Source organism: Pristiophorus japonicus, chromosome 5 (genome assembly GCF_044704955.1).
Source record: "Pristiophorus japonicus isolate sPriJap1 chromosome 5, sPriJap1.hap1, whole genome shotgun sequence".
In the NCBI taxonomy this organism is placed as follows: domain Eukaryota; kingdom Metazoa; phylum Chordata; class Chondrichthyes; family Pristiophoridae; genus Pristiophorus; species Pristiophorus japonicus.
Window position 1 is genome coordinate 71937371 of NC_091981.1, and position 288358 is coordinate 72225728.

General features: G+C 47.8%; 1 protein-coding gene across 1 annotated transcript; it reads right to left on the reverse strand.

Annotated features, from left to right (window-relative positions):
• Positions 1 to 3685: 3685 nt before the first annotated feature.
• Positions 3686 to 189508, reverse strand: elovl2 (ELOVL fatty acid elongase 2). Its single transcript, XM_070880178.1, has 7 exons — positions 189424 to 189508; positions 182125 to 182312; positions 90825 to 90902; positions 68094 to 68265; positions 37387 to 37511; positions 5716 to 5850; positions 3686 to 3811 (listed from the first exon to the last, which is right to left on the reverse strand). Exons 1-7 carry the CDS (start codon positions 189506 to 189508, stop codon positions 3686 to 3688), a joined length of 909 nt encoding a protein of 302 aa, XP_070736279.1.
• Between the last annotated feature and the right edge of the window lie 98850 nt (positions 189509 to 288358).

The following is a 288358-nucleotide window of genomic DNA, read 5'->3' on the forward strand; positions in this document are numbered from 1 at the left end:
TGCCTATCAATTCATAATCCGCGCTTGATTCCTGGCCATCTGCAGACTCTTCATCGACACAGTGAGTCATATTTCTCTTACACATTCGCTGGAGGTGGCCCTTTGTGCTGCATCCTTTGCATACATAGTCTTTAAAGTGGCACTGGTGAGCCCTGTGATTCCCTCTGCAATGCCAGCAAGGTGCTACTCGACTAGCCCCCCCGGCGGACTCTGAGTTAAGGGACTCGTGGGCCTGTTCTCTCTTTCCTGAGAGGGTTCACGCTCTACAGTTCAAGTACAGCCTCTAAACGGCGCCACTCTGTGCACAGACCTGCCGGGTTTGAGTCCTGACAATGAGTCATCTGACGAGAGCCGCAGGTCGAGGTCATGAATGACTGGCTCACAGAGATGGCCTTCTGCAGTGTGACTGTATCCGCCGACAGTAGCTTATGAAGAAGGCCCTCATGGTCAATTCCAATGACAAAAATGTCCCGCAGTGCTTCGGTGAGGTGGTTGCCGAACTCGCACAGTGCCGCCAGCCTCCTGAGGTCTGCGGCGTATTTCGCAATTTCCTGGCCTTCGGGATGTCGGTGGGTATAGAACCAATGTCTGGCTGGAGGATGCTCTCCTTGGGCTTGAGTTGCTCATGGATCAGGGTTACAAGCTCCTTGTATGTCTTGGTCGTTGTCTTTGCTGGTGCCAGCAAGTCCCTGACGAGGCCATAGACAGTGGGCCTACAACTGGTTGGCATGATAGCTCTGCGCTTATCAGCCAGTGTGGCCGAGTCATCTCCTGCAAGGTCATTTGCTGTGAAGAAATATTTGAGCCTTTCCACAAAGGTGTCCCAATCATCACCATCGGCAAACTGCTGCAACCTACCAAGGGTAGCCATTTTTGCGTGAAAGTTCGTAATCTCATCGCCAATTGTTGTGTCCTTAGATGCTCTAGTAATGACGAGGCAATGTGTTGTACTTGAACTGTAATGACCTTAGTCCTTTATTTGTTAACTCCAAATTGAGGATCACACCTGGTGGCCTGCCTTTTATACTAGGCCAGGCACACCTGTACAGGTAACCTACAAGTCTCCCACTGCTGTGCCCTCTGGTGGCACACCTTATGATAGTACCAACAGTAGCCATGTAGGATACATGACAAAAAATACAGAAGCAAAAGCTTTTGTGTATTATATAATTGGTTGATTGAAGGTTTCCAGTTGATGTAAAACTGTTAATTATGTACAAGATGTATTTTATGGTCATTTGATTATCAATTGTTGACTATTTACCCTTTTCAAAGTAGAATATTAATTTTGGGGTATTTCACTCTTCCACCATTTCTTGATATCTGGTAATTTGCACTGCCATTTTGGGAAGCTTTATTATGTTGTTGATATTCAGAGTTTAACAATCTTCTTGAAGTTCTTCTTTTGATCTCTGGTAGTCCCTCCATTGGTATCTATGGTGAAGACCTGAAGAGAGGAACTGAAATATATTTTTGTTAATAGACATACATACTTTCCTCATCTCAGTTTTATTTGAGATGCACAATTTTAAGGTTTTTTTCCTTCAAAAACAGACGGAAAGGTCAGAAAAGAATTGCCCATCTATTAGATGTTGCAACCATATGCCTGATTCTAACCATTAGAAATGTTAAGTCCTTGTGCAGGCAAAATAACCTATGGCCAATTTCAGGAGAAAATGTTAAGTTCCTCCTTGATTCCTGAAGGTGATCATGCAAGTTCCAGGAGACCATGGTTTCCCATAACACCTCACTAGACATATTCCATGTGCATCAATTTCCTCAGGACTTTGCAGGATCAGAGATTATCGTCTTCATTGAGCTAATCTGAAGGTCCGCTACTTTACCTCTGATATATAGAAATATAGAAAATAGGTGCAGGAGTAGGCCATTCAGCCCTTCAAGCCTGCACCACCATTCAATAAGATCATGGCTGATCATTCACCTCAGTACCCCTTTTCTGCTTTCTCTCCAATCCCCTTGATCCCTTTAGCCGTAAGGGCCATATTTAACTCCCTCTTGAATATATCCAATGAAGTGGCATCAACAACTCTCTGCGGTAGGGAATTCCACAGGTTAACAACTCTCTGAGTGAAGAAGTTTTTCCTCATCTCAGTCCTAAATGGCTTAACCCTTATCCTTAGACTATGTTAGACTATGTCCCTTGGTTCTGGACTTCCCCAACATCAGGAACATTCTTCCTGCATCTAACCTGTTCAGTCCCGTCAGAATTTTATACGTTTCTATGAGATCCCCTCTCATCCTTCTAAACTCCAGTGAATACAGGCCCAGTCGATCCAGTATCTCCTCATATGTCAGTCTGGTGAACCTTCACTGCACTCCCTCAATAGCAAGATCGTCCTTCCTCAGATTAGGAGACCAAAACTGAATACAATATTCCAGGTGAGGCCTCACTAAGGCCCTGTACACCTGCAGTAAGACCTCCCTGCTCCTATACTCAAATCCCCTAGCTATGAAGGCCAACATACCATTTGCCTTCTTCACCGCCTGCTGTACCTGCATGCCGACTTTCAATGACTGATGTACCATGACACCCAGGTCTCGTTGCACCTCCCCTTTTCCTAATCTGCCGCCATTCAGATAATATTCTGCCTTTGTGTTTTTGCCACCAAAGTGGATAACCTCACATTTATCCACATTATACTGCATCTGCCACTCATTTGCCCACTCACCTAACCTGTCCAAGTCACCCTGTAGCCTTTTAGCATCCTCCTCACAGCTCACACTGCCACCCAGCTTAGTGTTGTTGTGTATCTGTAAAGCATGCACTACCATGTTCTGCCATCAGGGAGTGCATCCCCTGAAGCCCCAATAGGTCTATCTGTCAAAATATTGCCATCATAAAATGTATAACCTTCATATTCATTGCATCCCTTGGTCATCTATTCCACATGCATACCATCCTCTCTATGAAGAAGTTATATTTGACTCTTTATTCACATTTTGTATGCAAAGAATAGCTTACTTTTGTAGCAGTGCAGTCCCCAATGTCAGTGAATCAAGGGCTAAATTACAGATGTGTTGAAAGGTTTTATTAGACTTTTTTAAAAGGTTTATACAAACAGCTCAATCAGCCAGTAGAGTACAAAGTCTACATTTATCTTACAACAATTATCATACAAATAAAATGCAAATACATTTTAACTAGCAATTAGAAAGGTGGATCTTAAGACACGTGGAACAAAACTTAAAATTGGAAGAAGTTTAAATAAAATCTCAAATTTGAGTTATGGTGGAGCTCTACACTCTAGAAGTAAGGCAGTTTTGTAAACAAGTTTTACCTGTGAAAATGATCAAGCACATTTACTGAAATTTGGGTGAAATATAAGGCAATTATATTTGTTTGAAATTCTGTTCCAGGATAAGCTAAATTCCTCTAAGAATGTGGACTTCTAATCTAATGCAGAGTCCAGAAATTAAACAGTCATTAAAATTTGTAGGTCATATCTGATTAGTACAACATAACTTTTATTTCTATACTGATGTTTAAACATTAATTGAACTAACTATTAAGTATAAATTATGTTTTTAAAAACTCTTAGAATATACTATTAATCGGTCTTTGAAACTGAACTACAGACCTGAAAATTAGTGAAATCGTAATCTTTAAATCACAGATATAAATATAGTTTGCTAGTCGTACTTGGATGCTATGCTTGTGCTAAAGTTATTCATCTTTCTTCTTGGATACGCTGCCATTCATGGCCTTTGCATAGCCATTGTAATAACCATTATTTATCTCTTTCAGATTAGCAGTGGCCATGTCATCCCCTTGTGTTGTTTTTCTGTATGCCTGTAGACAAAGGAGGAGGGAAAGAAATGTAATTAAATTAGTTACTATATTTGATTTGTGCATGTTAAGTTTATCAATGACAAAATGCATTGACGAAACAGCTTTTAAAAATATATCTTAATTGTGACATTGAACTTTATGCTCTAAAATGATTGAAAACCACTTCTGAGTGATCAGCAAATAGGTTGTCTAGCACTTTTAGATTGTTTTACAGGATTGAATCCCTTGGTTCGTGTGACAACACTTATTCCATCCAACTGAAAGGTTTCCGCTCCTTTTGCTTTGTACGATCGTACCTTTTGTCATTTAATTACTCCTACCTTCCATCTAATCAGAGACCTTCTCTTGTCTTCTTTCCTCCCCTTCCATCCCCCTGCACATGCTTAAAACTTGTCACAGTTCTAACTTTTTCCAGTTCTGACAAAGAGTCATTGACCTGAAACGTTAACTCTGTTTCTCTCTCCACAGATACTGCCTGATCCGCTGAGTATTTCCAGCATTTTCTGGTTTTATTTCTGATTTCCAGTATCCGCAGTTATTTTGCTTTTGTTCCCAGAGTCATGGTGGTTTTAATTGAAGAGGGGTCCAATGGTGTAAAACATGAGTAAATCAATGCATCACAGTAATGAGCTGTAGGTTGCAGATTTTTTTCTTGCATGTTTGCTGAGGTACCATGCAAAGTTAGGGCATCCCCCAAACGAGGGTGGTGGTGGTGGCGGGGGCAGGGTGAAGAACAAATAATCTTTTTTGTGCAATATGTAGTAACTCAATATACTATTGTCAGAGACCTAGGACCAAGTATACATATATAATATGTTATATTCAAATCCCACTCCAGGTCTTGCGGAGATAATCTAGGCTGATACTTCAGTGCAATACTGGAAAAGCACTACATTATTTCAGATGGCATCTGTGGATGAGACATTACACAAAAGCACTGTCTGCCTGTTCCAGTGATGAGTTCTCCTGGTGTCCTAGCCAACATTTCTCCCTCATCCGACACCATCAAAAACAGATTAGCTGACCATATATCTCATTTCCTGTTTGTGGGACTTTGCTGTGGGAAATGAACTGCACATTTGCCTACATAACATCAGTGACTGCAATTCAAAAATAATTAATTGGCTGTGAAACATTTTGGGATGTCTTGAGTAGGTGAAGATGCTATATGTAATTTAAGGTTCATGTGGTTCCATGGAATAGTTTTGAATCATGACGCTGATAGCATCACGACGATATAGGGTCGGCTCAAAGGACAAGCTGGTCTTTTTCTGCCTGTGATTTTTGAATATTTGTTTGTATATCAATGCAAGTTCATTCTTCCTTTTGTTAGGTGTATCTATTTATATTTTATTTACTTGTATCTAGCAGTCCTTCGTATACATAGGATTGCACAACATAGATCTATATAATAGAAATGTGACTCTTTGCTGGACTAAACACTGCAATATTTTTGTTCCCCTTCTTCTCCTGAAGGTGTTGGATACAATTTCACATGTGCTGGGTGCCCTCTAGTAACTTCTCCATTCTTCATGTGGGCAACTAGCCAGTGCAGCTGAGGTTATTCAACTCAAACACCAATCCCTGGAAAGCAACTGTGAGTGGTTGATTTTCCCCACCGTCTACAAACATGGAGGCCTGGGGCCAATAGTAAGGCTTCCTTCCCATTGTAGTTGAGATCAGTTAATTCAGCACAGAATAGGATCAAAGCTGAGATATGCTAGTTTGTGTGGCTCCTTTAGATATTACACTTACGAGCTGAATCGGTGGGGAGTGTGGGAGTTATATTTTTCATAATAGAAATAAATGCTGAAATTTATATTTACCCTTCCACAGGCAACAACAGACATTCTTTTGGCAACAAAACTCTACCCAATGTTTGTGTGGGAGGCATTTTCTCTTACCTTCATATAAAAGTTTATAAACAGGATGACCAGTGTGGCCATGTAGGCTGACTGGAACATCAAGCAGCCGAGTGGGAATCCACATGGTTTTATGGCTGCACTGAGTGTGTGGATAATTGTGAGCACAAACTGTATCTGGAAGAAGAAGAAGCCAAATGACATTATGTAAATAAAGAAAAATAGAACATTGACATGGTGCTCACCGCGGACCTCAAAGAAAGCATCGGTTTAACCTCTCCTGACATTAATTTAGTGCTGACGTCAAGTCTAGAGGATCTCCAGTGTCCTTGAACAGTGATGTCATCAAGCTGGCTAAGCAGCCAATCACACTGAAGAATTCTCAGACAACAAACCAGGAAGTTAAAGCAACTGAATTTCCTTCACTTTTTAATCATTTTAGGGAGTGAACTAAAGATTGGGTCATACACATGGGGTTAAGGTAGAAGCTAAAGTGCCATAAACAAACTTAAAAAAAAATTATGATATTAAAAACCATGTAATTTAAAAAATGACATTCCACAAATATAAAATGAGTTTTTCAGCAAAGGAATGGATGTTCAGCAGTAATTATGAATCAGTACGCCATTAAAAGCTCATTTACACCACATTTAACAAGGTTTAAATTTTTCGGGGGCTTTCAAGAGAGATATTACAGGGTAAAAGCTTAAGTTCTCGTCAGTTCGGTGATTTCTGAAAGATCGCCTGCTGTTCAACAGCAGAGAAGTGTAGAATCACTGACAGCAATTTCTGGATTTCCGTGTTTATCTGTGCAGGCGTCAGCTCCAGAAGTTGCTGTCAGTTTCAGAGAATTCATGATGATGAACGCTGACAGTTTTGCCATCATTACCACCGCAAAATCTGGGCCATTGTGAACATAAACAGGACCTTTATCTGTCTTTTTTCAATACAGAACTATGTAAAGACTTTATAAAATTCACTGGCATGTAGGGGGTGGTGTGGTGGTCAGGTTCACCTCTGACCTTCTGAGAGGTTTGAATTGCTTCCACTTCTTGGGTTCTAGACTCTGGATTTATTTGGGGGATGTGATAAAGTGTAAGAGACAACTGGTTTGGTGCAAAAGGACATTGGTTTTTATTAAAGACAAGAAAATTACAATATCAAACATATAATTACTTCAATAAAGAACAGTACATCACACATTCAAAGGGGTTGCAGTGAATAATACATCTCCCAATACCTAACACTGACTAGATTAGACTCCAGAGCAAACAGGGACTATGCTTACAAATCCTTTGTGGTCAGTTAGCGGCAGTTCACGATTTCGGGGTTCGTTAGATTCTGTAGGTTCTGCTTGCCGTACCCCGAATGTTGGAGAAGACTTCTTACTGTGCAATCTTCAGTTGGGTGGTGTCCGCTGATGTGGTCGGGCGCGTTTTGGACTTATGGGGTAAGTACATGTTTTCTTTCATTAGAAATAGGTTTCAAAGTCTTTTTGGATAATGTTTTCACCTGTTGGTAGTCAGGCCTAGGTTGTAGAGTGGAAACTTTCGATTCTTCGGTTTCTTCCTTGTTGAGTTTTGTTTCGAAGTTGGTCGATCGCGATGCTTTTGGTGTTACCACGTTGGCTGTGGTCGGTTGCTGCCGCGATGGTGATGCTCTTCCTTCCTTTTCGATAGCAGGACATTGAGGCTGGTGAAGCTAGTTAAAGAAACAAACTGCTGCGGTGGTCTCTCTCCCTTCTTGATGCTCTATGATGCTAGGCTGCTGTGTGCATACCTTCTGCTAAGCAAGCATGTCTTTTGTTAAAGCAGAGACCAGTTACACCTTTGGAGCTGTTCTAATCTTTGCGCCAAATCAGCCCGATTCTTTGTTTAATTTTGGCGGGCTTGATATTTCTTCGTCATATTTTGGCGGGCTGATTAAATGTTAACCTGTCTCGGATGTGTCGATCTTTTAAATCTGTTTCTTGATGGAAATATTAGCTTTGATATTTGCAGTGTCTGTCTGTGCTTGGGGCTTTCATGCAGGCTGGATGTGCCATTGTTATTATGTATATGCTGGATTGGTTTCTTGCTCAGGGTGATGGCTGGCTATCTCTGGATTAATTGTTGCTATGTTAATGTCTCCTGGAGAGAAGGGTTATCGAGTATACACAATTCTGCCGGACAATTTGTTTTAGCTTCAATACCCAGACAGTTTCAATACTCAAAAATGGTTTCTTTGAAGGATAGTTATCCTTTAGTTCTTTAGCCCTGCCCACACAAACTCAATCTGCTTTGTAAAATCACAAATTCGATTAAAGTTCGTAGTTTCTTCCATGTGCATTTTAGGATCTCATACTTTCTGGTAGAGAGTTCCAAATTAAATTTCCTTTCCAATTAGTCCAAAAACTGGGGGGGGGGGGTTCCCACAAATTTTGCAACCCTTCAGTCCCCCCTGTGACAATCTACACACTTGAGTGTCATGCTAGGTGAGCAAAATTCCTGATCTCCCAAGAGTCAATCTTTCCCGAGAGGCAAATACAGTCATTACAATTCTGTTACAGCATAGAGGGGAGCCCGACACTCTTCCATTACTCTGTCTTTACAGGGAAAATAAAGGTACATAGCCAAATACATTTTTAAGTAACATTCTTACAATACTCGATCTCTGTATTTGTACAGCAGGTAAAAATTAAAACAAATTAAAAATGGTAGTCTGGTGTTATCCCTCCCTGCGTGATTCCCAAGTTCGGCCAAGGGGCGTACAGCACCCTTTGGTGCCTGACCTGACGGCCTCTGCGTTTCACTCGGCAAGTGAGACACCGTAAGTAAAGAATAATCGCGAGTTGACAGACAACCAAAACGTGGGAAGCTATTCTGATCCCGGCTGGAACTTCTATATTTCTGAAAATGTCCCAGCAAGGCTCTCTAGAATCTTTCTCCCTATCTCGATTGTTTTCTGTTCTAGAGTATAGAAGTGTTTTTGTGAGATTACCACAGCTTCTAGTAGAGCGATAAGATGTTCAGGTAGAGGGGAAATTTCATAGCCAAAATGTACAACATAATCCTGCAGGTTTGTGATGTTTTCTCTCACAGTGAGGTGAACAGTGGAGGGTTCAGGGATGGGGACAATCCGTTCCTGGGCCACTTGAACTGATGCCTCAGGTTTAAAGCAAAAACTGCTGTCACTCACCAGACACCAGAAGTGTCCATGCTGGTAGTGGGGCGCACTGGTGGTGACACAATATGTCCCACCCCCTGTGTATGCTACCTGTGGAGGGACGTGGTCTTGTGCCATTACCTCCATGGTGCAGTTAATGGGCTGTGCTCCAGCAGCTTTAAACCCACACTGTGACTTAGAATGGGCACTCAAGTACTGGGGACACAGTATTACGTGTGCACCCGGGCTCCGGCACCCGGAGAGGACAGTACCCATTACAGCGTGCTCCCACTTTATGACATAGGGTGGGACCGCTGTGAAACGAATATGTGCACCTCCCTGAATTACTCCAATGTTTTCCAACCTGTATGCCGGTGCGGGTCGGGCTGTCCCACCCATGACCAGCATCCTTCGTACTATCCCCATAATGGTGTGGTTAGATCTCCCACAATCTACTAGGACAGGGTAGGCTTCAAAAGCTAGGCCGAGCTGGCACGGGCTTAGTGAATTACTGTACGGGTGGAGGGCTGCGAGGTGCTTGTTACTGATCCAGGAGGGGACTAAACCTTGTTTTAAATCTTCCAGGTTGTTGCGGCCCTCACCCAACAACCATGCCCCATACAACACGCACACCTCGTTCTGTGCAGCCTGGTCAGAAGCATTTCTATCCTCCCATATGAGGAGTGCATTCAATGTCTGTGCATGTTTTTCCAGCTCAGCCACAATCTCCTTTAAATGGACCGTCATAGCCTGGTCCTTGTGTAGCTCTGAGCCCACTACTGTGTTTTCCTCTTTCAGGATCTTTCTCAGTTGGTTCTTTCGATATTTATCTGTGTTTGCAGTTCTATATCGTCCAGGCTATTTATCACAGAGGACCCTGTATTATATGCAGTAAAAATGCCGTTCAAGTTCCCCTTCTAGGTCTCCCCGTGCCCTTGATGTCCCTAGCATATAGGGTGTATAAATCTGCTTTGTCTACATTCCCAAAGTCTAACTCGTAAAATTTCTTGAACATTTCTCTGAGTAGGGCCTGGTATAGCAGCTCTGTTTCCTTCGGGCACCATGCAGGTAAGTGTACCTCGGTAAGGTTTAAAATAACTGAAGCTACTGCATAGTGTACCCCTGGTATAACACTTTTTCGGTCGGTACCAATACTAATCCATTCCCTAGTCCCTTGGTGGTGGTAGGACACCTTTCTATTATTGTTTGTATTGGTGGGGTTGTGGACAGGGTTTTCTTAATGTGTGCTCTAATTTCGGTGGCGTTAATTGGGAGAGGGGAGTGTGGGACCGCACACCCGTGTAGGCTGGAATCCCACCCCATCCCTTCCCCCTCATCTTGCTATTGCCTGGCGAAGGCGATCGATATGCCTGTGGGACAGATCTCCTCTGACCCCCACATGCAAATGTAAATTCCCTGTCCCACCACTTGTTCCAACACACTTTCACCCCTCCCCGTGTCCCCGTGATGGTACGGTACGTGTCATTACCGAGTCTTTCCAGTCAGATTCTTGGTCCCCCGAGTCTTGCTCAGCTTCCTGAGCCACCACCATCTACCCAGGGGAATCTGTCCTCTCCAAGTCAAACAGACACATTTTCGCGCAGCAATGACCCATATCCTGGGGCATGGAACGGATGCCTCCCCATAGGTAAACCCTTCCTGGCTGGAGTAGTGAGTGGAATTAGACCTCAGCCACCCTGGCCACCTCCCTTCGTGGGCATAAACGGTGAGCTCTTTCACGCCCGCTGTGCCACCCCCGGCGTTTACGATCGGTGCTCTCTCTTCTGAGCACCCATAAATGAAGGATTCTTCCATGTCTCCTCGGCCGCCATTGCTCATCCTTATCAGGGCGAGCAGGAACAGGACCCTTCTCATGTTGTTCTCCTTCCTGTCGGGGCACATAAAACAGATTGTCCAGCCCTGAGAAAACTCTCTGGCTTGACAAAAGGTGATCGAGTTCCAATTTGGGCTCATTTCTTCTCAGACACATATAAGTCTTTAATCGACTGATTGTCTTATCCAGTTCCCGTGGGAACTGATATCTGTTTTTAACTTTAATCATTGCCATTTTACTCTCAACGTTCTTGCAGTGCTTCTTTTACTGCCTACAAGGTGAGGTCTTTTCCTTTCCCCAATAATTAGTGCATATATCACTATCATTACACTACGCTAGATCCTTACTAAACACACTTTAACTCATATCGTGCTATTTCAGTGCATCTGCCACCCGTCTCCAGGTGGCCAGGTTAATTCCCATCCTTCTCCTTTCTTCTCTGGCCTCTGGATTTCCAGTGGGGCCGGTAGTGTGTCGGCCTGTACCGCAGGACACGGAGTGTCCTGACTGGAGGTGGATCTGAGTCCCACACTATTGGGGGAACGTCCTCTCCAGTGCTGCAGCACACCGCTCCTTTGAGGGTGGTTGCCCGGTTAATTTCATCACCTGGCGGTTCTGCCTGGTCGAAGGCTGTGGGCTGGGGACTCCCAATTGGTGGCTGGTCCACCACTGCCTCTTCCGGGGATCCCCCGTCGCCCGAGGCTACCGGCTGGGGGGTCCCTGCTTGCAGGCTGGTCCCTGATCTTAGGTACCCCTTTGCGGCTGGTCCCTCTCCGTGGGCTGAATCACTTAAATTGGGGCGCTGGTGACCATCGAGCCTTAGGCCGTGGTGTGCGGAGAGTCCTTCTCAAGGCTCTGGCTACTGGGCGTGCGTCCGAGTCCCAAATGATTGGGGGGATAGCCCCTCCAGTAACACAATCCACTGCCCCTCTAGGTGCAGTCTGTGGATCTACCACGTCCCCTGTGGGATTTCCACAGTCGGGGGCTATTGGCTGAGGATCCCTGTCTTTAGCACGGTTCCCTGTTTCTGGCTATCCTTTACGCTTAGCTGCTATCCTGGGGTTGAAAAGTTTGCACTGGTTTATGTGGAACCACTTTGTATGGTGGGGCATTTTCACAGCACAGATCATGGAGCTTGCCTTGTCGACAATGTGGTACAGTCCCATGTACAGTGCCTCAAAAACTCCTACTCGAGCGTAGTTCCTTACCATGACCTGGTCCCCTACCTCTCTTTTGTGGTGTTTGTGGGGCTCTAGCAGCATTCGGATGCTCCGATGCTGTTTTCCCATGTTGTTAGCAGCCTGCTAGTGAATCTGTTTAAGGTGTTCAAACAGGTTCCTGACAAAGCTGTCCTGGCTCACTTCCCTAAGCTGACCTTCTGTGAGTACCAGAGCTATTACATGGGTGGGGGTTCGCATGGCTCTGCCGGTCATGAGCTCGTACGGGGAGTACCCGTGCTATTTGACTGGCTGGCCCGGATCCCCATGAGGACCAGTGTAGGACCTCTACCCACCTTTTGGGTGAGTCCCCTGTCTCTTTATGCAACCTTTCCTTTACAGTGTGGTTTAAACGTTCCACAGGCCCGGATGACTGTGGGTTGTGGGCGACATGCCATTTCCCTTTGATGCCGAGCACCTTAAGGGTCTCCTGCATCACCTGCCCGGTGAAGTGACTCCCTTGGTCGGACTCCACGTATTATGGTAGTCCCCATCGGGAGGACACCTCCCTGACCAGGATCCTAGCTGTTCCTAAAGCGGCAGCTGTTCGGCATGGGAAGGCTTCCAACCATTTGGTGAACACGTCCACCAATACTAGGCAGTACTTGTAGCCTCCCTGGGCAGTGGGGGTAGGGGCTCGATGTAGTCGATCAGGATCGACTGCCAGGGTCCCTCTACCCTCCTGATATGTCCCATAGACAGCTTTCTTTTCTGGGGGGTCAGGATTGTTGGCAGCACACACCAGACAGCTGGCGCAGAACTTGCGGAAATCTTCCGAGTCCCGGCCACCACCCTGCCTGTTCCACCTGTTGCCAGGTGGTCTCAAGTCCGGGGAGTCCTACTCCTGGACCCTCGTGGGCCAGCTGGAGGAATTCTCTCCGGTGCTGTTGTGGTATTACCTATTGCTCCCCCCTGAACAGCATGCCTTCTTTAATGGCAATTAATACGGTGCCGTACGGGCCGTCTACCCTTTCCCCTTTAGCTAGCATGTTCAGGACAGTTTTGAGGACAAGGTCTTGGGTCTGAACCATTTTCAGGTCCGGGGGTAATGTTACCCCTGCCCTTCCTGTCGTCTCAATCCTGCCCCTGACTGCTGCGATGGGGCCTGGGTTGTACAGATCCCAGAGCTTGCCCATGCGTGGACCCTGCTTGGCCAACATGTCAGCCTGCTGGTTTCTCTCGCTACGAGGTTCAGTTGTGGAATGTGCCTTCATTTTATGTATATAGACCTTTCCTTCCTCCCCTACGGCTGTCATGATCTTTTCGAGTAAAGGCTTAATTGCCAGGGGTCTCCCGTCTGCAGATGTGTATCCACGACGGGACCAGATAGTCAGGTACTCCATACACGAATTGCATGTGAACATACTGTCCGAGCAAATCGTGTATGGGGTAGGGAATTCTTCGAGGTGTGTGACCACGTACACCACCGCTGACAGTTCAACATGCTGGGCACTCATAGTACTGGGGAGTTTAATCGCCAGGGCAATGCCTGGCTCGGGGTCATAAACTCCACAGCCTGTGAGTCGTTTGCCTGCAGATACTGTGCTTGAGCTGTCCAATAGATCTCTCGGCCTGTGGGGTGTAACCCCTACCGAAAGCCTATGTTAATTTTCCACTTCTACGGAACATCGGTGGACTATCCCTGGATAGATCATGTTGGCTGCGAGCCTTGGCTCGCAGAGACCCTTTACCCTGAGAGAGAATTAGAGTCCTGGCATTGCTCACAGTCCCGTCCTTAATTCTCCCGTCCAGGAGCATTTGGGTGGGCGTATGGTGGGTAAGGAGTGTGATAGGGGACCCCCCTGTGAAGATCAGTGATCTTTTCACAGCCCAGTGAGTGGCTAGGAGGTGCCGCTCACAGTTGGACTATCCCTTCTCCACGTCCGTGAGTATCCTGGAGGAGTAGACCACTGGACTCATCCGGCCATACCGCTCTTGTAGCAGTACTGCGCTCAGGCTGTCCCCACTGGCTGCTAACTCCAGGAAGAACTCTTTACCCCCATCAATAGCCCCTAGGGCTGGTGCAGTCTGCAGGTCTTTCTTGAGTTGGATAAATGCTGCCTCGCAACCTTCGTCTCAATCCCACTCCACTCCCTTGTGTAGGAGTCGGAGCAGAGGGGCTGCTGTGGCTGCATAATCCTCAATGAAATCTCTGCAGTACCTGGTTAGCCCTAGAAAAGATCTTATTCCAGTTACTGTGTTGGGGGCTGGTAACTTCTGTACTGCTTCCCTTTTAGCTTTGTCAATGGCTCTTTTCCCAGTCCCAGGAATTTTATTTCCTTCTGGCCGATCTGTGCCTTCCTGGGGTTTACTTTAAACCCTTCTTCTTTCAGCAGCTCCAGCAGTTCAGCCAGCAGTGGGCCATGCTCCTCCCCCTCATTGGTGAACAGGAGCAGATCATCCACATACTGTACCAGCTGCTGGGGTCTGCTAAAGCTCTTTAAACAGTTGCCCATACACTGATGGAAAATACTGGGGCTGTTGTGGAAGCCCTGAGGGAGGCAGTTCCAAGTGTATTGCTGTCCTTTAAAGGTAAAAGCAAACTTGTACTGATCTTCCCTTCTTAAAAGTATGGACCAGAACCCGTTGGAAATATCCAGCACCGTGAAGGTGGTCGCGGAGGCTGGGATACTTCCAATGAGGTCGGCGACAGCAGCAACCGTGGGTGCAAAGGTGGGGATATTGCGGTTGAGTACTCGATAGTCCACTGTGGCTCTCCGGGAGTTGTCCGGTTTCTTAACTGGCCACAATGGAGAGTTCCCAGGGGTAGCTATTGGTCTCAATACCCCCTGTTTAACCAAAGAACCAAAGGCTGATTCCATGTCTGCCTCCGCCTTCCTGGGGAAGTTATACTGTTTCTGTGGTCGGGTCATGGGGTCCCCATCTACGCTAACCTCGACCCCGTTTATTCTCCCACAGCCGTGTTTGTGAGTGGCAAAAGCTGCAAGGTTTACCCTCACATACTCTTGGTACTCCATCGGAGTGTTAATGGCCAGTGATTCAGTAACCCTCCTTTGGCTTCATGGTGCACACCGTCCCTTTTCCCAGTTTTTCTGGGATAAATACCACCTCACTCTCCTGTCCCGTACATACTGGCCCCCAAAGACAGTGGTTTCTTAAATCCACTAGGATCCTGTGGCCTAGAATCAAGTCAGCCCCCAGGATCCCTCTCCCTTCCTGTTCCCACTTCACCAGGACACAAGTCCACTTGGTGTGGAGTGTTCCTAAATGAATAGAGAGCGGAACGGAGAATGAGCCAACCTGCTCAGCGCCTGTGAAACCCACCAAGCTGCAGGGGACCCCACTAGACAGAGGTGAGGCGGCGGGGTTAGCTGCATAGACGAGGGTGCTTGATGCAGCGGTATCTCGCAGATAAGTCCCTTTCACCTTTTCCACTTCCATCTGAACGGCCGGTCTCCCCCACGCAGTGTACTCGAGGGAACACAGGTGAACAGGCTGAGCCTGTCCTAGTCACTGTTTTGGATGGGATGGGGCAGATGGGATTTCGGTACCGGTGGCGGCGGTTACCCTCCCAGGGCCATCCAGCATTGCTCGGAGCGCAGTCATGAATGTGTCAAACGTGTGGAGAGGGACTGGCTTCTCGGTCTCAGTCGTTCGGGCAAGGGTTGGAGAATTATTCCCTGCGCTACTCTTCCATGGGTTTCTACAATCCTTTCTCCAGTGCCCACTCTTTCCGCACCCAAAACAGGTACGTTTTGTATCGGAGGGGTTGCCCCCCTTGTAATGCCATTCCCTCTTATCCTGACTAGGTCTAATTTCGTGGACCCTTCCCTTGGGTGGGTGCTCTTCCATCCCCCTGCCATTCTGGTAGGCTAGGGTCAGTTGCCTGACCACTCCCTGCTCGGTGGCCTGGGGATCTCTTGGGTCAAACCAAGCCTTAGCCTTTGTTCAAACTGTTTACCACCAGGCTACGGAGCCAGTGGGTTCTCTCATCCCAGTTTAGGTGATTCCGGTTGAGGTCCCCTCTACAGGCTCTCTGGTACACAGGCCACAGTCTATCTACGAAAGCCTGTGGGGATTCCCCTGTGTGCTGCACTGTTTTCTCTATTCTGGAGTAGGCCCATGGCTTCTAGAATGTCTTCCTGGACGGCGACACATGTCCTCTGCCCCCTTTTGCTCTCAGCAGAGAGGGACTGGTACAGCTTGCCGTCCAGTGAGAGGAGGAGCATCTTTGCTATCTCGGCATCATCACACCCGTTAAAATCCCCTGCCTGTTCCACTTCCATAAAGTGAACCGAGGGGTCTCTCTTTGGAGTGAGCTTTCCCAGGTGACTTATCATAGTCCTAAGCTGTTGGGTAGTGTGGGGAACCACAAATTGACTTTCCAGGGGCCCCTGACCTCCAGCACCAGTGGGCGGGCCGAACTTCTGCTGCCGGACTGGGCACATCGGCCCCGGCTCTGGTTCTTCCTGCTCTGGCTCGTGCACACCTCCCTGCTGCCAAACTGAGCTGAACCTCGGCACCACAGGTGGTGGTTCATTATCCCTGTCTGCCCCGCAACTCGTTCGCCCCTCCTGCTGCCGAACTGGTGTAGTCACCGGTGCCACAGGTGGTGGTTGAACAGTTTCCTCCTTCTCTTCCAGGTTTACCTGGGCCGTACCCGGGTTTATTAGGCATACCATGCCTTTTTTCTTGGACAGAGCAAGGGTTAAACTCTTGAGTTGTTGCTGGCAGGGACCGTGGTCTCCTGACTCAAACCCATTAGTGCTAGCTACTTTATAAGCTGCCTGTACGTCTCTTAACTTCTCGTCCAGCTCTTTTACTTGAAGGGTGAGGTGAGTGTTTTCCTCCCGCAGTATCTTTTCATTAAGCCTAACCTCGGTAACCTGATACTGAAAATAATCCTGACTGTTCCTAAACCTTTCCATTAGCTGTGCCTTTCCATGTTTTAGCTGCGGAGTTCTCCCCATAACCTTTCTCCTGCCATAGCCCTTCCATGTGATGTCTCTGCACATTCCCATAGTTCTGCCTGGAGTGACTCAATGATTTTGTCTAGGAGTTGGACCTGTCGCTGGAGACAGACCAAACAAATTGCCTTTTCTACTGTCCACTGGGCTGCAGCATCTCCTGGACGCTCAGCACACAATAGACCAAGCACCCATTCCTTAGTGACATTCACTTTCTTATACACATAGGGAGAAATCCTCCCTCCCATTTTGGTTCTTTCTTCCAAAACAGCACTCTCTGCATCACATCCCTTATACCAGAGTGCTGCCGTGGTCGCCATTTCTGTAGGGGGTGGTTTGGGGGTCAGGTTCACCTCTGACCTTCTGAGAGGTTCGAATCTCTCCCACTCCCTGGGATCGAGACTCTGGATTTATTTGGGGGATGTGATAAAGTGCAAGAGACAACTGGTTTGGTGCAAAAGAACTTTGGTTTTTATTAAAGACATGAAAATTACAATGTCAAACTTATAATTACTCCAATAAAGTAATACATCACACATTCAAAAGGGTTTCAGTGAATAATACACCTCCCACCTCCCAATACCTAACACTGACTAGATTAGACTCTACTGCAAACAGGGACTATGCTTATAAATCCTTTATGGTCAGTTAGCGGTAGTTCACAATTTCGGGGTTCATTGGATTCTGTAGTTTCTGCTTGCCGTACCCCGAACGTCTGAGAAGACTTCTTACTGCGCAATCTTCAGTTGGGTGGTGCCTGCTGATGCGGTAGGGCACGGTTTGGACTTATGGGGTAAGTACCCGCTTTCTTTCGTTAGAATAGGTTTCAAAGTCTTCTTAAACAATGTTTTCACCTGTTGGTAGTCAGGCCTAGGTTGTAGAGTGGAAACTTTCGATTCTTCGGTTTCTTCCTTGTCGAGTTTTGTTTCGAAGCTGGTCAATCGCGTTGCTTTTGGTGGTACCACATTGGCTGTGGTCGGTTGCTGCCACGATGGTGATGCTCTTCCTTCCTTTTCGATAGCAGGACGTCGAGGTTGGAGAAGCTAGTTAAAGAAACAAACTGCTGCGGTGGTCTCTCTACCTTCTTGATGCTCTATGATGCTGTGATGCTGTGTGCATACCTTCTGCTAAGCGTCCCTAGCAGTGTCTTCTGAGGCAGTAGCATAAGCAAGCATTGCATAAGCATGTCCTTTGTTAAATCAGGGCCCAGTTAAACCTTTGGAGCTGTTCTAATCTTTGCGCCAAACCAGCCCGATTCTTTGTTTAATTTTGGCGGGCTTGATATTTCTTTGTCATATTTTAGCGGGATCATTAAACTTTAATCTGTCTCGGATGGGTCAATCTTCTAAATCTGTTTCTTGATGGAAATAATAGGTTTGGTATCTGCAGTGTCTGTCTGTGCTTGGGGTTTTCATGCAGGCTGCATGTGCCATTGTTATTATGCATATGCTGGATTGGATTCTTTCTCAGGGTGATGGGTGGCTATCTCTGGATTAATTGTTGCTATCTTAATGTCTCCTGGAGAGAAGGGTTTTCGAGTATCCACAATTCTCCAGACAATTTGCTTTAGTTTCAATACCCAGACAGTTTCAATACTCAAACTGGCTTCTTTGAAGGATAGTTCCTTTAGTTCTTTAGCCCTGCCCACACAAACTCAATCTGCTTTGTAAAATCCCTATTTCGATTAAAGTTCGTAGTTTCTTCCATGTGCACTTTAGGACCTCAAACCTTCTGGTAGATAGTTTCAAATTAAATTTCCTTTCCAATGAGTCCAAACACTGCCGAGGGGGGCGGGGGGCGGGGGGGTGGGGGATTACCCATGAATTTTGCAACCTTTCAGGCATGAAGCAATTTAATCCAAGAATATTATTTTCATTTACATGTGTGTGTTGCTGGTTACACTGTGTAAACAAATTAAATGTGATATGAGGATTCCAGATTCTCAATGCTTTGATGCTTGAATGACATGGTGTTTCAATAAACCAAATTATCTAATCAGTTTGGACTTATTAATCTAGTTAACCATAAGTGGCACAAAAGTAAATACAATGTTTAGATTTATGTCAGTGCTTCATTATTAAATTCAGGACAGTTACCCCAATGTAGCGTTGCTGGTTAAAGAGGAAATTAACGCAATAGTAAGGAAGGACATTAGCTTGGATGATGTGGAATCTGTATGGGTGGAGCTGCAGAATACCAAAGGGCAGAAAATGCTAGTGGGAGTTGTGTACAGACCACCAAACAGTAGTAGTGAGGTTGGGGACAGCATCAAACAAGAAATTAGGTATGCGTGCAATAAAGGTACAGCAGTTATCATTGGCGACTTTAATCTACATGTAGATTGGGCTAAACAAACTGGTAGCAATATGGTGGAGGAGGATTTCTTGGAGTGTATTAGGAATGGTTTTCTAGACCAATAAGTCGAGGAACCAAATAGAGGGCTGGTGATGTGCAATGGGAAAGGACTAATTAGCAATCTTGTTGTGCGAGGCCCCTTGGGTAAGAGTGACCATAATATGGTAGAATTCTTTATTAAGATGGAGAGTGACACAGTTAATTCAGAGACAAGGGTCCTAAACTTAAGGAAAGGTAACTTCGATGGTATGAGACGTGAATTGGCTAGAATAGACTGGCGAATGATACTTAAAGGGTTGACGGTGGTTAGGCAAAGGCAAACATTTAAAGATCACATGGATGAATTTGAACAATTGTACATCCCTGACTGGAGTAAAAATAAAACGGGGAAGGTGACTCAACCGTGGCTAACAAGAGAAATTAAGGATAGTGTTAAATCCAAGGAAGAGGCATATAAATTGGCCAGAAAAAGCAGCAAACCTGAGGACTGGGAGAAATTTAGAATTCAGCAGAAGAGGTTTAATTAGGAGGGGAAAAATAGAGTATGAGAGGAAGCTTGCTGGGAACATAAAAACCGACGGCAAAAGCTTCTATAGATATGTGAAGAGAAAAAGATTAGAGAAGCCAAACATAGGTCCCTTGCAGTCAGATTCAGGTGATTTTAAAATGGGGAACAAAGAAATGGCAGACCAGTTGAACAAACACTTTGGTTCTGTCTTCACGAAGGAAGACACAAATAACCTTCCAGAAATGCTAGGGGACCGAGGGTCTAGTGAGAAGGACGAACTGAAGGAAATCCTTATTAGGTGGGAAATGTGTTAGGGAAATTGATGGGATTGAAGGCCGATAAATCCACAGGGCCTGATAGTTTGCATCCCAGAGTAATTAAGGAAGTGGCCCTAGAAATAGTGGATGCATTGGTGATCATTTTCCAACATTCTACGACTCTGGATCAGTTCCTATGGACTCGAGGGTAGCTAATGTAGTAGGGAGAGAAAACGGTTAATTATAGATCAGTTAGCCTGACATTAGTAGTGGGGAAAATGTTGGAATCAATTACTAAAGCTGAAATAGCAGCGCGTTTGGAAAGCAGTGACAGGATCGGTCCAAGTCAGCATGGATTTATGAAAGGAAAATCATGCTCGACAAATCTTCTAGAATTTTTTGAGGATGTAACTAGTCAAGTGGACTCGGGAGAACCAGTGGATGTGGTGTATTTGGACTTTCAAAAGGCTTTTGACAAGGTCCCACACAAGAGATTGGTGTGCAAAATTAAAGCACATGGTATTGGGGTAATGTACTGACGTGGATAGAGAACTGGTTGGCAGACAGGAAGCAGAGAGTCGGGATAAACGGGTCCTTTTCAGAATGGCAGGCAGTGACTAGTGGGGTGCCACAGGGCTCAGTGCTGGGACCCCAGCTATTTACAATATACATTAATGATTTAGATGAAGGAATTGAGTGTAATATCTCCAAGTTTGCAGATGACACTAAGCTGGGTGGTGGTGTGAGCTGTGAGGAGGATGCTAAGTGACTGCTGGGTGACTTGCACAGGGTAGGTGAGTGGGCAAATGCATGGCAAATGTGGTATAACATAGATAAATGTGAGGTTATCCATTTTGGGGGCAAAAACAGGAAGGCAGAATATTATCTGAGTGGTGACAGATTAGTAAAAGGGGAGGTGCAACGAGGCCTGGGTGTCATAGTACATCAGTCATTGAAAGTTGGCATGCAGGTACAGCAGGCGGTGAAGAAGGCAAATAGTATGTTGGCCTTCATAGCTAGGGGATTTGAGTACAGGAGCAGGGAGGTCTTACTGCAGTTGTACAGGACCATGGTGAGGCCTCACCTGGAATATTGTGTTCAGTTTTGGTCTCCTAATCTGAGGAAAGATGTTCTTGCTATTGAGGGAGTGCAGTGATGGTGCACCAGACTGATTCCCGGGATGGCAGGACTGACATAGAAACATAGAAACATAGAAAATAGGTGCAGGAGCAGGCCATTCAGCCCTTCTAGCCTGCACCGCCATTCAACGAGTTCATGGCTGAACATGAAACTTCAGTACCCACTTCCTGCTTTCACGCCATACCCCTTGATCCCCCGAGTAGTAAGGACTTCATCTAACTCCCTTTTGAATATATTTAGTGAATTGGCCTCAACTACTTCCTGTGGTAGAGAATTCCACAGGTTCACCACTCTCTGGGTGAAGAAGTTTCTCCTTATCTCGGTCCTAAATGGCTTACCCCTTATCCTTAGACTGTGACCCCTGGTTCTGGACTTCCCCAACATTGGGAACATTCTTCCTGCATCCAACCTGTCCAAACCCGTCAGAATTTTAAACGTTTCTATGAGGTCCCCTCTCACTCTTCTGAACTCCAGTGAATACAAGCCCAGTTGATTCAGTCTTTCTTGATAGGTCAGTCCCACCATCCCGGGAATCAGTCTGGTGAATCTTCGCTGCACTCCCTCAACAGCAAGTATGTCCTTCCTCAAGTTAGGAGACCAAAACTGTACACAATACTCCAGGTGTGGCCTCACCAAGGCCCTGTACAACTGTAGCAACACCTCCCTGCCCCTGTACTCAAATCCCCTCGCTATGAAGGCCAACATGCCATTTGCTTTCTTAACCGCCTGCTGTACCTGCATGCCAACCTTCAATGACTGATGTACCATGACACCCAGGTCTCGTTGCACCTTCCCTTTTCCTAATCTGTCACCATTCAGATAATAGTCTGTCTCTCTGTTTTTACCACCAAAGTGGATAACCTCACATTTATCCACATTATACTTCATCTGCCACGCATTTGCCCACTCACCTAACCTATCCAAGTCACTCTGTAGCCTCATAGCATCCTCCTCGCAGCTCACACTGCCACCCAACTTAGTGTCATCCGCAAATTTGGAGATACTACATTTAATCCCTTCGTCTAAATCATTAATGTATAATGTAAACAGCTGGGGCCCCAGCACAGAACCCTGCGGTACCCCACTAGTCACTGCCTGCCATTCCGAAAAGTACCCATTTACTCCTACTCTTTGCTTCCTGTCTGACAACCAGTTCTCAATCCACGTCAGCACACTACCCCCAATCCCATGTGCTTTAACTTTGCACATTAATCTCCTGTGTGGGACCTTGTCGAAAGCCTTCTGAAAGTCCAAATATACCACATCAACTGGTACTCCTTTGTCCACTTTATTGGAAACATCCTCAAAAAATTCCAGAAGATTTGTCAAGCATGATCTCCCTTTTACAAATCCATGCTGACTTGGACCTATCATGTCACCATTTTCCAAATGCGCTGCTATGACATCCTTAATAATTGATTCCATCATTTTACCCACTACTGAGGTCAGGCTGACCGGTCTATAATTCCCTGCTTTCTCTCTCCCTCCTTTTTTAAAAAGTGGGGTTACATTGGCTACCCTCCACTCGATAGGAACTGATCCAGAGTCAATGGAATGTTGGAAAATGACTGTCAATGCATCCGCTATTTCCAAGGCCACCTCCTTAAGTACTCTGGGATGCAGTCCATCAGGCCCTGGGGATTTATCGGCCTTCAATCCCATCAATTTCCCCAACACAATTTCCCGACTAATAAAGATTTCCCTCAGTTCCTCCTCCTTAATAGACCCTCTGACCACTTTTATATCCGGAAGGTTGTTTGTGTCCTCCTTAGTGAATACTGAACCAAAGTACTTGTTCAATTGGTCTGCCATTTCTTTGTTCCCCGTTATGACTTCCCCTGATTCTGACTGCAGGGGACCTACGTTTGTCTTTACTAACCTCTTTCTCTTTACATACCTATAGAAACTTTTGCAATCCGCCTTAATGTTCCCTGCAAGCTTCTTCTCGTACTCCATTTTCCCAACCCTAATCAAACCCTTTGTCCTCCTCTGCTGAGTTCTAAATTTCTCCCAGTCCCCAGGTTCGCTGCTATTTCTGGCCAATTTGTATGCCACTTCCTTGGCTTTAATACTATCCCTGATTTCCCTAGATAGCCACGGTTGAGCCACCTTCCCTTTTTTATTTTTACGCCAGACAGGAATGTACAATTGTTGTAATTCATCCATGCGTTCTCTAAATGTCTGCCATTGCCCATCCACAGTCAACCCCTTAAGTATCATTAGCCAATCTATCTTAGCCAATTCATGCCTCATACCTTCAAAGTTACCCTTCTTTAAGTTCTGGACCATGGTCTCTGAATTAACTGTTTCATTCTCCATCCTAATGCAGAATTCCACCATATTATGGTCACTCTTCCCCAAGAGGCCTCGCACAATGAGATTGCTAATTAATCCTCTCTCATTACACAACACCCAGTCTAAGATGGCCTCCCCCCTAGTTGGTTCCTCGACATATTGGTCTAGAAAACCATCCCTTATGCATTCCAGGAAATCCTCCTCCACCATATTGCTTCCAGTTTGGCTAGCCCAATCTATGTGCATATTAAAGTCACCCATTATAACTGCTGCACCTTTATTGCATGCACTCCTAATTTCCTGTTTGATGCCCTCCCCAACATCACTACTACTGTTTGGAGGTCTGTACACAACTCCCACTAACGATTTTTGCCCTTTAGTGTTCTGCAGCTCTACCCATATAGATTCCACATCATCCAAGCTAATGTCTTTCCTAACTATTGCATTAATCTCCTCTTTAACCAGCAATGCTACCCCACCTCCTTTTCCTTTTATTCTATCCTTCCTGAATGTTGAATACCCCTGGATGTTGAGTTCCCAGCCCTGATCATCCTGGAGCCACGTCTCCATAATCCCAATCACATCATATTTGTTAACATCTATTTGCACAATTAATTCATCCACCTTATTGCGGATACTCCTTGCATTAAGACACAAAGCCTTCAGGCTTGTTTTTTTAACACCCTTTGTCCTTTTAGAATTTTGCTGTACAGTGGCCCTTTTTGTTCTTTGCCTTGGGTTTCTCTGCCCTCCACTTTTCCTCATCTCCTTTCTGTCTTTTGCTTTTGCCTCCTTTTTGTCTCCCTCTGTCTCCCTGTATAGGTTCCCATCCCCCTGCAATATTAGTTTAACTCCTCCCCAACAGCACTAGCAAACACTCCCCCTAGGACATTGGTTCCGGACCTGCCCAGGTGCAGACCGTCCGGTTTGTACTGGTCCCACCTCCCCCAGAACCGGTTCCAATGCCCCAAGAATTTGAATCCCTCCCTGCTGCACCACTGCTCAAGCCATGTATTCATCTGCGCTATCCTGCGATTCCTACTCTGACTAGCACGTGGCACTGGTAGCAATCCCGAGATTACTACTTTTGAGGTCCTACTTTTTAATTTAGCTCCTAGCTCCTTAAATTCTTTTCGTAGGACCTCATCCCTTTTTTTACCTATGTCGTTGGTACCAATGTGCACCACGACAACTGGCTGTTCTCCCTCCCATTTCAGAATGTCCTGCACCCGCTCCGAGACATCCTTGACCCTTGCACCAGGGAGGCAACATACCATCCTGGAGTCTCGGTTGCGTCCGCAGAAACGCCTATCTATTCCCCTCACCATATGAGGAGAGACTGGATCGACTGGGCCTGTATTCACTGAAGCCTTCTGCACTGAGGCTGGAGCTTGAGGTGCTGATCAGAAGGCTTCAGAAGACTGCAATCGGGGTGGGGTGGGGCGGGGCGGATGTGGGGGATGGATGAGAGGAGGAGAGAAGTCACAAAACAGCAATTAGTTAAGGGGGATGGGGAGAGAGAAGTCACAAGACCTTGGGTGTGGTCCATCCATACAGACCTTGGGCAGAGAGAGAACTGCGAACCTGTCCTGCCTGCTTTCCTGCCGTTTTGAGCTTCTATCAGTGGTTAAATTTAAGTATGGGGCAATACTGACAATGCCATTCCTTGTGCGAGCCTTCTGCATCATGGTGCCATGTAGGATGATTTGACGTCATCGCATCAGGAACATCAGAGCCCGTAAGGTGCTGGGCAGGAGGCCTTACCCACCTCGGGTATATTGAGACAGGCATTTGTACCTCCACCTGAGTGATGCAGACTGTGTTTGAAGGCTGCGTTTCTGCAAAGAAGTTGTAACTGAGATCTGTGAGTTGGTCAAAGCAGACCTGCAACCTAGAAGCATCAGGAGGACTGCTTTGTCAGTTGAATTAACGGTTACAGCTGCACTTTCATTCTATGCCTCCAGCTCGTTTCAAGCTACAACTGGGATGTGTGCGCCATCTCTCAAAATGCAACACATGTCTGCATTCGCCAGGTGAAGGCTGCACTGTATGCGCGGAGGAATGATTTCATAAAGTTCCCCATGACCGCCTAAGCAATCCATGACAGGGCTGTGGGCTTCTCCAGGATTGCTGGTTTCCCAAAGGTACAGGGCTGCATTGATTGTACCCACACCGTCTTGTGAGCACCTTTGGAGGATTCCGAGATGTACTGGAACAGAAAAGGCTTCCACTTCATTAATGTGCAGCTTGTGTGTGACGACATGCACCACGATTGAATTTCAAATTCAGATGGAGGGTGAGAAAGTTGGATCTCTAACCAGCATACTAAGCTTAAATAAAGGAGACTATGAAGGTATGAGGGCAGAGTTGGCTAAAGCGGACTGGGAAAATAGATTAAAGTGTAGGGCGGTTGATGAACAGTGGTGTACATTTAAGGAGATATTTCACAACTCCCAAGAAAAATATATTTAAGTGAGGAGGAAAGGGGGTAAGAGAAAAGATAGCCATCCGTGGCTAACTAAAGAAATAAAGGACGGTATCCAATTAAAAACAAGGGCATACAAAGTGGCCAACACTAGTGGGAGGACAGAAGACTGGGAAGCTTTTAAAAGCCAGCAAAGAATGACTAAAATATGATTAAAAAAGGGAAGATAGACTATAAAATATAAAAACAGATAGCAAGAGTTTCTATAGAAATATAAAAAAAGAGTGGCTAAAGTAAATGTTGGTCCCTTAGAGGACGAGACCGGGGAACATGGAGATGGCCGAAACTCTGAACAAATATTTTGTATCAGTCTTTACGGTAAAGGACACTAACAACATTCCAACAGTGGATAGTCAAGGGCCTATGGGGGGGGGAGGAACTTAACACAATCACAATCATTAAGGAGGTGATATTCAGTAAGATAATGGGACTAAAGGCAGATAAATCCCCTGGACCGAGGGCTTGCATCCCAGCATCTTAAGAGAAGTAATTGTGGATTGTGGATGCATTGGTTGTAATTTACCAAAATTCCCTGGATTCTGGGGAGGTCCCAGCAGATTGGAAAACTGCAAATGTAACTCCCCTATTTAAAAAAGGAAGCAGACAAAAAGCAGAAAACTATAGACCAGTTAGCCTAACATCTGTTGTTGGGAAAATGTTGGAGTCCATTATTAAAGAAGCAGTAGCAGGACATTTGGAAAAGCAAAATTCGGTCAGGCAGAGTCAGCATGGATTTATGAAGGGGAAGTCATGTTTGACAAATTGGCTGGAATTCTTTGAGGATGTAACGAACAGGATGGATAAAGAGGAACCAGTGGATGTGGTGTATTTGGACTTCCAGAAGGCATTTGACAAGGTGCCACATAAAAGGTTACTGCACAAGATAAAGGTTCACAGGGTTGGGGGTAATGTATATTGGCTAACTAACAGAAAACAGAGAGTTGGGATAAATGGTTCATTCTCTGGTTGGCAACCAGTAACTAGTGGGGTGCCGCAGGAATCAGTGCTGGGACTACAACTATTTACAATCTATATTAAGGACTTGGAAGAAGGGACTAGGTGTAACGTAGCCAAGTTTGCTGACGATACAAAGATGGGAGGAAAAGCAATGTGTGAGGAGTACACAAAAAATCTGCAAAAGGACATGGACAGGCTAAGTGAGTGGGCAAAAATTTGGCCGATGGAGTATAATGTTGGGAAGTGTGAGGTCATGCACTTTGGCAGAAAAAATATCAAACAGAAAATTAGTATTTGAATGGAGAAAGATTGCAAAGTGCTGCAGTACAGTGGGATCTGGGGGTACTTGTGCATGAAACACAAAAGGATAGTATGCAGGTACATCAAATGATCAGGAAGGCCAATGGAATCTTGGCCTTTATTGCAAAAGGGATGGAGTATAAAAGCAGGGAAGTCTTGCTACAGCTATACAAGGTATTGGTGATACAATGCTGTCACGAAGGATGAACGCATCATGGGTGCTCCTAGGGTATCTTGCATCGACTGACATGATGTAAGAACATAAGAAATAGGAACAGGAGTAGGCCATACGGCCCCTCGAGCCTGCTCCACTATTCATTAAGATTATGGCTGATCTGATCATGAACTCAGCTCCACTTCCCTCCCCAATCCCATAACCCCTTATCGTTTAAGAAACTGTCTATTTCTGTCTTAAATTTATTCAATATCCCAGCTTCCATAGCTCTCTGAGGCAGCAAATTCCACAGATTTACAATCCTCTGAGAGAAGAAATTTCTCCTCATCTGTTTTAAATGGGCGGCCCCTTATTCTCAGATCATGCCCTCTAGTTCTAGTCTCCCCCATCAGTAGAAACATCCTCTCTGCATCCACCTTGTCAAGTCCCCTCATAATCTTATAGTTTTGATAGTATCATAGAAACATAGAAAATAGATGCAGGAGTAGGCCATTCGGCCCTTCTAGCCTGCACCGCCATTCAATGAGTTCGTGGCTGAACATGCAACTTCAGTACCCCATTCCTGCTTTCTCACCATACCCCTTGATTCCCCTAGTAGTAAGGACTTCATCTAACTCCTTTTTGAATATATTTAGTGAATTGGCCTCAACAACTTTCTGTGGTAGAGAATTCCACAGGTTCACCACTCTCTGGGTGAAGAAATTCCTCCTCATCTCTGTCCTAAATGGCTTACCCCTTATCCTTAGACTGTGTCCCCTGGTTCTGGACTTCCCCAACATTGGGAACATTCTTCCTGCATCTAACCTGTCTAACCCCGTCAGAATTTTAAACGTTTCTATGAGGTCCCCTCTCATTCTTCTGAACTCCAGTGAATACAAGCCCAGTTGATCCAGTCTTTCTTGATAGGTCAGTCCCGCCATCCCGGGAATCAGTCTGGTGAACCTTCGCTGCACTCCCTCAATAGCAAGAATGTCCTTCCTCAGGTTAGGAGACCAAAACTGTACACAATACTCCAGGTGTGGCCTCACTTCTCATTCTTCTGAATTCCAATGAGTAGAGGTCCAAGCTACTCAACCTGTTGAAACAGCCAAAAGGGCAGAGCTGGCTACTACTGGGAGACAAAGGGTACGGCCTCGCCACCTGGCTCATGATGCCCTTATGCATGACCCGGATGGAAGCTGACTGTCAATACAACATGTCGCACAATGCGACGTGCAGCATCATAGAGAGGACCGTTGGCACCTTGAATCAGCGTTTCCGATGCCTGGACCATTCCGGAGGCTACTTGCCGTACTCCCCTGAGATTGTCGGTGAGTTCACTGTTGTGTGCTGCATAACTTAGCCATCATGAGGCAGCAGCACCTGGTAGTGGAAGACCCACCTGTGGTGAGAGTGGCTGATGATAATGATGTGGAAGATGCAGATGACGAGCAGGAGGAGGACGACGAGGATGAGGAAGCCATGCAAATACCTGAGGTCAGAGCACGACGGCGGGCCATCGTGCCCCTTTAACGATTGCTCGAGCCTTGCGGCAGCAGCTCATCCATGAATGCTTTACTGATGGCTGAGGGCTCAGTGACAACTATTCCACATGGACCATGTTTACTGCTTGGAGCTGTTCCGTAATGTTGTGTTGTGTCAATGGAACATGATTCAGTTTTAATGTAAAATATATTTTATTCAAAAGTTGAACAGTCCTTTTGTAGTTAACTTAAATAAAATTATTCTTGCATCAAAATTTACTTTAAGATCACTCTTTAAGATCACTTAAATACTTTAAGATCACTTACAAACTTTTAAACTTGTAAATTTACATAACTTACAAAAAACTTTAAATTTGATTACAGTTACAAGAGTAACAACAATAATAATAACAACAACAGCAGCAGCAAAGAAAGGATGCACCCACACATCTCTCCTCCACCTTATTCTAACACCGCCCGCTCCGCTTGGTCTTGGACTCCACCACCCCTGCCCGCAGGCGGTGACGCAGTGTTTCTGGGCTTGGTACCAAGCTTATTCTTTCTAAGATCTCGGGTACTGCGTGGAGGGGGGGGGTGGGTGGCAGGGCGAGGAGCCGCCAGCGTCAGGCAGCAAGTTGGAGGGCCCAGGCGGCAAGTTGGAGGGCCTGGATTTGGGCTCTTCAGAGGCTGGTGCGGGGATTGGAGTGGGAGTAACAGTTGATTCTGTCAATGGGCTCGGGGTCTGGGTGTGTTCCCTTTTTGCAGCAGCTAACTCCAACATATCGTCCCTCATGCTCCCTGACAGTGTCTCAATGACCTGCAACATTCCCTCCCTCATGGTCAGTGACAGTGTTTGCACTATCTCGGACTTTCCCTTCCTGATAGTCACTGACAGCGCATCAGTTACCTCTGACATTCCCATCTCATGTCACTATTCCCTCACTGATGGTCCCAGACATTGTTCTCATTTCTTGTGTCATTGCTGTTACTTCTCTCGACTGTTCCGCTACCTCATCATTCACCCCACTGATGGCGTCCAGGAGTGAGCGGGTAAGGTCAAAGCTCTCCACACTCAATAACATCATCTGAACCACATCTGTTAGATCCTGCACCTCAGGAGAGCGCGCTGAGCTCTCTTTCCCCTCCTCCCCACGGGTGTGCCTCACTGCATCCCACCACTGAGACCCGCAAGCTCGGAAGGTGGGCCCCTGGGTGCGCCTTGCAGCACCACACCACTGGGACCCACAACCTTGGAAGGTGGAAAACCATGGAATGTCCCACCAGCACTCAAACCACTAGTCACGGAAACATAGAAACATAGAAAAAAGGTGCAGGAGTAGGCCATTTGGCCCTTTGAGCCTGCACCACCATTCAAAAGATCATGGCTGATCATGCAACTTCAGTACCCCATTCCTGCTTTCTCTCCATACCCCTTGATCCCTTTAGTTGTAAGGGTCATATCTAACTCCCTTTTGAATATAGCTAATGAACTGGCCTCAACAACTTTCTGTGGTAGAGAATTCCACAGGTTCACAATTCTCTGAGTGAAGAAGTTTCTCCTCATCTTGGTCCTAAATGGCTTACCCCTTATCCTTAGACTGTGACCCCTGGTTCTGGACTTCCCCAACATCGAGAACATTCTTCCTGCATCTAACCTGTCCAATCCCGTCAGAATTTTATATGTTTCTATGAGATCCCCTCTCATTCTTCGAAATTCCAGTGAATATAAGCCTAGTCGATCAGTCTTTCTTCATATGTCAGTCCTGCCATCCCGGGAATCAGTCTGGTGAATCTTCGCTGCACTCCCTCAATAGCAAGAATGTCCTTCCTCAGATTAGGAGACCAAAACTGTACACAATATTCCAGGTGAGGCCTCACCAAGGCCCTGTACAACTGCAGCAAGACCTCCCTGCTCCTATACTCAAATCCTCTCACTATGAAGGCCATTTGCCTTTTTCACCGCCTGCTGTACTTTCAATGACTGATGAACCATGACACCCAGGTCTCGTTGCACCTCCCCTTTTCCTAATCTGTCACCATTCAGATAATATTCTGTCTTCCTGTTTTTGCCACCAAAGTGGATAACCTCACATTTATCTACATTATACTGCATCTGCCATGCATTTGCCCACTCATCTAACCTGTCCAAGTCACAGCAGCCTCTTAGCATCCTCCTCACAGCTCACACTGCCACTCAGTTTAGTGTCATCTGCAAACCTGGAGATATTACATTCAATTCCTTCATCTAAATCATTAATGTATATTGTAAATAGCTGGGGCTGTCACCGCAATGAGCGGCACCTCGTCCAAAGTCAGTAAAACAGTGGGAGCTTCATCCACTTCCCCTCCCCCTCCCCCTCGCCCCCATGCTCTTGGTCTGGAGGGTTGAATTGGAAGATGTTCTCCTCTTCAGGCTCATCCGTGTCTGAATCTTCTTCTGCATCGGCAGGGTTGGCGTCAAATTCTGCAAAATATAACAGAACAGTTAAATGGTTAGCAGCAGAGAAGGGGGCAAGGTGGGTGGCATGAATAGGCTCACACATCGCAGGCTAGGCAGCAGGCTGATTTGAAGGACCACAATGAATTTGCAGGACTTACCCTCTCCCTCGATTGTGTGCCCAGCTTGTGCAGTACTGATTGCTTTTTTCCAGGCAGGACCCATCAAAGTAGCGACTCTCTCTTCCAAGGTTGTCAGTGGCTGCAGAATTGTCAGGTCTCCTCCTGTTCGAGTTCTTTCTCTTTTATTCTGTGCCACCTTCCTCTACAAAGATGAAAACCTAACTTTAAAGAGGGTGTCTTTCTGCTGGGTGGGACATACAGATGGTCACATTTAACAATTGCAATTCAATTGAATAAATGAAAAGATTACTTCTTCCTGAAGGTCCTTGCACCGCGTTGCATCTTGTACTACTGCAGCTGCAATTTTTCCAATGCAATCAACACAGCACTCCTTCTCACACACACAACTGGCTCTTTAAAAATGGTTGGTTGCCAACTCGAAGCTGTACAGTGCATGCGCATCCATTGCAACAACTTCAGAAACATAACTTTTTTTTCCCGCACATGCGCAGAAGGTGGGGTATCGTTTTTCGGCGCAGACTGTAGGCTCCACACCCCAAGGCGACTGGACACGCTGCGTGGTGCCAAATTTGAATTATACATCAGGGAAACTTTGGCAAATTATTACCGGTGAATTTCTGGCCTAGAAAAATCGGCATAACTCTGGCAATATGCCAGAAAATGGGCTTGGGGAAAATTGAGCCCTAAGATAGGTGAACAGCTTGGTTAAAGAGATAGGTTTTAAGGAGCATCTTAAAGAAGAGGTGGAAAGGTTTATTAGGGCTTACATGGCTGAATGGTAGGACAAAATAAGTGGGGGGTGCACGAGTCCACAGTTAGAGGAATGCAGAGTTCTCGGAGTGGCAAGGCCATGGAAGTATTTGAACAGGAGGATGATGACTTTAAAATTGAGATATTGGTGAACAAGTTAGGATACAGGCAGCAAAGTTTTAGATGAGCTTAAGTTTATGGAGGATGGAAGATGGGATGCTAGCCAGAAGAGCATTAGAATAGTCAAGTGTGAAGGTAGCAAAAGCTTGGATGAGGGTTTAAGCAGCAGATGGCCTGAATAGGGCTGGACTCAGACGATATTACGCAAGAGGAAATAGGTGGTCTTGGTGATGGAGAGGATATGAGGCCGTAAGCAAAGCTCAGGGTCAAATGGGACGCCGAGGTAGCGAACAGTCTGGTTCAGCCTGGGACTGTGGCCTGGGAGGGAAATAGAATCGGGAGCTAGGGAACCGAATTTGTGCCAGGATCTTAGACTAGGGGGTTTAATTGGATAACTCCCAAAACCGGTGCAGGAATCTCGATGTGTGCTTCAACTGCGTCTGTTGATTAAAATGCAGGCAAGACGCCAATTTCATTGTGCTCGTGTATTATCATGAGTTCTGTGTGCAGCCAGCGCTCCGGCACATTAGCAGAGGGCCCAATATCGTGACTGCCGAGCACTACTAAAAGCCAGCCTGCACTACTTAAAGCAAGTTGCGCCTCTGAAAGTGGAGGTGCATTGTGGCTGCTGGATGTGCTGAGATCATTGGGAATAGTGTGTTGTGCAGGAATCAACAATGGCTGAACATGGGAGAGAGCAGGCATGAAGATTTCTGGATGCTGCTTTGGAGGTCTTGGTTGAAGAGGTAGAAAGAAGTAGACATGTCCTGTGCCCTCAAGGGGCCCAGAGGCAACCCAGACACATGCTCAGAAAGCAGTGGCAAGAGATAGCGGAGGAGGTCAATGCCAGGAATATAGCTCAAAGATGGATGCAGTGCAGGAAGAAGTTTACTGATATCATGAATGCATCTTAAATGTCATATCCCACAAACTGCAACACTAGCCTCAGCCACTGCTCAACTCACCACACCCCCATCAATCACCTACCAACAATCTCTATCAATCAGGATTCATACCTAAAAATCATATACGGCACCTGACTTTCACACACTTAGCACTATTGCAAGCTTCACACCTCACAGCTTGCAAACACTGGCAGCTATTCATCATGATAGCCATAGCAACCAAACAGATTGCACAACACTCACTGATACACTTCCCTCTCTCTTGCAGGAGAAGGTGGCAGACAAGAAGAGGCAGCAGGAAGTAGCCAGAGGTTGAAAGGTGCATCTGCATGTCTAACCCCCATGGAGGAGGTTACGGGAAGAGCAATTGCAGATGCCGTGGATGAGGGTATCTGCATACCTAATCCTCCTCCTCTCATCCCCACTTCTCCCTAATCCCACCACCTTTTCTGACTGAGAAGTTACTGATGGTGTAAGCGTGCACTTCTTACTTTCTCCTCTCCTCTCACCATAACCGAACCGTTGTTCCTTTATCCTTTCAGATACCAAAGAAATGCAGCCTGCCCAGGCAATGGAGGAAGAGCAAGAAGTGAAGATAAAGACACACTCTCTCGATTTCACAGTCGTAGCCAGCAGCTTTGATGCTAACATTGCACATAATTTAGAGAATAGCATAGGGGCGGGAACTGCATGTGGTAAGGCACTGGGCACAAGTGTGCTGCAGCCAGAGCAGGGAGAAAGGGTAGTGCAGGTGCCAGCTCGCTGGAGGGTGAGGCCACACACTAGTTCTGCTGCAGAGGACTCAGATGATGACTTTGTTGGGCCAGGCCACAGAAGAAGGCTGCTGGGTGGATACAGCAAAGGCTCTGGGCCCCGACAACACCCCAGCTGTCATGCTAAAAACATGCCCCAGAACTTGCTGCGCCACTAGCCAAGCTATTCCAGTACAGCTACAACTCTGGCATCCACCTGAAAATGAGGAAAAATGCCCAGGTATGTCATCCATAAAAAACAGGACAAATCCAATCCGGCCAATTACTGCCCCATCAGTCTACTCTCAATCATCAGCAAAGAGATGGAAGGTATCGTCGACAATGCTATCAGGTGGCACTTACTCACCAATAACCTGCTCACCGATGCTCAGTTTGAGTTCCGCCATGACCACTTGGCTCCAGACCCTTAGTGCAAACATGGACAAAGGAGCTGAATTCCAGAGGTGAGATGAGAGTGACTGCCCTTGACATCAAGTCAGCATTTGACTGAGTGTGACATCAAGGAGCCCTAGTGAAATTGAAGTCAATGGGAATCAGGGAGAAAACTCTCCACTGGCTGGAGTCATACCTAGCACAAAGGAAGATGGTTGTGGTTGTTGGAGGTCAATCATCCGAGCCCCAGGACATCACTGCAGGAGTTCCTCAGGGCAGTGTCCTGCGCCTAACCATCTTCAGCTGCTTCATCAATGACCTTCCTTCCATCGTAAGATCAGAAAAGGGGATGTTCACTGATGATTGCACAGTGTTCAGTGCCATTTGCAGCAACTCAGATAATGAAGCAGTCCACGCCTGCATGCAGCAAGACCTGGACCACACTCTGGCTAGGGCTGATAAGTGGCAAGTAACATTTGCTCCACACACGTGCCAGGCAATGACTATCTCCAACAAGAGAAAGTCTAACCATCTCCCCTTGACATTCAATGGGAGTACCATCACCAAATCCCCCACCACCAATATTCTGGGGGTCACCATTGACCAGAAACTTAACTGTACCAGCCACATAATTACTCTGGCAATAAGAGCAGATCAGGGGCTGGGTGTTCTGCAGCGAGTGACTCACCTCTTGACTCAACAAAGCCTTTCCACCATCTACAAGGCACAAGTCAGGAGTGTGATGGAATACTCTCCACTTGCCTGGATGAGTGCAGCCCCAACAACACTCAAGAAGCTCAACACCATTCAGGACAAAGCAGCTCATTTGATTGGCACCCCATCCACCATCTTAAAGATTTGGTGCCTCCACCACCACTGCTACAGTGTGTACCATCTACAAGATGCACTACAGCAACTCACCAAGGCTTCTTCGACAGAACACTCCAAACCCGCGACCTCTACCATTTAGAAGAACAAGGGCAGCAGGCACATGGGAACACCATCACCTCAAAGTCACAAACCATCTTGACTTGGAAATAGATTGCCATTCCTTCATCGTCGCTGGGTCAATATCCTGGAACTCCCTCCCTGTGGGAATACTTTCACCACACAGACTGCAGTGGTTTAAGAAGGTAGCTGACCACCATCATTTCAAGGGCAATTAGAGGCGGACAATAAATGCTGGCCTTGTCAGCGACGCCCACATCCCAGGAATACATTTTTTTAAAATCCATATACTTGGTTCACTGCCAGAAAGCCTGGGTTCAGTACCAAGGTGAACACCAGCACCAACTTGGCACACGGCTTTGCGCAGTGCTTGGAGTCCATCCTTTCCAACATGGAACAGGTGGCTACCTCCAGCAGAACATCTGTGGAACCAACCATGATGCAGCGTCTGATGATTTTGAATTGCTTCCGAAATACCCTCTGCAGATGTGCCCTTCTCCCCCTTCCTCATTTAGCAGTTTGTCCTGTTCTGCATGTCCTCTGCTCATTCTACCAATCATGCTCAATGCCAAGAGGCAGGCCTACTCGTCCACCCATGTCTGGAACTGTCTGTCCAGAAACCTTTAAGACAGCAAAAAATACTTCAGCACTTGCCACACCACTCCCTGTAAAATATTGAAACTTTAACCAACTATAGAAAGCACCCAAAATACAGAGTTGCAGCAACAGCCAGAAGAAATAAACCAGCAACTAATGTAAGTAGTTTATGATCCCTATAAATAGTGCTCGTAGGGGCAGGTAATGTGTATTTCTAATTCCATCTAATTATAATATTTAATTCACAAATTCTACCCCACAGGACACTAAATCATTTTCAGAATAAACACACATTGAATCGTGTCTTTTTGTATTTATATACCTGATTATATCACTTGGCAACCAATAGGAAAGTATCAAATGTCAAGATTTATTGTGCCAGTGCAAAGTAAACTGCTGTGTATCAGCACGCTCAAAAAGATGAAAGGCCTCTAAGCAAGTTTTAGAATGTACAGATTAACACAGAATTATGGGAATTACATTAAAGTACAAAAATTTAATGTTTGAAGCATGCAGATCTCACTCTTCAAGCTTAGGTGCCTGCAAAATGCATATAGCTTTCAAAATTCTGAGAAAATGTATCAATTAGTTTGTGCATGTTGGCTCTTCTGTTTTGTCAGTACTAAAACCAACCCCAAGTTGATATACAACTTAGTGATGGTTATAACTACAGCTGTGCTGGTCACAGTGTTTTGAGGACGATTTTCAATACTCTGGTGCTAGTGCCAGTCTAAAATGTCTTAATAATATCCCGAGAGTGAGTAAAATGATGAGTTACCTTGGCATTTCATTCTCTATTTACTTTAATAGAATACCTTAGTGCCTTATTGCTTTGTGTAGTTTACAGTCTTGAAGCATTAGGTGTGCTAGTTCAATGAAAAACAATATTCCCAAATAATTGTTAGTGACAAATTGTTCAAAAGTACAAAAACTCTGGTTGTGCCAACTTTTGAACACTTGACCTTTCCAATAATGTAAAAATAAAGTGCATTTCTGCCATCATTTGTATGAGTATCTGGCTACATAATCTTGAATCAGCATTAATGACTGAGCAGATGTGAGCGATGATTACTACAGTGTGGTAGTCATGGGAAAGAGAATGCCTCTGTTCTGCTAAAGTTTATATCAATGCGTGGTAATTTCCTTCATAACAGAAATACATGAATAATAGGCTATCTTAGCCTCTGAGTCAGTGGGTCCTGAGTTCAAAACCTCACTCCAGAGACGAGCACATAATCTCGGTTGACACTCCAGTGCAGTACAGAGGGAGTGCTGGACTGTCGCAGGTCATGTCTTTTGGATGAGACGTTAAACTGAGGTCCTGTCTTCCCTCTCAGGTGGGCACAAATGATCCCAAGGCACTTTTCGAAGAGCAGGGGAGTTTTCCAGGTATCCAGGTCAACATTTACCACTCAACCAACACCATTAAAATAGTTTAATTGGTCATTTATCTCAATGCTGTTTGTAGGACCTTGCTGTGTGCAAAGTGCCTGCAGTGTATCCTTACATTACAACAGAGACCACACTTCAAAAGTAATTTGTTAACTACGAAGTGCTTTGGGACATCCTCAGCTGTGAAAGGTGCTTTATAAATACAAGTTCTTTCTTACCAGCTGTGCCTGAGTAAGGTATTTCTTCCACCAAAGATAAGGTTGCATGGATGGAATAGTGGATAGGCCATAATATGAGTACATTAATACATGGATAAAACTGTTCAATGTTGGACCGAAGAAACCTGCAATGAAACAAAGTGAGAGGTAAAACAACTATCTCCAAATACACTTACGCTATTTCAACAGCTTAAGCACAATGTCAACTTTATGGGCCCAAGTTTCCACACGATAAAAAACGGACGCCCCTCTGAGCTGGGCACCCGTTTTTCGCGCCTAAAACGGTGCCTAAAAAAAACCTCGCGATTCTGGAGCCCTGCAGCTCCTTGTCTACCTGGCGCGGCGCCCAGGGGGGCGGAGCCTACACTCGCGCCGATTTTGTAAGTGGGAGGGGACGGGTACTATTTAAATTAGTTTTTTTTCCTGCCGGCAACGCTGCGCGTGCGCGTTGGAGCGTTCGCGCATGCTCAGTGTGAAAAAAACATTGGCATTCGGCCATTTTTGTAGTTCTTTGTAGCTGTTTAATTTTTGAACATTTTTTTAATAAAAGCACATTGCCATCAGCACGTCAGCACTTGCAGCCTTCTCACTGTCTCCTCCCCCCCCCCAGCGGGAAGAACGGGCGCCTCCTCCTCTCCCCCCCGCGGGAAAGAACGGGCGCCTCCTCCCCCCTCCCCCCCCGTGGGAAAGAACGGGCGCCTCCTCCTCTCCCCCCCGCGGGAAAGAACGGGCGCCTCCTCCTCTCCCCCCCGCGGGAAAGAACGGGCGCCTCCCCCCCCCCCCAGCGGGAAAGAACGGGCGCCTCCCCCCCGTGGGAAAGAACGGGCACCTCCTCTCTCCCCCCCGTGGGAAAGAACGGGCACCTCCCCCCCGTGGGAAAGAACGGGCACCTCCCCCCCGTGGGAAAGAACGGGCACCTCCTCTCTCCCCCCCGTGGGAAAGAACGGGCACCTCCTCTCTCCCCCCCGTGGGAAAGAACGGGCACCTCCCCCCCGTGGGAAAGAACGGGCACCTCCCCCCCGTGGGAAAGAACGGGCACCTCCCCCCCGTGGGAAAGAACGGGCACCTCCCCCCCGTGGGAAAGAACGGGCACCTCCTCTCTCCCCCCCCAGCGGGAAAGAACGGGCACCTCCCCCCCGTGGGAAAGAACGGGCACCTCCCCCCCGTGGGAAAGAACGGGCACCTCCTCTCCCCCCCCCGTGGGAAAGAACGGGCACCTCCCCCCCGTGGGAAAGAACGGGCACCTCCTCTCTCCCCCCCCAGCGGGAAACAACGGGCACCTCCCCCCCGTGGGAAAGAACGGGCACCTCCCCCCCCGTGGGAAAGAACGGGCACCTCCCCCCCCGTGGGAAAGAACGGGCGCCTCCTCTCCCCCCCCCGTGGGAAAGAACGGGCACCTCCCCCCCGTGGGAAAGAACGGGCACCTCCCCCCCCGTGGGAAAGAACGGGCACCTCCTCCCCCCCCCGTGGGAAAGAACGGGCGCCTCCCCCCCCCGCGGGAAGAACGGGCGCCTCCCCCCCCCCCGCGGGAAGAACGGGCGCCTCCCCCCCCCCCGCGGGAAGAACGGGCACCTCCTCTCTCCCCCCCGCGGGAAGAACGGGCGCCTCCCCCCCCGTGGGAAAGAACGGGCGCCTCCCCCCCCGTGGGAAAGAACGGGCACCTCCCCCCCCGTGGGAAAGAACGGGCACCTCCTCTCTCCCCCCCGCGGGAAGAACGGGCGCCTCCCCCCCCGTGGGAAAGAACGGGCGCCTCCCCCCCCGTGGGAAAGAACGGGCACCTCCCCCCCCGTGGGAAAGAACGGGCACCTCCCCCCCGTGGGAAAGAACGGGCACCTCCTCTCTCCCCCCCGCGGGAAGAACGGGCGCCTCCCCCCCCCCGTGGGAAAGAACGGGCACCTCCTCTCCCCCCCCCGTGGGAAAGAACGGGCACCTCCTCTCCCCCCCCCGTGGAAAGAACGGGCACCTCCTCTCCCCCCCCCGTGGGAAAGAACGGGCACCTCCTCTCCCCCCCCCGTGGGAAAGAACGGGCACCTCCTCTCCCCCCCCCGTGGGAAAGAACGGGCGCATCCTCCCCCCCCCGTGGGAAAGAACGGGCACCTCCTCTCCCCCCCCCGTGGGAAAGAACGGGCACCTCCTCTCCCCCCCCCGTGGGAAGAACGGGCGCATCCTCCCCCCCGCGGGAAGAACGGGCGCCTCAGGCTGACTGCAGCATTCTCCGTGCCTTCACACAGGTAGGAAGATGGTTTATTTAATCTTTTCTTTGCTTATAAATGTTTATTCAGGTTGGATTTATTTGTATAATATTTGTAGAAGTATAAATAAGGATTTATTGTAGAATTTAATGACTTCCCTTCCCCCCCCCTCCCCCCCCACCACGTTCTGGACGCCTAATTTGTAACCTGCGCCTGATTTTTTAATGTGTAGAACAGGTTTTTTCAGTTCTACAAAAATCTTCACTTGCTCCATTTTAACTTAGTTTGGAGTACGTTTTCACTGTGGAAACTTTCAAATCAGGCGTCAGTGGCCGGACACGTCCCCTTTTGAAGAAAAAATTCTGTTCCAAAGTAGAACTGTTCTACCTGACGAGAACTGCAGAAAAAAAAATGTGGAGAATTGCGATTTCTAAGATAGTCCGTTCTCCACCAGTTGCTCCTAAAAATCAGGCGCAAATCATGTGGAAACTTGGGCCCTATAACTTAACAACTTGCGTTACATAGTGCTGTTCACAAAAAAAATGACCCAAGTGCTTCACAGGAAAAACTGGATATCAAGCCAAAGGATGAGCTATTAGGAGAGTAACCAAAAGATCGTTCAAAGAGATGGGTTTTAAGGAGGTCCTTAAAGCAGAAAGACTTGCATTTATATAGCGCCTTTCACAACCACGGAACGTCTCAAAGTCCTTTATAGCCAATGAAGTACTTTTTGAAATACAGTCACTGTTGTAATGTGGGAAATGTGGCAGACAATTTGCACACAGCAAGCTCCCACAAACAGCAATGTGATAATGACCAGATAATCTGTTTTTGTTATGCTGATTGTGGGATAAATATTGGCCAGGGCACTGTGGAGAACTTCCCTGCTCTTCTTCGAAATAATGCCATGGGATCTTTTACATCCACCTGAGAGAGCAGACATCTCTCAGTTTAACATCTCATCCAAAAGTCAGCACCTCCAACAGTGCAGCATTCCTTCAGCACTGCACTGGAGTTTCAGCCTATGTGCTCAACTACCTGCAACTTCTGACTCAGAGGCGAGTGTGCTACCAACTGAGCCACAGCTGACACAGTGGAGGGAGATGGAGAGACAGGGGTATTTATGGAGAGAACTCGAGTGTAGAGGCTTCTCAGTTGAAGGCACAACCGCTGATGGTGGGATAGAATCATACAGCACAAAGAGCCCATTCAGCCTGTGCCAGCTTTTTGCAAAAGCTATACAATTAGTCGCACTCCTCTGCTATTTCACCATAGCCCTGCAAATGCTTCCTTTTAAGTATATATCCAAGTGCCTTCTGAAATTGCTACTAAATTTGCCTCCACCACCCTTTCAGGCAGTGCATTCCACATTACAACAACAACAAAAATTCTCATCTCCATTCTGGTTCTTTTACCAATCTGTATCCTCTGGTTAGTGGAAACAATTTGTCCTTATTTCATCATCATAGGCAGTCTCTCAAAATCGAGGAAGACTTGCTTCCACTCTAAAAGTGAGTTCTCAGGTGACTGAACAGTCCAATACAGGGACTACAGCCTCTGTCACTGGTGGGACAGACAGTCGTTGGAGGAAAGGGTGGGTGGGGAGTCTGGTTTGCCGCAAGCTCCTTCCGCTGCCTGCGCTTGATTTCTGCATCCTCTTGGCGACGAGACTCGAGGTGCACAGCACCCTCCCGGATGCTCTTCCTCCACTTCGGGTGGTCTTTGGCCAGGAACTCCCAGGTGTCGGTGGGGATGCTGCACTTAATCAAGGAGGCTTTGAGGGTGTCCTTGAAACATTTCCTCTGCCTACCTGGGTCTCACCTGCCGTGTAGGAGTTCCGAGTAGAGCGCTTGCTTTGGGAGTCTTGTGTCGGGCAAGTGAACAATATGGCCCGCCCAATGGAGCTGGTTGAGTGTGGTCAGTGCTTCGATGCTGGGGATGTTGGCCTGATCGAGAACACTGACGTTGGTGTGTCTATGTTCTCAGGGGATTTGCAGGATCTTGCGGAGACATCGTTGGTGGTATTACTCCAGCGATTTGAGATGTCTACTCTATATGGTCCACGTCTCTGAGCCATACAGGAGGGTAAGTCCTTATTTACTCATCAAAACCCCTCATAATTTTGAACACTGCTAGTATATCTCTCCTTAACCTTCTTTGCTTTAAGGAGAACAACACCAACTACTTAATCTCTCCACATAACTGAAGTCTTTGATCCCTGGTATCTTTCTGATAAATCTCCTCTGCATCCTCTCCTTTCCTAAAGTGTGGTTCCCAGAACTGGACACAATAACCAGTGAGTTATAAAGGCCAAGAATAACTTCCATGATTTTGTACTCTATGGGGCCGAAGTTCCCCCTTTTTATAGCCCTGTTTTGTGGCCCGGCCGAAACCCTCCCTGGTGGCCCAGTGGGCACCAGGAAAGCGGCTGCAGAGTTTGCAATGGCCCTTCATCTCCGTGGAGGCGGATCATGCCTCCAATACCACCCCGCGCATTTTTTTCAGACAAAGACCCCAATTAGCGACATTTAACGGCCCATCTCATCGGGTGCTAAATATTCATTTAATTCAAATTGTGTGCCCCAAACAGAGTGCGGGGCAATTTCGTCCCTTATGTCTCTATTTATAAAATCAAGGATCCCGTATGTTTTACAACAGTCTTTCAAACTTATCCTGCTATCTTCAAAAATTGATGTATGTGAATCTCTATGGCTTCAATTTTGCAAACAAGTCTATTATGTGGCACTTTATCAAATGCCTTTTGAAAATCTATAAACACATCAATTGCACTACCTTCATTAACCCTCTCTGTTATTTCGTCGAACAACTCAATCAAGTTTGTCAGACACAATTTGCCTTTAATAAATCCATGTTGGCTGTCATTTATTAACCCATGGTTTTTCTATTAATGTTGTCCCGGATTATGGTCTCTAGAAGTTTCCCCACAACCGACATTAGGTTGACTGACCTGTAGTTTATCACTCTCCCCTTTTGTTGAACATTGATGTAACATTTGTAACCTTCCATTCCTCGTACCACTCCCATATCCAAGGAGGATTGAAAGATTGTGGCCAGAGCCTCCATTATTTTCACCCTTACTTCCCTCAGCAACCCAGAGATACGGTGCTTTTGAAAGAAGGTGGCAGTACCTGAAGTGAGAAAACCTTCTGGACTACGATAGGGAGAAAACTGGTAGAATGTTTGTCTTGGTCGGAAAGAGGAAGGGAGAAGCAGCAGAGGCAGCAGAATACATAAGAACATAAGAAATAGGAGCTGGAGTAGGCCGTTTAGCCACTCGAGCCTGTTCAGTCATTCAACAAGATCATATCTCAACTCCACCTTCTCACACTATCCTCATATTCCTTATGTCCTTTAGTTCCCAAAAATTTACTGACCTCTGTCTTGAATATACTCAATGACTGAGCATCCACAGCTCTCTGGGGTAGAGAATTCCAAAGATTCACAACCCTTTGAGTGAAGAAATTTCTCCTCATCTCAATCCTAAATGCCACCGCCAGCAAAGTACAGAGAACAGGGGCCATTAGAGGGAGCAGCATGCGGCAGCATACCACTGCAGGGAGCTGCGCGTGCTGTTGCAGGAGGGCAACGGCTGACTGCAGTGCGGGTAGGTACAGCAGGAGCGGCGAGGTTGGGACGAAGGAGCGGCAAGATTTTGTAGAGGGTTGTAATCGGGGCCCAGGAGAGGCAAGAGTTTGAGGACCAGAAGAGGCAAGGGCACAGGGGCAGCACGGGCCAGCCCACACTGCGATATGTGTGTGCACTAGGTCCGTGCAGCAGAGCTGGTCTCCAGTCATCTTGGTTAATCCTTGCCACTGGACTAAGACCTAGCTCTGTCAAGCCCGTGTGGTGGCTGGGGTGCAACGGCCACCACACGTTAAAAAAATCCATGCACAGACATCTTCCACCCTTCAGGATGTAGTTCGGGATGCAGAATATCACTGAAACACCTGTGAACTCATCCACTTTCGGTGTGGAAGCAAGTCATCCTTGTTTCCAGGGACTGCCTACGATGATGAAATGGCCGACCCCTTATTCTGAGACTATGGGCCCAAATTTGGCCAGTACAGATTTCTGGCGCACTCACCAGAGATGTGCTGCTTTTCTGGAACAAAAAGGGCGTCAAAAATCTTCAGGCCGAGTTTGGCCACTCCCCAACCTCTCCGCGATGGTGGCACAGCGTGGCAACTGGATTTGGGGGCGGAGCCAGGTCCCAGCGCTGAAAACAGTGCTGGGAACTCTGCACATGTGCGCTAGAGTGTGTGCGCATGTGCAGGAGCTCCTCGCAGCCCGAATCTCTGCGACGCTCTGCAGGCTGTGTGGGAGGGGCCTGACGCACACCACCCCTATCCCAGGCTGAGTGGTCTGCAACACAGGTCGGCCGCTGCCTTCCCGCGCTCACTTAGACCTGCCCGGGGGAACAGGAGCAGGAGTTGGAGGAGCCCCACGGAGCAGGAGCTGGAGCTGGAGGAGCCCGGGGGAGCACGAGCAGGAGCTGGAGGAGCCTGGGGGAGCAGGAGCAGGAGCTGCAGGAGCCCAGGGGAGCAGGAGCAAACCTCTCGTCCCTAGCCCTGGCAGAAGGGCTTGCCAGTGCGCTGCAGTCGGCGAGGTAGAACTTTTTATTTTTTAGTAATTGATATATTCTTCATTTATTATTGATGATGTTGTGAAGATGTTGTGATGAAGATGTGATGTTGTGATGATGTTGTGAAGGTGATTCGTGCATTTCAGAATCCTCTCACTTCCCTCCCCGCCCTATCTCTGGCTACCTACGCTGATTTCTTATTTCACCGCAAGGTTTTTCAGAACGGACACAAGTAGCCTCATACGTGGCCTTAGCTAGTTTGGAGTAACTTTTAGCTGGCTAAACTTGCTTAAATGGCCAAAACAAGCTCCCTTTTGGAAAAAAAAATGAAACTAAAAAAAAAACCTAACTAACTAACTTACACTGGATCAGATTAAATGGGGAGAATTTTTAAGTTACTCCAAAAAAATCTAGTTGCTCCAAAAAAAACCGGGGCAACTCCTGGGGAAATTTGTCCCATAGACTCTCGTTCTAGATTTCCCAGCCAGGGGGAAAATGTTCTCAGCATTAACCCTGTTAAGCCCCTTAAGAATTTTACATGTTTCAATTAGATCATCTCTCATTCTTCTATTGAGTCTACTCAATCTCTCTAAGGCAAGTATGTATTTCCTTCGGTAAGGAAACCAGAACTGTACACAGTACTCCAGGTGTGGCCTCACCAATGCCCTGTATAATTGTAGTAAGACTTCTTTACTCTTATACTTTAATCCCTTTGTAACAAAAGCTAACATACCATTTGCTTTCTTAATTGCTTGTTGTACCTGCACGATAATGTTCTGTGGTTCATGACACCCAGGTCCCACTGAATGCAAACATTTCCTAGTCTCTCACCCATTCAAAAAATATTCTCCTTTTTTGTTTTTCCTACCAAAGTGGATAATTTCACACTTCCCCACTTTGTATTCCGTTTGCCATGTTCTTGCCCACTCAGTCAACCTGTCTATATCTCTCTGCAGCCTCTTTGCATCCTCCTCATAGCTTACTTCCCCACTTAACTTTGTATCATCAGCAAACCTGGATACGTTACACTCAGTCCCTTTATCTAAGTCATTAATATAGATTGTAAATAGCTGAGGCCCAAGCACTGAACCTTGCAGTACCTCTCTAGTTTATTCCTGCTCTATTTCCTGTCCGTTAACCAATCCCATGAGTCCTAATTTTGTGTAATAACCTCTTGTATGGCACCTTATCAAATGCTTTTTGAAAATCCAAATACACTACATCCAATGGTTCCCCCTTATCTATCCTACTAGTTACATATTCAAAAAACTCTAACAGATTTGGTAAATACAATTTCCCTTTCATAAAACTATGCTGACTCTGCCTCATCATATTACGATTTTTTAATGCCCTATTACCACATCCCTAATTGAAGCAGGAATTAAAGAGTTAAACACGTTTTAGATTAGGAAGGCAAAAACACAATTTGCTGATGTGGTGAAATTAGCAGGTGCAACTGTAGGACAATGGTGCAATTCCTGTTGTTATTCAGAACTAAGAAATATATTCCTGTTAGTGGCAGGAGGCAGGATACAGGATACATATGTTCCTACCCAAGGAGGATGTGAAACATGAAGAAAAGGTGAAATTGAACAATCTGTAACAAAGCAAAAAAAATTGTCAAGTGGTAGAAAGACTGACCAATGATAATGTAAATGATGACTTTTCAAAGAATTCTGTATAAAAGAAGCAGCTCCTGAAGTGTTAGATGAGAATGGTTGGGAAGGCATCCAGTTAAGGAACTGGTGTAGACCGTGATTCCCTTGATCAAGAAATTAAACAATTCTTTTCTCCACAACAGGCCTGTGTTGAGTAGCTTTGTCATACTCCACATCAAATGGCATAGTCTGGCAGGACACACCCGGGCAAAAGACAGACGGACATTTGCAGATCATCACGAGTGAGTATATATTTTAAATACCACTCATAAATCCGATGTAATCTGCCACAAAACGTGTCGGTCGCATGGGGTGTCCGAACTTGTGAGAAAGGTCTGTAATGGTGTAAAAGACTTGAGGGTAATTAAGAGGTCACAATAGTAATTATCAAAGTAGGATCGGCTTCATAGCTTTGTAATTGCAGACCCTAGGTTCGAGGAAACCAGGTTAAAGGGGACAACGAACCGATAGAGGGGTAGACGTACCAAAAATACATGGCGTGAAAAGATATGCTAGATTAGGGGCTGAGAGGTTCGCTGAGTAGTATTTTGCTGATGACCATAGAAAATTGATAGTTACTATGTTAAGTGACGGATGGGGTCCCAAAGAAGACCCCGCAAAACATAAATTATGGTGGAAGAAAGGCAAATAAACAGACGGCTAAAACAGGTTTGATGGTGGTCAGTCAATGTTTGCAATATAAGGCCATGGCCAGGTCTCAATTAGAGGAATTACACAAATTAAGAATAGGAGATAGAGTGGGTAGATCTAAGAAGAATATAACACCAACACAGAAGCTTCAGCTTTTGTGCCGAGGAAGAGAAAGATAAGCTGTGTTGAATGAAAGTGGTTGTGTGGAAGTCTTCTTGACTGTAGAATATTTGAGGTGGGAGTTAATGAATTTTTCAATTGTCTGATAGCCGGTCTTTTAAAAGAGAAATGGTGTATTTGTATGTTTGTTTTAGCTCCACCCACATTTTTCAGCCAGAGAGCTGAAAGTTTTTAACCTTTGTAGTGTTGTCCTAGATGTGGGAAGTTTAAGAAAATGTGAAGAAGTTGAATTGTGTACCTAGAACTGAATGACACTTTAAGTTAGAAACACAGATGTGGATTTATTTTGATGATAAGTTATGGAGCTAGGAAATGCACAAAGGATGGGTTTGTTTAACAAAAGATAAAACTTCAATTAAAAATGTCGGCTCATTTAAAATTAATTAGAGTCGTAAACAAAGTGTTGTCTTTTCAATTTGGCTATTGCAGGCCAAGATACCCAATTACTTGTGTAAAAAAAAACATGTAATCATTGATTACATTGGGTTGAAAGATAATAAATTTAGTCTATGAGTGAGATAAAGAAAGGAGAAGGGAAGAGTGTAAAGTCTTTTTTTAAAAAGCCTGCGTGGGTTTTTTGAGGCTACAGGTTGGGGAAGCTCCATCCTCGTTTCCTTTGTGTAGAAAGCTTCAATTTAGTAAAAGAAATTTAAATAAAAAGATTTGCAGTACAGTATTTGAATTGGGATTTTGAGATATTCTTCTTGATAAACATTTTGGTTGTATTGGAAAATATTGGGTTTGGAAACCTTTGTAAAATAAATAATACTAAACAGTTTAAAAAAAAATACTAAAAGTTTGGAAACAATCTAAAAATGATGAGAGACAGAAATGCACGGGGACAGAATGAGACCCATAGCTTACTATTCAACCCAACAATCACCAGTAACCGCGGGTTTGTCCAGATGCGAGGCTGCACTAGACTGTGCCACATGGGCAGTCAAGGTCAGCGAACCTGTCGTGATGACAGGCGAAATTGTCCTACACACCAAACACACTCTGGTAAAAATGGTAAATACTGGAAAGCTCCAGGCCATCTCCAATGTCCGCCGAGCAAAGTGGGAAGCCGTTTTACTGCCCCATGATGAATCAGTAAAGATAGTCAGCAACACCAGGGAAAACCCGGCAGAAGGAATCTTCACTAGGGAGGAGCCTCACGAGTGTAACGCATTAGAATGGGACGATTCCCCAGGGAATGTAAGTGAGGGAGCTCTCGAAAACCCAGACCCCACATTGTATGTGGACAGATCCCGACGGTACGTCGACGGCCACCCACGTACGCGGGCGGTATTAAACCAGCACCTTGAGGTAGTGATGCAGGGAGCACTGGACGGAGGCCTTTCGGCCCAAGTAGCAGAATTAACCGCACTGACGGAAGTCTTATTACTGGCAGAGGGAAAGACAGTGAATATATATACAGATAGCAGGTATGCCTTTGGGGTTGTACATGACTACATGGTAGCATGGGGAAGGAGAGGGTTTGTTACCTCTGGCAGCGAGGCCATCAAACAGGATGAAAGTATAGAATTACTATTAGAAGCAGCCAGCAAACCAGCTAAAGCAGCAGTGATAAAGGTAAAGGCCCATCAACGAGTAGTGGATGAAATACAGCGTGGAACTGAGGCTGCGAACAATGCTGTCCGAGAAGCGGCCACATCCACACACATAAAGATGGAGTCAGCCTATAGCATTACCACAGAGGAGGACATAAACATAGTTAAATTGCACGCAGATACAAACAAAGAAGAAAGAGCAGAATGGGAGAGGAGGGGAGGATCACCTGGTATAGACTCCGTGTGGAGAAAGGACGGAAAGATGTTGGTCCCTCCTGCATTCGGCAAATGATCATGGAGTTACACCACGGCATTAACCATGCCGGCCATAACGCCATGGTATCCAATATCTCATGGGATCGGTGGTGGCCGGGAATTAGCCACAACGTTGCTAAATATTGTCAGCACTGTGTTACGTGCGCCCAACATAATCCGGGAAAAACGATAAAAATAAGGATGGCACAACAACCCCGCCCATGGGGACCATGAGAAAACATACAGATTGATTTTACTGGGCCCCTAATAAAGTCCAGGGGAAGGAAGTACTGCTTGGTGATTATTGACCAGTTTACAAGGTGGGTGGAAGCATTCGCCACCCGCAATTGCACCGCAACCACGGTAGCCCGTATACTAGCGGAACAGGTAATTCCTAGATGGGGGATTCCCATTCAGATAGATTCGGACCAAGGGACTCATTTCACAGGAAAGGTAATGAAGGAAACATGTAAAATACTGAACATTAAGCCGAAATTCCACATCCCCTCCCATCCCCAGAATTCGGGAATGGTAGAAAGAATGAATAGAACCCTTAAAACCTCCCTGAGTAAAGCAATCCAGGGAACCGGACAGGCATGGCCGGAACTCCTGCCCACCATATTGATGAGACTGCTTGCTACACCCCTTACAAACTAATGACTGGACGAGCAATGAAACTCCCTGAGGGAATAGTTACAGGACGAGTAAAGTTAGGACCTTAACGCGATAGAATTAGGAACTATGTGATGGAACTGAGTAGGCAGTTGAAAGGTATGCGACAGGAAGTGCGAGATAAGCAGGAAGAGGAAGACAAGGATAAAGGAACAAAACCCCCGGCAGTAGTACCCCAGGTGGGGGCAAGGGTAATGGTTAGGGTATTACCAGAAAAATCTGGATTCACCCCTCGACACAATGGACCCTATGAGGTACGGATTATCAGAGACACGTGTGCATTCATAAATATGAAAGGTGGGGCTGATGGAAACATTGGTTCCAGCTGAAAGAATAAGGAGTGGAGGGATGCGTTGATAGATGGACTTTGCGGGGGACTAGGATTAATATTTGCAATACTAGGGATACTTGCCATAATAAAATGGACCTGGGAAAGGTCACATGCCCAGAGAAACGGTGCAAACAATCCAGTGGAAGTAGAAATGGTAAGAATCTAACTAAAAGCCTGGAATATCCAGGATGTGTTTTATGAACAGAATGCATATAAACGAGATCTCCATCGCCCTTACAATTCTACAAGGACAAGGAAGAAACTATTAGCCCATCATCTGCCCCAGAGGGAAGTACAAGTTGTGACAATCAGACAGGAGGGGGAATGATGTTCCTGTGTAAGAGGAGACCTCCAAGGTGCCCTCACATAACAAAGGGGGCCAAAGGGGGGTTAGTAATGAAATACACGAAGGAAAAAATACACTTTGGAATACGCCAGAAGATAATCACGATATTTCTAAATCTGATACTGTGGGCCTTAGATGGGCCCGAGTCTAAGACCCTGAGGTTTATCACATTAAAAGGGAAGGTTAGACGAAAAAGGGGGATATTACTAACGATGGGTGCAGGATATGCGGCGGGTGTAGCCACAGTATAAATCTCCTGATGGTAGAAGAGGTTGACACACTCACCCACCCTAAGAGGGTTGCTGGAAAGATGAAATGATAATGAGAAAATGCAGGCCCAACTGGAGATGGGGCCGAACGAGAATTGTTACATGGCCCACACACTAAGGGATGATGCCAAGACAATTAACTTAATAAATGCGAACCAAAAATACAATAGCGAAAGCGGACGAAACGCCACGGTATGTGCCGGGTATGGAGCATGGGTGATAAGTGCAGTAGAACATAACTTAGAACAGCTACAAAATGGGGAGGTCCCAGATTGGATAACCAATGATGTATTCAGGGAATGGACCTTGAGAAAAAGGGAAAGAGACGCCTGTGAAATCAGGCAAAACAGCCATGCATGGGTTCCTAAAACTAAATGTGTAACTGGTCATCAGAATATAATTGGATTTGTACTGTCAATACCACAATATGATGTGACCACGGGAAACCTCCTGTATAAAGTTGACAATATAGGAGAAATAAGAAACCAAACACGGGTCAGATAACACAAACTGCACAAATACGTTATCAAGAAGGGAGATAATACCAAGGGTGTGTGCATTAAAGATTGTTATAAGAATAACCAGGTTGTTTTGTGCCAAGAACATCCCAAATTTTATCAAGATGACTGTGGATACAGCCACAAAGAAGGATGTATCCTGAGCATAACCTCGCTGATGCTGGATTTCGAGACAACAGCAGCACCACAAAGTAACGGGAAATGGTGTGTCAGCATTATTGCGTTCCTAACACAGATGAGGCTGCACACAGGGAGGTTAAAGTAACAGTGACCTCAGTCTTTATTAAGACACTCCAGAGGAACAGGCCTTAGGGGCTGGCTTATACACAGTGCTCCCAAGGGATGCTGGGATCCCTTGGAACTTCAGGGGATGCGCTCACTGGTGGCGGAGCATGGGAGTGTATGCTTTACAGATACACACCATCACTTCCCCCCCAAAGTCAAAGTGAAAACTATTTACAAGGTGAGGCGGTCGGAAGCCTTTCTTTCCCTGGTGGACCGCCTCGGTACAAATATCTGTTCTGGTGTGTTGGCTGTGCTCTCGCTGGGCTGGCATGTTGTTGGCCCTGCAGGGCTGCTGGGTGGGCCTGGTCTTGCTGGGCTGTTGTGCGTGATGGGTTCGATTTCCTGGTCCAGTGTGGTGTCTTTGATCCTTTGGGTGTGTGTTGTGGGCTCGAAAAAGGTGGTGTCTGCTGTGGGTGGTTCAGGGCAGTCTGTGAACCGCAGCCTCGTTTGGTCCAGGTGTTTTCTGCAAATTTGTTCATTGTCTAATTTGACTCCAAACACCCTACTCCCTTCTTTAGCTATCACCGTGCCCGCGATCCACTTGTGACCATGTCCATAGTTTAGCACATACACAGGGTCATTCAGATCAATTTCCCATGACACATGGCGTGACCATCGTTTACAATTTGTTGCTGCCGCCTGCTCTCTACCTGATCATGCAGGTTGGGGTGAACCAGCGAAAGTCTGGTTTTAAGTGTCCTTTTCATGAGTAGCTCAGCTGGGGGCACCTCTGTGAGTGAGTGGGGTCTCGTGCGGTAGCTGAGCAGTTCTCGGGACAGGCGGGTTTGGAGTGAGCCTTCTGTGACTCGTTTAAGGCTCTGTTTGATTGTTTGTACTGCCCGCTCTGCCTGCCTATTGGAGGCTGGTTTAAACGGGGCCGAGGTGACATGTTTGATCTCATTGCGTCATGAATTCTTTAAATTCGGCACTGGTGAAACATGGCCCGTTGTCACTGACCAGTATGTCAGGCAGGCCGTGGGTGGCAAACATGGCCCTCAGGCTTTCAATGGTGGTGGTGGCGGTGCTTCCCGACATTATTTCACATTCAATCCATTTTGAAAAAGCATCCACTGCCACCAGGAACATTTTACCGAGAAACGGGCCTGCATAGTCGACATGGATCTCGACCATGGTCTGGGGAGCCAGGACCACAAACTTAGTGGTGCCTCTCTGGGTGCGTTGCTCAACTGAGCACACGCTGCATTGCCGTACACAGGACTCTAAGTCAGAGTCGATACCGGGCCACCACACGTGGAATCTGGCTATCGCTTTCATCATTACTATACCCAGGTGTGTGCTGTGGAGATCTGAGATGAATGTCTCCCTGCCCTTTTTGGGTAGCACTACGCAGTTACCCCAGTTGCCTGAATGGACAGCTCATCCTTTTGCCGCTGGACTGGCTTGATTAGCTTTTGCATTTCAATGGGGATGCTGGCCCAGCTCCCATGTAGTACACATTTTTTACTAGGGACAGCAGAGGATCTTGGCTGGTCCAAGTTCTAATCTGGCGGGCGGTGACAGGTGATTTATCATTTTCAAACGATTCCGTGACTATCAACAAGTCTGCGGGCTGCACCACCATCAACAAGTTTGCAGGCTGAGCCATTTCCACCCCCGTGGTGGGCAAGAGCATCCGCACAGTTCTCAGTGCCTGGCCTGTGGCGGATGGTATAGTTATATGCTGATAGCGCGAGTGCCCACCTTTGTATGCGGGCTGAGGCATTAGTATTTACCCCCTTGTTTTCAGCGAACAGGGATATAAGGGGCTTGTGATCGGTTTCCAGCTCAAATTTGAGGCCAAACAGGTACTGATGCATTTTCTTTACCCCGAATACATACGCTAATGCCTCTTTCTCAATCATGCTGTAGGCCCTCTTGGCCTTAGACAAGTTCCTGGAGGCATATGCGACAACTTGCAACTTCCCCGCAGCGCTAGCTTGTTGTAATACACACCCGACTCCATACGACGACGCATCACATGCTAACACAAGTCTTTTACACGGGTTATACAATACAAGCAGCTTGTTGGAGCATTAAATGTTTCTGGCTTTCTCAAAAGCAATTACTTGTTTTTTTTCCTCATACCCAGTTCTCACCTTTACGCAATAACACATGTTGGGGCTCTAAAAGGGTGCTTAACCCCGGTAGGAAGTTAGCAAAATAGTTGAGGAGTCCCGGGAACGACCGCAGCTCCGTGACGTTCTGTGGCCTGGACACGTTCCTGATAGCCTCTGTCTTGGCGTCTGTGGGCTGAATGCCGTCCGCCGCAATCTTTATCCCCAAAAACTCCACTTCTTTTGCCATGAAGAAGCATTTCGACCTCTTCAGCCGCAGCCCTATGCGATCCAGTCACTGGAGGACCTCCTCCAGGTTTTGTAGGTGCTCGACGGTGTCCCGATCCATGACTAATATGTCGCCCTGAAAAACCATCATGCGTGGTACCTACTTGAGTAGGCTCTCCATGTTTTTCTGGAAGATCGCTGCAGCCGACCGAATTCCAAACAGGCATCTGTTGTAGATGAACAGTCCCTTGTGCGTGTTGATGCAGGTGAGGCCCTTCGAAGACTCCTCCAGCTCCTGCGTCATGTAGGCTGAAGTCAGTTCGAGCTTGGTGAACGTCTTGCCTCCTGCCAGTGTCGCAGATAGGTTCGTCTGCCTTAGGTAGCGGGTATTGGTCCTGTAGCGAGAAATGATTAATAGTTACTTTATAATCACTGCATATCCTGACCGTGCCATCGCTTTTGAGCACTGGAACAATCGGGCTGGCCCACTTGCTGAATTCCACTGGGGAGATGATGCCCTCGCGTTGCAGCCTGTCCAGCTCGATTTCCACTCTCTCCCTCATCATGTGAGGTACCGCTCGCGCCTTGTGGTGAATGGGTCGTGCCTCTGGGACCAAGTGGATCTGCACCTTCGCCCTGGAAAAGTTTCCAATGCCTGGCTCAAAAAGGGAAGGAAATTTGTTAAGAACCTGGGTACATGAGGCCTCGTCGACGCTCGGATGTCATCTCAGTTCCAGCGGATTTTTGCCCAGCCAGCTCCTTCCAAGCAGTGTGGGGCCATCGCCCGGGACAATCCAAGTGGCAGTTCGTGCACCGTGCCCTCGTAGGTGACCTTGACCATGGCGCTGCCTAGGACAGTGATGAGCTCTTTGATGTACGTTCTCAGTTTCATGTGGATGGGGCTCAGGGCTGGTCTAAGTGCCTTGTTGCACCACAGTCTCTCAAACATCTAGCGCCAGTGTCCAGTTCCATGGCTACGGGTAAGCCATTCAATTTTACATTTAGCATTATAGGCGGACATTTCGTCAAAATGTGTGCACCCCGTGTACTTCAGCATCTGTCTCATCTCTCTGAGGCTCGAATTTGCTTTGATCCACCATGGACCGATCTTCCTCTGCCACGTGCTGATTAGCAGGTTTTGCAGAGCTTGCAGCTCGTCTGGAGGTGCCCCATTGTTCGACAGCTCTTGCAAACATACCCTTTGAAGCAGCATGAATAGGCTGAATGGAAGCCTCCACAATGCCAACAAGGTGTGAATTGCTTTGCATTCATCCTTTGTTGCGGACTCAGTCATCTGGGTCACCTGAGGCTGCTGGCATTTGCAGACTTGTGGTTTCTGCCCTGCACATTTCTGCTCGCAAACACAGTTCCAGTTAATTTATGAACATTGCTAGCAATTGTGTGCTGAGAGATTTGTTTGGGGTTATCACTGGTGGACATAAACGCCTGTGCTATCGCAATGGCCTTACTGAGGGTCGGTGTCTCCACAGTCAAAAGTTTTCGTACGATGGTCTCGTGGCCAATGCCCAGTACAAAAAAGTCTCTGAGCATCTGCTCCAGGTAGCAATCAAACTCACATTGTCCTGCAAGTCGCCTTAGCTCGGCGACGTAGCTCGCCACTTCCTGACCTTCAGATCGCTGGCATGTGGCGAACCGATACCTCGCCATCAGCACGCTCTTCCTCGGGTTAAGATGCTCCAGAACCAGCTCCTCATATGACTTATCTGTGGGTTTCACCGGAGCCAGAAGATTCTTCATGAGGCTGTAGGTCGGTGCCCCGCAGACCGTGAGGAGGACCGCTCTCCTTTTCACAGCGCTTCCTTCTCCGTCCAGCTCGTTGGCTACAAAGTACTGGTCTAACCGTTCGACATAGGCTTCCCAGTCCTCACCCTCCGAGAACTTCTCCAGGATGCTCACAGTTTGCTGCATCTTTGCGTTGGACTCGTATATTCGTCGCCAGTTATTGTGTTCCTAACACAGATGAGACTGCACACAGGGAGGTTAAAGTAACAGTGACCTCAGTCTTTATTAAGACACTCCAGAGTGAGGAACAGGCCTTAGGGGCCGGCTTATATACAGTGCTCCCAAGGGATGCTGGGATCCCTTGGGACTTCAGGGGATGCGCTCCCTGGTGGTGGAACATGGGAGTGCATGCTTTACAGATACACAACAAGCACCACAGCCAATAACATGACTGTGGGAGGAGTAACGCACTGCCCCATCACTACCACCGACTTTTTCTTCACGACCCGAGAAGAGATTAATATTCAGGGACATATTACATACCCAGAATTAAAAGAAGAAACTGTCAGTGGAACGGTAGTAGACACTGTAAAGCCAGGGTACAAGGGCTTCAAAGAGTCTCAGTGAAAACCCATTCCCAAACTAAGTGAGGAACAAACAGTGTTGGAGAAGAGTGTCTGTGAGCAACGATAAAATACATCATCCTGATGAAAAAGATTGTTAAGCTGCAAAAGACACAAAGAAAGTGTTGGCCAATGGAATTTTGGACTTAATGTTCATGTACATCCTTGGATAAGAATTATGTCACATGTATTAGTGATATTGCAGATGTTGGTTATACTTATGTTACTGTTTGAATGGTGCTTTAGATGTAGGAGGAGAAGGATGAAAGAACTGGTAAAAGCCGTTCAGAAATATGAAACAAAGCCTTTGCTGAAAGTAAGTAACAGGGGAGACAAACCAAACCAACACGAATACCTGATATGAGTCGTGAGTGTCCCAATCCTATCACCTGATCAATGAAATCGGGACGGGAGACACACAAGTCGAGTAAGGTAAAAGAATTGGTCATGGTGGACTAATAGATTAATCATATGACCAAAGTAGGGATTGAAGCGGGAATTAAAGAGTTAAACACGTTTTAGATTAGGAAGGCAAAAACACAATTTGCTGATGTGGTGAAATTAGCAGGCGCAACTGTAGACAATGGTGCAATTTCGGTTGTTATTCAGAACTAAGAAATAGATTCCTGTTAGTGGCAGGAGGCAGGATACAGGATACATATGTTCATACCCAAGGAGGATGTGAAACAATTAACAAAGCTGAAATTGAACAATCTGTAACAAAGCGAAAAAAAATTGTCATGTGGAAGAAAGACTGACCAATGATGATGTAAATGATGACTTTTCAAAGAATTCTGTATAAAAGAAGCAGCTCCTGAAGTTTTAGATGAGAATGGTTGGGAAGGCATCCAGTTAAGGAACTGGTGTAGACTGTGTCTCCCTTGATCAAGCAATTAAACAATTCTTTTCTCCACAACAGCCTGTGTTGAGTGTCTTTGTCATACTCCACATCACTAATAATAGATTCTAACATTTTATGTACTACTGATGTTAGGCTAACTGGCCTATAGATCCCTATTTTTTCTCTTCCTTCTTTCTTAAATAGCAGGGTTATGTTTGCTACCTTCCAACCTTTGGGGACTGTACTAGAATCTAGGGAGTTCTGGAAGATTAATACCAAGGCAGAATGAATGGTCTCAACCTTAGTTCAACGATGTCTATGATCTGCTGCACTTGTAGTTGGAGGAGAGGATGGAAGGGGCAAGGGTGAAGGTTTTAAGCAGACAATTAGTAGTGACGCAAAGAAGACAGTGGTTTCTGGAGCATTCAGTGTTTTTGGCAGAGGAGGTTGAGGCCCGATAGTTTTGATATGGTCCAGCAAGATCTGTGTACCAGGTTTGCTCAAGTCTGCAGCTTTTGGACTTCAGGCATTCAGTCGGTGAAGATTCAGTAAGGGACAAGGTGGCTCCATCTGTCATCCAAGTATGTCAAAGCTACAATGTCAATACAGTCATCCACAATAAGGTTATGAATAGCAAGGGCATTGTTCATGAGTGAATGAACATTTTAGAGGGAAATTCAGAGAGTGACAGTGATTGATCACTGGCAGAGATGAAGGGCACAGTGGTTGGTAGAATGAGCAGAACAGGAAGGAGATTTGCTCCAGCGGGTGTGCTGGTTGGAAGGTTGGCAAGAGAGGAAGATGGGATAGTTGGGAGTGCTGGTCATAAGGAGGTTATCCCAATGGAGCCTTCAGACAATTCTAAGAGAGCCACAGAGTGTGGCTGTGGGCTTATTCAGACATTTGTGCCTGAAATGGTGGGAAAAAAATGAAAGGTGACATTCTTTTGTGACAGGAAGGATAGAAGACAGAACAGAAAGGCTTGAGAGGGGTCAAAAGAAAACAAGAAAGAAATAATAGGCTGTCAAAATGTGCATGTGAATGAACAGAGTTGACACAGAATGAACATTTTAAATATGTATGTACCAACATTCCCTCCAAGCTGTCTGTCCATGCAGTTTTTCCAATGTTAAATGTCGCGCATCCGCGAAACTGTGAATGGGTCACGCAAACCCTTAAAGGGGCCGCACACCCAAAATAAAATTAGGTGGAACATTGGTATGTACCTAATATCTGTGAATTAGCCACTCATTAAAAATACACAAATGCAATAATTTTACAGTCGTGCACTTCTTTGATTTTGATGAATTCTGATGCTGACAATCCAAGTTTCTGTGTGAACTTATGCATTTGTCCATAGATATTGATCACTAAGTTTTGCTATTGGGAAACTCAATCACCAGACCTGCAACCTCCTATTAATGGATAAACTGTACAAAAACAACTCAGCACTAATATTGATTTGCTTACTTCCTCCTTCACAATGTCTCCCTCCTCCATCCCTGCCTTACTCTTAATGTTTTCATCAGTTCCAGATTTGGGGACTGAATTTGCCCCATGCTGGGAATGTAGCACATAATTCGAATCCGCTGAAAGTTTTGTGCCGGGGCTACAACTGCATTCGCCTCTTTAAAGAAAAAAAATGTTGAGGGCAGTAACCGGGCATTCTTGTGGCGCTCGCACATTCAGCACTGCGCCGCGCGACGTTCAGTGCTGTGCTCCGTACATCAGCGCGGCGCTGATGATGTCAGCACATCGCTGATTTGTCGCATCATGCCGTCGCATCGCAACTTCCGTCCCTTTCTCTTAAAGGGGAGAGCAACTGCGATCTTAGCAGCAATTTCAGTGCTGCCCACTGGGCCATCAGGGTGGGTGTTTCCCGGGCCAGTGGCCCGGCACCCAAGAGGGGTGCTGGGTTGCATGTTGGTGACCAGGCCACATTAGCGGCCGCCATTGTCGGGCCGATTAAAAAGTCGGCTGACATAAAAAAGATGGCGACTGCCACGCTACCACCTCCCCTTCAAGGAAAGCCGGGGCGCCACAGCCAGCACAGCTTCTTGCATGGAGAAGCTGTCATTGGCATCGCCCCACGCTGAAGGGCACAAAGGGTCGGCGCGGGATGATAAGGGGTCAGCGCACACGGCAATGACATCATTGCCATGCGTGTGCTGCAGCGCAAACCACATTTCACCAGCGGAGTCCTGGGGGCGTATCCGCTCGGCGCAATGTGTCTGCCGCACCCGCGTGCCAACTCATTAGCGCACCGTTATTGCTGGCCGGCGGCGCAGACTAGCACTGCACAAAGGGGCAAATTCATCCCCTTGATTTCTCTAATGTCCTCCCTGCTGTCCTGCTGACGTCCGCTCTCCATAAACTAGAACTCATCCATAACTCTGCATCCAGCACCTTGGTCCTACTTGCCCAATACCTTGTTCATAGAATCATAGAAATTTACAGCACGGAAAGGGCCATTTTGGCCCATTGTGTCCGCGCCGGCCGACCAAGAGGTATCCAGCCTAATCCCACTTTCCACATCTTGGTCCGTAGCCCCTTCGGCCACGGCAACTCAAGTGCATGTCCAAGTATCTTTTAAATGTGGTGAGGGTTTCTGCCTCTACCACCCTTTCAGGCAGTGAATTCTAGACCCCCACCATCCTCTGGGTAAAGAAACTTCCCCTCATATCTCCTCTAAACCTCCCGCCAATTACTTTAAATCTATGCCCCCTGGTTGTTGATCCCTTTGCCACTCTATCCACTCTATCCAGGCCCCTCATAACTTTTTTGAACTACAATAGCCCCTCATCCACCAACCCCAGCCCACCCCTTTCCCTCAGCACTGAATTTGTTCTCACCTATAAGTCCTTTCACATCCTTGCCAATCATGCATCAGTATCTCATCCATGACCACTCCAGTCCTCTGATTCTGCCTTTCTGAGCATTCCTCTATCCCTCTCCTTCATGAGCAGTAGAGCCTTCAGTCATCTTGGCTCTATTCTGTGGAACTTTCTTCCTAAATCATCCATCTCTTTATATCTTTTTGTCCACCTTCCCAAAACATATTTATTCAACCAAGATCTTGGTCACCAGTGTTACTCCGCTCTATAATCAGTATCATCAGTAAACAGCCATTCACACAGTTTTCTCTCCCTAGTTTCGCTGATCTTCTGTCAAAGTTACAGACAAAGAGCAGGAGAACCTCATGGAAATTCTTCTGCATAACGATTTAAATCAAATAATGTCTTCAAAAATACATTAAAATCTGTGTGTAGATTTTTTTCCCTCTTATTAATTGCCGATGTGAGGCTTCTACAATGCTTAATTACACCAAAACCTCAATACTTGCTGCTTGCTTTTATTTAAGTTGAATTATTTACCTGTAGTACAACAGATTGCCACTCTGATTCTGTGCAACTTCATGGTAAACTGTAAACTTGAATCAACAGTTCCAACTCTTAGGCCGCGATTTCGCCTAACTCAGTGGGTCCGTCGCGGGCGATGTCGGTGGTGGGTCCCAACCCGCAGTGTAAAATGATTTCCCCCTGATTGGGCGTGTTTGCTGGCCAATTGAAGGAAGCGGGTCTGATGACGTAATTTGATGACGCATCATCAGACGGTTTCCTTAAAGGGACCATGCGCAAATTAATTTTTATAGTTGTGCTGACAGTGTTCCACAGCATTGAGGTGCCGCAAACACTGACATGTACTGCACAGAGGTGCACAGCTGCACCCAGTTCTCCCATGACTCCCTCTATATGCTTATATAGGTAGTCGCAGCATGCAGGGAGGGTCTCTTCCCTTTCAATGGGCGGAAGTGACCTCCCCAGGAGACCAACACAGCCTGGTTGTACATTGCACAGGAGGGCACAAGCAGGGATGCCATCAGGAGGACCAGGCTGCAGTGATCTTAGTAGACCACGAAACGTTACTACAAAGCCACACTCAACCTCATCCTGCTGTGCCACTCATCACATCCCCATCACTCTGCCCTCCCTACACTATGCCTGCCCATCCTTACACCAACTCATCACATCCCCATCGCTCTGCCTTCCCTACACTATGCCTGCACATCCTTACACCAACTCATCACATCCCCATCGCTCTGCCTTCCCTACACTATGCCTGCCCATCCTTACACCAACTCATCACATCCCCATCACTCTGCCTTCCCTACACTATGCCTGCCCATCCTTACACCAACTCATCACATCCCCATCACTCTGCCTTCCCTACACTATGCCTGCCCATCCTTACACCAACTCATCACATCCCCATCACTCTGCCTTCCCTACACTATGCCTGCCCATCCTTACACCAACTCATCACATCCCCATCGCTCTGCCTTCCCTACACTATGCCTGCCCATCCTTACACCAACTCATCACATCCCCATCGCTCTGCCTTCCCTACACTATGCCTGCCCATCCTTACACCAACTCATCACATCCCCATCACTCTGCCTTCCCTACACTATGCCTGCCCATCCTTACACCAACTCATCACATCCCCATCACTTTGCCTTCCCTACACTATGCCTGCCCATCCTTACACCAACTCATCACATCCCCATCACTCTGCCTTCCCTACACTATGCCTGCCCATCCTTACACCAACTCATCACATCCCCATCGCTCTGCCTTCCCTACACTATGCCTGCCCATCCTTACACCAACTCATCACATCCCCATCGCTCTGCCTTCCCTACACTATGCCTGCCCATCCTTACACCAACTCATCGCATCCCCATCGCTCTGCCTTCCCTACACTATGCCTGCACATCCTTACTCACACCAACTTACCTTGCATTTCCATCCAGCTCTCTCTATCTATATTATCACTTCGCCATCTCACTAGCCACCCCCAACTAACCATACACAAGGGTAGGCGATTGAGTGTTTTATGCAATGTTCATCTAAAGTTTCTGTTAATGTGTTGTCAAACATTGAAATCTTTATTTTGAACACTTTGCGTTCTTGGGCAGATTTGTGTGCACCTTTGGAAGTGGCTTAGTGAGTTGCAGTGAATTGTGAGACATAACAGTACCCTCTGTAATGGTGATAGAAACATAGAAACATAGAAAGTAGGCGCAGGAGTAGGCCATTTGGCCCTTCAAGCCTGCACCACCATTCAATATGATCATGGCAGATCATTTTTGCAAATTTAGTACCCCATTCCTGCTTTCTCTCCATACCCCTTGATTCCTTTAGCCGTAAGGGCCACATCGAACTCCCTTTTAAATATATCTAACAAAATGGCCTCAACAACTTTCTGTGGTAGAGAATTCTCTGCGTGAAGAAATTTCTCCTCATCTCGGTCCTAAATGGCTGACCCCTTATCCTTAGGCTGAGTTCTGGACTTCCCCAACATCGGGAACATTCTTCCTGCATCTAACCTGTCCAATCCCGTCAGAATTTTATATGTTTTGAAAGATCCGCTCTCATTCTTCTAAATTCCAGTGAATATAAGCCTAGTCGATTCAGTCTTTCTTCATATGTCAGTCCTGCCATCCTGGAAATCAGTCTGGTGAACATTCGCTGCTTTCCCTCAATAGCAAGAATGTCCTTCCTCAGATTAGGAGACCAAAACTGTACACAATATTCAAGGCTCTGTACAAATGTAGTAAGACCTCCCTGCTCCTATACTCAAATCCTCTCGCTATGAAGGCCAACATGCCATTTGCCTTCTTCACTGCCTGCTGTACCTGAATGCCAACCTTCAATGACTGATGTACCATGACATCCAGGTCTTGTTGCACCTCCCCTTTTCCTAATCTGTCACCATTCAGATAATAATCTGCCTTCCTGTTTTTGCCACCAAAGTGGATAACCTCACATTTATCTACATTATACTGCATCTGCCATGCATTTGCCCACTCACCTAACCTGTCCAAGTCACTCTGCAGCCTCTTAGCATCCTCCTCACAGCTCACACTACCATCCAACTTAGTGTCATCTGCAAACTTGGAGATATTACATTCAATTCCTTCGTCTAAATCATTAATGTATATTGTAAATAACTGGGGTCCCAGCACTGAACCTTGCGGTACCCCATTAGTCAATGCCTGCCATTCTAAAAATGACCCGTTTATTCCTATTCTTTGCTTCCTGTCTGCCAACCAGTTCTCTATCCACATCAATACATTACCCCCATACCATGTGCTTTAATTTTGCACACTAATCTCTTGTGTGGGACCTTGTCAAAAGTCTTTTGAATGTTCAAATACACCACATCCACTGGTTCTCCCTTGTCCACTCTACTAGTTACATTCTCAAAAAATTCTGGAAGATTTGTCAAACATGATTTCCCTTTCATAAGTCCATGCTGACTTGGACCGATCCTGTCAATGCTTTCCAAATGCACTGCTATTACATCTTTAATAATTGATTCCAACATTTTCCCCACTACTGATGTCAGGCTAACCGGTCTATAATTCCCTGTTTTCTCTCTCCTTCCTCTTTTAAAAAGTGGGGTTACATTAGCTACCCTCCAATCCATAGGAACTGATCCAGAGTCTATAGACTTTTGGAAAAGGACCACCAATGCATCCACTATTTCTAGGGCCACTTCCTTAAGTACCCTGGGATGCAGACTATCAGGCCCTGTGGATTTATCGGCGTTCAGTCCCATCAACTTTCCTAACACAATTTCCTGACTTATAAGGATTTCCTTCAGTTCTTCCTTCTCACTAGACCCTCAGTTCCCTATTATTTCCGGAAGGTTATTTGTGTCTTACTTAGTGAAGACAGAACCAAAGTATTTGTTCAATTGGTCTGCCATTTCTTTGTTCCCCATTATAAATTCACCTGATTCTGACTGCAAGGGACCTACATTTGTCTTTACTAATATTTTTCTCTTCACATATTTATAGAAGCTTTTGCAGTCTGTTTTTATGTTCCCTGCAAGCTTACTCTCATACTCTATTTTCCTCCTGCTAATTAAACCTTTTGTCCTCCTCTGCTGAATTCTAAATTTCTCCCAGATCCCAGGTTCGCTGCTTTCAGTGCTGGGCTGCTGGGCCGCAGGATTCAATGCTGGGAGCCCAGCTATTTACAATATACATCAATGATTTAGATTAAGGAATTGAATGTAATATCTCCAAGTTTGCAGATGACACTAAGCTGGGTGGCAGTGTGAGCTGTGAGGAGGATGCTAAGAGGCTGCAGGGTGACTTGGACAGGTTAGGTGAGTTCGCAAATGCATGACAGATGCAGTATAATGTGGATAAATGTGAGGTTATCCACTTTGGTGGCAAAAACAGGAAGACAGAATATTATCTGAATGGTGACAGATTAAGAAAAGGGGAGGTGCAACAAGACCTGGGTATCATGGTACATCAGTCATTGAAAGTTGGAATGCAGGTACAGCAGGCGGCGAAGAAGGCAAGTGGCATGTTGGCCTTCGTAGCAAGGGGATTTGAGTATAGGAGCAGAAAGGTCTTACTGCAGTTGTACAGAGCCTTGGTGAGGCCACACCGGAAATATTGTGTTCAGTTTTGGTCTCCTAAGCTGAGGAAGGACATTCTTGCTATTGAGGGAGTACAGCGAAGGTTCACCAGAATGATTCCCGGGATGGTAGGACTGACATATGAGGAGAGGCTGGATCAACTGGGCTTGTATCCAGTGGAGTTTAGAAGAATGAGAGAGGATCTCATAGACACATATAAAATTCTGACAGGTTTGGACAGGTTAGAGGCAGGAAGAATGTTCCCGTTGCTGGGGAGTTCCAGAACCAGGGGTCACAGTCTAAGAATAAGGGGTAAGCCATTTAGGACTGAGATGAGGAGAAACTTCTTTACTCAGAGAGTGATTAACCTGTGGAATTCTCTACCACAGAAAGTTGTTGAGGCCAGTTCGTTAAATATATTCAAAAGGAATTAGATATGGCCCTTACGGCCAAAGGCATTAAGGAGTATGGAGAGAAAGCATGAAAGGGGTACTGAGGTTGAATGACCAGCCATGATCTTATTGAAAGGTGGTGCAGGCTCGAAAGGCCGAATGGCCTGCTCCTGCACCTAATTTCTATGTTTCTATGTTTTTTCTGGCCAATTTATATGCCTCTTCCTTGGATTTAACACTATCCCGAATTTCTCTTGTTAGCCACGGTTGAGCCACCTTTCCCGTTTTATTTTTACGCCAGACAGGGACATACAATTGTTGAAGTTCATCCATGTGATCTTTAAATATCTGCCATTGCTTATCCACCATCAACCTTTTAAGTATCATTCGCCAGTCTATCCTAGCCAATTCACGTCTCATACCATCGAAGTTTCCTTTCCCTAAGTTCAGGATCCTAGTATCTGAATTAACTGTGTCACTCTCCATCTTAATGAAGAATTCTACCATATTATGGTCACTCTTCCCCCAAGGGATTTCGCACAACAAGATTGCTAATTAATCGTCTCTCTTTACACAACACCCAGTCTAGAATGGCCAGCTCTCTAGTTTGTTCCTTGACGTATTGGTCTGGAAAACCATCCCTAAAACACTCCAGAAAATCCTCCTCCACCGTATTGCTACCAGTTTGGTTAGCCCAATATAAATGCAGATTAAAGTCACCCATGATAACTGGTGTACCTTTATAGCACGCATCACTAATTTCCTGTTTGATGCCATCCCCAACCTCACTACTACTGTTTGCTGGTCTGTACACAACTCCCAGTAGCATTTTCTGCCCTTTGATGTTCCGCAGCTCTACCCATACAGATTCCACATCATCCAAGCTAATGTCCTTCCTTACTATTGTGTTAATCTCCTCTTTAACCAGCAATGCTACCCCACCTCCTTTTCCTTTCTATCTATCCTTCCTGAATATTGAATACCCCTGGATGTTGAGTTCCCAGCCTTGGTCAACCTGAGCCATGTCTCTGTAATCCCTATTACATCATATCCGTTAACAGCTATCTGCGCAGTTAATTCATCCACCTTATTAAGAATGCTCCTCGCATTGAGACACAGAGCCTTCAGGCTTGTTTTTTTAACACTCTTTGTCCTTTTAGAATTATGATGAAATGTGGCCCTTTTTGATTTTTGCCTTTGATTTCTCTGTCCTCCACTTTTCCTTATCTCCTTTCTATCTTTTGTTTCTGCTCCCATTTTACTTCCCTCTGTTTCCCTGCATAGATTCTCATCTTAGTTTAAACCCTCCCCAACAGCACTAGCAAACACTCACCCTCGGACATTGGTTCCGGTCCTGCCCAGGTGCAGACCGTCTGGTTTGTACTGGTCCCACCTCCCCTAGAACCGGTTCCAATGTCCCAGAAATATGAATCCTTCCCTCTTGCACTGCTCCTCAAGCCATGTATTCATCTTAACTATCCTGCTATTTCTACTCTGACGAGCATGTGGCACTGGTAGCAATCCTGAGATTACTACCTTTGAAGTCCTACATTTTAATTTAACTCCTAGCTCCCTAAATTCAGCTTCGGGCCTCATCCCATTTTTAATCTATATCTTTGATACCTATATGCACCACGACAACTGGCTTTTTGCCCTCCCCCTCCAGAATGCCCTGCAGCTGCTCCAAGACATCCTTGACCCTTGCACCAGGGAGGCAGCATACCATCCTGGAGTCTCGATTGCAGCCTCAGAAGCACCTATCTATTTCCCTTACAATAGAATTCTCTACCACTATAGCTCTCCCATACTTTTTCCTGCCCTCCTATGCAGCAGAGGCATCCATGATGCCATGAACTTGGCTGCTGCTGCTGTCACCTCCCCCAACAGTCCCAAAACGGTATTATCTATTTTGGAGGGAGATGACCGCAGAGAGCCCTGCACTACCTTCCTTCCACTGCTCTGCCTGATGGTCACCCATTCCCTATCTGGCTGTGTAACCTTTACCTGCGGTGTGACCAACTCACTAAATGTGCTATTCACGACATCCTCAGCATTGCGGATGCTCCAGAGTGAGTCCATGCGCAGCTCCAGTACTGCAATTCGGTCTGTCACGAGCTGCAGCTGGACACACTTCCTGCATACATAGTTGTAAGGACACTGGAAGCGTCCCTGACTTCCCACATGGCACAGGAGGGCATGACACGGGTCTGGGCTCTCCTGCCATGATTTAACTCTTAAATTAACTTAATTTGGCAACAATGCCAAAGGTTACCTACTGATAAGAAAATAAAAAGATGAGTGTGAAAGGAATGGCTTGGGCATTGTAGGGATGCTTTATGCTATTGGTGTGGGGTGGTGCCAACCTAACGCATTATATGGCAGCCAAAGGGGTGTACAGCATCAAGTGAAGTAAATTTGGCTATGGTGAGGCCTGGTCTCCCGGGCAGCTATGTGGTCGGGTGCTGATGCCCTGTATCCTGTGCAGCATCAGTTGATTGCGGAGATGGTTGGTGTTGTTGTTGGTGCATCTAGTACGCCTGCAGCTGCTGGTGTTGGGGATGATCGTGGTGGGATTCTGAGGACCAAGTTGAGATAGTTACAAGGTCTCCGATGTTGATATAATAGATGGCAGGTGAACTTGAGGTGACAGTAGCAATCTGTCAATGGTGAGAGAGGTTGTTCCAATGAGGTGACGCTGGATACCGAGTTTGCTCCAAACACTTGCAAGTCTAAAGCTCGATCTGTGTTCCAAATGCAGTAAACAAATCTTCTGCGCTTGGAAAATGAACAGCCATGAGATGGGAGCTTTTATAGCACATTTGCAGCTGTCAAGTAATAAGATGATTCCATAGTGGTTTATGCTGGGTATCATTCTTGTGTCCCACCTCTGAGTCTTTGCCAAAGCCTTTATATTACTCATGATGTGAGGGGACCAGAACCAAGCACAATGTGGCTGGAATCATGGAGAGTATCTGCTTAATTATGGTGCAAGAGGCAATTCGCGTTTAATTGATTTACGCCGAAATATCGCAGCATGCAAATTTGTGGCACTTCAGACTTATTTCTGACAAACCCCCCACTTTGCTCATTAACATAGCTCTACCCTCCATGCAAATTATTAGTTTGAACCAAGGTGTCATATTTGACCCTGAAATGAGCTTCCGGCCACATATCCGCGGCATAACTAAAACCGCCTATTTCCACCTCTGTAACTTTGCCCATCTCTGCCCCTGTCTCAGCTCATCTGCTGCTGAAACCCTCATCTACGCCTTTGTTACCTCGAGACTTGACTACACCAACGCACTCCAGGTTGGCCTGTCACATTCTACCCTACGTAAACTTGAGGTCATCCAAAACTCAGCAGCTCGTCTCCTAACTCGCAACAAGTCCCTTTCACCCATCACTTTTGTGCTTGCTTACCTACATTGGCTCCCAGTTAAGCAACACCTTGATTTCAAAATTCTCATCCTTGTTTACAAATCCCTCTATGGTTTCGCTCCTCCCTACCTCTGTAATCTCCTTCAGCCTCACAACTCCCTGAGATATCTGTGCTCCTCAAATTCTGCCCTCGAGCATCCCTGATTATCAACCATCAGTGGCCATGCCTTCAGCTGCCTGGGCCCTAAGCTCTGGAACTCCGTTCCTAAACCTCACCGCCTCTCTACCTCTCTTTCCTCCTTTCAGACGCTCCTTAAAATCTACCTGTTCGATTAAGCTTTTTGTCATCTGCTGTCATTTCTTCTAATGTGGCTCGGTGTCAAATTTATCTTTTTTATCTTGTAGCACTCATGTGAAGCGCCTTGGGATGTTTTACTACGTTAAAGGCTCTATATAAATACAAGTTGTTGTTCTTGTACCAGTAATACAACTTACTTTGACCACAAGGTATCCAGTTAAGAACGCACCACCAGATGTTGAACATTGTTGCATGGTGATATACATGAAGAAATGTAACTTGACTGTTCTTCTTCCGTAAGACAAAAAATATTGTGTCCATAAATTCAATTGCTTTAGAAAAGTAGTACCACCACAGCACCTTAGCCACCTGTAAAATGAATATGAACATACTTAGGCCCCGCTGTGCCAAGATACACACATCAATAATTATCTGAACAAACTGTTAATTTACTGAAGTTTGATATGGTCAATTTTTTCACATGCTACTGCCAGCTTGTTAACCATTGCGATAATTAAACATCAGTGAAAAGAGTCAGCTCAAATTATAATCATAGGGAAACCAAAGACCATAAAATCATAGTGCTATAAATTCATTATAGCCAAATAATGGGCAGAGTTTAGACTAATAATGGTTAAGTAGCACCAGTTTAAAGTCGTCTAGACTGCACGCAAAATTTGTCCTCACTCCTCATTAAAATTATTGCAGTCATGATTCTAGTCTAAAAACTCAAACTCATTGGTGTTACACTGATAAGATGGACCAATATCAGATGTAGTCTAAATGCAAGTAATGATTGCCATAGGCTTTTTCACTACTTAAAGGGGAGGTTCATTGATACTGCAGCACCTCATTCTCAGCATTGTTGGGTGTACAGTTGCCTCAACAACCAGAAGAAGGACAAAGAGAAAGAGCACTTATTTACAAATCCTGATAGCAGATCACCGCCCAAGGCAGAGAGCCTGGAGGTGTTCCGCTGAAGCTTTGGAGACACTGTTTTTTTGTGGTGGACAGAAGGCGGGCCTGTACCCATCAACTGGCAGGAGATCCTCACCAAAACTGCCGGACTATGTGGAGGGAGGTGGCCCAACAAGCCCCACTGTGATCCCCAGGACCCACACACAGTGTAGGAAGTAGTTTAACAAGCTCACATGGGTGGGCTGGGTGAATGAAGGCTTCAACAAATGCTACAGACTGCCATCCATACCACAAGCTTCACATACTGCTCAATGCGCCACACCCCAGCACTCACCCACCAACAATCTCTACCTCGCAACACTCACACCCACGCAATGCCTTGTACACAACAGCGATTCAACTATGGCATGCGCAAGGGTCATTAGTTATTAGAATTAATGTGATATGTGTGATATGTTTATACATTAATGGAGTTTGCACTATTTTGTGGTCTCTCTCATTTCACCTTTGTGCCCAGGAGGACGCTGTGATACGGCATGATACAGGGATGGTATGATGGGCAAGTGGTGAGCAAAAGGTATCTGGGGTTAAGTCAACCTGGTGTGAGGCTGGAGGTCTGTTTGGAAGAGGCGGCAGAGTTTTGTGACCACCACCTTGGTGATGTGGAGCCATCTAATACACTGCTCGTCATTTAATTGAAGGTAGGAGAGGTCTTGTTGGAATACCCTCGGAGGGTAAGGCCTCCTAGCAAGAGCACTGATGTCCCTCCTCATCCCTCTGCGCACATGTTTCCATATTTCTGTCTGCCTATACTCCCTCTGTCATAGATCCTGGAGGGTGAGGTGGCGTGTCAGTACAGCCCCTATTAATGTTGCCAAGTGTAGCAGTTTGAATCAATGAACAATAAATGTAACCACTTTGCACTTGCCAGCTGATATGAAAGCTTGACATTACTCATACAAACTGATCCACTGGCTGAAATTGTCAAGAAGCCACTGAAACTAACTTGCCCTGACAACTATGAGTCATTAATGCAGATGCCTTTAAATAATATCGCTGGAGCCGGCTTCCTACAGCTGTGTGCCTGCTCTCCCTGTTGCTGTCTGGTCAAGGCGCAAAGGTAAGTGACGACAATGAATTATTCAGATCGGGCACCCAGTGAGCATTGCACACTCACTGAGGTCACAATCTGCGTGGTGTTGAAGTCCCTGGCAGTACCTTGCACCGGTGGCCCAATGCTGTGCGGTGCTGGATTCACCTCGCCCCGGCGCTGCTACATCAGCACTCCGTTACCGTTCTCTGCAGGTGCTAATGGGTGGTGCTAATCTACCAAATTTTACCCCCTATGCCTTTATTTATAAAATCAAGGATCCCATATGCTTTTTTAACAACTTTAGCAATTTGTCCTGGCACCTTCAAAGATTTCTCAAAAGCCCGAGGAGGAATCAATCCTGAACGTCACTGTTTACATGAAGATACACAGGTAGTTACTACTGCCGAATAGTTAGAGGAGCAGTCAGTTCTGCTGTCAATCAGCTTGTGAAGAACACCTGATATCAAAAAATGAATAAAACTCCCAGAGCTAAAGAGAAGATTTCACTAACAGAATACTTTTAAAGATCAATCATTTACAAACATAAATCAGCTCTACTACAACTTGTTTGTGTATTTCAGTCTACTTTTGCTGCTTTTTAAAATGTTTTTGTACAAAGAGTGAGTGCTGTTGATATCGAGAGACCTGACTGGGTGGAGTCTCTGGCACCAACAATGTGAGGCAACTGGATTAGCATCAATGGACATGTTTACTAGAGCAAGTCACTTCAGCAATGATGCCATTTTAACCATCACTGAAGTTTGTGGATCACTGACCACATCTACTGTTAATTCAGTTTGTTAGACTCAGGCACTCTGAAAAGTTAACTTCACTCAAGGAAGTGAACACTCTTTATTCTTTAAAATTCCAGAGAACTGGATTGGAAAAGAGGATATTGGTTAACCGAGTTTCTGAATTGACATTTTCTAAAGAGAGTACACTGTGGTGGAGTGCAGCCTTCCAGACAACAATCATGAGGCAGACGGAAATCAAAACAAGTGATAGTGAGGAACTGTCTGGTATTAGGAAGCACCAGGTAGACTAGCAACACTTCCTGGAGGTTTACTCGGAACAAGCCCACTCCTACCAATGTGAGAGTAGAATTACGTTGCCAAGAGTGGTCTGCCAGCAATCCCAACCTACAATACTAGTTAACAGAAGTCTCCCACAATATAGTTAATATAATCGATCTCCTGTGGTGCATGCAAGAAGCTGAGACCAAATGTAGTCTTCTGAGGAAGCTGGTTTAGAGAGCAGAGGATAATTGGACTAGAGCACACAATCCCATTTTAAAGTCATACATTGAGACTTTATTTTTATATACATTACAAATTCCCATTTTCACATCTATAATAGAAACAGTCAACGTAAACTGGTCACACTGTTATTACATGCTTCCATCAGTGCAGCACCTGCAATGGCAGGCAAATGTAATTACAGAATGATAGATTTACACAGGTAATGTCCATTGTCAATTAGGACATAGGAATTTCGAATGGAAACGTTGATAGGAAGTATATGCAGATATAAGATTTGTAAGATGTTTGTATGTATTTGAAAAAAGAGGGCCCTCTCTCCTAAGGAATTTATACTTAGAACTTCCTGTCACTTTATACGTGTCTTTTAGAGTGGTGATAAATTATGGAGAAAGCAGTTTTGGGAACTTAAGAAAAGGACCAAAAGATCAAAATGCAACAGGGAAAAAGAAAATCGTGAGTGAAAATGCTGTGTATTATCTGTATTACATACAAATATGTAAAAAGGTGAGAAAAGACTATGCTGCCCATTTATTGATGCAACATCATGCATCACCCTCCACAACTGTAATGCTAGTTAGTAATGCTAACTGCTGGGGAGGCAAAACAGAGATAAACCTTGGGAATTGAAACTCTGGAATATTCTTCCTGCACTCGTTAGGCAATTACGCAAACTCCTGGGAGACCATGGTTATCCAAGATACATCACTAGGCAGAGTTAAATTAACTTCCACCCAGATCTACATTGGGAACATAAGGCTATCTTCTAGTACCAGAAGTGACCATCTTCATCCATTGAATGATACTAAAGATCATCAATTTCAAACCACTCCTACCTCTGACATCCCTGACTATCAAAAATGTATACATCACCATCTTAACATTTATAACCTTCTTCACTTCCACTGCCTGTAAAATTAATTGATAATTACAAATAGTCTTTAAACTCCATAGGGGAGGAGGAACTTAACACAATTACAATCATTAACTAGGTGGTACAAGGTAAGATAATGGGCCTAAAGGCAGATAAATCCCCTGGACCTGATGGCGTGCATCCAAGGGTCTTAAGAGAAGTAACGGCAAGGATTGTGGATGCATTGGTTGTAATTTACCAAAATTTCCTGGATTCTGGGGCGGTCCCAGCAGATTGGAAAACTGCAAATGTAATGCCCCTATTTAAAAAAGGAGGCAGACAAAAAGCAGGAAACTGTAGACCAGTTAGCCTAACATCTGTGATTGGGAAAATGTTGGAATCCATTATTAAACTAGCAGTAGCAAGACGTTTGGAAAAGCAAAATTCGGTCAGGCAGAGTCAGCATGGATTTATGAAGGGGAAGTCATGCTTGACAAATTTGCTGGAATTCTTTGAGGATGTAACGGACAGGGTGGATGAAGGGGAGCCCCAGTGGATGTGGTGTATTTGACTTCCAGAAGGCATTTGACAAGATGCCACATAAAAGGTTACTGCACAAGATAAAAGTTCACGGGGTTGGGGGCTATATATTAGCATGGATAGAGGATTGGCTAACAAACAGAAAACAGAGAGTCGGGATAAATGGTTCATTCTCGGGTTGGCAATCAGTAACTAGTGGTGTGCCGTAGGGATCAGTGCTGGGACCCCAACTATTTACAATCTATATTAACGACTTGGAAGAAGGGACCGAGCTTAACATAGCCAAGTTTGCTGACGATACAAAGATGGGAGGTAAAGCAATGTGTGAGGACACAAAAAATCTGCAAAAGGACATAGACTCAGTGAGTGGGCAATAATTTGGCGGATGGCGTATAATGTTGGAAAATGTGAGGTCATGCACTTTGGCAGAAAAAAATGAAAGAGCAAGTTATTATTTAAATGGAGAGAGATTGCAAAGTGCTGTAGTACAGCAGGACCTGGGGGTACTTGTGCAAGTAACACAAAAGGTTAGTATGCAGGTACAGCAAGTGATCATGAAGGCCAATGGAATCTTGGCCATTATCGCAAAGGGGATGGAGTATAAAAGTAGGGAAGTCTTGCTCCAGTTGTACAGGGTATTGGTGAAGCCACACCTGGAATACTGCGTGCAGTTTTGGTTTCCATATTTACGAAAGGATATACTGGCTTTGGAGGCAGTTCAGAAAAGGTTCACAAGGTTGATTCCGGAAATGAGGAGGTTGTCTTATGAGGAAAGGTTGAGTAGGTTGGACCTCTACTCATTGGAATTCAGAAGAATGAGAGGTGACCTTACCGAAACGTATAAGATTATGAGGGGGCTTGACAAGGTGAATGCAGAGAGGACATTTCCACTGATAGGGTAGACTAGAACTAGAGGGCAAAATCTTAGAATAGGGGGACCGCCCATTTAAAACTGAGATGAGGGGAAATTTCTTCTCTCAGAGGATTGTGGATTTGTGGAACTCACTGCCTCAGAGAGCTGTGGAAGCTGGGACATTGAATAAATTTAAGACAGAAATAGACAGTTTCTTAAACGATAAGGGAATAAGGGGTTATGGGGAGCGGGCAGGGAGGTGGACCTGAGTCCATGATCAAATCAGCCATGTTCGTATTGAATGGCGGAGCAGGCTCGAGGGGCCGTATGGCCTACTCCTGCTCCTATTTCTTATAATCTTATATTCCATGGTGGTAGTGTTCTAACATGTAGTGACTTGGACTGGTGGAGCACAGTGCCATCTTAAGAGGTGTTTCTGATCTCATTTGCTTGAGTCACAGAGGAGGAAAAATCAGATAAGGAATGTCACCTGACCTAAACTCACACACCTCCTCTTTACATGGAAACCTCCGGCTGATTACCACCTACCACCCTCCCTTAGCTAATGAATCAGTAATCCTCCATGTAGAACACCACTTGGAAGAAGCACTGAGGATCGCAAGGGCACAGAATGTACTCTGGATGGAGGACTACAATGTCCATCATCAAGAGTGGCTCGGTAGCACCAATACTGACAGAGCTGGCCGAGTCCTGAAAGACATAGCTGTCAGACTGGGCCTGCGGCAGGTGGTAAGAGAACCAAAATGAGAAAAAACCCTTCTTGACTTCATCCTCACCAATTTACCTGTTGCAGTTGCATCTTTCCATGACAGTATTGGTAGGAGTGATCACCACACAATCCTTATGGAGATGAAGTCCCATCTTCACAGTGAAGACACCCTCCATCGTGTTGTGTGGCACTACCATCGTGCTACGTGGGATAGATTCAGAACAGATCTACCAGCTCAAAACTGGGCATCCATGAGGTGCTGTGGGCGATCAGTAGCAGCAGAATTGAATTGCATCACAATCTGTAACCTCATGGCCCACCATGGGCCCAAGTTTCGGCCTCAGTTGCTCCTGATTTTTTGGAGCAACTGGTGTAGAACGGAGTAACTTAGAAATTCAAATTCTCGGCATTTAGTTTGCTCCAGTTCTAGTCAGTTAGAACAGTTTCACTTTGGAACAGAATTTTTTTTCAAAAGGGGGCGTGTCCGGCCACTTACGCCTGTTTTCAAAGTTTCGGCAGTGAAAACTTACTCCAAACTAACTTAGAATGGAGTAAGTGAAGATTTTTGTATGCTCGAAAAAACCTTGTCTACACTTTAGAAAATCAGGCGTAGGGAATAGGGGGGGCGGGGGGGGGGGGGGTTTAAAGGGAAGTTTACAAACGTTAAATACTTCAGTTTTACAAATAAAGAGCCATCATCAATAATAAATGATAAAAACATCAATAAATCAACCAATAAATCAATCAAAAAAAATTAATAAGAAATATATATTTTTTAAATCAATAAATAAAACATTTTCTACTTACTGACTGCAGCAGCGGGAGCTCTCCAACAGCGTGCTGGGATGCCCCGCTCCACCAGTGTGTCTATGTCAGTGTCTCTATCTCTCTGTCTGTCTGTCTGTGTGTGTGTATCACTCTCTGTCTGTCAGTGCCTGTGTTTCTGACAGCGAGGGGAGGGGGTTGGAGAGGGGTAGAGGGAGAGGGGGGGGCAGGGGGAGGGGAGGGGGAGGGATGGGGGAGAAGGGGGAGGGGGAGAGGAGAGGCGGAGAGAAGAGGGGGAGAGAATGGGGGGGAGGAGAAGGGGAAGGGGGAGGGGGAGGGGAAGGGGAGGAAGGGGAGGAGAAAGGGAAGGGAGGAGGAGAAGAGGGGAAGGGGGGGAGAAAAGGAGAAGTGGGGGGGGAGGCTGAACGGGCCGGGCCCAGCCGGGCCCAGGACTTCGGGCAAGGCCCGTCCCCCGCACCAGATTTACAGGTAGGTGGCATTGGGTCGGGTCGGGTCCGGGGTCCGGGGTCGGGAGCACGGGTTGGGTCGGGGGGAGCACGGGTCGGGGTCGGGAGCGCGGGTCAGGTCGGGGGGGCGGAGGGAGGTCGGTTCGGTTCGTGTCGGGGGCGGGCGGAGAGAGGTCAGGTTGGTTCGGGTCCGGTCCGGAGTGGGGGGGGGGTCGGGAGTGCGGGTCGGGTCTCGGGGGGGGTGGTGGGAGGTCGGTCGGTTCGGTTCGGGTCGGGGGAGGGGAAGTGCGGGTCGGGTCCAGTCCGGAGGGTCGGGTCCGATTGGGTCTGGGGGCCGGTGGCGGTGGGGGGGGGAAGCGGGAGTCGGGTCGGTGTCGTCGGGGTCGGGTCCGGTCCGGGGGCGGGGGGGGAAGCGGGAGTTGAGTCGGCCGGGAGGAAGCAGGAGCTGGGCGTGGGAGGCAGCCTTATGCACGCAGCCCCAGTGAGGCCATTCGGCTAGGGCTAGGTGCTGTGTGCTTCGGGCCCCTCCCACACAGTTTCGGGCGCCTGGAGCTACTGCACATGCGCGCCCACTGTAGTGCGCATGTGCAGAGGTCCTGGCACTGTTTTCAGCGCAGGGACCTGGCTCCGCCACCTACAGCTTGTGCTGTACCGCGCCCAACTCAAGAGGACCAGCAGGGAGCCGGAGAATCTGTAAGTTTTTTTTAGGTGCACTTTGTGGCATTAAAAACGGGCGTCCAGGTCAGGGCTGCGCCGTTCTAGGTGCGGCCCGAAACTTGGGCCCCATATTCCTCACTTTACCATTACCATCAAGTCAGGCGACCAACCCAGGTTCAATGAGGAGTGTAGAAGAGCATGCCAGGAGCAGCATCAGCCGTATCCAAAAATGAGGTTCCAACCTGCAGAAGCTGCAACACAGGACTACATATATGCTAAACAGCAGAAACAGCATGCTATAGGCAGAGCTAAGCGATCCCACAATCAACAGATCCGATCAAAGCTCTGCAGTCCTGGCACATCCAGTCGTAAATGGTGGTGGATAATTAAACAACTAACGGGTGGAGGAAGCTCCATGAATTTCCCCATCCTCAACGATGGCGGAGTCCAGCATGTGAGTGCAAAAGACAAGGCTGAAGTGTTTGCAACCATCTTCAGCCAGAACTGCCGAGTGGATGATCCATCTCGGTCTCTTCCAAAATCACAGACACCAATCTTCAGCCAATTTGATTCATTCCAGGTGATATCAAGAAACGGCTGAGCGCACAGGATACAACAAAGGCTATGGGCCCCGACTACTTCCCGGCTGTAGTGCTGAAGATTTGTGTTGGTATCTACCTGAAAAAAGTGGAAAATTTCCCAGGTATGTCCACAAAAAGCTGGAAAAATTCAATCTAGCCAATTATCAGCCCATCAGCATACTCTCAATTTTCAGCAAAGTGATGGAAGGTATCATCGACCGTGCTATCAAGTGGCACTTACTTAACAATAACCTGCTCATAAATGCTCAGTTTAGGTTCCATCAGGACCATTTGGCTCCAGACCTCATTACAGCCTTGGTCTAAACGTGGCCAAAAGAGTTGAATTCCAGAGGTGAGGTGAGAGTCACTGCCCTTGATATCAAGGCAGCATTGACCAAGTGTGGCATCAAGGATTCCCAGTAAAATGGAAGTCAATGGGAATCGGGGTAAACTCTGGTTAGAATTATACTTCGTACAAAGGAAGATGTTTATGGTTTCTAGAGGCCAATCATCTTATCACCAGGATATCGCTGCAGAAGTTCCTCAGGGCAGTGTCTTCGACCCAACTATTGTCAGCTGCTTCATTTATGATCTTCCCTCCACCATAGGGTCAGAAGTGGGGATGTTCACTGATGACTGGACAGTGTCCAGTTCTATTCGTAACTGCTCAGATAATGAAGAAGTCTGTGCCTGCATGCAGCAAGACCTCAACCACATTCAGGCTTGGGCTGATAAGTGGCAGCTAACATCTGTGACACATAAATAGCAGATAATGACTATCTCCAACAGGAGAACGTTTAATCACATCATCTTGACATTCAATGGAAATGCCATTGTCTAATTCCCCACCAGTATCTACTTAACTGGACCAGTCACATCAATACTGTGACTACACGAGCAGTTCAGAAGCTGAGTATTCTGTGGCGAGTGACTCACCTTCTGACTCCTCAAAATCTTTCCACCATTAACAAGGCACAAGTCAGGATTGTGATGGAATCCTCTCCACTTGCCTGGATGAATTCAAACTCCAACAACTCTCAAGAAGCTCAACACCATCCAGGACAAAGCAGCCCACTTGATTGTCCACCACCTTAAACATTCACTCCCTCCCCCACTGGCACATAGTGACTGCAGTGTGTACCATCTACAAAATGCACTGTAGCAACTCACCAGGGCTTCTTTGGAACATCTCTTAACCCTCTGACCTCTACCATATAGAAGGACAAGGCACATGGGAACACCACCACCTGCAAGTTCCCCTCCAAGTCACACACTATACTGACAAGGAAATATATCGTAATTTCTTCATTGTTGCTGGGTCAAAATCCTGGAATTCCCTCCCTGACAGCACTGTGGGAGTACCTTCACCACACAGACTGCAAGGGCAATTATGGATGGGCAATAAATGTTGGCATTGCCAGCGACGCCCCATCCCATGAATAATTTTTTTTTAAAAGCAGCACTGGCATTGGCCTGGGAGAGAGCATTCGCCCGAGGAAAAAAGGGTCAACTTCCTCATCGGAAGGCATGGCTATCTCTGTGGTGGGGCAGTAGCCTTCCATAATTAATTTAATGTTAATCATTATTACCATAAGAACATATGAACATAAGAAATAGGAGCAGGAGTAGGCCATTTCACCACTCAAGCCTGCTCCACCATTTAATAAGATCTTGGCTGATCTGATCATGGACTCAACTCCACTTCCCTGCCCGAACCCTTATCGCTCAGAAATCTGTCTATGTCTGCCTTAAATATATTCAATGACCCAGCCTCTACAGGTCTCTGGGGCAGAGAATTCCACAGATTTACAGCCCTCTGAGAGAAGAAATTCCTCCTCATCTCATTTTAAAATGGGCGGCCACTTATTCTAAGACTGTGTCCCCTAGTTTTAGTTTCCCCAATGTGGAAATATCCTCTCTGCATCCACCTTGTCGAGCCCCCTCATTATCTTATGCATCCCTTGGGAGCATGGTATATAAGCAGGCCACCCACGAGGTGCCTGTATTCTGGAGTCTTATTAAAGGAACTAAGGTCTCACTTGCTCATCGTACACAGTACTCAGTTTCAATCCTTTATTATGAACATATCCATTGGCGACGAGGTAACGAACAAACACTCAAAAATGCAAAGAACAGTTGGTATCCTGTAGAAGTTCTCAGAAAGGCTTGATTGGGAGGCCTTTGTGGAGAGACTCGACCAAAACTTTGTGGCCAACGAGCTGGAAGGGGACGAGAACGCTGCCAAACGAAGTGCGATCCTCCTTATTGTCTGTGGGTCAACAACCTATGGCCTCATGAAGAATCTCCTAGCTCCGGCAAAAGCAACAGCTAAATCCTATGAATGCTGGTCCGGGTACACCTATATCCTAAAGAAAGCGTTTTGATGGTGAGATATCGGTTCTACACGTGTCAACGATCAGAGGGCCAGGAAGTGGCGAGCTATGTCGCCGAACTAAGGTGCCTCGCAGGACATTGCGAATTTGAGGGATTCCTAGAACAAATGCTCAGAGACCTTTTTGTACTGGGCATTGGCCATGAGGTAATCCTTCGCAAACTGTTGACTGTTGAAACTCTGAATCTAAGTAAAGCCAAAACGATAGGCCAGGCATTTATGTCCACCAGCGACAACACCAAACAGATTTCGCAGAGTAAAGAAGTTTCAGCCAGTACTGTGCACAAAGTAACGTAGTTTTCAAGCAGGAATATACATGGCAGAACGTAGACGCCGGCTGCTGCTGCCCGACTTCAGATGACCCAGAGTCCGCCATCAATCGTTAATGCGAGGCAGTTAACACATTGTTGGCGCTGTGGAGGTGATCATCGGCCCCATCAATGTCACTTCAAGCACTATGCAACGGTTGTAGAACAATGGGACACCTCCACTGAATGTGCAGGCGAACTGCAAACCCTGCAAACCACCATGTTGCAGAGTGTGTTATATTCATAGAGCACAGCACACACAGCTTCCTACATGGCAGGCAGCTCTCTTGGAAGCTTCCGGAATCTGCCTGGTTCTGTTTAATTATTAACTCTGCAGTGCCGTACACAATACGTCCACATCCACAGTGTGGAGCTACAAACATTACAAGCTTACAGACATTACACTTCTCCATCCTTAATGAAGAAGTTATTATAACAAACATCATACATAACTTTCATGTTTATACATAACACAGGAAATAAACTTATTTTTTTCCATATTTACAAATTTAACTTTACCACTTGTTTTCTGTTTCGAAGAGGATACCTTTGCTCTCAAACAGAACCTTCCAAACATGGTGGCGATTTCACACTCATTTGAGGCTCATCCTGAGGAATGATTTCCTCCACGGAATTTCCTTGATTTTCATTTGAACTCACTCTAACTTCAGGCTCTTTGTTTTCCTGACTCGGACTCAGACCTTCATTCTGATTCTCTCCTGGATTTGTTTCCAGATTTAGGATTTGCTACTGGTGTATCAAAACTATCTGATGAGTCAGAAATAATTGAATCATTCCCACCTTCAACTCCTTCCATGTCTGTAGGTAAAATATGATCAATATGACCAAACCTAACCTCTCCATTATCAAACATCTTTACCAAATATGTGCGAGGACCAGATATCTTCACCACTCTTTCTGGTAACCACTTTAACTATTTATGGTGATGGTTCTTCACTCTCACCTTCTGGTTTAATTTCACACTTCTCTCTTTTACTCTACCTCTATCATGATTCTCTTTTTGTCTTAATTGTGTCTCTTCTACGGACTGTGCCAAATTTGGTTTTAACAACGAGAATCTGGTTCGTAGCTGTCGTTTGAGAAATAACTCTGCTGGAGTTCTACCAGTAGTTGTATGAGGAGTATTTCGATATGTAATCAAAAAATTAGCCAATTTGTGATCCAATGACAACTGTCGTTTCCTTAGATTTGAATCTAACATTTGTTTTAAGAGGGCACATTTTACAATTTGTACAGTGCGCTCTGCTGCACCATTCGAAGCAGGTGGAACCTTGGTATGTTTCACACCATTTTTGCTCGTGAATTGTGCAAATTCATCTGAACTAAATTGTGGTCGATTATTCGAAACAATCTCTTCAGGGAGGCCAAATGAAGAAAATCATTTTCGTAAAATGTCCAATGTTTTACTTGTTGTTATTTTCCACATTGGAAATACCTCAACCCACTTCGAATGGCTATCAATCACAATGAATAATTGTTGTCCTTCTAACTCAGAAAAATCAATATGTAGCCTTTGCCACATCCCGGGAGGCCATTTCCATGGCTGTAATGGTACTGGTGGTGGTTGCTTGCTTACCGATTGACATGTCGTACACTGACTCACGATGTACTCCATGGGCCCAAGTTTCCACATGATTTGCGCCTGATTTTTAGGAGCAACTGGTGGAGAATGGACTATCTTAGAAATCACAATTCTCCACATTTTTTTTTTCTGCAGTTCTAGTCAGTTAGAACAGATTCACTTTGGAGCAGAATTTTTTCTTCAAAAGGGGGCGTGTCCGGCCACTGACGCCTGATTTGAAAGTTTCCACAGTGAAAACGTACTCCAAACTAACTTAGAATGGAGCAAGTGAAGATTTTTGTAGAACTGAAAAAACCTGTTCTACACATTAAAAAATCAGGCGCAGGTTACAAATTAGGCGTCCAGAACAAGGTGGGGGGGGGGGGGGGGAAGGGAAGTCATTAAATTCTACAATAAATCCTTATTTATACTTATACAAATATTATGCAAATAAATCCAACCTGAATAAACATTTATAAGCCAAGAAAAGATTAAATAAACCATCTTCCTACCTGTGTGAAAGTGCTTCAGGCAGGGAGAATGCTGCAGCCGTTCGTTCCCGCGGGGGGGGGGGGAAGGAGGCAGCCATTCGTTCCCGCGGGGGGGGGGGGGGAAGGAGGCAGCCATTCGTTCCCGCGGGGGGGGGGGGGGAAGGAGGCAGCCATTCGTTCCCGCGGGGGGGGGGGGGAAGGAGGCAGCCATTCGTTCCCGCGGGGGGGGGGGAAGGAGGCAGCTGTTTGTTCCCGGGGGGGGGGGGGGGAAGGAGGCAGCTGTTTGTTCCCGGGGGGGGGGGGGAAGGAGACAGTGAGAAGGCTGCAGGAAGCCTCACAAGTTCAGCAGCCATTTCCCGACGGTAGGGGGGGGAGGCTTCCTGCACCTTCTCACTGCTGCAAGAAGCCTCAGTGCTGATGTGCTGATGGCAATGTGCTTTGATTAAAAAATGTTCAAAAATTTAACAGCTACAAAGAACTACAAAAATGGCCGAGTGCCAATGTTTCCTTCACACTGCGCGTGCGCGAACGCTCCAACGCGCACACGCAGGGTTGCCGGCAGGAAAAAAACTAATTTAAATGGTACCCGCCCCCTCCCACTTACAAAATCGGTGCGAGTGGTAGGCTCCGCCCCCCTGGGCGCCGCGCCAGGCAGACATGGAGCTGCAGGGAGCTCCAGAATCGCACCCGGAGGGGCGCCCGTTTTTTATCGTGTGGAAACTTGGGGCCTCTATCTTTATCAAGACTTGGCCACCATAAATAACTGCATGCAAAACTCTTGGTCAAGCACATTCCCAGGTGATGGTCATGGAGGTCTCCTAATAATTTGGATCTGAATTTATTTGGTATAACCACTCTTGCACCCCACATGATACAATCTTTATCGACTGATAATTCATTCCTAAGAATGAAGAATGGATGTGTATTTTTGTCTGTTACCCGGTTTAGCCATCCATTTGCAATATACTCATACATCTTTGACATCACTGGGTCATGTTTGGTTGTTCTACCAATCTCTTCAGCTGTGACTGGCAGTTCATCAATGTATGAAAAATAAAACACTTCTTCCCTATCTGGTGTAACTTGTGATGGGGAAGGCAATCTAGACATTGCATCAGCATTACTGTGATCAGCTGATTGCCTGTATTCAATATCATATGTATATGCTGACAAAATCAAAGCCCATCTCTGCATTCGGGCTGCAGCTAATGTTGGAACTGGGGACTTTGGATGGAGGATTGGTGTTAGGGCCTTATAGTCCGTAACGATAATAAACTTACGACCATACATGTATTTGTGAAACTTCTTGACCCCAAAAATTAATGCCAAAGCTTCCCTTTCAATTTGCGCATAATTACTCTCACTGACACTGAGAGTGCGTGAAGCAAAAGCAATTTGTCTCTCCTCCCCACTACTTGATACATGAGAGATTACTGCCCCAACTCCATATGGAGAGGCATCACATGCTAGCTTAATCTCCTTAGATATGTCATAGTGAACTAATATGGTGCTCTCTACCAATTTGCTTTTACACTCCTTGAATGCTGTATCGCATTCTTTTGACCACTTCCAATGGACCTGTTTTTTCAAAAGTTCATTCAGTGGATGTAATACTGTAGCCAAATTTGGTAGGAACTTCCCATAATAGTTCAAAAGACCCAAGAATGAATGAAATTCAGTGACATTCCTGGGAGTGGGTGCATTTCTAATTGCATCCAATTTTTCCATGGTTGGATGTAAACCATCTTTGTCTACTCTGTACCCTAAGTACTCCACTGAGTTTTGAAATAACTTGCACTTACGAGCAGACACTCGTACTCTGTGCTTCTCTAGCCATTTGAGGACTTCATTCAAAATGTTATTATGAATTTGCCTATTTGGTGCTGAAATTAGTATGTCATCCAAATAACATACTACCCCTTCAATACCTTGCAAAATCTGGTTCATCACCCCTTGGAATATGGCAGAGGCGGAAGACACTCCAAATGGTAGCCTATTAAATTGGTATAGGCCTAGATGATTATTTATAGTCAAACATGACTTGGACTCCTCATCTAGTTCAAGCTTAAGTAGGCATTTGGAAGATCCAGTTTTGAGAAGATCTGACCACCTGTCAGTGTTGTGAACAAATCTTCTATATTCGGCTATGTATTGGGGATATTACCCTCTAGAGCCTGGTTTACAGTTACTTTATAATCACCACACAATCTTACCTTACCATCCGACTTAGGTAGAACAACAATGGGTGTAGCCCAATTACATCGATCTATCTTATAAATAATGTTCTCAGTCTCTAGTCTTTTGAGTTCTTGCTCAGCTTTCTCCTTGAGTGCATATGGTATGGAACATGGCTTGTAGTAAATCGATCTAGCATCCTTCTGTACCCTGACAGACGCCTTGAAGTCTTGGATCAGACTGCCCTTTTCGCAGATCACCTTAGGATACTTCTTGATAACCTCATCCGTTGATGAAAATCTCGCTTCCAAATCTTACTCCAATCCAGCTTCAGTGAGCTCAACTAATTTCTTCCTAGTAAGGCAGACTTGTCTCCTTTCACTACTATTAGAGGCAAGTTCTGAAATTGATCTTTATATTTCACCGGTACGGTGATACGACCTACCACAGGAATTTTCTCTCCCGAGTAGCCCCACAGCTCTATCTTGGATTTCTCCAGTTGAAAATCATGTAATTTGTCGAGGTACAGCGACTCTGGTACTACACTCACGGATGCACCCGTGTCAATTTCCATTGGTATCTTGAATCCCGCAACATCTACATGGATTTTGATGCTTTCCGAATCGCTGTCCGTTAACCTCGTGCTCCTGATGACGAGTAACTCTAACATCTCCTCATCTTGTTGTTGTTCTTCCATGCTATATAGTCTCTTGGGATTTCTACTCATAGCTTTGAACGCTGGACTCATAGCTTTAAAAGCTGGTTTACCCTTCAGTCGGCATGCCTTCACAAGATGCTCAGTCTTTCTGCAGAAGAAACACTCTGCCTTCACGTATGGACAACTTTGAGCAATGTGTTGGCCCAGGCACCTATAGCTCTGTTAGAATTTCCAGTTTCTGAGACTTTGGACCCCCACCATCTTTTACCTTGAAGCTGCAGCTGATTTACCTCGGTTGACTGACGACCGTAATTATTAATTCATTCACGGGAATATTGTTGGGCCATGCCCATCGGCCTCGCTGTCTGACAAGCAATCTCAAAAGTCAAGTCATCCATCGTCAATAACTTCCTTCTGATTGCATAATTTTTCACCCCACAAACAAAACAATCCCATAATGCTCGGTTTTGAAAGTTTCCAAAATTACAATGCATCGAGAGCTTTTTTAATGCTATGATGTAATCACTGATACTTACATCAGTCTTTTGATTCCGAATCCCAAAACGATAGCTTTCAGCAATTTCTAACGGTTTGGGGTTATAGTGCTGCTCCAGCTTCATTAAAATCTCTTTAAGCGTTGTGTCCTTTGGCTCATCAGGCATAAGCAGATTTACAAGGGTTTCGTACATTGCTGGTCCCGCCTCCGATAAGAAGATCGCTTTCTTACGTTCTAACACAGCCCAGTTCTGGACTGCATTGTCTGGAACTTCGATTATGTTACTTGCAGTGAAATACATTTCTAGCCGATCCACATACGCTTTAAAACGTTCCTGGTCGTGTCTATATTCCCCCAAATGTCCGATTACACCTGCCATTTTAATCTCTAGCTGTTCACACCATGTGCTGTATTTTACCTCGGATTTTGTAGCTTTTTTCCAAAAACAGAAACTTCCAAAGTCTCTCTGTCGGCTGGCTGAATTCTTCAGCAACAAAATTTAAGCTTTAAATCATCAAAAAAATCCCATCCTCATCACCAAATGTGATATATTCATAGCGCACAGCACACACAGCTTCCTACATGGCAGGCAGCTCTCTCGGAAGCCTCCGGAATCTGCCTGGTTCTGTTTAATTATTAATTCTGCAATGCAGTACACAATACATCCACATCCACAGTGTGGAGCTATAAATATTACAAGCTTACAGACATTACACAGAGGAAGATCGATCCACCATGGCTCAGGCTGAATTGGAGACTCGCACCGAGGAGGCAGAAGTGTACGGGGTACATACATTCACCACGAAATGTCCACCAATAATGTTGAAAGTTGAACTGAACGGAATTCCAATATTTATGGAACTGGACACAGATGCGAGTCAGTCCATAATGAGTAAAACGGCCTTCGACAGGTTGTGGGGCAAAAAGGCACACAGGCCCAAGCTCAGCCCCATTCACACCAAACTAAGGACTTACACCAAGGAACTAATCCCTGTAATTGCAGTGCAGAAGTCAATATCTCCTATGATGGAGCAGTACACAAACTCCCGCTGTGGATTGTGCCAGGGGATGGCCCCACGTTGTTTGGTAGAAGCTGGCTGGGAAAAGTCCGCTGGAAATGGGACGACATCTGAGCGCTTTCATCCGTCGACAATGCCTCATGTGCCCAGGTTCTGAGCAGGTTTCCATCGTTGTTCGAGCCACGCATTGGAAGCTTCTTGGGAGTGTAAGTGCAGATCCATTTGGTTCCCGGTACGCGACCCATCCACCATAAGGCATATGATGCGTGAATAAGTGGAAATTTCGCTGGACAGGCTGCAGCGAGAAGGCATCATTACGTGGTGGAATTCAACAAGTGGTCTAGTCTGATTGTCCCAGTGCTCAAAGAGGACGGCACGGTCAGAATTTGTGGGGACTATAAAGTAATGATTAACCGTTTTTCGCTACAGGACCAGTACCCGCTACCCAAAGCTGGACCTGACCTCTTTGCAACCCTGGCTGGAGGGAAGACGTTCCCCAAGCTGGACCTGACCTCGGCCTACCTGACGCAAGAGCTGGAGGAGTCTTCGAAAGGCCTCACCTGCATAAACACGCACAAAGGTCTGTTCATCTATAACAGATGCCCATTCGGGATTCGGTCGGCCGTGGCAATCTTCCAGCAGAACAAGGAGAGCCTGCTAAAGTTGGTTTCTCGCACCGTGGTTTTCCAAGACAACATACTGGTTACAGGTCGGGACACTGTTGAGCACTTGAAGAATCTGGGAGAGGTTCTTAGTCAGTTGGATCACGTGGGGCTCAGGTTGAAACGCTCGAAATGTGTTTTCCTGGTGCCAGGAGGTCGAGTTCTTGGGAAGAAGAATCGCAGCAGACAGCATCAGACCCACGAATGCCAAGACGAAGGCCATCAAGAATGCACTGAGACCACAGAACATGATGGAGCTGCGGTCGTTCCTGGAACTGCTTAACTATTTCAGTAATTTCCTACCTGGGTTAAGCACCCTGCTCGAACCCCTATATGTGCTACTGCGCAAGGGAGATGACTGGGTATAGGAGAATTCACAAGAGGCTGCCTTTCAGAAAGCCAGAAATCTGTTGTGTTCAAACAAACTGCGTGTCCTGTATGAGTCTTGTAAAAGATTAGTGCTAGCTTGCGATGTGTCGTCATACGGGGTCGGGTGTGTGTTACAACAGGCTAACAAATCGGAGATTTTGCAACCGGTCGCTTATGCATCCAGGAGTTTGTCCAAGGCCGAAAGGGCCTACAGCATGATTGAAAAAGAGGATCTGGCGTGCGTTTACGGGGTAAAAAAAATGCACCAGTACTTATTTGGCCTCAAGTTTGAGCTTGAAACTGACCATAAGCCGCTCATATCGCTGTTCTCTGAGAGCAAAGGGATTAACACCAATGCCTCTGCCCGCATCCAAAGATGGGCGCTCATGCTGTCGGCATACAACTATGTAATCCGCCACAAACCGGGCACAGAGAACTGCGCAGATGCTCTCAGTTGGCTGCCATTGCCCACCACCGGGGTGGAAATGGCACAGCCAGCGGACTTGCTCATGGTATGGATGCATTCGAAAATGAAAATTCCTGCATTATGGCCCACCAGATCAGGACCTCGACCAGCCAGGATCCTTTACTGTCCTTGGTAAAAAAGCTGTGTCCTTCATGGGAGCTGGTCCAGTGTCCCAGCAGAGATGCAGGAGGCAATTAAGCCATTCCACAGGCGCAAAGACGAAATGTCCATGCAGGCGGACTGTCTGTTGTGGGGTAATCGCGTGGTCTTGCCCAAGAAAGGCAGAGATACGTTTTTTTGTGAACTCCACAACAGTCACCCAGGCATTGTAATGATGAAAGCCATAACCAGATCCCATGTGTAGTGGCCCGGCATCGACTCAGATTTAGAGTCATGCGTGCGCCAATGCAACACTTGCTCTCAGCTGAGCAATGCACCCAGAGAGGCACCACTAAGTTTGTGGTCGTGGCCCTCCAAACCGTGGTCGAGGATCCACGTGGACCATGCAGGCCCATTTCTAGGCAAAATATTTTTGGTTTTCGTGGATGCTTACTCAAAATGGATTGAATGTGCAATAATGTCTGTGAGCACATCCACGGCCACTATTAAAAGCCTACGAACCATGTTTGCCACACAGGGGCTGCCTGATGTCCTAGTAAGCTACAATGGGCCGTATTTCACCAGTGCTGAATTCAAGGAATTCATGACCCGCAATGGGATCAAGCACATCACATCTGCCCCGTTCAAGCCCGCATCCAACGGCCAGGCAGATCGGGCAAAGCCTGAAACGCGTGTCGGAAGGCTTCCTGCCGATCCGACTATCCTGTGTGCTGCTCAGCTACCTCACCAGACCCCACTCACTCAGCGAAGTTCCCCCAGCCGAGCTGCTCATGAAAAGGGCACTCTAAAACAAGGCTCTCTCTTGTCCACCCTGATCTCCATGATCACGTCGAGGGCAGGCGGCATCAATAAAGTGTGTACCATGACCGTGCAAATTTGTCATGTGATATTGAGGTTAATGATCCTGTATTTGTAGTCAATTATGGACATGGTCCTAAATGGCTCGCTGACACGGTCATAGCCAAAGAGGGGAATAGGGTGTTTCAGGTCAAATTGGCCAATGGCCTAACGATCAGAAAACATTTGGAGCAAATCAAATTGCGGTTCACCAACAGCTACGAACAACCTGAAGAAGACACCACCAACTTTGTCCCTCCAACACACACACAAGTGGCAACTGACATCATGGTTGACCACGAAGCCGAACTCACCAACCCCAGCAACCCAGCAAGGCCGGCTGCCCAGCAGCCCAGTGAAGAACTAACCAACTCACCTACATCTGCATTTGTACCAAGACGATCGACAAGGGAGCGAAAAGCCCCAGATCGTCTCACCTTGTAAATAAGTGTACTATTGACATCACGGGGGAGTGATGTTATGTAACCCCTTGTAACCTGTATTATACTACCACCAGAGGGCCTACCTGTTGGAGTCCCAAGAGATCCCAGCATCCCTTGGGAGCACAGTATATAGGCAGGCCACCCATGAGGTACCTGCACTCTGGAGTCTTATTAAAGCAGCTAAGGTCATAATTGCTCATTGTACACAGTACTCAGTTTCATCCTTTATTATGAACATATCAATAGGCACAACCTACTCAACCTATCTTCATAAGTCCACCCCCTCATCTCCGGAATCACTCTAGTGAACCTTCTCTGAACAGCCTCCGTGCAAGTATATCCTTCCTTAAAATAAGGAGACCAAAACTGCATGCAGTACTCGAGGTGTGGCCTCACCAATAACCTGTACAGTTGTACCAGGACTTCCCTGCTTTTATACTCCATCCCCCTTGCCTTCCTGATTACTTGATGTGCCTGCATACTAACTTTTTGTGTTTCATGCACAAGGATCTCCATTTAAATTTTAATTTGCTTTTCTATTTTTTCTGCCAAAGTTTCCTCACATTTTCCCACATTATACTCAATCTGCCAAATTTTTGCTTACTCACTTAGCCTGTCTATGTCCCTTTGAAGATTTTTTGTGTCCTCCTCATAATTTATTTTCCCACCCATCTTTGTATCATCAGCAAACTTAGCTACATTACACTCGGTCCCTTCATCCAAGTCATTAATATAAATTGTAAATAGTTGAGGCCCCAGCACCGATCCCTGCAGCACCCCACTAATTACTATTTGCCAACCAGCAAATTACCCTTTTATCCCGATTCTCTGTTTTCTGTTAGTTAGCCAATCCTCTATCCATGCTAATATATTACCCCCAACCCTGTAAACTTTTATCTTGTGCAGTAACCTTTCATGTGGCACCTTATCGAATGCCTTCTGGAAATCCAAATACACCACATCCACTGGTTCCCCCTTATCCACCCTACTTGTTAGATCCTGAAAGAACTCCTACTAAATTTGTCAAACATGATTTCCCTTTCATAAAACCATGCTGACTCTGCTTGATTGAATTATGCTTTTCCAAATGTCCTGCTACTGCTTCCTTAATAATGGACTCCAGCATTTTCCCAACGACAGATGTTAGGCTAACTGGTCTAGTTTCCTGCTTTCTGTCTGCCTTCCTTTTTAAATAGGGGTGTTACATTTGTTCAGGGACTCTGCCATTTCCTGTTCTCCATTATTAATTCCCCAGTCTCATCCTCTAAGGGACCAACATTTACTTTAGCCACTCTTTTCCTTTTTATGTACCTGTAGAAACTCTTATTATCTGTTTTTATATTTCATGCTAGTTTACTTTCATAATCTACCTTCCCTCTCTATTATTTTTTTAGTCATTCTTTGCTGGCTTTTAAAAGTTTCCCAATCCTCTGGCCTCCGACTACTCTTGGCCACACTATATGCCCTTGTTTTCAATTTGATACCATCCCTTATTTCCTTAGTTAGTCACGGATGGTTATCCCTTCTCTTAAAGTCTTTCCTTCTCTTTTTAATATATTTTTGTTGAGAGTTATTAAATATCTCCTTAAATGTCTGCCACTGCTCAACAACCGTCTAACACTTCAATCTATTTTCCCAGTCCACTTTAGCCAACTCTACCTTCATATCTTTGTAGTCTCCTTTATTTAAGCTTAAAAACACTGGTTTAAGATACAACTTTCTCACCCTCCAACTGAATTTGAAATTCAACCATGCTATGGTCACTCATTCCTAGAGCATTCTTTACGAGGAGATCACTTATTAATCCTGTCTCATTACACAGTACTAGATCTAAGATAGTCTGCTCCCTGGTTGGTTCTGCAATGTACTGTTCAAGGAAACTATCCTGGATACACTCTGTGAACTCCTCCTCAAGGCTACCCTGGCCAATTTGCTTTGTCCAATCAATATGAAGGTGAAAATCCCCCATGATTATTGCTGTTTTCTTTTTACAATCCTCCATTATTTCTTGATTTATACTCCATCCAATAATGTAGCTATTGATAGGGGGCCTATAGACTACACCCACCAGTGACTTTTTTCCCTAATTATTCCCTATCTCCACCCAAACTGATTCAACATCTTGGTCTTCTGAGCCAATATAATTTCTCACTAACACACTGCCATGTTGGCATTGCATTCATTTTTTTTGTCTCACCCTGATGTCTGCTTCACCGGCATTGTGAAGGTCCTGACACTGCAAGTTGTATCCGCCTTCCCAGCTTGCCAGGATCAACTATGAAGAACAGAAATGTCATTAGAAAATGTTTTGAAGATTGTTGATCCAGAACACAGAATTTTATTTAAAATTAATAGCAATGAGTTCAGATGGAAAAAAGCACAATTTTCACAGATTACCATCTTTTTGAAATGGTAATAATTAACAAAAATAGAATTAATTGCGGATTATTTTCTTTGAAACATTTACATTTTAGGATTATGGAGTAAACTTAACAAATTAGTCCTGTAGACTTGTGGTACCTACATGTTAACTTTCTGTATTTCATGTACAAGGACATCCAAATCCATCTGACATAATCATTTAATAGTTTCTCACCATTTAAAAAATATTGGGCTAAAATTGCGTTTTGGACCAGTCTGAGGCACCAACATCGCTTGGTCGGTAAGTTTAGTACCTGGCGATAATCAGCGCCGGTGACCGCGAACTTCAGTATTAGTGCCCCAAGAGGGAGGTGGAGCACTAAATCAAACAGTGCACACTTCTCTCAGGGCGATACAGTCGTCAAGCGGGGCACTAACGTCTGAGCACTAATTAAGTTGCAGTGCTCTAATTTTGAGAGTTATCAGACATACTGACGCCATCTGGTTCTTAAAGGGGAGGTTCAATGATGCTGCACAGCCTCAATCTCATCATTGCAGCCTGTGCACGGGGCCTTGAAGGAGCATCATGGCAGCATAGAGGCCACGCCAGAGAGCTCTCTGCTTTAGTGATGATGCCCTGAAGGATCTGCTGGTGGCGGTGGGGAGGCAAAGGGCATCCATGTTTCCGGTCACTGGCAGGAGGCTAGTGCCAAATGTTTTCCAAACATTTTGGAGGGAAGTGGTGCAGTATTTCTCCACTAGAGGCATAGTGGATAGAAGTGCCATCCAATGTAGGAAGAAGTTCAATGACCTCAATCGGGTGGTCAGGACGAGTACGTTCTTCAAAAACCTCTACATGCCACAATGTGAATCTCACTATTTGCATACACTGTATAAACCACCACATCCCAGCATTCACTCACCAATTGTGCCCACCGAATGAAAGTGACATCCACATCTCTCGCCTTGCATATATTAATAGCTATTCAACTGTGGTAGGCACATCTGACAAACACACAGCTGCACACTCACTTACACACTTTCTTTTTTCTTGCAGGCCAAGCTTTCTCATAACAGGCAGGAGCAGCTACGCACGAAGGAGGTCGTGCAGACCTCAGGCCCCTTACTGACCTGGAGGAGCGAGTGCATCGAATAATTAGGCCACAACTCATGGGCACTGCAGCATGCAGAGAGGCCGACCCCCTTGGGGAGAATAATGGTATTTTCATCATCTCTCCCTCTTCTCTCATTCCACTTCCCCTTCATACCACAAGCCTTTCCCACTTTCCATCTACTGTCTCCATTCCTTGCTCCCTTCCTGCCCTCTTCTCTGAATTTGTGCCTTTATGCCTTCAGATAATCAGCCACCACTACAGTAGCTTGTCCCTCAGCCTCCCAGTGGTAGCGACGTGGGAGAGGAGGAGGAAGGAGACGACACAGCATCACTGCCTGTGTCTACAGAGCAAGCTGGCTTGGACAGTGGGCCGACGATGTCGCTGGAGGAGGCCATGTTCGAGGGCTATAATGTGGGTGAATCTCCGGGACCCAGCGGCAAGGGAAGCCCGGGATCTATCTCCCCGGAGGGTGAGTTCGCAAGTGAGTTCTGCTCAACGGGACTCAGATGAGGACCTTGATGTGGAGGCTTTGGCCAGACGGTCAGTGGGCATGCACAACGGGCTTCTGGGTGCAATGGCAAGGGTGCTCAAGGGCATGGCTGCACTTGCTATGAGCTTGGTGGAGTTCACCTCAAGCATTGCACTTGTCTCACAGCACACCTTCGAGACCATCCTTGGCAGTTTGCAAAGGATGGTGGACTTGCTGAGGGACTGTGGGAACTCAGACCTCATGCTGCATGTCATGGGTGAGGTGGCAGCAGCTATTGCAGCACAGGCCGAAGCAACGCAATGGCTTAGTGCTGTAATGGAGTCAGTGCTTGGTGGCATCCAAACTCAGTCTGCTCTCATGCAGACTCATATTGATGCCACACAAGCGCTGACTGCTGCCATCGTCTCTAGGTTCCCACCAGTCCAACGAGGATCTCACGGTGCAGAAGCAGGCCAGCAATTTGTGCTCCAGCAGATTGCTCCGGATGCTGAGGCTCTGCCCCAGGGGAGTGGCAATGTGTCAGTGGAAATGGAAGGTGCTGTCCTCTCTCAGGATGACAGCATTCCGGCTCCCACCATGGCCAGTTCTCCATTGCACCTGCCGCTGTCTGCACCACAGCCATTTGAGGCTGCTGTCGCCTATGCTGAGGTGGTGTAGTCTGCAGCTGGGCCTTCCAGGCCCAGAGCTAGTCGAGGGCATCCTGCCAGGCCATCTGCAGTCTCTGTGTCACAGAGTGAGCAGCCTTCATCCGGCCTTGCTACAGGCACTGGGTCCACATTAAGAGGAGCAGTAGGGTTGGGAGGGGAGAGAAGGGGAGGGAAAGCAGTAAAAATGGGCCAATAAGGCATAGTTTGTTTGTAAATGGTTTTTTCTTACATCATTACTTTCAGTATTTGTAAGTATATTGTTGCTGTTGTTTTTTGGGTTGGTATGATTCAAAGGAGAGGTTTGTTTGTAAATATATTGTTGCTGTGGGTTGTGAGTGCATATGGTTGACAGGAGAGAGTTGTGGGTGATATTAAATTGTTCATTTGACATTTCAATTTTTATGCTGTTTCTCATTTGACCCTTGCAGGGGCTGTGATCTGCACATAGCGATGAGTTTGTGCTGTGCAATCGCCATGTGATTTCTGCTTCATTGGAAACACTGTATCATCATCATTGTTATGTATGTAAACATTGTAAGTGTGTAAGACTTGCCACCAGAGGGCGCAACTGTTGGAGGCCCAAGGGTCACCTGCACACCTCGTGCAAGGGAGTATAAAAGGTTGTCTGCCATGCTGCTGAGGCACTCTGGATTAAAAAGACTAAGGTCACATCAGTTTTAGCTCACAATACTCAGTCTTGTGGAATTCTTCCATACTTAACAATTGGCAACGTGTAACAGATTACGAACTTTCATGCGATCATGGCTGCCGTTGGTATTTCAGAGAGATTTGTAGAGGGTGATGATTGGGAAGCCTTCGTTGAGCGTCTCGACCTGTACTTCGTGGCCAACGAGCTGGATGGACACGATGCAGCGATCAAGCGTGGGGCGATCCTCCTCACCGTGTGTGGGTCTCGTGTCAGGTATGCGGACAATGTGGCCCGTCCAGCGGAGCTGATTGAGTGTGGTCAGTGCTTCGATGCTGGGGATATTGGCCTGAGTGAGGACACTGATGGTGGTGCACCTATCCTGTCAATGGATTTGCAAGATCTTGTGCACGTAGCGTTGGTGGTACTTCTCCAGTGTTTTGAGGTGCCTGCTGTACATAGTGCATGTTTCTGAGCCATGGGAACAGCAAGAGGATTGGAGCAGGAGCAGGAGCATAAAGAGAGGAGAACTCCAGGTCCCAGCGTGGTGTCGGCACACCCGACCTGGGTGGGGACAGCAAGAGGAGCGGAGCAGGAGCAGGAGCCAGTCACCGTAGGGAGAAGCGTGAGCCAGCTCGAGAGTGCAATGAAAGTAAGGTGGGTGACAAACCGGATATCACAGCATCCCAGATAGTAGATTGGTTGGAGACTCTTGGTGTGAGGTGGAGCCCAGCAGCGGGGTTGGGGCCCAGAAGAGATTGGAGGACAGTGGGATGTTGAAGGACAGCGGGAGATCGGAAGCATTGTATAATGAGATGCTCAGGCACGGCCCTTGCAGAAGCTGCATTGAAAGGGTCCCTCCTCCATTGCTGCTGCTCTTCCTCCTCCTCTTCATCCTGCTCCTCCTCTTCAAGCTCCTACTCCATTCCCTCTTCCTCCTCCTGAGGTGGACCTGCAAGCCCAGGTGGCAAAGGCTGGGCCCTCAGGCTGGCCAGGTTGTGCAGCATGCAGTACAGAATGATGAAAAGGGACACTCGATCAGGGGAGTACTGCAGGGCTCCTCAAGAGCAGTCAAGGCAGCGGAACCATTGTCTGAGCACCCCGATAGTCTGCTCGATCACATTCCTGGTAGCGGCATGGCTCTTATTATATGCGTGCTGAGCAGGAGTGTTGAGGTTGCGGAGGGGTGTCATCAGCCAGGTGGCGAGTAGATAACCCTTGTCGCCGGGCAGCCAGCTATGTGATGGCTGGAACAGTCCTGGGACACTGGTCTGTCGCAGGATGAATGAATCGTGGCTGCTGCCAGGATAGTGGGCAATGACGGCGAGGATGAGCTGCCTGTGGTCGCATACCAACTAAACGTCCAGAGAGTGGTCGCCTTTGCGGTTACGGAACACCTTTGCATTGTGATGAGATGCCTTCAATGCTACATGAATGCAGTCAAAAACACCCTGAATCATGGGGGAAGCCCGTTATCCTTGCAAAGCCACATGAGCATTCATCCTGTTTTTCCCTGGTCATGATAAATGAGATGTGCTCCCTTCTTCTACTGCAGAGAGCATCTGTCAACTCCCGAATGCAGCAATGGATGGTGAACTGCAAAATGTTGACAATATCCCCTGCTGTAGCCTGGAGCCACTAGAATAGAAATTAAGAGCCACTGTGACCTTGACTGCCACTGAGAGCGAAGTCCTGGTCCTGACCTGAGGCTGTAGGTCTGGCTGCAGCAGGTGGCAGAGCTCTATGACCACCTCCTTGCTGAAGTGAAGCCTTCTAACATACTGCTCCTCTGAGAGATGAATGTAAGATAAGTGCTCCCGGAAAACCCTGGGAGGTTAAGGCCTCCTGTTGTGAGGTCCGCGGGCCCTCCTCCTGCCTCTGGCCACATTTGACATGCGCTGTCTCTGGAGCCACTGCCTCTAAAGTAGTTGCCAGATGGCAAGGTGCACTGGCAGCACAGCCCCTACAAATGAGAGAAAAGAGCTGGTGTAAATGTTCAGTAAAGAAACTGTAAGAGCAGCAACAAACAAGGATGTAGAAAATATGAAAGCAGTCAAAAGACAATCTGACAAGCTAGCAAGGAATCTGACCTCCCAATGATCCAGTTGCTGATCCCTTTAAATAGTGCACCGCGAGCGGCAATTCCAGGTATGAATGCCTGCTTTTTCTGGCGTTATCAGCGCCAGGTGGTAAGTCAGAGGAACCGACTGAATTTCATGCACATTCATTGACTTCTTGGACTCAGTGGCGCTCCAAGGCCAGGTGCTAAAAGCCTACTGAATTTCACGGGACGGCGTTCAATTTTCTGCACCTGGGCGATAAGCAATTCGCGCCCCATTAGCACCCCGTCTGTGCGCTAACAGGCAGCGCTAAGGTAATGAATATCTAGCCCTGTCTGTTTTACTATTCTTCCTAACAAAGTGAATAACCTCACATTTCCCACATTATAGTCTATCGACCAACTTTTAGCTCACTCACTTAACCTGTCTATGGGCTAGAACCTCCACTTTTGTGCATATCACCCAAAAATGGGCATTATTTCCGGCGTGCGTGTGAAAAAAGGGTTTTCAGATCGCCGGCTTCTCACCCATTCGCAAAGCACCTAGTCTCCATTTTTGAAAATGGGTGTTACAGCGAGTGATATGAAATGGGTGGTAGCGTTACATTTTTTTGACCTTCTGCCCCATCCTTAGCAACGGCATGGCAACGCTCGATTCCCACGATTCAGGAGGTCAAGGGTCATCAAGACATTTGCAGAAGAGAGAGGGAGCTCAGTGGGACTGAAGGCGTGTCTGGGTGTGGTGTGGCTGCTTTGGGAGGAAGGAGACTTTAGAGCTTCACAGCAAGTCGGCAAACAAACATTAGCTGTTACCAGCCACATATTTGCCTGAGTTTGGCCTATAATGGAGAGAGAGGAGGAAGTATCACAGCACGCTGTGGAGACTGAAGCTGGAGAGAACAGTGAGGTTGGAGAGGAGCACATTGGAGGGCGCAAAAAAAGTCAGGAGGTTCTTGGACGAGGCAAATGCCTTCCTCCTGCAGGAGGTTGACTTGCACTGGGGTGATTTGACGCAGGGATGGCGTGGGAAGCCCACCCCAAAGGCATACCAGAGGGTATGGACTAAGATAGCAGAGGTGGTCTCGTCGGCGACCAACGAGGTTCGTAAGGGCAACCAATGCCACAAACGATGGAACACCCTTGTGGGATCCGCAAGAGTATTACATTGATTTACATGTACTTATGTATTTATATAATTTGATTTGTAACAATTCATGAGTGACTATCATCAGATGTGAGGTCTTTCACTTTTACCAGGAATGTTTTACTCAAAGCCTGCAGTCACAGTGTACATCTTTAGGTAAAATGATAATTTTCATAATAATCATGATTACATCTGTCGGTTATGTGTTGTATCAGTCTCTGTGACAGTACTTAACAATGACATCATGCAATGATCTCATGCCATGTTGTCCTGTCATCTTTTACAGAAGAAGCTATTGACGATGAGGTCCGTGCAGAGGTGAACGGGTGGGGGGCCACCAGTCCCCTGCGACATCACTGAGATGGAGGAGCGTGTGCTCACACTCGTGGGGAAGCACCTCCCGGACAGTCACGGACGCATCTGCAGACCCTGAAGTGATGCCACATGAGTAAAGCTTACACCATTGCGTGATGTAAAGTCAATAGATGCCACACCCACTCATATCTGAACAATCATATATGATAGCTGATTTATCAAATTGTCATCGAAATAATGATGGCCTAATGAAAATCACTGGAATGCAAATGTGCTGATGGTCATGAAATGTGATGTCTGCGATGATTTTGAGAGTGGTGGTGCTTTTGACGTGCATATGCTGTGTGTAGCGCTGGACTCACCTTGTGACCCTAGCACCCCGTTCTCCTCTAATAACCTCATTTGTGTTTTGCAGCTCAGCCAGCAGCGCGTCCCAAGACAAGACCACAGAGGCCAGAAGGTGGGGGCATGGGGCCCGACTCTCCAGACGATCCAACATCTGGTTCTGAGGAGCTCCGATTGTCGCCCACTGGCTCTCATCCACTGGGTCTGTTCTCCATGGATGAAAGCGCGGACTTCGAGGAAACTGCATCGCCACGCTCCAGAAGCCATTCCACCCCAAGGCCATCTAGTGGTCCTCCGATCATTCCCGCCTCCACTTTGGAGGTACCGGCCCCAAGCACCTCACCACCATTTGGCCTGGGGACGGCGCCGACGCTGCGGAGGTCTTGTCAACATGGCAGGTCTGTTCCACAAGCGCTACATAACAGTGGAGAGATGGTACAGTTGTCCAGGAGGACTGTAGACATTAGTGACCAGCTCATCGAAGCATTGGGGGGGCATATCCCGACAGCTGGTCACCATGACTGAGTACATTCCGCGGATGGCAGAGGCCCTGGAGCCAGGAACACTGCTGCCACAGGCCTCCCATTGGTCCCCGAGCGCGGCACTCCATCCGTAGGTTCCGCACCACCACTGCGAACAGTAGATGAGGGAAAAGACCGAGATCCTGCTTCTGGATCAGAGAATGTTCCCCCCTCAGCAGCCCCTGCTCCCGTACTCGTGCAATGACCGCATCTGCCTTCATCCCCCCCAATGAGGCACTGCCTGAGGAGCTCCTCGGCCAGACGCCATAGAGCGAGGAGGGGAAGGGGTAAAGATGGGGAGAAGAAGTGGAGGGGGGAAGGAAAGTGAGGTGCATGTCCGCAGGTGATGGCTGTATTATATCTCCATCTGGATGTATGCAATTTGTTGGAATGTATGGGGGCTGGGATCACCCTCCTGCTTTGCCTTTGTATTCTGTGTTGCTGGACATGTTGAACATTTGATTGATGTCAATGGTGGAAAAAGTGGGATGTGGGTGGGGGTTGGGTGTTATTGCCTGTGATACCTATGATTTCAGACCACTGTTGGTATAAACATTTTGTTATTGAACATAACTTTGTTGCGTGTTGTCTCAGATAGCTGCACCGTTACACACTGGTGATTCCTTAACATGAAAGGGTTAAATACAACTTATAAATCAACATAAACTTTAACTGGCACCAAGGTTACCATTGATGTCTGAGCTGCACACACACAGCAGTGTGTCAACGTTGTCACTCACATCAAGCTCTTTTCAGGCAAATCGTTCAGATATCAGCTCCTCAGGTAAGAGTCTCACAACTATGTAGCCACCACGGGCCCTTACCTGTGTTCTCGAGGGGGTCGTGGGCATGGTTGCATGGCCAGCCTGATTGTCTGGCCCTAGGTCAGTGTCCAGCCACTCATCGTCCTCCTCCTCTCTCTCATGAGGTGGAGCATCAGTGCATTCTAGCAATTCTTGGCCCCTCCTAATAGCTAGGTTGTGCAGCATTGAGCACACGACCACGAATTTAGCTACTTGCTCAGGGCCGTATTGTAGCTCCCCTCCTGAGTGGTCAAGACATCTGAAGTGCTGCTTAAGCACAGTTATTGTTTGGTGGCCCCATTGCATTGAAAGTCTAATAGCGATTGATCAGAAACAATGACTTTCTCACTAAAGTACACCTGGAGTAAAGCCCCAATGGTCCAGAGTCTGAAAATATGTCTGTTGAGATGTTCACTTCACCTGAGAAGAACTCCAGAGTCAATGCAAACTCCCCCAAAGTTGAGGCAGCCTTTTGAATGAAGCGACCTGTGATTTTAAAAATGCCAGCCACACCACTGGCGTTCGTTCAGAATAGTTCTACTTTTTCTGGGTGTTTTTTTGGGTGGGCGATATTATGGGTGATATGTGTGCGAGGTGGTGAAAGTGACAGCGGGCGATCTCCAGGGCGTTAGTTTAGCCAAATGTGCTCTTTACGACAAAAAGAAGTGGGCGGGCAGTATTATTGAATCTCGCCGTTAATTCCATGCGAACGATATTCTGGGCGTTGATTTCGCCCATTCTGATGATTCCGCCCAAAAAAAGTGGGCAGCCGGTAATATTTTTTCCCGGCGTTAAGCACATGGGGAAAGTAATGCTCGCCGATGTTTCCTAAAAATGCCCATCAGTTTCCATTTTGTGCTAAAATGGGCGTTATACATCATTTCAGCGGTAAAGTGGGCGTTAAGCATGCAAAAAAAGTGGAGGTTCTAGCTCTATATCTCTTTGCAAACTGTTTAGCTGCAAAATTGGGACCTTTAGTGTCAGTCGTTAAGGCCAGTTTTGTTGAAAAAATGGCAGCTGCGTTGCTTCCGGCGTGAAACGCAGTGGCCGCCATTTTGGGCATGTTGGCAGCACTGATATTGCCTGCGCCCGCTGTCCATGTTTAAATGATCGAGATTGTGATGACATAAGAATTAGGAACAGGAGTAGGCCATCTAGCCCCTCAAGCCTGCTCCACCATTCAAAAAGATCATGACTGATCTGGTAGTGGACTCAGCTCCACTTACCCACCCGCTCCCCATAACCCTTAATTTACTTATTGTTTAAAAATCTATCGATCTGTGATTTGAATACATTCAATGAGCTAGCCTCAACTGCTTCCTTGGGCAGAGAATCCCACAGATTCACAACCCTATGGGAGAAGAAATTCCTTCTCAACTCGGTTTTAAATTGGCTCCCCCGTATTTTGAGGCTGTGCCCCCTAGTTCTAGTCTCCCCGACCAGTGGAAACAACCTCTCTGCCTCTATCTTGTCTATCCCTTTCATTATTTTAAATGTTTCTATAAGATCACCCCTCATCCTTCTGAACTCCAACGAGTAAAGACCCAGTCTACTCAATCTATCATCATAAGGTAACCCCCTCATCTCCGGAATCAGCCTAGTGAATCGTCTCTGTACCCAGTCCAAGGCTAGTATATCCTTCGTTAAGTAAGGTGACCAAAACTGCACGCAGTACTCCAGGTGCAGCCTCACCAATACCCTGAACAGTTGCAGAAGGACCTCCCTGCTTTTGTACTCTATCCCTCTCGCAATGAAGGCCAACATTCCATTCGCCTTCCTGATTACCTGCTGCACCTGCAAACTATCCTTCTGTCATTCATGCACAAGGACCAATTGGGGAGCTGTGGAGGCGTGTCCTGCTCAGTAGGAGCTGTGAGCAGTGAGTGGAGCTGCTAGCAACTTGAGCTCCTGCCTGGGGAGCCCTGAGACCAGCCCAGGAACAGAAGGAAGGAAGGGGTTTCACCTTCAACTTCTATCCAGAGGGAGAGGAGGAGAACAGAAAACATTTAAACATCTTTACCATTCTGCAAGGAGTTGGAGAGAGGGGGAAAAACCACAACAACCAACCAGTGTGGAAGGAGGGAGACTCTACATTCTACAGGTGGGTGTGGGTGCATTTCCCCAAACAGACTTTGTTGTATCGGTGGGGGGAGGAAAGAAGACCACTGAGGGCCGGAACATCGCGGGGGGTGTGTGTGTGTGTGGTAGTGTGTGTGGGGGCCTTGCTTACAACTAGGCCCCCCCCACAATTGGAACCCCCCCCACCCCCCACATTTGCCTAGCCTGGGATAGCTGGAGCTACCAGGCTGAAGATTCTTTAAATCACCCTATTGAAGATCGTTTGGGATTGTGTGCCTGGTGGCTCTAGCTACCCCAGGTGAAGACGTCTTCTCCCCCCACCTGAAGACCAACCCAAAGACTGTGTTTTTTGTGTGTTTTGCCATCTGGGGAGTGCACCCACCCACAGCTGCGAGGGGAGACCTGCCCTCGCAGCCCCCCCCCCCTTCCCACCCCTTCCCACCCCCCTCTCTCTTTCTCCGTTACTCTCTGTTTCTCCCCTCTCTCTCTGAGAGCCCTTTTCTTCCGAATTTAAAAAAAAAAAAACCAATTAAGACAACTGAGCAGAGGGAGCAAGGCCTCTCCCCAATTGTCAACGAGGGGAGAGGTGCCTCGTTAAGGGCTCCTCTGCTCAGTTAACATACGAGGCCATTAAAGACCATTAAGGCCTGTGACTTTGGGGTGGGTGTAGCCCTTAAAGGGACCCCGTGATGGCGACCCCATCCACGCCGGTGGCAGGGCCAGCAAGGACGTATGCGCAGGCGGTGTCCACATCCACGGCACCTCCTGCGCCACCCGCTGCCCTGCCACCGTTCAGACTTATAACCAGGAAACACGGGGTCAAGAGCTACACTCACCCCACAATGAGCATTGAGGAGTGCGTGCGGGCGATGGCTGGGGTAGTCGGCCCCTCGGCCATTGTCGCAGCCTCCAAGATGTCTGGGAAGGCCGTGTTCTTCCTGGGGTCGGAGCGGGCGGTGTCCCTGGCCCTTGAAAAGGGGCTCACGGTGGGCGGGACGTTCCTGCCGGTGGACCCTCTCGAGGCCACCGCGCAGAGGGTCATCATTTCAAACGTCCCGCCCTTTGTTTCCGCTGAGCTCCTCCTCCCTCACCTACAACAACTGGGGGAGGTAAGGTCAGGGATCAACCCCATACCGCTCGGCCTCAGGGAGAACAGCCTGCGCCACGTGTTCTCCTTCCGCCGCCAGCTCTTTGTCCGGCTGGCGCGGGAGGAGACGACGGAGGGATCTTTTAATGTGGTGCACGAGGGGACTGCCTACCGCGTCTTCTGGACGTCGGACGGCGTGCGGTGCCATGCCTGCAGGGAGGTGGGGCACGTTCGCAAGAACTGCCCCGCCTCCAAGGCCGCCAAACCACCGAAGGCGGCCAAGGCTGGCGCCGCCGCCACCCCTCCCCCTAGTTGCGTCCGCGTGCCGGGAGCCATGGGTGCGCGGGCATCGTCGGAGGCCTTTGTTTTCAGGGCCTCCGGCGGGGGGGAGGGAGAGCGTCCGACCGGAAAGAAGGCGCGGAAGAAGACAAAACATCAAGAGGCGGGTCCCCTCAGTGCGCCGGATAATTTGACCACCGCGCTCAGCCCAACCCCGTCACCGGCGAGCGCGGGGTGCCCCGAGCCCGTGCCCGAGCCCTTGAACAACACCACAGAGGGGCCCGGGCGCGGGCAAGAAAAGGAAAAGGGGGGGGCGGAGCGGGAGGCCTCGGCAGACATGGAGGTCTCCCTGACTCCGCGCGCCCCCAGGAACAAAAAGAGGCACCGCCCCAATGACGCGGAGGGGGAACAACATCCCTCCGCGGAGGAGTCGGTGCCCGCCGCGTGTCCCGCGTCCCCCACCAGCGCCCCCAAATTGCGCTGCAGGCGCGAGGAGTCTTTCCCCGGGGAGGGTGAGACAGTTGAGGCTGCCCAGCCTCTGCCTCCCGGGGATGGAGTGGAAGATCTGCCTGTCGTGGGGGGCGTGGGGACCGCGGAGGAATGCGTAGCCGCCGGGCCGGGCGTCCCGGGGACTGAGGCGGGCGAGGCCGAAAAGGCCGAACCTGAGCCCGCCCAGCTATTACCCAACTTCCCCCGGGAGTTGCTCGACCCGGCAGAAACACAATATATTGATTTTAATGAAACTGTAGATGCTGGGCCGGGGGGTGGCAGCGGGGAGGGGGAGGAACACCCACCCTCGCCCCTTACTTTGGAGCTGGTGCATTTGGAGGGCCTGGGGATCTCCTATGGCCGGGTCTCTCCTTGTTCTCCGGTTCCTGGGGCGGAGGGGGAACCCCTTCCGCTGTCATTTCCCGACCCAGCACCATTTTTAAAAGAGCCCAGTGGGGACTCCTCTGCCGACGATCCTGGGGGTGGGATCGGGGCAGTGCCAGGGCCGGTTGGAGCGGCCGGTTCATTTGCCGTACCTTGTGCGGTCGATGGGCCGGCTGCTGGCGGCCACCTCCCGGAGGAGGACGGGGACTCGGTGGGGGACGCGGGTGAAGACCTAGAGACCACCGCCAGTGAGGCGGTGGATCTGCTCGCGGCCGCCGCTGAGGCCCTCCTCATTCCTGCAAAGGAACTCCGGGACTTTTTGGCCCAGAGCCGGGGTCGCCGCGACCAAGCCCGACTGGCCCTGGAAAAATGGTCCGAGCCGGAGCTGATCAAGGGGTCCGTCCGCGCCGCCGTTAAAACCTTGGCCGCGGGCGGGCCCTTGACAAAGGAGCAGCACCTTGAGCTGCGCGAGCTCGAGGGACTCCTCGCTGGGCTGCGGAGGGAGCGGAGTTCAACAAAAGACTCCGCTCCCTCCCCCACAATAGGTTAAGGTAGAGGTTGCACTATGCTTTTGCCATGAAGATAACCATAGCCAGCCTCAACATCAACGGCGGCAGAGGGGCACGCCGTAGATTTGACAATTTTTCGCTCCTGCGGGAGGGGAAATATGCGGTGTGCTTCCTGCAAGAAACCCACACCGTTCCGGGAGACGAAGCCACGTGGCTCCTGGAATGGCAAGGAGAGGTCCGCATGAGCCACCTCACCGCCATTTCTAGTGGGGTGGCCATCTTGCTGGGCCCGCATTTTCAGCCGGAGATCTTGGGGGTCGAGGAGCCCGTGCCAGGCCGCTTGCTGCACGTAACGGTTCGCCTGGGGGACGTGCCGCTCCATCTCGTGAACGTGTACGCCCCTCATCCCGGCCCGCAGCAGACGCGCTTCTTTGAAGAGGTGTCCGCTCTTCTTGGCTCCGTCGACGTCGGCGACTGCATTGTCCTCGGGGGGGATTTTAACTGCACCCTCGAGGCGAGGGACCGCTCCGGTGCCCTGCAGTGCATGACGGCGATGGAGAAGTTGAGGGACCTGGTCGGGTCCTTCGACTTGGTGGACGTCTGGCGAAATCTCCACCCCGACTCCAGCGCCTTTACTTGGGTGAGGCCTGGAGTTGGATGGTCTAGAGTCGACCGCCTTTACGTGTCTCGGGCGTACGTTTCCTGCGTCCCGGCGGCCTCCATGCGGCCGGTGCCGTGTTCGGACCACCACCTGGTGTGGGCGGAGCTCGCTTCGCTCCGCGCGAGGACGGGGTCCGCGTACTGGCACTTTAACAACCGGCTGCTGGAGGACGTGCGTTTCCAGGACTCGTTCCGTCGATTCTGGTCCGACTGGAGAAGGAAGCAGGGGGGCTTCCCCTCCTTGAGGCTATGGTGGGACGTGGGCAAGGCTCACGTCCGCGTCTTCTGTCAAGAGTACGCGAGGGGGTCGACCAAGAGGCGGGCGGCCAGAGTCGGGCGCCTAGAAAAAGAGGTGCTCGACCTGGAAGCCCGTCTCGGTCAAGTCGTCCAGGACCCGGCCCTGCGGACGGTGTACGAAGCGAAGAAGGCCGCGCTGAAGGACCTGCAGCTCGTCGGGTCCCGAGGCGCGTTCGTGAGGTCGCGGATCCGGTTCCTGCGGGATCTGGACCGCGGCTCCCCCTTCTTCTACTCGCTGGAAAAAAGGCAGAGTGTCCGTAAGCAGCTCTTGACGCTGCTGGCCGACGACGGCTCTCTCGTCTCGGATCCGGAGGGCGTCAACAACAGGGTCCGTGAATATTACGGGGCTCTGTTCTCTCCGGATCCGTCCAGCGAGGAAGCGCGTAGAGTTTTGTGGGAGGACCTGCCGAAGGTCAGCCCGGAGGGCGCCGAAAATCTGGAAGCTCCGCTAAGCCTGGCGGAGCTGACCGGTGCCCTCGCCCGGCTCTCGAGGGGAAAATCCCCGGGGCTGGACGGGCTGACCGTGGAGTTCCACAGGGCGTTCTGGGACGTCCTGGGGAGCGACTACGCGCGGGTCCTGGGGGAAAGTCTGGCGACCGGGGAGATGCCCCTCTCTTGGCGCAGGGCAGTCATCGTCCTGCTGCCTAAGAAGGGCGATCTCCGCCTCCTTAAGAACTGGCGCCCGGTCTCCCTCCTCAGCACGGACTACAAAATCTTCGCCAGGGCGATGTCTGCTCGCCTTGGTGCCGTGCTGGACCACATGATCCACCCCGACCAGTCATACACGGTCCCGGGCCGGACGATCCACGACAACATCCATCTGGTCCGGGACCTCATCCATTGCTCCCAGGAGGCTGGTCTGTCGGTCGCCTTCCTATCCCTCGACCAAGAGAAGGCGTTCGACAGGGTGGATCACGACTATCTGCTCGGAACTCTGCGCGCTTTCGGGTTCGGGACGCATTTCGTCGCCCGGATCCGACTTTTGTACGCCGCCGCGGAGTGTCTGATTAAGGTTAACGGGTCCTTGACGGCGCCCCTTCGCTTTAGGAGAGGGGTGCGCCAGGGATGCCCCATGTCCGGCCAGTTATACGCCGTTTGCGTGGAGCCTTTCCTGCGCCTCTTGCGGACGAGGTTGACGGGACTGGCTCTGCAAGGGCCGGGCGTGGAGGTCGTCCTCTCGGCTTACGCCGATGACGTGCTCCTCGCGATAGAGGATCCCGCTGACCTGCGGAGGATGCGTGAGTGCCAGGAGATTTACTCGGCCGCGTCCTCCGCCAGGATCAACTGGGAGAAATGTTCCGGACTCCTGGTGGGTCAGTGGCGGGTGGACTCCCTGCCGGAGGAGCTCAGGCCTTTTGCCTGGAGCATGACCCATCTCCTCTATCTGGGAGTCTACCTTAGCCCCGACGAGGGAGCCTGGCCGGCGAACTGGCAGGAGCTGGAGGCCAAGGTCGCCGCTCGCCTAGGGCGCTGGACAGGACTGCTCCGAGTGTTGTCCTACAGGGGTCGAGCGCTAGTCATAAACCAGCTGGTGGCCGCAATGCTGTGGTACCGGCTGGTCACTTTGACCCCTCCCCCTGCGTTTGTCGCCAAGATACAGAAGAAGCTGGTGGACTTCTTCTGGAACAACAGGAAGCACTGGGTCTCTGCCGCGGTCTTGAGTCTCCCGCTTGAGGAGGGCGGTCAGTCGTTGGTGTGCGTCAGCGCCCAGCTCGCGACTTTCCGTCTTCAGACCCTGCAGAGATACCTTTACGTCGAGCCCCCTCCTAGGTGGTGTGCTCTGGCGAGGTATTTCTTCCGCCAGCAGCTCGACCTCAATTATGACACGCAGCTCCTGTTTGTGAACTTGGGGGGTGCCAGGACCGCCCTCCGGGAGCTGCCTGTCTTTTACAGGGAACTCATCAGGGTCTGGAACAAAGTCTCCACCAAGCGCAGCTCTCCGCCGGCTGGAGTGGCGGCCGTCCTGCAGGAGCCGCTGCTCGGGAATCCGTACCTCCACGGCCGAGGCTTTATGTGGCGGTCGGAAGAGAGGGCTGTGGCTGGTGAGGTGACCAGGGTCAGGGACCTGCTCGATGGCGGAGGAGCGGGCTGGATGGCGCCAGTCACGCTGGCGCGGCGCCTAAATTCTGCCAACGTCCGCCACGCGGCCGATGCCATCGAGTCGCTAAAAACAGCTCTGGGCCCTGACTCCGTTAGGTGTATCGAGGAGGCTCAAGCACGTGGGGAGATCCCGTCCGAACTGACCCCCGTCCGGACGGAATTCCTCATCGGCGCCAAACCCCGGAACCTCCCTCGGGGGCCGGCGCCTCACAACTTGAGCCGCCTCGGGGAAATCCCCTCCGTGCCTTTCAGTTCCGCGCGGAGGGGTTTCCTGTATGGGCTGCTCCTGCACACCCTCAACTTTGCCATCCTCGCCGGCCGTCCGGACACGCCATGGCGTACCATCTTGCCGTCCGGAGGAGGCGGGGGTCCCCGATGGAGGGCACTCTACGCAGGGGTCCTCCCACTATTCATCGGGGACTTGGCCTGGAGGGTGGTGCACGGAGCAGTGCCGTGCAACAAATTTTTAAGCCGGTTCACGGACTCCCAGGCCGCCTGCAATTTCTGCGGTCTGGAGGAGTCCGTGTTCCATGTTTTTATGGAGTGCACAAGGTTGCAGCCCCTGTTCCACTATTTGAAGGGGCTGCTCCTGAAATTCTGGCTGCACTTCAGTCCCACTCTCCTGATCTTTGGGCACCCTGTGCGGAGGGGAGCGGGTAGGTCCGAAGGCCTCCTCGTAGGACTGCTCCTGGGCACGGCCAAGGGTGCCATCAGCCGGTCCAGGCAGCGGGCGGTCGAGGGGGTCGTTCAACCTGACTGCCTGCCTCTCTTCCGCTCTTACATCCGGTCCAGGGTGTCCTTGGAGATGGAGCACGCGGTGTCCACCGGTACGCTCGCGGCCTTCCGCGAGAGGTGGGCACCGGAGGGACTGGAGTGCATCATCACGCCCGGCAACCAAATTTTAATTTGATTTTACGTTTTAAAGTTTAATTTGTTTTAATTGCCGGTGCTTTTAGTGGCCCCCTTCCCTTTTATAGGGGGCACTGGGGAAAATTGTGATTTTAGTGCCCAAAAAAAAACCAAAAAAAAAAGAAAAACACAAAAAAAAAAAAAAAAAGGGGGGAAAAAAAGGGCCTTGAAAATGTCTGGAGTGTCACCCAGGTCGGGTGGCACCGTTTATTGTTTTTTATGTTTTCACAGGTGAACTCAAAAGAGTTTCATGCACAAGGACCAATTGGGGAGCTGTGGAGGCGTGTCCTGCTCAGTAGGAGCTGTGAGCAGTGAGTGGAGCTGCTAGCAACTTGAGCTCCTGCCTGGGGAGCCCTGAGACCAGCCCAGGAACAGAAGGAAGGAAGGGGTTTCACCACCACTTTTACCCAGAGGGAGAGGAGGAGAACAGAAAACTTTGCAACAACTTTACCATTTCTGCAAGGAGTTGGAGAGAGGGGGAAAAGACAACAACATCCAGTGTGGAAGGAGGGAGACTCTACTATCTCTACAGGTGGGTGTGGGTGCATTTCCCCAAACAGACTTTGTTGTATCGGTGGGGGGAGGAAAGAAGACCACTGAGGGCCGGAACATCGCGGGGGGTGTGTGTGTGTGTGGTAGTGTGCGTGGGGGCCGTGCTTACAACTAGGCCCCCCCCCAGAATTGGAACCCCCCCCACCCCCCCCACATTTGCCTAGCCTGGGATAGCTGGAGCTACCAGGCTGAAGAGTCATTAATCACCCTATTGAGGATCGTTAGGAGTGCCTGGTGGCTCCAGCTACCCCAGGTGAAGACATCTTCTCCCCCCACCTGAAGACCACCCCAAAGACTTTTGTGTTTTGCCATCTGGGGAGTGCACCCACCCACAGCTGCGAGGGGAGACCTGCCCTCGCAGCCCCCCCCCCTTCCCACCCCCCTCTCTCTTTCTCCGTTACCCTCTGTTTCTCCCCTCTCTCTCTGAGAACCCTTTCCTTCCAAATTTTAAAAAAAAACCAATTAAGACAACTGAGCAGAGGGAGCAAGGCCTCTCCCCAATTGTCAACGAGGGGAGAGGTGCCTCGTTAAGGGCTCCTCTGCTCAGTGAACATAAGAGGCCATTAAAGACCATTAAGGCCTGTGACTTTGGGGTGGGTGTAGCCCTTAAAGGGACCCCGTGATGGCGACCCCATCCACGCCGGTGGCAGGGCCAGCAAGGACGTATGCGCAGGTGGCAACCGCTTCCACAGCACCTCCTGCGCCACCCGCTGCCCTGCCACCATTTAGATTAATTACTAGAAAACACGGGGTCAAGAGCTACACTCACCCCACAATGAGCATTGAGGAGTGCGTGCGGGCGATGGCTGGGGTAGTCGGCCCCTCGGCCATTGTCGCAGCCTCCAAGATGTCTGGGAAGGCTGTTTTCTTCCTGGGGTCGGAGCGGGCGGTGTCCCTGGCCCTCGAAAAGGGGCTCACGGTGGGCGGGACGTTCCTGCCGGTGGATCCTCTCGAGGCCACCGCGCAGAGGGTCATCGTGTCGAACGTCCCGCCCTTTGTTCCCGCTGAGCTCCTCCTCCCTCACCTACAACAACTGGGGGAGGTAAGGTCAGGGATCAACCCCATACCGCTCGGCCTCAGGGAGAACAGCCTGCGCCACGTGTTCTCCTTCCGCCGCCAGCTCTTTGTCCGGCTGGCGCGGGAGGACGTGACAGAAGGGCACTTTAATGTGGTGCACGAGGGGACTGCCTACCGCGTCTTCTGGACGTCGGACGGCGTGCGGTGCCATGCCTGCAGGGAGGTGGGGCATGTTCGTAAGAACTGCCCCGCCTCCAAGGCCGCCAAACCACCGAAGGCGGCCAAGGCTGGCGCTGCCGCCACCCCTCCCCCTAGTTGCGTCCGCGTGCCGGGAGCCATGGGTGCGCGGGCATCGTCGGAGGCCTTTGTTTTCAGGGCCTCCGGCGGGGGGGAGGGAGAGCGTCCGAGCGGAAAGAAGGCGCGGAAGAAGGAGAAACATCTAGAGGCGGGTCCCCTCGGTGCGCCGGAAAGTCTGACCACCGCGCTCAGCCCAACCCAGTCACCGGCGAGCGCGGGGTGCCCCGAGCCCGTGCCCGGGCCCTTGAATACCACCACAGAGGGGCCCAGGCGCGGGCAAGAAAAGGAAAAGGGGGGGGCGGAGCGGGAGGCCTCGGCAGACATGGAGGTCTCCCTGACTCCGCGCGCCCCCAGGAACAAAAAGAGGCACCGCCCCAATGAGGCGGAGGGGGAACAACATCCCTCCGCGGAGGAGTCGGTGCCCGCCGCGTGTCCCGCGTCCCCCACCAGCGCCCCCAAATTGCGCTGCAGGCGCAAGGAGTCTTTCCCCGGGGAGGGTGAGGCAGTCGAGGCTGCCCAGCCTCTGCCTCCCGGGGATGGAGTGGAAGATCTGCCTGTCGTGGGGGGCGTGGGGACCGCGGAGGAATGCGTAGCCGCCGGGCCGGGCGTCCCGGGGACTGAGGCGGGCGAGGCCGAAAAGGCCGAACCTGAGCCCGCCCAGCTATTACCCAACTTCCCCCGGGATTTGCTCGACCCGGCAGAGAATGAAACAATTGATTTTAATGATACTGTAGATGCTGGGCCGGGGGGTGGCAGCGGGGAGGGGGAGGAACACCCACCCTCGCCCCTTACTTTGGAGCTGGAGCACTTGGAGGGCCTGGGGATTTCCTATGGCCGGGTCTCTCCTTGTTCTCCGGTTCCTGGGGCGGAGGGGGAACCCCTTCCGCTGTCATTTCCCGACCCAGCACCATTTTTAAAAGAGCCCAGTGGGGACTCCTCTGCCGACGATCCTGGGGGTGGGATCGGGGCAGTGCCAGGGCCGGTTGGAGCGGCCGGTTCATTTGCCGTACCTTGTGCGGTCGATGGGCCGGCTGCTGGCGGCCACCTCCCGGAGGAGGACGGGGACTCGGTGGGGGACGCGGGTGAAGACCTAGAGACCACCGCCAGGGAGGCGGTGGATCTGCTCGCGGCCGCCGCTGAGGCCCTCCTCGTTCCTGCAAAGGAACTCCGGGACTTTTTGGCCCAGAGCCGGGGTCGCCGCGACCAAGCCCGACTGGCCCTGGAAAAATGGTCCGAGCCGGAGCTGATCAAGGGGTCCGTCCGCGCCGCCGTTAAAACCTTGGCCGCGGGCGGGCCCTTGACAAAGGAGCAGCACCTTGAGCTGCGCGAGCTCGAGGGACTCCTCGCTGGGCTGCGGAGGGAGCGGAGTTCAACAAAAGACTCCGCTCCCTCCCCCACAATAGGTTAAGGTAGAGGTTGCACTATGCTTTTGTCATGAAGATAACCATAGCCAGCCTCAACATCAACGGCGGCAGAGGGGCACGCCGTAGATTTGACAATTTTTCGCTCCTGCGGGAGGGGAAATATGCGGTGTGCTTCCTGCAAGAAACCCACACCGTTCCGGGAGACGAAGCCACGTGGCTCCTGGAATGGCAAGGAGAGGTCCGCATGAGCCACCTCACCGCCATTTCTAGTGGGGTGGCCATCTTGCTGGGCCCGCATTTTCAGCCGGAGATCTTGGGGGTCGAGGAGCCCGTGCCAGGCCGCTTGCTGCACGTAACGGTTCGCCTGGGGGACGTGCCGCTCCATCTCGTGAGCGTGTACGCCCCTCATCCCGGCCCGCAGCAAACGCGCTTCTTTGAAGAGGTGTCCGCTCTTCTTGGCTCCGTCGACGTCGGCGACTGCATTGTCCTCGGGGGGGATTTTAACTGCACCCTCGAGGCGAGGGACCGCTCCGGTGCCCCGCAGTGCATGACGGCGATGGAGAAGTTGAGGGACCTGGTCGGGTCCTTCGACTTGGTGGACGTCTGGCGAAATCTCCACCCCGACTCCAGCGCCTTTACTTGGGTGAGGCCTGGAGTTGGATGGTCTAGAGTCGACCGCCTTTACGTGTCTCGGGCGTACGTTTCCTGCGTCCCGGCGGCCTCCATGCGGCCGGTGCCGTGTTCGGACCACCACCTGGTGTGGGCGGAGCTCGCTTCGCTCCGCGCGAGGACGGGGTCCGCGTACTGGCACTTTAACAACTGGCTGCTGGAGGACGTGCGGTTCCAGGACTCGTTCCGTCGATTCTGGTCCGACTGGAGAAGGAAGCAGGGGGGCTTCCCCTCCTTGAGGCTATGGTGGGACGTGGGCAAGGCTCACGTCCGCGTCTTCTGTCAAGAGTACGCGAGGGGGTCGACCAAGAGGCGGGCGGCCAGAGTCGGGCGCCTAGAAAAAGAGGTGCTCGACCTGGAAGCCCGTCTCGGTCAAGTCGTCCAGGACCCGGCCCTGCGGACGGTGTACGAAGCGAAGAAGGCCGCGCTGAAGGACCTGCAGCTCGTCGGGTCCCGAGGCGCGTTCGTGAGGTCGCGGATCCGGTTCCTGCGGGATCTGGACCGCGGCTCCCCCTTCTTCTACTCGCTGGAAAAAAGGCAGAGTGTCCGTAAGCAGCTCTTGACGCTGCTGGCCGACGACGGCTCTCTCGTCTCGGATCCGGAGGGCGTCAACAACAGGGTCCGTGAATATTACGGGGCTCTGTTCTCTCCGGATCCGTCCAGCGAGGAAGCGCGTAGAGTTTTGTGGGAGGACCTGCCGAAGGTCGGCCCGGAGGGCGCCGAAAATCTGGAAGCTCCGCTAAGCCTGGCGGAGCTGACCGGTGCCCTCGCCCGGCTCTCGAGGGGAAAATCCCCGGGGCTGGACGGGCTGACCGTGGAGTTCCACAGGGCGTTCTGGGACGTCCTGGGGAGCGACTACGCGCGGGTCCTGGGGGAAAGTCTGGCGACCGGGGAGATGCCCCTCTCTTGGCGCAGGGCAGTCATCGTCCTGCTGCCTAAGAAGGGCGATCTCCGCCTCCTTAAGAACTGGCGCCCGGTCTCCCTCCTCAGCACGGACTACAAAATCTTCGCCAGGGCGATGTCTGCTCGCCTTGGTGCCGTGCTGGACCACATGATCCACCCCGACCAGTCATACACGGTCCCGGGCCGGACAATCCACGACAACATCCATCTGGTCCGGGACCTCATCCATTGCTCCCAGGAGGCTGGTCTGTCGGTCGCCTTCCTATCCCTCGACCAAGAGAAGGCGTTCGACAGGGTGGATCACGACTATCTGCTCGGAACTCTGCGCGCTTTCGGGTTCGGGACGCATTTCGTCGCCCGGATCCGACTTTTGTACGCCGCCGCGGAGTGTCTGATTAAGGTTAACGGGTCCTTGACGGCGCCCCTTCGCTTTAGGAGAGGGGTGCGCCAGGGATGCCCCATGTCCGGCCAGTTATACGCCGTTTGCGTGGAGCCTTTCCTGCGCCTCTTGCGGACGAGGTTGACGGGACTGGCTCTGCAAGGGCCGGGCGTGGAGGTCGTCCTCTCGGCTTACGCCGATGACGTGCTCCTCGCGGTAGAGGATCCCGCTGACCTGCGGAGGATGCGTGAGTGCCAGGAGATTTACTCGGCCGCGTCCTCCGCCAGGATCAACTGGGAGAAATGTTCCGGACTCCTGGTGGGTCAGTGGCGGGTGGACTCCCTGCCGGAGGAGCTCAGGCCTTTTGCCTGGAGCACGACCCATCTCCTCTATCTGGGAGTCTACCTTAGCCCCGACGAGGAAGCCTGGCCGGCGAACTGGCAGGAGCTGGAGGCCAAGGTCGCCGCTCGCCTAGGGCGCTGGACAGGACTGCTCCGAGTGCTGTCCTACAGGGGTCGAGCGCTAGTCATAAACCAGCTGGTGGCCGCAATGCTGTGGTACCGGCTGGTCACTTTGACCCCTCCCCCTGCGTTTGTCGCCAAGATACAGAAGAAGCTGGTGGACTTCTTCTGGAACAACAGGAAGCACTGGGTCTCTGTCGCGGTCTTGAGTCTCCCGCTTGAGGAGGGCGGTCAGTCGTTGGTGTGCGTCAGCGCCCAGCTCGCGACTTTCCGTCTTCAGACCCTGCAGAGATACCTTTACGTCGAGCCCCCTCCTAGGTGGTGTGCTCTGGCGAGGTATTTCTTCCGCCAGCAGCTCGACCTCAATTATGACACGCAGCTCCTGTTTGTGAACTTGGGGGGTGCCAGGACCGCCCTCCGGGAGCTGCCTGTCTTTTACAGGGAACTCATCAGGGTCTGGAACAAAGTCTCCACCAAGCGCAGCTCTCCGCCGGCTGGAGTGGCGGCCGTCCTGCAGGAACCGCTGCTCGGGAATCCGTACCTCCACGGCCGAGGCTTCATGTGGCGGTCGGAAGAGAGGGCTGTGGCTGGTGAGGTGACCAGGGTCAGGGACCTGCTCGATGGCGGAGGAGCGGGCTGGATGGCGCCAGTCACGCTGGCGCGGCGCCTAAATTCTGCCAACGTCCGCCGCGCGGCCGATGCCATCGAGTCGCTAAAAACAGCTCTGGGCCCTGACTCCGTTAGGTGTATCGAGGAGGCTCAAGCACGTGGGGAGATCCCGTCCGAACTGACCCCCGTCCGGACGGAATTCCTCATCGGCGCCAAACCCCGGAACCTCCCTCGGGGGCCGGCGCCTCACAACTTGAGCCGCCTCGGGGAAATCCCCTCCGTGCCTTTCAGTTCCGCGCGGAGGGGTTTCCTGTACGGGCTGCTCCTGCACACCCTCAACTTTGCCATCCTCGCCAGCCGTCCGGACACGCCATGGCGCACCATCTTGCCGTCCGGAGGAGGCGGGGGTCCCCGATGGAGGGCACTCTACGCAGGGGTCCTCCCACTATTCATCGGGGACTTGGCCTGGAGGGTGGTGCACGGAGCAGTGCCGTGCAACAAATTTTTAAGCCGGTTCACGGACTCCCAGGCCGCCTGCAATTTCTGCGGTCTGGAGGAGTCCGTGTTCCATGTTTTTATTGAATGCACAAGGTTGCAGCCCCTGTTCCACTATTTGAAGGGGCTGCTCCTGAAATTCTGGCTGCACTTCAGTCCCACTCTCCTGATCTTTGGGCACCCTGTGCGGAGGGGAGCGGGTAGGTCCGAGGGCCTCCTCGTAGGACTGCTCCTGGGCACGGCCAAGGGTGCCATCAGCCGGTCCAGGCAGCGGGCGGTCGAGGGGGTCGTTCAACCTGACTGCCTGCCTCTCTTCCGCTCTTACATCCGGTCCAGGGTGTCCTTGGAGATGGAGCACGCGGTGTCCACCGGTACGCTCGCGGCCTTCCGCGAGAGGTGGGCACCGGAGGGACTGGAGTGCATCATCACGCCCGGCAACCAAATTTTAATTTGATTTTACGTTTTAAAGTTAATTTGTTTTAATTGCCGGTGCTTTTAGTGTCCCCTTCCCTTTTATAGGGGGCACTGGGGAAAAATTGTGATTTTAGTGCCCAAAAAAAAACCAAAAAAAGAAAAACACAAAAAAAAAAAAAAAGGGGGGGAAAAAAAGGGCCTTGTAAATGTCTGGAGTGTCACCCAGGTTGGGTGGCACCGTTATTGTTTTATGTTTTCACAGGTAGACTCTAAAAGAGTTTCATGCACAAGGACCAATTGGGGAGCTGTGGAGGCGTGTCCTGCTCAGTAGGAGCTGTGAGCAGTGAGGGAAGCAGCTAGCAACTTGAGCTCCAGCCTGGAGAGCCCTGAGACCAGCCCAGGAATAGAAGGAAGGAAGGGGCTTCACCACCAACCTTTATCCAGAGGGAGAGGAGGAGAGCAGAAAACTTTAAACATCCTTACCATTCTGCAAGGAGTTGGAGAGAGGGGGAAAGACCAACAACAAACCAGTGTGGAAGGAGGGAGACTCAACATTCTACAGGTGGGTGTGGGTGCATTTCCCCAAAAAGACTTTGTTGTTTCGGTGGGGGGAGGAAAGAAGACCACTGAGGGCCGGAACATCGCGGGGGGTGTGTGTGTGTGTGTGTGTGGTAGTGTGCGTGGGGGCCGTGCTTACAACTGGGCCCCCCCCACAATTGGAACCCCCCCCCACCCCCCACATTTGCCTAGCCTGGGATAGCTGGAGCTACCAGGCTGAAGATTGTCATCAATCACCCAATTAAAGATCGTTAGGAGTGCCTGGTGGCTCCAGCTACCCCAGGTGAAGACATCTTCTCCCCCCACCTGAAGACCACCCCAAAGACTTTTGTGTTTTGCCATCTGGGGAGTGCACCCACCCACAGCTGCGAGGGGAGACCTGCCCTCGCAGTCCCCCCCTTCCCACCCCCCCTCTCTCTTTCTCTGTTACTCTGTTTCTCCCCTCTCTCTCTGAGAGCCTCTTTCTTCCAAATTTAATTAAAAAAAAAAAAAAAAAAACATTTAAGACAACTGAGCAGAGGGAGCAAGGCCCCTCCCCAATTGCCAACTAGGGGAGAGGTACCTCATTAAGGGCTCCTCTGCTCAGTCAATCTACAAGAGGCCTAATAAAGACCATTAAGGCCTGTGACTTTGGGGTGGGTGTAGCCCTTAAAGGGACCCCGTGATGGCGACCCCATCCACGCCGGTGGCAGGGCCAGCAAGGTCGTATGCGCAGGCGGTGTCCACATCCACGGCACCTCCTGCGCCAGCCGCTGCCCTGCCACCTTTCAGACTAATAACAAAAAAACACGGGGTCAAGAGCTACACTCACCCCACAATGAGCATCGAGGAGTGCGTGCGGGCGATGGCTGGGGTAGTCGGCCCCTCGGCCATTGTCGCAGCCTCCAAGATGTCTGGGAAGGCTGTTTTCTTCCTGGGGTCGGAGCGGGCGGTGTCCCTGGCCCTCGAAAAGGGGCTCACGGTGGGCGGGACGTTCCTGCCGGTGGATCCTCTCGAGGCCACCGCGCAGAGGGTCATCGTGTCGAACGTCCCGCCCTTTGTTCCCGCTGAGCTCCTCCTCCCTCACCTACAACAACTGGGGGAGGTAAGGTCAGGGATCAACCCCATACCGCTCGGCCTCAGGGAGAACAGCCTGCGCCACGTGTTCTCCTTCCGCCGCCAGCTCTTTGTCCGGCTGGCGCGGGAGGACGTGACAGAAGGGCACTTTAATGTGGTGCACGAGGGGACTGCCTACCGCGTCTTCTGGACGTCGGACGGCGTGCGGTGCCATGCCTGCAGGGAGGTGGGGCATGTTCGTAAGAACTGCCCCGCCTCCAAGGCCGCCAAACCACCGAAGGCGGCCAAGGCTGGCGCTGCCGCCACCCCTCCCCCTAGTTGCGTCCGCGTGCCGGGAGCCATGGGTGCGCGGGCATCGTCGGAGGCCTTTGTTTTCAGGGCCTCCGGCGGGGGGGAGGGAGAGCGTCCGAGCGGAAAGAAGGCGCGGAAGAAGGAGAAACATCTAGAGGCGGGTCCCCTCGGTGCGCCGGAAAGTCTGACCACCGCGCTCAGCCCAACCCAGTCACCGGCGAGCGCGGGGTGCCCCGAGCCCGTGCCCGAGCCCTTGAACAACACCACAGAGGGGCCCAGGCGCGGGCAAGAAAAGGAAAAGGGGGGGGCGGAGCGGGAGGCCTCGGCAGACATGGAGGTCTCCCTGACTCCGCGCGCCCCCAGGAACAAAAAGAGGCACCGCCCCAATGAGGCGGAGGGGGAACAACATCCCTCCGCGGAGGAGGCGGTGCCCGCCGCGTGTCCCGCGTCCCCCACCAGCGCCCCCAAATTGCGCTGCAGGCGCGAGGAGTCTTTCCCCGGGGAGGGTGAGACAGTTGAGGCTGCCCAGCCTCTGCCTCCCGGGGATGGAGTGGAAGATCTGCCTGTCGTGGGGGGCGTGGGGACCGCGGAGGAATGCGTAGCCGCCGGGCCGGGCGTCCCGGGGACTGAGGCGGGCGAGGCCGAAAAGGCCGAACCTGAGCCCGCCCAGCTATTACCCAACTTCCCCCGGGAGTCGCTCGACCCGGCAGAAAAACAATTTATTGATTTTAATGAAACTGTAGATGCTGGGCCGAGGGGTGGCAGCGGGGAGGGGGAGGAACACCCACCCTCGCCCCTTACTTTGGAGCTGGAGCACTTGGAGGGCCTGGGGATTTCCTATGGCCGGGTCTCTCCTTGTTCTCCGGTTCCTGGGGCGGAGGGGGAACCCCTTCCGCTGTCATTTCCCGACCCAGCACCATTTTTAAAAGAGCCCAGTGGGGACTCCTCTGCCGACGATCCTGGGGGTGGGATCGGGGCAGAGCCAGGGCCGGTTGGAGCGGCCGGTTCATTTGCCGTACCTTGTGCGGTCGATGGGCCGGCTGCTGGCGGCCACCTCCCGGAGGAGGACGGGGACTCGGTGGGGGACGCGGGTGAAGACCTAGAGACCACCGCCAGGGAGGCGGTGGATCTGCTCGCGGCCGCCGCTGAGGCCCTCCTCGTTCCTGCAAAGGAACTCCGGGACTTTTTGGCCCAGAGCCGGGGTCGCCGCGACCAAGCCCGACTGGCCCTGGAAAAATGGTCCGAGCCGGAGCTGATCAAGGGGTCCGTCCGCGCCGCCGTTAAAACCTTGGCCGCGGGCGGGCCCTTGACAAAGGAGCAGCACCTTGAGCTGCGCGAGCTCAAGGGACTCCTCGCTGGGCTGCGGAGGGAGCGGAGTTCAACAAAAGACTCCGCTCCCTCCCCCACAATAGGTTAAGGTAGAGGTTGCACTATGCTTTTGTCATGAAGATAACCATAGCCAGCCTCAACATCAACGGCGGCAGAGGGGCACGCCGTAGATTTGACAATTTTTCGCTCCTGCGGGAGGGGAAATATGCGGTGTGCTTCCTGCAAGAAACCCACACCGTTCCGGGAGACGAAGCCACGTGGCTCCTGGAATGGCAAGGAGAGGTCCGCATGAGCCACCTCACCGCCATTTCTAGTGGGGTGGCCATCTTGCTGGGCCCGCATTTTCAGCCGGAGATCTTGGGGGTCGAGGAGCCCGTGCCAGGCCGCTTGCTGCACGTAACGGTTCGCCTGGGGGACGTGCCGCTCCATCTCGTGAACGTGTACGCCCCTCATCCCGGCCCGCAGCAAACGCGCTTCTTTGAAGAGGTGTCCGCTCTTCTTGGCTCCGTCGACGTCGGCGACTGCATTGTCCTCGGGGGGGATTTTAACTGCACCCTCGAGGCGAGGGACCGCTCCGGTGCCCCGCAGTGCATGACGGCGATGGAGAAGTTGAGGGACCTGGTCGGGTCCTTCGACTTGGTGGACGTCTGGCGAAATCTCCACCCCGACTCCAGCGCCTTTACTTGGGTGAGGCCTGGAGTTGGACGGTCTAGAGTCGACCGCCTTTACGTGTCTCGGGCGTACGTTTCCTGCGTCCCGGCGGCCTCCATGCGGCCGGTGCCGTGTTCGGACCACCACCTGGTGTGGGCGGAGCTCGCTTCGCTCCGCGCGAGGACGGGGTCCGCGTACTGGCACTTTAACAACCGGCTGCTGGAGGACGTGCGGTTCCAGGACTCGTTCCGTCGATTCTGGTCCGACTGGAGAAGGAAGCAGGGGGGCTTCCCCTCCTTGAGGCTATGGTGGGACGTGGGCAAGGCTCACGTCCGCGTCTTCTGTCAAGAGTACGCGAGGGGGTCGACCAAGAGGCGGGCGGCCAGAGTCGGGCGCCTAGAAAAAGAGGTGCTCGACCTGGAAGCCCGTCTCGGTCAAGTCGTCCAGGACCCGGCCCTGCGGACGGTGTACGAAGCGAAGAAGGCCGCGCTGAAGGACCTGCAGCTCGTCGGGTCCCGAGGCGCGTTCGTGAGGTCGCGGATCCGGTTCCTGCGGGATCTGGACCGCGGCTCCCCCTTCTTCTACTCGCTGGAAAAAAGGCAGAGTGTCCGTAAGCAGCTCTTGACGCTGCTGGCCGACGACGGCTCTCTCGTCTCGGATCCGGAGGGCGTCAACAACAGGGTCCGTGAATATTACGGGGCTCTGTTCTCTCCGGATCCGTCCAGCGAGGAAGCGCGTAGAGTTTTGTGGGAGGACCTGCCGAAGGTCAGCCCGGAGGGCGCCGAAAATCTGGAAGCTCCGCTAAGCCTGGCGGAGCTGACCGGTGCCCTCGCCCGGCTCTCGAGGGGAAAATCCCCGGGGCTGGATGGGCTGACCGTGGAGTTCCACAGGGCGTTCTGGGACGTCCTGGGGAGCGACTACGCGCGGGTCCTGGGGGAAAGTCTGGCGACCGGGGAGATGCCCCTCTCTTGGCGCAGGGCAGTCATCGTCCTGCTGCCTAAGAAGGGCGATCTCCGCCTCCTTAAGAACTGGCGCCCGGTCTCCCTCCTCAGCACGGACTACAAAATCTTCGCCAGGGCGATGTCTGCTCGCCTTGGTGCCGTGCTGGACCACATGATCCACCCCGACCAGTCATACACGGTCCCGGGCCGGACAATCCACGATAACATCCATCTGGTCCGGGACCTCATCCATTGTTCCCAGGAGGCTGGTCTGTCGGTCGCCTTCCTATCCCTCGACCAAGAGAAGGCGTTCGACAGGGTGGATCACGACTATCTGCTCGGAACTCTGCGCGCTTTCGGGTTCGGGACGCATTTCGTCGCCCGGATCCGACTTTTGTACGCCGCCGCGGAGTGTCTGATTAAGGTTAACGGGTCCTTGACGGCGCCCCTTCGCTTTAGGAGAGGGGTGCGCCAGGGATGCCCCATGTCCGGCCAGTTATACGCCGTTTGCGTGGAGCCTTTCCTGCGCCTCTTGCGGACGAGGTTGACGGGACTGGCTCTGCAAGGGCCGGGCGTGGAGGTCGTCCTCTCGGCTTACGCCAATGACGTGCTCCTCGCGGTAGAGGATCCCGCTGACCTGCGGAGGATGCGTGAGTGCCAGGAGATTTACTCGGCCGCGTCCTCCGCCAGGATCAACTGGGAGAAATGTTCCGGACTCCTGGTGGGTCAGTGGCGGGTGGACTCCCTGCCGGAGGAGCTCAGGCCTTTTGCCTGGAGCACGACCCATCTCCTCTATCTGGGAGTCTACCTTAGCCCCGACGAGGGAGCCTGGCCGGCGAACTGGCAGGAGCTGGAGGCCAAGGTCGCCGCTCGCCTAGGGCGCTGGACAGGACTGCTCCGAGTGCTGTCCTACAGGGGTCGAGCGCTAGTCATAAACCAGCTGGTGGCCGCAATGCTGTGGTACCGGCTGGTCACTTTGACCCCTCCCCCTGCGTTTGTCGCCAAGATACAGAAGAAGCTGGTGGACTTCTTCTGGAACAACAGGAAGCACTGGGTCTCTGTCGCGGTCTTGAGTCTCCCGCTTGAGGAGGGCGGTCAGTCGTTGGTGTGCGTCAGCGCCCAGCTCGCGACTTTCCGTCTTCAGACCCTGCAGAGATACCTTTACGTCGAGCCCCCTCCTAGGTGGTGTGCTCTGGCGAGGTATTTCTTCCGCCAGCAGCTCGACCTCAATTATGACACGCAGCTCCTGTTTGTGAACTTGGGGGGTGCCAGGACCGCCCTCCGGGAGCTGCCTGTCTTTTACAGGGAACTCATCAGGGTCTGGAACAAAGTCTCCACCAAGCGCAGCTCTCCGCCGGCTGGAGTGGCGGCCGTCCTGCAGGAGCCGCTGCTCGGGAATCCGTACCTCCACGGCCGAGGCTTCATGTGGCGGTCGGAAGAGAGGGCTGTGGCTGGTGAGGTGACCAGGGTCAGGGACCTGCTCGATGGCGGAGGAGCGGGCTGGATGGCGCCAGTCACGCTGGCGCGGCGCCTAAATTCTGCCAACGTCCGCCGCGCGGCCGATGCCATCGAGTCGCTAAAAACAGCTCTGGGCCCTGACTCCGTTAGGTGTATCGAGGAGGCTCAAGCACGTGGGGAGATCCCGTCCGAACTGACCCCCGTCCGGACGGAATTCCTCATCGGCGCCAAACCCCGGAACCTCCCTCGGGGGCCGGCGCCTCACAACTTGAGCCGCCTCGGGGAAATCCCCTCCGTGCCTTTCAGTTCCGCGCGGAGGGGTTTCCTGTACGGGCTGCTCCTGCACACCCTCAACTTTGCCATCCTCGCCGGCCGTCCGGACACGCCATGGCGCACCATCTTGCCGTCCGGAGGAGGCGGGGGTCCCCGATGGAGGGCACTCTACGCAGGGGTCCTCCCACTATTCATCGGGGACTTGGCCTGGAGGGTGGTGCACGGAGCAGTGCCGTGCAACAAATTTTTAAGCCGGTTCACGGACTCCCAGGCCGCCTGCAATTTCTGCGGTCTGGAGGAGTCCGTGTTCCATGTTTTTATTGAGTGCACAAGGTTGCAGCCCCTGTTCCATTATTTGAAGGGGCTGCTCCTGAAATTCTGGCTGCACTTCAGTCCCACTCTCCTGATCTTTGGGCACCCTGTGCGGAGGGGAGCGGGTAGGTCCGAAGGCCTCCTCGTAGGACTGCTCCTGGGCACGGCCAAGGGTGCCATCAGCCGGTCCAGGCAGCGGGCGGTCGAGGGGGTCGTTCAACCTGACTGCCTGCCTCTCTTCCGCTCTTACATCCGGTCCAGGGTGTCCTTGGAGATGGAGCACGCGGTGTCCACCGGTACGCTCGCGGCCTTCCGCGAGAGGTGGGCACCGGAGGGACTGGAGTGCATCATCACGCCCGGCAACCAAATTTTAATTTGATTTTACGTTTTTAAGTTTAATTTGTTTTAATTGCCGGTGCTTTTAGTGTCCCCCTTCCCTTTTATAGGGGGCACTGGAAAAATTTGATTTTAGCGCCCCAAAAAAAAACAAAGAACAAAAAAAAAAGGGGCCTTGAAAATGTCTGGAGTGTCACCCAGGTCGGGTGGCACCGTTTAATGTTTTTATGTTTTGCAGGTAAACTCAAAAGAGTTTCATGCACAAGGACCAATTGGGGAGCTGTGGAGGCGTGTCCTGCTCAGTAGGAGCTGTGAGCAGTGAGGGAAGCAGCTAGCAACTTGAGCTCCAGCCTGGAGAGCCCTGAGACCAGCCCAGGAATAGAAGGAAGGAAGGGGCTTCACCACCAACCTTTATCCAGAGGGAGAGGAGGAGAGCAGAAAACTTTAAACATCCTTACCATTCTGCAAGGAGTTGGAGAGAGGGGGAAAGACCAACAACAAACCAGTGTGGAAGGAGGGAGACTCAACATTCTACAGGTGGGTGTGGGTGCATTTCCCCAAAAAGACTTTGTTGTTTCGGTGGGGGGAGGAAAGAAGACCACTGAGGGCCGGAACATCGCGGGGGGTGTGTGTGTGTGTGTGTGTGGTAGTGTGCGTGGGGGCCGTGCTTACAACTGGGCCCCCCCCACAATTGGAACCCCCCCCCACCCCCCCACATTTGCCTAGCCTGGGATAGCTGGAGCTACCAGGCTGAAGATTGTCATCAATCACCCAATTAAAGATCGTTAGGAGTGCCTGGTGGCTCCAGCTACCCCAGGTGAAGACATCTTCTCCCCCCACCTGAAGACCACCCCAAAGACTTTTGTGTTTTGCCATCTGGGGAGTGCACCCACCCACAGCTGCGAGGGGAGACCTGCCCTCGCAGTCCCCCCCTTCCCACCCCCCCTCTCTCTTTCTCTGTTACTCTGTTTCTCCCCTCTCTCTCTGAGAGCCTCTTTCTTCCAAATTTAATTTAAAAAAAAAAAAAACATTTAAGACAACTGAGCAGAGGGAGCAAGGCCCCTCCCCAATTGCCAACTAGGGGAGAGGTACCTCATTAAGGGCTCCTCTGCTCAGTCAATCTACAAGAGGCCTAATAAAGACCATTAAGGCCTGTGACTTTGGGGTGGGTGTAGCCCTTAAAGGGACCCCGTGATGGCGACCCCATCCACGCCGGTGGCAGGGCCAGCAAGGTCGTATGCGCAGGCGGTGTCCACATCCACGGCACCTCCTGCGCCAGCCGCTGCCCTGCCACCTTTCAGACTAATAACAAAAAAACACGGGGTCAAGAGCTACACTCACCCCACAATGAGCATCGAGGAGTGCGTGCGGGCGATGGCTGGGGTAGTCGGCCCCTCGGCCATTGTCGCAGCCTCCAAGATGTCTGGGAAGGCTGTTTTCTTCCTGGGGTCGGAGCGGGCGGTGTCCCTGGCCCTCGAAAAGGGGCTCACGGTGGGCGGGACGTTCCTGCCGGTGGATCCTCTCGAGGCCACCGCGCAGAGGGTCATCGTGTCGAACGTCCCGCCCTTTGTTCCCGCTGAGCTCCTCCTCCCTCACCTACAACAACTGGGGGAGGTAAGGTCAGGGATCAACCCCATACCGCTCGGCCTCAGGGAGAACAGCCTGCGCCACGTGTTCTCCTTCCGCCGCCAGCTCTTTGTCCGGCTGGCGCGGGAGGACGTGACAGAAGGGCACTTTAATGTGGTGCACGAGGGGACTGCCTACCGCGTCTTCTGGACGTCGGACGGCGTGCGGTGCCATGCCTGCAGGGAGGTGGGGCATGTTCGTAAGAACTGCCCCGCCTCCAAGGCCGCCAAACCACCGAAGGCGGCCAAGGCTGGCGCTGCCGCCACCCCTCCCCCTAGTTGCGTCCGCGTGCCGGGAGCCATGGGTGCGCGGGCATCGTCGGAGGCCTTTGTTTTCAGGGCCTCCGGCGGGGGGGAGGGAGAGCGTCCGAGCGGAAAGAAGGCGCGGAAGAAGGAGAAACATCTAGAGGCGGGTCCCCTCGGTGCGCCGGAAAGTCTGACCACCGCGCTCAGCCCAACCCAGTCACCGGCGAGCGCGGGGTGCCCCGAGCCCGTGCCCGAGCCCTTGAACAACACCACAGAGGGGCCCAGGCGCGGGCAAGAAAAGGAAAAGGGGGGGGCGGAGCGGGAGGCCTCGGCAGACATGGAGGTCTCCCTGACTCCGCGCGCCCCCAGGAACAAAAAGAGGCACCGCCCCAATGACGCGGAGGGGGAACAACATCCCTCCGCGGAGGAGGCGGTGCCCGCCGCGTGTCCCGCGTCCCCCACCAGCGCCCCCAAATTGCGCTGCAGGCGCGAGGAGTCTTTCCCCGGGGAGGGTGAGACAGTTGAGGCTGCCCAGCCTCTGCCTCCCGGGGATGGAGTGGAAGATCTGCCTGTCGTGGGGGGCGTGGGGACCGCGGAGGAATGCGTAGCCGCCGGGCCGGGCGTCCCGGGGACTGAGGCGGGCGAGGCCGAAAAGGCCGAACCTGAGCCCGCCCAGCTATTATCCAATTTCCCCCGGGAGTCGCTCGACCCGGCAGAAAAACAATTTATTGATTTTAATGAAACTGTAGATGCTGGGCCGAGGGGTGGCAGCGGGGAGGGGGAGGAACACCCACCCTCGCCCCTTACTTTGGAGCTGGAGCACTTGGAGGGCCTGGGGATTTCCTATGGCCGGGTCTCTCCTTGTTCTCCGGTTCCTGGGGCGGAGGGGGAACCCCTTCCGCTGTCATTTCCCGACCCAGCACCATTTTTAAAAGAGCCCAGTGGGGACTCCTCTGCCGACGATCCTGGGGGTGGGATCGGGGCAGAGCCAGGGCCGGTTGGAGCGGCCGGTTCATTTGCCGTACCTTGTGCGGTCGATGGGCCGGCTGCTGGCGGCCACCTCCCGGAGGAGGACGGGGACTCGGTGGGGGACGCGGGTGAAGACCTAGAGACCACCGCCAGGGAGGCGGTGGATCTGCTCGCGGCCGCCGCTGAGGCCCTCCTCGTTCCTGCAAAGGAACTCCGGGACTTTTTGGCCCAGAGCCGGGGTCGCCGCGACCAAGCCCGACTGGCCCTGGAAAAATGGTCCGAGCCGGAGCTGATCAAGGGGTCCGTCCGCGCCGCCGTTAAAACCTTGGCCGCGGGCGGGCCCTTGACAAAGGAGCAGCACCTTGAGCTGCGCGAGCTCAAGGGACTCCTCGCTGGGCTGCGGAGGGAGCGGAGTTCAACAAAAGACTCCGCTCCCTCCCCCACAATAGGTTAAGGTAGAGGTTGCACTATGCTTTTGTCATGAAGATAACCATAGCCAGCCTCAACATCAACGGCGGCAGAGGGGCACGCCGTAGATTTGACAATTTTTCGCTCCTGCGGGAGGGGAAATATGCGGTGTGCTTCCTGCAAGAAACCCACACCGTTCCGGGAGACGAAGCCACGTGGCTCCTGGAATGGCAAGGAGAGGTCCGCATGAGCCACCTCACCGCCATTTCTAGTGGGGTGGCCATCTTGCTGGGCCCGCATTTTCAGCCGGAGATCTTGGGGGTCGAGGAGCCCGTGCCAGGCCGCTTGCTGCACGTAACGGTTCGCCTGGGGGACGTGCCGCTCCATCTCGTGAACGTGTACGCCCCTCATCCCGGCCCGCAGCAAACGCGCTTCTTTGAAGAGGTGTCCGCTCTTCTTGGCTCCGTCGACGTCGGCGACTGCATTGTCCTCGGGGGGGATTTTAACTGCACCCTCGAGGCGAGGGACCGCTCCGGTGCCCCGCAGTGCATGACGGCGATGGAGAAGTTGAGGGACCTGGTCGGGTCCTTCGACTTGGTGGACGTCTGGCGAAATCTCCACCCCGACTCCAGCGCCTTTACTTGGGTGAGGCCTGGAGTTGGATGGTCTAGAGTCGACCGCCTTTACGTGTCTCGGGCGTACGTTTCCTGCGTCCCGGCGGCCTCCATGCGGCCGGTGCCGTGTTCGGACCACCACCTGGTGTGGGCGGAGCTCGCTTCGCTCCGCGCGAGGACGGGGTCCGCGTACTGGCACTTTAACAACCGGCTGCTGGAGGACGTGCGGTTCCAGGACTCGTTCCGTCGATTCTGGTCCGACTGGAGAAGGAAGCAGGGGGGCTTCCCCTCCTTGAGGCTATGGTGGGACGTGGGCAAGGCTCACGTCCGCGTCTTCTGTCAAGAGTACGCGAGGGGGTCGACCAAGAGGCGGGCGGCCAGAGTCGGGCGCCTAGAAAAAGAGGTGCTCGACCTGGAAGCCCGTCTCGGTCAAGTCGTCCAGGACCCGGCCCTGCGGACGGTGTACGAAGCGAAGAAGGCCGCGCTGAAGGACCTGCAGCTCGTCGGGTCCCGAGGCGCGTTCGTGAGGTCGCGGATCCGGTTCCTGCGGGATCTGGACCGCGGCTCCCCCTTCTTCTACTCGCTGGAAAAAAGGCAGAGTGTCCGTAAGCAGCTCTTGACGCTGCTGGCCGACGACGGCTCTCTCGTCTCGGATCCGGAGGGCGTCAACAACAGGGTCCGTGAATATTACGGGGCTCTGTTCTCTCCGGATCCGTCCAGCGAGGAAGCGCGTAGAGTTTTGTGGGAGGACCTGCCGAAGGTCAGCCCGGAGGGCGCCGAAAATCTGGAAGCTCCGCTAAGCCTGGCGGAGCTGACCGGTGCCCTCGCCCGGCTCTCGAGGGGAAAATCCCCGGGGCTGGATGGGCTGACCGTGGAGTTCCACAGGGCGTTCTGGGACGTCCTGGGGAGCGACTACGCGCGGGTCCTGGGGGAAAGTCTGGCGACCGGGGAGATGCCCCTCTCTTGGCGCAGGGCAGTCATCGTCCTGCTGCCTAAGAAGGGCGATCTCCGCCTCCTTAAGAACTGGCGCCCGGTCTCCCTCCTCAGCACGGACTACAAAATCTTCGCCAGGGCGATGTCTGCTCGCCTTGGTGCCGTGCTGGACCACATGATCCACCCCGACCAGTCATACACGGTCCCGGGCCGGACAATCCACGATAACATCCATCTGGTCCGGGACCTCATCCATTGTTCCCAGGAGGCTGGTCTGTCGGTCGCCTTCCTATCCCTCGACCAAGAGAAGGCGTTCGACAGGGTGGATCACGACTATCTGCTCGGAACTCTGCGCGCTTTCGGGTTCGGGACGCATTTCGTCGCCCGGATCCGACTTTTGTACGCCGCCGCGGAGTGTCTGATTAAGGTTAACGGGTCCTTGACGGCGCCCCTTCGCTTTAGGAGAGGGGTGCGCCAGGGATGCCCCATGTCCGGCCAGTTATACGCCGTTTGCGTGGAGCCTTTCCTGCGCCTCTTGCGGACGAGGTTGACGGGACTGGCTCTGCAAGGGCCGGGCGTGGAGGTCGTCCTCTCGGCTTACGCCAATGACGTGCTCCTCGCGGTAGAGGATCCCGCTGACCTGCGGAGGATGCGTGAGTGCCAGGAGATTTACTCGGCCGCGTCCTCCGCCAGGATCAACTGGGAGAAATGTTCCGGACTCCTGGTGGGTCAGTGGCGGGTGGACTCCCTGCCGGAGGAGCTCAGGCCTTTTGCCTGGAGCACGACCCATCTCCTCTATCTGGGAGTCTACCTTAGCCCCGACGAGGGAGCCTGGCCGGCGAACTGGCAGGAGCTGGAGGCCAAGGTCGCCGCTCGCCTAGGGCGCTGGACAGGACTGCTCCGAGTGCTGTCCTACAGGGGTCGAGCGCTAGTCATAAACCAGCTGGTGGCCGCAATGCTGTGGTACCGGCTGGTCACTTTGACCCCTCCCCCTGCGTTTGTCGCCAAGATACAGAAGAAGCTGGTGGACTTCTTCTGGAACAACAGGAAGCACTGGGTCTCTGCCGCGGTCTTGAGTCTCCCGCTTGAGGAGGGCGGTCAGTCGTTGGTGTGCGTCAGCGCCCAGCTCGCGACTTTCCGTCTTCAGACCCTGCAGAGATACCTTTACGTCGAGCCCCCTCCTAGGTGGTGTGCTCTGGCGAGGTATTTCTTCCGCCAGCAGCTCGACCTCAATTATGACACGCAGCTCCTGTTTGTGAACTTGGGGGGTGCCAGGACCGCCCTCCGGGAGCTGCCTGTCTTTTACAGGGAACTCATCAGGGTCTGGAACAAAGTCTCCACCAAGCGCAGCTCTCCGCCGGCTGGAGTGGCGGCCGTCCTGCAGGAGCCGCTGCTCGGGAATCCGTACCTCCACGGCCGAGGCTTCATGTGGCGGTCGGAAGAGAGGGCTGTGGCTGGTGAGGTGACCAGGGTCAGGGACCTGCTCGATGGCGGAGGAGCGGGCTGGATGGCGCCAGTCACGCTGGCGCGGCGCCTAAATTCTGCCAACGTCCGCCGCGCGGCCGATGCCATCGAGTCGCTAAAAACAGCTCTGGGCCCTGACTCCGTTAGGTGTATCGAGGAGGCTCAAGCACGTGGGGAGATCCCGTCCGAACTGACCCCCGTCCGGACGGAATTCCTCATCGGCGCCAAACCCCGGAACCTCCCTCGGGGGCCGGCGCCTCACAACTTGAGCCGCCTCGGGGAAATCCCCTCCGTGCCTTTCAGTTCCGCGCGGAGGGGTTTCCTGTACGGGCTGCTCCTGCACACCCTCAACTTTGCCATCCTCGCCGGCCGTCCGGACACGCCATGGCGCACCATCTTGCCGTCCGGAGGAGGCGGGGGTCCCCGATGGAGGGCACTCTACGCAGGGGTCCTCCCACTATTCATCGGGGACTTGGCCTGGAGGGTGGTGCACGGAGCAGTGCCGTGCAACAAATTTTTAAGCCGGTTCACGGACTCCCAGGCCGCCTGCAATTTCTGCGGTCTGGAGGAGTCCGTGTTCCATGTTTTTATTGAGTGCACAAGGTTGCAGCCCCTGTTCCATTATTTGAAGGGGCTGCTCCTGAAATTCTGGCTGCACTTCAGTCCCACTCTCCTGATCTTTGGGCACCCTGTGCGGAGGGGAGCGGGTAGGTCCGAAGGCCTCCTCGTAGGACTGCTCCTGGGCACGGCCAAGGGTGCCATCAGCCGGTCCAGGCAGCGGGCGGTCGAGGGGGTCGTTCAACCTGACTGCCTGCCTCTCTTCCGCTCTTACATCCGGTCCAGGGTGTCCTTGGAGATGGAGCACGCGGTGTCCACCGGTACGCTCGCGGCCTTCCGCGAGAGGTGGGCACCGGAGGGACTGGAGTGCATCATCACGCCCGGCAACCAAATTTTAATTTGATTTTACGTTTTAAAGTTAATTTGTTTTAATTGCCGTGCTTTTAGTGTCCCCTTCCCTTTTATAGGGGGCACTGGGGAAAAATTGTGATTTTAGTGCCCAAAAAAAAAACAAAAAAAAAGAAAAAACACAAAAAAAAACACAAAAAAGGGGGAAAAAAAAATGGGCCTTGTAAATGTCTGGAGTGTCACCCAGGTCGGGTGGCACCGTTTAATGTTTTATGTTTTCACAGATAAACTCAAAAGAGTTTCATGCACAAGGACCCCCAGGTCCCTCTGCACCGAGCATGTTGTAATTTCTCCCCATTCAAATAATATTCCCTTTTACTGGGTTTTTTTCCAAGTTGGATGACCTCACATTTTCCGACATTGTATTCCATCTGCCAAACCTTAGCCCATTCGCTTAACCTATCTAAATCTCTTTGCAGCCTCTCTGTGTCCTCTACACAACCCGCTTTCCCACTAATCTTTGTGTCATCTGCAAATTTTGTTACACTACACTCTGTCCCCTCTTCCAGGTCATCTATGTATATGACAATCGGCATGCAACACCTAAATTGACGCATGATTTGTGATTGTTGACATCGGCATTCCTGAAACCGCTCTCTCCAAACTACGCACGGAAGAACGTGTATGTAGCAGTATAACATAGATGCTGCCAGTGCTTATCAAAAAGACATACACATTTGCTTTTGGACTTTTCTTTGAAATATTGGCTTGGTGCAATACATTAAAAAAGTTTCTAAAGTGTGTAGGGAGTGCAGGCTTTGCCTGTTAAAGGAAGGACACTGGGAAGACCACTCACTCCCAGTCCTGGGAGCCACAGTTGCAGTCACCCTTGGGCTGCAGCTTCACATGGAGCAGAGGTAGCTGTTCGCAGAGGGAGGAGAAAGCAGAAGAGGAAAAAGCAGAGGGAAGGAGGCAACTCAGACAGCCTCTTTCTGGCTGGGAGATCTGGGATTAAATCATCTGCCTGCAGTACCAGTGATCACAACCTCAATTCCCCTCTCAATATTAGTCCCACACTTCACCTTCACTCTGTTATTGACCATCACAGCATCCTCTTGGCCACAATGTTGAAATAGAAGCCATCACAAAGCAAACTTTCCAATCCAACTTTATCCATATATGCATCCAATATTACATCAAAAAAGCAACTAATCACCATGTGCATTACATTAAGAGACTATCTTGCATGTGCCTTTCCCTATCCTAGTGATGTTACGCAGTGCTACCCAAGTGGCTGCAGCATGGATGGTGGAAGGCTACTGACTGTCAGCGGGAGACACTGCAGATGGCCTTGTAAGATGACATCGAGGAGCTGGTGGCTGGGAGTGTGAAATCGGGTGATGGTTTTTCTTCTTCACTCTCCTCTCCCTTCCTTGATCAACCACTGGCTGAGCAGGTTGGATTTCTTGGGTGTATGAAATGAGGAAGGCACAAGGTTATGGTTGGGGTGAGGAGAGGGGGTAAAGCAAGAGGTACAAGCTTACACCATGAGCAGCTTGAAAATCAGAAAAGATTTGGGGAAGTGGGATGCAAGAAGGAGGATATGAGGATAGTGACATCTTGTATTCTTTCAGCCCCACCTACCACTGGCCAAGGACTCAGCCATGCCCCTGCCAAGAATGGACTGCACGTCTCCTTGAAGGGAACTCCAAGGGAACTTGTTGCTTTCCCTTTTTTTTTGCTAATTTTATGATACCTTGGTGGAGTGCAGTTCCATCAGCACCAGGTGTCCTTCAGTAGCTCACCCGAGTAATTATTATACATGTGTGCACCTTGACACAGAGGACTGGAGCTCCACAGGCAAGCTTGTTCCTGTCCTCACTTAACGTCCACAAACACACACTCACTGCCAGCAGGTCACATAGCGATCAGGAGCAGGAACCATGGCTGCTTTTCATTTTGCTACCCCAAGGCACTGAAACCATTTGCAGCACTGCTGCCAAATGAGATCAACTAATTTAGCAAACATTGTGGATCAACCTTGGAACCATCCAACTTTACCTGGCTCAGGTGTTTAACTGGATAAAGTTGCAAAGCCACCAGATGAACCCTTTCTCCATGTTTTCAAGCTGCTTGTCAGTAATGCCGAGGATGTTCCTGGAAGGAATCTTCTTGTGAGAACATCTGAATCCCTAGGAAAAGGGCATCTGCGGATGGAGAGTTGGGCTATTTGCTCAACTACTGCCCAGCAAATGCTCGTGAAATTCTTAACCCTGCATAAGGTCTGCTTTTACCAGCTTAAGAGTTTAAATGAATACAAATCTTTTTTTCCAATTATTTAAACAATAAAACACCTGTAAGATAAGTTAAGATTATTTTAAGCTCCTTTAGAACATTTAAATCTATTTTTTTTTAAATGTAATTTTTGTTTTAAATGTTTAATTAAATTTTTATTAATTTAAAATATGTATTTAAAAAAAATGTATTTGTATTTTTTCTGTGATCCCCATTCACGCTTGTGGGAATTCCATGCGTACGGAATCCCCATAAGCATAAAAGGAGATTCCCTTCTTTCATTGGTTGGGCCAGTTCATGTGATCCCAGTGGTGCTTGCAAACCGTCTGTGCTCCTGGGATATATGGGCCTCGACACAGGGCTACGCATAGCCGTCCAGGAGCGTGAGTATCCATGGATCAAGGCCCACGAGGTAGGTTCACAGATCTTTTGCCGTTCGGAGGCATCCGCTCGCAGGAAGCTTCCGACTGCAAATTCAGACCCAGTATATCCAGGGTTCCATACTTACTGTGGAAGGCAAGTAGCAGCTGCTGAAGCTCTGCACCTCTATCTGGCAGAACCACTATGGAAATGTGGATATGGTGTGTGTCTGTTCTGTTTTCAGGTGGCAATATGTGTAAAGTCCTGTCCCCTCAGTACAGATTCACACGAGGCATGTAGTGAAGTCAAGGTCACTCTGGACCTGCACCTTTATTTCACAGCTCTGGAATGCTGCACTTGCCTGAGACCTGTCATTATATACCTGTCTCTTGCAAGTGCACCCCTGGTGGTAAGGTATGCTGGTGGTTACAGGTCATATCTTATTACAGTCATGTTAGGATACAGTTATATATAATAATGTAAGATACATGAAATCACCCTCCCCCAAGGTCTTAATGTCTTTATAGGTTCAGTCTCTAAGGTGGTCTACGCTCTCGCGTGGAGCGTCTGAGTTGTGGTTCAGTTGTTTGCCTTGGTGTCTGTTTTTCTTTGGGTGTGGTTGCTGGTATCTCGCCTGGGCTGTCTGTTTCGATTGGTGTGATTGTTGTTGACTCGCCTGGGCTGTCTGTTGGGATTGCCCTTTCCTCAGGTTGTTCCCTATGTCTGTCCACCAGGTGTGGTGCGAGTTCCACATTGTAATCTGTCTCTGGTTCCTCAGTGTTGTTGGTATATCTGCTTTTGACTTGGTCGACATGCCTCCAGCAGGTTTTGCCATTGTCCATTTGTACTACCAGTAGCCTGTTTCCTTCCTTGCCCGTTACTGTCCCTGCAAGTCATTTGGGACCCCTGCCATAGTTTAGTACAAACACTTTGTCCCTTATCTCATTCCATCTCCCCCTCGAATTTCTGTCATGGTACTCAGTCAGCTTACGGCGCTTTGCCTCAACGATTTCGTGCATGTCTGGGAGGATTAATGAGAGCCTTGTTTTTAAAGTCGTTTTCATTAACAGTTGCGCAGGGGGGATCCCAGTCAGTGAGTGCGGACGAGATCTGTATGCCAGCAGCAGTCGCGACAGGCGACCCTGCAGCGTGGGACCTTGGATTTTAAGCATGCCTTGTTTAATGATTTGCACTGCTCTCTCCGCCTGGCCGTTGGAGGCTGGCTTGAACGGTGCCGTCTTGACGTGATTTATGCCATGGTCAGTTATAAAGTCTTGGAATTCTGCGCTGGTGAAGCATGGACCATTGTCACTGACCAATATGTCAGGGATTCCGTGCGTTGCAAACATGGTTGCGAGGCTCTCCACAGTGGTGGAAGTTATGCTCGAGTTTAAAATGGTGCATTCAATCCACTTTTAAAATGCATCTACAACTACCAGGAACATTTTGCCCATGAATGGGCCCGCATAGTCTACGTGCACCCGCGACCACGGTTTGGTAGGCCAGGGGCTCAGTGGAGCCTCCCTGGGGGCATTGCTGAGTTGGGCACAAATGGTGCACCTTCGGACGCAGAGCTCCAAGTCCACATCAATACCAGGCCACCAGACGTGGGATCTGGCTATGGCCTTCATGAGAACGATCTCCAGGTGCTCGCGGTGGAGCTCCCGAACAAATGCCTCTCTGCCTCGCAGAGGCATGACTACTCGGCTGCCCCACATCAGGCAGTCTGCTTGTAGTGATAGCTCATGCATGCGCCTGTGAAAGGGTTTTAATTCCTCGGGGCAGGCATCGCGAGCCTCTGCCCAGTCACTGGTTAGGACACATCTTTTTACTAAGGATAACGTGGGGTCGCTGGCCATCCAGGCTCTGATTTGGCGAGCCGTCATAGGCGAACCTGTGGACTCAAAGGCATTGATTGCCATGACTATCTCACAGTCCTGTTCGTCAGACCTTTCCATGGTCGCCAGGGGTAGCCTGCTGAGCGCGTCGGCACAGTTGTCTGTGCCTGGTCTGTGCCTTATGGTATAGTCGTAGGACGCCAGCATGAGCGCCCACTGTTGAATTCGCGCCGCGGCGTTGCCGTTTATTGCCTTGCTCTCGGATAGGAGGGACGTGAGGGGCTTGTAGTCGGTTTCTAACGTGAACTTGGCCCCGAAAAGGTATTGGTGCATCTTTTTGACACTGTACACGCACGCGAGCGCCTCCTTCTCTACCATTCCATACCCGCGCTCCACCCGCAAAAGTGACCTGGAGGCATAAGCTATGGGTTGTAATTTGCCCGCACTATTGACATGTTGCAAAGCGCACCCGACCCCATACGCTGATGCATCGCATGTGAGAACTAGCTTTTTACCTGGGTCAAAGAAAGTCAAAACACTGTTGGAACACAGAAGGTTGCGTGCCTTATTGAAGGCGCATTCCTGGGCGTCCCCCCAAAACCAATCGCACCCCTTCCTGAGTAGCACGTGGAGAGGCTCCAGCAGCGTGCTTAAGTTCTGCATAAAGTTCCCAAAGTAATTGAGTAGCCCGAGAAAGGCGCGCAGTTCTGAGACATTCCGGGGCCTGGGTGCCAGACGAATTGCTTCTGTTTTGGACTCTGTTGGACGGATTCCATCAGCAGCAATCCTTCTGCCCAAAAATTCAACCTCGGGTGCGAGAAACAGGCACTTGGATTTCTTGACTCGTAGGCCTACCCAATCCAACCGCTTTAGTACTTCCTCCAAATTACGGAGATGGGAGTCGGTGTCCCTGCCCGTGATAAGTATGTCGTCTTGAAATACAACCGTCCCCGGGATGGACTTGAGCAGACTCTCCATGTTGCGCTGGAATATGGCAGCTGCCGACCTGATGCCGAATGGGCATCGATTGTACATGAAAAGGCCTCGATGTGTGTTGATGGTGGTGAGTAGTTTGGATTCCTCGGTCAATTCTTGCGTCATATACGCAGATGTGAGATCTAGTTTTGAGAAAAGTTTACCTCCAGCCAATGTGGCAAATAAGTCCTCCGCTCTGGGCAGCAGGTACTGGTCCTGTAGGGAGACTCTGTTTATGGTAGATTTGTAGTCCCCACAGATTCGTACGGATCCATCAGTCTTCATGACTGGGACGATGGGACTTGCCCAGTTGCTAAATTCCACAGGTGATAAAATGCCTTCCCGCAGAAGCCTGTCTAGTTTGTGTTCAATCTTTTCCCTCATCACATAGGGTACAGCTCTGGCCTTGTGATGGACCGGTCTGGCATCCTGTGTGATGTAGATTTTGACTTTGGCCCCTTTGAAAGTACCCACACCTGGCTGAAAGAGATGTTCAAATCACTTTATAACTGTTGAGCAGGAGGTCCGTTCCTCTAATGACATGGCATGGACATCATCCCATTTCCAGTTTAGTTTTGCCAGCCAGCTTCTCCCCTGCAGTGCTGGGGGGTCTCCAGGGACAATCCACAGGGGAAGAAGGATCACTGTCCCTTTGTGTGTGACAGAGAGCATGGCGCTGCCGAGGACTGGTACGATTTCTTTGGTATAGATTCTTAGTTTGGTGTCGACCCTTGCGAATTTTGGTCTGTCTCTTTTATGCGGCCACAGTTGTTCAAATTGTTGAGTGCCCATGAGAGATTGACTCGCTCCCATATCTAGCTCCATGTTGACAGATATCCCGTTGAGTAGGACCCTCATCATTATAGGAGGCGTCCTGTTGTAGGAGCAGCGGCCATTGATCGTGTTGACCTGCTGTACATCGGTGTCCCGGGTACTGTCCCCACCATCTTCTGGTCCGCTTTCCGACCCATCCGATTCGTATACCAGCCGAGCTGCCGTTTTTTTGCACATGGAGGCCAAATGCCCTGTATATTCAAAATTTCTGCAAACAGCCTGCTGAAATCGACATCCCCTTGACGAGTGCCCATCCCCACACCTCCAGCACAGACCTGTTGCATTGTTCAAAGTGTTCCCAAAGAATGAGCTGCGTCTGGCTGATCTCTCTTGAGCTTCTCTCAGTTTGTAGTTGATTGCTCGCATTGTGGGTTGATGAGGTGTGAATGGCCGTTCCTGTGGCCCTTGATGGCTTCTGCCTGCTGTCGAGAGCCTGTTCTCCCGGATTTGTCTGTGTGTGGGGGTAGCAGCTTGTTTAGTGCTGTGAATTTCTTGTTCCAATATTTCGTTAGTTGTCGTACCTGCATTGTAAATCAACCTCGTTTCTTCTTCCCCTGCCAAGAATGTCTGTGCAACCAGTGCTGCTGCCTCTAAGGTCAGGTTCTTGGTCTCTATGAGCTTTCAGAATATGCCTGCGTGGCCTATTCTTTCAATGAAAATGTCTCTCAGCATTTCTCTCCTCAGTTCATCGGAGAACTCACATAAACTAGCCAACCTCCGAAGTTCTGCCATGAAGTCGGGTATGCTCTGGTCCACACAGTGTCTGTAGTTGTAGAACCTGTGTCTGGCCATGTGTAGGCTGTTTGCTGCCTTCAGGTGGTCTCTTACCAGTGTGTTCAATTCTTCAAACGACTTGCTTGCTGGTTTCTCGGGTGCCAACAGATCCTTCATTAAAGCGTATGTTTTCGAGCCACAGCTGGTCAAGAGATGGGCTCTTCTCTTGTCTGCCGTATCGTCGCCTAACCAGTCTTTGGTTACAAAGCTTTGCTGGAGCCTTTCTATAAAGTCCTCCCAATTGTCTCCCGCATTGTACTTTTCATCTGATCCCGTTGTTGGCCATTCTGTGGATTCTGTAATCCTGTAACTCGTCGCCACTGTAAAGTCCTGTCCCCTCAGTACAGATTCACACGAGGCATGTAGTGAAGTCAAGGTCACTCTGGACCTGCACCTTTATTTCACAGCTCTGGAATGCTGCACTTGCCTGAGACCTGTCCTTATATACCTGTCTCTTGCAAGTGCACCCCTGGTGGTAAGGTATGCTGGTGGTTACAGGTCATATCTTATTACAGTCATGTATAGCATGTTAGGAAACAGTTATATATAATAATGTAAGATACATGACAATATGGTCACACATTTTATGGAAAACTGTGCCGCTCATCATAATGTTTTGGATACTGTTCTCAACATGTGCTGCCTGCCCAGCAAGGCCCAAATCTGCATTTGCCAGGTAAATAATAACTGACTCATGAACTATGGAGGGGCTTTGGTAGAGGAGGAAAGAGGGGCAAATAGAGTCTCTTTGCACTCAGGGAACCTCCAAGATAACCAAGATAACACACCTGCGAAGGATCATATATATGTCTTTTTTCATTTCATAAAAGATTCCACAACAGTTGATTCACACCCAAAATATTAACTTAAATGTTATGTCCGCACATGCTGCCTGACCTGCTGAGGGTTTTTTTTCCCTTCCGGGGATGTGGGCATCGCAGGTTACTGTATCAGAGATTTGGAGGGCTATAAGTTGTGATGACTGCCGCACCAGGGGTCACAAGCCCACAGCCCTGCTTTGCCCCGCCCCCCCGCAAACGCTCTGTAGTCTAAAGCTGCCTGTGCTAGGTACATAAAAATACATAGCAGTTACAACACAGAAACAGGCCATTTGGCCCACCAACCGGGTCAGCATCTATTGTCCACACAAGCAAATAGTCCTAATCACATTTACCCACCCTGTTACATATCCTTCATTCCCTTATCCTTCATTTAGCTTGAATGTTGACATGGTTTCTGCCTCAAACAATAACCCTGGAAGTGAATTCCACAGTCTTGCAACTCTCTTTGTCCTAAATCTCTTAAATTCAACCATGTATCTATAGCCTCTCATTCTAGGCCCCTCAACTACTGGAAACAGTCTGCTTCCATCAACTCTGATACAGCCTTTCATCATTTTAAACACTTCTATCAATTCACCACTGACCCCATCTGGAGTAATGGCACCAAACGTCAGGAAAAATATATTGGCCTTGAAAGGGGTACAGCTCAGTTCACCAGAATGATATCAGGGCTAAAAGGGTTAAATTAGATTGCATAAACTTGGCTTGCATCCCCTTGAGTTTGGAAGACTGGAGGGTGAAAAATTAAGGTGTTTAAATTTATAAAAGGTGTTGATATGGTAAATACATATAAACTATTTCCTCTGGTGGGGGAATCCAGAACAAGAGACACAAGTTTAAAATTAGAGCTGGGCCATTAGGCCATTAGGAGTGAAATTAGGAAGCACATTTTCACACAAAGGGTCACGGAAATCTGGAAGTCACTGCTCCAGGTTGTGGATGTTGGGTTAACTGAAATTTACAAGACTGAGGTCAATAGATTTTTGTTAGGTTATTGTATCAAGGGATATGAAACAAAGGCATGTAAATGAAGTACAGATCGGCCGTGATCTAATTGAATGGTGGGAATGTCCTCCTCTTGTTCTTATGTATCCATGAAAAAGGACCCGATTTTCCAAGTCTCTTTTCGTGTTTGTATTTCCTCCTACCAGGCAGTGAATCTGCATTGTACCCTTTCTAAAGGCTCAATATCCTTCCATTAGTGTGCAGCCCAATACTGTACACAGCACTCTGACTAACGTCTTACGGAAATACATAGAAGAGGTAGTTTTATGCATATTCTTCCTCGATTCTTAGCTCTCCTTTTCACTGCACTGCTGCTCAGGATAAGGCAAATGGAGGGCTCTGTGAATTTGACTTTAATTAGGGATACAAGTTTGTTTAAGGTGCTGCTGCGAATTGTTAAAGGATTCAATAAACATAGGAACAGGGAAAGGTCATTCAGCCCCTTGAGCTTGTTCCATCATTAAATTACATCATGGCTGATCTCACCTCTCCTTTAAAATACTCATTCTCTACTGCAACCCAAGTACCTCACCAAGACTGCTTTCCTCCTCAAACTCTGCACCGAGCAACTTCTCATCCGTGGTTATTTCAACCTCCATCTCAACTCAAAATTCACTCTCTCCTCTGAGTTCATTACCTTCCTAACTTCCCTTAATCTCTCCCTCCATATACACTTGCCTAACATATTCACGACCAACCCTCAATCTTACCATCTCATGTGGCCTCTCTGCTCCACACCAAGCAAAACATCCCCTAAGGTTCCCCCTTGCCCTAGCTCTGAACTTGCATCTTCCTCACTACCCTCATGTGCTTGCCGAGTTCACCTTGTCCATGAGAACCACCTTCTTGACAAATTGGTTATTATCCAAGTTCCCTTCCTGGCCCCCATGTCAGCCGTTACTTGTAACGGTTCTCCTAAAAAAAACATTCTTGACCTCTTCTTCCTCACAAACTACCGACTCATCTCTAGCCTCCATTTTCTCTTAATTCCTTGAACTCACATCTTTTTCTTAATATTGAAAATACCAAAGCCATTGTCTTCAGTCCCTGTCACAAACTCCGTTCCCTAGCCACCGAATACATCACTCTCCCTGGCAACTATCTGAGGATGAACCAGTCCATTCATAAACTTGGTGTTGTATTTGACCCCGAGATTAGCTTCCGATCACATATCCACTCCAGCATCTAGGCCGCCGAATTCCACCTCCATAACATCGCTCGACTCCATGCCTGTCTCAGTTCATCTGCTGCTGAAAAACTCATTCATGCCTTTGTTACATCGAGACGTGATTATTCCAATGCTCTCCTGGCAGGCCTCCAAGCTTCCAGCCTCCATAAACTTAAGCTCATTCAAAGCTGCCAGTGTCCTAACACGCACCACGTCCCGTTCACCCACCACCCCTGTGCTCTCTGACCTACAATGCCTGCTGGTCCGGCATACCTCAATTTTAAAACTCTCATCCTCGTTTTCAAATCCGTCCATGTCCTCGCCCCTCCACATCTCTGTAACCTTGTCCAATCCTACATACCCTCTGAGATCTTTGTGCTCCTCCAATTCTGGCCTCTTGCACATTCTCAATTTTAATGCTCCACCATTAGCACCCATGCCTTCAGCTGCCTAGGCTCTAAGCTCTGGAATTCTCTCCCTGAAACTCTCCATCTCTCTACACCTCTTTCCACCTTTAAGATGCTCCTAAAACCTACCTCTTTGATCAAGCTTCAGGTCTTCTGTCCTATTAACTACTAATGTATTTGGTCATGCTCCTGTGAAGTGCCTTAGGACATTTTACTATGTTAAAGGTGCTATATAAAAGCCAAATGTTGTTGTTATTACAGGTAACTCTCGTTTATCTGGATACGGATCGAACGGAAAATCTGCTGTAATGGAATTTAAAATATTGCGTCACCACTTCGCACCGGCTGTTTTGATTAGCATTGAGTTCATTTTAACCAATCAATAGGTTTAATTTTCTACATTGCCACCTGAACGGTAACCTGGAAGAGCAAATCAACCACCTGTTGTAAATCCTTCTGTTGCAAAATTGCTCCTCTGCCCTTGCTTTGCTGGTGTGTGTGTGCATGCTGCTGCAGCCGCTGTCTCTCGCAGCCGCCGCAGACGTTGGGAACAGGGGCAGTGGTGGCACCGGGTTCCAGGCACAGAACGCAGCCCGGAGAGCACGCTCCGGAACCCCGGAGCTAGACAATCTCTTCCTCGACGCCACCTGCAGCCACTCCCAGTGCAGCATTCCTCCCTCCGCGATTACAGTCCGGCGTAAGTACATGCATGCTGGTAATGTCCATCTTTTGTATACTTAACCGCCTTGTTACTGTTTGTATTTATTCATTAAAGTTTTAACTTTAAAATGTAAACTCGCCCTAACGGAAAATTTGTTTACCCAGAATTGCCGAATCCCCAAGCGATCCGGATAAACGAGAGTTCCCTGTATATCCCAACACGTTTTTTTCATTTATTTTAAGATACAACATTTCATGGCCATGGTCACCTACAAAGCCACTGGCAATGCAATTCTCACCCTGCAATTGCAATTGTACAATTGCAGCAGGACTTCCTTAGCTTTCCATGTTAGCTATCTGTGTTTTGTCTATCAATGAAACTGTTATGTTGATAGACTTGAGAAGCTGAGGTTGTTCTCTTTGGAGCCCAGAAGATTGAGAGGAGATTTGATAAAGATGTTGAAAATTTGACAGAGTAGATATAGAGAACTTTCCACTGGCAGAAGAGTTGAGAACCAGAGGACACAGATTTAAGGTGATTGGCAAAAGAACCAAAGGTGACATAAGTAAAAACTTTTTTACGCAGCGAGTGGTTAAGATCTGGAATGCACTGCCTGAAAGGGTGGTGGAGGCTGCCTCAATGGTATCTTTCAAAAGGGAGTTGAATAAGTATTTCTCTTAACTATTTCCCTTCATCATCATAGGCAATCCCTCGAAGCGAGGATGACTTGCTTCCACGTCAAAAAGTTCATAGGTGTTTCAATGAAGGACTTAATATTCCAGGTCCTGAACTACATGTTGAAGGGTGGAAGATGCCTGTGTGTGGATTTTTTTAATGTGTGGTGGCCGTTGCACACCAGCCACCACATGGGCTTGACAGAGCTAGGTCTTGGTCCAGTGGCAAGGATTAACCAAGACGACTGGAGACCAGCTCTGCTACACGGACCTAGTGCGCACACATATCACAGTGTGGGCTGGCCCGTGCTGCCCTGGGGTCCTCGCCTCTTCTGGGCCCCGAACTTGCACCTCTCCTGGGCCCCGATCACATCCCTCTACAATTTCTTGCCACTCCTTCGCCCCGACCTCGCTGCTCCTGCAGTGTCTGCCCACGCTCCAATCACCGATCTGGACCTTGGTGACTTCCCTCTTCACTGCTGTTGCTCTCCTGCTCCAGCCACGCTGCTCCTTCCGCTCCCCGGCCTGCTCCGATGGTGCTCGCAGGCTGAGGGCCGCACATTGGAGGCTGTTCAGAGAAGATTCACTCGGTTGATTCCGGAGATGAGGCGGTTGACGTATGAGGATAGGTTGAGTAGGTCAGGCCCGACTTTGCAGAGGCTGTCCTCATTGTTCCATCTCCGTCATTACATGCAACGCGCATGACTTTAGCATTTGTCCCTATTTCCCTTAGCAGAGGGGTCAATGACCAGGGGGCATAGATTTAAAGTAAGTGGTAGGAGGTTTAGAGGGAATTTGAGCAGAATTGTTTTCACCCAGAGGGTGATGGGGGTCTGGAACTCACTGCCTGAAAGGGTGGTAGAGGCAGAAATCCTCACCGTATTTAGAAAGTACTTGGATATGCACTTGAAAGTGCCATAAACTACAAGGCTACGGACCAAGAGCTGGAAAGTGCGATTAGGCTGGGTAGCTCTTTGTCAACTGGCACGGACACGATGGCCAAATGGCCTCCTTCTGTACTGTAAAATTTCTGTGCTTCTATGAAGTATCTGAAGGAAAAGAAATTGAAGGACTACGGAGAAAGGGCAAGGGAGTGGGACGAGCTGAGAGTCGGCTCAATGGGCCAAATGGCCTTCTTCTGTGCTGTAACATTCCATGATTCTAAGGACAACCTCATCCTTCTGAAATTAAACATTTAATAGTTTCTCATCTTTTAAAGCATATTCTGTTTTTCTATTCTTCCTACCAAAGTAAATAACCTCACATTTCCCCACATTATACTGCATCTGCCAACTTCTAGCCCACTCACTTAACCTGCCTATATCCCTTTGCAGACTCTCTGGCCGCGAAATTGGGACCTTTAACGTCAGCCATTAAGGCCAGTTTTGGTGAAAAAATGGCAGCTGCCTTGCTTCTGGTGTGGAACGCAGCGGTTGCCAGTTTGGGCAGGTTGACAGTATTGATGTTGTCTGTGCTCGCCGTCCATGTTTAAATGATGGAGATCGTGATGTCAATCGACATGAAACACCTAAATTGACGTATAATCTGTGATTTTTGACATCAGCGTTCTTGATACTGCCCTCTTCAAACCACGCACGGAAGTGGGATGTGAGAAGGACGATAATATATGAGGATGCCGGTATCTTGTATTCTTTCAGCCCCACCAGTGGCCAAAGGCTCAGCCATGCTCTTCCAAGGCAATGAGGTGAATCTAGGAATGGGAAGTGTGCCTTGTGTTTGATACAGATTGTTGGTAGGCGAGTGATCGAGGTGGGGCCATGCATCGAGCAGTATGTGAGGCTAGTGGTGTAGTTGGCAGGCGATGGCTTTTAAAGATGCATTCACTGACCTTGACCACTCGTTTGAGGTCATGAAACTTCTTTGGGCAGTGATCGCCTCGGTGATCTGGTCACACATTATTCTTCCTGGAGTGCCTCCTGGCCCCCTGTAGGTAGAGTGTCAGTCTTCTGTATTGACTCCCTGCACAAAGTTGGGGCTAGGCTTTCCATCAGTTTTGCCTCTCTACTGCCCACTTACCACCCATTTAACCACTGAGATGAAGTACAAGTGCTGCGTGTGAGACCCTGGATGCCCCTTCCTTGGCCTGTTCAGCCATTTGTGTAAGTGCTGGTATCCTTTTATCATTTTTTATGTGCAGCAGGCAACTCAGATTTAAGAGCTGCAGACTTTTTTACGCAACGAGTGGTTAAGATCTGGAATGCACTGCCTGAAAGGGTGGTGGAGGCAGACTCAATGTTATCTTTCAAAAGGGAGTTGGATCAGTATCTGAAGAAAAATTTTTTGCAGGACTACAGGGAAAGGACAGAGGAGTGGAACTAGCTGAATCTGGACAATTTTGGAAGATCACAATCAATGCATCCACATCTTTTAGAACCCTAGGATGTAGGCTGTCAGGTCCGGGAATTTATCGACTTTTAATCCCATTAATTCCTCCAGTACTAATATTAATTACTGTAAGTTCCTCACTCTCATTAGATCCTTGGTTCCTCACTATTTCCGCTATGTTATTTGAGTCTTCTACTGTGAAGACAGATACAAAATATTGGTTTGACGTCTCTGCTGTTTCCTTATTCCCCATTATAATCTCAGCCTCTCAGTTTCTAAGGAATTCACATTTACTTTTGCTACTGTCAATACATACTTGTAGAAACTCTTATCTGTTTTTTATAGTTCTTGTTCGTTTACTCTCACATTCTATTTTCTCCCTCTTGATCAATTTTTTGGTCATCCTTAGCTAGTTTCTAAAACTCTCTCAATCCTCAGGCTTACTATTCTTTTTGGTCTTGGCAACATTATAAGCCTTTTAACCTAATACTATCCTTAACTTCTTTGGTTAACCATAGATGGATCACTTTTCCCATCGAGTTTTTATTTCTCAATGGAATGCATATTCATTGAGAATTATGAAATATTTATTTAAATGTTTGCCATTGCTTATGTACCATCATACCCTTTAATCTAATTTCCCAATCTACCTTAGCCAACTCGGCCCTCATACATATGTAAGTGCCTTTATTTAGGTTTATTACTTTAGTTTCAGAGTTAAGTACATCAATCTCGAACTCAATGTGAAATTCTCTCATATTATGATCACGCTGCCAAAGAGGATCCCTTACAATGAGATTTATAATTAGCCCTGTCTCATTACACAAGACAATATCTAAAATAGCCTCTTCCCTGGTTGGCTCCATGATGTATTGTTCTAAGATACTGTCTCGAAGAATATTTCCTCTAAATTTATTTTTGGGTGCATGGTCCCTTTAATGGACCATTCAAAGCCATGCTACCCGCATGCACAAAATTTCACATTTGAAAAAGCGGTCCACAGCTGTGCGGCTGGGATCATGGTTTCAAGTGCATTCCATGAATTCGTCCTCCAAACTACTTTTACGAACTTGATTTGTCCAATCTATATGAGGATTAAAGTCCCCCATGATTATTGTATTAACTTTGTTGCAAGTTCCTCTTATTTCTTGATTAATGCTTTGTCCAACAGTATAGCTACTCTTATCCCCTGGGAGGACGGATCCACCAACATTAGCGTCCAACATCCCCAGCATTGAAGCACTGACCACACTTGATCAGCTCCGCTGGGCAGGCCACATAGTTCGCATGCCAGAAACGAGACTCCCAAAGCAAGCGCTCTACTCGGAACTCCTTCATGGCAAACGAGCCAAAGGTGGGCAGAGGAAACGTTACAGGGACACCCTGAAGCCTCCCTGAAAAAGTGCAACATCCCCACTGATACCTGAGAGTCCCTGGCCAAAGACTGCCCTACATGGAGGAGTGCATCCGGGAAGGTGCCAAGCACCTCGAGTCTCATCGCCGAGAGCATGTAGAAATCAAGCGCAGGCAGCGGAAAGAGTGTGCGGCAAACCTGTCCCACCCTCCCTTACCCTCAACGACTATCTGTCCCACCTGTGACAGGGACTGTGGTTCTCATATTGGGCTGTTCAGCCACCTACGGACTCATTTTAAGAGTGGAAGCAAGTCTTCCTCGATTCCGAGGACTGCCTGTGATGATGATAATGCTGAGCTACTCTTAGGAGGCCTATAAATTACTCCAAGTGTTTTTGGACCACTTTTATTTCTTATCTCCACCCATACTGAATCTGCATCCTGCTGTTCCAAGCCAAGATCCTTCCTCATTACTATCGTTATGTCATCCTATATTATCAGGGCTACCCCTGTCCTTCTCCATTTTGCCTGTCTTTTCAAAATGTCAAATAGCCTGGAATGTTTAGTTCCCAATGTTGGCTACCTTGAAACCATGTCTCTGTTATGGCTATTGATCAAACCCATTTATCTCTATTTCTGTCATTAAATCTTCTATCTTGTTACGAATGCTTCATGCATTCAGGTATAACACCTTTAATTTTAACTTTTTACATGAGTTTACTGTTTTGACCTTAGTCACTGATGCACTATTACTGTTAAACTCTCTGAGGGCGAAATTGCCCCACGCCCTGATTGGCGGTGGTAACCTTCTGGGATCGGGACTTTTAACGTGCAACACAGATGTCCCGCCCCTGACGCTGAATTGGGCCTACCAGCGCTCCGCTTCCTTTGTGGATAGGTCTCGGGGCGGTCATGCAGCGCTGAGTGCAGCGCTATGCGTATGCTCCGACAATGCCACTCCCCTTGGATTAAAGGGGAGGGCCGTTGTGAGGCCCTTGGTGGCCGCCACTAGGCCACCGGGGCAGCGTGAGACTTGACCAGCGGCCCGGCACCCAAGACAGAGTGCTGGGCTGCACGATGGTGGCTCAGGCTATGGTCGAACCGACGCAAGAGTTAGCCGACAAACAAAGATGGCGCCCTGGGGCGCTGTAGGCCTCCCCTTTAAACAGCGCCCCGAGAGTGGATGTCCACCAGCTTCGCGGCCAGCTGGCATTGACATCAGCCCGGGCCAGACTCGTGGGGCGGTGAGGGGTCACCGAGCTCAACGATGTTTGCGCGGCAGCCCAGGGCACAGAACCTCATTCCTAATTCTAACTATGTTGTTGGTTCCTATGTGGGCCACAACAATGGAATCCTCACCCTCCCATTGTTCTTTTCAAGCTGCGAGGAGCTGACCTTAACCCTATGATTTAAACTCTGGCCTGTTAGTTGGAGATGGAGATGGGGTCTCTGTCTTCAATGAGTTCATTATAATATATACCTTCACTTTTTTAATGTTTCTATGTATTCTTCAATTTACTCACTAGCTACCACTTCCACGTAAGAAATCCACAAAGTAGTAGAATAAGATAGAATGCTGCTTGAACTGATTAAAGTTAACAATCCTACTTCCTTTTCTGCCAGTTTTAAATGAGTGACAAATCCTTATGTCCAGCACCCACCCCAGAACAGCACAACACATGAGACCTCTTTGGCCCTTCATGACCACTCAGATAATATACTCCTGATTGAATAAGTCTGCATGAAATAGGTGGACACTTTTCTGTATGACTATAATCTCCATGAATAACAAGTTTAACTCATTGCAGGGTAGCCTGGAAAAAGTGGCAACTGCAGGAGCATCTGCGAACTTTTCTCGATTCACGAGAGGTCCAGGCAAATCAATCAATCTAATGTGGCGGCACTGAATGAAGGACTGCAGGTCTTAGAGGACCGCTTGAAGAGGTCAATATCAACTAGATTACAAAGTACACAGGGCAGCATATATTTGTTTGATTTTCACAGGGATTGAAGGATCTTTCTGGTCCTATCAGATTTGCTCTCCCGATTATCATGAGTAACCAGAATCCTGTTCTCAGTATCTATGGAGTAGCTGGTGTACGTGCCGATAAGGTTGCTTTCCCTCATACAACAACAACTTGCAGTTACATAGCGCCTTTAACGTAGTGAAACGTCCCAAGGCTCTTCACAGGAGTATTATGAGATTTTTTTAGAATTGATACCGAGTCTTATAAGGAGAAATTAGGGCAGGTGACCAAAAGCTTGGTCAAAAAGCTAGGTTTTAAGGACCGTCTTGACGGAGGGAAGAGAGAAAGAGAGGCATAGAGGTTTAGGCAGCAAATTCCAGAGCTTAAGGCCGAGGCAACAGAAGGAACGGCTACCAATGGTTGAGAAATTATAATCAGGGATGCTCAAGAGGGCAGAATTAGAGGAGCGCAGACATCTCTGGGGGCCATGGGGTTGGAGGAGATTACAGAGATATGGAGGGGCGAGCCATGGAGGGATTTGAAAACAAGGATTAGAAGTTTGAAATTGAGGCATTACTTAACCAGGAGCCAATGTAGGTCAGCAAGCACAGGTGTGAGTTAGGACACGGGCAGCCGAGCTTTGACTCACCTCTAGTTTATGTAGGGTAGAATGTGGGAGGCCAGCCAGGAGTGCATTGGAATAGTCAAGTCTAGAGGTAACAAAGGCATGGATGAGGGCTTCAGCAGCGGATGAGTTGATGCACGAGCGGAGACGGGCGATGTTTACGGAGGTAGAAATAGGCAGTCTTAGTTATGCTGCGGATATGTGGTCAAAAGCTCATGTCAGGGTCAAATATAATGCCAAAGTGGCAAAGTGTGGTTCAGCCTCAAACAGAAGATGGGGAGAGGGATGGAGTCAGTGGCTAGGGAACGGAGTGTGTTGGGGGGGACTGAAAACAATGGCTTCGGTCTTCCCAATATTCATTTGGAGAAAATTTAGAACTGGATGTCAGACAAGCAGTCTGACAATTTGGAAACTATGGAGGGGTCGCGAGAAGTGGTAGTGAGGTAGAGCTGGGTGTCTTCAGCGTACATGTGGAAACTGACACTATGTTTTCGGATGATGTCGCCAAGGGGCAACATGTAGATGAGAAATAGGAGGGGGCCAAGGAAAAATCCTTGGGCGACACCAGAGGTAAAGATGCAAGGGTGAGATGAGAAACTGTCTGAGGTGATATTCTGGCTACGATTAGATAGAAAAGAATGGAACCAGGCAAGTGCAGTCCCAGCCAGCTAGATGACAGTGGAGAGGCATTGGAGAAGGAGGGATGGTCATCCGTGTCAAAGGCTGCAGACAAGTCAAGAAGAACAAGTCACAGTTGCAAAGGATGCTATTTGTGACTTTGATGAAAGCCGTTTCGGTGCTGTGGCAGATGGGGAAACCGGATTGGAGAGATTCAAACATGGAATTGCGGGAAAGATAGGCATGGATGTGGGAGGTGACAACATGTTCAAGGACTTTGGAGAGGAAAGGGAGGTTGGAGACGGGACGGTAGTTTGCAAGGACGGAGGGACCAGGGTTGGTTTTTTGAGGAGAGGGGTGATGACGGCAGATTTGAGGGAGAGGGGGACAGTATCTGAGGAGAGAGAACCGTTAACAATGTCAGCTAACATGCGAGCCAGAAAAGGAAGTTGGGTGGTCAGCAGTTTGGTGGGAATAGGGTCAAGGGAGCAGGAAGTGGGTCTCATGGACAGGAGGAGCTTGGAAAGGTCATGATGGGAGATTGGAGAGAAACTGGAGGAAGATGTGAGGTCAGGGCTAAGGCAGGGAGAATCCTTCGAGGAAGTTTGGACCGGTGGGCTAGGGGAAGGAAGGGAAGATGCAGAGATGGATGAACAGATGGCCTCAATCTTAGAGATTGAGGAGAAGGGTTTAAAAAGACAGTTAGCAGTGGAGAAAAGAAGCCAGGGTTTATCTTTACATCCCAGAATGATTTTGGAATAAGTGAGCAATTTTGACAGATGAGAGCAGGATCCGATAGTGCTTTATGTGGTCCAGCCCAATCTGACGGTGAATGTCTAAACGAGTTGTCCGCCATATCCGTTCAAGTCTGCGTCCTTTGTACTTAAGGGGGCAAAGATCAGCACTGTACCAGGGGAATGGCCAGGGTGAGAGAGAGTAATTGTTTTAACAGAGACTAGGGCATCAAAGGTGATGGTGAGGATGTGGTTGAGCAGATCAGTAAGTACAGAAATGTCATGGTGAATGGAAGGCCAAAGGATGGACAGTTAGGAGTTGATAAGTGCAGTTGTAAGAAAGTTAGGAGAGAGTTTTTTCCAAGGGCAGAGATGGAAGGAGGTAGGGTTGTTGGGGGGGGGGGGGGAGGGATTGTTGAAGGGGGATGTGGGTGGAGAGTGATACGAGGTAAGAGATGGCCAAAGTGGTCAGAGATGGTCTTATGTGCGATTGGCACGATGGGAGTAGCGAGGCCACGAGAGATGGCAAGGTTGAGGGGGTGGCCGTGAATATGGGTTGGGGAGTTTACATGGAGGGAGAGATTAAGGGAGGATAGGAGGCTAGGGAACTCAGAGGAGAGAGAGCATGATGAATTGAGATGGAGGTTGAAATCACCAAGGATGAGAAGTCGTTCGGTGCAGAGGCAGAGGGAGGAAAGTAGTGAAGAAATATCAGCAATAAAATGTTTATGATACTTGGGTAGGTGATAGAGAACGAGAATTTTAAATGAGAGGTGAGAGGGGGGGAATAAGGCGAGATGCTAACAGGAGGAGAAAGTGCCGGAGGAATAGGGGACACACCGTTTTGCTGACGAGAATCACACCGCCACCACGGCGGTCTGAGCGGGGCAAGTGGTGGAAGGTATAGCGAGGCTGGGAGGCTTTATTTAAGGGTAAGCTATCATTGCCTCTCAACCAAGTTTCTGTCAGGGCCATGATGTCGATGCAATTATCCACGATAAGCTCATGGATGGCAAGGGCCTTCTCCACAAGCGAATGGACATTCTGGAGGGAGATGTGGAGATGGTCAGTGATGGCTGACCCACTGCTAGCATTCACAGGGTCAGCGCTGGAAGGGGCGAGTTGGACAGGGAGGAGATTGGGCACACTGGGTGGGAAGGTCGGCGAGAGAGTAGGATGGGACAGTTGGGGTTGCTGCTCATAAGGAGCGATGAGTGCCTCAAAAATCCCTTTGAGGGATGCCAAGGGAGGCACAGAGGGCAGCTGTGGGCTTATATAGCGGTAGTTAAGCCTGGGACTGTGGCAGGAGAGTAGGAAGGTCGAAGAGTAATGAAGGATTGGGGTAGGGATTTGGGAGGGCAGAGTATCCAAGAGAGGAGAGATGAAAGGAGGCATGATGACAGGAGAGAACTGTCAGCGAGAGATAAAGAGAAAAGGAAAAAGGGGAGAAAAGTGGATAAGTATTGAATGGCTCAAGTCCGGAGCGGCAGCCAAAGTGCGCACGTGAATGGACAGGGAAAAAGTTCAGGTTAAATGTAGTAGTTAATGGGATACAATAGTAAGGAGACCAGGGTCAAAAGTCAGAGTTCCCGTGGAAGGACAAAGCCAACATGAACAGGATGGAGCCAGTAAGGAGCATCGACGAACCACTGTCCAAAGCAGGCGAGTGAAATCCAGAAGCTATTCGAAGTGTAGAGTTTGAGGATGTGCTGTAGGAAGGAGAGGCGGTAGCGGTGCAGAAAGATGATGGCGACGTTGACACAAATTTGAAAATCACCGTAAAACCTTGGCCAATGACCAGCAAAATTGAAAACTGGTAGAACGAGTGAGCCAACAGCTGCTATCAAAAAGCCAGCAGAGCTGAAAACCAGTAGAACCAGTTAGCAGAGACCAGCCGCAGTTAAAAGGAAAAATATATTTTAGCAACAGAGATGGAGAAACAGCAGAACAGCAGGTAGTCTTACGGTATAATCCAGTGTAATCCAGTGCAGAAACGTAGTGGTGTAATCCAGTGTAGTTCAAAGCAGAAACGTCGTGTAGCGATGTCCACCAAAGTCCAGGAGATCGGAAACCAATTTGACAAAGAATTTAGAGCAAAGACATGAAATGACTGAAAGCAGAGCAAAGCCACAGCCGATGAGTTAAACAGTATGTAGAGCAACGAAATCCAGTTCGCAAGTAAAGGAAATCAAGTTTCTGCAAAGATCGAGCCATTGCAAAGCTCTGTGAGACAACGAAACAAAGGCATGCCAGGCTGGGCAGTGGGCTCTGCAGGCTTTGATCTTGTAGCTTTAAACTTGCAGTTTGGGCTGAAATGACTTCACTATCAGAGGCAGGATAACTTAAGCAGTGGAAGAAAGGACATTTGTGGAAGGGGGGGGGCAAAGGATGGCCATGGATGACCACGGATACATTTGAGCAGGTCAGAAAGGAATTTCCACCCTGTCATGGTTACTGCTTGTACTATTACAAGGTGTGCCACCAGAGGGCAATGCAGTGGAAGACTTGTCGGTTACCTGTCTAGGTGTGCCAGGCCTGGTATAAAAGGCAGCCACCATGTGTGATCCTCACTCTGGAGTTACATTAAATGGACTAAGGTCACTACAGTTCAAGTACAACACATTGTTTCATGGAGTCATTATCAGAGCATCTGAAGACATAACAATTGGTGACGAGATTACGGAACTTCACGTGAAAATGGCTAACTTTAGTACGTTGCAGCAGTTCACCGATGGTGATGATTGGGACGCCTTTGTGGAGAGGCTTGACCCTTTCTTCACAGCAAACGACCTGGCAAGCGACAATCCGGCCACACTAGCTGATAAGCGCAGAGCTATCCTCCTAACCAGTTGTGGGCCGACCGTTTATGGCCTCATCAGGGACTTGCTGGCACCAGCGAAGACAATGACCAAGACGTACAAGGAGCTTGTAACGCTGATCCAAGAACAACTCAAGGCCAAAGAGAGTACCCTCACAGGCAGACACCGGTTTTACACCCACCGACGGCTCGAAGGCCAGGAAATCGCGAAATATGCTGCAGACCTCAGGAGGCAGGCAGCACCATGTGATTTCGGCGACCACCTCACCGAACCGCTGTGGGACATTTTTGTCATCGGAATCGGCCATGAGGTTCTTCTTCATAAGTTACGATCTGCGGATACCACAATCACACTGCATAAGGCCATCTCCGTGAGCCAAGCATTGATGACCTCGATATGCGGCTCTAGGCGGATGACTCATCCTCAGGACTCAAACCCGGCAAATACTTGAATGTATATGAATGTAATGAGCCAACGGCACAATCTGTATGTGGCGGGGGGGGGGGGAAAGATTGGAGTGGTCATGGACGCATAAACAGAGACCACCAGCACCTCTACTGCCAACGAAACACCACCTACTCACCCAAGATAGAAACGACCCTCCTATGGTCAACCAGATAAAGCTAAGCCCAGAGCACAGTCATTGCAAAGGCGATTTGCACTAAGGCCTTGGGGGAGAGTGATGTCATGTATCCTACATGGTTACTGCTGCTACTATTACAAGGTGCGCCAGCAGAGGGCACTGCAGTGGGAGATTTGTAGATTATCTGTACAGGTGTGCCAGGCCTAGTATAAAAGGCAGGCCACCACTTGTGATCCTCACTCTGGAGTTACATTAAATGGACTAAGGTCACTACAGTTCAAGTACAACACATTGTCTCGTGGAGTCATTATCAAGCATTGATGACCTCGATATGCGGCTCTAGGCGGATGACTCATCCTCAGGACTCAAACCCGGCAAATACGTGAATGTATATGAATGTAATGAGCCAACGGCACAATCTGTATGTGGGGGGAGGGGGGGGAGAGATTGGAGTGAAGACATAACACACCACAGGAGCCATCTTGAATGAATTTGCAACACAGAGCACCACTCCATCAGCTCCCTGCAGAAGCCTTCAGCTTTGCGGGACCAGGCTGCAAAGGAGCCCATGACAGTCAGCCTGTCCTGTGTCAGCTCAAGCTGGGCCCCCAATCGCGCCCCCACCCCCACCACCATCACCGACTCTATGAGGAAGTGCACTTTCCCCGAGATGTGGGTGAGAGATGGGTGCAGGCTTTCTTTCCTGTTGTTGCTGTTGTTGTTGTTGATGGTATTGTTGAAGTGCACTGTAAAATTTACAATAAAAGATATTATGCATCAAAACGGAATCATCCTCCATTAGGACCACGCAACATTTAGGGTCAACTGTAAAAGTAAAAATCCCTCACCCCTACAGTCATGCGAGCCCTGGCGGGAGGGCTAGCCGGTGTGTTCTACAGTCGGCAAGGTAGGACTGCTCTATTTTCTGTAGCTGATTTATCTTTCATTTATTTATGATGATGTTGTGCAGCTGTTGTGCTGAAGATGTTGTAATGTTGTGCTGATGTTGTGAAGGTCTTTTGTGCTTTGGAATCCATTAACGCACCTCCCCCCCACCTCCCACCTCTGGCTACCTGCGCTGATTTCTTAAATGTAGGTAGGGTTTTTCTGTGCCTTCAAAAGTGGCCACATACAATGGCCGAAGTTAGTTTGGAGTAACTTTCAGCTGGCCAAATTGGCTTCTATGGCTAGAAGAGGTGTAAGTGGCTTGTCACGCCCCCTTTTGGAGAGAACAAACTAAACTAGAAAAAAACCTAACTAACTGATTTACATTAGAGCAAGTTACTCCAAAATGGGGAAATTTGCGATTTTTAAGTTACTCCAAAAAAAGCTAGTTACTCCAAAAAAAAGGGGCAACATTTGGGGAAATTTGGGCCCAATGACTGATGTACCATGACACCCAGGTCTGTTGCACCTTCCCTTTTACTAATCTGTCACCATTCAGATAATAATCTGCCTTCCTGTTTTTGCCACCAAAGCGGATAACCTCACATTTATCTACATTATACTGCATCTGCCATGCATTTGCCCACTCACCTAACCTGTCCAAGTCACCCTGCAGCCTCTTAGCATCCTCCTTACAGCTCACACTGCCACCCAGCTTAGTGTCATCTGCAAACTTGGAGATATTACACTCAATTCCTTCGCCTAAATCATTAATATATATTGTAAATAGCTGGGGGCCCAGCACTGAACCTTGCGGTACCCCACTAGTCACTGCCTGCCATTCTGAAAAAGACCAGTTTATTCCTACTCTTTGCTTCCTGTCTGCCAACCAGTTCTCTATCCACGTCAATACGTTACCCCCAATACCATGTGCCTTAATTTTGTACACTAATCTCTTGTGTGGGACCTTGTCAAAAGCCTTTTGAAAGTCCAAATACACCTCATCCACTGGTTCACCCTTATTCACTCGACTAGTTACATCCTCAAAAAATTCTCGAAGATTTGTCAAGCATGATTTCCCTTTCATAAATCCATGCTCTCGAACGTGTCACTAAAAGTAGCAACGCAGGTTAATAAGGCCATAAAAAAGAAAACCAAGCACTAGGTTTATTTCTAAAGGGATAAATTTGAAAAGCAGAGAAGTTATGCTAAACTTGTATCGAACCTTCATTAGACCACACTTGGGAGTACTGTGTACAGTTCTGGTTACCATATTATAAAAAGGATATAGAGGCACTCGAGAGGGTTACAAAAAATTTACAAGGATGATACTGGAAATGCGAGGTTATACCTATCAGGAAAGGATGAACAGGTTGGGTCTCTTTTCTCTTGAAAGGAGAAGGCTGAGGAGTGACCTAATAGAGGTCTTTAAAATTATGAAAGGTTTTGATAGAGTAGGTACAGAGAGGAGTGTTTCCACTTGTGGGAAGAGCAAAACTAGAGGCCATCAATATAAGAATTCAGAAGAAATTTATTTACCCAGAGAGTGGTGATAATGTGGAACTCGCTACCACAGGGATTGGTTCAGGCGAATAGTATTGATGCATTTAAGAGAAAGCTAGATAAGCACATGAAGGAGAAAGTAATAGAGGGTTATGCTGATAAAGGAAGGATGGGAGGAGGGTCCAATGGAGCATAAATGCCGACATGGACTGGTTGGGTCAAATGGCCTGTTTCTATAATACAAACAAAAAATGCTGGAAATACTTAGCAGGTCAGGGAGCATCTGTGGAGCAAGAAACAGAGTTAATGTTTCAACGCAATGACCGTTTGACAGAACTGGAAAAAGTTAGTGATATAATAGGTAATAAGCAAGTACAGAGCTGGGAAAATGGGAAGGGGAGGAAAGAACAAAACATAAGGCCTATGATAGGATGAAATGAAGTAGAGATTCACTTAATTAATCTCTCCTGCCTTGTTGGTGTGAGGAGTGATGCACTGGAGTAGGTGGAGTGAGGGGTTAGGGTGATATGCACATCAGGATGTAGGGCAATGTGCCACTGCGCTTATCTTTCCTTCCCTGCTTAGGTCATTAAAACACTTCCTGCATTGGATCCAAGCGCGTGGCACCATGCTCCTGCTGCTGACCTCCTGAGCAACCTCCAACCACGTCGCCTTTGTGTCACCAGCAGGCTTGTTCCTCCCATCACGAGGGAACAGTATCTCCCTCGGGTCCTTACAGCCCATCCAGGGAGGCTTCACTGAAGCGGGTCGCAGCCTTTGCCTGTCTCGACTCCATTGCAATAGTGCTTTGTCTCTACATGGCAACTCCAACTGATTGAACTTGCATGTTTGGAGTGTCCCTTTGCAGTTCTGAGCGCATCATGCAGGTCGTCATCACCCACACTACGATATGTGTGCGCACTAGGCCCGTGCAGCAGAGCAAGTCTCCAGTCATCTTGGGTAATCCCTTTAGCTCGGCCAAAACCCTCCCTGGTAGCCCAGTGGCCAAAGTTAAAAAATGATCGAATCTCTCCCCTTTAACGGAGGGGAAAGATGTGGTGACACTACATTGATTTGACAGCGGCGGACGGTTCAAAAAACCTATGTTCAGCCAGTCAGCCTGGCTTTGATTCTAAGGCCCGCCCCATTATGATTCATTTCCTGTAGGATCTATTCACCGCACCAAGAGTTCCAGCGGTGAGTACCAGTTAAAAAATCATAGGTGCGGCAACTTTCTGGTGCACCTGAATTTCGGCCCGTTTGTTTTGCAAAATATAAGCTTCAGCCTTAAAGTTACAGTTGGCATTAAAAATGGGTGGCCTCGTTTTAAATCAATTCGAAACATAACAAGCACTGTTTTCTGAATTTGGTTACTGAACAGTCAGAGATGAAAGCACTGGGAAAAGCTTGCTCAGGAGCACTTAAAAGTTTTTGTAGGAATGGGCAGTCTCAGAACTGATATGATGTTCAGTGAAAACTAAAAATATGGGAGTTGTAAGCATGATGTAAAGGGATGCGAAATGGAAATTGGAATGTTGAAAATCTTGAGAGACAGTTACAAAAGTTCTGAAGGGTGAACTGAGGGAAGGATTGGGTCTCTTGATTACTATTCAGCATTTTCCGTCACCCTTTGATCGATGTCGTTACATACCTCTCAGATATAAGAGGAAAATGTTATATCGAAGCAGGTGGTTGCAGTTCCCCTGACCTTCCTCAGGCTTGTTTATTATTGTTAAATTGGACTGGGAAGGAAATTTGCAAGAAGAATTGTCGTTAAGTAAGAGAGTAATTTATGAATCACAGTGTAAATATATTATTTTTAACAGAGGACATGTTGGGGCTGAAAATGAAAAAAATGGTGTCCTGCGGTAAGGAGCGGCTGGAATCACCAGTTGCAGCGGTGTGGGTGGCTTGATTGAAGTGGGATTGCCATGGAGAAATTCAGCATTGTGCTCAGGTGTAGAGAAGGAGCCAGCTGCTCCACGGTCTTCTTAAAGGCTGAGAAGGGAAGCACTTAGCTTGCAGGATGGCTGGTGCTCGTAGACCAAGGAGAGCAAGCAGATTTATGGATGCAGAGCTGGAGGCCCTCATGCAAGCTGTTGAGAGCAGGAGGGTCCTTTATCTGGAAACACTCATGAGGTCTTCACCAATGCATGGATGGAGATTGCTGGGGAGATATCGGGGACCTCCATTCATAACTGGACTGCGATGCAGTACAGAACATTTTTGAATATCATCCGTCTTATGAAAGTGAGTACCTGTTCGACCAACTGCTGACCTTGCATCTGTGAGCCTCTCCTTCAATATTCTCTTATTTTCCATCCTTACTGTTTAGTCACCAGAGCAGCATTTCATTATTGACGCCTCTATGTTTATGTGTGTGTTCTTGCAATGTAGGCTCCCTTTCATCTCACACTTACAGCTGCATGTCAGGGACAAACACTTGTGCACTCATTTCTGATGCGTGATCACAGTGGTACTCACCAACTATTCTTTGTTTTGCAGGCCAAACTGGCTCACAATCGCATGGAGCAAAGGATGACTGGTGATGGCGAGGCAAGTCCTCACACCCTTGGAGGAGAGGATCGAGGCGCTCATGGGCGGAGATGGTGCCTTCCCTGTGGCCCACGGTACTGCTGACGCTGATGTGGGTAAGTGGAGGCCCTCCGTTAATGCTCTCTCTTCATGAATGCGCCAGCACCTACTGTGCCTTTCCTTCTGGAAGTCTGCTAGTTGCGGCCTCCATAAGTCAATCCCCCACCTCCCCCTCACGCCAACCCTTCTCCCATTCATGCTTGCAGATGAGAGACCGAGTGGCAGCATACCCAGCACAGTGGGGATTGATGCAACACCTGGCACACAAGCCGCAGGAATGGACACAACCCCAAGACCCAGTGGCAGCACACCCAGCACAGTGGGGAATGATGCAACAACTCGCAGACCAGTGTCAGGCCTCGATGTGACTTGACGACATAACAACAGAGATGTCAAATGAGAGCAGTGACGAAATTGAGGGGTCAAGCCCTGGTGATACTGTGGAGTGTACTCCATCTTTTGGGGAACCGACTGATGAGGAAGAGGAAGAGGAGGACACTGCTGGAACCAACAAGTCACTACTTCCACCTACACACGCCAGCTCAGATACTGGGAGTGCATGATCTGATCTAGTTGAAGGGGTCTGCACTGGGTGTTGCACCGGAGCCCAGCGGGCTGCAGCATGGTGATGAGGCTCGGCAACCTCAGGTACCATCTCTCCGGGGGGGGGGGCCGAGTCTGCACCGGAGTTCTGCCGGGGAGGACACAGATGATACCATTGATGTTGCAGCTTACGAGAGAAGGATGGAGGCCATGCATTCACAGATGTTGGGGGCACTGACAAGGGTGCCAGAGAGGCTGTCGGAAGTGGTCAGGAGTGTGGAGGAGTCTGCCTCCCGCATAGTCGACAGCTCTGCGCACACCATGGAGCCTATCATTGCCAGTGTGCAGGCGATAGTGGACTCCCAGATTGTCTGTGCGGATCCAGCTGTGATGCCGCAACCCGCAGGTGATGTGGCAGCTGCCATTTTAGCACAGGCGCTAGGGAACGAGCGCATCGGTGCTGGATTGGAGAGGATGTCCACGGCCCTGTAAGCTCAGAATGCTCATGCACTCTGGGCATGGAGCGTCTTATTGCTGCCATGGAGCATCAAACTGCTGCCATGTCTGCTGACTTTGAGACTCTGGCTGCTCTCGTGCAGTCTCAGCTCGCTGCCACCCGACACCTCAGTGTTGCGTTCGCGGCTGGGTCCACGGGGGACCTTCCGGTGTCACGCCACACCACCGACCTGACGTCCCTCAGGTTGGTGGTACTGGTAATGTGCCGGCCACGGCAAGTGACGCAGGCTCCTCGGACCAGGATCCTGATGATGTGCTCTCTCAGGATCGCAGCATTCCTGGCCCCAAACCTGCCACTCCGCCATTGCCTCCTCGCCCGAGCCAAGCCAGACTGAACCCTCCCAGAAGGGTGATGACCAGTCTGCACACGGCCCTTCCAGGGCTAAAGTTGGTCGAGGGTGTCCGAGAAGGACATCTGCAGCTTCCACACAAAAAACACAGCAGCCTTCCCAGACCCATGATGCAGCGACAGGGGAGACACTTAGGCATAGTAGCAGGATAGGCACGCATAAGAGGTGTTATAAGGAGATGCACAAGTGTGAGAAATTACGTTTTTGTGTAAGTTTCTTGTACTGTTTTTTTGTTGTGTTGTCTTTTTGCACTGACTTGGATCATGTCATAAATCTTTATTTTTGCACATATACCTGGGCAGGTGTATCATTTGAGAGTGGGCAATTCTGTGTGAAGGCAATCATTGGGATGGCCATGGTAAATAGGAGCTGAAAGGTCATGTGTGGATGAGATTATGTGAATCGAGCAGCAATCAGACATGTCTGCACCTCCTTTGCAGGGCTGCGATGGCAACGACGCCTCCTGGCTGGGTGGTAATGGGGATGCTCCTCATCAGGTGGTACTGCTAGATCGACCTACAGCGGCTGGTCTCTCACGAGGGCCTGGTTGTGCAGCATGCAGCAGACCACCACGAATATTGAGACCCATTCACGAGTGTACTGTAAGACGCCACGAGACCAGTCCCGGCAACGGAACCTCTGGTTGAGGATCCCAATGCAGTGCTCGATGATGTACCTGGTGCCAGAATGAGTGTAATTGTAGGCATGTTCAGCCGCTGTCCTGGGGTTCTGCAGTGAAGTCAGCTGCCACTATATCTCAAGTAGATGGGGGATATCCCTTGTCGTCAAGCAACCATCCACAATCCTGATTTGGCCTGGTGAAGAGGGCAGGCACACTGGTCTGGCACAGATGAAGGAATCATGGCTGCTGCCTGGATACCTGGTATTAACTACCAGGACTCTGCACTGGTGGTCGCACACCAGCTGCACACTGAGGGAGTGGAATCCTTTACTGTTAATAAAGAGTTCAAGATGGTTCAGTGGCGCCCTCAGGTCAACATGCACCCTGAGGAACTCTGCAGTCCGGACAAATCCGGCCTGCTGCTCCACCTGCTTCTCCTTGATCATCAGGAAAGAGATATAGTCCACTCTTCTCCTATATAAAGCATCGGTCACCTACCAGATGGAGTGATGGGCAGAGAATTGGGGGATGTTTAATATGTCTCCAGTTGCAGACTGGAACGACCCCGTAGCATAAAAGTTGAGAGCTATGGTGACCTTAGTCACAAGGTCAGAGCTGTCCTGAGCGTTGTGTGCGGCTGCAGATCTTGGTGCAAGACATTGCACAGCTTCCTCTGTACGTACTTTCTAAATCTGAGCATTTACAAACATTGCTCATCACTGAGCTCCAGAATTGGATGTTTGTAGACCCTTTGAGGGTAGGGCCTCCTTCCCCCAGGTCTGTGCGGGCCACCTCCCATGGCAGCTGGCTGATTGCCTTCTCCCTGGTCCTCCTCATGTTCCAGAGCCTCTGCAGGCTGCTGCTGACAAGGCTCCTGGGCCAGTATGTGAGGCGGGGGGTCAGCGTACCTGACCCTCCTCCTCACACCATCTCCTTCCTGGCCACCCTCTCCACGTGGAGGTCTGCGGCCATCTGCAGGCTCTTCTCGATGTTGGGCAGCCAAGCCTGCTGCCTCCCTTGCCCGCTGCCTCTGTACCCATTGCTGATGGCACTGCCAACTCCTGCATGACACCCTGCAGCTCACAAGGTGGACAAGGAATTCCACTGCCAACACTGAGCCCATTCTGTCTGAAGGCTGGACCCTCACAAGGTGGTCTCTGTGGAGCAGAGAATGGGGCCTACAGGCCTCCACTAATTAGTGAGAGTTAAAAAGTCTTCTAAACTCTCAAAAAGTGATGAAAAATACTCTGCAGGTTTAGCAAATACATACAAACCAACATAAAAAGATTTGACCAAAAATACCCGATCAGGGTAATCCTCCGTTCTCCTCCTCTAGTGGTGTCGAGCAGCCCGGCAAAGTGCACCGACCGAGAAAGCTGGCGGGGGCACTGTCCAAACAAAAGCTGGAGTTTTTATACTGAATTTGGGTGGTGTGCCGCGTAGCAGCGGCACGCACCCTGATGATGTCATTCCGGCTGCAAGCCCCATACCGCAGGATTTCCCGCGCTGAATATGCATCACGGGGCCAATCGGCCGGAAAGAGGCAGCCACTAGATTTTGCCAAATGTCCGCCACAAACCTGTGGTGACAGGCCTTCCCGGGACCCTGAATTTCAGCCCCTTTCTCTCTTTAGTAGGCAACTGAGATTGTGGGTTGAAACCTTGGCTCACCCTCGAGTGCCAATGAACCCGCCCTGAAGACAAGTACAGCTAGACTCAAGCACTCACAAACTAATTACACATTTGGCATATTAAAAACAAAACTTTTGTCGTTTGAATTTCACAGGAGTCTGATTATAATACAGCTGTAGATAATATTGCAAATAAATTGCACATCCAAAACAACACAGCAATCAGTCAGAGGACAACAGTGATGAAAGGATGGTGAAGATGGATGTGAGAACAAACTCCTGCAATTACTAAAAAAATGCACAATGCCATCATTCATTATTATTTTTCATCAGAGTGATATGTGCTTTGTGAATAACCCATGTTAAGTGGCACCTGAGAGAATGAGCATTTACTCATGAACATGTCAACTCGGGTGGACATTTAGGATCAACATTTTTAAACAAATATTATAAAATTCAAGAAATAAGTTAGGGATTTACCAGACAGAAGTCATTTTGAAGATGGTTATTATGCAAAGTGGAAAGGTAAATCATGTTTAACTGTATATCATTTACAGGCAGATAAAAAAGAAATCATAAATAAATAAAGCTGATTAATTTTACACTGGGGAACTCTTCAAAGTCATTTTTCTTTTAAAATTTTGGTAATTTCTGGCAATGCAATTTGTAGACAGCATTTTAAGGGTAAGCAAGCCAAGTGCCCGAGATGAGGTGATTGTGTGAACTCCTTGGTATGGCAAAATTAAACTGTTTGAGAATCATTTACTGTCCTCCACACGAAGGCCATTTGGTCCTAGTCCATCTAGTGGTATTTAGAGATTCATTTACCTGGTTTCCCTTCTCATTGGTGAGTTTACAACGGGGTGACCCTGATAGAAACAGAAATTTACAGCGCAGAAGGAGGCCATTTCGGCCCATCGTGTCCGCGCCGGCTAACAAAGAGCCATACAGCCCTTGGTCAGCAGCCCAAAAGGTTACATATAAACCTATGAACAATGACAGAAAGGCAAAGAGCACCCAGCCCAACCAGTCCACCTCACACAACTGTGACACCCCTTATATAAAACATTCTACACTCCACCCCAACCGAAGCCATGTGATCTCCTGGGAGAAGCAAAAACCAGATAAAAACCCAGGCCAATTTAGGGAGAAAAAATCTGGGAAAATTCTCTCCGACCCATCCAGGCGATCGAAACTAGTCCAGGAGATCACCCTGGCCGTATTCTATTCCCTACAGTACTTACCATTATATCTGCTCCGCCCAAGAAAAGGTCATCCAGTCTAATCCCAATTACCAGCTCTAGGTCCGTAACCCTGCAGGTTACTGCACTTTAAGTGCCCACCCAACCATCTCTTAAAAGTGGTGAGGGTTTCTGCATCCACCGCTCTTCCAGGAAGCGAGTTCCAGATCCCCACAACCTATTGCGTAAAGAAGCCCCCCCTCAAATCCCCTCTAAACCTTCCACCAACCAGCTTAAAACTATGCCCCTCATAATAGACCCCTCCACCAATGGAAATAGACCCTTACTATCCTTACACCTCAATGCCAGACAATTGTGAAGTGATACATTTTGGTGGGAAGAATGAGGCGAGGCAATTTGAACTAAATGGTACAAGTTTAAAGGGGGTGCAGGAAGAGGGCATGCATGTACATAAGTCTTTGAAGAAGCCAGGACAAGTTGTGAAGGCTAAAAAGGCATATGGTATCTTTGGCTTTATTAATAGATGAATAGAGTAGAAAAGGAAGGAAGTTATGGAACAATCACTATCACTAATGAAATAGTACTAGGTAAAATAATGGGACTAAAGGCGGACAAGTCCCCTGGACCTGATGGCTTACATCCTAGGGTCTTAAGAGAAGTGGCTGCAGAGATAGTGGATGTATTGGTTGTAATCTACCAAAATTCTCTGGATTCTGGGGAGGACCCAGAAGATTGGAAAACTGCAAATGTAACTATTTGCCTCCTTTTTTAAACAAAAAGCAGGAAACTATAGAACAGTTAGCCTAACATCTGTCATTGGGAAAATGCTGGAATCTGTTATTAAGGAAGCAGTAGCGGGACATTTGGAAAAGCATGATTTAATCAAGCAGAGTCAGCATGGTTTTATGAAAGGGAAATCAAGTTTGACAAATTTGCTGGAGTTCTTTGAGGATGTAATGAGCAGGGTGGATAAGGAGGAACCAATGGATTTTCAGAAGGCATTCAATAAGGTGCCACATAAGAGGTTACTGCACAAAATAAAAGCTCACGGGGTTGGGGGTAATATATTAGCATGGATAGAGAATTGGCTAACTAACAGAAAACAGGGTCGGGATAAATGGGTAATTTTCCAGTTGGCAAACAGTGACTAATGGGGTGCTGCAGGGATAGTTCCTCAACTATTTACAATTTATATTAATGACTTGGATGAAGGGACCGAGTGTAATGTACCAAGTTTGCTGATGATACAAAGATAGGTGGGAAAACAAATTTTGAAGAGGACACAAATAATCTGCGAAGGGATATATACACGTTAAGTGAGTGGGCAAAAAATTGGCAAATGGAGTATAATGTGGGAAAATGTGAGGTTATCCACTTTGGAAAAAATAATAGAAAAGCAAATTATAATTTAAATGGAGCATGAAACACAAAATTTAGTATGCAGGCATAGCAAGTTATTAGGAAGGCAAATGGAATGTTGGCCTTTATTTCAAGGGGGATAGAGTATAAAAGCAGAGAAGTCCTGCTACAACTGTACAAGGTATTGGTGAGGTCGCACCTGGAGTACTGTGTACAGTTTTGGTTTCCGTATTTAATGAAGGATATACTTGCATTGGAGGCTGTTCAGAGAAGCTTCACTAGGTTGATTCTGGAGATGAGGGGGTTGACTAATGAGGATAGGTTGAGTAGGTAGGGCCTTGGCGTTCAGAAGAATGAGAGGTGATCTTATCGAAACATATAAGGTAATGAGGGGGCTCGACAAGGTGGACGCAGAGAGGATATTTCCACTCATAGGGGAAACTTAAACTAGGGGACACAGTCTTAGAATAAGGGGCCGCCCATTTAAAACTGAGATGAGAAGAAATTTCTTCTCTGAGGGTTGTAAATCTATGGAATTCTCTGCCCCAGAGAGCTGTGGAGGTTGGGTCATTGAATATATTTAAGGCAGAGATCGACAGACGTTTGAGCGATAAGTGAGTAAAGGGTTATGGGGAGCAGGCAGAGAAGTGGAGCTGAGTCTATGATCAGATCAGCCATGATCTTATTGAATGGCAGACCAGGCTCGAGGGGCCAAATGGCCTACTCCTGCTCCTATTTCTTATGTTAAGCTTTTATATAACACTGGTTAGGCCTCAGCTCGAGTATTGTGTTCAATTCTGGGCATCACACTTTAGGAAGGATGTCAAGGCCTTTCAGACGAGATTTACTAAAATGGTATCAGGGATGAGGGACTTCTGTTATGTGTAGAGACTGGAAAAGCTGGGAGCAGAAGGTTAAGAGGAGATTTGGTAGATGTTTTCAAAATCATGAAAGCTTTGATAACAGAAACTGTTTCCAGTGGTAGAAGGGTCAGTAACCAGGGGACACAGATTTAAGGTGATTGACAAAAGACCGGAGTTGACACGTAGAAACATTTTTTTTTTTACACAGCAAATTGTTATGATCTGGAATGCACTGTCTGAAAGGATGTTAGCAGTAGATTCAAGTGTAACATTCAAAAGAGAATTGGATAAATACTTGAAGGGAAAAAAATTACAGTGGTATGGAGAAAGAGCAGGGGAGTGGGATTAATTGGATAGCTCTAACAAAGAGCCCGTACAGGCATGATGGGTCAAATGGCCTCCTTCTGTGCTGTATCATTGTATGATTCTATGATTATAGCAGTGACTACACTTCAAAGTACTTAATTGTCTCTAAAGTGTTTGGGGATGTCGTGTGGTTGCAAAATGCACTATATAAATGCACGTTCCTTCTTTCTTTTACATTACTTTCCCAATGAACAGAGCAAAGCAGGACAAGAGAGCACTAGGTTTCACCTACATTGCAGGGTGCAGGTGCCATAGACTTCAGACACATTGCATGCATGCTCCCCATCATCATCTTGGCATCTTGCTCAATAGAAAGTGATTTAACTGCCTGAATGTTCAGCTTGTTTGTGACCAGAGGTAGCACATTATGCAGATCTGTGCCCTGTTTCCTGGCAGCAGTCATGATTCATTTATCCTGCACTGGACCTCTCTGCTGCCTTTATCTCAATCAGACCATTAGATCACAGGTTAGCTGCTGGGCAACAAGTGGTATTCCCTTCAGACGTGGTTCATGACACCACTCAGAAACCTGGGCATACCTCCAGAGCTGGCACACGAGAGCCATGTCACCACCAGAAACGTCATCAAGAATAGTATTGACATGCTCAAGAAATGCTTCTGCTGCCTGGACAACTCTGACCGTGTTTCCAGATTTGTTGTTGTGTGTTACACATCTTTTCAAAAATGAGGGACCAACCCTTCCCACTAACTTGGGAGAAATAAGGAGGAGGAGGAGGAGGAGGAGGAGCAGGAGATGGAAGAGCAGCATGGAGAGGAAGAAGAGCATGAGCAGAATCAACTGCCAGTGCCCCTGGGTGCTAGAGCTCTTAGAGAGCAACTCATTCAAGAGCATTTCACATGAGCCATCTCTCCAATCGCCAATACACCAACAATCCTGTAATCCTTATCATCACCATCATTACTTCCATCTTCTGATTGCCGTTATTCAATCCAGCCTTAGGAGTCTTTCCCTCACTTCAAATATTAGCACCAACATCAAACCCAGAAAGTAAATAATGCCACAACTCATTTCCACCGGTGTATAATATTTAACAGGAATAATCACCTTTAGACAAACCCTTAGTGCCTGATTTCTGTGCTCATTTACAGATCCTAGTGTTCCTACAAAGAGGTTCCCCGGTGGCTACAACTTGGGAGTTGGAAGGCTGCTGAGCTTCAATTGAGCAAACTTTAGAAGGCCGTGGTGGGCAACCTCGAGTAACTCTGGGCCTCTGCTGCAGCCTGCAGTCTCTCGGCATGGGCCAGGGCAGGCTAGCCCAGTTGGCAGTGTGGCATGAACAAGGACACTGGTGAAGTGGGTGGCAGGCAATCAGGCATGCTGTAATCCTGAGACTGCGCCACAGCACTCCTACGGATCTGCAAGAGAACAGAGTGTGGGAGTGATGTGACGCACTGGATGCCCCCTGGTGTGGGGGGGGGGGGAAGAGAGGCTGGAGAGAGACAGGATTTCTCTCCTCATATTGACAGCCTGGAACAGGGATTCTAATCATGTATCTGAAAGCCTGGCTGCTCGCTGTACATCTTCCAACCATTTTAGATCTTCCCACCTGCAGCCCGAGTGTACCTTCCCTTTAAGAAATGCTGGCTGCCTTTAAGTGGCGTTGGTGAAGCCACATTTCTCCCCCACCACCCCACCCCCATACAAGCTATCCTGCCATCCAGATTTTATTTGTAGTGTTTATGAATGTACACAGTCATAAAACATCAACATATCTTAAAACAGTAGGGTATTGCACAGAAAATAAACCCAAACTGATCGAATCAAATGTACCTGTTCAGTTTGTCTCTACTTTGTATAAATATTGGTGCTGAAATCCCAGCCTTCCCGGGTCCGTACTGAGTGTCTACGGACCCGGGAAGGCATCGCAAAAACCGGTTTTCAGCGCACAATGCGCATGCACTGAAAACCGGCTTTTCCAATCTGTCAAGCTGGAGTTGGATAGATCATTCATATATCGTGAGCGAGGACATTTGCAAGGACAAGATTGCGGTATTTACCCATATTTTGCAATGCAAATGTCCTCAAAATTCTTGCGCCTGATAAAAGCAGGCATATAGCCTATTTTTACAGGCGTAAGAGTTTAAAAACATGCAAAAATATAATTAAATTAAATTTAAAAAACACGTTTTTAAAACCCTGGTTACCACGTTACATTTAGTTTTAACTATAATTCGGTTAAAAAAAGTTCTCTAATATTTATTAACTTTAATTTTAATTAATTTTAATTAAGTGAGGTGTGTTTTTTATTTTATATTATATGTATTTAGTGTGTTGTTTTTTTTTCTCATTAATAGCAATGAGAACCCGTAGATACGGAGTTCTCATTGCTATTAATGAGAAAGCTGTGGAATACTGTACCTGATTGGCTGAGCAGTCACACGTGACCGCACCTTCTGCGTGGAAACCAGGAGGACGGGAGCGTGCTTCGCAGCGCGGGAAGAGAAGGCCTCCCCAACGGAATCCCACGCTCCTCCAAGTAATTTTGTAGAAATGTTTCAGTGTCGGAGGCAATTGCCCGCGGGAAGCCTCCGCCCGCATTTTCAGCCCAATGTTCACTACCTGGAGTTTACTATTTTATTTGCATTTAATTACACATGCACTGAACACAGAGCTTTAATAATGACCTACTTTGTTTACAAGTAATTCTACAATCATTTCAAACTAAACAATTTTCTGTGTTGTTTTTGGCAGCAGAATCTGTACCACAAAGCAGAAATGGCATGACAGAATGCTTGAAAGAGAGCTGAGTTTGAAATTTTACAATGCAAAGACTTCTTCCCACAGTCATAAAGGTTTTGAAACATTGCAGGAATAACTGGAAAAGCTATTGTATCTGGAAGAATATTCCAGCTTGTATTATGCATGTATAATTTTACAAACATTGTGAAAATCTCTAATGCATAGTAATGCCTTAAAACTACAATGTATGATTGATAAAAGGTCACTAGCCAGAAGAACAATAAACAAAAAGCAATTAAAGGAAGGTCTTAGCTAATTTGTAGTTAAAGGAGAAGGTAGCTTACTCTCCCACTTCAGTACTATGAAAATGTGGAAAAGAATTCTCCAAGTTGTCCTAATTTTTACTTTCTGTCACTGAAGAAATCCCATCGTTCTAGAGGGGAGAAATTGGGCTGTGTCATGTTTATTTTTGGACCCTACAAGGTCTAAAGTTCGAAAATAGCGACCACAATGCGCTGCACACTTGCGATGGGAGTGTGGCAGATGCTGGATTTGTAAAGGGGTTTGCACGCATCCACCAAACAACTGCCAAGAGCGTGCAGAGCAGGAAGATTATGACGTCAATCGGTATGCAATGCACAACATTAAACAGCATGAAGGACCCCTCACCAGCAGTACTTAAGGGGTTCATCAAGTACTTACCAGATTATTTCTTCTGGCTGTTAGTGCAATTCTACAAGTTTTGGTCAGATTTTCCATACTTGTCTAAAGTTTCAATAGTCTACAGGGAGTGGTCTGGCTGGTGCTGAAGTACTTTTCTGGTGCCTTAAAGACATGTGCTGAAACCCGTGGCATAGTACACCTTCGTCTTGGAATTGAGCACAACTGGGAGAATGAAGAAAGGCCACACAGAGCAGCACATGCTGCTAGAAGAGAGAGGAGGAGGAGAGGGAGAAGAGCTTTCAGCACACCATATCTGCAGAGGGTGTTTAAGGAGCATTTCTTTTATTTCAACTTCAGCTACGACCAATGCTTGAGACCTCTGCGCTTCACTAAAGAGGTTGTGACTTTAGTGCAACCACAACTCCAATCTCAGAGCAAGGCAAGGACCTCCTCAGGTTCATACACCATGGAGCCATTGCCACTCTCCCAGGGAGGCAACTCAGCAATCCTAGTAATCTGTTGGAGAATAGTGTGCTGGAGTGCTCTGATGCCCTAGAAGCTCTTTTGAACACTGGTATCCAGAGCCATGATGGCAACAGGCAGAGATTGCATAACAGCAACCTGAGCTTCCACTGCAGCACTCAGACTTTGTGCTGCAATGGAAGCTGAGACATCGGCCATCAGATGCTGCATTATGGTTGGTTCCACAGGTGAGCTGATGGAGGTGACAACCTATTCCATGTTGAGCTCTGCTCAAACCCTGTGCCAAGTTGTGCTGGACTCTTCAATGCTCCTTGATATTGAGCGCAGGATTCCAGCAGGGGTCCCAGTGCACCAAGGATTTGGGTGTGTACACCCATCAGGTCTCACCTGTAGCCTGGCCCATCATAGTCAACAGCTGAATCCTCTGCAGCAGAACTAGTGTGCGACCTTCCATCAAGCAAGTTGGCACCTGCGCTATCCTTTCCCCCAACCCTGGCTCCTGCGCACATGTGCCCCATGTCTCCTCATGTGCATATCCCTCCTCTAGCGGGAACGGTAGCATAGTGGTTATGTTACTGGACTAATAATTCAGAGGCGTGGACTAATGAGATGCAAGTTCAAATCCCACCACGGCAGCTGGGGAATTTAAATTGTTAAGTAAATAAATCTGGAATAAATAGCCAGTATCCGTAATGGTGACCATGAAACTATTGGACTGTCATTAAAACCCATCTGGTTCACTAATGTCCTTTAATGAAGGAAATATGCTGTCCTTACCTGGTCTGGCCTATATGTCGTTGACTCTTAACTGCCCTCTGAAATGGATTAGCATGCCAATCAGTTGTAAAAAAACGCTACAAAAAACAATAATAAGAATAAAACCTGACAGACCATCTGGCATTGACCTAGCCACCGGCTTCGGACATGACAACGGCACACCCAGCCCAGTCAACCCGGTAAAGTCCTCCTCACTAACATCTGGGGACTTGTGCCAAAATTGGGAGAGCTGTCTCGCAACCTAATCAAGCAACAGCGTGACATAGTCATACTCACTGAATCATACCTTTCCACTAGCGTCCCAGACTCTTCCATCACCAGAGGTGACGGCACAGTGGTATCCGGGAGGGAGTAGCCCTGGGAGTCCTCAACATTGACTGCGGACCCCATGAAATCTCATGGCTTCAGGTCCAGCATGCGCAAGGAAATATCCTGCTGATTACCACTCACCACCCTCCCTAAGCTGATCAATCAGTACTCCTGCATGTTGAACACCACTTGCAAGAAGCATTGAGAGTAGCAAGGGCACAGAATGTCCTCCAGGTGGGGGACTTCAATGTCCATCAGCAAGTGTGGCTCAGTAGCACCACTACTGACTGAGCTGACCGAGTCCTGAAGGACTTAGCTGCCAGACTGGGCCTGCTGCAGTTGCGGCACGAGGGAAAAATCTACTTGACCTCGTCTGCACAAATCTACCTGTCGTAGATGCACCTGTCCATGACAGCATTGGTAGCAGTGATCAACACATAGTCCTTGTGAAGACAAACTCCCCCCTTTACATTGTGGACACTCTCCATTGTGTTGTGTGACATTACCACCATGCAAAATGGGACAGACTCACAACTGATCTAGCAGCTCAAAACTGGGTATCCATGAGGCACTGTGGGCCATCTGCAGCATCAGAAATGTATTCCACCATAATCTGTAACCTCATAACTTGGTAAATCCCTCACATTACCATTACCATCAAGCCAGGGGACCAACCCTGGTTCAATGATGAGTGCAGAAGAGCATGCCAGGAGCAGCACCAGGCATACCTAAAAATTAGATGCCAACCTGGGGAAGCTGCAACACATGCATGCTAAACAGCAGAAGCAGCATGCTATAGACAGAGCTAAGTGATCCTACAATCAACAAATCAGATCAAAGCATTGCAGTCCTACCACAACCAGTCATGAATGGTGGTGCACAATTAAACAACTAAAGGGAGAAGGAGGCTCCATGAATATCCCCACCCTCAATAATGAAGAGTCCGGCATGTGAGTGAAAAAGACAAGGCTGAAGCAGTTGCAACATAGTCAGCCAGAAGTGCCAAGTCAATGATCCACATTAGCCTCCTCCTGAGATCCCCACCATCACAGAAGCAAGTCTTCAGCCAATTTGAGTCACTCCACGTGATGTCAAGGAGCGGCTGAGCATACTGCATACAGCTATGGGCCGTGACAACATCCCAGCTGTCACGCTAAAGACTTGTGCTCCAGAACGAGCCGCGCCTCTAGCCAAACTGTTCCAGTACAGCTAGAAGACTAGCAACTACCTGACAGTGTGGCGATCTGCACAGAGCGGTATTAAACAGAGAGGTCGAAATTGGGTTTTGTATGCTGCCCATTACCGAGCACGGGAGGCGGATAACGAGCGGCAAATGCCTACCGTCATCGACGCCTTGACCTAAATTGAGTCGGCTCATTGGCAGAGGCGCTAAGAGGCAATGCTGCACTGGCTAATGCCACCAGCATGGTGACATCATCCAGTCTCTGTCGCGACATTTGCTTTCTCCAGCTGCCATACAATTTGGAGAAGAGGGGGAAAGCGGCCATACAGCCAAGAAAAAGTTGTTGTAAAAGAGCGGATCTTGGCTGGAATCACCCAGAAAGGAAGGTAAGTTTTGCTCTTTATTTATTTCAAATTAAAACACAGAACCTCAAAGGTAATTGAGCATAAGGATAAGCAGATTAGAAGGTTAAATGCATGACTCAAAGAGTGATGTGGGAGGCAGGGGTTTTGCTTCATGGGGCAGTGAACCAGTACTGCGGAAAGAGGGAGCTGTTCCGTTGGGACTGGCTCCACTTGAACCAGGCAGAGTGGGTCAAGATGGGAGAGAGAGAGTAACAAAGGTAATAGGGCATCAGTGACGAAGGTGACATCTGGGAAAAATAGAAAAAATTCAAAGCTAAAGGCACTATTATCTGAATGCACGAAACATTCGTAACAAAATAGATGAATGAATAGCATAGATAGAAATTAATAGATTGGATCTAATAATCATAGACATGGTTGCAAAAATATTGCAGGATACTTAACTTTTAGGAGGGATTGGCAAAATGGAAAGGGAGGAGGGGTAGCCCTGATAATAAAGGATGGGATAAAGACAGCAGAGAGAAAGGATCTTAGCTCCGAAAATCAAGAAGTAGAATCAGTTTGGGTGGAGCTAAGAAACAGCAAGGGGCAGAAAACATTAGTGGGAGTTGTTTAAAGGCCCCCAAACAGTAGTTGTAATGTAGGGCAGAGTATAAATCAGGAAATTAGAAGCATGTAACAAGGATAATACATTAATCATGGGAGACTTTAATCTACATATAGACTGAGTAAATCAAATTTGCAGTAATAATGTGCAGAACAAATTCATAGAATGTATACAAGATAGTTTTCTAGATCAATACGTTGAGGAAGCAACAAGGGAACACACTATTTTAGATTGAGTACAAAAGCAAAATATTGCAGATGCTCAAATCTGAAATAAAACAGAAAATGCTGGAAATCTCAGTGGGCAGGCAGCATCTGTGGAGAGAAAAACAGAGTTATTGTTTCAGTTCGACGAACCTTCGAAGGGTTGTTGACCCGAAACGTTAACTCTGTTTTTCTCTCCACAGATGCTGCCTGACCCACTGAGATTTCCAGCATTTTCTGTTTTATTTTAGATCTAATATTGTGCAATAAGTAAGAGTTAATTAATAACCTTGCAGTAAAGGGGCATTTAGGGAAGAGTGACCATAATATGATAGAATTTTTAAATTAAGTTTAAAAGTGATTTAGTTAAAACCGAAACTAGGATCTTAAATCTAAACAAAGCAAACCATGTAGGTATGAGGGGTGGGTTGGTACGGTAGATTGGGAAACAACATTAAAAGGTATGATGGTAGTCAAAGAATTAATACATAATTTACAACAAATATACATTCCTTGAAGGCACAGAAACCCTACAGGAAAAGTGGTCTAAACATGGCTAACAAGAGAAGTTAAGGGTAGTATTAGATCAAAGGAAGAGGCTTATAATGTTGCCAAAAAGAGCAGTAAGCCTGAGGATTGGGAGAATTTTAGAATTCAGCAAAGGAGGACCAAGAAATTGAAAAAGAAAGGGAAAATAGAATGAGAGTAAACTAGCGAAAGACATAAAAACAGACTGTAAAAACTTCTATAGGTATGTAAAAATGAAATGATTAGTGAAAGTAAATGTGGGTCTCTTTTAGGCTGAGACCAGAGAAATAATAATGGGGAATAAGAAAATGGCAGAGAAATTGAACAAATACATTGTATCTGTCTTCACTTTTTGGAAATAGTGGAGAACCAAGGGTCTAGCGAGAATGAGGAACTGAAAGAAATTATTAGTAAAAAAATAGTACTAGAGAAATTAATGGGACTGAAAGCCAATAAATCGCCTGGACCCAATGGTCTACATCCTAGCATTTTGAAAGAGGTGGCTATTGAGATAGTGGATGCATTGGTTGCCTTCTTCCAAAATGTCGTAGATTCGAGAATGCTTCCCGCAGATTGGAAGATAGCAAATGTAACCCCACGATTTAAGAAAGGGGAGAGAAAATGGGGAACTACAGACCAGTTAGCCTGACATCAGTAGTAGGGGAAATGCAAGAATCTATTATTAAGAACATGGTAACAGGGCACTTAGAAAAGAATAATAGGATTGGGCAGAGTCAACACGGCTTTATGAAAGGGAAATCATGTTTGACAAATCTGTTTTTTGAGCAGAATAGGTAAGGGGGAACTAGTGGATGTGGTGTATTTGGATTTTCAGAAGGCATCGATAAGGTGCCACATAAGAGTTATTGAATAAAATTAGGCTTATGGGATGGATTGAGGATCAGTTGATGGACAGAAAACAGAGAGTAGGAATAAACGGGTCAATTTCGGGTTGGCAGGCTGTAACTAGTGGGGTACCACAAGGATCGGTGCTGGGGCCTCAGCTATTCACAATCGATATCAATGATTTGGATGAGGGAACCAAAGGTAATATATTCAAGTTTGCTGATGATACAAAGCGAGGTGCGAATGTAAGTTGTGAGGAGGATGCAAAGAGGCTTCAAGGGGATATAGACAGGCTAAGTGAGTGGACAAGAACATGGCAAATGGAATATAAAGTGGAGAAGTGTGAAGTTATCCACTTTGGTAGGAAAAATAGAAAATCAGAGTATTTTTTAAATGGTGAGATTGGGAAATGTTGGTATTCAAAGAGACCTGGGTGTCTTTGTACACGAATCACCGAATGTTGACATGCAAGTACAACAAGCAACTAAGAAAGCAAATGGTATGTTGGCCTTTATTACAAGAGGATTTGAATATAAGAGTAAAGACATCTTACTGCAATTATATAGGGCCCTGGTAGACCACACCTGGAGTATTGTATACAGGTTTTGTCTCCTTGGGGCCGAAATTCATCAGCCCACCGCCCACTGCTGCTGACTGCCACCCACACCCGTCGACATTACTCCTGAAGATCCGCCCAGTGCCACATTGGATGTGGCCTGGAGCGGGATGGAGCGGGCGGGAGGGGAGAGCCATCGGGACTCGCATGCTGACGTCAGCGGATGGCCAAGTGGCACAGCTAACCTCCCGCCCATCAAGCTCCTAGATTCCTGCGGGCGGGAGTCGGCGGGCCTTGTCGGCAGAACGGGGGTGGACCGCTGGCTGGAGGCTGGTCTGTCCCCGACGGTAAGTCTGAAGAACCTGGAAAAAAGGTCAGTGACGATTTAAAAAACATTTTTCAACAGCATGGGGTCCCCTGAAGGTCTTCGGATAGTTTTTGTATTTTCTATTGGTGATTTTTCTTTTTCAGATCTACGACCCTTCGTGGGCCCAACTCCATCCTCGGCAGCACTTGGGTGGCAAGCGCCTCTGCCACCGAGAATGAGACCTCCCGCTTGCTGTCGCCCAGACTGGCAGCGTACGTCATCCATTTGCCACCCACCGACCTTCGATGAATATCCCACCCAAATTACCATCCGGCAGCACTTTGGGCGGGCGGAGGCTTGATGAAAATCAGCCCCCCTATCTAATGAAGGATATACCTAGAGGGAGTGCAACAAACATTCACCAGACGGATTCCTGGGATGGGGTGATTGTCCTATGTGGAGAGATTGAGTAGACTAGACCTATATACTCTTGACTTTAGAAAAATGAGAGGTGATTTCATTGAAACATACGAAATTCTTACAGGGCTTGACAGGGTAGATGCATCGAGGATGTTTCCCCTGTCTGGGGAGTCTAGAACCAGGGGTCACAGTCTCAGAATAAGTGGTCGGCCATTTAGGACTGTGATGAGGAGAAATTTCTGGTGTCCACCAAGGATCTATCCTTGGCCCCCCCTCCTATTTCTCATGTACGTGCTGCCCCTCAGCAACTTCATCCAAAAAAACACAGCATCAGTTTCCACATGTTCGCTGGCATCACCCAGCTCTACCTCACTACCAGTTCTCTCAACCCCTCCATGGTCTCTAAATTGTCAAACTGCTTGTTCGATATCCAGTTCTGGATGAGCAGAAATTTTCTTCAATTAAATATCTGGAAGACCAAAGCCATTATTTTCAGTCCCCGCCTCAAATTCTATTCTCTAGCCACTGACACCAGCCCTCTCCCGAGCATCTGTCTGAGGCCAAACCAGTTCGCAATCTTGGTGTTATATTTGACCCTGAAATGAGCTTCTGAACACACATCCACTGCATAACTAAGACCGTCTATTTCCACCTCCGTTACATCACCAATCTCCTCCATTGCCTCAGCTCATCTGCTGCTGATACCCTCACCAATAACTTTGTTACCTCTAGACCGGACTATTCCAATGCACATCTTGCTGGCTTCCCACATTCTACCCTACCTAAAATTAAGGTGATCCAAAACACAGCTGCCTGTGCCCTAACTCGCATCAAGTCCCGTTTACTAATCACCCCTATGCTCGTTGACCTACATTGGCTCCCGAGTAAGCAACGCCTCAATTTTTAAATTCTCATCCTAGTCTTCAAATCCCTCCATAGCCTTGCCCCTCCCAATCTCTAATCTCCAGCCCCACAACCCCTCCAGATTTCCACGCTCCTCTAATTCTGCCCTCTTGAGCATCCCTGATTATAATCGCTCAAACATTGGTAGCCGTGCCTTCTGTTGCCTAGGTCCTAAGCTCTGGAATTCCTTCCCGAAAGCTCTCTGCCTCTCTACCTCTCTTTCCTCCTTTAAGATGCTCCTTAAAATGTACCTTTTTGACCAAGCTTTTGTTCATCTGCCCTAATTGCTCCTTATGTGGCTCAGTGTCAAATTTTTCGTCTTATAATACTCCTGTGAAGCGCCTTAGGACATTTAATTATGTTAAAGGCACTATATAAATACAAGTTGTTGTTGTTGTTGCCTCCTGTACATGTGTTTGGGGGCCTCCTGCCCCCCGGCTCCCATTGCAGATACAGGACATTTCTTCTCCACGTCTTCCACCAAGACCTCCAATGCAAAACCTTGGTGTATGTTTTGTACCATGGTCAGCCATTGTCGAATCTTTTAAAAATACTCTCAGCACGTCCAGTAGCCACAAGGCACCTCCCCTTTAAGAGGTGCAGGCTGCCTTCAATCAGTGCTAGGCACTCGCGATTTTGGGCCCCGACTGATGTGTACAGCAAATAAACAGTGCAGAGAGCACTGGCTGCACGTAGCAATCATGGAAATGAGCAGGCAACACCAAATTGACATCTTGCCTGCATTGCAATCAACAGGCGCAGGCTAATCTCGCATCACGATCCCTGCACCAGTTTATGGGGATTATCCAATTTAACCCCCAATGTCTCAACATACTTAGCAAATGTTATCAGTGAGATCCATCAGTGAACAGCTCTGCTAGAAATTCTATAGCTCGGGTGGATACTGATTATAGATTTAGAGATTGGATCCAATCTATAAAACTGAGTTATTGTCCGGTGTTGTAGCTTTTGCTTTCCTTTCCTTATATTGCTTTTGAAGATTAACTGTTCTTCTGGTGAAAATTAAATCATGACCTGTCTTAGATGTAACTTTGCTTGTGTGTGGATCAAGTCCTCTCAGAAATGCAATTCAAGATTTACAGTTAATAAATTTGGAAAAATAACTACATTAATTTAGCCAAAATGGAATGACAATATTATATACAATGGTACTCACTGTCAGACTCAAAGGATATTGAAACTCCCTGATAAATCATCATGCTATAGCAACCCCATCTTGACTTAGCTGGGGACAATTTAACTAACCATAGATCAGACACTGTGGTTTGATGCTAATGTGCCAAAATCCAGAGAACTAAGAGGTCGATGTAACATGCAAATTAAATCAAGGAAACAGAAAAGTGAATAAACTCTTTTAGCAATAATAAATAACCTAATTTGAGCTTCTCCGAGCCTGAAACATAGAAACATAGAAAGTAGGTGCAGGAGTAGGCCATTCGGATCTTCGAGCCTGCACCACCATTCAATAAGATCATGGCTGATCATGCAACTTCAGCACCCCATTCCTCCTTTCTCTCCATACCCCTTGATCCCTTTAGCCATAAGGGCCACATCTAACTCCCTTTTAAATATATCTAACAAACTGGCCTCAACAACTTTCAGTGGTAGAGAATTCCACAGGTTTACAATTCTCTGAGTGAAGAAGTTTCTCCTCATCTCAGTTCTAAATGGCTTACCCCTTATCCTTAGACTGTGACCCCTGGTTCTGGACTTTCCCAACATCAGGAACATTCTTCCTGCATCTAATCTGTCCAATCCCGTCAGAATGTTATATGTTTCTTTGAGATCTCCTCTCATTCTTCTAAATTCCAGTGAATATAAGCCTAGTCGATCCAGTCTTTCTTCATATGTCAGTCCTGCCATCCCGGGAATCAGTCTGGTGAACCTTCGCTGCACTCCCTCTATAGCAAGAATGTCCTTCCTCTGATTAGGAGACCAAAACTGTACACAATACTCAGGGTGTGGTCTCACCAAGGCCCTATACAACTGCAGTAAGACCTCCCTGCTCCTATACTCAAATGCCCTCGCTATGAAGGCCAGTATGCCATTTGCCTTCTTTACTGCCTACTATACCTTCATGTCTACCTTCAATGACTGATGTACCATGACACCCAGGTCTCGTTGCACTAATCTGACACCATTCAGATAATAATCTGCCTTTCTGTTTTTGCCACCAAAGTGGATAACCTCACACTTATCCACATTATGCTGCATCTGCCATGCATTTGCCCATTCACCTAACCTGTCAAAGTCCCCCTGCAGCCTTCTAGCATCCTCCTCGCAGCTGGCACTACCACCCAGCTTAGTATCATCTGCAAACTTGGAGATATTACATTCAATTCCTTTTCCTAAATCATTAATGTATATTGTAAATAGCTGGGGTCCCAGCACTGAACCCTGTCATACCCACTAGTCACTGCCTGCCATTCTGAAAAGGACCCGTTTATTCCTAATCTTTGCTTCCTGTCTGCCAACCAGTTCTCTATCCACGTCAATACATTACGCCCAATACCATGTGCCTTAATTTTGCACACTAATCTCTTGTGTGGGACCTTGTCAAAAATCTTTTGAAAGTCCAAATACACCACATCCACTGGTTCTCCCTTATCCATTCTACTAGTTATAACTCTCAAAAAACTCCAGAAGATTTGTCAAGCATGATTTCCCTTTCATAAATCCATGCTAACTTGGACCGATCCTGTCACTGCTTTCCAAATGTGCTGCTATTTCATCCTTAATAATTGAAGACAACATTTTCCCCACTACCGATGTCAGGCTAACCAGTTTATAAATCCCTGTTTTCTCTCTCCCTCCTTTTTTAAAAAGTGGGGTTACATTAGCTACCCTCCAATCCATAGGAACTGAACCAGAGTCTATAGAATGTTGGAAAATGACCACCAATGCATCCACTATTTCTACGGCCACTTCCTTAATTACTCTGGGATGCAGACTATCAGTCCTCGGGGATTTATTGGCCTTCAGTCCCTTCATTTTCCCTAACACCATTTCCTGACTAATAAGGATTTCCCTCAGTTCCCCCTTCTCGCTAGACCCTCGGTCCCCTAGTATTTTCAGGAGGTTATTTGTGTCTTCCTTAGTGAAGACAGAACCAAAGTATTTGTTCAATTGGTCTGCCATTTCCTTGTTCCCCATTATGAATTCCCCGAACCTGACTGCAAGGAACCTACATTAGTCTTCACTAATCTTTTTCTCTTCACATATCTATCGATCCTTTTGCAGTCAGTTTTTATGTTCCCTGCAAGCTTACTCTCATACTCTATTTTCCCCCTCCTAATTAAACCCTTTGTCCTCCTCTGCTGAATTCTAAATTTCCCCCAGTCCTCAGGTTTTCTGCTTTTTCTAGCCAATTTATATGCCTCTTCCTTGGATTTAACACTTTCCCTAATTTCCCTTGTTAGCCACGGTTGAGCCACCTTCCCTTTTTTATTCTTATGCCACATAGGGATGTACATTTCTTGTAGGTCATCCATGTGATATTTAAATGTCTGCATTGTCTATCCACCGTCAACCCTTTAAGTATCATTCTCCAGTCTATGCTCGCCAATTCACATCTCATACCTTCGAAGTTTCCTTTCTTTAAGTTCAGGACCCTAGTCTCTGAATTAACTGTGTCACTCTCCATCTTAATGAAGAATTCTATCATATTATGGTCACTCTTCCGCAAGGGGCCCCGCACGACCAGATTGCTAATTAATCCTCTCTCGTTACACAAGACCCAGTCTAGGATGGCCTGCTCTCTAGTTGGTTCCTTGACATATTGGTCTAGAAAATCATCCCTTATACACTCCAGGAAATCCTCCTCCATAGTATTGCTACCAGTTTGGTTAGCCCAATCAATATGCAGATTAAAGTCATCCATGATAACAGCTGTACCTTTATTGCATGCTTCCCTAATTTCCTGTTTGATGCCATCCCTAACCTCCCTACAACTGTTTGGTGGTCTGTACACAACTCCCACTAATGTTTTCTGCCCTTTGGTATTTCACAGCTCTATCATATAGATTCCACATCATCCAAGCTAATGTCCTTCCTTACTATTGTGTCAATCCTCTTTAACCAGTAACGCTACCCCACCTCCTTTTCCTTCCTGTCTGTCCTTCCTGAATATTGAATACCCCTGGATGTTGAGTTCCCAGCCTTGGTTACCTTGGAGCCATGTCTTCGTAATCCCAATTACATCATATGCGTTAACAGCTATCTGAACAGTCAATTCACCCACCTTATTACGAACGCTCCTCGCATTCAGACTCAGAGCCTTTAGGCTTGTTTTTTTAACACTCTTTGTCATTTTAGAAATATGTTGCAATGTGACCCTTTTTGATTTTTGCCCTTGATTTCTCTGCCCTCCACTTTTGCTTTTCTCCTTCCTACTTTTTGCTTCTGCCCCCTTTTTATACCATTTTTCATTTCAGCCCAACAAATGGCCACATTCTGATTAACTTAGATTGCAGATCCTAATTTACTCCTCAAACAAACACTTATAAAATTCACCTAGGTCATCTGTTATTTTATTATATGTAAAAAGAACTTTGCTAAATTCAGATTTTCCCTGTTGGATCCCAAAGCTGTATTCCTCAGGAAGTTCTGGACAATGTGCTTTTCCTTTGGCACCTTCAATGAGCTCTACATAAGCCAGCATAAGCAGCTACTGGCCCCTTATAAACCAAATGTGTAGGTTTATCACTATAAATCAGCTCATGGTCAGTAACTGTAAAGGGCATCATGGTCAATTCTGAGAAACTTACAATTATTGTACCTGCATCTTTGATATTCTAGGAACATAGGAAGGCAGCTGTATGGCATTCAGCCACTCAAGCCTGTTCCACCAATCGATTAGATCAGTGCTGACCTGTATCTTAACTCCATCTCTGGTTCTGTAAAATACCCTTGCTTAACAAAAATCAATCTCAATTTTGAAATTTTCAATTGATCTAGCCTCAACAGCATTTTGAAGAGAGTTCCAGATTTCACCAACACTGTGTGTGACGAAGTGCTTCCTGACATCACTCTGAATGGCCTAGCTCTAGTTTTAAGTTTATTCCCCCACCAAAGGAAAAAGTTTCTCTGCATCAAGTCTATTGAATAATTTAATCATCTTAAACCTCTTGGTTAGATTACCGTTTAATCTTATATACACAAAGGAATACAAGCCTAGTTTATGCAACCTTCTCTCATAATTTAACCCTTTTATTCCAAGTATTATTCGATGAATCTGTGGTGCTATCCCTCCAAAGCCAATATATCTTTGCTGAGGTGTGGTACCCAGAACTGAGCACAGTAATCTAAATGGGGTCTAACCAGAGCTTTAAATAACTTAATCATAACTTCCACACCTTTGTATTCCAGCCCCCTTGAGATTAATCCAAGTTTGATAGAGGTGTTCAAAATTATGTACGGTTTTGATGGAGTAAATAAGGAGAAACTGGCAGTGGCAGAAGGGTCGGTAACCAGAGAATACAGATTTATGGTGATTGGCAAAAGAGGCAACATGAGGAAACTTCTTTTTACACAGCGAGTTGCTTTGATCTGGAATACACTGCCTAAAAGGGTAATGGAAGCAAATTCAATGGTAACTTTCAAAATGGAATTGGATAAATACTTGAAGGGAAGAAAATTACAGGGCCAAGGGGAAAGAGCAGGGGAGTGGGACTAATTGGATAACTGTACTAAAGAGTCAGCTCAGGCATGATGGGCCAAATGGCCTCCTTCTGTGTTGTATCATTCTATGATTCTATTATTCCATTAGCCATTTTAATTAGCTTTTATACCTGTCCACTAGTTTTTAGTGAGTTCTGCCCTAAATCTCTCCGTTCCTCTACATTTCCCAGCTTCTCATTATTTAGAAAATACTCTGATCTCTCTTTCTAAGTTTCAAAATGGATGACCTCACCCTTCTCCACATTGAACTCCATCTGCCAGTTTTGCACACTCACTTAATCTATCAAAGTTCCTTTGCAATTCTCTGCTTTCATCTACACTATTTACTGTGCCACTTAGATATACGGCTCTCTATTCCTTTATTCAAGTCATTTATAATTATAGTGAATACTGAGGCCCCAGTACAGATCCCTGGGGGGCACCTCTAGTCACATCGTACCAATTGGAGAACATGCCAATTATTCCTACTCTCTGTCTTCTACCTCCTAACCAATTCCCTACCCATATCAATAGGTTGCTTTCCATTGGATATACACTCTTGTTTTTGAGAACAGTCCCTTATGTGGAACCTTATCAAATGCCTTCTGGAAGTCCATATAAATAACATCCATAGACACTCCCTTATCTGCCACATTAGTTACATCTTCAAAAAATTCAACTCGGTTCATTAGACTTTTACAAATCCATGTTGGCTCTCTCTGATCAGTTCTAACCAAAGACTTTTAAACCAAAGGTCCATCAAAGGTAAAATAATTTTTTGGGGGGAACTGTGCCAAGTGGTCTTCTATCAAAATTCAGAGCAGTACATCAATAAATGAATTACTGCAGTTCATTCAGAAAGATTTAAAATAAAGTAAAATCTTACCTCAATAAACATGTAGAGTGAGAGAAGCATTACGCCAAGGTTATATATTATTAAGTGAATCCTGAGAGAGAATGCAGGTTTTTCCTTCATATACTTTGTTCCCAGCCATATAGTAAATAGGTAGAATAGTGTAAGGAGGAATGTAGGTAAATACGAATCCAGCAAAAGCCATCCTCTAACCCTAGAATCTAAAAATGAAAAAGAAAATCATTTCAAATCTGGATCCCTATGTTTAACAATTGCTATTATATTATATACAAAATATACCGAAAAATGTGCGATGAAAACCTTCGAGTTAGTTCAGAAATTAATATTAATCAAGATGAAAGTAGATTTTGCTTGGTGGGTTGAATCTGCAATTTTGTATTAATTGCATGACCCTTCAATTTGTTAAAATTTGTGTGAATACTTCAAAATCACTACATTAACCCCAGGAACTAGATAAGCAAAGGGATAAAGTCATCAGGAATTCCTGGGGTCGATCTTAAGGTTTGGTGCTCTAAAAGTGGAGCGGGCAGTCAGCCTGCCAATTTCAGAGGCAAAATGATCTTCCCTCCGCTTTAAGGTCAGAAGGGAGGATATTCACTGATGATTGCACAGTGTTCAGTTGCATTTGCAATTTCTCAGATAATGAAGCAGTCCATGCCCACATGCAGCAAGACCTGAACAACATCCAGCCTTAGGCTGATAAGTGGCAAGACTGGGATGTGGCATCACTGGCAAGGCCAGCATTTATTGCCCATTCCTAATTGCCCTTGAGAAGGTGGAGGTGAGTCACTTTATTGAACCGCTGCAGTCAGTATGATGAAGGTAGTCCCACAGTGCTGTAAGATAGGGAGATTCAGGTTTTGGACAGTGACAATGAAGGAACGGCAATATATGTCCAAGTCAGGACTTGGAGGAGAACTTGGAGAAAATGGTGTTCCCACGTGCTTGCTGCCCTTGTCCTCCTAGATAGTAGAGGTCACGGGTTTGGGAGGTGCTGTCCAAGAAGCCTTGGCGAGTTGCTGCAGTGCATCTTGTAGATGGTACACACTGCAGACACGGTGCGCCAATGGTGGAGGGAGTGAATATTTAAGGTGGTGGATAGGATACCAATCAGCCGAGCTGCTTTGTCCTGGTTGGTGTCAAGCTTCTTGAGTGTTGCAGCTGTACTTATCCAAGCAAGTGGTGAATATTCCATCACACTCCTGATTTGTGCCTTGTAGATGGTGGAAAGGCTTTGGGGAGTCAAGAGGTGATTCACTCGCTCCAGAATACCCAGCCTCTGACCTCTTTAGTACAGTATTTATGTGGTTCAGTTAAGTTTCTGGTCACTGGTGATCCCCAGGATGTTGATGGTGGGCGATTTGATGATGGTAATGCCATAGAATGTCATGGGGAGGTGGTTAGACTTTCTCTTGTTGGAGATATTCATTGCCTAGCATTTGTGTGACACGAATGTTACTTGCCAGATATCCAAGCCTGAATGTTGTCCTCGTCTTACTGCATGTGGGCACGGACTGCTTCATTATATGAGGAGTTGCGAATGGAACTTAACACTGTGCAGTCATCAGCAAACATCCTCACTTCTGACCTTATGATGGAAGGTCTTTGATGAAACATCTGAAAATGATGGGCCTAGGACACTGCCCTGAGGAATCCTGCAGCAATGATTGGTGACTGAGATGATTGACCTCCAAAAACAACAACCATCTTCCTTTGTGCTAGGTATGACTCCAGCCAGTGGAGAGTTTTCCTCCTGATTCTCATTGACTTCAATTTTACTCGGGCTCCTTGATTCCCCACTCGGTCAAATGCTGCCTTGATATCAAGGGCAGTCACTCTCACCTCACCTCTGTGAGCATATCGACTCAATGACCTTCTCCAATAAGAGAGAGTCTAACCATTTCCCTTTGACATTCAATGGCATTATAATTGCCGACTCCCCCACCATCAATACCCTGTGGAACACTATTGACCAGGAACTTAACTGGGTCAGCCACATAAATACTGTGGCTACAAGAGAAGGCCAGAGACTGGGTATTCTATGGCAAGTGACTCACCTCCTGACTTCCCAAAGCCTTTCCACCAGCTACAAGGCACAAGTCAGGAGTGTGAGTTGCTTCTACTTGCCTGGATGAGTGCAGCTCCAACAACACTCAAGAAGCTCATTTGATTGGCACCCCATCCACCACTTTAAACATTTACTCCCTCCATCACCAGCGCAATATGTCTGCAGCGTGTACCATCTACAAGATGCACTGCAGCAACTCGTCAAACCTTCTTCGACAGCACCTCCCAAATCCATGACCTCTACCACCTAGAAGGACAACGTGGGAACAACGCCACCTCAAAGTCAGACACTATTCTGACTTGGAAATATATCGCCATTCCTTCATCATTGCCGAGTCAAAACCCAATAGCACTGTGAGCGTACCTTTACCACATAGACTACAGCGGTTCAAGAAGTCAGATCATCACCACCTTCTCAAGGGCAACCAGGGATGGGCAATAAGTTCTGGCCTTGCCAGTGACGCCCACATCCCATGAATTAGTAAAGAGAAAAAAAACGAAGCTGGAGCCTTTTGAGGCCCAGGGCTCATTTAAATATAACCAGCAAGCCACAGGCGTTATACTGGCTTACTGCTGCAGCTCACTGGATTCAGACCAGCACAATACTGGGTGCTCGATTGGGAACCTGTAGCAGTGGTCCAGATTATTATATTTGGGCCTGGAGGAGCACTCCAATTTAAATAATTTAACTGACCTTTTTAGGGTCTCTTCAGCTCTTTCACCAGTTTAACTGGCTAGAGTCTGCATAGCACACTCTCCAACCAGTTCTATTCTAAAATAGCAATCACGGTGCTTTGTATGTTATAGGAACCTTATTTGCATATTAAAAGGGACCTGCCGCATGAATGACTGCGGATAATTAAACAACTAATGGGAGGAGGAGGCTCCATGAACATCCCCATCCTCAATGATGGCGGAGCCCAACACTTGAGTACAAAAGATAAGGCTGAAGCGCTTGCAACCATCTTCAGCCAGAAGTGCCAAGTGGATGATCCAACTCAGCGTCCTCCTGAGGTCCCCACCATCACAGGAGCCCGCCTTCAGCCAATATAATTTACTCTATGTAATATCAAGAAAGACTAAGTGCACTGGATACAGTATAGGCTATGGGCCCTGACAACATCCTGGCTGTAGCACTGAAGGCATCTACTTGACAAAGTGGAAAACTGCTCAGATATGTCCTGTCCACAAAAAGCAGGACAAACCCAAACTGACCAGTTAGCGTCCCATCAACCTATTCTCAATCATCAGCAAAGTGATGGAAGGGATCATCAACAGTGTCATCATGTGGCTCTTACTTTCCAATAACCTGCTCATCAGTGCTCAGTTTGCATTCTGCCAGGACCACTCGGCTCCAGACCTCATTATAACCTTGGTCCAAACATGGACAAAAAGACCTGAATTCCAGAGATGAAGTCAGAGTGACTGCCCTTGACATCAAGGCAAAATTTGACAGAGTGTGGCATCAAGGAGCCCTAGTAAAATTGAAGTCAATGGGAATCAGGGGGAAAGCTCTCGACTGGTTGGAGTCATACCTAACACAAAGGAAGGTGGCTGTGGATGCTGGAGGTCAATCATCCCAACCCCAGGACATCACTGCAGGAGTTCCTCAGGGCATTGACCTCGGCTCAACCATCTTCAACTGCTTCATCAATGACCTTCCCTCCATCATAAGGTCAGAAGTGGGGATGTTTGCTGATGATTACAGTGGTCAGTTCCATTCACAACTCTTCAGATAATGAAGCAGTCCATATCTGCATGCAGCACGACCTGGACAACATTCATGCTTGGGCTGTGAATTGGCAAGTAACATTCGCACCACACAAGTGCCAGCCAATGACTATCTCCAACAAGCAAGAGTCTAACCACCACCCCTTGACATTCAACACCATTATCATCACCACATCCCCCATCATCAACATCCTGGGGGTCACCATTGACCAGAAACTTAACTGGGCCAGCCACATAAATATTGTGACTATAAGAACAGGTCAGAGGCAGGGTATTCTGCGGCGAGTGTCCCACCTCCTGACTCCCCAAAGTCTTTCCATCATCGACAAGGCACAAGGCATGCATGTGGTGAAATACTCTCCACTTGTCTGGATGAGTGCAGCTCCAACAACACTCAAGAAGCTCGACACCACCCAGGACAAAGCAGCTCACTTGATTGGCACCCCATCCACCACTTTAAACATTCATTTGCTCCATCACCAGCACACCGTGGACCATCTACAAGATGCACTGCAGCAACTTGCCAAGGCTTCTTCGACAGCACCTCCAAAACCCATGATCTTTACCACCTCGAAGGACAAGTGGTGCAGGCACATGGGAGCAAGATGACCTGCAATTTCCCCTGCCAAGTTACGTATGATCCTGACTTGGAAATATATTATTGTTCATCATCGCTGGGTCAAAATCCTGGATCTCCCTCTCTATCAGCACTGTGGGAGTACCTTCACCACAAGGACTGTAGTGGTTCAAGAAGGCAGCTCGCCATGACCTTCTCAAGGGCATTTAGAGATCAGCAATAAATGCTGGCCTTGCCAGCAATGCCCACATCGCAGGTATGAATAAAACAATCCTAGTAATAGCCACAATGCTTTTATCTGCCATGCCAGCACTACCTTAAGGAGCAGACAAGGTGGATGCCTGGCTGCTGGGTGAGCAGGCTACTCCCTGGAGACTCTGACAAAGGGTCATCGACCTGAAACGTGAACTCTGTCTCTCCCCACAGATGCTGCCTGACCTGCTGAGTATTTCCAGCATTTTCTATAAATGTAAGTTGTTGTTGTTGGACAGGTCAGGTGAGGTACTCTTCTGTAGCCCTGAGCTACAACTTAAAAATTACCAACATATTTTGTATGTTGCATTTGCTACACAGAGAAAGAGGGAACTTCTTCACTAGAGGACCAGGAGAGTTCCAGATTTGGAACAAAAGGAGAAGGAAGCCAAAATGGACGAGGCTGTTGTGCAGGGAGGAAGACTGATACATCAATCATTGATTCAGAGGATTTTCACCAAAAATTGGTACTTGTGGCTCTGTATGCCTAGTCCTATGGTGATAATAATACCAGTCTCACAACCAGAATGCTGTGTGAACATAAGAACATAAGAAATAGGAGCAGGAGTAGGCCATACGGCCCCTCGAACCTGCTCCGCCATTGAACAAGATCATGGCTGATCTGATCATGGACTCAGGTCCCCTTCCCTGCCCGCTCCCCATAACCTCTTATTCCCTTATCGGTTAAGAAACTGGCTATCTCTGTCTTAAATTTATTCAATGAGCCAGCTTCCACAGCTCTCTGAGGCAGCGAATTCCACAGATTTATAACCCTCTGAGAGAAGAAATTTCTCCTCAGCTCAGTGTTAAATGGGCGCCCCTTATTCTAAGATTATGTCCCCTAGTTCTAGTCTCCCCTATCAGTGGAAACAGCTTCTCTGCATCCACCTTGTCAAGCCCCCTCATAATTTTATACGTTTCGATAAGATCACCTCTAATTCTTCTGAATTCGAATGAGTAGAGGCCCAACCTTCTCAATCTTTCCTCATAAGTCAACTCCCTCATCTCCAGAATCAACTTAGTAAACCTGCCTCCAAAGCAAGTATATCCTTTCTTCAATATGGAAACCAAAACTGCACGCAGTATTCCAGGTGTGGCCTCACCAATACCTGTATAACTGCAGTAAGACTTCCCTGCTTTTATACTCCATTCCCTTTGCAATAAAGGCCAAGATTCCAATAGCCTTCCTGATCACTTGCTGTATCTTCATACTAACCTTTTGTGTTTCATGCACCAGGACCCCCAGGTCCCACTGCACTGCAGCACTCTGCAATTTTTCTCCATTTAAATAAAACTTGCTCTTCCATTTTTTCTGCCAAAGTGCATGACCTCACACTTTCCCACTTTATACTCCATCTGCCAAATTCTTTCCCACTCACTTATCCTGTCTGTGTCCTTCTGCAGTTTTTTTGTGTCCTCTTCACACATTGCTTTTCCTCCCATCTTTGCATTGTCAGCAAACTTGGCTACATTACACTAGGTCCCTTCATCCAAGTCATTAATATAGCTTGTAAATAGTTGGGCTCCCAGCACTGATCCCTGCGGCACCCCACTAGTTACGGATTGCCAACCCGAGAATGAACCATTTATCCCGACTCTCTGTTTTCTGTTAGTTAGTCAATCCTCTATCCATGCTAATATATTACCTGCAACCCCGTGAACTTTTATCTTGTGCAGTAACCCTATGGCACCTTGTCAAATGCCTTCTGGAAGTCCAAATACAGCACATCCACTGGTTCCCCTTTATCCACTCTGTTCATTACATCCTCAAAGAAATCCAGCAAATTTGTCAAACATGACTTCCCCTTCATAAATCCATGCTGACTCTGCCTGACTGAATTATGCTTTTCCAAATATCCTGCTGCTGCTTCTTTAATAATGGACTCCAACATTTTCCCAACCACAGACGTTAGGCTAACTGGTCAATATTTTCCTGCTTTTTGTCTGCCTCCTTTTTTAAATAGGGGCGTTACATTTGCAGTTTTCCAATCTGCTGGGACCTCCCAGAATCCTGGGAATTTTCGTAAATTACAACCAATGCATCCACTATCCCTGCCGCTACTTCTCTTAAGACCCTAGGATACAAGCCATCAGGTCCAGGGGATTTATCTGCCTTTAGTCCCATTATCTTACTGAGCACCACCTCCTTAGTGATTGTGATTGTGTTAAGTTCCTCCCCCTCTACAGCCCCTTGACTATCCACTGTTGGGATATTCTTAATGTCCTCTACCGTAAAGACTGATACAAAATATTTGTTCAGAGTTTCTGCCATCTCCATGTTCCCCATCACTAATTCCCCGGTCTCGTCCTCTAAGGGACCAACATTTACTTTATCCACTCTTTTCCTTTCTATATGCCTGTAGAAATTCTTGCTATCTGTTTTTATATTTCGTGCTAGTTCACTTTAATAGTCCATTTTCCCTTAATCATTTTTTCAGTCATTCTTTGCTGGCTTTTAAAAGCTTCTCAATCTTCTGTCCTCCCAGTAGTTTTGGCCACTGTGTTTTTAATTGGATACCATCCTTTATTACTTTAGTTAGCCACGGATGGCTATCTTTTCTTTTACACCCTTTCCTCCTCACTGGAATATATTTTTCTTGAGAGTTATGAAATATCTCCTTAAATGTACATCCTAAACTTTAATCTATTTTCCCAGTCCACTTCAGTGAACTCTGCCCTCATACCTTTGTAATCTCCTTTATTTAAGCTTAGTACGCTGGTTTGAGATCCAACTTTTTCGCCCTCCATCCGAATTTGAAATTCAACCATGCTATGATCACTTATTCCAAGGGGATCCTTTACTAGGAGATTGTTTATTAACCCTGTCTCATTACACAGGACCAGATCTAAGATAGCCTGCCCACTGGATTGTTCCATTACATACTGCTCAAGGAACCCGTTCCTTATGCACTCCACGAACTCTTCCTCAAGGCTACCCTGACCAATTTGATTTGTCTAATCAATATGGATTGGAGTGTGCTATCATCCCTGCCTCCTTACAACTACCTGTTACATAGAGTCTTAGGGCCCAAGTTTCGGATGCTGCTGAAAACGGCGTACCTCTGTGATTTAAGTAACCTGTCTGGGAAAAAAAGTGCGCTGAAATCTTACCAGGGAATTCTCCGGTTGTCCTGGAGCGTGGCATGACGCAGCGGAGTCCTCCTGGGGCGGAGCAAGCCGATCGCAGCCTGCAGGGGGGCGGGGCTAGGGATCAGCGTTCTTGTGAGTGCCGGCGCGTTGAAGCATGCGCCCCTGCGCAATGGCTCAGCAGGGGTTTTTTCCCCCAGTCTGTGTTTGAATGGTGTGGGTACCGGGACGGGATGGAGGAGCGTGGGAAGGGGGAACTGGGGAGGTGATCGGTGGGGGAGGAGCGTGGCAAGGGATGGAGGAGTGTGGGTTGGGGGGCACTTGAAATAATCGAAGGGCCGTCTAGCCTCCCCCTCCCCCACACACACCCCCCTCAGCGTTCAGCCTACCATTCCCCCCCGTGTTCAGCCCTCCCCCCCACCAACAGCCCCCCCTGCGTTCAGCCCTCCCTCCCCCGCCCCCACACACCCCACCCCATCCCCATCCACCCCCCCCACACCCCACCCCCCATCTCGCACCCCCCCTACACACCCCCCCCACACCCCACACACACAACCACACACCAACCCCCCTCCCCACACCCCACCCCCCCCACACACACACACACCCACACACACATCACCCCCCCACACACACACCACCCTCCACCACACACACACCCTCCCCCACACACACACCCTCCCCCACACACACCACCCTCCCCCACACACACCACCCTCCCCCACACACACCACCCTCCCCCACACACACACACACACCACCCCCCACACACACACACACCCCCCACCCCCCACACACCACCCCCCCCACACAGACACACACCACCCCCCCCTCACACACACACCACCCCCCCCACACACACACCACCCCCCCCACACACACACCACCCCCCACACACACACACCACCCCCCCACACACACACCACCCACCCACACACACACCACCCCCCACACACACACACCAACCCCCCACACACACCACCCCCCACACACACACACACACACCACCCCCCCCACACACACACACACACCAACCCCCCACACACACCACCCTCCCCACACACACACACACACACACACCACACCCCCACACACACACCACCCCCCACACACACACACCAACCCCCCACACACACCACCCCCCCCACACACACCAACCCCCCACACACAACACCCTCCCCCACACACACCACCCTCCCCACACACACACACACCACCCCCCCACCCCCACCCCCCCCCCACACACACACCCGCATCTCTCACTGTCAGATACAGAGAAAGAGAGACACCTTCCCTTCACATAAAGGTAGGACTTCTATTTTTTATTGATTGGTTGCTTATTACTTTGGTCTTGGTGCTTTAGGTGCAGGGTTCCTTCTATTTTTTATTAATTAGTTGCTTATTACTTTTTGTGCTTCTTTTAGTGCTTGGTGCTTTAAATGCACTGCTTTGTTTAGTGCTTAGTGCTTTAAGTACTTATGCTTTAATGTTGTTGTGAAGGTGTTTATGGAAAATCCTCTAACTTCCCTTCCCCGCCCCCTGTTGTGATGTTGATGTGTCCTTTGTGTTTAATGCTCCCCACCCCGCCCCCGCCCCCTCCCCCCCTTCTCTGGCTGTGCCTGCACTGAACTTAACTCTAGGTAAGGTTTTTCAGAACTTACAAAAGTGGACACTTACTCCATTCTAAGTTAGTTTGGAGTAAGTTTTTGCTGCCGAAACTTGCAAAACAGGCCTAAGTGGCTGGACACACCCCCTTTTGAAAAAAATACCTGAACTAAAATGAACCTAAACTAACTCACTAGAACTGGAGCAAACTAAGTGCCGAGAATTGCGATTTCTAAGATGCTCCAAACTAAACTAGTTGCTCCAAGAAAATTGGGGAGACACCAAGAAAATTGGAGCTACTCCACCCGAAACTTGGGCCCATAGAATGGTTACAGAATGGAAGAAAGCCTTTTGGCTCATCAAGTCTGTGCATTGCTTTCTGCAAGAACACCTCAGTAAGTCCCACTCCCTTGCACTTTCCCCATATCTCTGCAAATTTCTATTCTGTCAGGTACTTAACCAGCTCACTTTTGAAAGCAGTGATTGAGTCTGCCTCCACCAGTGCATTGTAGATCTTAGGCACTCGCTGTGTAAAAATGTTTTTTCTTATGTCGCCCTTGGTTCTTTTGACAATCATCTTAAATCTGTGTCCACTGGTTCTCGACCCTTCTGCCAATGGGAACAATTTCTCTCTATCTACTCTGTATTGACCCCCAGCTTCTCCAATCTATCCACGTAACCGAAGTCCCTCATCCCAAGAATCATTCTCGTAAATCTTTTCTGCACCCTCTCCAAGGCCTTCACATCCTTTCTAAAGTGCGGTACCCAGAATTGGACACAATACTCCAGCTGAGGCTGAACCAGTATTTTATACAAGTTCATCATAATTTCCACGCTTATGTTCCTTCTGACCAATGCACACAATGCATCCAGTAAACTCCAAGGAAGCTGCAGCCAGTTTATTTCTCTATTCAAGTTTGTGTCTCTGCGTCAATGTTTACTTCCCCAGTACTTGCGCTCGATTAGATTACAGGTCCTCGACTAACTAATCTTGTGCTCCTTCTGAGCGGTACCCCAGAGTAGTCTGCTGCTCCTCAATGGGGGCCTCAGCGTGGCTGTGGTGCTGCCCATCCTTGTTTTGGGTGAGGAGATGGCCCTGCAACACCTGACAGCACTTGAATTTGCTCTTCAGTATTCTGGTATCTGCCTCTTCAATCCTCTGAAGAGGATAGCTGAGTCATCAACTTGAAAGATACAATCACATCGAGCAATTGGGGAGGGAGATGCATGAAGTTGTATTATCTAGGGTGAGCTGCTGAGCCAAATGCTTCTTAAATTTCATCCACGACAGAAAAACATATCTCAACCAACGTTCTCAGAACTGCTCACAATTTTATACACTTCTTTGAATCACCCCTTGATCTTCTATTGTTAAGAATAAATAGTTCCAGGGTAGTTGCCCTCTCCTCAAATATAAAATTAGTCTAAAAGCCCTCCTCTGTATTATTTCAGTAACAAGGGAGGGAGAAATTTGGGAGCGCCCCATTTGGGACACAAAGTTTTGAAAGTTGAGAAAGTTAGCGCCAGGCGCCAATGTTTTTCAGCTTTCAAATAAGTTGGTGTTTGCGCTCTAGGAAGGAAGTGGAGCGCTAAATCAAGTGCTCCACTTCCTTCCTGGAGCACTACAGGACGCGAGCGGGGCGATAGGTGTGCAGCGCTGCACAATGGGCCGTATAACACTACTGCATTCCGAGGTTCCTTCCCTCCCTTAAAGGGAAGGGCCATCGCTGCAGGCTCTGCAGTGGGACCAGTGAGCTGGTCCCCGATGGTAGCCGCGATCTGGTCCGATCAGCCCGACGCACTGCAGCAGAGTGCCGGGCTGATCAATCGCAGCCAAAGAGGAAGCAAAAAAATTGAAAAGCACCAATATTGTACTTACCTCAGCTACCTCCCCTTTAACTTTTGCCCCTGAAGTGCTCGACCTCCCGATCAACGCCTCCTGCAGCCATGCGCACGGCAATGACGTCATGATCTTCGGACGAAGGAGATCAGGGCGCAACCTCCTATCGCCGCCGCAAACCTCCCGCCGAAATTAGCAGATTCATCTAACCGTGTGTATTGTATAGGGTTAATCACATAGAGTTAATTATGATATTCCGACATTTACAGTGTGTTTTCTGCTTCATGCCTCGTGGAATGTTGTTGATGCAGAGAGAGAGAGAGAGAGAGAGACCTTGATGCGCACACCATCTTGTTTATGGGACGATCGGCGCCTTGAGATCTCATGCTTTGTGGAAGAACAGCTGGGGCCTTACAGATTAGGAGTTGGCCATAAGCCACATGCACCCATGTTTATTCAATAGTATAAAGGAACGGAACTGTCCAGTAGCTCTTTGAACTTCACCTTGGACCGTGATTCGCGAGCGATGCCGGGACCCCCAAGGATCCTGACCAGCCATCGTTGCAGAGTTCCCGACGGGCCGAAGGCTGTGAGCTTTGTTGCATCTTATCATACTTCTCTTTTCTTCGTAAACTGTATTATGTTTCTTTTCCCTCAGTAAACGGTGTTTTATCTTTACTTCATTTGTCTTGTCTCTTATTTAACATTCATCCAGATCCCGAACCTGTGCCTATTATTATCGATCCAAAACACTGTGCCTGGTCAGTAAGTCATTGGTGCCCCATCATCGCCCCCCCAGAGGAGATAACAGGAGGTGCTAAGGAGGCCAATTTCTAGGCCAAAATCCATTACTAAAATAAGGAGACCAAAACTGCATGCAGTACTCCAGATGTGGTTTCACAAGGTCAGATATAATTATAGTTTCACAACAATTATGTATCTCAACATTCGCATCTCTTTAAAAACTGTCTTGGAACACTAGGCTGATTTGTTAATTTTTAAGATTGCCTACATTTTACCTTTGAGATAAACTTGCATTTCTGCCACTATTTACTATAGTTCACTTCTTTGCATGACAATGCAATATGATTAATGCTAACAGTGCTAACACCAGATGTGTGAGGAATTTTAACAAAACTAACAATTTTTCCACTTTGTCTCATTCACCAAAGGCTCTGGACACTTCTCCAGCCAAAGTTCTGAACTTTCTCTTATCTTCATGCAAAATGACCATGAGATAATAATTAAGATTGCTTCTATTTGAAAATGTAGTTGCTGGCTTTCTGTACCAAGCAGTAGGATCTAGGTTTATGTTACATAGTCCCACCCTCAATATGTTTCTAACTTCAGCCATGAAGTTAGGGAAAAACATCAGGTGAAGACACACCAATTTACAGGAGGGTGGGAAAATAACTGCAGGTCATTTTTGTTCCAACTCCTTGCAGATGATAGAAGAGTTATATATAAAAAGAATCTTGGGTGTAGCTTTCCTAGATACCTTGTTATCCACATATGGCACAGAATTGGTAAATTGAGGGAAACATGAAAAATAAATAGAGTCCAATAATAAACAGCAATGGTACGCCCCAAATGGGCATTACCTAGTACATCCCATATCTATGCCAGTATCACAAACGATTCTTCAACGATTATATTAATTTGACAAGACATCTTGGAATAAGAATTCCAATGTGCCCTTTCCTGGCACATGGACGTCAATATTAACCTCCCTCTGATCTCTACAATGAGGAGAGGGTCAGGTGGATGGTTAAAATGTAAAAATCGCCTGACCCGTCCTCAACATGATGCCAACGTGGCCACCACCACAATTCTCACAACGGTTGTCAGCGGGTCCAACGAGTTAAATTGGGGTCCTATGATGCAATAAGGACCCCAATTGAATTTAACTACTGGTGCATGGGTTGCCCACAGATCAGCAAAGAAATGGAGTCGGGATTGTAAGGGCGTTTATTTAGGTGCTTAAGTTCCCATGTGAAAGCTGCCAAACGCGCAGGTGTTTCCTTAGCTCATTACGGGCTGCAGTTATGTTACAGTACCTAGCTTTAAATAGTGATTCTGTACTCTAGAATCTGCAAGGAAGATGTTCATTATGGGTGCTGCAATTGCTGCAGTGTCCTGGACTGATGAAAAGGAGAAAGCGGAGGACTGAAGAGGGAGGTGCAGTTGGGGAACAGAGAATGGAGTAATATTGAGCCCATGCTCGCATGAGGCCATGCCCACTCAGAAGGGTATACAGGCAAAGGCTCAGTCCCCTTGACCTCCAGGAGGTGCAATGCTTTAGGAGGCTTTGCATGACTGGGAAGGTGGTCTCTGACCTCTGTAGCCTCCTTGAGGAAGACCTTCTGCCACTGGACCTAGCGGACATACCATGCCAAGAGCAGTTAAAGTTACCGCCGCCCTGAATTTCTTTGCTTCCACTTCCTTCCAGGCTGCCACAGGAGACCTATCAAGGGGGATGCAATTGGCAGCTCACAAATTCATCAGGCAAGTGATGGATGAATTATTTTTCAGGGCCAACAGATATATAATGGTTCCATGTGATGAAGACAATCAAATCGAGCGAGCATTGGGATTTGCATCTCTGGCAGACGTCCCACAGATGCAGGGCACCACAGATTGCATGCACATGGCAATCAGAGCAACCCCTGACCAGCCAGGAGCATTTGTAAACTGCAAGGACTTCTACTCCATCAATGTTCAGCATGTCTGCAACCAGAAAAAGAGGTTCATGCAGGTCTGCACACGATTCCTTGGCAGCTGCCATGATGCCTTCATTCTGTGGCAGTGGAATAGCTCAGAATGTTTCTACCTGTGGCCAACCTGACAGGATGGTTGCTTGGGGATAAGTATACCCCCTTCAACTGTGGCTCATGATACCTCTGAGGAAAACCTTCACTCAGCCACAGGAGACGTCCAATGCCAGCCACATCACCACACAATGTGTCATTGTGCAAGCCATAGGAATTCTAGCGTTAAGGTTCAGGTGCCTTGACAAGTCTAGACGTTCATCACCAGCCAGGGTACCATGGATCATTGTTGCATGCTGCATCCTAGACAACATAGTACAAGGAGAACTGTGATAATGGAGATGGTGGTGACCCGGATGCATGACCACCAGAACATATTGCTGCCCATGATGCAATGGATGCACGTAGGTTCAGTTAGAACAATGTCAACTGCACCATTTTCGCCTGACAAACCATAACCCCTCGCACAAGCAGTCATGTGATCCCCAAGCCCCAACTTGTGAGATTCAAATCATCTCCCAACCTTCCACACACTTTAAATTAAAACCTGACTGTGAAGTCTGCATTCAATAATGGGACATGTGGGAATGGAGAACAAATTAATTTGATTAAGACAAAAAAATGTGATCGCCCTCTGTGATCTATATATTCTTTCTCTTTCTATGCCGTGGCTTCAGCAGAGATAGTGGAAGATGTTCTGAGAAAGCATTGACTCATATGAGCGGCCTGCTATACTTTCCATAGAGTTCGCCACACACTCCATGGTGGATTGCAGAGCTGTGACATCACCCCACACAAGTTCGAGTTAGACGCCTCCATCCTCTCTGCCACAGTGAAGTGTTCCCAGTATGCCTGCCAATACTTCAGACAGTTGATGCGGTGTCTCCTGCACTCTCCTATTCAGTGCTGACCCCAGAGGTTCTGCAGCTCTGTCCTGATCAGCAGAGCTTGGATAAAACAGTGCCCTCCAGCACGTAATCTCATCAGCTGTCCATTACACCAGTCACTGTTTTTGCTTAATTGTGCCGTCCCATCCACCTGTCAATGATGCCCAACCGATGTGCTGGTATCTGCGCTGGTGCCGCAGTTTCATGTGATGGTGCATCCTCAGCAGGTCCTTTGAAAAGTCTTTGTCCTCTCCCATCAGGGGCTTTTGATCTTTATGTGATGGCGCTGGAGAAGAGAAGGGATAATATTAAGTGATGGCCCTTTGAAAATGTTGATCATAGTTGTCAATGTTCTGAGATCCACTGAAGCTGAAGTTGCTTAGTGGGAGATGCGATTATGAAAGATTATTGTTGTCACCCTTCTCCAATAGGTCGCCAGCCTTGCAATCACCAACACTGAGGGAGCTCGATATCCTGCTGATCTCAAGACCCTCCTCCTCCGCCGGAGAAATTTCTACTATATCTCAACCGGTCCTTGGTCTCTCCCTGGTATTCGGCACTCTGTTCACCTGCAAGTCTGACACAACATACCTTATGAGTGGCTCTGAGGAATGTGTACACCTGATGGATGCAGTGCAAACGGTGTGTATGCAATAACTCAATAGACTGAATACTGTAAACTCCAAACAGGTACAAACCTGGCTCTACTTTATTAGGGCCCAAAGTGATTACATTACAAGATGGATGGCCTTTTATACCTGGGCCGCATACACGTGTGCACCGTCCAATGATCTCCGACAGTGGCGCCACCTGGTGGCTAGTAAACCCAAGCATACATAAATGACAATATCCCCCTTTAAGATATTAGTAACGGTCTTTTTACAAATTGAGACAGTCTGGGCTTTCCGCTCCAGGGTTGAACGTTTCAGTTCAACTCCAGCCTTGGGCGAGCGTTCTGAGTCTGTTATGACTCAGGGCCTGGGTAGCTGACCACGTCATTGCCACTCCCATCAGGGACTGAAAGTCCAGATTCATTGACCTTGTCAGTGATTGAAAGTCCAGATTCATTGATGACAGAAGAGTCCTCTGATGACTGAGGGTAGGTTGGTTGATCACTGATTGTGTCTTCCTCAGACTGTTCCGGTTCATTCGTGTGATGCAGCTTTATTTGATATACATGTTTCCTGCACGTCTGCCCATTCTCGAGCTTAACGATACCGTAACAGTCCCAGCGATCCATTTGGGACCTTGAACATAATTCAGTACATATACAGGATCACTGATAGAAATGTCACATGACACAGTAGCGCGATCATGATACCCTTGCTGACTTGGACATCTGCATTCGACACGATTATTCAAGTCAGGGTGGTGAAGAGAGAGCCTGGTCTTGAGACCTCTCTTCATCAATAGTTCAGCAGGGGAGACCCTGGTAAGCGTATGGGGTCTTGTCCTGTAACTAAGCAATATGCGTGACAAGCGAGTTTGCAGTGAACCTTGAGTTACACATTTCATACTCTGCTTGATGGTTTGGACCGCACGATCTGCTTGTCCATTGGATGCGGGTCTGAATGGCGCTGACCTCACATATTTGATACCATTGAGTTTCATGAACTCTTGAAACTCCATACTGGTGAAGCAAGATCCGTTGTCGCTTACAACGATGTCTGGCAGACCATGCGTAGCAAACATGACATGAAGGCTCTCAATGGTAGCTGTAGATGTGCTGGATGACATGATTGTACACTCTATCCACTTGGAATAAGCATCCACCACAACTAAGAACATCTTTCCCAGGAAGGGACCTGCAAAGTCGATGTGGATCCTGGACCATGGTTTAGATGGCTATGACCACAGACTCAGCGGCGATTCCACTAGTGCTTTACTAAGCTGCATGCAAGTGGTTGCACTGATGCACACATGATTGCAGATCAGAGTCAATTCCAGGCCACCATACATGAGACCTGGCAATGGCTTTTAACATGACAATAACGGGATGATTTATTTTGGGGCATGACAACACGATTACCCCACAGTATACAATCTGATTGAATGGATAGTTCGTCTTTGCGATGGATGTAAGGTATGGTCTCCTCACTCATTTGCTTGGGTATGGCAGACCAATCACCACTCAGGATACAACATTTCACAACCGATAATATCAGGTCCTGGCTGATCCAGGTCTTAAATTGTTGGGCTGTGACAAGGGTCGCTTCACTTTCAAAAGCATCCATGACTAACAGTAGGTCTGCCAGTTGTGGCGTTTCCCCCTCCGGTGTGGTCAACAGCAGACGGCTCAATGCATCGGTACTGAAGGGGTTAATGCGAAATTTGCTGTGCTTGAGAAAACAAAACAGTTGACTTAGCAGGTACTAAAGGACAGGATGCAATAAGCAATTGCGAGAAGTTCACAAGACACTGAGCAACATGGAAACCAACTGCACACCAGATGCTGGCCAAAGGATGTGAGCCAGACAAACACGACTGTAAAACTGCTGTGTAAGGACTTTTTGAAATGTCAGATGATCAGGTCATGTGGAAGCAGTGACATGTGACCTTTGCGGTTTACGACTTTAAATATGCTGTATGTGTAACCCCAAATTGAGTTGTTGCCTGGTTGAGGGACCTGCTTACAACTTCCCTGGTGCCTTGTATTAATAAACTGTGTGTGTTTTCAACTCTCTAACGTAGTCTCGGAGTAGATTTATTTCTACCTCGGGGTTTTTCCCCAACAGTTTTGGCGCTGTGAGCAAGGTGTACCGGTAAGCCCTCCTGACCGAGACTCGAACATACGGGGATAAGGTCGGATTTCACGACATCCCAGAAATTGGAACGTCGAACCGGCAGGGGTGAGGCTGCCGGACACCCAACAAACAAGTGAGACTCTGGGAGGTTTGATAACAGACACAGTGAATAGAAATTAAGATAAAGTAGAATATAAGGAAGATAAGTGTAAGAGAAACGAGTTCCCCACCACTTCAATTGTCACAAACTATCTCAATCACCTAACTTGAGCCGGAATTAAGAGGGCAAATGCCCCACGTGATGGCCACGGATTAAAGTTTAAGAGAACACCGGGAGGACAAAGTGACAGCGGAAACCTGTGAGTGACTGTGTGATACACATGAACTGGTGTGAGAGTTGAGGGATAATCCTATCGCAATAAATAAGTGACGGAGTAGAAGTAGGCCCGTGTGAAGAGACTCATTCGCAGAGGAAGCGAGGGAAGGTCAGATCATACAATGGTGTCGGGGGAAGACCTTGAATGGGGGCCGGGAGGGTCTCTTAGTAGGTTCTATGCAGACGACCAGAAGGGCTTAATAGATAAAATGATTAAAGACGGGTGGGATCCCTCGGCTGTCCCCAAGGAGCAAAAGAATTGTTGGCAGAAACAGAAACAGAAAAAGGCAAAGAAAGCCTTTTGTATATCAGTTATGTGTGTTACAAAGTAAAACCAAACAATTAGTAGAGAAAAGGAAGGAAACAGAAGCTGAGAATAAGAAATGGAGAGAGCGGTATGAACAAAGCGGCAAGTGGGGGGTATCAGATTATGACCTCCCTCCGACTTATGTTGCCGCAGTAGTGGCCTCGGCTCCTCCCTTTGATGAGGAGACTGAGATGGAAGGGTCAAATGACGATTCAGTAAATACAAAAAGGGCAGCCCCTCTTAGGGTAACCCAGGGCATACAGGGAGGGAACCCCCGATATAAATACTACCTTTCACCCCCACAGAAAAACAAATGATGAATCAGGATTTGGGGAGTCGACAACCACGGAAGAAAAATGTAGAATTTTGGCAAAAGTTAGAAGAATTGTATGAGACCCATGATATGCACGAGCGAGATGTCCACCAAATAGTTCGGGCTAAGTGTCCAAAGGACCGGTGGACAGGGCTAGCACCCCCTCACAGTGATGGCACATGGATACCCGCTGTGGGTGCCACAAGGGCACAACGGGATGCTGCCAGAACGGGGATCGTCCAGGCTGTACAGGCCTTAATGGGAGCATCCACTCCAAATTGGGGATTGATAATGCAGACCCGCCAGAAAAAGGGAGAAAACACCAATGACTACGGAGAGAGGTTACGGTTCCAATACCAAGAGTCCTCGGGACAGGCAGCCCCGAACAGAGACGACCCAGTCTTCGTGAAAATGTTTAAGGACGGCCTTTCAGCCGACCGTCAAAAGATCTTAAAAATGGGGGTGGTAGTCGCGGACACTATGACCAAGCTGTCCAGTGGGCATGCCACATTAACTCTGGGGGAATAAAACAAGAAGTGGCTGCGGCTAAGAGTAGTAAGACTGTGGGCCGAGGGGAATGCTACAACTGTGGCAAGATGAGTCATTTTGCCGCCGACTGTAGGGGCCACAAAAGACCAACCGTCCAATGTGACAACTGCAGGAAAAAGGGACATGCCACTGATAAATGTTGGGCACCCAAGGAGAAAAGAAATAGTCAGTCAGGCCTTAGAGTAGAGGAGATGAACCGACAGCAGCTAATCACAGCGCTGAGGGACTTAGGAAGGGACTAAAGGCCAGCGGCCCCCGTGAGGCAGGGAGAGAATCCGCGTATTCACAAAATAGCGCTGTTAGGGGGCCAGCAGTGTGATATGTTAGTGGATACAGGAGCATCGGTATCTATGACAGATATTCCCTTACCCACAACTAAACATGTAGTCCATATAACTGGCGTGGGAAGATCCGCCACCAAAGCCCACTAGAGTGAAGTAATTCTATTGGAGATAGCTGGTATTCTGATCCCTGCACAATTTTATGTATGCCCAAATGCAGAACGGACTATATTGGGGGTCAACCTCCTGGAACAGTTAGGGGCACTAATAGATCCAGAGAATAAGAGGATAGTTTGGAGAAATAAGGGAGGTCGCAAAATCACGACATACGGGGAACAGACTAATTTGCACAATCACGCAAAAGTTGGAAGTGTGCAACTTCTCACCCGAGATTGGGATACAGCAGGAGACTATGGCCCATTATGTGAACAAATGAGGAAAGTGTGGGCTCAATCAAAGCAGGATTGTGAGCTGGTAAAGACCAAGCCAGTGGTCATTCCTGGGCCCGAACACACGACTCATAAGCAATAACCCATTAAACCTGAAGCCCGAGAGGCCGTAAAACAAATAGTGCAGGACCTCTTGCGGAGCGGCATCCTTCGGGAAGCCGAAAGCACTACGAACTCACCAACCTGGCCCGTAAAGAAACCAGATGGGTCATACCGATTGACCATAGACTATACGGCGTTAAATAAAGTAACTCCCCGCCGGCACCCCATCGTAGCGAGCCCAGCGACCATATTTAATGGACTGAAACTAGAACATAAAATATTCATGGTCTTAGATAAAGCTAATGGATTTTGGTCCATACCATTAGCCCAGGAGTCCCAAGATAAAGTCGCATTCACAGTAGGGGATAGGCAGTACACTTGGACACGAGTGCCCCAGGGTTTTCACAATAGTCCGGCCATATTTCACCGAACTATGAGTCGAGCCTTGGAGATTGTAGATTTAGCTGCCTACCGAAGTACCATCCTCCAATATGTGGACGATCTGTTGATTGCCTCGGGGGATGAGAGAGGACATATGGGGGTTTTAATAGAAACCCTAAAAGCCTTAATGAAAGCGGGATTTAAGGTAAACCCCAAGAAAGCTCAGATCAGATTGAAGGAGGTACAGTACTTGGGACACCAACTGTCGCAGGGGACAAAAACAATGCATCCATGACAGAAAGGAAGCAATTCGCATTATGGCCTGACCGAAAACGGTCCAAGGAGTGTGTGAAGTATTAGGACTCTTTAACTACTGTAGGAACTTTATACCCAACTTCGCGGCAATCGCGGAACCAATACAGAGACTAGTTAAGGGAGGAAAACCAGCTCTAGAAAGTGTGGAGTGGGGTCCAGAACAGTAAACAGCATACGGCCAGATAAAGGAAGCCCTGATGTCGGCACCAGGCCTAGGACCTTTTCACATTTATTGAGAAAACGGGGCGGGTTTTACGGAGCAGTAGTTACTCAAATGCATGGAGACCGAGCCCGTCCAGTAGCTTACTATTCCACCCAACAGTCGCCTGTGGCAGGTGGTCTGTCAAGATGTGTAGCAGCTTTGGACTGCGCAACGTGGGCAGTGAAAGTTAGTGAGCCAGTAGTAATGACAGGGGAGGTTATACTACATACCAAGCATACCTTGGTGGAAATGCTCAACACCGGGAAATTGCGCGTTGTGTCCAACGTCTGCCGGGCCAAATGGGAAGCAGTGTTACTTCCCTTAGATGGGTCCGTAAAAATTGTACGAGACACGGGGGAGGACTCGACAGAGGGCCTCTTATCCATGGGTGAGCCTCATGAGTGCCAGGCACAGGCATGGAAGGACTCACTGGGACACATAAGTCCCCTTGAAAATCCCAAGCTGATCCTGTACGTGGATGGGTCCCGGAAATATATTCAGGGGACCCCGCATACGGGATGGGCGGTGGTAGACGAAGCGCTAAACACTGTCCGAAAGGGAAGGTTAGACGGAGGATTGTCGGCCCAAGTAGCTGAACTCACTGCCCTGACTGAAGGCCTCCAACTGGCTGAAGGCCGGCGGGCAAATATCTATACGGATGGCCGCTATGCCTTCGGGGTAGTCCATGACTACATGAGAGCCTGGGCCAGGAGAGGGTTCGTCACTTCGGGCGGGGAGGCTATCAAACATGAGGGCCGAATCAGACTACTATTAGACGCCGCCAGTAAACCCGCAGAGGCAGCAGTGATCAAGGTTAAGGCTCACCAGAAAGTAGTAAACAATGTCCAACGGGGCAATGAAGCAGCGGATAAAGCGGCACAGGAAGCAGGTATATCCTTAGAAGTACAGAAAGAAGTTGTATGTAGTATCATTACCAGGGAAGATATAGACATTGTGAGATTACATGCCGATGTAAGTGATGAAGAAAAGAAAGATTGGGGCACAAAAGGAAGGAGCAAGGGTGACGACTTCGTATGGAGGAAAGATGGGAAGGTGATAGCCCCGGCTTGTATTAGACAAATGCTCATGGAACTACACCACGGCATCAGTCAGGTCGGACGGAACGTCATGATAACAAACATAACTGGGGATTGGTGGTGGCCAGGAATGGGACGGGACGTAGCTAAGTACTGTCAGCAATGTGTCACGTGTGCTCAGCACAATCGAGGAAAGGCCGTTAAAATTAGAATGGCTCACCCAACACAACCAAGGGGGCCGTGGGAGTGTATACAGCTAGACTTCATGGGACCTTTACCAATCTCAAGGAGCAAGAAATACTGTCTAATAATAATAGATCAGTTTATACGGTAGGTAGAAGTGTTCACCACGCGAAACTGCACCGCAATCACGGTGGCCTGAATATTGGCAGAGGAAGTAATCCCACATTGGGGCGTCCCTATCCAAATCGATTCCGACCAGGGAACCCATTTTACTGAATAAATAATGGAGGTGTGTGCTATGTTGGGTATTAGACAGAAGTTTCATATCCCCTACCACCCGCAAAGCTCTGGGATGGTAGAACAGATGAACAGGACACTTAAAACAGCCCTAGCAAAGGCCATCCAAGAGATGGGACAAGCTTGGGTGGATTTACTACCCACAATCTTGATGAGACAAAGGGCAATTCCTAACCGAGTGACGGGACTAACTCCATATGAGTTGATGACAGGCAGGGCGATGTGCCTGCCGGAAGGAATCATAACTGGGGGATCTGACGTAGGACCCCTGAGGGATTGGATTAGAAAGTACGTCTTGGAACTGAGTAAGCAACTTAAGGAATTGAGGAAGGAAGTGAGGGAATGGCAAGGAGGCAGGGATGAACAGAAGGAATTGGAGGACCAGGGAGATTCCCACAGGTAGGCACGAAGGTAATGGTAAAATGTCATCCAGGACGAACGGGGTTTGCTCCCCATTGGTCTGGCCCATTTGAAGTCCTAATTAGCGGAGATACGTGCGCCTGCATAGATATGGGTGGGTTTGGCCGATGGAAACATTGGTCTCAGCTTAAAGAATATGAATCCAATGACCCCAGCACAAGTGAACAAAACAAATAACCCTGCCTTCATACACATTCTAGGAAACTGAAGGCGGACGCATCAGCAGAAAACGGCGGAAGAAATAAAGACGATCCAAGATAAATGTGTTACGCGATATTATGTGCAGTTTGCTTTTTTATGTAATTGTAATATGTAGCCTCGGGAGGACTCAGGCCAGAGTATCCCCACGGACCAAGAGAGAGTTACATGTGAACATCTTTTTGTACATGTCATACACCTGTGATAGCTTCACAGAGCACAGCACACACCGCTTCCTAACACGGCAGGCAGCTCTCTCGGAAATTTCCGGAAATCTGCCTGGTACTGTTTAATTCTTAACTGTGCAATTGCAGTACACAATACATCCACATCCATAGTGTGGAGCGACAAACATTACAAGCTTACAGACATTACACTTCTCCATCCTTAATGAAGAAGTTATTATCACAAACATCATACATAACTTTCATGTTTATACATAACACAGGATATAAACTTATTTTTTTCCATATTTACAAATTTAACTTTACCACTTGTTTTCTGTTTCGAAGAGGATACCTTCGTTCTCAAACAGAACCTTCCAAACATGGTCTCGAATCTAAACTCATTTGAGGCTCATCCTGAGGAACATTTTCCTCCACGGAATTACCTTGATTTTCATTTGAACTCACTCTAACTTCAGGCTCTTTGTTTTCCTGACTCGGACTCAGACCTTCATTCTGATTCTCTCCTGGATTTGTTTCCAGTATATTGGATTTAGGATTTGCTACTGGTGTATCAAAACTATCTGGTGAGTCAAAAATAATTGAATCATTCCCACCTTCAACTCCTTCCATGTCTGCAGGTAAAATATGATCAATATGAACAAACCTAACCTGTCTATTATCAAACATCTTTACCAAATATGTGCGAGGACCACATATCTTCACCACTCTTCTTAGTAACCACTTTAACCATTTATGGTGATGGTTCTTCACTCTCACCTTCTGGTTTAATTTCACACTTCTCTCTTTTACTCTACCTCTATCATGATTCTCTTTCTGTCTTAATTGTGTCTCTTCTACGGACTGTGCCAAATTTAGCTTTAACAACAAGAATCTGGTTCGTGGCTGTCGTTTCAGAAACAACTCTGCTGGTGTTCTACCAGTAGTTGTATGAGGAGTATTTCGATATGTAATCAAAAAATTAGCCAATTTGTGATCCAATGACAACTGTCGTTTCCTTGGATTTGGATCTAACATTTGTTTTATGAGGGCAAGTTTTACAATTTGTACAGTGCGCTCTGCTGCACCATTCGAAGCAGGATGGTATGGTGGAACCTTGGTATGTTTCACACCATTTTTGCTGGTGAATTGTGCAAATTCTTCTGAACGAAACTGTGGTCCATTATCCGAAACAATCTCTTCAGGGAGGCCAAATGAAGAAAATAATTTTCGCAAAATGTCCAATGTTTTATTTGTTGTTATTTTCCACATTGGGAACACCTCAACCCACTTCGAATGGCTATCAATCACAATGAACAATTGTTGTCCTTCTAACTCAGCAAAATCAATATGTAGCCTTTGCCACACCCTGGGAGGCCATTTCCATGGCTGTAATGGTACTGGTGGTGGTTGCTTGCTTCCCGATTGACATGTCGTACACTTACTCACGATGTACTCTATATCTTTATCAAGACCTGGCCCCCATAAATAACTATGTGCAAAACTCTTGGTCAAGCACATTCCCAGGTGCTGGTCATGGAGGTCTCCTAATAATTTGGACCTGAATTTATTTGGTATAACCACTCTTGCACCCCACATGATATAATCTTTATCGACTGATAATTCATTCCTAAGAATGAAGAATGGATGTGTATCTTTGTCTGTTACCTGGTTTGGCCATCCATTTGCAATATACTCATACACCTTTGACATCACTGGGTCACGTTTGGTTGCTCTACCAATCTCTTCAGCTGTGACTGGCAGTTCATCAATGTATGAAAAATAAAACACTTCTTCCCTATCGGGTGTAACTTGTGATGGGGAAGGCAATCTAGACATTGCATCAGCATTACTGTGATCAGCTGATCGTCTGTATTCAATATCATATGTATATGCTGACAAAATCAAAGCCCATCTCTGCATTCGGGCTGCAGCTAATGTAGGAACTGGGGACTTTGGATGGAGGATTGCTGTTAGGGGCTTATGATCCGTAACGATGGTAAACTTACGACCATACATGTATTTGTGAAACTTCTTGACCCCAAATATTAATGCCAAAGCTTCCCTTTCAATTTGTGCAGAATTATTCTCACTGGCACTGAGAGTGCGTGAAGCAAAAGCAATTGGTCTCTCCTCCCCACTACTCAATACATGAGAGATTACTGCCCCAACTCCATATGGAGAGGCTAGCTTAATCTCCTTAGATATGTCATAGTGAACTAACATGGTGCTCTCTACCAATTTGCTTTTACACTCCTTGAATGCTGTATCGCATTCTTTTGACCACTTCCAATGGACCTGTTTTTTCAAAAGTTCATTCAGTGGATGTAATACTGTAGCCAAATTTGGTAGGAACTTCCCATAATTGTTCAAAAGACCCAAGAATGAATGAAATTCAGTGACATTCTTGGGAGTGGGTGCATTTCTAATTGCATCCAATTTTTCCACGGTTGGATGTAAACCATCTTTGTCTACTCTGTACCCTAAGTACTCCACTGAGTTTTTAAATAACTCACTTACGAGCAGACACTCGTACTCTGTGCTTCTCTAGCCGTTTGAGGACTTATTTCAATATGTTATTATGAATTTGCCTATTTGCTGCTGAAATTAGTATGTCATCCAAATAACATACTACCCCTTCAATACCTTGCAAAATCTGGTTCATCACCCCTTGGAATATGGCAGGGGTGGAAGACACTGCAAATGGTAGCCTATTAAATTGATATAGGCCTAGATGAGTATTTATAGTCAAACATGACTTGGACTCCTCATCTAGTTCAAGCTGTAAGTAGGCATTCGTAAGATCCAGTTTTGAGAAGATCTGACCACCTGTCAGTGTTGTGAACAAATCTTCTATATTTAGCAATGTATTGGGGACATTACCCTCTAGAACCTGGTTTATGGTTACTATAATCACCACACAATCTTACCTTACCATCAGAATTAGGTACAACAACAATGGGTGTAGCCCAATTACATCGATCTATCTTACAAATAATGTTCTCAGTCTCTAGTCTTTTGAGTTCTTGCTCAACTTTCTCCTTGAGTTCATATGGTACGGAACGTGACTTGTAGTAAACCAATCTAGCCTACTTCTGTACCCTGATACGCGCCTTGAAGCCTTGGATCGACTGCCCATTTCGCAGAACACCTTCGGATACTCCTTGATAACCTCATCCGTTGATGAAAATCTCGCTTCCACACAGAAAATCTTACTCCAATCCAGCTTCAGTGAGCTCAACAAATTTCTTCCTAGTAAGGCAGGCTTGTCTCCTTTCACTACTATGAGAGGCAAGTTCTGAAATTTGATCTTTATATTTCACCGGTATGGTGAAACGATCTACCACAGGAATTTTCTCTCCCGAGTAGCCTCGCAGCTCTATCTTGGATTTCTCCAGTTGAAAATCACACAATTTGTCCAGGTACAGTGACTCCGGTACTACACTCACGGATGCACCCGTGTCAATTTCCATTGGTATCTTGAATCCCGCAACATCTATGTGGATTTTGATGCTTTCCAAATCGCTGTCCGTTAACCTCGTGCTGCTGATGACGTGTACCTCTAACATCTCCTCGTCCTGTTTTTGTTCTTCCATGCTATGTAGTCTCTTGGGATTTCTACTCATAGCTTTGAACGCTGGACTCATAGCTTTGGAAGCTGGTTGACCCTTCAGTCAGCATGCCTTCACAAGATGCCCAGTTCTGCAGAAGAAATACTCTGCCTTCACGTATAGACAACTTTGAGCAATGTGTTGTCCCAGGCACCTATAGCACGACTTTGATGCTCTGGTAGAATTTCCAGTTTCTGAGACTTTTGGCCCTGGCCGTCTTTTACTTTGAACTGCAGGTGATTTACCTCGGTTGACTGATGACCGTAATCATTATTTAATTCTCGGGAATATTGTTGTGCCATGCCCATCGACCTCGCTGTCTGACAAGCAATCTCAAAAGTCAAGTCATCCGTCGTCACTAACTTCCTTCTGATCGCATCATTTTTCACCCCACAAACAAAACGATCCCGTAATGCTCGGTTTTGAAAGTTTCCAAAATTACAGTGCATCGATAGCTTTTTTAATGTTACGATGTAAATCACTGATAATTTCATCAGACTTTTGATTCCAAATCCCGAAACGATAGCTTTCAGCAATTTCTAACAGTTTGGGGTTATAGTGCTGCTCCAGCTTCATTAAAATCTCTTTAAGCATTGTGTCCTTTGGCTCGTCAGGCACAAGCAGATTTACAAGAGTGTCATATAATGCCAGACCTGCCTCCGATAAGAAGATCACTTTCTTATGTTCCAACACAGCCCAGTTCTGGACTGCATTGTATGGAACTTCGATTATGTTATTTGCAATGAAATACATTTCTAGCCAATCCACATATCCTTTAAAACGTTCCCGGTCGTGTCTATATTCCCCCAAATATCCGATTACACCTGCCATTTCAATCTCCAGCTGTTCACACCATGTGCTGTATTTTACCTTGGATTTTGTAGCTTTTTCCAAAGACAGAAACTTCCAAAGTCTCTCTGTTGGCTGGCTGAATCCTTCACCAACAAAATTTCAGCTTTAAATCATCCGAAAAATCCCATCTCGCCGCCAAAGTGATATCTTCACAGAGCACAGCACACACAGCATCCTAACATGGCAGGCAGCTCTCTCGGAAGTCTCCGGAAATCTGCCTGGTTCTGTTTAATTATTAACTGTGCAACTGCAGTACACATTACGTCCACATCCATAGTGTGGAGCTACAAACATTACAAGCTTACAGACATTACAACACCTATGCCAAGAAAGCCAACGTTGCCAGCTGTTGGGTCTGTGTCCATGTCCCCACACACTCGGAGGAAGGAATTCCCCTACAATCAATCCCATTTAGTGATAATGAGACGGCTAGCTGGATGTTTGGAGTTAGAACAGGATCCACATGCATTGGCTCTTATGCCATAGAGGCAGATGGCAGCACAATAATAAAACTTAAAAGTCACGGGTATAATCCAGAACAGTGTAGTGGGTGGAGACGGTCAACCTATAACGTTTCCTATCGACCACCGTTCCTGAGAACAAGGTGTAAGAAGGAACAGGGAGGGGTGCTATGTCTCACAAGGCAGGGACAACCGGAAGATCCTATTGTGGGGTACAGTAACTGCACATATAGCCTTACCTTACCTGCCGAAGATTCTGGGCCATTGCGTTTCCCTGGTATGGAGCGGGTAAATTGGCAAGGGAATCCATTAACATGGTTTCCGTCCTGGAACAGGTGGCCAATGATTCAGCTGAAGCCCTAGTTAAGGTTAATGCAGAGATGGTAGCCCTCTGCACAGTAGCTCTGCAAAATCGGATGGCCCTTAGCTAAGTGTTGGCAGAAAAAGGGGGAACCTGTACCCTCATCAGGGCCGAATGTTGTACATACATCCCAGATAGCTGAGAAGACATTACCAAACTGGCAGAGCATATCCAAGAAGAGGTTAAAAAGCTTAAGCAACAGCCTCCACGTTGTGGGGCTGGTTCTCAGGATGGTTAGGATCCATGGGAACGTCACTAATCCAAGGCCTGGTTAACTTTGTGGTGGTGGTAATAATGCTGTATTGTCTATGTATGTTACTTAAATGTTGTATCAGCAAAGCACTGTCATCTTTACTGTCGAGCAGACCTGTAACCCAACCACCCTCAAACTACGAAAACCCGGCAGTGTCTCAGAAGGTGGCGTACATATGCCCAAAACACCGATATGATGAGGTCTTCCGAGCAGCAGGATGAGTTGTGGCAGGAGATGGGAACCTGAACCCTGGAGTGGAGATCCCGGGGGCTCAGGAACCGGCACATCACATCACCAATTTCTGCATAAAGACTGGGCATGCGTTGGCCTAGAATCATGTACATGAAAAATTTCGGCCAAATGGGGGAATTGAAGGGGTTAATGCGAAAATTGCTGTGCTTGAGAAAACAAAACAGTTGACTTAGCAGGTACTAAAGGACAGGATGCGATAAGCAATTGCGAGAAGGTCACAAGACGCTGAGCAACATGGAAACCAACTGCACACCAGATGCTGGCCAAAGATAAGGAAGTGAGCCGGACAAACACGACTGTAAAACTGCTGTATAAGGACTTTTTGAAATGTCAGATGATCAGGTCATGTGGAAGCAGTGACATGTGACCTTTGAGGTTTACGACTTTAAATATGCTGCATATGTAACCCCAAATTGAGTTGGTGCCTGGTTGAGGGACCAACATACAACTCCCCTGGTACCTTGTATTAATAAACTGTGTGTGTTTTCAACTCTCTAACGTAGTCTCGGAGTAGATTTATTTCTACCTCGGGGTTTTCCCCCAACAGCATAATTCTCAGTGCCAGGATTATGGGGAATGACATAATCATATGCAGATAATGTCAGTGCCCACCTCTGGATGCGGGACGATGCATTGGTATTGATACCTTTGTTTTCCGAAAACAATGAAATGAGTGGCTTGTGATCTGTTTCCAGTTCAAACTGAAGACCAAACAGATATTGATGCATCTTTTTAACCCCATACACACAGGCTAGTGGTTCTTTCTCTATCATGCCGTAGGCTCTTTCTGCCTTTGACAAACCTTTTGAAGCATGTGCAACAGGTTGTAATTTGCCCGACTCATTAGCTAGTTGGAGCACGCAACCAACTCCATATGACAAAGCATCACAGGCCAATACTAGATGCTTAATAGATTATAATGTACCAGCAGCTTGTTAGAGCAAAGCAGATTAGTAGCTTTCTCAAAAGCTCTATCTTGAGACGCACCCCAAACACAGTTGTTGCCTTTTCTTAGCAGCATGTGCAGTGGCTCTAATAAGGTGCTCAATCTAGGTAAGAAATTTCCGAAGTAGTTGAGTAGACCAAGGAACGAACGCAGCTCCGTCACATTCTGAGGCTTGGGTGCATTTTTGATAGCCTCGGTTTTTGAGTCTGTAGGCCTGATATCGTCAGCAGCAATTTTCCTCCCCAGGAATTCGACTTCTGGTGCCATGAAGACGCACTTCGAGCATTTCAGTCTGTGTCCCACTTTGTCCAGACGATGTAGAACCGCTTCCAGGTTGTTCAGATGTTCAGCGGAGTCACAACCTGTGACCAGGATGTCATCTTGGAACACGACGGTTCTGGGGATGGACTTCAGTAGACTCTCCATGTTCCTCTGAAATATGGCTGCAGCCGAGCGAATTCCAAAAGGGCTCCTGTTTAGATAAACAGTCCTTTATGAGTGTTGATGCACGCAAGTTTCTTGGACGTGTCGACCAGCTCCTGTGTCAAGTAGGCCGACGTCAGATCCAGTTTTGTGAAGGACTTCCCCCTGGCTAGTGCTGCAAACAGATCTTGTTTCGAAACTCGGTTGATCGTAACCTTGTAGTCTCCACAAATCCTGATAGTGCCATCACTTTTCAACAAGGGAACAATGGGGCTGGTCCATTCGTTAAATTTGACCGGTGATATGATCCCTTCACACTGGAGTCTGTCCAGTTCGATTTCGACCTTCTCTCTCATCATGTACAGAACTGCCCAAGCTTTATGATGGACGGGTCTTGCATCCGAGTCCACGTGGATCTGCACCTTGGCTCCTGTGAAATTGCCGATGCCTGGTTCAAACAGCGAGGGGAACTTGCTCAGTACTTGAGCACATGAGTATCCTCTGACGATGACAATACTTTGATCTTGTTCCAGTTCCATTTGATTTTTTCTAACCAGTTCCTGCCGAACAGCGTTGGACCATTGCCTGGAACAATCCATAACAGTAAATCGTGAACCACACCATCATACGACACCTTGATTACTGCACTGCCAATCATCGTTATGATTTCGTTAGTGTACGTACGCAACTTGCCATTGACTGGACTCAGCTTAGGCCTCACAGCCTTAGTATCCCACAGCCTGTCAAATGTCCTCTGGCTCATTATTGATTGACTCGCACCTGTGTCCAATTCCATTGATATCGGTGCACCATTAAGTTTTACATTAATCATTATCACTTGGCTCTTTGTTAGGAATGAATACAGCCCATACACTTCCTCCTCTGGTATCTCGGATCGCATATCCGGATCCGCGCTAGATTGGTCATCATCCTCCATGTGGTGTGTTGCAGCACGCTTGCTCAGTTGCGGACACATGCGCTGGAGATGCCCCACTCTCGAACAGCCTTTACAAATACATTGTTTAAACTGACACTGATGATGCCGATGATTTCCCCCACAACGCCAACACGATATCGGCTTCATTCCGTTGCCGGACTTTGAACAGCCACAGGTTTTGCGTACGCAGTTGGGTAGGCCCTGTCATATGCAGCTCTGCCAAATGAAGATACTATCTTATTTACAGTACTTGCCGAGTTCCAATTTTTCAATGATATCTGCTTTCAGCTTTTGTCCGTCGTCATGCATGATTGGGCAATCGTGATGGCCTTGCTCAAATCCAGTGTCTCCGCCGCCAGTAGAATACGCAGGATCACCTCATGGTTGATGCCGATTACAAAGAAGTCCCGCAGCATGTCTGCCAACGCAGTTTTGAACTTACACGGTCCAGCTAGACGTCTTAGGTCGGCAATGAATTCTGATACATCCTGGCCCTCAGAACGAATGTGAGCATAGAATCGATATCGAGATGATGATGCCTTCATCTGGTGTGAGATGGTCACGTACCAGAGCACACAATGTTTCATAGTCCTTGTCCGTTGGACTTAAAGGCGAAAGGAGATTCTTTATGAGTCCATCGATTTTCTGACCGCAAACCATGAGGAGGACCGCCCAGCGCCGAACTGCGTCTGCCTCTTTCTCCATTTTGTTGGCCACGAAGTACTGGTTCAAGTGGGCTACAAAGTCTGCCCAATCTACTCCCTCCACAAATCGTTCCAGAATTCCAATTGTGCTCATTTTTGCATACGAAGGTTCTTGTTACCTTGTCGCCAAATGTTGTGTATACAATAACTCAATCGACTGAATACTGTAAACTCCGAACAGGTACAAACCTGGCTCTACTTTATCAGGGCCCAAAGTGATCACGTTACAAGGTGGCTGGCCTTTTATACCTGGGCCGCCTGCCCAATGACCTCCAACAGTGGTGCCACCTGGTGGCTAGTAAACCCAAGCACACATACATGACACTGACAGAACAAAGTGAGAGAGGGTGGTGTGCAGGATTTGGGAGAATATAGACATATGCTCATCTTACCAACCTTAGTCAGATCATTGAAACACTTGCGGCACTAAATCCCTGATGTCTGGGTCATACTGCTGCTGACCTCCTCTGCAACTTCCAGCCAGGCCTTCTTGTTGGTGACAGCAGATTTCTTTTTACCCTTAGCTAGGAACAGCACCTGCCTCCTGCTCCTTACTGCCTAGAGATGTATCTGAAAATCTTGGCACAGCCATTACTCTTCTTCCACTCATCCTTCAACTTTCGGGCTGTTCTTTTACAATTACACCCTAAAAACCTCCTCCTCCGTTTCATCTCTAAATAGTCGAGAGGAAATGTTTTTTTTCAAAAATGTACTGCATTCATAAAAATGTGTCAAATTACATTACGGTACAATCCACTGATCATATTTCATATTGTGCAATACAGGTTGAATACATTGCATGGCACTAAAGTGCACTTTATTTCAGATACATTTCAAATGTTATGTATATTTACATTCAAATAACTCCAGATGCATACACCCCGAGGGGGGCTGTTATAATGGTTCCAGCCCCTCAGTGTACAGTGGCAGGAGGGCCTTAAGCTGTGGCCCTTCTCCATCATGCCTTTGCGGTGGCTGCACCAAGCTTTAGTGCATCCCTCAGCACGTGGTCATGGACCTTAGAATGTGCCAGTCTGCAACACTTGGTCATGGACAGCTCGTTATTCTGGAAGACCAGCAAGTTTCGGGCAGACCAACGGGCATCTTTCACCAAGTTAATGGTCTTCCAGAAGCAGTTGATGTCTGTCTCAATGTGCGTCCCTGGAAATGGTCCGTCGAGCACAGAGTCATGCATTATGGAGCTGCTTGAGATAAACCTCGACAGAAACCACTGCATCGCATCTCTTTCCAGACCTTCTTTGCAAAGGCACATTCCAGAAGGATGACGGTCTTGTCCCCATCGCAGTCGACTTGAGGACAGCGTATCGTGGTGCTGAGTTGCCGGCCGTGTTTGAAAGCTCTGGCGATGAGGCATTTTGCCAAACGACTTCGACAGTATGATCGGGGGAACATCCGACAGTATCCACCATCTCCTTTTCCCCCTCTTGAGGATACGTGCAGACCATTGTTTTATGGCCTTGTGGTCAAAGGTGTTTTCTTGCACAAACTTTTTCATGGCACGGTCCAACGGAATAGTGCGTTCCATGGCAGTGTGGCCAGACCATCCTTCGCAACACCGGATAGAACCTCAACACATAGACTCACTTGGTGTTTGCATACCAAGGGTCTATACACAGCTTGATGCAGCCACACACAAAGGTGGCCATCAGGATGAGGCCGACGTTGGGTACGTCTTTCTCCCTTTATTTGGAGATTTGTACATCGTGTCCCTGCGGACACGGTCCATTTTTGATCTCCAGCTAAAGTGGAAGACGGCTCAGGTGATTGTGGCGTTGCAGGGGCGGGGTATGGGCCAGACCTGCATCACGTACACCAACATTGAGAGCACCTTGCATCAGGTTCTTGCTCACAATAGATAGGGAATGCTGTTGCCAAAATGCCAGTTTCTGCCTGACCTTGGGGATATGCTCCTCCCAGTTTTTGGTGCACAGCCCAGAAACTCCAAACCTTATTCCTAGCACCTTCAGGTATTCTGACCTGACAGTGAAGGGGGCAAAGGATCGGTCGGCCCAGTTCCCAAAGAACACGGCCTCACTTTTGCTGCGATTAACTTTCGCTCCCGAGGTCAGTTCAAACTGGTCGCAGATGCTCAGCAATCTGTGGACTGACAGCGGATCCGAGGAAAAGATGGTGACGTCGTCTATGTACAGGGAGGTCTTGACCCGAGCGCCTCCGCTGCCTAGGATTGTCACCCCTCTTATGCCCGCATCTTTCCTGAGGGACTCGGCAAAAGGTTCTATACAACACATGAACAAGATAGAGGAGAGAAGACGGCCTTGCCTGACTCCAGATTTGATTGGAAAGCTTCTCAATTCCCACCCGTTGATTAGAACTGCGCTACTGATGTCAGTGGGGAGCAGTTGGATCCAATTGCGGATTCCCTCCCCATACCCCATTTTGAAGAGCACATCCATCAGGTATGTGTGCGATATTCTGATAAAGGCCTTCTCCTGGTCCAAGCTGATTAAGCAGGTGTCCACCTTCCTCTCCCATACCTAGGTGATCATATCCCAGAGTAGCACGAGGCTATCAGAGACCTTCCTGCCTGGTATGGCGCAAGTCTGATCCGGGTGGATCACCAGCTCCAGAGCAGACTTGACCCTGTTGGCGATGACATTGGACAGAATTTTATAATCCATATTAAGCAACAAAATAGGCCACCAATTTCTGATCTCTTCCCTCTCCCCCTTCTGCTTGTAGATGAGGGTGATGATACCTTTCTTCATGGATTCCAGCAGGTCTGGGCCAATCCAATCCCACAGACCGGAATACAACTCGACCGGTAAACTGTCGCTTCCGAGAGTTTTACTCGTCTCGAAAGACTGGACGGCCTTTGTCAGCTCGTCCAGAGTTAGCAGGTGATCCAATCTCTCCTGCTTGCTGTCATATAAAACTCGGGATAGATGACAGGAAGGACTGGGAGGCCGTGCTGTCTGTGGGCTTCATGTTGTACAGCCCGACATAAAAGGATTTGCTGATCCTTAGTTTGTCAAGCTGTGAGGGCATCACAGAACCTTCCTCTTCTTTCAGGCATGTGATCACAGAGCCCCTCCTGTGTACCTTTTAGAAGAAGAAATGCAAGCAGGTGTCATCCTGCTGCATGGAGCAGATACTGGAGCGGAGAATGATCTTGGAGGACTCTGAGGCAAAGAGTGAGGTTTGTTGGCTCTTCACCTCTTCGAGTTCCTCCCCGACATCGACCCCCAACCACTACAGCAGGAGCAGATTCTGCAAGCTTTTCTGGAGGAGGGTCATTTCTCTCTGTCTCTCTCTCACCTTCTGAACATCTTTGAGGATGAAGAACCTCTTGATGTCCATCTTGATCGTTTCCCACCAGTGCATCGGGGAATCAAAGAGGGGTTTCACAGTTCTCCAACCTTTTTAATTCCTCTTGAGTTCCTCAATGTTTTCTGGGGTCAACGGTTTCACGTTCAGCTACCATATCCCCCTGGTAGTAGGAGGCAGTGTTCAGAGAAGAAAACCGGCATGACATCGGTGGATCTGACTGTGAGTGTTTGGGATATAAACAGGAAGTTTCTTCTGGAACGGACGGACCCGTCTGGTCTCGACCAGGTGTATCTACGCGATGCTCTGTCTGCAGGGTTGCTGAAGACATCGCACAGCTTGGCGTCTTTTACCATGTCCATCAGGAGTCTGGCGTCCAGTTTGCTGTAGGCTCCAAGGTGGAAACACATCGTGCAGTTGACTTTAAACTGCGCACGTTGCTTGTAGCGATTTTTAAACACATTAAAAAAAAAATTAAATAAAGTTCAAAGTCCCATCATAAAACACATCATGCTGTTCCCAGCCCTCAGGCCGGAGCTGAGAAAGCAGTCCTGGTTTTTTGGGGGCATGTTTCGACGGGATAACGACGGCGAAGTTGTGAAGGGGTCCCCCATGCAACCTGGGCTATCCTTGGTCAGTGGTAGTTTTTCCCTCTGTCCATCACGTGTCACTGCTCCCGGTATTCCAGAACTGGGGTGAGTTGGGCACTTCGCTACTCCCAGTGTCCCGGAGCTGGGCGTTTCGCTGCTCCTGGAGCTGGGCTGAGCTAGGTGCTTCGCTGCTCCTGGGGGTCCAGAGCTTCGAGAGACATCTTTCCTTCTTAGCGTTGGTGTTTTGCCTCTTGTTCTGATGGCGATAGTGGCTTGTTTTGCCTCATCCTTCATTATCAAATGAGCTGCAGCCGCTGCCGTCCATCTGGGATGTAAACCATCTTTTGCCGTTCATTTTGTCAGAAGGTCTTGCTTTTCTCTGGGTGTTACGCTTTTGGGTCTTTTTCTTTCCACCTGCCAGTCCCCCTGTTGTCTCTCTGCCGGCCCCTTGTCCATGGACTCAGTCTGCTGGGGAAAGAGGTTCACGGCTGGGTATTGGGGTCTGGCTGCTTGCTGTTCTGCTCTTTTCCTGCTCCTTGTCCCTCTGTGTCCTCCTGCTTGTTGTTTTCTCATTGGGTGTCTTGGTGGGAGTGGGTGGGGGGGGGGAAGGGTGTTGGTCTCCTCGGAGATGAGCTGGTCTGCATTTTGTTCTTTGCCGCCTGTGCATAGTTGAAGCTGTACTTGGGGTAGGCCTTGTAAGGTGGCCAGCCTCACCACAAAGATGCAGAACTTGCTCTCCTTACAGTCCTTTGTCTGGCATCCTTCTTCCTTGCAATTCCTGCAAATGTTTATCATGCAGTTAGGTAGCTCATGCCCAGGTTTCCCATTTGTACAACAAATAGTGGATTGCCCGGTGTACACCATATAGTCCCGACTTCCTCTGATGGCAAAGCTGGAGGGAGGGAGGCGCGGATGTAGGATGGCTCCTTTTGCGGTTGCTCATCCAGATCCCGATCAGGTGCTTGATGTTAGTGCCTGCAGGAATTTCAGACATCCAGCGACATTTCTGAAGGTTACATCGAAGTAACCAAACCTGGGGAAATCCTGTAGGGCGAAGATGTCCGCATGTTGAAAACGGCAGCTCCCAACCAGAATCATCTTGACAAAGAACGGGCGGTCTATCGGCATTCCCCTTCCACCTTCTTCACTGTCACTTGGACAGTATTCCAAATTTCATGGTTCGCTGCTCAGTTGGCCACGATCCTGTTATGTATTAATGCTTGGGTGTCACTAGAAACCAGAGGGAGCCGCGATCGGAGGTCATCGGGTTGTACGCATGTGACATGTGTGCTTGGTCACCTGTATATAAGCTAGATAACTTTGTCATGCAGGCACGCTCGGGCTGGAATAAAGATGGATCAGGTTGCACCTGAGTGAGTTTACAGTAACCAGACTCTTGAGTCATTACACATCCCATATGCAAAACCCTTGTCGCTGATTGGCGTTAGGCCAAAGCCAGCATCGAGATCCACTAAAAGCAAAGACAGTGCTTTTCAGAGGACATGAGGCTGGAACCAGTATGAAGATCCACCCAAACTGGGAAAGCAAGTATCACAACTCACAATTAGCATAAGAACAATTGATCTCTGCCAAAAGGCTGAGAGGAAATTGCATTATGCAGGTCCGGCCTCTTGCTCACTCACATATTGGAACCCGGAAGTAAAATGATAATGAGGCATCCCCATTGAAATCGGATATTCTTACTCATTCCACGATGTTCCACGACACTACCAGCCCCCGCTCCCCACCACCACACCCCCCCACCCCGCCACCACCCCGCCTCCGCCCGTCCTCCCGCTCCATTCCCATCTCCTCGTTATGATTGGGGTCATAATGGGAGCACATCTTCATAAAATTGTGTGCTCCCAGCCTGCGATTTTCCGACAATTAACTTTAATGGACAAAAAAAATTACAGGCTGGAAATGGATTCTCAGCCTACATCAAAATGTGTACCCCTTAAGGAAACTGGTCATAAACAGGCTCTAGTTTTGTTCCCTCCTTGTGGGATGCACTTGACCTCTATTCTGTGACCTTAGGGCTTGGTGATATTAGGAATAAAACTGCAACTTGCTGCTTTCCCTTTTTGTTTTTTGCCAATTGTATGATACCTTGGTGGAGTGCAGTTCCATCAGCACCAGGTGTCCTTCAGTAGCTCACCCGAGTGATCATTATCCATGTGTGTACCTTGACACAGAGGATCGGAAGGCTATTTTTCCACAGAGGGCGCCACAGGCAAGCCTGTTCCTGGTCTCACTTAACGTCCACAAACACACACTCACTGTCAGCAGGTCACATAGCGATCAGGAGCAGGAACCACAGCTGCTTTTCATTTTGCTACCCCAAACCATTTGCAGCACTGCTGCCTGATGAGACAGCTAACTTAGCAAACATTGTGGATCAACCCGAGGACCATCCAACTTTACCTGGCTCAGGTGTTTAACTGGATAAAGTTGCAAAGCCACCAGATGAACCCTTTCTCCATGTTTTCAAGCTGCTTGTCAGTAATGCCTAGGATGTTGCTGGAAGGAATCTTCTTGTGAGAACATCTGCATCCCTAGGAAAAGGGCATCTGCGGATGGAGAGTTGGGCTATTTGCTCAACTACTGCCCAGCAAATGCTCGTGAAATTCTTAACCCTGCATAAGGTCTGCTTTTACCAGCGTAAGAGTTTAAATGAATACATATTTTTTTTTCCAATTACTTAAACAATAAAACACCTGTAAGATAAGTTAAGATTATTTTAAGCTACTTTAGAACATTTAAATTTATTCTTAAAAAAATGCAATTTTTGTTTTAAATGTTTAATTACATTTTAATTAATTTAAAATATGTATTTAAAAAAAATATATTCGTGTTTTTCATGAGATCCCCATTCATGCTTATGGGCATTCCATGTGTACGGAATCCCCATAAGCATGAAAGGAGATGGCCTTCTTTCATTGGTTGGGCCAGTTCACGTGATCCCAGTGGTGCTTATGAATCGTCTGCACTCCTGGGATACATGGGCCTTTATACAGGGGTCCAGGAGCGTGAGTATCCATGGATCAAGGCCCACGAGGTAGGTTCATAGATCTGTTGCCGTTCGGAGGCATCCGCTCGCAGGAAGCTTCCGACCGCAAATTCAGGCCCAGTATATCCAGGGTTCCATACTTACTGTGGAAGGCAAGCAGCAGCTGCTGAAGCTCTGCACCTCTAACTGGTGGAACCACGATGGAAATGTGGATATGGTGTGTGTCTGTGCTGTTTTCAGGTGGCAATATGGTCACACATTTTATGGAAAACTGTGCCGCTCATCATTATGTTTTGGATACTGTTCTCAATATGTGCTGCCTGCCCAGCAAGGCCCAAATCTGCATTTGCCAGGTAAAGAATAACTGACTGATGATCTACGGAGGGGCTTTGGTAGAGGAGGAAGAGAAGCAAATAGCGTCTCTTTGTAATCAGGGAACCTCCAAGATAACCAAGATAACACACCTGTGAAGGATCATATATATGTCTTTTTTCATTTCATAAAAGATTCCACAACAGTTGATTCACACCCAAAATATTAACTTAAATGTTATGTCCGCACATGCTGCCTGACCTGCTGAGGGTTTTTTTCCCTTCTGGGGATGTGGGCATCGCAGGTTACTGTATCAGAGATTTGGAGGGCTATGAGTTGTGATGACTGCCGCACCAGGGGTCAAAAGCCCACAGCCCTGCTTTGCCCCGCCCCCCGCAAACGCTCTGTAGTCTAAAGCTGCCTGTGCTAGGTACATAAAAATACATAGCAGTTACAACACAGAAACAGGCCATTTGGCCCAACTAACCGGGTCAGCATCTATTGTCCACACAAGCAAATAGTCCTAATCACGTTAACCCACCCTGTTACATATCCTCCATTCCCTTATCCTTCATTTAGCTTGAATGTTGACATGGTTTCTGCCTCAAACAATAACCCTGGAAGTGAATTCCACAGTCTTGCAACTCTCTTTGTCCTAAATCTCTTAAATTCAACCATGTATCTATAGCCTCTCATTCTAGGCCCCTCAACTACTGGAAACAGTCTGCTTCCATCAACTCTGATACAGCCTTTCATCATTTTAAACACTTCTATCAATTCACCACTGACCCCATTTGGAGTAATGGCACCAAACGTCAGGAAAAATATATTGGCCTTGGAAGGGGTACAGCTCAGTTCACCAGAATGATACCAGGGCTAAAAAGGTTAAATTAGATTGCATAAACTTGGCTTGCATCCCCTTGAGTTTGGAAGACTGGAGGGTGAAAAATTGAGGTGTTTAAATTTATAAAAGGTGTTGATATGGTAAATACAGATAAACTATTTCCTCTGGTGGGGGAATCCAGAACAAGAGACACAAGTTTAAAATTAGAGCTGGGCCATTAGGCCATTAGGAGTGAAATTAGGAAGCACATTTTCACACAAAGGGTCACGGAAATCTGGAAGTCACTGCTCCAGGTTGTGGATGTTGGGTTAACTGAAATTTACAAGACTGAGGTCAATAGATTTTTGTTAGGTTATTGTATCAAGGGATATGGAACAAAGGCATGTAAATGAAGTACAGATCGGCCGTGATCTAATTAAATGGTGGGAATGTCCTCCTCTTGTTCTTATGTATCCATGATAAAAGACCCGATTTTCCAAGTCTCTTTTCGTGTTTGTATTTCCTCCTACCAGGCAGTGAATTTGCATTGTACCCTTTCTAAGGCTCAATATCCTTCCATTAGTGTGCAGCCCAATACTGTACACAGCACTCTGACTAACGTCTTACGGAAATACATAGAAAGGGTAGTTTTATGCATATTCTTCCTAGATTCTTAGCTCTCCTTTTCACTACATTGCTGCTCAGGCTAAGGCAAATGGAGGGCTCTGTGAATTTGACTTTTGTTATGTATGGAGAAAGAGTCAGACTGAACACTGAGCTCAAAGTAAAGTGTGACATTAGTCTTTTATTGTAGGTCTCCAGAGTGCCTCTCCAACCTGTGAGACCTCCTTAAATATCTGTGTTCCAAGGGATTATGGGACTCCAGGGGATGAGCCCTCTGGTGGCTTTACAGAGTAAATACAACTTTACATATCTAACAATACTCCCCCCCCCCCTCCAAAGTCAATAGTGTAACTATTCACAATGTGAGTCGATCTGGGACCCTTGCAGCCCTGGTTGATTGTCTCGGTGTGAAAGCTGGTATTGTTGAATAATTTGTTGAGCCGTCGCTGGGCTGCTGTGCAGCTGGCCTTGCTGGGCTGCCTGATGTGTTGGGCCCTGCAGGGCTGCTGCGGATGATGGGTTCTGCTTCGTGGTCAACCGTGGTGCCGGTTGCCACTGGTGTGTGTGTTGGGGGATCAAAAAGTTAGGGTCCAAGGTGGGTTGCTCAGGGTAGTCCGTGAATCTGAGTTTGATTTGGTCCAAGTGTTTCCGGTGAATGAGTCCATTTGAAAGTTTGACCCGAAACACTGCACCCCTCTTTGGCCACGACAGTGCCGGGAAGCCACTTGGGACCTTGTCCATAATTTAATACAAATACAGGATCATTGATTTCAATCTCGCGTGGCACATTTGCGCTATCATGGTATGCACTTTGTTGAAGCCACCTGCTCTCTACCTGTTCATGAAGATCAGGGTGAACTAACGAGGGCCTTGTCTTAAGTGCTCTTTTCATGAGCAGTTCAGCAGGTGGGATCGCAGTGAGTGAGTGGGGTCTCATGTGGTAGCTAAGTAGGATTCGGGATAGGCAAGTCTGCAGCGAGCCTTCAGTTACCCTCTTCAAGCCTTGCTTGATGGTTTGCACTGCTCTCTCTGCTTGACCCTTGGACACTGGTTTAAACAGGGCAGATCTGACATGTTTGATTCCGTTACGGTTCATGAATTCTTTGAACTCAGCACTGGTAAAACATGGCCCGCTGTCACTCACCAGGATAGCGGGTAGGCCTTGTGTGGCAAACATGGCCCGCAGGCTTTCAGTAATGGCAGCGGCTGTGCTAGCCAACATTATCTCACATTCAATCCACTTGGAGTACGCATCTACAACCACAAGGAACATTTTACCCAAGAACGGGCCTGCATAGTCGACGTGTCCCGTAGACCATGGTTTGGAGGGCCAAGACCATAAACTTAGCGGCGCCTCCCTGGATACATTGCTTAACTGCGAGCATGTATTACATCTGTGAACGCAGAACTCTAAGTCCGCATCGATACTGGGCCATCACATGTGGGATCTGGCTATCGCTTTCATCATTACAATGCCTGGGTGGGTACTGTGGAGATCATTGATGAAGGTGTCTCGGCCCTTCTTGGGAACCACTACACGATTGCCCCACAGAAGGCAGTCTGCCTGTATAGACATTTCAGCTTTGTGCCGCTGGAACGGCTTTATCTCTTCCTGCATTTCCACTGGGACACTGGACCAGCTCCCGTGAAGCACACAGCTTTTGACTTGGGATAATAAGGGGTCCTGGCTTGTCCAGGTTTTGATCTGCCGTCAGTGATGGGAGATTGCTCACTCTCAAATGCGTCCATAACCATGGCTAAATCTGCGGTCTGCGCCATTTCCACCCCCGTGATGGGCAATGGCAGCCTACTGAGAGCATCGGCGCAGTTTTCTGTGCCTGGCCTGTGGCGGCTGGCGTAACTGTATGCGGACAACGTGAGCACCCATCTCTGGATACGGGCCGATGCGTTGGTATTCATCCCTTTACTCTCGGAGAACAGGGATATGAGTGGCTCATGGTCAGTTTCCAATTCGAATTTTAACCCAAACAGGTATTGATGCATTTTCTTTACCCCATAGACACACGCTAACGCTTCTTTCCCAATCATGCTGTAGGCTCTCTCAGCCTTAGACAGACTCCTGGATGCATAAGCAACCGGTTGCAGTTTCCCGAAATCATTAGCTTGTTGCAATACACAAATCCGACGCCATATGACGACGCATCACATGCTAGTACCAAACGCTGACATGGATCATACAACACAAGCAATTTGTTTGAGCATAACAATTTTCTCGCTTTTACAAAGACATTCTCTTGGCTTTTGCCCAAACCCATTTGTCCCCTTTTCATAGTAAGACATGCAGTGGTTCTAACAGTGTGCGGAGACCTGGTAAGAAATGACCAAAGTAGTTCAGGAGTCCCAGAAACGACCGCATCTCCGTCACGTTCTGTGGCCTCGGTGCGTTCTCGATTGTCTCCGTCTTCGCGTTGGTGGGCCTGATGCCATCCGCCGCAATCCTCTTTCCCAAGAACTCCACTTCCGGTGCCAGCGAAACGCATTTCGAGCATTTTAACCTGAGCCCCACGCAGTTGACTCGACTAAGAACCTCCTCCAGGTTCTGCAGGTGCTCGGCTGTGTTCCGACCCGTGACCAAGATGTCGTCCTGGAAGACCACGGTGTGCGGGACCGACTTCAGTAAACTTTCCATGTTTCTCTGGAATATCGTCGCCGCTGATTGAATTCCAAACGGGCATCTGTTATAAATGAAAAGACCTTTGTGCATGTTGATGCAGATGAGGCCCTTCGATGATTCCCCCAGTTCCTACATCATGTTAGCTGAAGTCAGATCCAGCTTCGTGAACGTCTTTCCTCCCGCCAGCATTGCAAAGAGGTCGTCGGCCTTTGGTAGTTGGTATTGGTCCTATCAACGATTGAGAGTTATTTTGTAATCACTACAGATTCTGACAGTGCCGTCTCCCTTGAGGACAGGAATGATCGGGCTGGCCCACTCATTGAACTCGATCAGTGAAATTATGCCCTCTCATTGCAGCCGGTATAGCTTGATTTCTATCCTTTCTCTCATCATGTACAGTACTGCTCTTGCCTTGTGATGGATGGGTCGTGCCCCCGGAATTAGGTGGATCTTCACTTTTGCTCCTTGGAATTTCCCAATGCCTGGTTTGAACAGCGGAGGGAACTTGTTTAAGACCTAGGCACACGAAGCGTCGTCAGCGGGCGATAGCACTCGGACGTCGTCCCAGTTCCAGCGTATCTTTCCCAACCAGCTCCTGCTGGTACCACCCAGAGTGGCAGCTTATGCACCGCTCAATCGTAAGAGACCTTTACGGTAGCACTGCCAATTACGGGAATCAGTTCTTTCGTGTAAGTTCTTAGTTTCGTATGATTTGGAGTTAAGACAGGCCTTGAGGCCTTGTTGCACCACAGTCTTTCGAAAGCCAGTTCCATTGACACCGGGAGTCCATTAAGTTCAACATTCAGCATTATTGGGGGACAATTCATGGTGAATGTGTGCACCCCATGAACCTTTGCCTCCTTGGTCTGAGGCTCTAGTTCATCGTGATCCTCCGTGGATCTGTCCTCCTCTGCAACATTGTGGTTTTCAGGTTTAACAGGATTAGCAGCTCGCCTGTACATATGTTGGAGGTATCCCATTGTTCCACAGCCCTTGCAAATATACTCTTTGAATCGGCATGAATGGAAATGATGATCACCCCCGCAGTGCCAATAAAGTGTTAATAGCCTTGCATTCATCACCCTTGATGGTGGATTCTGAGACATCTGCAGCTGTACAGCTGCAGGCATGTGTGACCTGCCCTGTATGTTGCGATTCAAAAATAACATCACTTTGTTCACAGTACTTCTAGCAGCACTCATGTTCTGAGAGATTTGCTTAGTATTGTCACTGGTGGCAATGAACGCCTGGGCTATCGCTATGGCCTTACTCAAGGTTGGGGTCTCTATAGTCAAAAGTTTGCAAAGTATGGTTTCGTGGCCAATGCCAAGTACAAAAAAGTCTCTGAGCATGTGCTTCAAATGTCCTTCAAATTTGCAATGTCCTGCAAGGCATCTTAGTTCGGCGACATAACTCGCCACTTCCTGGCCCTCAGACCTTTTAGGTGTAGAACCGGTACCTTGCATCAGAATGCTTTCCTTCAGGTTCAAGTGCTCTCGAACCAGTGTGCATAAATCATCGTACGATTTCTCCGTGGATTTCGCTGGAGCGAGCAGATTCTTCATGAGGCCATACGTTGGTGAGGAGGATCGCCCTTCGTTTGGCAGCGTTCTCTTCCCCATCTAGCTCGCTGGCCACGAAGTATTGGTCGAGTCGCCCAACAAAAGTTTCCCAATCATCTCCCTCCGAAAATTTCTCCAGGATGCCCACTGTTCTCTGCATCTTTGGGTTCGCTATCTGTATCTCGTCGCCAGTTGTTATGTATGGAGAAAGAGTCAGACTGAACACTGTGAGCTCAAAGTAAAGTGTGACCTTAGCCTCTCCAACCTGTGAGGCCTCCCATGCGTTGTACAGAGTAAATACAAGTTTATATATATAACAACTTTAATCAAGGATACAAGTTTGTTTAAGGTGCTGCAGAGAACTGTTAAAGGAGTCAATAAATATAGGAACAGGGAAAGGTCATTTAGCCCCTTGAGCCTGTTCCACCATTAAATTTCATCATGGTTGACCTCACCTCTCCTTTAAAATACTCATTCTCCACTGCAAACCGAAGTACCTCACCGAGATACCATTACTGCTTTCCTCCTCAAACTCTGCACCAAGCAACTTTTCAACTGTGGTTATTTCAACCTCCACCTCAACTCAAAATTCACTCTCTCCTCTGAGTTCATTGCCTTCCTATCCTGCCTTAATCTCTCCCTCCATATACAACTGCCTAACATATACACGACCAAATGTCGATCTTACCATCTCATGTGGTCTTTCTGTCAATCACAGAGAAGGCCATCTTTGATCACTTCGTTGGATCGCTCGCCTTTCACATCCCCTTCCCACTCACAACCCCATTTTCTTCTGTGTTCATCCCTGGAAAAAACTCTGGCCTAGAAATTTGTTTGCCCCTGAAAACGGACGCAGGGATCACGACGCACTAGCAACCCACACCTGTTCGGAGGCCTGCAAGCAGCATGCGAATTTTGTGCTGATTATTTGTTAGCATGATTGTGCAGTTCAGCCCAGCGCTAAATGCGCCGCTGAGTGGCTGAATGCTCAGCAAGGGCCCACTTTCTTGCAAGGCTAGCACCAATTAGATCCAACCTGCAGTACTTTAAGCCAGTCTGCATCTCTTAAAGGGGAGATGCACTCAGCTTGCAGCAGATCATTCAACTAGCTGAGGAAGACAGTGCAAAAAATCAATTAATGATGGCACAACAAGGGAGCGAGCATGCACCAATGTTTTCCGATGCAGCACTAGAGGTCTTGGTGCAGAAAGTCAATAGGAGGAGAGATGTTCTCTTTTCACAGGGAGCTGGAAGGCCCTCCAGGTAACAGACCAAAGTGTCCTGGGAGCAGATAGCCACTGTGTTGAATGCCAGCAGTGTAGCCCCGAGAACCTGATGCAGTACAGAAAGTAGTTTACTGACCTCACACGACTGGTCAAGGTCAGTCAATTCACTTTCAAATGCCATATCCCACCATCTGCACCACGAGACTCACACACTGCTCAATGCACCACACCCCCATCGCTCACTTACCAACAATCTCTATCAATCAAGACTCATAACGCATATTCATGGGTTCATTTCACCCTCGCACACTTAACCTCCCGCTCATAGTTTGCACACACTATCAGCATTGCACCACAGTCACCGACACACTTCCCTTTCTCTTGGAGGAAATGGTGGCGCATAACCGGCATCAGCAGCACCTAACCAGCAGGAGACAGGCTCGCCTGTTAGAATTAAAGGTGTAGGAGGCGGCATAGACCAGATGGGGCCAAATTTCATGTTGATGTGCAGTAAATTCTACGTAATTTATGTGGTTGCTCAATGGTGACCCTGAGGATGTTGATGGTGGGGGACTAAACAATGGTATCATTGAATGTCATGGGGAGGTGGTTATGCTCTCTCTTGTTGGAGATGGTCATTGTGTGGCACAAATGTCATTTGCCACTAATCATCCAAAGCCTATGTTCTCCAGGCCTTCCTGCATAAAGGCATGCACTCTTTCATTATCTGAGGAATTGCAAATGGAGTTGAACACTGCAACCATCAGCGAATAGCCCCACTTCTGACCTTACGATGGAGGAAAGGTAATTGATGAAGCAGTTGGATCTCTGACTCTGCCCAGTGGAACTCATGCAGCATTGCGCTGAGGCTGAGATGATTTGCTTTTGCTTCTCATTAATATCTGTTTAAAATGACAGTCATTCAGTAAGAGGCAGCTTAAATTGTATATAAACAAAATATTGAAGAAATACTCAGCAAGTTAGGCAGCATCTGTGGAGAGAGAAACCGAGATAATGATTTAGGTTAGCAACCTTTTGTCAGTGTTCTATATCCCAGGTTACATAGAAACATAGAAAATAGGTGCAGGAGTAGGCCATTCAGCCCTTCAAGCCTGCACCACCATTCAATAAGATCATGGCTGATCATTCACCTCAATACCCCTTTCCTGCTTTCCCTCCATACCCCTTGATCCCTTTAGCGTTAAGGGCCATATCTAACTCCCTCTTGAATATATCCCATGAACTGGCATCAACAACTCTCTGCGGTAGGGAATTCCACAGGTTAACAACTCTCTGAGTGAAGAAGTTTCTCCTCATCTCAGTCCTAAATGGCCTACCCCTTATCCTAAGACTGTGTCCTCTGGTTCTGGACTTCCCCAACATCAGGAATATTCTTCCTGCATCTAACCTCTTCAGTCCTGTCAGAATTTTATATGTTTCGATGAGATCCCCTCTCATCCTTCTAAACTCTAGTGAATACAGGCCCAGTCGATCCAGTCTCTCCTCATATGTCAGACCTGCGATCCTGGGAATCAGTCTGGTGAACCTTCGCTGCACTCCCTCAATAGCAAGAATGTCCTTCCTCAGATTAGGAGACCAAAACTGAACACAATATTTCAGATGAGGCCTCACCAAGGCCCTAAACAACTGCAGTAAGACCTCCCTGCTCCTATACTTAAATCCCCTAGCTATGAAGGCCAACATACCATTTGCCTTCTTCACTGCCTGCTGTACCTGCATGCCAACTTTCAATGACTGATGTACCATGACACCCAGGTCTCGTTTCACCTCCCATTTTCCTAATCTGTCAACATTCAGATAATATTCTCCCTTCCTGTTTTTGCCCAGAAAATGGATAACCTCGCATTTATCCACGTTATACTGCATCTGCCATGCATTTGGCCACTCACCTAACCTGTCCAAGTCACCCTGCAGCCGCTTAGCGTCCTCCTCACAGCTCACACCGCCACCCAGCTTAGTGTCATCTGCAAACTTGGAGATATCACTCTCAATTCCTTCATCTAAATCATTGATGTATATTGTAACTAGTTGGGGTCCCAGCACTGAGCCCTGTGGCACCCCACTAGTCACTGCCTGCCATTCCGAAAAGGACCCGTTTATCACAACTCTCTGCTTCCTGTCTGCCAAACAGTTCTCTATTCATGTCAGTACATTACCGCAATACCATTTTCTTTAATTTTGAACACCAATCTCTTGTGTGGAACCTTGCCAATATACTTTTGAAAGTCCAAATACACCACATCCACTGGTTCTCCCTTGTCCACTCTACCAGTTACATCCTCAAAAAATTGCAGAAGATTAGTCAAGCATGATTTCCCTTTCATAAATCCATGCTTACTTGGACCGATCCTGTCACTGCTTTCCAAATGCGCTGCTATTTCATCTTTAATAAAATTATTCCAACATTTTCCCCACTACTGATGTCAGGCTAACCGGTCTATAATTACCCGTTTTCTCTCTCCCTCCTTTTTTTAAAAGTGGCATTACATTAGCTACACTCCAGTCCATAGGAACTGATCCAGAATCAATAGACTGTTGGAAAATGATCACCAATGCATCCACTATTTCTAGGGCCACTTCCTTAAGTACTCTAAGGATGCAGACTATCAGGCCCCGGGGATTTATCGGCCTACAATCCCATCAATTTCCCTAACAAAATTTCCCATCTAATAAGGATTTCCTTCAGTTCCTCCTTCTCGCGAGACCCTCGGTCCCCTAGTATTTCCAGAAGGTTATTTGTGTCTTCCTTCGTGAAGACAGAACCAAAGTATTTGTTCAACTGGTCTGCCATTTCTTTGTTCCCCATTATAAATTCACCTGAATCTGACTGCAAGGGACCTACGTTTGTCTTCACTAATCTTTTTCTCCTCACATAGCTATAGAAGCTTTTGCAGTCAGTTTTTATGTTCCTGGCAAGCTTCCTCTCATACTCTATTTCCCCCTCCTAAGTAAATCTCCGCTGCTGAATTCTAAATTTCTCCCAGTCCTTAGGTTTGCTGCTTTTTCTGGCCAATTTATATGCCTCTTCCATGGATTTAATACTATCCTTAATTTCCCTTGTTAACCACGGTTGAACCACCTTCCCCATTTTATTTTTACTCCAGACAGGGATGTGCAATCCATGTCATCTTTAAATGTTTGCCATTGCCTATCCACCGTCAACCCTTTAAGTATCATTTGCCAGTCTATTCTAGCCAATGCTTGTCTCATACTATCGAAGTTACCTTTCCTTACGTTCAGGACCCTAGTCTCTGAATTAACTGTGTCACTCTCCATCTTAATAAAGAATTCTACCACATTATGGTCACTTTTGCCCAAGAGGCCTCGCACAACAAGATTGCTAATTAGTCCTTTCTCATTACACATCACCCAGTCTAGGATGGCCAGCCCTCTAGTTGGTTCCTCGATGTATTGGTCTAGAAAACGATCCCTGATACACTCCAGGAAATCCTCCTCCACCGTATTGCTACCAGTTTGCTTAGCCCAATCTATATGTAGATTAAAGTCGCCCACGATAACAGCTGTACCTTTATTGCACGCATCCCTAATTTCTTTTTTGATGCTGTCCCCAATCTCACTACTACTGTTTGGTGGTCTTTTCACAACTCCCACTCGCATTTTCTGCCCTTTGGTATTCCGCAGCTCCACCCATACAGATTCCACATCATCCAAGCTAATGTCCTTCCTTCCTATTGCGTTAATTTCCTCTTTAACCAGCAACGCTACCCCACCTCCTTTTCCTTTCTGTCTATCCTTCCTGAATGTTGAATACCCCTGGATGTTGAGTTCCCAGCCTTGGTCACCCTGGAGCCATGGTTCCGTGATGCCAATTATATCATATTCATTAATTGCTACCTGTGCAGTTAATTCATCCACTTTACTACTTTGCACTTGGGGTAATGCTTAGGGCTTGCTTGTGGAACATACCTTTACATTGGGTACAGGATAAAGTATCTGATGAGATCCAATTTGTCATGCAACTCATGAGGAGTTCCTGTCTACTAAGCGCGGGCTCAACCCTGCACTTGTTAGTTGCCTAATCATCATCATAGGCAGTTCTTCGAAATCGAGGAAGAATTGCTTCCACTCTAATAGTGAGTTCTCAGCTGACTGAACAGTCCAATATGAAATTATAGTCTCTGTCACAGGTGGGACAGACAGTTGTTGAAGGAAAGGGTGTGTGGGGAGTCTGGTTTGCCGCATGCTCCTTCTACTACCTGCGCTTAATTTCTGCATGCTCTCAGCAACGAGACTCAAGGTGCTCAGCGCCCTCCTGGATGCTCTTCCTCGAATTAGGGCAATCTTGGGCCAGGGATTCCCAGGTGTCGGTGGGGATGTTGCACTTTATCAAGGAGGCATTGAGGGTGTCCTTGAAACGTTTGCTCTGCCATCTGGGGCTCGCTTGCTGTGTAGGAGTTCCGAGTAGAGTGTTTGCTTTGGGAGGCATGCGGAAATTGTGGTCCGCCCAACAGAGCTAGTCGAGTGTGGATAGTGCTTCGAAGCTGGGGATGTTGGCCTGGTCGAGAATACTGACGTTGCCGAATGCCTAATGGCTAAGTAGTGACTACCTTTCTTGGGTTAGGTTGGGAGGAGAAGGTAAGCTGAGTGTTTCTGGAATCAGGATGGCTTCAAGGTAGCAGAGCAATAGGAAATTGGAACCAATCAACTCCTAGGCTCAGTATTGAATCTTTTAGCCCAGTATATTTATAGTACTCCTGGGCACTTTTGATAATTAACAGCCTGCTTAATTAACGGGATCTGCAGGGATGGACCTGTTGTTACTGGGGCTGGGATTCTTCCCACTCAGCAACAGATAACTCTGAATCCCAATACCCTAATGGGTAGAGTAGTCCTGCCTGGAAAACCAATGGGAAGGTTACCAGTGGTCTGTGCTGGTAAACATTGTGGTTTTAGGTGGTTAAAACAAATGAGAGTCCGTAAGCCTCAGCTATTGCCAATTAATGGCCAAATTCTCTGGGATTTGCATAAATAGGTGTAAGAGAGAGCGCCATATCACAATTATTTTCAGTATAAAGAGTGTCATTCCCAGTCATTGCCATTAAGAGCACCTTCTAACCCAAGAATAACCCTAGCGTCAACATCAAAGATATATAGGAATGGCCACAGTAAATTCAACAACGTTCGTGCTGGTGGACTTTCAAGCACTGCACCCATTTAGCACCTGTGTTCACTCTTTGGTCAAAATAACCCCCATAGTGTTAACTGGATTTTACTTAAATTTGATGGAAATGACCTAGAAAAGAGCCAATTCTAACATAAGTCATTGTGTGAAACTAGTTTTGGTGACTCAAAACTGAAGATGAGCACGGAGTGAAACTAAATCACTTATTTTCCATCTTTTAGACAATTTTTTATGCAGTTTGTAGTCGGAACAACCAAAGCTTCCTGTTGGTATAACTAATAGGAAAATGTCAGTGTCACATAAGGCAACAGACTGTTGCTGCAGTCAATTCAACACATATCCACATAAAGCCTACACATCTGCGTCTTACATATTGTACATATTTCAATGACTTGCATACAGCCCACATATTCATGTCTTACATATGGTCAACATAGCCAGATCTTATACATGGTGGACATATTCATAACTTACACAATGCCCCCATATCCACATCATACATACCGTCCAAATATATATATATATATATATTATAGATACTCATACACAGGTACAACATTCAAAATCTGGAATCCTCGGGACCGAGTCCGTTCCGGTTTTGTGTTTTTTCTGGATTTCAGACAAGAAAATCAATAGTTTGAAATCCGGAATCCTCGACTGTATCATGCCATGTTTTGAGCGGCGAGGTCCGAAATCCGGCAAGACCCGAAATCCGGCACGGATTTGGTCGAGGATTCCGGACTTGATTTTCTTGTCTGAAATCCGTATTCCTTGAGCAAATCCCGGATTTCGTGTTTTGCCTCAAAAATGTCCGGTTTTCGGTCAGTAATTCCGGACAACTCCATCAGCTATGCACAAAATGTCTGGCTTTCAGACAATTCCATTTTTTAGAGTTCCTGATTCAGGACGTTGCACCTGTATATATACAGCAAATATCTATGTTCTACATATGTCCACATATCTACATCTTAAATGCAGCCAACATCTTGTACACAGTGCATAGATCCAATTAAGTATATATAACACACACTCATGTTCTACTTACAACTCATATAGCCCTGTCTTATATATACCCCACATATTCACACCTTACATAGGGTCTGCATGTCCCTGTCCTACACGCATATCAGAATTCAGTCTAATTGCACTGACTTACCTCTAAGACCGAACATGTAGTCTACAAAGGAATTCACATGTTTGTCTAAGGTTTCGATTTGGTTCTGAAAGAAATATTAAAAACACTTTACTTTTATGTACAATATTTCAAGTTCACATATTTAACCTTGCCTGCTAAGCTTAGTTCACCTTGGCTGCAATGATTCCACTCACCTTGAACATTTTAATGTTAACAGTAAAATTCAATTGCTGTGCAGCGCAAAACCACACACTGTTTGATTAACCAACCAGCTCTGTTAACTATGAACGCTGGAAACACATCCAACCCTTCATAAAAACACTAGGGAATACCTCCAACTTATAAAAAGTTGCTGGTATCCTGTTAATGGGGGTTCTGGAAGATATGAGCATGCTGTTAATAGAGATCTGAGAAAACATAGGCATCCTGTTAATTGGGACACTGAAAGACATGGGCATCTCATTAACCATGATGCTCGGACAAACACACATCTTATTAATCAGATTACTACAAGCACAAATATCCTGTTAATGTAGATATTGAGACATGTGTATCTTGTTAATAAGGATCCCAGGAGAGACAATCATATTGTTAGATATGGTGTTAATGTGGATCGTGGGACACAAATGCATGTTTTTAATAGGCACTGGAGTCGATTCTAGTAAGCTCTTTAAAGGGAAACTGTTACCGAGATGGGCAGCTTTTGAGTAAGCTCAGTTGTCATGAAAATCCAGCGGCACTACATAATGCTGGCTGAAGAGGCTACAACAGATGTGTGTTCAAAATTTTATGAGATAGTTGTGAATTGAGTTACAGATAATTTACTTTTAATTTAAAGATCAGATATCTGAGAAAAAAAAAATCATCAAACCAGGACCAGGGTATTTGGCAGTCTCAAATGAGTCTTTTAAAAATAACTTGCATATATGCAGCTCATTATCACATCCACAACACATCCCCAAACCCTGACAGAATAAAGTTAATTAATATACTGTGTAATCACTCTACTGTGCTGCATAATGCTGAGCAAGTGAATATTTAGTAACCTGAGCAGTTAAGTTCTTTCTTTCTATCAATTGCTGCACTATAGTGGCAATATAAGTCCAGTGCTCCAGAAACAGTACCTGTAGTGACAAGCATTAATCTGCCCAAGAGTTCAAAGTAACATTTTAGACATGAAAACCAATTTCGTAAACAGTGCAGAGTTTTTAAAAATTGTAATATTCCTTATAACAACTATTCTTAGCAGTTGTTTCTTCAATGCATGCATACAACAACTTGCATTTATATAGCGCCTTTAATGTAATAAAATGTCACAAGGCGCTTCACAGGAACATTATCAAACTAAATTTCACACCGAGCCACATTAGGAGTGGCTTAAACAGGAGAGGTAGAGAGACAAAAAAATTTAGGGAAGGAATTCCAGAGCTTAGGACTGAGGCAGCTGAAGGCACAGCCGCCAATGGTGGAACAAGTAAAATCGGGGATGCTCAAGAGAGCAGAATTGGAGGAGCGCAGAGATCTCGGAGAGTTGTAGGGATGAAGGAGGTTACAAGAATAGGAAGGAGTAAAGGCATGAAGGGATTTGAAAACAAGAATGAGAAAAGATTTGTGCTTTTCATGGGGCAGTTCGGGTTAAGTTGTGCCACCTAAATGACAGAAATATAGAAAAGTTTATAATATTTACGCTACAATATGGTCACATAGTATATATCCACATTACCCTTGCTTGTGGCTCAGTTTACCAATAAATAGCTGACTGTGCACACGACAGCCAGGCTGGAGGTGATCAGTGACATCAATTAAAGCATAAATCATGCATAGTAATGGAATATGCCTAGCCGAGAAATGATTGTGAATAATTGTAAATAGACAACCAAGATTGAAGATTGGGAAAATTTTAAATGACAGCAAAGAATGACTAAGAAGGCAATAAAGAAGGGGAACATAGATTACGAATGTAAACTTGTACAAAACATAAAAACAGATAGTAAAAGCTTTTACAGATATATAAAATGGAAAAGAGTGACTAAAGTAAATGTTGGTCCCTTAGAAGATGAGAAGGGGGATTTAATAATGGGAAATGTGGAAATGGCTGAGACCTTAAACAATTATTTTGCTTCGGTCTTCACAGTGGAAGATACAAAAACCACGCCAAAAATTGATGGTCATGGGAATGTGGGAAGGGAGGACCTTGAGACAATCACTATCACTTGGGGGGTAGTGCTGGACAGGCTAATGGGACTCAAGGTAGACAAGTCCCCTGGTTCTGATGAAATGCATCCCAGGGTGTTAAAAGAGAAGGCGGAAGTTATAGCAGATGCATTCGTTATAATCTACCAAAATTCTCTGGACTCTGGGGAGGTACCAGCGGATTGGAAAGCAGCTAATGTAACGCCTCTTTTAAAAAAGGGGGCAGACAAAAGGCAGGTAACTATAGGCCGGTTAGTTTAACATCTGCAGTGGGGAAAATGCTTGAAGCTATCATTAAGGAAGAAATAGCGGGACATCTAGATAGGAATAGTGCAATCAAGCAGACGCAACATGGATTCATGAAGGGGAAATCATGTGTAACTAATTTACTGGAATTCTTTGAGGATATAACGCGCATGGTGGATAGAGGTGTACCGATGGATGTGTTGTATTTAGATTTCCAAAAGGCATTCGATAAGGTGCCACACAAAAGGTTACTGCAGAAGATAAAGATACGTGGAGTCAGAGGAAATGTATTAGCATGGATAGAGAATTGGCTGGCTAACAGAAAGCAGAGAGTCGGGATAAATGGGTCCTTTTCGGGTTGGAAATTGGTGGTTAGTGGTGTGCCACAGGGATCAGTGCTGGGACCACAACTGTTTACAATATACATAGATGACCTGGAAGAGGGGACAGAGTGTAGTGCAACAAAATTTGCAGATGACACTAAGATTAGTGGGAAAGCGGGTTGTGTAGAGGACACAGAGAGGCTGCAAAGAGATTTAGATAGGTTAAGCGAATGGCTAAGGTTTGGCAGATGGAATACAATGTCGGAAAATGTGAGGTCATCCACCTTGGAAAAAAAAACAGTAAAAGGGAATATTATTTGAATGGGGAGAAATTACAACATGCTGCAGTGCAGAGGGACCTGGGGGTCCTTGTGCATGAATCCCAAAAAGTTAGTTTGCAGGTGCAGCAGGTAATCAGGAAGGCGAATGGAATGTTGGCCTTCATTGCGAGAGGGATGGAGTACAAAAGCAGGGAGGTCCTGCTGCACCTGTATAGGGTGTTGGTGAGGCCGCACCTGGAGTACTGCGTGCAGTTTTGTTCACCTTACTTAAGGAAGGATATACTAGCTTTGGAGGGGGTACATAGACGATTCACTAGGCTGATTCCGGAGATGAGGGGGTTACCTTATGATGATAGATTGCGTAGACTGGGTCTTTACTCGTTGGAGTTCAGAAGGATGAGGGGTGATCTTATAGAAACATTTAAAATAATGAAGGGGATAGACAGAATAGAGGCAGAGAGGTTGTTTCCACTGTTCGGGGAAACTAGAACTAGGGGCCACAGCCTCAAAATACGGGGGAGCCAATTTAAAACCGAGTTGAGAAGGAATTTCTTCTCCCAGAGGGTTGTGAATCTGTGGAATTCTCTGCCCAAGGAAACAGTTGAGGCTAGCTCATTGAATGTATTCAAATCACAGATAGATAGATGTTTAACCAATAAGGGAATTAAGGGTTATTAGGAGCAGGCGGGTAAGTGGAGCTGAGTCCACGGCCAGGTCAGCCGTGATCTTGTTGGATGGCGGAGCAGGCTCGAGGGGCTAGATAGCCTACTCCTGTTCCTAATTCTTATGTTATTATTCATGTTGGGGAAGTCCAGAACCAGGGGTCACAGTCTAAGGATAAGGGGTAAGCCATTTAGGACCGAGATGAGGAGAAACTTCTTCACCCAGAGAGTGGTGAACCTGTGGAATTCTCTACCACAGAAAGTTGTTGAGGCCAATTCACTAAATATATTCAAAAAGGAGTTCGATGAAGTCCTTACTACTAGGGGGATCAAGGGGTATGGCGAGAAAGCAGGAATGGAGTACTGAAGTTGCATGTTCAGCCATGAACTCATTGAATGGCGGTGCAGGCTCGAAGGGCCGAATGGCCTACTCTTGCACCTATTTTCTATGTTTCTATGTTTCTATGAATAACTAAGCTCACATACAACCACTGTGAACAGCATTCACATTTATCCAGTTTACTCACTTTGTATAACCAGATTTTGGGAGGGGCAATAAAGCTAGGTAGAACTCTGAATAATAACCATTTACCCCCATTGCATTCAGTTATGGGGAAAGGGGTTGTCATATAAACCGCCTTCTTAAACTACCGTCCCCTGCCTCCTCCACCCTTAGCTCCAACAAGTGCGAGGAGCTCATGGACTATTTTGTCACAAAGGTCGAGACTATCCATTCAGCCGCCTCTGCTGCTTCCCTCCCTTACCCTTGCCCACCAGGCCAAACTTCTCCTAATGTTCCCCACTGCCCCAGCCCTAAACTCACATCTTTCTCGACAGTCTATCCCATTTCCTGCAATGCTATCTTCGTGCTCATCTCGTCCAGGAGACCGATCTCCTGCTCCCTTGATCCTATTCCAACCAAACTGTTGACCAACAAACTGTTGACCAACAAATTCCCTTCCTGGGCCCCATGTTAACATTATATTTTTAATAGTTCCCTCTCCTCAGGTACTGTGCCCCACCCCTTCAAATCTGCAATCATCTGACCAGCCAACTTCGCTTCCTGTGTCCCATGTTAGCTGATACTATTAATGGTTCCCTCTCTTCAGGTACTGTCCCCATCCCCTCTTTCAAATTTTCTATCATCACACCTCTCCTCAAAAAATCCACCCTTGACCCCACACAGTCCTTGCACACTACTGCCCCATCTCCAACCTCCCTTTCCTCTCCAGTCTTTGAACATGTTTACGCCTCCAAAATCTGTGCCTATTTTCCCCATAATTTCATTTTTCAATCCCTTCACACAGGTTTCCGGCCAATCCATAGTACTGAAAAGGCCCTTATTAAAGCCACAAATAACATTCTTTGTGACTGTAACTGGGATAAACTATCCCTCCTCATCCTTCTTGACCTATCTGCAGCTTTCGACAACAGTTGACCACACCATCGTTCTCCAACACCTGTCCTCCATCGTGCAGCTGGATGGAATTGCCCTTGCTTGGTTGCATCCTTATCTATCGATTCGTAGCCAGAGAATCACTCCCACTCCCACTCAAGGATCTATCCTTGGCCCCATTCTATTTCTCATCTACATGCTATCCCTCAATTCTATCATCCAAAAACACATCAGGTTTCATATGTAGCCGACGATACCACCACCTCTCTGGACCCTTCCACTGCCTCTGATTTGTCACACTGCTTGTCTGACATCCAATAGTGGATGAGCAGAAATTTCCTCCAACTAAATTTCCTCCAACTCTTTGGTCCCTGCCACAATCTCCATTCATTGGCCACCATTTCCATCCCTGATCGCAGCACAACCAGGTCCCTACCTTCTTCCAGTGACTCCCGCCAGAGTTACCCGATAGTCCAATGGAATCCTCAAGGAAAATTGAGGCCAGTATTACCAAAGCCATCATGAATATTGCATTAACTTGAATGTGCACGAGCAAGCGAAATCAGGTGTGATTCTAAATCAAGCTCCACAGAGACCACAGAAGTTAACCATTCTTGCTATTGCACACCTCAGCTGATTCAGTCTGACAGTTTGAAACATCACACAAGTAATCATCAAGGAAGCTATATTTTTCTATAGTAACTGTATCAGCCATTCAGCAGTTGGAATTCAAGACAAACTTTTTGATCATTCTTCATTAAAGCAAAGTTGGCAATTTTTTTAAATAATAAGCCAACCTAGAGCATTTCACACTTGCAGTCAGTGTTTCTTGTGTTGCATCCACATGTTGCTCTTTAGTACAATAGGAATGGTTACATTCTCTGGTCTCTGGGCCCTTTGCTTCAGGAAGCAATGTGGACCCGGTGTGGACCTGACCAGGAGCAGCGGCAGTGGAGGCAGTGGCAGAAAGGGAACACTGGAGAAGGCCCAGGACACAGCGCAGACCTGAGTGGGAGTGGTAGCAGCTGTATAAAGGAAGCTGAGCGGCAATTTAAAAACAAAGAAAACAAGGAGTGACATTATAGGACAGCAGCTGGGTGATTGGTTGGTGATGATTAGAGCTCTTTTGTTATCTAAGTTAGGTAAGTGGATTAAATTCAGAACTGGGAGAATATTAACTTCTGTAACTTTATTGAATAACTTAAACTAAACTAACTAATTAAAACTAAAAATTAAAACTAAAAATAATCATTTAACTAAAAACTGAAACTACCTATATTAATAAAATAAGGTTAGACATGGCAGTGCTGGTTGTGTGTCGTAACTGCAGCATATAGGAGTTGGTGCAGACCAGTGAGACCTCAAATAAACAGATCTGCAGTAACTGCCTGCAGTTCGAGGAACTTCGACTCAGAGTTGTTGAACTGGAGTCCGAGCAGGGAAGGGGAGAGTTTCCTGGACACTTTGTTCTCGGAGGCAGTTACACTCCTTAGGTAAAGCAGTGCTTCAGAGTTAGTCAATGGTCAGGGATAGGAGGGTGTAACTGCGAATCAGGAAGGTATGGGGACTCGAGATATAGTGATGGTGGAGCCTCAGCCATTCACCTTATCCAACAGGTACGAGGTAATTGCTGCCTGTATGGATGAGAACAAGAACGGCAGGGAGGATGGGCAAACTGACCATGGCACCATGATACAGGGAGCCATTCAAGTGGGGGGAGTAAAAAGGAATGTAGTAGTGGTAAGCGACAGTATAGTCAGAGTGATAGATATTGTTCTCTGCAGCCACGACAGGGAGTTCCGAAAATTGTGCTGCCTACCCAGTGCCAGGGTTAAAGACATCTCCTTGCGGCTGGAGAAGAACTTGGCAGCATGAGGAGGTGCGTCGCTGAGTCGGGAGCAGCGTCGAGGAGGTGCGTGAAGAGGCGTGAGTCCGGGGTCGGCGAGAGGCCTATAAAGGCCCAACGCGGCGGCAGTCGGGAGCAGCGTGAGGAGGTGTGTTGCTGAGTCGGGAGCAGCGTCGGAGGTGCGTGAAGAGGCGTGCCGGTGCAGCTACAGGGAGAAGGCAAAAAAGTAGAAAGAAACAGAAAGGTGATGTCACAGCCAAGGGGCTAAGTGATTGGCTGGTGATTGGTGAGTAGTTTTTCTTTTTTCTCTTCTATATCAGTGAGTAAACTTTAGCATTGTTGTTGCCAATTTAAGTGTATCTAAGGGTTAAGTCATGCAGGAGAGCTCGGTCACTTGTTATGCTCCTCCTGTACCATGTGGGAACTCAGGGACTACGTGTGCGGGAAGTGTATCCGCCTCCAGCTCCTGACAGACCGCATTGCAGAATTGGAGCTGAGAGTGGATTCACTCTGGAGCATCCACGATGCTGAGAATGACGTGAATAGCACGTTTAGTGAGTTGGTCTTACCGCAGGTGAAGGGTCCACAGCCAGCTAGGGAATGGAAGACCAGCAGGAAGAGCAGTGCAAGGAAGGTACTGCAGGAGTCCCCTGCGGTCATCCCCCTGCAAAACAGATACACCGTTTTGAGTACTGTTGAGGGGGATGACTCATCAGAGGAGGGCAGCAGCAGCCAAGTTCATGGCACCATGGCTGGCTCTGCTGCACAGGAGGGCAGGAAAAAGAGTGGGAGAGCGATAGTGATAGGGGATTCGATTGTAAGGGGAATAGATAGGCGTTTCTGCGGCCGCAACCGAGAGTCCAGGATGGTATGTTGCCTCCCTGGTGCAAGGGTCAAAGACGTCTCGGAGCGGGTGCAGGACATTCTGAAAAGGGAAGGTGAACAGCCAGTTGTCGTGGTGCACATTGGTACCAAAGATATAGGTAAAAAAAGGAATGAGGTCCTACGAGACGAATTTAAGGAGCTAGGAGCTAAATGAAAACGTAGGACCTCAAAAGTAGTAATCTCGGGATTGCTACCAGTGCCACGTGCTAGTCAGAGTAGGAATCGCAGGATAGCTCAGATGAATACGTGGCTTGAGCAGTGGTGCAGCAGGGAGGGATTCAAATTCCTGGGTCATTGGAACCGGTTCTGGGGGAGGTGGAACCAGTACAAACCGGATGGTCTGCACCTGGGCAGGACCGGAACCAATGTCCTAGGGGGAGTGTTTGCTAGTGCTGTTGGGGAGGAGTTAAACTAATATGGCAGGGGGGTGGGAACCAATGCAGGGAGACAGAGGGAAACAAAAAGGAGACAAAAGCAAAAGACAGAAAGGAGATGAGTAAAAGTAGAGGGCAGAGAAATCCAAGGCAAAAAACAAAAAGGGCCACTGAATGTAAAGGGGATTGCAGGAGGGGTCAAAACTAAAAATCATGGTTTAAAAACTAGTATTAAAACATTCAACCTAAACGCACGCAGCATTCGAAATAAAGTAAATGAGTTGACGGCACAAATCATTACAAATGGGTATGATTTGGTGGCCATTACAGAAACGTGGTTGCAGGGTGGTCAAGACTGGGAATTAAACATACAGGGGTATCTGACGATTCAGAAAGATAGACAAGAAAGGAAAGGAGGTGGGGTAACTCTGTTAATAAAGGATGATATGAGGGCAGTTGTGAGAGACGATATTAGCTGTAATGAACAAAATGATGAATCATTGTGGGTGGAGATTAGAGATAGTAAGGGGAAAAAGTCACTGGTGGGCGTAGTTTATAGGCCCCCAAATAATAACTTCACGGTGGGGCCGGCAATAATCAAGGGAATAATGGAGGCAAGTGAAAAAGGAACGGCAGTAATCATGGGGGATTTTAATCTACATATCGATTGGTCAACTCAAATCGCACGGGGTAGCCTTGATGAGGAATTCATAGAATGCATATGGGATTGTTTCTTAGAACAGTATGATACAGAACCTACAAGGGAGCAAGCTATCTTAGATCTGGTCCTGTGTAATGAGACAGGAATAATAAACGATCTCCTAGTAAAAGATCCTCTCGGAATGAGTGATCACAGTATGGTTGAATTTGTAATACAGATTGAGGGTGAGGAAGTAGTGTCTCAAACGAGCGTACTATGCTTAAACAAAGGGGACTATAGTGGGATAAGGGCAGAGTTGGCTAAAGTAGACTGGAAACACAGACTAAACAGTGGCACAATGGAGGACTTTTAAGAAGCTCTTTCATAGTGCTCAACAAAAATATATTCCAGTGAAAAAGAAGGGCAGTAAGAGAAGGGATAACCAGCCGTGGATAACCAAGGAAATAAAGGAGAGTATCAAATTAAAAACCAAAGCGTATAAGGTGGCCAAGGTTAGTGGGAAAATAGAAGATTGGGAAAACGACAGCAAAGAATGACTAAGAAAGCAATAAAGAAAGGAAAGATAGATTACGAAGGTAAACTTGCACAAAAAAAAACGGATAGTAAAATCTTTTACAGATATATAAAACGGAAAAGAGTGACTAAAGTAAATGTTGGTCCCTTAGAAGATGAGAAGGGGGATTTAATAATGGGAAATGTGGAAATGGCTGAGACCTTAAACAATTATTTTGCTTCGGTCTTCACAGTGGAAGACACAGAAACCATGCCAGAAATTGCTGGTCACAGGAATGTGGGAAGGAAGGACCTTGATACAATCACTATCACTAGGGGGGTAGTGCTGGACAGGCTAATGGGACTCAAGGTAGACAAGTCCCCTGGTCCTGATGAAATGCATCCCAGGGTATTAAAAGAGATGGCGGAAGTTATAGCAGATGCATTCGTTATAATCTACCAAAATTCTCTGGACTCTGCGGAGGTACCAGCGGATTGGAAAGTAGCTAATGTAACGCCTCTGTTTAAAAAAGGGGGCAGACAAAAGGCAGGTAGGTATAGGCCGGTTAGTTTAACATCTGTAGTGGGGAAAATGCTTGAAACTATCATTAAGGAAGAAATAGCGGGACATCTAGCTAGGAATAGTGCAATCAAACAGACGCAGAATGGATTCATGAAGGGGAAATCATGTTTAACTAATTTACTGGAATTCTTTGAGGATATAACGAGCATGGTGCATAGAGGTGTACCGATGGATGTGGTGTATTTAGATTTCCAAAAGGCATTTGATAAGGTGCCACACAAAAGGTTACTGCAGAAGATAAAGGTACGCGGAGTCAGTGGATATATACTAGCATGGATAGAGAATTGGCTGGCTGACAGAAAGCAGAGAGTCGGGGTAAATGGGTCCTTTTCGGGTTGGAAATCGATGGTTAGTGGTGTGCCACAGGGATCGGTGCTGGGACCACAACTGTTTCAATATACATAGATGACCTGGAAGAGGGGACAGAGTGTAGTGTAACAAAATTTTCAGATGACACAAAGATTAGTGGAAAAGCGGGTTGTGTAGAGGACACAGAGCGGTTGCAAAGAGATTTAAATAGGTTAAGCGAATGGGCTAAGGTTTGGCAGATGGAATACAATGTCGGAAAGTGTGAGGTCAAAAAAACAGTAAAAGGGAATATTATTTGAATGGGGAAAAATTACAACATGCTGCGGTGCAGAGGGACCTGGGGGTCCTTGTGCATGAATCCCAAAAACTTAGTTTGCAGGTGCAGCAGGTAATTAGGAAGGCGAAGGGAATGTTGGCCTTCATTGCGAGAGGGATGGAGTACAAAAGCAGGGAGGTCCTTCTGCAACTGTATAGGGTATTGGTGAGGCCGCACCTGGGGTACTGCATGCAGTTTTGGTCACCTTACTTAAGAAAGGATATACTAGCTTTGGAAGGGGTACAGAGACGATAATAAGAACATCAGAACATAAGAATTAGGAACAGGAGTAGGCCATCTAGCCCCTCGAGCCTGCTCCGCCATTCAACAAGATCATGGCTGATCTGGCCATGGACTCAGCTCCACTTACCCGCCCGCTCCCCGTAACCCTTAATTCCATTATTGGTTAAAAATCTATCTATCTGTGACTTGAAAACATTCAATGAGATAGCCTCAACTGCTTCCTTGGGCAGAGAATTCCACAGATTCACAACCCTCTGGGAGAAGAAATTCCTTCTCAACTCGGTTTTAAATTGGCTCTCCCGTATTTTGAGGCTGTGCCCCTAGTTCTAGTCTCCCCTACCAGTGGAAACAACCTATCTGCCTCTATCTTGTCTATCCCTTTCATTATTTTAAATGTTTCCATAAGATCACCCCTCATCATTCTGAACTCCAACGAGTAAAGATCCAGTCTACTCAATCTATCATAAGGTAATCCTCTCATCTCCGGAATCAGCCTAGTGAATCGTCTCTGTACCCACTCCAAAGCCAGTATATCCTTCCTTAAGTAAGGTGAACAAAACTGCAAGCAGTACTCCAGGTGCGGCCTCACCAATACCCTATATAGTTGCAGCAGGACCTCCCTGCTTTTGTACTCCATCCCTCTCGCAATGAAGGCCAACATTCCATTCGCCTTCCTGATTACCTGCTGCACCTGCAAACTAACTTTTTGGGATTCATGCACAAGGACCCCCAGGTCTCTCTGCAACGAAGCATGTTCTAATTTCTCTCCATTGAAATAATATTCCCTTTTACTGTTTTTTTTCCCAGGGTGGATGATCTCACACTTTCCGACATTGTATTCCATCTGCCAAACCTTAACCCATTCGCTTAACCTATCGAAATCTCTTTGCAGCCTCTCTGTGCCCTCTACACAACCCGCTTTCCCACTAATCTTTGTGTCATCTGCAAATTTTGTTACACTACACTTTGTCCCCTCTTCCAGGTCATCTATGTATGTTGTAAACAGTTGTGGTCCCAGCACCGATCCCTGTGGCACACCACTAACCACCGATTTCCAACCCGAAAAGGACCTATTTATCCCGACTCTCTGCTTTCTGTTAGCCAGCCAATTCTCTATCCATGCTGATACATTTCCTCTGACTCCGCGTACCTCTATTTTCTGCAGTAACCTTTTGTGTGGCACCTTATCGAATGCCTTTTGGAAATCTAAATACACGACATCCATCGGTACACCTCTATCCACCATGCTCATTATATCCTCAAAGAATTCCAGTAAATTAGTTAAACATGATTTCCCCTTCATGAATCCATGCTGCGTCTGCTTGATTGCACTATTCCTATCTAGATGTCCCGCTATTTCTTCCTTAATGATATTTTCTAGCATTAGCCCCACTACGGATGTTAAACTAACCAGCCTATAGTTACCTGCCTTTTGTCTGCCCCCTTTTTTAAACAGAGGCGTTACATTAGCAGCTTTCCAATCCGATGGTACCTCCCCAGAGTCCAGAGAATTTTGATAGATTATAATGAATGCATCTGCTATAACTTCCGCCATCTCTTTTAATACCCTGGGATGCATTTCATCAGGACCAGGGGACTTGTCTACCTTGAGTCCCATTAGCCTGTCCAGCACTACCCCCCTAGTGATAGTGATTGTCTCAAGGTCCTCCCTTCCCACATTCCTGTGACCAGCAATTTTTGGCATGGTTTTTGTGTCTTCCACTGTGAAGACCGAAGCAAAATAATTGTTTAAGGTCTCAGCCATTTCCACATTTCCCATTATTAAATCCCCCTTCTCATCTTCTAATGGACCAACATTTACTTTATTCATTCTTTTCCGTTTTATATATCTGTAAAAGATTTTACTATCTGTTTTTATGTTTTGCGCAAGTTTACCTTCGTAATCTATCTTTCCTTTCTTTATTGTTTTTTTAGTCATTCTTTGCTGTTGTTTAAAATTTTCCCAATCTTCTATTTTCCCACTAACCTTGGCCACCTTATACGCATTGGTCTGTAATTTAATACTCACCTTTATTTCCTTAGTTATCCACGGCTGGTTATCCCTTCTCTTACCGCCCTTCTTTTTCACTGGAATATATTTTTGTTGCGCATTATGAAAGAGCTCCTTAAATGTCCTCCACTGTTCCTCAATTGTGCCACCATTTAGTCTGTGTTTCCAGTCTACTTTAGCCAACTCTGCCCTCATCCCACTGTAGTCCCCTTTGTTTAAGCAATTCACTAGGCTGATTCCGGAGATGAGGGGGTTACCTTATGATGATAGATTGAGTAGTCTGGGTCTTTACTCGTTGGAGTTCAGAAGGATGAGGGGTGATCTTATAGAAACATATAAAATAATGAATGGGATAGACAAGATAGAGGCAGAGAGGTTGTTTCCACTGGTAGGGGAGACTAGAACTAGGGGGCACTGCCTCAAAATACGGGGGAGCCAATTTAAAACCGAGTTGAGAAGGAATTTCTTCTTTCAGAGGGTTGTGAATCTGTGGAATTCTCAGCCCAAGGAAGCAGTTGAGGCTAGCTCATTGAATGTATTCAAGTCACAGATATTTAACCAATAAGGGAATTAAGGGTTACGGAGAGCGGGTGGGTCAGTGGAGCTGAGTCCACGGCCAGATCAGCTATGATCTTGTTGAATGGCGGAGCAGGCTCGAGGGGCTAGATGGCCTACTCCTGTTCCTAATTCTTATGTTCTTATGTTTACAACCATTCCCAACAAGCGATGACAGGTAATGCGAGGCCGAACACAACAGCTGACAGATCTGGAGGAATGGGTGCAGCAACTAGTGGACACACATGTTGGCTTCCCTGTGGCCGCCGGTCGTGCCGATCCCACTGGGGGCAGCATGGGCAAAGGAAGGCCTTCGTTCAATGCCATCTCTCACTGAAAGTGCAATCGCCTACCTGGCAACTGGTTATGCTTGTGTGCAAGTTACTTGCTGCATGGTGCAATGCACCACCTTACCCTGACGGCACCCCTTGTCCCATTTATTATTGTAAATGAGATTCCAAGTGTGAGCCACAGTGAGACGGACGCCCTTGAGGTAACTGGCAGCCAGACTCAGGAGGACACCCTTCAGGCCTTGGCAGATATTGCTGGAATGTCCGTTGAGGCCAAAGAGGGAGAACAGTCCTACTGGTACACTCATAATAAAGGATGAAACTGAGTACTGTGTACAATGAGCAAGTGTGACCTTAGCTCCTTTAATAAGACTCCAGAGTGCAGGTACCTCGTGGGTGGCCTGCTTATATACCGTGCTCCCAAGGGATGCTGGGATCCCTTGGGACTACAACAGGTGGGCCCTCTGGTGGTCAGGTGTCATACAGGTTACAAGGGGTTAAATACATAACATCACTCCCCCGTGAAGTCAACAGTACACAAATTTACAAGGTGAGACGATCTAGGGCTTTTCGCTCTCTTGTCGATCGTCTCGGTACAAATGCAGGTGTGGGTGAGTTGGTCAATTCTTCACTGGGCTGTTGGGGATGATGAGTTCGGCTTTGTGGTCAACCATGATATCAGTTGCCACTTGTGTGTGTGTTGGAGGGTCAAAGTTGATGGTGTCTTCTTCGGGTTGTTCGTAGCTGTTGGTGAACCGCAATTTGATTTGGTCCAAATGTTTTCTGTACGTTTGTCCATTGGCCAATTTGACCTGAAACACCCTACTCCCCTCTTTGGCTGTGACCATGCCAGCAAGCCATTTAGGACCATGTCCATAATTGAGCACAAACACAGGATCATTGATCTCAACATCGACTGACAAATTTGTGCAGTCAAGATACACACTTTGTTGATGCTGCTTGCCGTCGATGTGATCATGGAGATCAGGGTGGCCAAGAGAGAGCCTTGTTTTAAGCGCCCTTTTCATGAGTAGCTCGGCTGGGAGAAGCCCGGTGAGTGAGTGGGGTCTGGTGCGGTAGCTGAGCAGCACTCGGGACAGCCGGGTCTGCAGGAAGCCGTCCGACACACGTTTCAAGCTTTGCTGGATGGTCTGAACTGCCCGTTCTGCCTGGCCATTAAATGTGGGCTTGAACAGGGCAGATGTGACATGTTTGATCCCGTTGCGGGTCATGAATTCCTTCAATTCAGCACTGGTGAAGCACGTCACATTGTCGCTGACTAGGACATCAGGCCGTGGCAAACATGGCTCTTAGACTTTCAATAATGGACGTGCTTACAGACATTATTGCACATTCAATCCATTTTGAGTAAGCATCCACGAGAACCAAAAACATTTTACCTAGAAATGGGCCCGCATAGTCCACGTGGATACTCGACCACGGTTTGGAGGGCCACGACCACAAACTTAGCAGTGCCTCTCTGGGTGCATTGCTCAGCTGAGAGCAAGTGTTGCACTGGCGTACGCATGACTCTAAATCTGAGTCAATGCCAGGCCACCACACATGGGATCTGGCTGTGGCTTTCATCATTACAATGCCTGGGTGGGTCCTGTGCAGTTCACATATGAACGTATCTATGCCTTTCTTGGGCAAAACCACATGATTGCCCCACAATAGGCGACAACTCGTCTTTGCAACTGTGAAACGGCTTAATTGCCTCCTGCATCTCTGCTGGGACACCAGACCAGCTCCCCTGGAGGACACAGTTTTTTTACCAAAGACAGTAAAGGATCCTGGCTGGTCCAGGTCCTGATCTGGTGGGCCGTAACAGGGGACTTCTCGTTCTTGAATGCCTCCATGACCATGAGAAAGTCCGCTGGCTGTGCCATTTCCACCCCGGTGGTGGGCAATGGCAGCCGACTAGAGCATCTGCGCAGTTCTCTGTGCCCGGTCTGTGGCTGATTACATAGCTGACAGCGTGAGCACCCATCTTTGGGTGCGGGCCAAGGCATTGGTGTTAATCCCTTTGCTCTCAGAGAACAGCGATATGAGCGGCTTGTGGTCAGTTTCAAGTTCAAACTTGAAGCCACATAATTACTGGTGCATTTTTTTCACCCCGTAAACACACGCCTGAGTCTCTTTTTCAATCATGCTGTAGGCCCTTTTGGCCTTGGACAAATTCCTGGATGCATAAGCGACCAGTTGCAAAATCCCCAATTCGTTACACATCCGACTCCGTGTGACGACGCATCGCAAGCTAGCACCAATTGTTTCCAAGGGTTATACAGGACAAGCAGTTTGTTTGAACACAACAGATTTCTAGCTTTCTTGAAGACAGCCTCTTGTGAATTACGCCATACTCAGTCATCTCCCTTGCGCAGTAGCACATGTAGGGGTTCTAGCAAGGTGCTTAACCCAGGTTGAAAATTACCGAAATAGTTAAGGAGTCCTCCGTCACATTCTGTGGTCTCGACGCATTCTTGATGGCCTCCGTCTTGACGTTGGTGGGTCTGATGCTGTCTGCTGCGATTCTTCTTCCCAAAACTCGACGCCCTGTGCCAGGAAAGTACACTGCGAGCGTTTCAACCAGAGCCCCACGTGATCCAACCGAATAAGAACCACTTCCAGATTCTTCAAGTGCTCAATGGTGTCCCGACCTGTAACCAGTATGTCGTCTTGGAAAACCACGGTGCAGGAACCGACTTTAGCAGGCTCTCCATGTTCCGCTGGAGGCGCAGCTGACCGAATCCCGAACGGGCACCGGTTATAGATGAACAGACCTTTGTGTGTGTTGATGCAGGTTAGGCCTTTCGAAGACTCCTCCAGCTACTACGTCATGTAGGCCAAAGTCAGGTCCAGCTTGGTGAATCTCTTCCCTCCAGCCAGGGTAGCAAATAGGTCATCTGCCTTGGGTAGTGGGTACTGGTCCTGCAGCAAAAAACGGTTAATCGTTACTTTATAGTCCCCACAAATTCTAACCATGCCATCTTCCTTAAGTACCGAGACAATCGGACTAGCCCAGTCGTTGAATTCTACCGGCGAGATGATGCCTTCTCACTGGAGCCTGCCCAGATCAATTTCCACTTTTTCACGCATCATGTACGTACCGCCCGTGCCTTTGGTGGATGGGTCGCACACCGGGAACCAAATGGATCTGCACTTTCGCCCCCGAGAAGCTTCGAATGCCTGGCTTGAACGATGGGAACATGCTCAGGACCTGGGCACATGAGACGTTGTTGACAGATGAAAGTGCTCGGATGTCATCCCAGTTCCAGCGGATTTTTCTCAGCCAGCTTCTGCCAAATAACGTGGGACCATCCCCTGGCACAATCCACAACAGGAGTTTGTGTACTGCTCCATTATTGGAGCCTTTGACTTCTGCACTGCCAATTACAGGGGTTAGTTCCTTGGTGTAAGTCCTTAGTTTGGTGTGAATGGGGCTGAGCTTGGGCCTGTGTGCCACGCTGCCCCACAGCCTTTTTACTCATTTTGGACTGACTCACACCCGTGTCCAGTTCCATAGATACTTCAACTTTCAACATTATTTGTGGACATTTCATAGTGAATGTGTGTACCCCATACACTTCTGCCTCCTCGATTCGAGTCTCCAATTCAGCCTGACCCACAGTGGATCGATCTTCCTCTGCAACGTGGTGGTTTGCAGGGTTTGCAGCTCGCCTGCACATTCGCTGGAGGTATCCCATTGTTCTGCAACCATAGCACGCATAGTGCTTGAAGCGGCATTGATGGGGCCGATAATCACCTTCACAGCGCCAACAAGGTGTTAACTGCCTCACATTAACGATTGATGGCGGACTCTGGGTCAATTGAGGTCGAGCAGCAGCAGCCGGTATGTACGTTCTGCCATGTACATTTCTGCTCGAAACCGACGTTACTTTATGCACAGTACTGGCCGAAACTTCTTTACTCTGCGAAATCTGCTTGGTGTTGTCGCTGGACATAAATGCCTGGGCTATCGTTATGGCTTTACTTAGATTCGGAGTTTCTACAGTCAACATTTTGCGAAGGATTGTCTCATGTCCAATGCCCAGTACAAAAAAGTCTCTGAGCATTTGTTCTAGGAATCCCTCAAACTCACAATGTCCTGCGAGGTGCCTTAGTTCAGCGACATAGCTTGCCACTTCCTGGCCCTCCGATCGTTGACACGTGTAGAACCAATATCTCGCATCAAAATGCTTTCCTTAGGATTTAGGTGCTCCCAGACCAGTGTACACAATTCTTCATAGGATTTCTCTGTTGGTTTTGCCGGAGCCAGGAGATTGTTCATGAGGCCTTAGGTTGTTGCCCCACAGACAGTTAGGAGGATTGCCTTTCATTTGATAGCGTTCTTGTCTCCTTCCAGCTTGTTGGCCACGAAGTATAAGTCGAGTGAAGGCCTCCCAATCGTCCCCTTCTGAGAACTTCTCCAGGATACCGACTCTTCTTTGCATTATCGCGCAATTGTTCATTACTTCGTCACCAATTGGTACACTCATAATAATGGATGAAACTGAGTACTGTGTACAATGAGCAAGTGTGACCTTAGCTCCTTTAATAAGACTCCAGAGAACAGGTACCTCGTGGGTGGCCTGCTTATATACCGTGCTCCCAAGGGATGCTGGAATGCCTTGGGACTCCAACAGGTGGGGCCTCTGGTGGTCAGGTATCATACAGGTATCATACAGGTTACAAGGGGTTAAATACATAACATCTACCAGCACTGCCTCACTGCTTCCTACACTCGCATGTGCCAGCTCAGATACTGGGCATACGTGGCCGGGTCAGTTAGATTTAGGAGAGGGGTCTGCATTGGGTGATGCACCAGTGCCTAGTGGGCTGCAGCATGGTCAAGGTCAAAGGGAACCTCGGGTGCTGTCTCTCCAGGAGGGCAATTTCGCAAGCGAGTTCAGCTACAGCAGACTAAGACAAGCCCATCGATGTTGGGGCTCATGAAAGAATAATGGAGGCCATGAAATCCCAGCTCTTGACAGCAATGGAAGGAGTGCCCGAAAGGCTGTGGCAAGTGGTCAGGAGCATGGAGGAGTCTGCCTCCCGCATTGTGGACAGCTCTGCACACACCATGGAGCTCATCACTGCCAGTGAGCAGACGATGGTGGACACGCAGAGTGACCGTGCAGATCCGGCTGTGATGGCGCATATCGTGGGCGATGTGGCAGCTGCCATTACAGCACAGGCACAAGGGAGCCAGCATCTAAGTGCTGTATTGGAGAGGAAGGCCGCAGCCTTGGAACCTCAGAATGCTCTCATGCACTCTGCGCAACAGGTCACAAAGCGTCTTAGTGCTGCCATCTCTGGTGGCATCAAGACTGTCTGCTCTCATGCTGTCTCAGTTGGATGCCACATGAGATCTGACTGGTATCCCATGGCTGGGTCCACCACAGTTCACTGGGGACCTTCCGGTGTCACGCCACACCACCGCCCTGTGCTCCAGCAGATTGGTGGGGATGGTGCAGTACAGTCCCGGGGTAGTGGTGCTGCATCTTTGGACCAGGATCCAGATGTGATCTCACAGAATCACAGCAGTCCTGACCCCAGACCTATCACTCCACCATTGCCGACAAGCATGATTTTGTGGTTGTGATCGCACACCAGCTGAACATTGAGGGAGTGGTAACACTTGCCATTTTGGAAAATCTCGGGAGTGTTTTGGGGTGCCCTCAGTGTGACATGGGAGAAGTCAATGGCCCCCTGTGCCCTGGGGAAGCCCGCATTGCACAGGAATCCAGTCTGCCGCTCCAACTGTTTCTCCCAGCTCATCGGGAAGGAGATGTAGTAGCTCCTCCTCTTAAAATCGTGTTAGTTGATGCCCACTATCCTGGCAGTACTGGGCCTAATAAAGATTGTGGCTGGCTCCTTGGAGACAAGGGTCACCGACTGTGCACTTGGCTGGCTCCTTGGAGACCCCAGGACTGAAGCGCAGCATGCGTACAATGACAGTCATTCCTCTTAGATAGCATCTGTGACCTCACGAATGGATATGTGCACAGCAAACCGTGAGATGTTGGATATGTCTGCTGTTGCACCTTGGAAGGATCCAGTGGCATAAACGTTGAGGAGGATGGTCACCTTGGATGCGACAATCAGGGCTGTCCTCAACCTTGTTTGTGGCTGCAAGAGATTGCAGAGCTCCGGTACTGTCATGTATTCAACTATCAGTGTAACCCATGTATAAGCTGACCTAAGTTGTACCACTTGAGAATAGTGACCACAAGGGGGTGAACTTGTGGGAGACACTCCTAACCTGGACTTTCAGGTATAAAAGTGGAAGCTCCACCCACCTTCATCAATTGAGGTCTTGGTAATAAAGGTAACTGGTCACAGAGTGATCTTCTCTCTAGTATGGGCCTCGTGTGCATTTATACTGTATAGTAAGAACATATCATTGGCGATGAGAAACTGGGATTTAAACCATGCAAGCATGGCCACTAGCAGCACAGAAGAGAGGTACTGTGTTGGTGATGATTGGGACGACTTTATTGAGAGACTACAGCAAAGTTTTGTCACGAAGGAATGGTTGGGAGAGGATTCGGCCGACAAACGCAGGGCTCATCTCCTGACAGTTTGTGGATCCAGAACGTACCTACTGATGAAGGACCTTCTAGCGCCAGAGAAGCCGGCAGACAAGATGTTCGAAGAGCTCAGTAAGTTGATCGGGGAACACCTTAAACCGGCGAACAGCATGCACATGGCGAGACACCGGTTTTACACGCACCGATGGCAAGAAGGGCAAAGCGTTCCAGGCTTCGTGGCAGATCTTCGGCGACTGGCGAGCCTATGTAAGTTCCCGGATGCATGCAGGGCGGAGATGCTGCGAGACTTTTTTTATTGCGGGCATCGGGCACGCTGCGGTTTTCATGAAACTGATTGAGACCAAAGACTTGACCAGGGGAGGAAGAGACCAGAATGATGTATAACAAAAATCTTGGCTCAAATGCGGCAAACGACCAGGGAGTCAACACTGTTAACGCAGCACACAGTTCTCTAGGCAAACAAGGGCAATCGGACATGCCCCAGCATGTAGTCGAACCCAAAGGGGGAATTCAACAGAGACAATGGCTAGCTGAACGGCGATTCATGCCATCGCAATGGACAATGCGGCCAGTAATGGGGCCATCAACACCTGTTAGTGGTGCGCTTAAGGACAGTTACAGAGAGAGTCAGAGACGATCGACTGGTAATGGACCTTTTGTTTCCAACAATGGGGCCTCTAGCTCATGCTGGAGGTGTGGAGGCAAACACCCAGCCAAAGCTTGCAGGTATCAGCAATATACCTGCAGAAACTGCAACGTCAGCGGTCACTTGGCGCGTATGTGCAGGAAGCCTGCAGCCAGGTTGATGTACGAGGAGGACGGGCCCGATGTAAGCCCTACGAGGCCAAATGAATACTGGGGGAAATCGCTGGAAGCTGAAGTTCAGCGAGTTCATGTGCAGCACATATACAGTTCTTATACCAGGACGCCACCGATAATGATGAAAGTGCTCCTCACTGGCATCCCAGTATTAATGGAGCTAGACACGGGGGCCAACCAGTCCCTGATGAGTATCAAACAGTTCGAAAGTTTGTGGGCGTCCAAGGCCAGGAGGCCAAAATTATTGCCAATTGACGCACAGCTACGGACATATATGAAGGAGATCATTCCGGTGCTAGGCAGTGCCATGGTAGTCGTGACCCACAAAGATTCGGAGAACAGGTTGCCACTCTGGATTGTCCCAAGGGACAGTCCCGCACTACTGGGGAGGAGTTGGCTTGCTGTCATGAACTTGAAATGGGGCAATGTCAATGCAATTTCCTCTGTGGAGCGAGTATCATGCTCACAGGTCCTGGACAAATTTGACTCATTATTTCAACTCGGCATCGGCACTTTCATGGGGCCAAGGTAATGATTCACATAAACCCGGACGCCAGGCCTGTACACCACAAGGCCAGAGCGGTGCCATAAGTGATGCGGGAAAAGATAGAAGGCGAATTGGACCGCCTGCTGAGGGAAGGCATCACTGGCCAGTCGAATTCAGTGACTGGGCAAGCCCGATCGTGCCGGTGCTCAAGGCGGTTGGGTCGGTCAGGATATGTGGCGATTACAAGGCCACCATCAATCGGGTGTCACTCCAAGACCACTACCCGCTACCGAGAGTGAAGGACCTCTTTGCGACGCCATCCGGTGGCAAACTTTTTTCAAAATTGGACCTGACCTCAGCTTACATGACCCAGGAGCTGGCGAGTGAGTCGAAGAAGCTGACCACCATCACGACACACAAGGGGTTGTTTGAGTATAACAGATGTCCGTTCTGGATTCGTTCGGCCACCGAGATCTTTCAGCGAAATATGGAAAGCCTCCTCAAGTCAATTCCCAGGACGGTGGTTTTTCAAGACGACATCCTCATCCCGGTTGCGATACTGAAGAACACCTCCACAACCTGGAGGAGGTGCTACGCAGACTGGGCCAGGTTGGGCTTCAACTGAAAAAGGCGAAGTGCGTCTTCTTAGCTCCAGAGGTAGAATTCCTGGGGAGGAGGGTAGCAGCAGACGGGATCAGACCTACTGCGTCCAAAACGGAAGCGATCCAGAGAGCACCAGACCCCATAACACGACGGAGCTGCGTTCGTTCCTGGGGCTCCTGAACTATTTTGGTAACTTTCTTCCCAAATTGAGCACGCTGTTAGAACTGCTACACGTGCTCCTATGCAAAGGTCGCGATTCGGTCTGGGGGGACAGCCAGGAAAGGGCTTTTGATAGAGCACACAATTTGCTATGCTCCAACAAACTGTTAACGTTATATGACCCGTGTAAGAAACTTGTTTTAACGTGCGATGCGTCGTCCTATGGTGTCGGGTGTGTGCTCCGTCGTGTTATGGGGTCTGGTGCTCTCTGGATCGCTTCCGTTTTGGATACAGTAGGTCTGAACCCGTCTGCTGCTACCCTCCTCCCCAGGAATTCTACCTCTGGAGCTAAGAAGATGCACTTCGGGTGTGTGTTGCAGCATGTGAATGCCAATGGTCAGTTACAGCCGGTAGCTTATGCCTCCAGAAGTCTGTCCCTGGCAGAAAGGGGCTACTGGATGGTAGAAAAGGAAGCGCTAGCATGTGTATATGCAGTAAAAAAAAAATGCAGCAGTATCTGTTTGGCAGGAAATTTGAGCTGGAGGCAGATCACAAACCCCTAACGTCCCTTTTGGCTGACAACAAGGCTATAAATGCGAATGCATTGGCCCGCATACAGAGGTGGGCACTCACGTTAGCCGCCTATACAATTCGGCACAGACCGGGCACTGATAACTGCACCGGGACTTCATGGTTGATTCCATTGCCGGCAGGCAATGGAATCAACCATGTCAGAACGGCAACGTTCAAGCCGGCCTCAAACGGCCAGGCAGAACGAGCAGTGCAGATAATCAAACAGGGGATGCTCAGAATCCAAGGGGGTTCCCTACAAAGCTGCTTATCATGCCTCCTGTTGGCCAATAGATCCTGACCACACTCGCTCACAGGGGTTCCACCCGCAGAGCTGCTAATGAAAAGGACGCTCAAAACCAGGTTATCCCTTAGACACCCTACTATGAAAGAAATTGTTGAGAGCAGGCGTCAGTCACAATGTGACTATCATGACAGGAATGTGAGGGCGCGATGTATTGATGTCAATGAATCTGTTTTTGTCCTTAATTACGCTGCAGGGCCCAAATGGCTTGCAGGCACTGTGATTGCCAAAGAGGGGAATAGGGTTTTGGTAGTTAAACTTACCAATGGACAAATCTGCCGCAAACACATGGATCAAAGTAAGAGGTTCAGCAACCCCATAGAAGAAGCAGAGGAAGAACACGATGTAGAGTTTACTCCACCACAGGTGACCGAACACCGGAACCAAGTGGAGGAGAGCCCAGTCACTGTGGGCAGTCCGGACAGGCCTGAGGCCCCGCAATCAGCAGACACTCAGGCCAGCGCCCAACAACCGGAGCCTCAACTCAGGCGCTCTACAAGGGAGTGTAAACCACCAGAGAGACTTAACCTGTGATCCCAATAAGACTTTGCGGGGGGAGGTGATGTCATGTATTCAACTATCAGTGTAACCCATGTATAAGCTGACCTAAGTTGTACCACTTGAGAACATTGACCACAAGGGGATGAACTTGTGGGAGACACTCCTAACCTGGACTTTCAGGTAAAAAAGGGGAAGCTCCACCCACCTTCATCACTTAAGGTCTTGGTAATAAAGGTAACTCGTCACAGCGTGACCTCTCAAGTATGGGCCTCGTGTGCATTTGTACTGTATAGTAAGGACATATCAGGTACGACGTCCTTACGAAATCGCAGTCCACAGAGGCACTGGTCATCAGTTAGGTCCCTGTACAAGAACTACTGCCGGTAGACCCTTTGCCTTCTGCCACCACGTCTGTGCAGGTGCCTTCCTCTCTCAGCTGCGTCATTGGCTTCTCCCTCCTGCTGTTTGGTCCTCAGCCTCTGCAGGCTGCTGTTGGCCAGCATCTGTATCCTCTGTAGGCTGCCTCCTGCACTGCTATCCCAGTATCTGGTGCGGGGAGTCTGCATACCTCACCCTCCTCCATGATGGCACGGCCTTGCTGACGCCCTTCCTTTTGCAGCTCTCGGGGCTGACCGCTCTCGCCATTTCTCTGGCTATGCTGGTCAGCCATGATTGCTGCGGCCCTTGCCCACTGCCTCTGCAGCCATTAGACCTGGCACCACCTTCTCCTGGTGTCACGCACAATGTGCAGAAGGCGTTGGCCTGCCAACACTGCCCCCAATTTGATCTCCTGCCCAAGCCCAGCTTCCTCAATCATGGAATTGGAAGGGCCTGGAGCACTGTCAATCAAGCGCACTGCCAGCAAGGCTACTCGCAATGCTTTAAAAAGTCCGAGAGAAAGTTGCCGACAAAACTGCTGCTAAACCTTTAAACACCGCTGGCAGTCTTCACCAAGCACTGTGTACTGACACAATAACCTAACGTAGGCACCATCAAGCAGTCACAAGACTTTTTCAGCTGAATGTCGCTTCCGGGGCGGGTCCTCGGCGGTGCGCGCTCTGATGACGCATTTAAGGAGTCTGGGCGGAAGTGAGGGAGAGCGGGGCGGATATGCTCACCACCGTAAAAACGCATGAGGGCAATTGCACAAACGACGGTCATGCCGCAGAAACTCGGCAGCCATTTCCCACCCGGTCCATGGCCGCCAGTTTCCGGCGGCCAGAGGCCTTAACAAAAGGGGCAATTTTGGCCCCTTTGTATCTGTCTTCACGGCAGATGACACAAAAACATTTCAGAAATTATAAGGAACAAAGGATTCAGAGGGAATGAGGTACTTATCAGTATAAGTAAAGACATAATACTGGAAAAATTAATTGGATTAAATGGCGACAAATCCTCTGGACCCGACAACCTGCATCCTAGGGTTTTAACAACAACTTATATTTATATAGCACCTTTAACGTAGTGAAATGTCCCATGGCGCTTCACAGGAGTATAATAAGGTGAAAAATTTGACACCGAGCCGCATAAGCAGAAATTAGGGTAGGTGACCAAAGTGGTAGGAGTGTCTTGAAGGAGGAAAGAGAGGTAGAGATGCGGAGAGGTTTAGGGAGGGAGTTCCAGAGCTTGGGGCCAAGGTAACTGAAGGCACGGCCACCAATGGTTGAGCGATTATAATCAGGGATGCTCAAAAGTGCAGAATTAGAGGAGCGCAGACATCTCGGGGGTTGTGGAGATTACAGAGGTAGGGAGGGGCGAAGCCGTGGAGCGATTTGAAAACACGTATGACAGTTTTGAAATCGAGGCATTGCGTAACCGGGAGCCAATGTAGGTCGGCAAGCACACGGGTGATGGGTCATCGCGCCAACCCTCTTCTCGATCTTCCTCGCTGCAATACTCCACCTCACACTCAACAAGCTCTCCGCTGGAATGGAACTAAACTACAGAACCAGTGGGAACCTGTTCAAACTTCATCGAAACCAGACCAGATACAAGACCGAACCAACATCTGTCGTCGAACTACAGTATGCGGATGACACTTGCGTCTGCGCACATTCAGAGACTGAACTCCAAGTCATAGTCAACATCTTCACTGAGGCGTATGAAAGCATGGGCCTTACATTAAACATCCGTAAGACAAATGTCCTCCACCAACCTAACCCTGCCACACAGCAGTGCCCCCCCCCCCCCCCAGTAATCAAGATCCACGGCGTGGCCCTGGACAACATGGACCACTTTCCATACCTCGGGAGCCTATTATCAGCAAGGGCAGACATCGACAACGAAGTTCAACACCGCCTCTAGTGCACTAGCACAGCCTTCGGCCGCCTGAGGAACAGAGTGTTCGAAGATCAGGCCCTCAAATCTGCCACCAAGATCATGGTCTACAGGGCTGTAGTGATACCCACCCTTCTGTATGGCTCAGAGACGTGAACCATACACAGTAGACACCTCAAATCGCTGGAGAAATACCACCAACGATGTCCCGGCAAGATCCTACAAATCCCCTGGGAGGACAGACGCACCAACGTTAGCGTCCTCGACCAAGCAAACATCCCCAGCATCGAAGCACTGACCACACTCGACCAGCTCCATTGTTCACAAGACTCCCAAAGCAAGCGCTCTACTCGGAACTGCTACATGGCAGGCGAGCCCCAGGTGGGTAGAGGAGGCATTTCACGGACACCCTCAAAGCCTCCTTGATGAAATGTAACATCCCCACCAACACCTGGGAGTTCCTAGCCAAAGACTGCCCTAAGTGGAGGAAGAGCATCCGGGTGGATGTTGAGCAACTTGAGTCTCGTCGCCGAGAGTATTGTGTTCCTAACACAGGGCGGTTAAAGTAACAGTGACCAGTCTTTAATAAGACACTCCAGAGTGAGGAACAGGCCTTAGGGGCTTATATACAGTGCTGGGATCCCTTGAGGCTTCAGGGGATGAGCTCCCTAGTGGCGGAACATGGGAGTGCATGCTTTATAGATACACAACAGAGAGCATGCAGAAAAGAAGCACAGGCAGCGGAAGGAGTGTGCGGCAAACCAGTCCCACCTACCCTTTCCTTCAACAACTGTCTGTCCCACCTGTGACAGAGACCGTAATTCCCATACTGGACTGTTCAGTCACCTAAGAACTCACTTTTAGAGTGGAAGCAAGTCTTCCTTGATTTTGAGGGACTGCCTATGATGATGATGGGTGAGCAGGACTTGGTGCAAGTTAAGACATGGGCAGCCGAGTTTTGGATCACCTCTAAAAGTGGTAGCTGCAGAGTGGATGCACTGGTATTAATCTTTCAAGATTCCCTGGATCCTAGAACAGTCCCCAAGGATTGGAAGGTAGCAAGAATAACCCCATTATTTAAGGAAGGAGGAAGAGAGAACAATGGGGAACTATAGGCCAGTTAGTCTGACACCAGTAGTAGGCAAAATGCTAGAATCTATTATGTGGTAACAGGGCACTTAGAAAATCGTAATATGATTAGGCAGAGTCAACATGGTTTTATGAAAGGGAAATCGTGTTTGACAAATCTGTTAGCGTTTTTTGAAGATGTAACTAGTAGGATGGATAAGGGGGAAAACAGTGGATGTAGTGTATTTAGAGTTTCAAAAAGCATTCGATAAGGTGCCACACAAGAGGTTATTACACAAAATTAAGACTCATGTTATTGGGGGTAATATATTATAATGGATTGAGGATTGGTTAATGGACAGAAAAGAGAGTAGGAATAAATGAGAGTTTTTCAGGTTGGCAGGCTGTAACTAGAGAGATTCAGTGCTTGGGTCTCAGCTATTTACAATCTATATTAATGACTTAGATGAAGGGACTGAGTGTAACGTATCCAGGTTTACTGATGATGCATAGGGCTCAAGTTTTGGACCCCCGCTAGAACGGCGCACATTGGAGAGGCCCGCCTAATTTGTAGAACAGAAATTGCGCCGAATACTTACCCCTCGATTCTCCGATATCTGGAGGCCCGTTTCCAGCTCGGCGCGGCTCAGCAGGAGCTGCTGGGGGCGGAGCTACAGCCCTGCACCAAAAACAGTGCCGGCCGCTGTGCGCGTGCGCAGTGGTGGCTGCGCGCGTGCACAGTAGCTCTTGGCCCTCCCAGCGTGTCCTGTCTCCGGGCGACGACCCTATCCCTGGCCGAAGGGACGTCGCCCCTATCCCACGCTGAGTGGCCTGACAGTCCTTACCTCTTCCGCAGCGGCAGCCCGGCATCTTCTGGGGGAGGGCCCCACCCAAAGTGGCGTCCTCGTCAGCAGCGGGGGGGCCCGCCCGAAGTCCTGGGCGGCGGTCCGGCATCTGCTAGGAGCAGGCCCCGCCCAAAATCCTCAAAATCATCAGCGGCGGCGGGGCCCACCCACTTGGCATCTCCTGGGGGGCCCCATCCCAGCAGGCTGTTGGAGGGCTCCCGGTGCTGCAGTAGGTGAGTAGAAACTTTTATTTTTTTATTTATTGATTGGTTTTTTACTATTTTTTTTTATTTTTTATTTTTTTTTGATTGATTTATTGGTTGATTTATTGATTTATTGATTTATTCATTATTTATTATTGATGATGGCTCTTTATTTGTAAAAGTGAAGTGTTTAATGCTTGTAAAATCCCCTAACTTCTCTCTAACTTCCCTTCCCCCCTCCCTATCTCTCGCTCTCTGCGACTAATTTATAAAGTGTAGACAATGTTTTTGTGAGCGTACAAAAATCTACACTTACTCCATTCTAAGTTAGTTTTCGCTGCCTAAACTTGCAAAACAAGCATAAGTGGCTGGTAACGCCCCCTTTTGAAAAAAGAAACTGTTCTAAAACAAAACTATTTTAACTCATTGGATTGTAGCAAACTAAATGCCGAGAATTGCAATTTCTAAACTACTTCATTCTAAACTAGTTGCTCCAAAAAAATATGAGCAACTCCTGCCGGTAGCACCCTGCTCCTGCTTTAAGAGGATATTGAGAGGAAATATATTGTCCAAAATGATTTAAAATACCCTGGAGTGATGAAAAATGTAGATGGAGATGATACATATCAATTGTCAGTGTTTGAAGATGTTCTGGGTGAGGTGAGCAATTGGTCTTGGACAATAGATTTGCTTTCTGGGGTCTGTAAAGAGGATTCTTGTGGCACACATAATCTCAATGTTCCAGAGTGCATTATGGTTCCTATCCACAAGAGGAGGGATCTTAATGTGCCTGAAAGCTAGCTGGAATCTCGTATCTGGGCTCCTAAGATGGTTCTTCAGGTTAGCACATCATGCATGTCAAATTCTCTAGAATCCAAGAGTAAACAGAAAGTAAAAGGCTAGGCTCGCTCAAGGAAAATGTGTAGGGCAATTGAAGCATTATTTCCAGTACATTAGTTACACCTATAGGGCTCAATTTTCCCCAATTATCAGTTTTTTTTGCATACACCTTTTTTTTGGTTTAAATAAAAATCTCCAAGTTTCCCCAAAGTTCTGTGCCAGCGTAATTCACTTGGGTACGATTTTTTTGCGTCATAGGGGCGTAACCTGATGTCGGCACCAGTTTTTGACATTTAAGCAAGTTTGGGAGTGGTCACATATGATGGCGTATGTGACCACTCCCAAAAAAACCTTCTGGGCACTTAACAAAAATCAGCGCACATTACAAAATTGGCGTGTAAAGACGCCATTGTTTTTAATTGAAGTTTTGGAGAGAGTGAAGAAGACAGAGAATATGCATAATAAATCTTCATTTTTTGAAAGTCAAAAGGGAGAAATTGGAAGTGTAATGCAATTCTTGAATTTTTGATTTTTTTCAAAGTACCACCCCATCACCAAACCTCTCCTCACTGGGCTCAAGGGTCAGAGCGTCGGCTGGCAGAATCACTCCCTCGCCCGGTCACAGGGGCTCGAGGCTTGGCTTCCACCCGCCCCCCCACCCCCCGGGGCTTCTTTTGAAGCTGAGCCCCCAGGTCCTGTGACCGGGCGAGGGAGTGATTCTGCCAGCCATCGCTCTGACCCTTGAGCCCAGTGAGGAGAGGTTTGGTGATGGGGTGGTACTTTGAAAAAAATCAAAAATTCAAGAATTGCATTACACTTCCAATTTCTCCCTTTTGACTTTCAAAAAATGAAGATTTATGATGCACATTCTCTGTCTTCTTCACTCCCTCCAAAACTTCGGTTAAAAACAATGACATCTTTACGCGCCAATTTTGTAATGTGCGCTGATTTTTATTAAGCGCCCAGAAGGTTTTTTGAGAGTGGTCACATACGCCATCATAGAAAAAATGTAAGTTGGCCAAACTTGCTCAAATGTCAAAAACTGGTGCCGACATCAGGTTACGCCCCTATGACGCAAAAAAATCGTACCCAAGTGAATTACGCTGGCACAGAAACTTTGGGGAAACTTGGAGATTTTTATTTACACCAAAAAGAAATGGTGTACGGCAAAAAAACTAATAATTGGGGAAAATTGAGCCCTATAGGTGTAAATAATGTACTGGGTTTCAGTTTTCACAGACAACCAAAATCAAATAGTGGACTTCAATCCCAAAACACTGGTTTTAAAAAGAAAAACTGCAATTGATAAAGAAAGTGGACTCGTGTAATAAAAATGGAATTTAACTTTTTCAACCAATTTAGCAGTGGCATTGATCAAAAACCTGTTTTTAAACAACAAATTATTTTTGGTTTGTTACTATTTTGTGCAGCTGTGCATCAGCTTTTGCAAATTTGCTCATTATGCACAATTTACAGGAATGGTTCTGCATCTGCAACACAAACATAGCCATTCCACTACCACAACCTCCAGCTTCAAAGTCTTTCAAACAACCTCGGAATTATTCAAAATACAATTAGATCTTGTGCTGGAATGTTAATATACTAAAGGATAGCCATCAATGAGAGAAAGAAATAAATGAAAGACTTGCATTTATAGAGCGCCTTTCATGACCAACGGACATCTCAAAGTGCTTTACAATTACTGAAGTACTTTTGGAGTAGTCGCTGTTGCAATGTGGGAAATGTAATGAGAAAGTTAACATATTAGAGGGATGACTTCAATTTGTGAATTATGGACCCTGAATTTGCAGTCGGTGGCATTGTTAAGGATTCTGCCACCGACCACCAAATGGAACGTGCGCTTACCTGCTGTGAACCTCTCGTCGAGAAGTTGCTTTCAGACACTGCAGAGTTATGTGCAGCGCAGTGGCCCACGGATCCCAGAGACATGTGTGTGTGCGTGTGCGAACCTGGGATCACATGGGGCGATGCTCCTTTCACTTCCTGGTGGAGATTGCTATTGTAAATATATGTCAACAGAAGACAGAAGTCTTCTACTAGCATATATTTACAATCTACATAGCGGTTAACAGCCACTCTTAATAGAAAATGTTTGTTGAAAGGATTTAAAAAGGTAGGTATATATATTTTAGTTATATCAGATATACATTTGATCAAACATCTTTCATAACTGTGTAAATAATACTGCAATTATTAGAAATACGGTTTTAGATGTTCCATTATTTGAATTATGCCTAAAAGTAGCAAACACCTATATAAAATTTTTCTATAAATCAGTAGGGTTTTTTGTTGTTATATATTAAGAAATAATCAGCACACAAAAATTTTGTCCTTAAACCAACATGTCCAATCTATAGAGTGCCTATTGCTGGTATTTACTATGTGTAATTTCTGTGTTCAAAAACTCATCAGGAAAGATTGCATGAAAAGAGCTTTATGTCTGGCCAGTAAATGTTTCAATCAGAAAATGCTGGAAACACTCAACGGGTTAGTCAGCAGCCACCAACTAATACAATGTTCTCATCCCCCCCTCCCCTTACACTGTGCAACATGCAACAGGCTCTTGTCTGCACCAGCCATAAATATTTTCAATGTAATTAATGTACAGGAGGTGGACAATTAGCCCAACTTTTCACCAGCACGTTGATTTTAATCGGCAGGTGAAATGTGCAGCAAAGCCGATGCAGAGTCGGAACTTAACAGAGGGAAGTTCAGGAATTAGCATGCGCTTGTGGTCAATTTCAAAGGCGGTATGTCATCATACCAATCTCAAATTCAGGGCCAATGTAGTAGGAGAATGGACTTCAATAGGAGAGTTAACATATAAAAAGAATGAGCTTCGATGGTACGGTCAATATACTACTGAGATGGGCTGCACTGAGACAGTTAATGTATTAACGAGCTTGACAGAAGAAATAATGTATAGAAAGAATGGACTTCAGTGGGAAAGTCAGTGGGGTAGAAATTCCGACATCCCGGGCCCGTACGAAGTTTCTACGGACCCAGGAAGGCATCGGAAAAGCCGGTTTTCAGTGCGCAATGCGCATGCGCTGAAAACCGGCTTTTCCCATCTGTCAAGCTGGAGTTTCACAGATCGTAGACATCTCGGGAGCGAGGACATTTGCAAGGGCAAGATTGCGATATTTATGTATATTTTGCCCAGCAAATGTCCTCAAAAATCTTGCGCCTGATAAAAGCAGGCGCATAGCCTACTTTTACAGGTGCAAGTGTTTTAAAACACACAAAAACATATTAAAATAAAGTTATGAAAGCATATTTTATTGTTAAAAACCCTCCCCACTACGGTAAGTTTATTTTAAGGCATAATTTAAAAAACTTTTATAAAATCGGGAAAATATATTTTTTTATATAAGACATTAATAACTTTAACTTAAATGAATCTTAAATATGTAGTATATATTTTCTATTTTTTATTAGTGTTTTGAGTGTTTGGGGTGTTTGTCATTCATAATAATGAGAACTTCAACTTACGGAGTTCCCATTATGATGAATGAGAAAATACTGTACCTTGATTGGCAGAGCCATTTGACTGCAACTCCAGCTTACGGACGTCCCTACGAGCACGTGCTGCGACGTGCAGGGAGAGGGGGCCTGTGGACCGTGCTGCGACGCGCAGGGAGAGGGGGCCTGTGGACCGTGCTGCGATGCGCAGGGAGAGGGGGCCTGTGGACCGTGCTGTGACGCGCAGGGAGAGGGGGCCTGTGGACCGTGCTGCGATGCGCAGGGAGAGGGGGCCTGTGGACCGTGCTGCGACGTGCAGGGAGAGGGGGCCTGTGGACTGTGCTGCGACGCGCAGGGAGAGGGGGCCTGTGGACCGTGCTGCGATGCGCAGGGAGAGGGGGCCTGTGGACCGTGCTGTGACGCGCAGGGAGAGGGGGCCTGTGGACCGTGCTGTGACGCGCAGGGAGAGGGGGCCTGTGGACCGTGCTGTGACGCGCAGGGAGAGGGGGCCTGTGGACCGTGCTGCGATGCGCAGGGAGAGGGGGCCTGTGGACCGTGCTGTGACGCGCAGGGAGAGGGGGCCTGTGGACCGTGCTGCGATGCGCAGGGAGAGGGGGCCTGTGGACCGTGCTGTGACGCGCAGGGAGAGGGGGCCTGTGGACCGTGCTGCGACGCGCAGGGAGAGGGGGCCTGTGGACCGTGCTGTGACGCGCAGGGAGAGGGGGCCTGTGGACCGTGCTGCGATGCGCAGGGAGAGGGGGCCTGTGGACCGTGCTGTGACGCGCAGGGAGAGGGGTCCTGTGGACCGTGCTGCGTTGCGCAGGGAGAGGGGGCCTGTGGACCGTGCTGTGACGCGCAGGGAGAGGGGGCCTGTGGACCGTGCTGCGACGCGCAGGGAGAGGGGGCCTGTGGACCGTGCTGTGACGCGCAGGGAGAGGGGGCCTGTGGACCGTGCTGTGACGCGCAGGGAGAGGGGGCCTGTGGACTGTGCTGTGACGCGCAGGGAGAGGGGGCCTGTGGACCGTGCTGTGACGCGCAGGGAGAGGGGGCCTGTGGACCGTGCTGTGACGCGCAGGGAGAGGGGGCCTGTGGACCGTGCTGTGACGCGCAGGGAGAGGGGGCCTGTGGACCGTGCTGTGACGCGCAGGGAGAGGGGGCCTGTGGACTGTGCTGTGACGCGCAGGGAGAGGGGGCCTGTGGACCGTGCTGTGATGCGCAGGGAGAGGGGGCCTGTGGACCGTGCTGCGATGCGCAGGGAGAGGGGGCCTGTGGACCGTGCTGTGACGCGCAGGGAGAGGGGGCCTGTGGACCGTGCTGCGATGCGCAGGGAGAGGGGGCCTGTGGACCGTGCTGTGACGCGCAGGGAGAGGGGGCCTGTGGACCGTGCTGTGACGCGCAGGGAGAGGGGGCCTGTGGACCGTGCTGTGACGCGCAGGGAGAGGGGGCCTGTGGACCGTGCTGTGACGCGCAGGGAGAGGGGGCCTGTGGACCGTGCTGCGATGCGCAGGGAGAGGGGGCCTGTGGACCGGGATCGCGAGTGGACGCAGCAGCTTCAGGTAGGTGCGCATTTTTTCTCTAAAATCTAGTCAAACACCCGCGGGAAGGAGAAAGCGGGATTCCTGGGCCAATATATTAGAGAGTGAGCCTCAATGAAAGAATAATGTATTAGAGCACTGAGAAAGATAATGTACTGGAGGAATGGGCTTCGATGACTTGAATGGCCTTTTGTCATCCATTACTTCAGTTATGTTCTTAGGTACTAATAAAATCAGTCATCTCTGATGTTAGATAAGAATAGTGGCCCCAACCAACAAGGATACTAGTCAATGCAGCCCGGACCCTAGCCCAATCCAATCCCAAGATCAAGACTAACTGAATGCTCCTAATGCTTAAACAAACATGACTTCTGTAAAACAATGCCATCAAACCCCACAAATCAATCTACTCATCTGCAAAGACCATGTGATCAAAATGGCTTCACAAAATATGCAGCTGTACCTAAACTTTTAGAACACCAATTTTAAAAAGTGATTTCTATTTACATTTCTGAAACATTGAGTGAGCACATTACTCCTCAGGTTGATTTTTAAGTATTAAAAACTCATTATACATCATTAAATACTCATCGTACAGTGTCAACTGTGGCTCAGTGAGTAGCACTCTGGCCTGAGTCAGAAGGTTGTGGGTTCAAGTCCCACTCCAGAGACTTGAGCACATAAATCTAGGCTGACCAGTGCAGTGCTGAGGGAGTAGGTGCCATATTTCAGATGAGACTTTAAACCGAGGCCCCGTCTGCTCTCTCAAGTGGACATAAAAGATCCCATGGCACTATTTCGAAGAAGAGCAAGGGAGTTATCCACGATGTCCTGGCCAATATTTATCCCTCAATCAACATAACAAAAAAACAGATTATCTGGTCATCATCACATTGCTGTTTGTGGGAGCTTGCTTGAGCGCAAATTGGCTGCCACCTATTCTACATTACAACAGTGACTACACTCCAAAAGTACTTCATTGACTGTAAAGCGCTTTGAAACATCCAGTGGTCATGAAAGGCGCGATATAAATCCAAGTCTTTCTTTCTTTTACTATTCTCCCTCCTGCTTACATTGTTGGAATGTGGGCCGACCAGCACCTCTTTAAAAGGGCAGATACTTTACATGCAAGTCTAGCATGTGATTGCCCAGCAGGCTATTCACCTGCATCATGCAGCACAGCTGATCCCAATGCTGTCCTCACCCGACATTCACACATACTTCCAACAGAGGTACCTGTATTTGGATAGTGAGCAGGAGTGGGAACCCAGGCTGAGTTTCTCCATTTACACCAATTTCCCCTCCTGCTAGATTAGATGCAATTAGGATAAGCCTAGGATCAAGTCTGAAAATATTCCAGTGTGCATCGTTCAGCTGCTTAATGTCCGAACCATCTAGGTTATCGCAGAAGCCAGAATTATTTTAAAATAATTATGGAATCAGTTCTCTAATGTATATAGTTCCTATTGTAATGCTAACAATGGATACTGCTGCTTTAAACCATCTGCAAGGCACAAGATGCTAACGTTAATGATTCTGCGTGTTTGGATTCAATATAATTATAACAACCACTGTCATATCTTGCAACAAAGGAGCAGCTTTTACTAGTCACTTGACAGTCTTGTGTTACACAATCTCCTTTTTGTGACCTGTTATTGCTGGTTGAGCATATTTACAAACATATTAGCAATCATACAACGGCCAATTACAAGTTTGTTCAATTTAAAAATAATTGTTCACAAAGGAGATTGCATTTGGCCAATCAGCAATAATCCCTCTTCATTGTGCAGATCTTATTGAATGGCAGAGCAGGCTCGAGGGGCCAAATGGCCTATTCCTGCTCCTATTTCTTTATGTTCTTATGTACCTCACAGTACTAGCAAGTTCATCTCAATCAACAAGCCTATAACTTGAATCAACATAACCTGCCATTTCCTAGGGGGCAAAATTGCCCTGCGCCCCAATTGGGGGTGGTAACCTACTGAGGCCGGGACTTCCTGCGCCTGGTGCAGAAGTCCCGCCCCCACCACTGAATTAGGCTTACAGCCCCTCAAAGGAAGTGGAACGCAATCTCACGTGCTCCACTTCTTTTAGGGACGGAACCTGGGGCGTTACTGGGGTGAGTACTGCAGCAGTACGTGGATGCTCCATGTAGCGCTGACACACTTCAACGTCCGTCCCCTTTGCTTAAGGCACTCTGTAAGGCCTCTGATGGCCTCCACTAGGCCAGCAGGGCACCAGTCATTCAAGATCCGTGGAGCGGCCCTGGACAATGTGGACCACTTTCCATACCTCGGGAGCCTATTATCAGCAAGAACAGACATCGAAGACAAAATTCAACACCGCCTCCAGTGCGACAGCGCAGCCTTCAGCCGCCTGGGGAAAAGAGTGTTTGAAGATCAGGCCCTCAAATCTGCCATCAAGCTCATGGTCTACAGGGTTGTAGTGATACCCGCCTTCCTGTATGGCTCAGAGACATAAACCATATAGAGTAGACACCTCAAATCGCTGGAGAAATATCACCAACGATGTCTCCGCAAGATCCTGCAAATCCCCTGGGAGGACAGACGCACCAACGTTAGTATCTTCGATCAGGCCAACATCCCCACCATCGAAGCATTGACCACACTCAACCAGCTCCGTTGGGCGGGCCACATTGTTTGCATGCCTGATATAAGACTCCCAAAGCAAGCGCTCTACTCGGAACTCCTACACGGCAAGCGAGCCCAAGGTGGGCAGAGGAAACGTTTCAAGACACCCTCAAAGCCTCCTTGATAAAATGAAACATCCCCACCGACACCTGGGAGTCCCTGGCCAAAGACCGCCATAAGTGGAGGAAGTGAATCCAGGAGGGCGTTGAGCACCTCGAGTCTGGTCGCCGAGAGCATGCATAAACCAAGCGCAGGCAGTAGAAGGATCGTGCGGCAAACCAGTCCCACCCACCCTTTCCTTCAACAACTGTCTGTCCCACCTGTGACAGAGACTGTAATTCACGTATTGTTCAGTCACCTAAGAACTCACTTTTAGAGTGGAAGCAAGTCTTCCTTGATTTCGAGGGACTACCTATAATGAGGGCAGTGTGGGACCGGGCCTGCAGCCTGACACCCAAAACGGTGTGTCGGGCTGCATGATGGCGACCCAGACCACGCCAGAGAGCAGTTACTCGAGACGACCCGAGAATCGGCGAAACAATTAAGATGACAGGTAGGGACGCTGGTGACCTCCGCTTTAACTTCCGGCATTCAAGCAGATGTCGCCAGCTTTCCCGCAAAGCTGGCGTTGACATCCATTCGCGCCCATCTTTCGGACCACAGGGCAATTTACCCCACGGGATGTTAGGGGTCAGTGCGGGGGCGGTGATGGGTCGCCGGGCATGGCAATGACATCATCGTCGGTTGCACGGTGGCCGCGGGTTCTACTCGCAGGGCGCTATGCTGCCATGGCAGCACCTCCGCAAACTCCCAGGTAATTTCTCGAGAGCTGGTAGCGCCCCACCCCCACCTCCCGGAGGCACTAACGGGCCTCTGATAAAGTGGCAATTCCTCCCCCATAGAATCATAGAATGGATACATCACAGAAGTAGGTCATTCGGTCAGTCAAGCCCATGTCAGCTCTCTGCAAGAGCACTTCAGCGAGTTCCACTCCCCTGCCCTTTCCCCATAGCACTGTAATTTGTTTTCTTTAGTATTTATCCAATTCATTTTTCAAAGCCATGATTGAATCCAATTGCACCATCCTTTCAGGCAGTGCATTCCAGATCCTAACCACTTGCTGCGTAAAAATGTTTTCCCTCATGTCGCCTTTGGTTCTTCTGCCAATCACATTAAATGTGTGTTCTCTGCTTCTTGACCCTTCCGCCAATGGGAACAATTTCTCTCTATAGACTCTGTCTAGACCCCCCATGATATTGAACACCTCTATCAAATCTTCTCTCAACCCTCTCTGCTCTAAGGAGAACAGCCCCAGCTTCTCCAGTCTATCAACGTAACTGAAGTCCCTCATCCCTGGAACTATTCTTGTAAATCTTTTCTGCACCCTCTCTAAGGCCTTTACATCCTTCCTAAAGTGCGGGGCCCACAATTGGACACAATACTCCAGTTGAGGCTGAACCAGTGTTTTATAAAGGTTCATCATAACTTCCTTGCTTTTGTACTCTATACTCTATTTATGAAGCCCAGAATCCCGTAAGCTTTTTTTAACCACTTTCTCAACCAGCCCTGCTACCTTCAACGATTTGTGCACATATTCCCCCAGATTTCTCTGTTCCTGCACCCCTTTTAGGATTCTACACTTCAGTTTATATTGCCTCTTCTCATTCTTCTGACCAAAATGTATCACTTCGCACTTTACTGCGATAAATTTCATCTGCCACGTGTCCGCCCATTCCACCAATCTGTCTATGTCCTCTTGAAATCTATCTCTATCACTGTTCACTACACTTCAAATTTTTGTGTCATCTGCAAATTTCGAAATAGTGCCCTGTACACCCAAGTCTAAGTTATTAATATATATGAAGAAAAGCAGTGGTCCTAGTACCGACCCCTGGGGAATCCCACTGTGTACCTTCCTCCAGTCCAATAAACAACCATTCACCACTACTCTCTGTTTCCTGTCACTCCTGATACTTCATTGGCAGTAAAGCGCTTTGAGACTTCCGGTGGTCGTGAAAGGTGCTATATAAATGTAAGCCTTTCTTTTAGCCAATTTCGTTCCATGGGCTTCAACTTTGCTGGCAAGCCTATTCTTTGCCACTTTATCAAATCCATGTACACCACATTGCCCTCATCAACCCTCTCTGTTACCTCATCAAAAAACCCAATCAAGTTGGTTAAACACGATTTGCCTTTAACAAATCCATGCTGGCTTTTCTTAATTAATCCACACTTGTCCAAGTGACTGTTAATTTTGTCCCAGATTATCGTTCCCCACAGAGGTTAAACTGACTGGCCTGTAGTTGCTGAGTTTATCCTTACACACTTTTTTGAACAAGGGTGTACCATTTGCAATTCTCCAGACCTCTGGCACCATCTCCGTATCCAAGGAGGATTGGAAGATTATGGCCAGTGCATCCGTAATTTCCACCTTTACTTCCCTCAGCATCCTAGGATGCATCTACTTTAAGCACAGCCAGCCTTTCTAGTACCTCCTCCATCAATTTTTATCCCATCCAATATCTCAATTACCTCATCTATCACTATGACTTCGGCAGCATCTTCTTCCTTGGTAAAGACAGATGCAAAATACTCATTTAGTACCATAGCCATGCCCTCTGCCTCCTTGTGTAGGTCTCCATTTTGGTCCCTAATCGGACCCACCTCTCCTCTTACTACCTGTTTATTATTTATATGCGTACAGAAGACTTTTGAATTCCAATTTATGTTAGCTGCCAATCTATTCTCATACTTCATTTTTGCCCCTCTTATTTCCATTTTCACTTCCCCGCTGAACTTTCTGTATTCAGCCTGGTTCTTACTTGTATTCTCAAGCTGATACCTGCCATACGCCCCCTTTTCTGCTTCATCTTTCTATCTCTCTCGTCATCCAGGGAGCTCTGGTTTGGTTTCCCTGCCTTTCCCCGTCGTGGGAATGTGCCTCTTTAAAGGCAGCCCATTGTTCAATTAGTTACCTGCCAATCTTTGATTCCAATTTATCCAGGCCAGATCCATTCTCAAATCACTGAAATTGGCCTTCCTCCAATTAAGTATTTTTACTCTAGATTTCTCCCTGTCTTTATCCATAGCTAACCTAAACTTTATGATACTATGATCACTGTTCCCTAAATGTTCCCCTACTGACACTAGCTCTACTTGACCTAACTCATTGCCCGGAACCAGATCCAGCAATGCCTCCTTCCTCGTTGGGCCAGAAACGTACTGATCAAGAACGTTCTGCTGAACACATTTTAGAAATGATTCCCCCTCCATGCCCTTTAGACTATTACTGTGCCAGTTTATATTCGGATAATTGAAGTCCGCCCATTCTGACTACTCCATAGTTCTTGCATCTCTCTAAATTTCCCTGCAAATTTGCTCCTCTATATTCTTCCCACTCGCTGCCGGCGTACAGAATACAGAGTAGTGTAATGGCACCTCTATTGTTTCTTAACACTATCCAGAATTTTTCCTTGACCTTTCCAGGACATTCTCTCTCTCCAGCACTTTGGCATTCTCGTTAATTAGCATGGCTACACCACCTCCTTTCTTTCTTTCCCTATCATAGAAACATAGGGCCCAAGTTTCCACACGATAAAAAACGGGCGCCCCTCCGAGCTGGGTGCCCGTTTTTCGCGCCTAAAACGGCACCAAAAAAAAACCTCACAATTCTGGAGCATTCTGCAGCTCCTTGTCTGCCTGGCGCGGCGCCCAGGGGGGCGGAGCCTACACTCGCACCGATTTTGTAAGTGGGAGGGGGCGGGTACTATTTAAATTAGTTTTTTTCCTGCCAGCAATGCTGCGCGTGCGTGTTGGAGCGTTCGCGCATGCTCAGTGTGAAAAAAACATTGGCACTCGGCCATTTTTGTAGGTCTTTGAAGCTGTTTAATTTTTGAACATTTTTAAATAAAAGCACATTGCCATCAGCACATCAGCACTTGCAGCCTTCTCACTGTCTCCTTCCCCCCCCCGCGGGAACAAACGGCTGCAGCAGTCTCCCTGCCTGAAGCACTTTCACACAGGTAGGAAGATGGTTTATTTAATCTTTTCTTGGCTTATAAATGTTTATTCAGGTTGGATTTATTTGTATAATATTTGTAGAAGTATAAATAAGGATTTATTGTAGAATTTAATGAGTTCCCTTCCCCCCCCCTCCCCCCTCCACCTCGTTCTGGACGCCTAATTTGTAACCTGCGCCTGATTTTTTAATGTGTAGAACAGGTTTTTTCAGTTCTACAAAAATCTTCACTTGCTCCATTCTAACTTAGTTTGGAGTACGTTTTCACTGTGGAAACTTTCAAATCAGGCATCAGTGGCCGGACACGCCCCCTTTTGAAGAAAAAATTATGTTCCAAAGTAGAACTGTTCTACCTGACTAGAACTGCAGAAAAAGAAATGTGGAGAATTGCGATTTCTAAGATAGTCCGTTCTCCACCAGTTGCTCCTAAAAATCAGGCGCAAATCATGTGGAATCTTGGGCCCATAGAAACTTAGAAAATAGGTGCAGGAGTAGGCCATTCGGCCCTTTGAGCATGCACCACCATTCAATATGATCATAGCTGATCATGCAACTTTAGTACCCTATTCCTGCTTTCTCTCCATAACCCTTGATCCCTTAAGGCATAAGAGCCACATCTAACTCCCTTTTGAATATATCTAACGAACTGGCCTCAACAACTTTCTGTGGTAGAGAATTCCACAGGTTCACAATTATCTGAGTGAAGAAGTTTCTCCTCATCTCGGTCCTAAATGGCTTACCCCTTATCCTTAGACTGTGACCCCTGGTTCTGGACTTCCCCAACATTGGGAACATTCTTCCTGCATCTAACCTGTCCAATCCCGTCAGAATTGTATATGTTTCCATGAGATCCCTACTCATTCTTCTAAATTCCAGTGAATATAAGCGTAGTCAATCCAGTCTTTCTTCATATGTCAGTCCTGCGATCCCGGAAATCAGTCTGGTGAACCTTCGCTGCACTCCCTAACAGCAAGAATGTCCTTCCTCAGATTAGGAGACCAAAACTGTACACAATATTCAAGGTGTGGCCTCACCAAGGCCCTGTACAACTGCAGTAAGACCTCCCTGCTCCTATACTCAAATCCTTTTGCTATGAAGGCCAACATGCCATTTGCCTTCTTCACCGCCTGCTGTACCTGCATGTCAACTTTCAATTGCTGATGTACCATGACACCCAGGTCTCGTTGCACCTCTCCTTTTCCTAATCTGTCACCATTTAGATAATATTCTGCTTTCCTGGTTTTGCCACCAAAATGGATAACCTCACATTTATCTACATTATACTGCATTTGCCATACATCTGCCCACTCACCTAACCTGTCCAAGTCACCCTGCAACCTCTTAGCGTCCTCCTCACAGCTCACACTGCCACCCAGCTTAGTGTCATCTGCAAACTTGGAGATATTACATTCAATTCCTTTGTCTAAATCATTAATGTATATTGTAAATAGCTGGGGTCCCAGCACTAGTCACTGCCTGCCATTCTGAAAAGGACCCGTTTATTCCTACTCTTTGCTTCCTGTCTGCCAACAAGTTCTCTATCCACGTCAATTAGCCCCAATACCATGTGCTTTAATTTTGCACACCAATCTCTTGTGTGGGACCTTGTCAAAAGATTTTTGAAAGTCCAAATACACATCAACTGGTTCTCCCTTGTCCACTCTACTAGTTACATCCTCAAAAAATTCCAGAAAATTTGTCAAGCATGCTTTCCCTTTCATAAATCCATGCTGACTTGGACCGATCCTGTCACTGCTTTCCAAATGCGCTGCTATTACATCTTTAATAATTGATTCCAACATTTTCCCCACTGCCGATATCAGGCTAACCGGTCTATAATTCCCTGTTTTCTCTCTCCCTCCTTTTTTAAAAAGTGGTGTTACATTAGCTACCCTCAGATCCATAGAAACTGATTGAGAGTCTATAGAATGTTGGAAAATGACCACCAATGCATCCACTATTTCTCAGGCCAATTCATTAAGTACTCTGGGATGCAGACTATCAGGCCCTGGGGATTTATCGGCCTTCAAGCCCATCAATTTCCCTAACATAATTTCCTGACTAATAAGGATTTCCTTCAGTTCCTCCTTCTCGCTAGACCCTCGGTAACCCTAGTATTTCCGGAAAGTTATTTGTATCTTCCTTAGTGAAGACAGAACCAAAGTATTTGTTCAATTAGTCTGCCATTTCTTTGTTCCCCATTATAAATTCACCTGATTCTGACTGCAAAGGACCTACATTTGTCTTCACTAATCTTTTTCTCTTCACATATCTATAGAAGCTTTTGCAGTCAGTTTTTATGTTGCCTGCAAGCTTCCTCTCATACTCTATTTTCCCCCTCCTAATTAAACCCTTTGTCCTCCTCTGCTGTATTCTAAATTTCTCTCAGTCCTCACGTTTGCTGCTTTTTCTGGCCAATTTACATGCCGCTTTCTTGGATTTAACACTATCCCTAATTTCTCTTGTTAGCCACGGTTGAGCCACCTTCTCCGTTTTATTTTTATGCCAGACTGGGATGTACAAGTGTTGAAGTTCATCCATGTGATTTTTAAATGTCTGCCATTGCCTATCCACCGTCAACCCTTTAAGTATCATACGCCAATCTATCCTAGCCAATTTACGTCTCATACCATCGAAATTATCTTTCTTTAAGTTCAGGACCCTATCTCTGAAATAACTGTGTCACTCTCCATCTTAATGAAGAATTCTACCATATTATGGTTACTCTTCCCCAAGGGGCCTCACACAACAAGATTGCTAATTAATCCTCTCTCGTTACACAACACCCAGTCTAGGATGGCCAGCTCTCCAGTTGCTTCCTCGACATATTGGTCGAGAAAACCATCGCTTATACACTCCAGGAAATCCTCCTCCACCATATTGCTATCAGTTTGTTTAGCCCAATCTATATGTAGATTAAAGTCAACAATGATAATTGCTGTACCTTTATTGCATGCATTCCTAATTTCCTGTTTGATGGAATCAATTATTAAGGATGTCATAGCAGCGCATTTGGAAAGAGGTGACATGATAGGTCCAAGTCAGCATGGATTTGTGAAAGGGAAATCATGCTTGACAAATCTTCTGGAATTTTTTGAGGATGTTTCCAGTAGAGTGGACAAGGGAGAACCAGTTGATGTGTTATATTTGGACTTTCAGAAGGCGTTCGACAAGGTCCCACACAAGAGATTGATGTGCAAAGTTAGAGCACATGGGATTGGGGGTAGTGTGCTGACATGGATTGAGAACTGGTTGTCAGACAGGAAGCAAAGAGTAGGAGTAAATGGGTACTTTTCAGAATGGCAGGCAGTGACTAGTGGGGTACCGCAAGGTTCTGTGCTGGGGCCCCAGCTGTTTACACTGTACATTAATGATTTAGATGAGGGGATTAAATGTAGTATCTCCAAATTTGCGGATGACACTAAGTTGGGTGGCAGTGTGAGCTGCGAGGAGGATGCTGTGAGGCTGCAGAGCGACTTGGATAGGTTAGGTGAGTGGGCAAATGCATGGCAGATGAAGTATAATGTGGATAAATGTGAGGTTATCCACTTTGGTGGTAAAAACAGAGAGACAGACTATTATCTGAATGGTGACAGATTAGGAAAAGGGGAGATGCAAAGAGACCTGGGTGTCATGGTACATCAGTCATTGAAGGTTGGCATGCAGGTGCAGCAGGCGGTTAAGAAAGCAAATGGCATGTTGGCCTTCATAGCAAGGGGATTTGAGTACAGGGGCAGGAAGGTGTTGCTACAGTTGTACAGGGCATTGGTGAGGCCACACCTGGAGTATTGTGTACAGTTTTGGTCTCCTAACCTGAGGAAGGACATTCTTGCTATTGAGGGAGTGCAGCGAAGGTTCACCAGACTGATTCCCGGGATGGCGGGACTGACCTATTAAGAAAGACTGGATCAACTGGGCTTGTATTCACTGGAGTTCAGAAGAATGAGAGGGGACCTCATAGAAACATTTAAAATTCTGACGGGGTTAGACAGGTTAGATGCAGGAAGAATGTTCCCAATGTTGGGGAAGTCCAGAACCAGAGGCCACAGTCTAAGGATAAGGGGTAAGCCATTTAGGACCGAGATGCGGAGGAACTTCTTCACCCAGAGTGGTGAACCTGTGGAATTCTCTACCACAGAAAGTTGTTGAGGCCAATTCACTAAATATATTCAAAAAGGAGTTAGATGAGGTCCTTACTACTAGGGGGATCAAGGGGTATGGCGAGAAAGCAGGAATGGGGTACTGAAGTTGAATGTTCAGCCATGAACTCATTGAATGGCGGTGCAGGCTAGAAGGGCCGAATGGCCTACTCCTGCACCTATTTTCTATGTTTCTATGTTTCTATCCCCAACCTCACTATGACTGCTTGGTGGTCTGTACACAACTCTCACTAGCGTTTTCTGCCCTTTGGTGTTCCGCAGCTCTACCGATACAGATTCCACATCATCCAAGCTAATGTGCTGAATACCTTATATCCAGGAATATTTAGCACCCAATCCTACCCTTTTTTGAGCCAGATCTCCATCACCACCACAACATCATATTCCCATGTGTCTATTTGCACCAGCAGCTCATCAACCTTATTTACCTCACTTCGTGCATTCACAGTCATACACTGTAAAGCTATCTTAGAGATTCTTGTATTTTCTCTTAGTCTGACCCCATCTAATACCGTACTATTTCTTACTCTAGTGCTATACATCTCTCCCAATCCTTTGTGCACCTTATTTCTCCTTTCTAATGCTACATCCTGGTGCCCATCTCCCTGCCGAATTAGTTTAAGTCCTCCACAACAGCACTAGCAATCCCATCCCCCCCAACCCCCCCCCCCCCCCACCCCGCAACCACCCAGACCTGCGAGGACATTGGTCCCAGCTCTGTTGAGGTGCAACCCTGTAAGAACTTCAAAGTTCATAAATTGTAACATTCCACCAACAAGTGCATAGCAGGCTTTTAATAAACTAAAAAAAAGTCTTTCCCGCACTTCTGAATGATGCCAGGAGACAGTAAGGGCTTTGTGTCAATGGTCCAAGCTCCTTTGGGCACTCAGGCATTTAATACATTCCAAGTCTGGGATTAATGTGCATGAAACAGCACTTGCTGTCACAGACCATGTGGATCACAAAGGATTTCCCACCACGTGTTTCGGCACTGCTGCTCCAAACTACACAATACAACATGACCTTGGTAAAAGACCTTGAAACCGTTGCTGTGAGATTGTTGGAAACATTTTCCATTTTTCCATACATATGTAAATAAAACTTTGATTAAATCCAGCTTTAATGCTATTATGTCCTGCAGAATGCAATTTTCAAAACTGTTGTCTCACTAGAGCACTTTTCTTAAAGCCTGAAAGCCTGACTACTTGGCCGGCGGGGCGGTGGGCGGGGGGGGGGGGGGGGCGGTGGGGGTGGGGGCGGAAATCAGTCAGTTAGTCATGAAAAAAAACACTTGTATTAATCAATTTTCTGTTAAGTCACTTGTTTTCCTAACTATTTGAAAAATGCAGCCATACTAGTTTCTGAAAGATGGGAGGATTCAGGAAAGATTAAATTTAAAAGCAGCAAGAGAATTGTCAAGGCTCTAGAGCAGAGCAGAGTTTTGGGTAAAAATAAGCAGAGTGGGTCAGGAAGGGACAGAGAGAGTAACAAAGGTAACAGGGCATCAGTGACTAAGATGACGTCAGGGAAAAATAGAAAAAAGTCAAAGCTAAATGCGTGAATCGATAGATTTTTGTATATTAAGGGAATCATGAGAAATAGGGATCGGGCAGGCAAATGGAGTTCAGGTGGAAGATAAGCCATGATCTCACTGAATGGCTGAGCAGGCTCGAGGGACCAAGTGGCCTACTCCTGCTCCTTTTTCTAATGTTCTTATTCACAACAAAATAGATGAATTAATAGCGCAGATAGAAATGAATAGGTTTGATCTAATAGCCATCACGGAGACGTGGTTGCAAAGTGACCAAGGTTGGGAACTAAATATTCCAGGATACTTAACTTTTAGAGGAAATACGAAAATTGGAAAAGAAAGACAGGTAGCCCTGATAATAAAGGATGGGATAAAGGTGGTGAAGAGAAAAGATCTTAGCTCCAAAAATCAAGAAGTATATTCAGTTTGGGTGAAGCTAAGAAACAGCAAGGTGCAGAAAACATTGGAGGTAGGCTAAGTGAGTGGGTAAGAACATGGCAAATGGAATATAATGTGGAGAAATGTGAAGTTATCCACTTTGGTAGGAAAAATAGAAAAGCAGAGTATTTTTTAAATGGTGAGAGATTGGGAAATGTTGGTGTTCAGAGGGATAGAGGTGTTCAAAATCATGAGGGGCCTAAATAGAGGAGATAGAAAGAAACTGTTCCCATTGGGGGAATGGTCAAGATACAGAGAACACAGATTTAAGTTGATTGGCAGAAGATCCAAAGGTGATATGAGGAAAAACTTCATTATGCAGCGAGTGGTTAGGATCTGGAGTGCACTGCCTGAAAGAGTGGTGGAGGCAGAATCAATCATGGCATTCAAAAGATAATTAGACAAGTACCTGAAGGAAAAAAAAATTGCTACGGGGAAAGGGTGGGGGAATGGCACTAACTGAAATGCTCTTGCAGAGAGCCGGCACAGGCTCGACAGGCCGAATGGCCTTCTTCTGTGCTGTTGGAAATATTGCAGCCAATTTGCGCACAGTGAGGTTCCACAAACAGCAATGTTATAATGACCAGATCTGTTTTAGTAATGTGGGTTAAGGGATAAATATTAGTTTGGATTGGGATTGGGAGAACACCCCTGCTCTTCTTCAAAGTAGTGCCATGGAATTTTTTATGTCCACCTGAAAGACATCTCATCTGAAAGACCAACAGTGCAACTCTCTCAATACCACGCTAGAGTGTCATCCCAGATTATCTGCTCAAGTTTCTGGCATGGGACTTGAACCCACAACCTTCTGACTCAGAGGTATGAGTGCTACTCACTGAGCCACAGCGGAGATATCACTAATGAGTAGGGACAATCTAGCAAGAGCACTGGCTGCTTCAGAAGGCATCAAATGCGACAAGCACTTAGAATTACATGCCCAAATAGTTCTAGTAGTGAGACACCCGAGTTGCTGAAATTGCACGGTCCAGAGGCAATTCATTGATAATACAATGCACTTCAGTATAGCTGAGTTTCGTAGTCTAAATAGTCTTCAGAGAATTTTCTTTCACTTATTAATTCTTCACTCCAAGTCTTAACAAGAGGTTGTTGAAGACTGCAAACAGCAGGATAGCTTATTTTGTATCATCTTACAGGTTGTTGCCAGCTAAAAGCCGAATTAATAATGCATCAATATCTCGTGGTATGATCCTGACAGATCATCTATCAGTGTTGGATAGTGAATTCTGCTGATGAGTTCATACTGTCCAAAAAGGAATATTATATCCTTCCCACTACTGTTGAATACTTATTTATTCTCATGTTAGTTATTTATATTTATTGTCCTTTTAAGTCTTGCATATTCTGCATCTTTCCAAAGAGAGAACAGACCTGTTCCGGTAGTTATAATAGATCCCGTGAAAATAGTGGAAGAAGAGCAGGGAGTTCTACTGGTATCCTGGCCAACATTCATCCCTTAACTAAAACAGATTGACTGGTCATTTATCTCATTTGCTGTTAGTTGCCCCATGCCATGCAAAATTGGCTGCCACATTTGCCTACAAAGCTGGGGCTGAGCAACCAATAGCAGTAGACCAAGCACAACAGGGTGCACAATAGTCTGAGTTCCTGGCTCTTACATTCAGTTCTGCAATTTGTCAGCATTCCTTGTTCAAATTTACATTCAGAACTGCTTGTTTCTTTTCATGTTTAGCTTCTGCTATGAATTTGAACAACTAACATTTTCTTTCCTGGACAGACTGAAAGATAAGGAATATCACAGAAGTAAAGGAAAAGAACATAAGAAATAGGAGCAGGAGTAGGCCATTTGGCCGAATTCAATAAGATCATGGCTGATCCGATCATGGACTCAGCTCCACTTCCCTGCCCACTCCCCATAACCTTTTACTCCCTTATCGCTCAAAAGTCTGTCTATCACCGCCTTAAATACATTCAATGACCTAGCCTCCACAGCTCTCTGGGGCAGAAAATTCCACAGATTTACAACCCTCTGAGAGAAGAAATTTCTCCTCATCCCAGTTTTAAATGGGCGGCCCCTTATTCCCAGACTAGGGTCCCTAGTTTTAGTTTCCCCTATGAGTGGAAATATCCTTTCTGCATCCACCCTGTCGAGCCCCCTCATTATACTATAAGTTTCAATAATATCACCTCTCATTCTTCTGAACTCCGATGTGTATAGGCCCAACCTACTCAACGTATCCTCATAAGTCAACCTCTTCATCTCCGGAATCAGTCTCGTGAACCTTCTCTGAACAGCCTCCAATGCAAGTATATCCTTCCTTAAATACGGAGACCAAAACTGTATGCAGTACTCCAGGTGTGGCCTCACCAATACCCTGTATAGCTGTAGCAGGACTTCTCTGCTTTTAGACTCCATCCCCCTTGCAATAAAGGCCAACATTCCATTTGCCTTCCTGATTAGTTGCTGTACCTGCATACAAACTTTTTGGCCTCAAGTTTCCACATGATTTGCTCCTGATTTTTAGGAGCAACTGGTGTAAAACGGAGTATCTTAGAAATCGGAATACTCGTCATTTAGTTTGCTCCAGTTCTAGTCAGTTAGAACAGAATTTTTTTTTCAAAAGGGGGCGTGTCCGGCCACTTACGCCTGTTTTCAAAGTTTCGTCAGTGAAAACTTACTCCAAACTAACTTAGAATGGAGTAAGTGAAGATTTTTGTACGCTCGAAAAAACCTTGTCTACACTTTAGAAAATCAGGCGTAGGTTACAAATCAGGCGTAGGGAATGGAGGGGGGGGGGTTTAAAGGGAAGTTTACAAACATTAAACACTTCAGTTTTACAAATAAAGAGCCATCATCAATAATAAATGATCAATACATCAATAAATCAACCAATAAATCAATCAAAAAAAATTAATAAGAAATAATTTTTTTTTTTTTTAAATCAATAAATAAAACATTTTCTACTTACCGACTGCAGCACCGGGAGCCCTCCAACAGCGTGCTGGGATCCCCCCCCAAGTCTGTCTCTGTCAGTGTCTCTATCTCTCTGTCTGTCTGTGTGTGTCTCTCATTCTCTGTCTGTCAGTGTCTGTGTTTCTGACAGCGAGGGGAGGGGGAGGAGGGGGGTAGAGGGAGAGAGGGGAGGAGCAGAGGGATGGAAGGGGGAGGGATGGGGGAGAAGGGGGAGGGATGGGGGAGAAGGGGGAGGGATGGGGGAGAAGAGGGAGGGATGGGGAGAAGGGGGCGGGGGAAAGAAGGGGGGAGGGGGGAGAAGGGAATAAAGGGGAGATGGGGGGGGGGAAGGAGATGGGGGGAAAGGAGATGGGGAGGAGGAAAGGAGATGGATGGGGGATAAAGAAGGAGGGGAGAAGGAGAAGGGGGGGAAAGGAGATGGGGGGGAAAGGAGAAGCGGGGAAGGAGATGGGGGGGAAAGGAGATTGGGGGGGAAGGAGATGGGGCGAAGGAGATTGGGGGGGAAGGGAAGGAGATTGGGGGGGAGAAAGGGAGAAGGGTGGGGGAAAGGAGAAGGGGAAGGGAAAGGGAAGGAGATTGGGGGGGAGAAGGAGATTGGGGGGGAGAAAGGGAGAAGGGGGGAAAGGAGAAGGGGGGGAAGAAGGGGGGGAAAGGAGAAGGGGGAGGGAGGCTGAACGGGCCGTACCCGAGACTTCGGGCTGGGCCTGTCCCCAGCACCAGATTTACAGGTAGGTGGCGTTGGGTCGGGTCGGGGGGGTGGTGGGAGGGAGGTCGGTTCGGTTCAGGTCGGGTGGAGGGAGGGAGAGGGAGGTCAGGTCGGATCCAGTCCGGGGGCGGTGGGGGGAGGGGGGGAGGCGGGGAGCGGGAGTCGGGTCGGGTCCAGTCCGGGGAGTCAGGTCGGTGTCGGGTCCGATCCGGGGGCTGGGGGGGTGGGGGGGGGGGGCGGGAGTCAGGTCGGTGTCGGGTCCGGTCCGGAGGCGGGAAGCGGGAGTCGAGTCAGGTCGGGAGGAAGCAGGAGATGGCCGTGGGAGGACCCTTATTCACGCAGCCCCAGTGAGGCCATTCGGCCAGGGCTAGGGGCTGCATGCTTCGGCCCCTCCCACACAGTTTTGGGCGCCTGGAGCGACTGCACATGCGCGCCCACTGTAGCGCACTGTTTTCAGCGCAGGGACCTGGTTCCGCCCCCTACAGCTCCTGCTGCACTGCGCCGAGGGCCAGAGGAACTGTAGGGAGCTGGAGAATCTGGAGGTTTTGTTTAGGCGCACTTTGTGGCGCGAAAAACGGGCGTCCAGGTCGGGACTGCGCCGTTCTAGGCGCGGCTCGAAACTTGGGCCCAAAGTGTTTCATGCACAAGGATCCCCAGTTCCCTCTGTACTGCAGCACTTTGCAATTTTTCTCCAGTTAAATTATAATTTGCTTTTCTATTATTTCTGCCAAATGGTTTGGGTTGGAAACATAGAAACATAGAAAATAGATGCACGAGTAGGCCATTCGGCCCTTTGAGCCTGCACCACCATGGCTGATCATTCACCTCAGTACCCCTTTTCTGCTTTCTCTCCATACCCCTTGATCCCTTTAGCCGTAAGAGCCATATCTAACTCCCTCTTGAATATATCCAATGAACTGGCATCAACAACTCGCTGCGGTAGGGAATTCCACAGGTTAACAACTCTCTGAGTGAAGAAGTTTCTTCTCATCTCAGTCCTAAATGGCCTACCCCTTATCCTAAGACTGTGTCCCCTGGTTCTGGATTTCCCCAACATCAGGGACATTCTTCCCGCATCTAACTTGTCTCGTCCCGTCAGAATCTTATAAGTTTCTATGAGATCCCCTCTCATCCTTCTAAACTCCAATGTATATAGGCCCAGTTGATCCAGTCTCTCCTCATATGTCAGTCCTGCCATCCCGGGAATCAGTCTGGTGAACCTTCGCTGCACTCCTTCAATAGCAAAAACGTCCTTCCTCAGATTGGGAGACCAAAACTGAACACAATATTACAGGTGAGGCCTCACCAAGGCCCTGTACAATTGCAGTAAGACCTCCCTGCTCCTATACTCAAATCCCCTAGCTATGAAAGCCAACATGCCATTTGCCTTCTTCACCGCCTGCTGTACATGCAAGCCAACTTTCAATGACTCATGAACCATGACACCCAGGTCTCGTTACACCTCCCCTTTTCCTAATCTGCCGCCATTCAGATAATATTCTGCCTTCGTGTTTTTGCCACCAAAGTGGATAACTTCACATTTATCCACATTATACTGCATCTGCCATGCATATGCTCACTCACCTAACCTGTCCAAATCACCCTGCAGCCTCTTAGCATCCTCCTCACAGCTCACACCGCCACCCAGTTTAGTGTCATCTGCAAATTTGGAGATATTACACTCAATTCCTTTATCCAAATCATTATATTGTAAATAACTGGGGTCCCAGCACTGAGCCCTGCGGCACTCCACTAGTCACTGCCTCCCATTCCGAAAAGGACCCGTTTATCCCGACTCTCTGCTTAATGTCTGCCAACCAATTCTCTATCCACGCCAGTACATTACTCCCAATGCCATGTGCTTTGATTTTGCACACCAATCTCTTATGTGGGACCTTGTAAAAGGCCTTTTGAAAGTCCAAATAAACCTCATCCACTGGTTCTCCCTTGTCCACTTTACTAGTTACATCCTCAAAAAATTCCAGATTTGTCAAGCACGATTTCCCTTTCATAAATCCATGCTGACTTGGACCGATCCTGTCAATGCTTTCCAAATGTGCTGCTATTTCATCCTTAATAATTGATTCCAATATTTTCCCCACTACTGGTGTCAGGCTAACCGGTCTATTATCACCCGTTTTCTCTCTCCGTCCTTTTTTTAAAAGTGGTGTTACATTAGCTACGCTCCAGTCCATAGGAACTGATCGAGAGTCGATAGACTGTTGGAAAATGATCACCAATGCTTCCACTATTTCTCGGGCCACTTCCTTAAGTACTCTGGGATGCAGACAATCGGGCCCCGTGGATTTATCGGCCTTCAATCCCATCAATTTCCCCATCACAATTTCCCGCCTAATAAGGATATCCTTCAGTTCCTCCTTCTCACTAGACCATCGGTCCCCTAATACATCCAGAAGGTTATTTGTGTCTTCCTTCGTGAAGACAGAACCAAAGTATTTGTTCAATTGGTCTGCCATTTCTTTGTTCCCCATTATAAATTCACCTGAGTTCGACTGCAAGTGACCTATGTTTGCTTTCACTAATCTTTTTCTCTTCACATATCTATAGAAGCTTTTGCAGTCAGTTTTTATGTTCCCAGCAAGCTTCCTCTCGTACTCTATTTTCCCCCTCCTAATTAAACCCTTTGCCCTCCTCTGCTGAATTATAAATTTCTCCCAGTCCTCAGTTTTGCTGCTTTTTCTGGCCAATTTATATGCCTCCTCCTTGGATCTAACACTATCCTTAATTTCCCTTGTTAGCCACGGTTGAGCCACCTTCCCTATTTTATTTTTACTCCAGACAGGGATGTACAACTGTTGAAGTTCATCCATGTGATCTATAAATGTTTGCCATTGCCTATCCACCGTCAACCCTTTAAGTATCATTTGCCAGTCTATTCTAGCCAATTCATGCCTCATGCTGTCGAAGTTAGCTTTCCTTATGTTCAAGATCCTAGTTTCTGAATTAACTGTGTCACTTTCCATCTTAATAAAGAATTCTACCATATTATGGTCACTCTTCCCTAAGGGGCCTCGCACAACAAGATTGCTAATTAGTCCCTTCTCATTACACATCACCCAGTCTAGGATGGCCAGCTCCCTGGTTGGTTCCTCGACATATTGGTCTAGAAAACCATCCCTAATACACTCCAGGAAATCCTCCTCCACCGCATTGCTACCAGTTTGGTTAGCCCAATCTATATGTAAATTAAAGTCGCCCATGATAACTGCTGTACCTTTATTGCACACATTCCTTATTTCTTGTTTGCTGCTGTCCCCAACTTCACTACTACTGTTTAGTGGCCTGTACACAACTCCCACCGGTGTTTTTTGCCCTTTGGTATTCCGTAGCTCCACCCACACCGGTTCCACATCATCAAGGCTAATGTCCTTCCTTACTATTGCATTAGCAGATATCCTATAAAGTTTGGGGCACTGGCCAAAGCCTGAAAGATTCATTGTATGTTGGTGAGGTTGCACACTACAGGTACAGCGTCCAGAATCCGGAATCCTCAGGACCGAAGCCATTCCGGATTCCACATTTTTCCGGACTTTGGAACGTCTTTCTGACATCACGAATCCAGAAACACCCGAGCCATGTTAGGGTATTTCCAGATTTC

What these genes read in the sequence shown, in the direction of transcription:
- elovl2 (XM_070880178.1), bottom strand. Translation starts at nt 189,508, where the DNA reads ATGGTTGAATTTCAAATTCGGATGGAGGGCGAAAAAGTTGGATCTCAA. An exon ending in CACTCTACATGTTTATTGAG is followed by an intron (nt 90,903 to 182,124) that starts GTAAGATTTTAC and finishes TGTTCTTCATAG; the next exon opens with TTGATCCTGGCAAGCTGGGA. An exon ending in ACCTTACTCAGGCACAGCTG is followed by an intron (nt 5,851 to 37,386) that starts GTAAGAAAGAAC and finishes TTCTTCTTCCAG; the next exon opens with ATACAGTTTGTGCTCACAAT.